This window comes from Miniopterus natalensis, chromosome 5 (genome assembly GCF_054644295.1).
Source record: "Miniopterus natalensis isolate mMinNat1 chromosome 5, mMinNat1.hap1, whole genome shotgun sequence".
Taxonomy (NCBI): Eukaryota; Metazoa; Chordata; class Mammalia; order Chiroptera; family Miniopteridae; genus Miniopterus; species Miniopterus natalensis.
The window spans coordinates 40,655,510-40,868,362 of record NC_142085.1 but is presented as its reverse complement, the minus strand read 5'-3'; the positions used below and the strand labels follow the sequence as shown (position 1 = coordinate 40,868,362).

At 37.0% G+C, this 212,853-nt stretch overlaps 2 protein-coding genes, 2 non-coding genes and 1 pseudogene across 4 annotated transcripts; 2 read left to right on the top strand and 3 right to left on the bottom strand.

Moving 5' to 3' along the window:
• Positions 1-9,349: 9,349 nt before the first annotated feature.
• PRSS35 (serine protease 35) lies at positions 9,350-22,761 on the bottom strand. The gene is made up of 2 exons (XM_087817146.1): positions 22,667-22,761; positions 9,350-12,396 (listed from the first exon to the last, which is right to left on the bottom strand). The coding sequence occupies exon 2, from the start codon at positions 12,374-12,376 to the stop codon at positions 11,135-11,137; it is 1,242 nt and encodes a 413-aa protein (XP_087673272.1). The 5' UTR covers positions 12,377-12,396; positions 22,667-22,761; the 3' UTR covers positions 9,350-11,134.
• On the bottom strand, positions 15,775-15,878 carry LOC148093081 (U6 spliceosomal RNA). The gene has a single exon (XR_015714623.1). It is a non-coding gene; the product is annotated as a U6 spliceosomal RNA (small nuclear RNA).
• A 38,557-nt stretch (positions 22,762-61,318) lies between the features above and the next one.
• LOC148093080 (small nucleolar RNA SNORA73 family) lies at positions 61,319-61,523 on the bottom strand. The gene has a single exon (XR_015714648.1). It is a non-coding gene; the product is annotated as a small nucleolar RNA SNORA73 family (small nucleolar RNA).
• Positions 61,524-66,789: 5,266 nt separating this feature from the next.
• LOC107532789 (acyl-protein thioesterase 1 pseudogene) lies at positions 66,790-67,554 on the top strand (annotated as a pseudogene).
• A 5,409-nt stretch (positions 67,555-72,963) lies between these two features.
• On the top strand, positions 72,964-205,339 carry ME1 (malic enzyme 1). Its single transcript, XM_087817485.1, has 14 exons — positions 72,964-73,038; positions 101,308-101,441; positions 105,242-105,391; positions 130,390-130,465; positions 132,399-132,560; positions 142,477-142,580; positions 173,208-173,317; positions 179,483-179,580; positions 181,529-181,642; positions 190,430-190,535; positions 192,076-192,218; positions 195,547-195,720; positions 201,321-201,419; positions 204,780-205,339. The coding sequence occupies exons 1-14, from the start codon at positions 72,964-72,966 to the stop codon at positions 204,948-204,950; spliced, it is 1,716 nt and encodes a 571-aa protein (XP_087673611.1). The 3' UTR covers positions 204,951-205,339.
• Positions 205,340-212,853: the final 7,514 nt, after the last annotated feature.

The following is a 212,853-nucleotide window of genomic DNA, read 5'->3' as shown; positions in this document are numbered from 1 at the left end:
ATAGTTATGTGAGAATTCCCCATGGAAGTTGAAGACTAATGTGACGTTAGGCTATAATTTACTCACACGCTTGAGTACAGTCGCTCAGACACAAAGTGTAGATTAGGCTGTTTTAACAAAATTGGGTGACTTGATGCCTACAACTAGGTTTGTTATGTCTCAAAAAGTAGACCAATCTCAAATGGAAGTATTTCTCAAATGGAAGCATACTCTTATTTCTAAAACTAACTTCCTTAGTTACCTAGTTTTGTATATGGGAAGTGACTTGCAGAAGCTAGTGTCCGATGATGTAATATGATTTTTATAGATTACATTTGACCCTATATCCCGTTATGGGCATATTGTAATGAAAAAGTTGCATTAGATTGTGAATCATTTTAAGTTTCACATTGAATTATTTTAAAAGAAGCTTTCCTCTTCATTGAACAAGAGCACTATTTTAAAATCAGACCCTGGGTCCTTGCTGTGGTGAGTGTCTTGGTGTCCCTGTAGGTCAGGGGTGGGGAACCTTTTTTCTGCCAAGGGCCATTTGGATATTTAGAACATCATTTGAGGGCCATACAAAATTATCAACTTAAAAATTAGCCTGCTATATTTGGTCAAACATTTAATTAACTTACCCCTAATGTGATGGCTGAAACTGCTTCTCTTTGGTGAGGTCTTGGCAGGGCCAGACCAAATGATTTCTCAGACCATATATGGCCCGCGGGCCAGACGTTCTCCACCCCTGTTAGGGGATTGTCTCATAGCTAAGACGCTAGATGAAGTCCTCTGGGTACGCAAAAAATTAAACTGTCTGCATAATTTTCAACTGAGGTCCAGTTTATTTATGGTGCTCCTCCAGATGGCCCACGTGCCTTTCTGGCCTCGTCTCTGCTTCCACGCCGCTCTGTGCATGCATTCACACACGTGCACAAGCACGCTGTTCTGTGTGTGACCATGCCAGCACTCATGCAAGGGACACCAAGCACTCTGCTGGCCCACCCAGGGCCCGCTGCTGAAATGACCCCACCAACCCACCAGTACAGCTAAATCCCACTCATCCATCATGACTCCCCACGTCTTCTTCTCAGAGCACAACTTTCAACAGCCTTCATGGCATTTAATATATTGTGTTATAATCAGCTATGAAGATGGCATCTGCTTGGACTGACTGTGAGCCTCAAAGGCAGGAAATGTCACCCCCTGTTCATTTTCCTCAGCACCGAGCACTTCTGTGGGGCCAGGTAAGCGTCTGAAGGATGAACACAGCACGTTAGTTCTTAAAGGCCTCTTCACCGACCTGGATACTGCTGGCCTGTTATCATATTTTTGATTACTGAAGAATAGCTCTTGTATGGTGCTTTTATTGTCAAATGGTATTAGAGTTTTAATAACTATCAGCTTACTGTAATAGAAGAACTAACACCAATGAAAACCCATCTTGAGTGGAAGATTTTAATCACTTTATATCTGGTGTAATGATTGCAAGGGGTTCCCAGTATTAAAGGGTCTCCTTTGTTCTCCAGCTTTCATGTTATTTGTTTTTAAAAAGTGAAGAAAGACAAAAGAGTTTTTGGGAGGAGTAACAGGTTCAGAAGAGGAGGAAAGGGAATGGGTATGAAAAAAGAAATGAGAACTTAATTCACAGAAGATAAATTGTGCAAAGCCCTCTTTCTGCCTCTTAAATAGACACCTTTAACAATATATCCACAAGTTTTTGCTGGTGGAGGAAGGGCCTGGTCTTGCAACAGTGATTACAGTGTTTCTCCTGTGGAAGTAGTTGTTGAAAATCAAAATGAGTGTTATTTTCCTTGGAAAGTCACCCGTTGGTCCCCTATGTTTTTGAGGCAGCAGGTTTTGTGGTACTTTGTTGCTCATCCTCTTGGGCAGTAAGAAAGTTTCTGCTTCTCGTAGCCTTGCCCACAGCAGATTTCACTGCTGGATGCGTTATTTGGATCCCCTTTGTGAGTGAAAATCTATGGAGGAGAGATGTTTTGTGATTTCACGATATGGTGATTAACCTTGGCTAAGCTCTCAGAGCTACAGTGCTAAATCATTCAAGTTCATTTCCAGTTTTGACATGTATGTTCAAATAGCTCTGAAATATACAAAGACATTCTATAATTGGGTCTATAATAGAATTCTACAACCGATTTACAGGCAGAGGCTTCCAAACTCTTTAGTCTCAGGGCTAAAATTTAAAATGTATTGAGGACCTCCAAAGGCTTTGTTTACATGGGTGATATCTGTCAATACTGTGTTAGAAATTAAAACTGAGAATATTTTGTGTTTAATTCATTTAAAATAAAAATATTAAAACCATTACATATTAACATAAGTAAAATATTTTTATGAAAAATTACAATTTCCAAAAACTAATTTAGAAGAGTTTTGCCATCTTTGCAGATCCCTTTAATGTTAGACTTAACAGAAGACAGCTGCATTTTTTGTTGTTGAATTTATTGGGATAACATTGGTTTGCAAAATCATACATGTTTCAAGCATACAATTCAATAAAGCATCATCAGCACACTGCATCAGGCACCCATCGCCCAAGCAAAGTCTCTTTCCATCCTCATTTTACCTCCCTTTGCCCACCTCCACCTACCCCCACCCCCTTCCCTCTGGCTATCACCACACTGTTGTGTGTCTATGTGTTATGTCTGTATGTTTTTTGGCTAATCCCTTCACCTTCTTTCATCCAGTCCCTCCCCCCCGCCCTCTGACAGCAGTCAGGCTGTCCCATGTATCCATGCCTATTTCTATTTTATTCTTCCGTTTTTTTCTGTTCATTAGATTCCACATATAAGTGAAGTCCTATGGTATCTGTCTTTCTCCGACTGGCTCATTTCACTTAGCAAAATACTCTCCAGGTCCATCCATGCCTTTGCAAAGGGTAAGATTTCATTTTTTATGGCCACATAGTCCTCCGTGGTGTAAATGTGCCACCGCTTTTCATCCACTCATCCACTGATGGGCGCCTGGGCTGTTTCCAGACCTTGGCTGTTGTAAATAATGCTGCTATGAACATAGGGGTGCATAGATACTTTCAAATTCGTGTTTTGGGATTCTTAGGACATTTTCCCAGAAATGGGATCACTGAGTGCAAGGGCAGCTCCGTGTTTAATTTGTGAGGAGCCTCCACGCCGCCCCCCAGAGCGGCCGCGCAGGGGGCCCCCTTCCCCACAGCTCGCCGGCGGGCGGCGCTCTTCCTTGTCAGTCCTCGCCCCAGGAGAGTTTTTCCGTTGCTTTTCAGAGAGTGGAAGGGGGAGAAGGAGGGGGGCAGGGGGGTGAGAGAGAGAGAGAGAACGCCAGGGATCGCGCCTGCAACCGCAGTACGTGCAACCTTGGCCGGAATAGAACCCGGGACCCTTCAGGCCCCAGGCTGATGCTCTAACCACTGAGCCGCACTGGCTGGGGCAGCACAGCTGCTTTCTTGCATCTACTCCGGCACTCAGTCTGTTGCGCGAACCCATGCAGTCACGGGGAAACTCCACTGGGAGCATACTGCTGAGAAAGTGGGTGTCTTAGTATTATTATGAAAATAGTTGTTACCTTACCGTATTGTTATAAAATAATTTTGACCTTATGACCGCTTGAAAGGGTCTCTGGGATCCTCAGGGGTCCCCAGACCACACTTTGAAAACTGGCTCTTCAGTTCTAAAAGGATTGTTCTTATGTTCTTTGAAAGAGAAAAAATTACTAATAGATTGCACTCTGTGTGTGTGTGCGTGTGTGTGTGTGTGTGTGTGTATGTGTGTGTGTGTAATAGCCCCACCTCCACCGCTAGGCGAAGGGAAACCACTGAAATATCATAAATCCAGTGGACTCCATTGTACCTCCGTTGGAAACTTACAGATGATTCCAGCAGGAGAGAAAATTTCCAAATACTTTAAAATAGGAAAGCCACAGAGTCTTTTGTTTGATCTTAGCCTAAAAATTGACACATTTAGTTACTGGTTATAAAAAAAAAAAGAAGTGGTCCATGTAGCATTATGATACACTAGTTTTCACCGAAACCCAGGCTTTAATTTGGGAGCGTGTGCAGGAGAGACAGGCCCCTATGTGCGGGCTGACGGTTGCCCGGGACATCCGCTCACGTAGCCACATCAGTCACGGGCCATCCACGTGAAGTGGCACAACTGCCCATTTGGTGGGTACCATAGTGTCACTTTTTTCCCCAGGCCACAAAAAAAGCCTTTTAAAGTAAATGTTTCAAGGACAGTGGCAACATACTAAATTCAGTTGTCTCAAAAATAACACACTTTTATTTTTAGGCAATTGCTTGATGGTACTTTTGTTTGGCAGTAGAATCTTTGCGCTAAGCCGATTCTGATTTTTAAAAGAAAAAACAAACAGCACTTTTGTAGGTTACTGCAAAGAAATTTTTTTTAAGTATTTAAAATAGTTGTATCTTCTAACTTGGCTGCGAATTTGTCGAACAAGTGATCCATTTAAAGTAGTTTTGAGGAAAAAAATTCTCACATCCACCCAGAACTCTCTACTGTGTTACTAGTACATTCTTTTCCTCCAAACCCGGAGATTCGTGGTGTTTTGCGATCTGGTATCTGGGTCAGTAGCAATAGTTTAAATTCTAAGTAAGACAAAATTGCAAAGTTTTGACTCCTGTGAATTAATGGGAGGGGAAAGGCTGGTAAGAAGAAGGTGCATGGGGTAGGAAGGGGCTTCCCCTTACCTTACAGAGCCTCCGCAGCCTAGGGATTATTCTTGGGAAGTCCGCAGTTGTTTATCTAGCTGAGAAGAGAGAAATTCCTTAATGGGCAGTTCTTAGAAAAACATTGTGGTGTTAGCTAAACCCCCCTGTAGCTGGAAGTTTAAGAGTAACATATGGAGGGGAGGCAAAGATGACTATTTTCAGAGAATAAGAGCTGTATCACTCAACATGTCCAGCAGCACACGCACTCACACACACACAGACACACACACACAGACACACACTCACACACACGCACTCACACACGCACTCACACACAGACACACACACGCACTCACACACGCGCACACACACTCAGACACACACACAGACACACACACAGACAGACACACATGCACTCACACGCACTCACACACACACACACACACACACACACTAGTTCTTCTAGGATAAATGGTTGCTGATGTCTGCTCTTAGGATATTCTGTTCTTTCAATTATATTAGGTAATTTCTATACAGCTACCAGGATATTATTTTTGGTGAATGTTTACTTTATACAGGGAAGTCTACTATGGTTAGACAATTAAAGGTATTTTATTCCACCTCCTGAATGTTTCCGTTACGCCCAAGTTGGTGTGTCTATAAACCACAGTGCTGAGCATGAGCATAAACTGGGTGCAGCGGGTGACAAATCCTAAACTCTCAACACACAGTAATATTCAAAATAGACAAACATCTTAACAGTTTAGGATTTGTGGAGTTTAATAAAATACTGGGGAAAGAATTTTGACTTTTAAGATTAGAATTAGATTTGAGAATAAAAGCAAGTCAATTCTGTAGACCACTGATGTTTCTCTTTTTCTTTTCATTTTTTAAAAATTATTTTTTACCATTTCTTTTAAACAGCTCTAAAAAATAGGCTAAGCTTTTTTTGATAAAAATCTTTCTATAACGTAATGCCCTCCCAAACTCATACTGGACATAACTAAATGTTATAGTGATTATGCTCTCATTAGAAACATAACACACACTGGTATGCTTTCACATGGCCACTTGCACCAAAACTCAGTAGCTCTAAACTACTGTAACTTTGTAGTGTTATTCCTTTTTATAGATATATATAAATATGTCTTTATTGATTTATTGAGAGGAAGAGAGAGAGATAGAAACATCAATGATGAGAGAGTCGTCATTGATGGGTCGAGTCCTGCAGGCCCCTTACTGGGAATGGAGCCCACAACCCGGGCATGTGCCCTGACTGGGAATCGAACCTCAATCTCCTGGATCATAGGCCGATGCTCAACCACTGAGCCACACCCGGCCGGGCTATATCTTTTTTTTTTTAAGTCCTTTAGTCTTGTGTGTTGTCAGGCTGTCACTTCATGGGACTGTCGTAGACTTGCCTTGGCAGCTGCCTTCTACTTTTAGTTTGGGAAATCAGATTTCCAAACATGTTAAGATTATTTCTAGAGTAAAAGTAATTTTATGTCATCCATTTTGGTTATTAGAGATTAAATTTTTGGCTTAATATTTTTTCTTATATTTTGGATACTTGAAATTACCAGCAAAAGAAGTTCTAGATAAGTGAGGCATTATTTGTATGGTATATTACAAATTACTGATGAAATTAAATGTGAAATATAGATAAAAGTAGGGAAATGAGTACTAGCTAGGATGAGCAAAAGCCTAGAGGAACTTTGCAAAATCATCTGTATTCAGTTGTATGAACAAATTCCAAAGTATTTCCCTTATCTAAGCCACATGCGTGAAAATATACACGCTTTTCAGGATATGAATACATACACAGAGAATTTTAAAAATGTAAGTCCAAGTTTGAGTACCAGTAAAACATTTATAAATATAGATGTGCTCACATAGCCAAAGTTCGGTAAAACCGCACTGAAGGCAAAAATGGATAGTAAATTCACATATTGCTCGCATTGTGAATCGAAGTAGATGTTCTAAGTAGCCAACTTGTTGCAGTGCTTGAAAAAAGTGAAGGGATCTTAAGATATTATTAGAAAATTTAAAATATTACTAAAACAAAAATATTTTGGAGGCAAGTTCTGAGGCAGAGGTTATCTTACTAAACGTGCACATGGCAGAAGGAAAGAATGAGAAGCGACCGCAGGAGCCTGGGCCCCAGCAGCTTGAAGGCATTTTTATCAGAAACTCGAGTCAGCAGGGAATGTGGCAAATACCTGACTCCTTTAGTGCTGCAATATTCTGAGAGTAAAATTCTCATTATAATAAATATTTTCATTATTTAAATATGTAGCTATATCATTAATACAATATACACTTAAGATAATACCTCTGATTTTTTTAAGCCTTATCATGTAGCAGAGTAAGGCCTTAAATGAATACTTGATATTTTAAGCATATGTTAATTGCCTTCTCTGTGCCAGAAGTGAGCACTTGAGATGATGATGATGAAAGCGGGGAGAAGGCTGTTGGTTGGCCTGAGCTGCCACCCACACCCCTTTCCCCAGTTCCTCTGGTGACCGGGATGTTTGTGAGTTCCCTCGGCCTGGCCCAAGATGCAGCTTGTGGGTTTAGGACAGACACCTATTATGGACTGAATGTTTCCCCCCCACACACACACAATTCATATGTTCAAAGATGGGGCCTTAATAAGGTCGTTGGAGTTAGACGGGGTCATGAGGTTGGGGCCCTCGTGATGGGGGTAGTCCCCTTATAAAGGGACACGAAAGAGCTCACTAGCTCTCTCTCTGAGAGTGAACCAAGCAGAGGGTGTGTGAGCACTCTGCAAGACAACCACCCACAAACCAAGGGAAGGCGCTTCAGAATGAAACCACCTTGCCGGGACCCCCAGTTGTCCATTTCTGCTGTCTAAGCCGCCAGCGTGCGGGATTTCGCTGGGGCAGCCCAGCGGAGTAAGATAACACCTCACCTGTGGGTGAAGCAAATTAGCCCAGGTTGGGCTCACAAGTTATTTTAACCACCATGCTCCAGGCAGTTTCACTAACCGCATGGAACTGCCATCTGTTAATTACAGAAAGGAATAAACGGGGAATTTTACTCCAAAGACTTTATGTATGAGTAGAAAGTCATTTGAGGGTGTCTCCTCCCCTTCGTCGAATGATAAATAGATAAAAAACTGTGAATCCTATACAGTGACCCCATCTGATGAGAACAAGATTTCACCATCAATTAGACCAAATCTCCTAAATCCTTCTAAACTTTATAATTTGCCTATTGAAGAAAGAGCAATTCTAGCTATAAAAACCAGTTTATTAAAAAGATTCTTCTGTTAATTAACTGGAGATATTAGAAAGTAGTTTTTGAGCTTTATAAAATCAGTAACCAAAATGTAATTGTTATAGGGAAACCATATTAAAAAATGATACTATTTCCAGGTTATTTATAGCTATAGATTCATGCCCAGTGCTTCCTTCCATGGACTTACTTCTTAATATTCTTAATTTATGATCACAATTCACTTTTGAGGAGAATAAATAGTTGTTTACTAGCATAAGACCAAAGAATTATGAATAATGAAATGATCAACATTGGGATAAAATCAAGAGAAACACAATATAATATTTACAGTTTGTAGCAAACTGAACTAACAAATTAAAACAATGTTATATTACTGAATTAATTTTAATAGCTAAACAATATTTAGGTTTTTTAATCACTGGATGACCAGTTAAAGAAATTGCTGTGAAGGGAAATTAAAATCTAAAATACAAAGATAAACTAGGTAATCTTTATGGTCTCTTCTAACCCTGACATTCTTTCCAGAAAATAAAATTTCAAAAAATTCTTTGATCTACAAATGAAAAGGGTAATGATTTGTCCAGAATGCTGATTTTAGTCATACCTGCGTTTAAATCTTTTTAAAAATGAACATTTGGGATTTAACTAAAAATCATACTAAAAAGGAAAAGAAAAGTATTATTCTGCCCACACATTTATCCATTTGAGCAAGAAAAAACATAAAACAAAACAAAATGTTATTTGGGTAAAGAAAAAAACCCACAATTTTAAATTTCAGTTGTTTTGTGAATAGTTATTTCAGTTCAACCATTGATAAGTTTTTCTAAACAATAAGTCAGTATAGTCCTTTGCACACAGTTGGTATCAGTGTGTGTCAGTGTGTTTAGCTAAGTGAATTCAAATTAATTTTCTATTTCAAATCTATTAAACATAACATTTAGATCATATAAAATTCATAATTCAGTTAGAAAAGAGAAAAGAATGGGAGAACCAAATAAACCTCTGCACAGAAAATGAGCTAAATGTTATATTTTTTGAGAAGCACAACGATTTTAAGGAATTTATGTATATTCAGAATTTAACCTTAAACACCAAACTATTGACACTAAACACCCTAAATTACTCTGAATTTACTCAAATCCCAGGAATTAATTTGTAAGAATCTAAGATGAAGTTTTGTTTGTGTGTGTGTGTGTGTGTTTGCAATAAGTGTGCAAAATTCGCCTTGAAACATCTTTCATTGCAGTGATCATATAGATGATTTTCCAAAAAAGATCTGAACAAAACTTTTGAGTCAGTAGCCCTCTTCCACTAGCACCAATGGTAAAATACTACTCAGTGAAATGTGTTTAGAATAAATAGAATCATTTTTAAATAAATGACAATTTAATACTTGCTGAAACCCTACATAAAAAACATATATACAGATACAATAAGAGTTATAACTAATTTACTTTTTAAATTTTTTATTGAATGATTTTTAACCAACTCACATTATAAAAGAACGTACACATGTATTGAATTTCAGCTATTTTGGACACCATTTACAAAATCAGTTTATCATAATCTGATCAAATATTCCTTTGCATACTAATCAAGGACTTAGCTCCCCATTCATAAAAATAATAACAAATAAAATAAATTCGAACTCCGGCAAAATCAGTGGCTTGGGTGTGTTGTGACAGAAGAGAATGTGTGCCCTTGAAGCCGCCGGGAAGAACAGACCAGCGACTAGGCCTGCAACTCCTGAATTTTATGGTTCGCTAAACTACAAGTCACTAAAGCCCTTTAAAAATAAGGGCCTGGCCCTGGCCGGTGTTTCTCAGTGGTTCGAGCATCATCCCATGAACCAAAGGATCTCAGGTTCAATTCCCGGTCAAGGCACATACCCAGGTTTCAGGTTCAATTCCCCCCATCAGGGTGCATGCATGAGGCAAGCAAGCGATGTTTCTCTCTATCTCTTCCTCCCTCTCCCTCCCTCCCTCTCTAGAAGCAATAAAAAACATATCCTCAGGTGAGGATTTAAAAAATAAAAATAAGAGCCTGAACTAATGCCCTTTTACGGCCATTCAGCTAAAATATATCTGTTCATTCAGGAAATATGTAGCAAGTGCCCCAGGGCAGCCACTGGACTCTCTCTGTCGGCTGAGGCTGCCATAATGGCCAGAGTCAGCGAACTGCCTTGGTCCCTAATGAAAATCATCAGAACCTTCTTTTAAAAATTATTCTTAAATCATATTTATTTTAAGGAATTTACTTAAAATTACTAATCAGAGAATTCGCCAAAATAATCTGCCTACGGCCCTACATGGAAAACTGAATTTTGTCAAGGGGGAAAAAGGGCTCTCTTGAAAAAGACAAGAATAGCTTGTCCTAAAAATACATAGGATATTGTGTAGCATAAAATGATGTGCCTTTCAACAAGTGATCACCTACAACTGTTGAGCTGTCTCCCCTACGCATGCATGGAAAGTCCATGGTTGGAATTCTAGTTAAATAAAAGCTTGAGATCTTTAAAAAAATCTCAGCTTCCCTATTTTTTAAACTAAATTTATTTCATAGGATGAAGTATTTTTCCCATTTTAAATAATACACACTTCAGTTGATATTTTTCAAAGCAGTAAAATAGTTGATAGTTTGGTTGATAAAGCTATTCCTTATAATTCTTAAAAAAAAATTTTTTTTTAATTTTCTCAGACCCAAGAGAAAATAATATAAACACTGAGTCATGAACTGAATGGGTCCATCTCAGAGTAGTACTGCTGTAAATTTTTGTCTCCAACTCGATTTTAAATTTTACTGACTACCTGTGTCTATGCAGTTTCACACTTAACATGTAACCGACATGCTATTAGATTCTTCTTAGAGTAGGACCCTGAGAATAAGTCCATTGAGAAATCACATTATTTATAGTACCGGCTTGAAGTGGTAAATGAGTGTCTAATTTTTAAGAAGGCAGAAACAAACCATTCCCCCCCCCCCCACAAACCAAACTTACGACCATGTAAAGAAGAATATACGCTTGGCATTGAAACGCCCATCCTAGTGTCCATATCTTGACCTAAACAGTTTTTAAATGTAGGAACATCTCCTAATTTTAAAAAAGTAACTTAATAGGAATGTCGAAATGCTACTAAGAAGAGTTCAAGTCCAGGCATACCCCGGGACGCGCTCTTGCTACAGTAGCCAGGACCGGTCCCCCCCGGGATTTGCCCCGTCGCCGGCCGGGTCGCGTTACCCGTAGGCGCAGTCGGCGCGGTCCCCGCGGATCCAGCGGCACAGCTGCGCGTACTTGAGCGGGGTGATGCGCACGGCCACGTTGTAGTCCTTCTGCGCGCCGGCCACGTCCACCCACTGGTGGCCCGAGTACACCGCGATGATTTTGCGCTTCCAGTTCTTCTTCTCGGGCTCTCTCAGGCGCAGGTAGACGCCGGAGCCGGTGGAGCCCGACTCGGCGTCGCAGTACTGATAGAGCAGATCGCTGGACTCGTCGGACACGCTGCAGAACCGGTAGACCAGCTGGTCCGCCCGGTCGTGATCGAAGCCCGAGAAGTGGATCATGCCGCCGGGGAGCTTCCCGAGCTCCGGGCTCACGCCCAGCTCCATGTACCGCTTCTTGTGCGCGCGCTTCAGCTCCAGGAGGGCGTAGTCGTAGTCCAGGGCGGCGTCCCCGCCGGGGCCTGCGGCCCAGCCTCTGGGAACGTGGGTGTTCCTGACCCGGGTCCACTGGAAGGAGGGCCTGCCCGCGGCCGCGCCCCGGCGCCGCGCGGCTCCCTTCCGCGGCCCGCCCGCCTCGGCTCGCTCCTCCCCGCGCGCTCTGCCGCCCCCTGCCGGGGCGCCGCCGTCCGCGCCTCTCCGGCTCCTCCGGGAAGCCCTGCGTTTCTTGCCGCCGCCTCTGTTCCTCACCTTCAGCAGCCCCACCCTCAGCTTCTGACTGCCCCTCACGTAGTCCTTCCCGTCGTGGACGCAGTGGGCCGCCGTGAGCACGTGCCTGGGGGAGACCAGGACGCCGCTGCAGCCCGTGGACAGCTTCACCGCCGTGCTGAAGGGGAAGCTGGTTAAGAAGCGCTTGTCCAGGATGCTGAACCTGCTGTCCGTGCCGTACACCTGCCTCTTTCTCCGAACAGGCGCCCCCCTCGCGGTGGTATTTGGAGTTGGCTCAAGGTCCAGGCCTTGAACTTTCACCCTGGTCAAGGTCCGGGTGCCGTTCTCAAAGACGGTCTCGTAGGAAAGGGACTCTTCCAGGTCGGAAAGGCTGGGGGCTGGGAGCTGTCGTCGGCACTCAATGCCACACACTTTCTTTAACACCGCCTTGGCGTCGGCCTCAAACGTGGGGCTGGTGAGGTGGAAAGTTCTTTCGCTGACAACCCGGGGTACTTTTCTCAAACGCCACGTAAGATCCTGTTCCATCTCTGATCCATCGATGAGGGTGCACCCAAGGGTGAAAAATATCAACCAAAACAGCGTATTTTCCATTGTGTTCTTCTCTTTTGTCCCTAAAAAAAACAAAAAAAGGAAAGAGAAACTTTAGAATGTTTTCTTTTTAAATGTTCCTTAACCATGTCAGTTAGGCCTTGGTCCTATATGTGCCTTCCCCACAAATAGGAGACCTTATTTCCAACGTACTTAGGTTTTACTGCAATGAAACACCCTGCTAAGTAGGTTCATACAAATTTCCAAAATCAGTACATTGTTTTTCACCCAACCTTCCCTCCACCAGCCCTTACTCACCTCCCCGCATCTGCCATCTCCACCTCTACCTCCCCGGAGGCCCAACGTGTGGGAGAGCAGGGCCAGACAGCCCCACTCTTCCTTCCCAGGTCTCCTACAACTTTCTTCCAGATGATTTAGACATAAAGATAGCAGGAGATGTCCTGCACTTTCCCTGCAGTTGGCTCCTTAAAAGCAGGGATCATAAGATTCCTCATCTCTAGAATGTAAATGCCTAGCACAGAGCTCAAAAAAGACGCTCATTAGAATACAGAGACTTTGCCTGGACCATGGTTTGCAGACCAAGCTGATTGACGACATAATTAAAATCACCAGATACTATTCTAAAAGCAGTAGAGGTTTTTTCAATAAATAAACGGGGTCATCTGCTATTGACTGGCATTGATTTTTACAAGCAGAACCCCTTATCATAAAAAGAAAGTATGCACAGGCCATTTTACGCTAAAGTCAGAAAAATGTGCCCTGTACTTTTTTTTTTTTTTTTTTTTTAAACAAAGTTGTGCCTGGAACTACCCTCTAAGCAAAAAAACATACAAAAAAAGTTTCATAGTGAGATCTTTATGTGAAAATTAGTTACAAGAATCTGTGGAGCAGGGCTATGATTCTGAATTGGCCACTTGGGGGAACATGATCACGGTTAAATATAGTCCCTTTCACCATGGGTCTCCTCATCTAAGAGCAGTGCTTTTGTGTTAAGTGCTTTTAAAGTTGCCAGTACTGATAAGTCATATATTACCTCTTCTAGTGTTTACATCTTCTTACCCTCTTTTCCTGTCTCTCTAGGCTGATGGGTATGTAAATCTGTGTAGTGGAACTGAGGTTTGTCAGCTGTTGCTTCCTGAGGGGGGGGGGGTAGCACTCTGGAGCAGCAATTTTGAAATTTGTAAGCTATGCTCCAAGCCGTTTTTCACTACAAGACTTACAAGACTTGGACTCTCAATGCTTTCTGACAATTTTTTTTTGGCATGGAAAACAAAAGTAATGAAGAATGTTAGGAATGTTCCTCAACCCAAGGTACACCCATAGGATCCTGTACACAAGCATGAAAACCACAGGTTGTCCCTGACGCAGAGCTGAACACAGGCATCGCTTGATACAAGAGTTCATTTTATCACGTGCAAGTACAGAATTTTATTAACAAACTAATAACATTCCTTTGGTAAAACACATACTGCATAACCTCTTTATTGTTTAAACATGATATGTCCACCAAAATATGACATAATTAATTTGAATCCCCATGCATTTGAACATATGAAACAAATTTATAATCATCTTTACCATGACTTGGCCTCAGCAAGGTTACATAGTAGTTTTGCAGTTTCCATTGTTTGTATCTGCTCACACTTGAATGCTGAGTGATGGTGATTCTGGTTAATATTAGACTGTTTTGTTAAGTAGCTTGTGACTTGTTTTATTTGGGGAAATAATGGATATTGCCCAAAATTCAATAAAGAATATACTTTGGAAAAGAATCCACGCTCATTTCACAATATTTTCTAATCATTACCATGGCAAATTCAACGTCATACAGAGCAGTAATTATACTGATAATGATTTTGTGGAGCCACTTAGTATTCTCTTTTGTTATCTTCTATGCAGTTTTCACGATGAATACTTCATCAATTTTATTTAAGTGGATTGGAGTGGAAAAGGCCAACAACTCGGTCATTCTACTGAGACCCTAAAAGCCTATGCTTAACTGGCTAGTTCCCAAGATAAAAAAACGATGTCTTTGCCAAAAAAAAAATCCCCAGCTAATTCAGAGCATTATTTATTGCCTCTTAGCTTATCAACAGACCAAAACAGATAATAAAAAAGAGAGAGATATTTTATCTACTTGATTCTTAGCAAAATTTCAGTCAAGGGAGTTTTTTGGAAAACAAGTTTTTAAAATCGGGAAACAAGTTTTAAAAATTGATTTTTCATTTCTCCCTTTTTGAGAATAGCTGTCTATTGTGTACTTACTATTACATCGAAGACTGAAAGTCAGCCAAAGAACCTCATTGAGAAATACACAGAATCACTTTGTACATATTATCACTTGATACTAAGGGTCTGTGAAGTAATAAATGTGGGAGAGTCATTCCTAGGCAAAACAGAGATGTCTTAATCATGGTGCTGTGGTACTGTTTCCCAGTTAGTGTTTTGGTTTTTTTCAGTATGATTTAATTTAGTCTTGCAACTTTTTATCTACTTAGGGATTAGAAAGGCAGAATGCAGATATTAAATAAGTGACAAGATGATCTTCTACTATACAAATCGTTGAACTAGAACATGAACCAAATATATAGAAGTCTCCCTACTCTTTACTGAATAAAACATGTGCTCTGTGCCATAATTCTGTAGGAAGATTTTAAGAAAGCCCCATGTAATTCTTTTATGTCAACTTGATTAGCCACTGGGTACCCAGATACTTGGTTGAATATTTCCCTGGGTGTGTCTGTGAGGGTGTTTCTGGATGAGACTGACGCTGAACTGGTAGACTGAATAAAGCAGTTTTCCCTCCCTAATGTGGGTGGGCCTCGTCCAATCAGTTGAAGGTCTGAACAGAGCAAAAAGGCTGACCCTCCTGTGAGTAAGGAGAAACACCTCCTTCCTGACTGCTTTGAGCTGAGACATTGGTTTCTTCTTGACTTGGGACTCAAAATGAAACATGAACTACTCAAAGAATGTTATTAATTTGTTAATAAAATTCTGTACTGGTGTATTACAAACTATAAACCTTGTCATAGCAAAGGATGCCCAGCTTGTAGTCCCCAGAGTAGCTAGCAGTGTTAGCATCACCCGGGAACTTGTTAAAAATTATCATTTCAGGGCCCAACCACCTACTGTCCAAAACTCTCCAGGAGGAGGGCAGGTTCCCAACTATCTGTGCTTTAACCAGCCTTCCAGGCAATTCTGATACTCAATACAGTTTGAGAACCACCGTAGCAGCCAAGGCCCTGGTGTAGTAGCTTGAGCCACACACCAGAGGCAGTCTTTCCAGGGATGATTGCATAACTGGGTTTCAATCTGCTTCATGTTTGTATACAAAATAAATTTATTCTGAATTTTTCTCTTTTACTATGTTAGCAACTGCTAATATTGAATGGGTCAGTGGCTTAATAAAGAAAAAACATAACTTACTTTTTTTTAAATTTAAAAATATGGAACGCTTCACAAATTTGTCATCCTTGCGCAGAGGGCCATGCTAATCTTCTCTGTATCGTTCCAGTTTTAGTATATGTGCTGCCAAAGCGAGCACCATAACTTACTTTTGTTTAAATGACTTAATAATATATCTGAAAAGAGTCAAATCAAGTAGGTTTGTGTGTGATGCCTCCACCATCTGATGCCACAGACCATGCAGTGGCATGAGTTTGCCAGCCCTGTCTGGTGCCATTTGAGTGAGCCCCACAAAAATAAAAGCCATGCCCACATCTATCCTTGGGCATGGGAAGGGCAGAGCCTTGTAATACGACCTCAGAATCACAGTAATAAGAGGACATGGATTTAGTTAGCCTAATTTGGCCTGTAATTTAAAATTGGACAAATGTTTATGGATGCTTTCTTTTGGAAAATCTAAGTTTGCCTTGTGGTAAAATGTCAATGTAATGCAAATGACAGCTCTTACTGATGGAGCAACCCTGGTTCAGTGGATACATCTACATATGCCCAACGTCCAAAAAGCACTAACTCATGAACCTAGAGATACAGTCCCCACTGGGGCAGCAGCTATAATATTTTGAAATCTTTAATGTCCCTTATCTTCCTTCCTCTTCTTCCTTTTTCCAATCTTCCATTATAATTGTGACCTTAACTGTCATTTTCCAGATGGCTTGGACTTGAGAATTCAAATTCCAGTTTTGGTTAATGAAGTCGTCATGGCTCTCCACCATGAGTCAGTGTGCACACAGTTGATTACGGGTTGGGCCATGGAAATAAACGGAGTAGAAGGGAATTAGGAAGGAAGAATATCAGGCTATGCAGATGAACTTGTACTGATAGAGCAAATACTACTGCACATTTGTACCTGGTCTATGTTAACAGAAATAACCACACATAGCTACAAAAGATGACTTATTATTACTATTTTTTTTTTTTTTGCTTATGCTGTCTCAGAAATGTGATTGCTGATAGTATTTAGAATATTTGAGTACTGATACCAGCATAGTGGTTACAAGTGCAGACCAAGGAGAAGAAGACTTGGGCTAAGTCTCATCTTTACCACTTATGAGGCAAATGGATTGGGGCTGTTCATTAAGTTCAGTTAAGTTTCACTCCTCACCTGGAAAGTGGAGATAATAATAATCTCTACCTCACAGCATAATTGCGGGGGTGAAATGAGATGATATATGCTCTCAGCAGTGAGCCCAAAGCATGGTAAGCATAAATAGCAGGCTCCTTAATCATGATCGGTCTACCTTCGTGGGTGAATTAATGGTACAGCCATTATGGAAAACACTATGGTGGTTCCTCAGAAAATTAAAAATAGAGTTCCATATGACCCAGCAATTCCTCTCCTGGGTATCTACCTGAAAAACTTGAAAACTTGTATTCACAAAGGTATATGTACCCCTATGTTCACTGCAGCAATATTCAAGGTGGCCAAGACATGGAGACAGCCAAAGTGTCCTTCCCTAGAGGACCGGATAAAGAAGGTGTGATACATACACACTATGGAATACTGCCATTTGCAACAACATGGATGGACTCGGAGAGTATCATGCTAAGCAAAATAAGTCAGTAAGAACCATATGACTTCACTCATATGTGGGACATAAAACTGAAACTCATTAAACACAGACAACAATATGGTGGTTACCAGAGGGAAAGGGGTAGAGGGGGGCAGTAAAGGGTAAAGGGGGCAAATATATAGTGACGGAAGATGATTTGACTTTGGGTGGTGGGCACACAGTGCAATAATGTATCATAGAAATGTATACTTGAAACCTATATGATCCTATTGACCAATGTCACCCCAATAAATTTAATTTTAAAAAATCACCTTGAAACAACTTATCGCATAAGCCAAAGTTATAGCACTTCTAGTTTTCTAAAAAGTGAAATACTTTTATTTCATGATGGTTTCCAACACACACTCAAACTCCCTTTTTTCTTTCTTGTGTCTTGTTTTGTTTTGTTCAAGGACGGCTTCACTTTAGAGGCTTCCAAAATGAATTTTTTCCTAATTACTCCTTCCTATAAATATCTGTGTTTTTGTAATATAGTTTTCTCATTACTACTAAACTTAAATGTGATTAAACATTACCCAGCCACAAAACACTCAAATTGCATTTCCCTTGACTTATTTATAGCCTGGATCTACACAGGAATTCTGGAACCAAATCAGGTCCTCAGCCTAAAAAGAAATAGAGTCCATGTCAAAATAATAATTCTAAGGGAGTGACTTGCAGTGAAAAAAAAACTAACTTTTTGAAGGAGTCTATCTAGAGTGTGTAGATTACTTGAATGACATAATTATATTTATACTTGAGCTCAGGTAGGGCAGGTGGTCTAATGAAAGGTTAGATGATTGCTCACTCTATTAAACATTTCAAATGAATTGTTTTTCTTGCATATGAAAAACGAGGCTGCTGGCTTAACATCAGGGACCTGCACCGAATTGCTTTCCCTCACAAGGTGATAAATTCACACCTACTCAGGCCTTTCATTTCGCCTGTCCCTTGTAATGTATGGTGAGGCAGGTGTCCAAATTCATGTATATAAATAGTATGCTGTCACGGAACAGAATTTTGCATTAATCTGTTAAAATTCAGGGAGGGTGGGGGCCTAGTGTGGGTCAGGGACGGCTCAGTCAGACCAATGACCTTAGAGGGCCAACACCAACTTCTACCTTAATATATATGTCAGGACACACCAACGGTTGCATAACCATGTTTTACAACTTGCCTGTCCTTTTTTTATCCATCCAAGATTTCAACTGTCTACATTTATACACATACGTAAATGTGAAAACATGCCCCAGTCATCTCCCTCCTCCACTTTTATCTCCCTCTTTCTCTCCCTGCTCAGTAAAGATTGACATACAACAGGTAGGCACTGTGACCGGGGCCAGATGTTCTAAATACCTGCAAAGAGAAGTGCTGGCTTAGGCAAAAGGCCACAGCAGGAGAGGGGGCTCATTACTAGTAAGACTAAACAAGTGTAAAGCAAGCCTTAAATGGGTCAGGTTTTGGACAACACCTGTAAAAACTTTAGAAGTCACTTTCACAAATTGGGGGCAGATGTAGAGAAGAAAAGGTATTTTATGGAAGTTCCATTCCTGACCCACTTTAGACCCTCACTAATGTTAATTACTGACCGGAACATTGAATAGTGGCAGCATTTAGGTTAAAAAGTGCATGAAATTTCAGCTACAAGAAAATAACGGTGTTAGTGACATTAACGAATATGAAGAGTGAGAATGGGGGTGTTTCAATCATTATGGAAGCAGTGGGCACTGACATCAAATCAGTTTAAGTACACTTGCTACTTTTTAGCTTTGTGACTTTGTGAAGGTTACTTAATCTCTCCAAACATTATTTTCCACATTTGTTAAATAGGGATAATACTTTAACATATTTTTGTGAGGAACTAACATGACATATATATATATATGTCAAATTAGTGTCATATGTATCATTTATACACAATAAACAGCATAATAAACATTTGACAAATGGCAGCAACATATTAATATAAAACAGTGGAAGTCCAAACATAGGTAGATATTTATAAGGGACTTCATACATTTCTAACTGTTGTGTCCCTCATTGTTTAGGCCAAAGAGAGCCACATCCTAATTCCCAGAACCTGGGATTATGTTCCTTACACGGTAAAAGAGATTTGTAAATGTGATTAAGGATTCTGAGATGAGATTAGCTTGGGTTATCCAGGTGAGCCCAATGTAATCGCAGGGATCCTTATGAGAAGGTAGGAGGGCCTAGTGTGAGAAGGAGCTATGAAGATGGAAGCAGAGGACAGACTGATGCAGGGTCCACAAGCCAAGGGATGTAGAGTGGCCTCTACAACCTGAAAACAGATCCTCGTCTTGAATTTCCAGAAGGAATGCAATCCTGCTGACCCACTTTAGGCTTCTGGCCTTCAGAACTGTAAGATTATGTGTTGTGTTAAGTCACTAAGTTTTCAGTAGTTTTTTACAGCAGCAATAGGAAATCAATACACTTATAAAGGTATGAATCTACCTTTTTTTAAGTTGTCTGCCCTGGGTGTTTAGAAAGAAAGTAGGGAGGGATATAAAGTGGAAAAAAATGTTTGGTTCAGAGTTTTAAACATAAATGAAAATTTTCACTTTAAGGAAAAGTATACAGACATGAAATTTTAGAACTGAAAACAGATCATAACAAAACTTTATGGAGGCATGGAGCAGTATTCCAAGAGAGATGAGAATTGGAAAAGGGGAGATACATTTTATTCAACAAACGGATACTGAAGACTATGCACCATTTCAAAGTCTCTTCAGATCCTCTGTGATAGTTCTTAGCTCTCAAGTTAGCCTAGACAATTTCTAAGACCTCTTTCATCTCTAATGTCCTAGGTTAAACCACCAATGATAAAACACAAATAATGTATTCATCAATGATCCTCAAGAAGCTTCAATTCCTAGTCTTTCCGGGTAGGAATTGCCTGCGATCCATATTGCTTCCACTAGATGGCAAAGTTAGCCTGGTGATAGCAAATCTAAGCTCCTGCATTTAAATTGTTTACATTTCTGAGCTGTGATATAGAATTTATTTTAAAAGCATGTGGAATTCAGCAGGAGGAGAAGTCTAACTGGCTAATATACAAAATGGTTGTCACATATGGAATGTATCACATTTAGAAAACCCATCTACAGGCCACAGAGCCCATCCTGATGAACTGAGAGCTGATAACGCTGTCTTCAGCCAGACAATTTTCTGGCAGGTGGTTTTCCGAAAATCGTTGCAGTGCCAGCACACTTCCACGATGACCTACAGCACTGCTAAATAGTCCCCCAAATGTGCTGCAGTTCATTTCAACATGAAGGAAAATCTTCAACCTGCCAACTATTTCACATATGTTTATCAAATACTTTATAATCCATTCCTAAGGGATATGCTCTCCGCTGATCCTATGCTGAAAATAAATGGCAAGAAAGTTCATTGACAACGTGCCAATTTCTATTCAAAATATCATGCTATAGCACGATTTTCCAGTTTAGTTTCAGGAATGGAGACAAAGTAATGTCTGCTTTAAGAGTTTGGCAGTACCTAAGGGAAAGGAAGATGGTAAAGTTACACAGTTGATTGTTTTACAGTAACCCACATCTTCTGTTTCTCATCACAATAAAAAAATACCCTCCCTTTGTTTTTCAGCTATTTTTCCAGGACATGTACATTTCAATTTATGCAATGGATATGCTCTGTGTAAATCAAATTTGGGGTGAATGGCAGTAAGGGAGCCCCAAGGGAACCCTATGCTGGCTCTCTCATGCACTGACATAGGAAGTGCACAGCATATGGCTCCAAACTGATTTTTATATCTTGCAAGTTGATCTTTGAAAGCAAAGAATGTCTGTAAATGTATTAGGTTTGCTACTTTTCAGGCTTTAAAGGAGCTTCTAATCATGCATCAGTTTAACACGTTTGAAACTTTTGAAGACAACTGTAGTTAGGCAAAGTTATAAAATAACTTTTGCACCACTAGTTTGACTTTGCTGTTTCCTAATCTCTCATCTCAGATTTCTCATCTGCAGTTAACTCAGTGCTAGGTGAGGGAGCTTCAGCCTCCAAAATTCTGAGTCTGATCCTGCTGTTAAAATGCAATATGCTTGCCTTGAGCATTGGGCAGAGAAAGATAAATAATTTACTCAATAGGGAAAAATAACTCACATTAGCAATTGTTTATTTTAACATATAATGAGCACATACTATGTGCCAAGCACATAGGCTAAACAGTCTCATATTTAAAAACATGAAAAAGATTCTTTTAAGCCTACAGGTTTCTGAGCAGTCTGGAATAAAATTCTGGAGAGTTCAATCCCTTTCACACTAAAGAAACTCCTCTAATATTTCCTTAAAAAAATAAAATTCCAAATGATGCTTGGCCACTACTTTCAAGCCTAGATGTCTTATTTGGCTGGGATTTTAACATTCTTCCTACAAATTATAAAACAGATTCTAAGTATAATTCTCCAAGCAGCAAAATATGACTTTTATAATCCTCTCTGGAGACAAATGTACATGAGATAAAATGAGAATTTCAGAAGTTAGTAGGATTAATAAAAGAGGCGGTGGGGGGCACACCTAGATAGGACATGCAGTTTTATTTCAAATCAACGACAGTGTGAAAAGTTCAGAGGATTCTGGCAAGAATATTTTTACAACTTTCAAAATTTTTTTATTATAGAAAATGTCCAAACTACATACAAGTAGAGTAAAAAGTATTTTTAAAAGTAGAGAAAAAAGTATATCCCCATGTGCCCATCGGCCAACTTCAACAATTATCAATATTTTGCCAGTCTTGTTTCATCTATCCCCCCCTTTTCTATTATTTTTTGCTAGACTATTTTACAGCAAGTCCAACACGTTTCAATTTCTTTTCACCTTCTCATTTTAAAAATGTTTCCCACTGCTCCTTTTGCTGACCTGGGCAGCCAAGTTGATGAGAGAGGGGACATTGAGTCTAGCTTTCATAGTAACTCTGCCAAAGAGGTTTTCAAGAGTAGACTTTATGAAGAATGCGTTTTACACCTTTTTCAATAGCATCTGCTAATAATCATAAAAATAAAGAGGTTCCCCTCTGGTACTGCTTAAGTAGAAAGAATTCCATTTATTTTCCCAACGCAAACATTGTTACTGTTAATATTAAACTGCAGAGGCAGGCGCACAGTTGCCTATTGGAAGAGAAGTTCATTTCTTCCAGGACAAAATGCTCGCTCCGATGCCATCCTTGGCGCCCGTCAAAGCAGCGCCCCTCGGATGGGTCCTGCCTTTCGGGGAGACGGCCGAGCTCTGGGGTCTCTCGGGCGGGGCTGAGAGGTGCGGGCGGGGGGCGCCCCATCCTTACCTGTGAGGCTGTTTCGGTCCCCAGGGCGCTGCCCTGCTCGCGTCAAGGAGCCTCCGGGCGGTCACCGGGGCTGGCCAGCGAGGGGCAGGGCGGGGCGCTGCTGCCACGAGCCGGGGGACAGCGCGAGCCGGGCCGCCCACCGCGCCCGCCTGCAGCCGGCTGCGCCTCCGGAGCCCGCGGCCGAGACTGCGGAAGAGGCAGCGCCCGGCGGCGCCGAGGGGCGATGGGAGGGGAAAGGGGGTGATGACGCCGGGCAGACGTGGGGTGGGATGGGTGGGGGGCGGGGGGAGGAAGGGGGTGGGATGGGTGGGGGGCGGGGGGAGGAAGGGGGTGGGATGGGTGGGGGGCGGGGGGAGGAAGGGGGTGGGATGGGTGGGGGGCGGGGGGAGGAAGGGGGTGGGATGGGTGGGGGGCGGGGGGAGGAAGGGGGTGGGATGGGTGGGGGGCGGGGGGAGGAAGGGGGTGGGATGGGTGGGGGGCGGGGGGAGGAAGGGGGTGGGATGGGTGGGGGCGGGGGGAGGAAGGGGGTGGGATGGGTGGGGGCGGGGGGAGGAAGGGGGTGGGATGGGTGGGGGCGGGGGGAGGAAGGGGGTGGGATGGGTGGGGGCGGGGGGAGGAAGGGGGTGGGCCAGACGAGGGGAGGGAGGGAGAAGCAGCGGGCGCACCAGCCCGCCGGGGGCTCTGACACGCGGGGCACATAGAGCGACCGCCACCTGGTCTTTGTCCCCAAAGGGAGTTTCTCAGGCGTTAGGGAAAATGCGTGAGGGGCTCCCAGGAGACGTGGGACCCCCTGAGAGTACGCATCCCTGGCCACCTCCGCAGGATCCTCTAAGGTGGGTGGGTGTTGGGGGAGAGGGGGTGCCCCAGAGTTGCTAACTTTGTCCCGCGTCTGGCGCTCCCATAGCTGTGGACGGACTCGGCCGGCGGCGCCAGGGCGGTTCCCCAGCAGCGTCCCAGGACGCACCCCCCGGGGCAAGGCCGACGGTGCCAGCACCAGGTGCAAAGTCACCTGCAGCCCGAGGCTCCCTCGGGCGCCCGCGGCGGGACAGAGGACCCGCGGCCGCGGGCTGAGCTCGGGCGCCCCCGGGAGCATCCTGCGCCGCCGGCAGGGGGAGCGCGTCGGTCTCCGCGCGGGCTGGCGCTGCATGGATAGTAGGCTTGCTTTTTTTTTTTTAACTTTTGGCAAATATCCTTTAAGATCCTAGCCCGCCCCAGTCCACCTGAATTCTGACGTGGTCCGTTCTCACTCACTTTTATTCTCCTCTGTAGGGGAGATGCTCCTTCGGGGTAGGGACCAAAGGAGCACCTCGCCGAAGGGACTTCATTGTTTCAGCATCTACTGAGCTGCTTCTCCTTGGGGGCAGATCTGGGCCAGCTGCAGGGATACACAGAGTGGGAAAACTAGATGCTGCCCCTCAAGGCAGGGAGAGCAGGTAAGTGCTCAAGTATTTATAGCACAAGATCTTAGCACGTCCCCTGACACTTGGCTCATTAGTAGGTTATTGCACTTCTCAAGTTCCTATGTATTTTTTTTTAATGAAATGAGATCAGAACATATATACAATTTTGCTTCCTGTGTTTTCACTTAGCATTTTCATTTATGCATTTACCATATAATTTAAATCTATTAATAATTTTTATCGGGTAGAATATAATTCCTTCTGAAGAGCTCTGTCTGCCCAATCAGATCATAAGCTTTTACACACCTTTGAATTGCCACCCTCTGCCGCAGGGCCTGGAATGTAATGGGTGCTGATTATGTGTTGAACTGAAAAAGTTTTCCAGTGAAATGAAGTGTGGGAAGTCATAGAGAAAACCGAGAACCCAGAACAAGAAGTTACATCTGACGCTAAATAGCTGTGCCCCGGGCCTCAACTTCTTCACCTGTAAATTAAGAAAGTTGAGCTGGAGGAGTTCTACAGTCTGTACTTCCCAAGCATTTCTGGGATTCTCACACTGCATAAATCTGGAAGGATTTAATATGGACCCTTCATGGACATCACATAAAGCTGACTTCAAGTGCTCTCACATTTCCAGGCCCCCTTCCTGAGTGGGCCTTTTACCCCAAGTCCTCTTTCCCCCCAGCGGTATTAACGTAGAACACTGTGTAAGCTTATGATGTACAGGATGATGATTTCATACATGGATCTATTGCAAAATGTTTGCCATAATAAGGCTAGTTAACACATCGTTTACCTTGCGCAATAACCATTTTATTATTGTTGTTATGGTGAGAACATTAAAGCTCTACTCTCACAGCAACGTTCAACTATACAATCAAGTATTGGTAACTGGAGTCACCATGCCGTGCATTAGGTTCACCTTATAATTGAACGTTTGTACCTTTTGACTATTTCCATATTTCCCCCACTCCTCAGCCTCCAGTAACCACCATTCTAGTCTCTCTTTTTATGACTCTGATGTTTTTAGATTCCACATATGAGATCATACAGTATTGATCTTTCTCTGTCTGATTTCTTTCACTTAACATAAAGCCCTCAAGATCCATCCATGTTGTCACAAATGGCAGGATTTCCTTCTTTTTCTTTGCTGAAATAATAATTATATATATAACATACATACATATTACATTTTCTTTATCCATTTACCTGTTAATGAACATGGGTGTGCAGATATCTCTTCAAAATTGTGATTTTATCTTCTGTAGATATATACCCAGAAGTAGAATTGCTGGGTTATATAGTAGTTCTGTTTTTAAATTTTTGAAGGATTCCTTACTGTTTTCCACAGCAGCTGCACCAATTTACATTTACCCCAACAGTGCACCAGGGTTTCCTTTTCTCCACATCCTCACTGGCATTTGATATCTCTGGGCCTTGAATTTTCTGTGGGTTTACCCTTCATGTTTTCCCTGGCAGATGTTCCAGCAAAGCCTGTAGGATGTCCTGCAGCAGAGGCAGGTATTCACATGTGAACATTATACCATCAAAATGTAATGGGCCCGTTTTACCGATGTGGGGAAGAGCCTGGCATATTGTGGGGCTGTGAAGGTAGCCTTGGGGAAGCACCTGAAAGGTTTATTATTGTCCCTTGCACATGAAGGGAAATTGATCTTAGTTATCAGAAACCTGTACTTATTACTCTTTCCATGAATCTTCTTGAAGATGAAGCACCGTGGCAGAAACACTTTTGCAAAAGCATCCAAAATAAGATAATAACTGTCTGCAAATGACGAAAGACTTAAAAACGGCCATGGTTAAGGAGCTGGTGAGAGTTCACAAACGTATACAAAATGAGGCAATTGACTTGGCTATCCATTCCACTCTTGCTCAGCTTGACCACACATAAAATTCTTTTTTTTTTAAATATATCTTTATTGATTTCAGAGAGAGGAAGGAGAGGGAGAGAGAGATAGAAACCTCGATGATGGAAGACTGATCATTGATCGGCTGCCTCCTGCACACCCCCGGCTGAGGATGGATCCTGCAGCCCCTGCATGTGCCCTGACCAGACTCGAACCTCTATCTCCTGGATCCTAGGTCGATGCTCAGCCGCTGAGCCATGCCCGGCCGGGCCACACATAAAATTCTCCACTCAAGATTCCTTTCCCACAAACCTTTTGCAACTTTTATATGCCTTTCAGCTTTTGCCCTGTTTTTCCTTTTGTATTTTGAAATAATCATTTTAATTTAAGACAAATTACTTTTTTACCCTTTACCAAAAAAATCCAAAAAACAAACAAAAAATGATGTTCATTATATCGTTCTTTTATCCAGAAAACACATTCTATTTTCCTTTCCCTCAATAAAAATGCATCTCCTTTTTTTATACCTTCTTTTATAGAAAACATATATCCTACTTTCCACATACAGTCATTGTCTTTTATCTTTATTATTTTCCAGAAGTTTTGTAAAAAGCCTTAGTTCTCTTACAGATCAATTTTGGCTACCCCAGTCTGTATTTTTAAAAGGCCTCTTTTGTCCTTCGGTCTCTGTGGGCGATGTTTTGGTTAGCTCCTGGGGTGTTTACATTTCAAAGGCATGATAAGATTTACAAGTTTTAGAGATGGAAAGAATTCATGTTTTTTCCTAGGCATTTGGGGATATATTTCTTTATTATCAGAAGTTGAGGGAAATTGCTATTTAAAATTTTCCTTTGTATGAAGGGTCTGACAGTATGGAGCACTTCATCAATTTCATTGTCAATTACCACAACACCCCCCTTTGTTCTCCTTACTTTCCCAAGGATTCTACCTCTCAGTGTCCCAATCAGACTCTGTCACCAAGTTCAGACCTTAATCTACTGCATCTTTCTCCTTCCTAGCTTCGCAAAATGGCCCACTTAGGTCTCTCTTTTTTTTTTCTCTTTAAATAATTTTCTATTTTTTAATTACAGTTGACATACAATATTATTAGTTTCAGGTATACAATATAGTGGTTAGACATTTATATAATTTACAATATGATTCCTCTCAATAAGTCCAGTACCTACCTGGCACCATACATAGTTATCACAATTACTGACTGTATTCCCTGTGCTCTACTTTATATTCCTGTGACTGTTTTCATAGCTGGAAATTTGTACTTCTTAATTCCTTCCCTTCACCACCCAGCCCCCCAACCCTTCTAATTTATGTGAGCTCTGTCTGTCAGCCCCAGAGAAGCTAAGAGAGTAGCTGACAGCTGCATATCGGTCCCCAACCTCAGTTTTGATCCAGCTCACTAACGAGTTTCACCTCTAGTCGGGCGTGGGTGGCCAGCTGAACTGCCCGCAATAGAGGCCAGCCCATCGGGGCAACCATCCGTTTCTCTTCGTTGCCGTGTTTGCCCTGTGAAGTTCCCCAAACAAGTGCATTAAAGCAGCCAGCAGTCCACAAGCCTCTAACCTATGGGCCGCCCCTTCTCATATAGAGGTCAATGGCCAGCTCAGGATTTCCCCTACAGATGCCCCTTTCCCAAGGCCCATTTCTTCGGTCTCCTGCCAGGTTCAGCAATGGTTGGGTTGCAACCTCTTCAGGACCTTCCCAGGTGAAGTCTGAAACAACCCCTATACTCAGAGAGCAAGGAGAGACTGAAGAAAAAGGCAGACTACCCAAGATGGGTAGGTGACAGATTTAATAATCAAGGGAACTTACTTAGGCGGCTTGTCTTGCCAGCAGCAAGATAAGTGGATTTCTGCACCTGCCCGCCAGATCTTAAAAGTTTATGTAGAGGCCTTGCCTGGGGTCAGTCACATACACAGCAGGCCTTAACTGGGGACTGTCATACCCGGTCCAGATAGTCTCAACACCACATTTCTTTCTCAGAGCTGTATTCTGGAAGCAGCATCTGGGGGCAGGAAAGGCAAGTGGAGCACACATTCCAAACACAGGGGAGGGGCGAGCAGGCTCCAAAATGCTTGGGTCCAGCTTGTGGGTTAAACTGGTGGTCACGTCTTCTTGATGACTTTCTCCAACACAGATAGTTCCCTGGAGTTTTTTTCTTGTAATATCCTTATCTGGCTTTGATATCAGGGAGTGTTCCCTCTTCTTCAGTTTCTTAGAAGAGTTCAGAAAGAATTGGCATTAATTCTTCTTTACTAGTTCGGTAAAATTCGCCTGTGAAGACATCTGGTCATGGGCTTTTGGGGAGGGTTTTAATCACTGATTCAATCTCCTTACCAGTAACTGGTCTGTTCAGATTTTCAATTTCTTTATGATTCAGACTTGGTAAGTTGTATTTTTCTAAGAATTTATCAATTTATTCTAGGTTGTCAAATTTGCTGGAGTATAATTTTTCATAGTAGTCCCTTAATGATCTTTTGTAATTTTTTGGCATTTGTGGTAATATCTCCTATTTCATTTATTATTTTATTTATTTAAGTATTCTATGTATTTTCTTGGTAAGTCTAGCTAAAGGTTTATCTATGTTGTTTATCTTTTCAGAAAACCAGTTCTTACTTTTATTGACCTTTTTTATTGTTTTTCCATTTCATTTATTTCTGCTCTGTTATTTTCTTCTTTGGCTACTGTTGGGCGTAGTTGTCCTTGTTTTTCTATGTGGGTCCTTGAGGTGTAAAGTTCATTGTTTAGTTGAGATTTTTTGTTTTTCTTAATGTAGGCATTTATCACTATAAACTTCCCTCTTAGCACAGTTTTTGCTGCACCCCGTAGGGTTTGGTATGTTGTGTTTCCATTTTTGTTTCAATATATGTTTTTATTTTTCTGTGATGAAACAAATAAAATAAACAAAAAAGAATTGCATGTGCAAATATATTTGAAAAATGCTGCAAAAAAAATTTAATCTTGGTTTTACAGGAATGTGTTGTTTAGTTTCCACATATTTGTACATTTTCTAGTTTTCCTCTTGTTGTTGGCTTCTAGTTTCATACCATTGTGGTCAGAAACTATATTTAATATTTCAGTCTTCTTAAATTTGCTGAGTCGTTTTGTGACATAATATATGATCTATCTTGGAGAACATTTCATGTGCACTTGAGACAAATATGTAATCTGCTGCTGTTAGATGGAATGTTCTGTATAAGTCTGTGAGGTATATTTCGTCTAAAGTATAGCTCAAGTGCATTGTTCCCTTGTTGGTTTTATGTCTGGGTGATCCTTCAGTTGTTGAAAGTGGGGTATTGAAGTCTTCTACTACTATTATATTGTTTTCTACTACTCCCTTCAGATCTGTTAGTATCTGTTTAACATTTTTAGGTGCTCTGATATTGGATGCATATATATTTACAGTTATATCTTCTTGATGAATTGATCCCTTTATCATTTAAAAAAATATATCTTTATTGATTTCAAGGAGAGGAAGGGAGAGGGAGAGAGAGAGTTGAAACATCAGCGATGAGTGAGTTGTCATTGATCGGCTGCCTCCTGCACGCTCCCTACTCGGGGTCAAGCCCACAACCCTGGCAAGTGCCCTGACCAGGAATTGACCGAGATCTCCTCGATCCTAGGTTGATGCTCAACCTCTGAGAAAAGCCCAGCTGGGCAATCCCTTTATCATTATATAATGACCTTCTTTGTTTCTTTTCACAGGTTTTTTTTTCATTTTTATTGAATTTATTGGGGTGACCCTGGTTAACAAAATTACACAAGTTTCAGGTGCACAATTCCACAACATATCTGTATACTGTATTGTGTGTTCACCACCCCATCTTCTTACGGTGTTTGACTTAGATTCTGTTTTTCTGATGTAAGTAGAGTTACTGCTGCTCTCTTCTGGCTTCCATTCCCATAGAATACCTTTTTCTATCCCTTCAGTTTGTGCCTCTAGGTGTTCTTGAAGCTTAAGTGGGTGTCTTGTAACCACTCTATGGCTTTTGATTAGAGAATTTAATCATTTTACATTTAAAGTAATTATTGGTATGAAAGGACTTACTATTTCCAACTTAACTGTTTCCTGGTGGTTTTGTAGTTGCTTTGTTCCTTTCTTCTTCTCTTGCTGCCTTCCTTTGTGAATTGATGATTTCCCGTGGTGGTACACTTTCATTCCCTTCTCTTTCTCCTGTGTGTATCTACTATAGGTTTTTGTTGTGTGATTACCCTGAAGCTTACTCAAAACGTATTATAGATATAACAGTCTCTTTTAAAGTGCTAACTTAAATTGACCACATACAAAAACCTTACTCTTTCATTTTACATTTTTGATGTCACAATTTACATCTTTTTGTATTGTATATCCATTAACAAATTACTATACTCTAGGTATTTTTAGTACTTTTGTTCTTCAACCTTTATACTAGAGTTAAGTGGTTAACACACCACCATATTATAGTGGTAGAGTATTCTGACTGTGTACTTGCCTTTTACAGTATATTGTTTGTTTTAATATATCTTTATGTTTCTAGTTAGTGTACTTTCAGCATTTTTTTTATAAGGCAAGTCTGGTGTTAATGAACTCCCTTAGCTTTTGTTTGTTTGGGGAAGTCTTTATCTGGCCTTTACTTAAGAAGAACAACATTCCTGAGTAAAACATTTTTGGCTGGTAGTTTCTTTCTTTCAGCACTTTGAATATATCTTCCCATTTTCTCCTCATGTGCAAGGTTTCTGCTGAGAAACCTGCTGCAGGCCAGGTGCCCAGGTGTGTGGCAGCACCAGGTCAGGGGGGCGTGGAGGCTTGTCAGCTCGGGCCGGTGGGGTCCACAGCACGACAACCATGTGGTCCTTGGGGGGCACGGCAGGGGGGATGCAGAGGCTGAAAGAGCAGGCAGGGGGTGTGCAGTAACCTCAGAGCAGGGCTGCTGGAGATCAGGGCGAGCGCTGGCAGTGACCACGGCCAGTGGTGGGCACACCACCTGGATGTGGGGGCCAGCTGCCGTGCCTGCGTGGCGGCAAACACACATGTAGTGGTGGGGGCTCAGACTCACAGCAGGGGCTGAGCCAGCCACAGGCGGCGGAAGCCATGGGGCCATGGCTGGTGGTGCGCACTCCTGTGGATGCTGGGCCCTGTCACGGGCGTTTGACAGTGGAGGCTGGTCGGTGGAGTCTAGGCCAGAGGTATGCAGGTGAGGGGCTGGAGGGGCCAGCTGCGGGGAGCACAGCCGTGCAAGCCTGGTGCAGAAGGTAGGGCCTGATCTGGGCTCGCAAGCAGCTTCAGGGGCTGTGGCCGCTGGCGTGTGTTTTCCGTGGCTGCGCACAGTGCTCATCCCAGGAACGCACGCGGCGGTGGAGGCCAGCGATGGGCATGGGGCTGGCGGTGCGCAAGTGCGCCCCCTGGAGGGGCTGCCCGCTCGTTTGGTGAAACCAAAGCCGGACCTCCGTGTGGTGCTCGGGAAGGCCAGGGAAGCCATTCACTCACCTTGCTCTCCCTTTCCCACCGGGCAGCTCCGGCTGCGGGGTTCCCTCGGCGCTGAGCAGGCCGGCTGGGGTGGGGTGATGCAGGCAAAATGAAGCTGTTCCTCCTTCCCTTTTACGTGGTTATTCTCAAGGGTTTTTTTGTTCCACTGTGTTGCTGAAGTTTCTTAAATGGACTCCAGAAGTCCTCCAGATCTGTTTTTGGTCAAAGATAGCTGTCTAATTACTGATCTTTGTTGGGGCTTGGAGGCTGGGGTCTCCTGTTCCACCTTCTTGGTGACATGGCTCCCCGATTGCCTCTTATTTCTGGATCTGATTGAGATTGTCTTATTATTAACTTGACTTTTTAAAAATTAACTGATTAGTTCATTTATAGCTTTACTTTAATAATTACTCATTATCTGGTTCCAGGATTCTGGCTTCTCTTAATCAGAATTCCTTCTCCTGGCCTAGTCCAGTCCCTCAAGTTTTCTGCAGCCTTGTATGAGCGATTTAGACACCCATATTCAATCCTGTCACAAAAGCCCCCTTCCCAGCCCTTCAAGTTCTCCATTTTTGTCCTGTTATTATGATCCTACAATTTTACAATGCTCCTCAACCAGTTTTCTACCTGAGAATAAACACTGTCTTTAATAAGACTCCTACCATTTCAGTAAATAATGCATTGTAAGGAATGTTGTAAGTTTAAAAAAACACTAATAATGTGGGGGGTGGGAGCTGGAAGGGGTAAATGGGGAGAAAAAGGGACATCAGTAATATTTGGAACAATAAAAAAAAATAATTAATTAATTAAAAACAAAACACTAATAATGAAGTTTCCAGCTTTCTTTCCTCAACACTACTAAACTTGATCTTCAAATATTATGACCATCATGGTCAAAGATTTGATCAAGTTACTTTTAATACAACCCAACCCTCCATCAATGCTCCAATAGAATGTATAGCTACCTATTCTGTGTGGGGCCCCTAGCCTAATGAGAAATGGACCAAGAGGACTTGATATGTCTCTTATCACATTTCAGGTCATTAGGAGTATTGTAATCTCATTAGAAGCAGTGACCCCTGTCAGACCTGGCCATAATTAAGGCTATACCACTTAATATTTTTTTTCTAGATTTGATATTCCAAGAGATTCAGACCAAAATCGAAGAGTTCCTTTTCCATTGCTAAATCTTGTTTGTCATGGAAATGTACTTGGAAATTTTTAATACAGGAAAGATAGAAAGAGGTCATGCTTCATGGCCCATGGTCAAGGTCTAAGTGATGACTCAACCTTGTAGAAGGACAGCTTGCTATGGATGGAATCTTCTCTGTTAACCTTTAATCCCAAGTTCTGATCAAAACCTTTTACTCGTTGGGTAATATGAATATGGACCTGCATGTATAAAAACCCAGACTAAGAAAATTAAGCAAATGTAGTAGTAAGAAAAATTAAAAGAAAAGGTGACATTTGTCCTCAGGTTATATTTACACTGATATGAACCACCTACAATCAGCTAATCTGAGGAACAGTTGCGAGCTTTCCACATACCTGCAGAACCATAGACTTCCTCCGTCTTTCTGTGTGACTCAAGAAGCAGCAATGACTTCTTCCAAGAAGAAATCTGAAATCTGGGCCCCTCATTTCAATCATGGTGTAGCCCCTCCCCCACCTTGGACCTGCCCTCTCTGATGGGCAGTATTGGTCTCTCCCCACCATGTGCCAGCACTGAAACTGGGTACCTGCCAGACTGTTTTGAAATTGTTTCTCCCAAACTGGACTGTGATAGCCTCACAGGCAGCAACACCTTTATATCTCCAGCATTAAGTGTCGTATCTGGAATTTAGGTGTTTAATAAGTGTGATCTAAGAAAATGAAAAGGTCTTCAAACATGGACCAGAATTAAGAGATTCCCTGCCACTCTCATCTGTAGTTTAGAGAGAGCAGAGAAAGTTCCCAGGAGAAACTGGATTTACCACAGAAATTACTAAGAGTTAAACTAGAACCATCACAAGTAAGTGTGAAATTAAAAATCCAAAGAGAACGTGAACTCTAGAGAATGCAGCAAGGACTAAAGCATTGGGCCCAAATCACGGAGTCTCCCAGACACAGGGTTTCGTAGGGCATTGCAGGAGGACAGAGATTCTTGTAAAGCTGAATTTATAGGAACATAATTTGAGGCTGATGGGGCAGAATCATTTATACTCCAAGCGTGGAAGATCATGATAGCTTTTTGTCTATTATTACCACATGTTTTTTGGTTTTGCAAACAGCGATAAGTAACGATGAGACATGTGCAAGCCTTCAATAAAGATCTTTATTGGGGTCAGAATGATCCTGGACAAACTACACTTTCAATCCAATCAGATGGATCAAAAGCTATTCCTGCCAGACCGGCGTGGCTCAACAATTGAGAACCGACCTCTGATCTAGGAGGTAGACGTTCAATCCCCCGTCAGGGCACATGCCTGGGGTTGTGGGCTCTGTTTCCAGTGGGGGGGTGTGCAGGAGACAGCCGATCAATGACTCTCTCATCATTGATGTTTCTCTCTCTCTCTCCCCCTCCCTTCCTCCCTCAATAAAGACATATTAAAAAAAAAAAAAGCTACTCCTCCTCCGATATGACCTTTGAATGTGTCACTGAGTGCATTTTGGGCTTGTAACAACAGTGCACTCACTGGAAATGTATTTGGGGTGGGAAGACTACGGTTTGAAGGTGAACAGTGCTGCTTGTTAGCTATGTGATTTTGGGCAAGCCCCTTGACCTCTCGAAGCCCCCGTTACCTATTTGAAAAGTTGGCTCGATAAAACTTGCCTGGAAGAGTGGTCCTGAGGCATAAATATGAATGTCCTTAACTATGGCCTGGCATATGATAGATGATCAGTAAGTAGAGCTAGAACTCAATTCCATAAACTCAGAGAAGTGGTCCCTGAAATAGAGGGTAATGGGTGACAAAATGCGGAGGTCACTACCTCGCCCCTAGGTGTAATCGGAGGCTGATTTCTGTAATCGACCCAGGGACCTCTAATGTCAACTTCTCTCTGTTGTGCCTTCCCTTCTCCAAGACTGACTACATCCAGAGACAGAGCATCAGTTAAGCCAAGCAGCCTTCGTAACACTTAAGCAATCCCCCGGAGGGATGAACAAACAGGGGGTGACCCCTGAGACCGGAGAGGAGCAGCGGGAGGTGGCAATAAGCAGACCAGTCTGATCCCCAGGACCAGGGCTTCAGATTGCAGATGTTTCGGTGTAGCCAGTAGATTGGAAACAAAGTAGAAGACGAAGGAAGCCTGTGCCACATCCGCTCATGGCAATAGTTCGTCAGAGCTGAGGAGGAGCTAACAGTTCAGGTGGAACAGGCCCTCTGAGCTGGAAAGCTGTCCCCGCTCCTTTGCGTCTGCTCTGTACTCGGTGTCAGCGCCGATCCCGTGGTTATCCCAAAGCCATCGCCCTTAGCAGCGGTGCTGCGTCTCTACGTGTAGGCAAGGGCCTGAGAAGGTAAGGTCAGCGTGGATGTTAGAGAGTTCTGGAAGGAGAAGGGGGTAAAGTGAAAGGGAAGGATTAAAGTTGAGGTACAAAGAGCAACTCAGAGGTGGTTACAATATTGCAAACTAAACATTAGGAAGGAGCCAACTAGACGGAGGCCCTGGATATGGGGAGAAGGCACATTCCAGACAAATGTCAGGGGTAAAATTGGGTGAGCTGGTGACTGGAAATGCAGAGTAAGTGAAGAAAAAGGAGGATTTCGGGGATCAGAAGGAATCAAGGCTCTCCACAAGGATATTTACAACAGTTTTTGCATTGTAGCAGGAAAATAGAAACAAAGTGAATGCCGGTCAAAGCAAAGTGGTTGACTACATTATGCTGCTATTATCCGGAGTAAGGCAGATCCAGGCCAGCTGCCTTGGATGGGTTTCCTCAGTGTCCTTAAGTGAAATGCACTGAGCAACGTACATAAGATTATCCCGTCATATGAATATAAAAGCAACAACCAAAAAACCTCCCTATGTATGTGCATGCAGATATGTATGCATACATACATGTAAACGTGTGGCTGTGTGTGTATTTGATCATGATTATGATTCTGTGAACAAACTGAAGGAGGAAACAAGTAAAAGAAAAGCAAAAATATCTGTACTATAAAACAGTCTTTGAATTTTTTAAGAGTTTATGATTATATTTTTGTTGAATTGCATATATGTGTATAAAACCATAAAGATGCATGTAATAGTTAAATGGAGTTTAATGGATTCCAGTTTATTTTAATCATTTTATATTGTTAGAGATTATTTATAAAATTGGTATAAAAAACCCACAAACACAAACCTAACATTGTGTACAAATGAAGTCTATTAATTTTTTAAAAATCTATACAATTAAGGTATATTTTTCAGTCATTTCAGCATTCCTCTCATATTATATTTAAATCTTGCCACAGCTATTTAAATCTGGATGAATTTAGGCAATTAATCTCTCAGCCTGATTTTTCTTACGTGAAAATATGGGGATGATAATCTCAGCCCCGAAAGGTGGTTGTTAGGATCGAATAAAAGAATATCCATAGTCTGCCTGGCCCATAGCAGGCTCTCCTCAGATGGCAGGTACTATTTTAGTACCCTTTGGAACCCTCCTCCCCAACTTCCCAAGGATGACATGATTGATTTCAGCCGTGGCCTTCAGTTCCTCCCTAACCTCCACTGATATTTTCTGTCCAGTTCCAGGAATAATGGTCCCTCCCCTTTTCTCTACACTTTGATCAGTTACTTGAGACCAAAGAAGGAATTCTGGGCCACTGGCCAGTGAGCAGGCATCAAGGCTCACACATAGTTTTTTCCTGGTCTTATTTTTAGCAGATCTGATTTCTTTGTTTAAAACTTACCATAAAGTTCAAAGTAATTTTCAAATGTCTTGTTCACATTTAACAAATAGAAGTCTTTTTTTGCAGGTTTTAGTTTTGCAAGTTTTGACAACAATGTAAAGAAAACAAACAAATCTAGGATTTAGGTGTGATGGCATTCCTAAGTCCTAGAGAACTAGCTTTGGGGTCTGCCCTCCCAGCCCCATCAAAATGTAATAGAAATGAATTGAACTTTTGACACGATTATGATAAAATCACTTTGGAGGAACTGAAGTCACCTTATATTTGCATTATTTGTTTAGTGTCTGCACTCCTGGAGAAACCAGGGAGATTGAGATGTTCCAGGTAAAGCTGTACTAGGTCAGCACCAAAGTTGCTTAAGGACTTCAGTTTTATTTCAGCTAAAAAGTTACACATATGACTGGATAAAATGATATATTTTAATCACTTTAATCAGCAAGCATTCAGTTTGCTAAGTTCTCTGTTTCATTTCTAAAATATATCATTGACACAGGAAAAAATGTGTAAGTAAGTTCATAAATGTAAATCCCAATCAGTTGAAAGTTTCCCTCAGTTTAATTCATAGCACACAACGTAATGGAATTCATCTGTCCTCGCCAGAACTTTCCAAAGGGAACATCAGGGGCCCTTTTATAGCTAATTGATCTTTGAGTATTTCTTGATTTTGTAGATTTTTTTCATATTTTGTTTGTGTAGAAATTTTATTTCTGAATAATGTTTCCTTCTTTTTTGGTCTCTAAATGACACTTCAATCTTCTTCAAACAGCAGAATACTTTAAATATTTTAGAAAACAAACAAACCTTCAGAAGTGGCTGCTTATGGGTAAATATTCTATTGCATTTGGTTTACCATGTTTAATAAGGCGGCAACCAACATTTACTGTTTACAATGCCTTGGGCATTGTTCAAGGCCAGGACTTCTCAACCTTGGCACTATTGACGTTTTAGACTGGATAATTCTTTGTTGTAATGGGGCTGTTCTGGGCATTAAAGAATATTTGGTCACATCCTTGGCCTGTACCCACTAGATGTCAATAGCACACCTCCCCCTCCCCCACCAGTTGCGACAAACAAAACTGTCACCAAGCTTTGCCAAATGTCCTGTGAGGGGCAGAACCTTCCCCTGTTATGTATCACTCCCTGTTCTAGACACTTTTATGCAGGTAATTTTATTTATTCTTTCAAAGACTATGAGAATTTATGTAAATTTCCCAAGGTCACATAGTGGGTTATTGAGTGGGTTCTTGGGATTACAATTCCAGTTGGTATAATTCCACAGCTTCTCTCTTAGAGATCCTACTGGGGGGAAAAAAATAAAGAAACTGATTTAGATGCAACATTTCTTGAAACATAAAGATCACTCTGAGTGAGGTGCCTAATGCTTTCTATACTCTCAAACCCCGTCCTTGTTCCCAGGATGTGCTTTTAGCTGCCACCAACTCCCAACTCTCCTTTCCAACAAATATGTCATTTTCCCCTGAGAGATCCAAATTGTCTGAGAAGTTTTTTTCAGTTTTTACTCTTCACGTCAGCCATTCTGTACGATCCTTCTTTCTAAGTTCAACTCGCTTACCTAGGCCCTTGATCATAGCCCCTCTTCCTTCCCTCTAACCTTTCTTCACAAAATACCCTTATTACAAATGATCCCTATTACGAACCTTCAGTTCTGCCCTCGGCCTGAGAATACGCTTATCCCTCTATAATGGTTCATTTTATTTGTCAACTTGACTAGGCCACGGTGCCCAGACTCTGGGTCAAACATTACTGTGGATATTTCTATAAAGATATTTTTGAGATGATGTTAACATTTTAATCAGGAGGCTTTGAGTAAAGCAGATTATTCCCCATCATGCGGTTGGACTTCATCCAATCAGTGGAAGGCTGACTGGCCTCTGGAAGCAGAGGGGATTCTGTCAACCTTAGGACTCAGACGGTAGCTCTTGTCTGGGCCTCCGGCCTGCCAGCCTACCCTGGGGATTCTGGACTTGCCAAGTCTCCACAATTTGTTTTTGTATATACGTTCTATTGGTTCTGGTTTCTCTGGAGAACCTAATACATTCCACTTTGTAAAAAAAACACAAAACACCTTTCTCCCGAAGCTGCTTTGCATCTAAGCTGAAATGCCCCCGTCTCCACAGCTCTGCCGTCCCCTCCCTGTCTTCTGCTGCTATCTCTTCCTAAGATGTGTGAAACACTGTGAAACAAGGGCTTTATTTATTTCACTGTTATAGTTCCAAAATATGTCTAGCACAGTAACTTGGATAATTAAACTTAATCATTTGAAATGTGAAAACTTTTCTCTAAATAAAGTTAAAAAACATCTGCAAGAGAATGCAACAATAAACATTTCCTTTTGATACCTCTGCACTTAGACGTTTGAATTTGAGCTCTGTTTATTAAAACTTTTCTTTTGAGGTAATTTAGTCGTCTTTTCTTAAAAAAAAAAAAAGGTGTTTCTCAGAGTTGCAATAAAAGAGCAACCCAAATGCAGAAACCTGTAGCTTTGTTTATGGAATTTCAAGATCAGAAGACTCATTCCCCAAATCCAAAATGGTGATGAATACACACATGGTGAGTGGCTGGCAGGTACTTTTTTACTTTACTACAAATTTAACTCCTTCACTTCTGCCCGTAATGACTAGTATGCCCTTATGAAATTAGAATACTAAAATTCAAGCCCTGTGGTTGGACCATCATCTGCTACGCCCAAAGGCTGCAGGTTCCATTCCTGGCCAGGGCACATGCTTAGATTGTGTGTTCAGTCCCTAGTTGGGGTGTGTACCGGAGGCAATCAACACATCAATATTTTTCTCACTCCCTCTCTCTAAACATATCTGAGGATTACAAAGAAAAATCTTTGCCTATCTCAAGGCAGTCTTAGCTTTCAAGTTTATGTTTTATCTACCCAGAATTCCAGTTGGTATAATTCCACAGAATTGTTTTTGTGTATGTGTGAGACAAGAGTCAAATTTTATTAATTTTCCATATGAACACCCAGTAGCTCTAGCATCTCTTACTAATAATGTCACTGATGAAGAGGTTCTTGCCCTCCCTCAAGATAGAAATCAAGAGAGGAGGCAAAATGGATTCAAAAAAAGAGGTTTGCTGAAACCAAGGTGGAGGGAAAGGAGAAAGGGAGGGAGCGGGATGCTCCAGGGAGCACACACTAACGAAAAGTATGGTTCCCTGAACTACTGCCCCAGGCAGCTTATAGAAAGCTGGGTTCTGCACACAGACGAAGAGTTGATTTCTTTGCTTTCCATAAACTTATCTAGGACAGACTTTAAAAAAAAACTGAAGAGTGTTCCCATACGTCTAAGAGAAGCTCAGCCTATCTCAATAAGACCATTCTTTTTCTTTGAAATGCATGAGTGTCATGGTTGTAAATCAAGTAACAATATATACATGAGTTTATTTCTGGACTCTTCTTTAATTCTCTTGATAGTTTTGTCTATATTCAACTAGCACACTCTTAATTATCAAAGCTTTTAGAGTAAATTTTAAATCTGTTACTGTAGGTCTTTCAACATGGTCCTCTTATTCTTTTTAAGATTGTTTGGCTAATTTAGGCCCTTTACATTGCCAAATAAATTATAGATTCAGATTATCTATTTCTATACACACAAAATTAAGCCTGCTGGGATTGTGATTAGGATTGTGTTCAATCTATAGATCAATTCAGGAAGAGTTGATATGTTAACAGTACCAAGCCATTGGTTATCTTTCCATTTATTTAAGTCGTCTTTAATTTTTCTGAGCAATGTTTGATAGTTTTCTTTTTCTTTTTCTTTTAATTTATCTTTATTGTTGAAAGTATTACAGGTGTCCCATTTTTTCCCCCATTGACCCCCCTCCACCTCGCTCCCACCCCCTTCCCAGGCCTTCACCCCATTATTGTCTGTATCCATGGGTTATGCATGTATGTATATAACTTCTTTGGTTAATCTCTTCCCACCTTCCAACCCCCTTCCCTCTTCCCTTTGAGATACTACCATCTGTTGCATGTTTCAATATCTCTGGGTCTATTTTGTCAGATTCTTTTGTTCATTAGCTTCTTCTTAAAGAAGACCCTTCAACATTTCCTGTAGTGCTGGCCTGGTGGTGATGAACTCCTTTAGCTTTTTCTTATCTGTGAAGCTCTTTATCTGACCTTCAATTCTAAATGATAGCTTTGCTGGGTAGAGCAATCTTGGTTGTAGGCTCTTGCTTTTCATCACTTTGAATATTTCTTGCCACTCCCTTCTGGCCTGTAAGGTTTCTGTTGAGACATCAGCTGACAGTCGTATGGGTGCTCCCTTGTAGGTAACTAAGTGCTTTTCTCCTGCTGCTTCTAAGATTCTCTCTTTGTCTTTAACCTTTGGCGTTTTACTTATGATGGTCTTGCTGTGGGCCTCGTTGTAGTTTTCAGTGTACAGCTCTTGCACACTTTTTGTTGATTTACTTTTTTAGCTGTTTGAAGTGGAAGCTTAGATCATTGACTTTAAAACTCTCTTCTTTCAGCATATTCATTTAAACGTTTACATTTCCTACTATGCATTGCTTTCGTTGTATCTCACAAGTTTTTCTAATTTGTATTATTGTTCATTCAAAATAGTTTGTAGTTTCCCTTGTGATTTCTTCTTTGATCAATAGATTATTTAGAAATGTGTTGTTTAATTTCCAAACATAGGGGAGGTTTCTAATGATCTTTCTGTTACTGTTCTAATTTAATTCCACTGTGATCACAAAACATAGTCTGTATGACTCTGGTCCTTTAAAATTTATTAAGACTTGCTTTATAAGCCTTAACTTAGTAAGTCTTAATTTTGGTGAATGATCTATGTGCACTTAAATAGGTGTTCTTTTTCCTCTTTCATAGTAATTGGCTCTATAATGTATAAATGCTTTATAAATGTCCAATTAAGTCAGATTATTCATATCTTATATAGTGTTATTGATTTTTGTCTGCCCGTCCTATCAATTATAGAAAAATTATTTTTAAATTTACAATTCCAATTGTTCTTTTATTTCTGTCAATCTTTATTTTCTGTTTTGAATGTATACTATCAGTCATATACACATTAAGGATTATTATATCTTCTTATTGAATTGTCTCTTTAATCATTAGTAAATGCCCCTCTTTATATGTGGTCATACTTTTTGCCCTAAAGTCTACTTGGTCTGATATTATAGCCACAGCTATAATATTTTAAATATAACCTTAATTTTTAAGCTGTTTTATGGTTATTATTTACATGATATATGGTACTTAAGCTTCGATTATTCTACTTTCAACTATTCTGTGTCCTAATATTTAAAGTTTGTGTTTTATAAAGATATTGTTGGGTCTGTTTCTTATTCAGTCTAATAAACTACCATTCAGTTGGATGTAATTACTGATATTGTTTTACAGCTACCATCTCAGCATTTGTTATCTATTTAACACCCATGTTCATGGCTTTGCTCTTCCTTTGCTGCCTTCTTATATATTAATCAAAAATTTCCCCCTATTTGTCTACTCTATTACATTAACTTGAGATGCTTTGATGATGCATGGAGTAAATTACTAACTCAAAAGCCTTGTGCACCAAAATTCACAGTCACGATTCTCATATTTATACTTTTGCATTATGGTTATTATTTTTTTCTATGTGAAGCTGTTTGGCTTTTGGCCCTTTATTACAAGGTATATGTGGATGGTGCATATGTATAGATGTGTGTGTGTGTGTGTGTGTGTATGTTGTGTGAATGTGTTGTATGTATTCAGGTGTGTGTACACACGTGTGTATACACATGTATGCATGTGTCTGCATGTATAGTGTGCCATGTGAATGTTGCCTTTAATTCCTAAATAAATAAATGATGAATTTTAAGAGCTTATTTCACAATTATGTCACTTCATTCATTTCTGAGTACAAAGAAGTAATTGGCTATATGACAACATAGTGGTCTGTAAGAATAAATGGTTCTGTCAAACTGTTTTAACTTGTAAACCAGAATTTAACTCAAGTGTTTGAAGAAAATAGTTGTATGTTTATAAAATCTCTCAAGGGGAATATATGAATGATTTCCTCATTTAATTCAGTTTGTATTTCTATGAAATCTTACAACAAAATTCATGAAAGCCATGGTAAGATGTCATGTCAGCCACTTCTATCATGGGAGAAGTATAAGCTGTTTCAGTTTCATGGCAACTTTTTTTCTTTTTTGACTGATTTCTTAAGGAAATACCTTCCTCTCCCTCTGGTAATGTGGTTGAATTTTGGAAAGCTTCAGGGGAAGAGAGGTTTGGGGCAGACTGCCTAGAGGAACTTGCTTCCCCTGGCGATTGATGTGATCCAGGTTTGCAGGATACAGGTATGATGCAAGTCTGTGCATATGTAGACATTATGTTTAACCAAGGGTTTGCTTGGTGTCACAGTGAAAATAAACTTTGGAAACTTTTAGGAAATAATTCTGTGAAATGTAATTGTAAATAAGGTCTCTTTAATGTGGCAAAGTTCTTCTCTATTGACAGTATATCAATTTCTTTTACCTTAATTTTGGCACTGGGATAAAGACAAAAAGACATAGTCATTCACTAGATTAATTCACATTTTTAAAAAATATATCTTTATTGATTTCAGGGAGAGACAGAGACATCAATGATGAGAGAGTCATTGGTCAAGCCCACAACCGGGGCTTGTGCCCTGACCTGGAATCAAACCCTGATCGCCTGGATCCTAGGTCGACGCTCAACCGCTGAGCCACTCCAGGCCAGGCAGTTCCCCCAAATTTAAATTGTCTCCACTCTTTACAACTTTATGAATATTATGGCTTTTTTTTAAAAGCTTTGTTTAGCCCAGCTGGAGTGGCTCAGCAGTTGAGCATTGACCTAGGATCCAGGAGATTGGGGTTTGATTCCTGGTCAGGGCACATGCCCGGGTTGCAGGCTCAATCCCTAGTCTGGGCGTGCAGGAGGCAGGCGACCAATGACCCTCACTTATCACTGATGTTTCTATCTCTCTCCCTCCCCTTTCCTCTGTCTGAAATCAATAAAGATATACTTTTAAAAAAGCTTTGTTTATATTTATATTCACTTATGTTTATATTTAACTTTGGGTTTATATTAGATTTATATTTACCTTATCATTTACCATGACATTAATTGGAAAGCTAGCTCAAATAGCAAAATAGTTTTCTGTTGACTCACCTATGGCTACCTTTATCAGTACCTAAACTATTACTTACTGAGATTTAGTCTGTCAAGGTTGCAGAGATTTTCATGACCTTTGCTCTCTTCCCTTAATTGTTAAGCATGCAAAAGTTCATGAGCCAGATACACTATCCAATTTTTAATATTAAACATCCAGGACATCTATGACCACTACTTAATAATTCTTCTGTTCCTGACCTTCTGTTCTATATTCTCCCTAGTTCTAGTCTGTGGTAGATGAAATTTGGTGCCTCAAATTTCTGACTCCTAGTATATACACACTTTCTTCCAGTTATTCAATCAAACACTAACCTAGGTGTTGCCGGGAAGGAATTCTGCAGATGTAACAAGCTCAAAAATCAGATGACCCCAAGGTAGAAAGACTGGGTGGGCCTCACCTAATCATATCAGTCTTTTCAGTTTGGTGCTAGTGGTAAGAGAGAGGGAAATTGGAGAGGTTTAAAACCGGCAAGGGATTTAACAAGGGAGAAAATCTCGTTTGCTGGCTTTGAAGATAGAGGTGGGGAGTGCGTCATGTGCTGAGAAATGCAGGTGGCCTTCTGGCTGTTAAAAGTGACCTCTGGCTGAAACTTCGGTGGACCTCTGTCCTACAGCTGCAAGGAACTGAATTTCACAAAAATCTGAATGACCTTGGAAGAGAATTCATCCCCAGAGCCTCCAGACATGAACTCAGTCTGGCTACTACTCTGATTTCAGCCTTTGAGATCCTGCGCAGAGAACCCAGTGTTGCTGCGCCTGGACTTCGGACCCACAAATGGGTCTTGTTCTAAACTGCTGACTTTGTGGTAATTTGTTACGCAGCAAAACAATACGTGGCTCATGTCTCCTGCATCCTTGCCTCTTCTTACTCAGCACAATATATTGACTGCACCTTACAAGGCACTCTTCTCAGGGAAAATAACTTGTGTACAGACAGACCTCATGTTCATTTTTATCAGGAATATTTTACCTATAGTCGGGCCCCTAATGTTTTCCTTTTTATCTTTCCTTTCCAAAATTATGAATATTTAGATTATTTCCAATCCTTAACGATCTCAAACAATGCTGCAGAAAACATTCTTATATGTAATTCTAGGTACATACGTGAGAATTTCTCAGAGTATGTGCTTAGGGGTAGAATCGCAGAGCCATAGGATAAACGTACTTTCACCTTTGCTAAATACTTTAAATCGCCCTCCAAAGTGGCTCCACAGATAATGCTCTTCATAGCCGTGTAGGAAGTTCTTGTTTCTTGACATCCTTCCCAGTACTTGGTATTTTCAGACTTTTTAACTTTTGCCTATCCAATGGTGTGATATAGAATCTCATTTTTGAAGTTTATATTTCTTGATTACCAATTACCAATAAGTTTGAACATGCTTTTTTATACTTATTGCTCATTCAGGTTTCTTCTCCATGAAATCACCTTCTTTCCCTCCCTTTGATCTTTTTTTAATATTGAGGTATTTGTCTTTTATTGTTAAACCTTGAATAGGTTTTACATGTTCTAAGTCCTAATCCTTTATCAAGTATCTGCCTTTAATAAATTCCTTCAGTCTGGGATTTGTCTTCATTTTATTTATGGTGTCTTTGGTGTACAGAATATTTTAATTTAAACTTAGCCTGGTTTATTAATATTATCCTTTATGGTGTGTAGTTTTAAAATCTTGCCTAAAACCACCCTTTCTTAATCCAAGATATTTTGATATTAAAGATATTTTCCTATATTTTCTTCTGAAAGTTTTAAAGCTTTTCTATTCACTTTTACGTCTTGGATTCCCCTGAAATTTGTTTGGAGGAATGAAATATGTTTGGAGGAATGAAGTAGAGATTGAAATATATTTCCTCAGTATGGACAACCATCTGTCCCAGCATCCTGTCCCCAGTGACATGCAGTGCTCCTGTCTTAGGTAAGGAGCTTCCGTGTGTAAGTGGATCTGTTTAGCGGCCTTCCATCACCCTGTCCTATCCCCATGCAAGCCTTACTCTGCCTTAAACCCCGCTGTCCTACTTACTATAGCTTTAGGATACAAGACACATATGTTAGAGCGAGTCCTCCTTGTTCTACCTGAAAATTATTTTGGCAATTCCTTGTCCTTTACTCATTCACATGGATATTAGGGTAATACTGTGTAACCTTCAAAAAAGCCTGCTGGGTTTTGGGCTTGGGTTGAACTGATGTCTTATTGAATCTTCCCATCCATGAATATCTGTTTCTTTAGTATTTTTCAAAACCTTTTTAATTTTTCTTTTATAAAAGTCTTACATACTTGTTAAAGATTTATTTCTAGATACCTTATATATTATGTTGCTATTATAAATATTATCTTTAAAATTATATATTTGAGTTCTTTGTTGCTGGTTTGGGGGAATGCATTTTGCTTGCATAATCATTTATCTGTTGGTTACTTATAAGTATAAAAGCATATAAGTTGAAAATAATGACAGTTTTATAATGTTTCTTCTGATTTTATCTCTTTTTCTTAGACATCTATTAGCTATATGTATAATATAGTATATGGTATAATATAGTATGTGGTACAATATATGATATATTCCATATATATGATATTACTATAGATATATTATATAATAATATACTAATTATAAAAAATACATACTAATTATATATACCAATTATATAATATAGGTATAGTAACATCATGAGACTGTTGTTAACAGACACTGCAAAAAGAAAAGCTATCTAACCTGTAAAGGGCTATCTGTGACCAATTTTTAGTGATAAGCACAAGAGTTGATTTAAGTAGCTAGCTAGATTCAATAATTCATAACTATGAACTTTGCTGGTATGTGTTTCTCAGGACCAAAGATATAGTATCAAATATTAAGTAGAAAATGAGAGTGCATTAGTCTGCTCAGGCTCCCATAACAAAATACCACAGAACAACAGAAATTTATTTTCTGGAGGCTTGGAGTTCCAGATTAAGGTCTGGTAGGGTTGGTGTCTGGTGAGGGCCCTCTTCCTGGTTTGCAGACAGTCACCTTCCTGCTGGTTCCTCAGGTGGTGGAGAGCAACTGAGCTTTCTGGTGCCTGTTCTCGGAAGGACACTAATCCAATCAGAGCAAGGCTCCACCCATATGACCTCATTTAACGTTTAATTACATCCTTAATCCAAATATAGCCACACTGGGAGTAACTTGTCTTCTAGGTTAACTGGTCTTCTCCATTCACTTTATAAAAGGCACACATGCTTATGACCTGACAAATGCTGGTGGGTAGAAGGCTGCTCACTAGTATGCCCCTCACTACTGTTTCCACATTTTAAGTGATAAGCTTACTGAGAGTTAGTTGTGTTGATTCCCAACCTTGTTTGTGCCTTTTGAACCTGTCACTGTAATTGTGTAACTTAATATAATGCAAATGAATATACAGGGTGGGGCAAAAGTAGGTTACAGTGTGAGTAGGTGAAACACAGTTCGTTCTTGTACTATTACTTATTAATCTTTGTATTATTTTCCCATATGAATAACTGTAAACTTACTTTTGCCCCACCCTGTATATATGAATGTAAAAAGAAAAAGAGCTATTGTTTTATGAAAACTAAATGGACAATTCCTGGAAAAATTCGATGGTTTTAAAAACTGTTATCAAAATAGTTAAGACAATTACAGTAGATTAGAAAACAGTAAGTAAACATTGCAGGTCTGCACCAAGATTGTTTCATAAATGTCTTTAGTCCTCAGTGTACTTTAAAGAAACTGAAACTGAATATTGTAACAAATGCATTCAAGATGTTGTTTATGCAAATATGTCGATCATGGAATCTCCCAAATCAGTAAAGAATAAACTTTAATAAGGGCTGACAAATCATGTGCAATTACACATTTTATATTAAAATAAAATGTTAAGGCATGTTTTTATTATGTTTAACTACCTTTAGCAACCAACTGCTTTACCCAATCACTTCAAAAAAATGTCTCATACTACTGATCAGAGGTAGATTGGTATCAGAATTAGTACAGTATTGACGACTTAGAGTCTGAACCACAGACAAAACTCCAGTTTCCCACAGAGTCTTGTTTACTTAGCTCAGCATCCAGCCACCAACTGGGATAAATAGAAGAGGTGTGTGTGAGCACCAGCTATCAAAAGGCTGTGCTTTTCAGCTGATGATTCTTGAGGTGGGGTGGGGGGAGGGGTGGAAGAGATTAACCAAAGAATTTATATGCAGCCAGGCCGGGCGTGGCTCAGCGGTTGAGCATAGACCTGGGATCCAGGCAATCGGGGTTCGATTCCTGGTCAGGCACATGCCCGGGATGCGGGCTCGATCAATGACTCATCATTGATGTTTCTATCTCTTTCTTCCTCTCCTTTCCTCTCTCTGAAATCAATAAAGATATATTAAAAAAAAAAAAAGAATTTATATGCATATATGCATAACCCGTGGACACAGACAATAGTGGTGAAGGCCTGAGGAATGGGGCAGGAGTGGGGAGGAGGGAATCAATGGGAGGGAAAAAGGGGACATCTGTAATACTTTCAACAATAAAGATAATTTTTTTTAAGTGTGCTTTTCATCCACACCATTAATTTTTGAAGCTAGAAGATAGTGTGGTGAGTGCACTGACATACTACTAGACAGAACCTGGGGACAAATAATCCTTGGATAATCTCTTCTAAGATGTTACTTTTTCCCTTAGCTGTAGTAATTGAAAGGATCTTAATTTCTTTTTTTAACTGATTTTAGAGAGAGGAAGGGAGAGAGAGAGGGAGAGAGAGAGAAACATTGATTGGTTGCTTCCAGCATTTGCCCTGACCTGGAATCAAACCCACCACCTCTGGTGTCTGGGATGATGCTCCAACCAGCTGAGCCACACCAGCCAGGGCAGAGGATTGTACGGTCTTAACTTTTACATCTGGTGTGTGTGTCAAGTACAGCACAGGATGGATACTAATAGCACTTTAGGGGCAGACACCACCTTTCATCCAAAAGTTCACATTTTTTCAGTAGATGCTTTCCTTTGTCCTGATAGCACTACAGTGGCAGTAAATAGTGATTACTTCACATTTTCATTTTCAAGTAGGGACACCACACCCAAGAGCAGCCCAGTTGTTTCCTCAGATTCCCTATGATTCTACCAGTTCTTAGGACATAATCTCTCCCAGCAGGCCCACCTGGTCAGAAAGCTCTCCCGGGGTGAGGCTCACCAGGCCCTGCTCAGGCCCCTCCACGTGTTTGCTGCCTGTTGCTCTCTCTTTGGAAACAACGTTTACAGCTGCTGGAAAATGCTTCTCCTCCAGCGCTCCTATTCCTGGGCCATCTCTGCAAGACTTTCAGTGAACCCAGACAGGACAGGGGTGGTGAGAGCGTGAGAGTGGGGTGGGAGCCACTTCAGCTGAAATCTGACAGGGCAATGACTGTCTTTAACTGCTCACTAGTCAAAGATTTTGCGGACTCTGAGTATTTCCAGACGACTTTATGGGATCAGCGTCATAATGACAAATACATTAAATGGACTCCAAAGGCTCTTTGGATTCTAACCAGAACGGGCAAGTTATATTTAACAGGGAGTGATACGAGTTTATGTTCATTAAGGTTAATCTCTGGTTCCGTTGGATTGTCTAAATGAAAATGACTGGGCTTACAGCAGCCGTAACTGGAGGGAGGAAAGGCAGCTCTGAGAACTGTCTACATCACTGTGAAGACAGTGGTAGAACAAAAGACTTAGAGCTGGGAGGAGCCCCGGAATCCTTCTAGTCCAAATGCTTTTTTTATAGATTAAGAAATAAGCCAACATGTTTCTCCTCAGGAACACCGCTGGCGTTCGGGTGGGACTGTTCCTTGCTCTGAGAGGTCGTCCCACACATTGCAGGATGTTTAGCATCCCTGGCACATGCCCACTAAATGCCAGTAGCCTTCACAGTCATTCTGGCAACCAAAATGCCTCCACAGACTCCCCAGTGCGCCTGAGGGAGTTGTACCTCTTCTTCTTGGAAACCCTGAGCCAAATTGTTCATAAACAATATGATAAAAGAACTGACTCACTAACAATATTTTTTAAACATTAAAGGGCATGGACATCAAAGAGAGATCTTGTGTAAAATGCAGACCCTAGTTCAGTAGGTCTGAGTAAACCTTGAGAACGTTGTGCTGGGTGAAACAAGCCAGTCGCAAAAAGACAAATACTGTGTGATTCCGCTTATATGAGGTAGCCAAATTTACAGCGACGGAAAGCAGAACTGTGATTTCCAGGCATATGGCGGGGGCAGGGGAAGTTGCTTAATGGGTATAGAGTTGCAGTTCCATGAGTTGAAAGAGTCATGAAGGTTGGTTGCACAACAGGAATGTACCTTCCACTGCCGAACTGTATACTTAAACATGGTTAAGGTGTAAATTTCATGTTATGTATATTTTACTACAATTAAAAATTAATAAAGCAAAACAAAAGGATTGCCATGGGTGTGACAGAGGAGGGAAGTGATCAGAGTACAGGCGAGGAGCAGGATGAATGAATGCATGAGACAGAACAAGTGGAGAATTTTAAACCCTTATAAAACTGTTTTGTTACTAAATGGGGATTTTTAAACTGCTAAATTTTGCTGATACAAACATATCTGTTAAGCGTTCCATATTTGGTTACCCAGAAGTCCACTGCAAGGGCAGGAATGAACCGTGTAAACCTTGATCCCAGGCTTTAGTCACCAGGCTGCTCAATGCTTGGGATCAGACAATGCACATCAAGAGCAGTGACAAAGAGCCATCCTCCAGGCTCAGGGGCTCCTCTGGCTGCTGCGGCACATGCACAGTGTTCTCTCTGGGAACTCCTGGTGCAAAATCCTGATGAGCTTTGTCTGGCTGTACTTAAATTAGTAATGAGAGCAGCATAAAGACATCAGCTTGGAAGGTATTGCAAACAGGAAAATCTGGAGAGGTGGTTGATCTGGTGGTAGTTGTCAATGCAATAAGTCATTCCTCTAATGCTAGAATTATGTTGCCTAACATGCAATCAACTTTGACATCCACAGAAACCAAACGTCACTGCTTGTGTAAGGTCACAGGGAAGTGGGAAATACAAAACCCTTACAAAATTGCTTTACATTCTGAATAGACGGATTTTCCATTTGGATTTTGCTGATGTACATGCCATTTACTCATAACATTTTATAGATACTCTGTAATCATCTCCAAAGACATAAATAAGATAGGATGTAATTCACTTTAGTTACATATTATTAACTTTTAAATTAATTAATTTTTGTAAATAGATACTCTCTATAGAGGCTTTTCTTACCGATAATAAAGTTAGTAATATTAATGATAAAAGTTAGCATCTATGAAATGTCTAAGAGAGATGACAAAGTTCAGAATGAAGGGAAGAGAAATTCATTTATGTGACTAGAACTTGAGTTCCTACTGTACTCTCAGTTGTTGCTATGAGTTTTTCAGTTCTTTTAAGACAGTTATTCCTATTGTTTTAAAGTTATTTATCACTTTAGTGCTAAGAAAGATTAATCTCACTTTGAATAAAATTTTAAAATAAAATGCAAAACCCTATTTTGAGCACTGGTCTTTGAGACAAATATACTTGAGAATGTACAGGCTATAGTAACTACAATGGAAGGCTTTAGAATCATTTTATGTGATAAGTGGTTAACAAACCTGGAAATAATAACTTAGAGAAAATTTGAGAGACAGGATTTCCACGTTAAAACATTTGAAGAGTTATTCAGTAAAAGATAAATTATATTTCTATGGCACCAGTGGGTAGAAATTAGTGTTGAGAAGCATTTTTGGCCAATATAAGTCATGTACTAAGGTCTGTAAAATGTAATTTTATTTTTTCTATGTCTATCAGATTTTATCTCAAGTCCCCATTTACAAGAAAAAAAACTCATTTCAGGGTAAACTAGGTCAGTTCAACATTCCCCAGAAGGGGAGACTTTTTCTTCCCACAAGGACCCCAAGCCGTGTCCTAGGGCACCGAGCTTAGTTAGGGAGCCACAAGTTGGCCATGCACAAACTGCTAACCATGAACGACAGCTTCTGGTGGAGCAGGGAGCGAGGTGGGCAGGGGCCAGCAAATACTTGGACTCATAGCCTTTCTTTTTCTCTTACTCCCCCTCTTCCTTTCCTCAGGTCAGATGATCAATATGTATTCAGAGGATGGAAGGAGGCAGGGGAGGGAGGAACTGAGTCACTTATTCATCCAGATCCTTCTTGAAGAATTTGACATTTTGAAGCCTTGTTTTACTTTAAGTTGTCCCCTTGGAGGCAATGGAAGCTATAGATTGCATTTCTAGTGGCCCAATGGGTGAGTCATGGTGTGAGTGGCGTGAAGGGAGAACCCATTATATATGGCAATGATGTTTTATCTCACTATCATTCACTGATGCTCGGTGTTGCCAAACATTGTTCTAGGCACTTTACAGTTAATCCTTACATCAGGTCTATGACATCAGTATGTTAAGCCCATTTTATAGACAATGAAAGTCAAGCTTACAAGATTAACATTTCCATTATTACAGCTTTACAGAAGGAAAACTGAGATCTGAAACTATAACTGCTGATCCAAAGCCTGTTGAAGTCATTCTTTTGATCTTGGTCGCCTGGCGATGTCTCGATAAGGTGATATCTTGACTCATAGTTAGGTCGGACCACCGTGCATCTTGGTCTTGATAAGGTGATAGCTTAACCCATTGTTCACAGCTGTGATACCTCCTTAATTGCTTCAGTCCGAGATCAAGGGGAGTGCAGGGTGCAAAGGCCTAGGAGAAAGAAACCTAACGGGGAAAAAAAACTTAAATCCCTGCTTATATAAGTATATGTATTCTACAATTTTATAAGTATTATAATTATATTTCAGATTAATTCAGGTGCTCAATCTTTGGAAATTACAAGTGCCCCTATCACTAAGACTGCAACAGAAACTCAGTGTGGTTGTACTATGGCTGAGCACAGACCGAAACTGAGCACAAACTGAAAAAGACACCTTTCAAGCTCTCAAATCTGAATAGTGTTGGTGGAATTCTAGTTGTCTGACCTGCTGCACGATAATATACAATCTCATAAAAAGAACAACTGATCAGAGTATGTGAGCCATAGAGATCGAGCATGAGCACACCATGGCCAAACTGCCTACTGGTTGTGACAGGCCCAGCCTGACCCTCTTTAGGGATGTGCCAAGAAAGACTTGCGTCAATTACTCAGTAATCGTAAGTGACACAATGTGCCATAACCTCAGGTGGGCCATGGGAGCAATTCTGTTTGGAGCTCCTCTGCTCCACCCTCCTATCTCCAGAAATGAGTGACAGATAGGAGTCGCTGCATTTACTACGGTACTGCATAGTAGGCGAGAATGCACCAGGAGGTGACTGATACTTCTGTTCTCTGTCCTTATACCAGTGAATGTACTATTTTAGCAGCACGTAGAGCACTGCCGATTTGAAAAATTGATACATACTTTTGAAGATTCCAACATCATAACACATAAAACATAATAACAAGGCCTCTCTCCCTTTCCCCATGATATTTATATGTTTGCCTAAGGGCACATTTGACACATAGTATATAACATGCATATATGCAATACATAATAACTGCCATTAAATGTAATAACATAGACAACTATACTTACCTCATCTGTCCATTTGGCTAAAGTGTTTCGGTTTTGTGTTCCTCAAATCCTAAATTGGGGAATGCTTAAGATTTCAGGAAAAAATCTCTCACTAAGTTAGTCCCTTACGATAGTTTAGAAGCCATGGTTTATTGTTTTACCTCTATGTCATAAATAATCTCTTTGCGTAATATCTTTTGTTCACAAATTCAAATGTAACTACTTCCAAACACCTGGTTAAGGAATATTTCTGGTTAACGAATTGCTCACCAGTATCTGGTTTACACTGACCCCTTAAAAAAATATTCAGTGCTTAATTAAAAAATCCACACAGACATGATTCTAAATATATTCAAGATGCAAGGTGATAGGTAGTTTCAAACTAACGTATTTTCATTTTGAAGTGATTTGTATCACTTAATCCTGTAAACCCTAATACTGTAATAAGTAGACTAATCCTTTCCAAGCGTGACGCCTGGGATATTGCCAATATCTGTTTCTGTTTTCATTGTTTAGCTCCTTTTCAGAGTTCATTGTATAAACTATGCTTGGACACTAACCCAGTTACCATCCTGATCACTGTACAATTTGCTTACTTTATTGAAAACTTTTTATCTTAAAGTTTCAGAGTTTTGGCTTTTAGTTTTTCCTTGTAGACTGTAAGAGCTATTGCATTTGAAACTTCTGTGTGCACCTTCCACACCATCCAGCTGGATTACAGGATAATGTCTCAGCAATTGTGTAGATTCACATTCTTGGGTTCCAAGAAACACTTTTAGAAAAGGTTCCCTTTCTTCTTTGTTATTTCCAAAATAAAGAAATCCTGTTATAGAATCAGTTCTCATCATGAATGGGCTGCTTCTATCACAGAATCATCCGATCTCAGAGCTGGACCTAGTCCAATATCATACTCAATTCAATAATCCATTCTTTAGCATAATATAGCACCTGGATGGATGATCTTCTAGCTTTGGCTTAAGTACACCAGTGAGGGGAGATTCATCCTCATCAAAATCTTGTTCCATTCATGGCATACTACAAAGCCCACTGGTTTTAGAAACAGACAGGCTGGATTACAATCCCAGTTCTAGCAACATGAGATAGGACACAGTTATCTACCTTCTCTGAGCCTTGGCATCCTTGACTATTTCTGGCATATAAGCACTCAAAAAACAGCTAATGACAAACTATGAAGATAAAATGTAGAATATGCTCAATGATTGATAGCCCTCCTTCCATCCTTACAAAAAGAAAATACTTTCTCTCTTAATCCCAAGTGTGCCTTTCTATAAATTCATTCATTCAACAAACGCTTTTGTCTCCACAAGAAAAACAAAATTCTTCTGCTAAACCCAAATGTGCTTCTCTGTAAACTAATTCATACAATAAATTTTTATAGTAACACTGTTCAGAATACTATATATCACATTGAACAAGGCAGAAGAGACCTTATTCTCAGGGAAATTATATTCTAGTGAGAAGAAATAGACTACCAACAATAAATAAATGAATTAAGTTACAGAAACAGATTAAGTAAATAGATAATGATACCTATTATATAGAAAATTAAAATAGGGTTATATATTAATTATTGGATGGTACTTCAAGCAAGACATTGGTAGGGACATGTTACTTAAACTGAAATCTGAATGATAATTCTAATTATAATTTTCTAATTATAAAAATAGCTCATGCTTAATACAGGTAACTTAGAAAACACAGGTGGATATCATCCACAGTAGTGTAACTTTTCTTTCTTATGGGTAAATTTCTTGAATAATTTAGCATGGCTCTGAGATAGTTTTGTATTTGCTGGTTGCCCGTTTCATAAGCCTATCAACATGCTCTTTGGAGTTGCCCAGAAAAAAAACCTTTTCAGTTGTTGAAGGCCACAAACATGTCTTCCCTTAAATTTTCTTCCTCAAGCTAAATATCATCAGTCCCTCCAACTATTTTTTATGTAACATGATTTCAACAAAACATTTCAACCGGGAAGTCTCCAGTTTCATCAGTGTTATCCTTCAAAGAGCCCTTGGAATGACCTTACTCCCGATGCAGCCTGAACCATGTAGAATAAACTGAGAGCATCTCTTCCCTTCAGCTGGCTTCTGTACTTCACTAATGTTACATAAACTTTCATTAGCTTTTTTTTTTTTTTTTTTTTTTTTGGTAATGACTTTAGCTCAATACTAAGTTGTCATCAACTAGAAGTACCTGGTCTTTCCCACAAGAATTTCCATTTGGCCACATTGCTTTCTTCTTATGCGTGCACAATTTTTTTCTGTACCAGAGTTTTGCATTTACTTTTGCTACAGTTTATCATGTTAGTTTCAACCTAATTCTTCCAGCCAGTGGAGAGTTTTTGAATTTTAAGTCTCTTCTCTTAACTATTCTTTTATTTCCTTGTCATTCATAAATTTAGTTAATACGTTGATAGGTATATGAAATGGGCAACCAGCAAATACAAACTATTTCAGAGCCAAGCTAAATTATTCAATAAATGTAATTTTTCCATAAGAAAGAAAAATCATACTACTATGGATGATATCCCCCCGTGTTTTCTAAATTATCTGAATTAAGCCTGAGGTATTTTTATAATTAGGAAAAAAAGTTATAAAAATACATATCACATTACTTTTTAAAATGATATGCCTTTTACATTTTCATCTAAAAAGCTGATGAATGTTAGAGAGTACAGACAAGGACAGAGCCGTATTTCTATTAGAGACTTCCCTGCAGGGTCATATAGGGCTCTTCATTTATTATTAGGATTATTAATTTATACCCAACCCTTCCTAGGTAATAATGACACATTGATAGCTGTAGCAATATATTATGGTTGCAATGTAAGGATCCAGAAGGATTCAGGCTTTTGATTCCATGTTCTCGTATTTGTTATACTCTCAAAAAAATGAAGTCATCTGGTGGAATTTCTCCTCCTTTTCTTAGTTTAAAAGCAATTTCTCAAGAATTCATAGAGATAATGATGAACTAAGTCAGTCAAGCATAAAAAAATAATATTCTTTTTCTGCCACAATGCATGTTTAAAAAACTAAACAAAAGAGTTTAGAATGAAAACGTTGAAATTCGCCATAAAATGAATTCTCCGAGGACCAGGAATGCATTTCTGAGTGTGGGAAAGCATTTGCCTTTGAGAAAAATTGAGAATAAAAATAAAACATGTTGCTGGGTGTGGGCAGAGAATTAGACCTTATTCAGCGAGAAATGGTTACATGATATAATTGTTTTTGATACAGTATGCACATTGAACACATTGACCTTGAGAAGTTCAGTTAAGTTTGAATTTCTATCTATCCCTTTATTTCCCCGAAGACCTAACCTTTGAATGATTTTTTTTTTTTGGTAAAATTTAGCTTAAAACTTAATAGTGTCATTTTTCTAAACTTTGCCAGTGAAGCGAGCAAAAGCAGGGCTCACCACCTTAATAACATGGCCCTCTTCCATTTCTCCCAGGCCACTTCTCACCTCAGGGAGAGACAGGAGATGGAACATGATGTGTGGAGCTGTTACATAGGCTCAGGTCCAGAAAGAGGGAGGGACTGGGAAGAAGAATGACTGTTTTCTTCTTAATAAAACATGGCAATGTGTTTCTAAACCAGTTTTCCTTGGAAAGAATACATATGGTCTTCATAAAAGCATTTCTTTTTTTTACATTATATCAGATCTCACATCAATGATATTCATTGATTTTGACTGAAACCTAAGAGAGAAAAATATTCTGAATCTTACTGCTTAAGGTGAAGTTAGAGAAAGTCCTGGGCATGCCCAGTTCCTCCATGGTTGGCCTATTTCTTCCAGTGCAGGTCAACAACCACTAAGCCCCAAACAAAGTGTAGATCTTGCTCTGAAAGAGCTTACAATGAAGTAGGAAAGAGATACACTTAGATGTGACTTGAAGGTTAGCACAGTGAATGTATGCCCAGGTTACTAGATGGTCACAGAGGGGAGCCCCCTGACCCAGCCCAGAGGGATTCCCGAGGCCCCTTCTAAGTCCAGACAATAACCTTCTCAGAGCAGCATGTTCATCTCAGCATCTAGCCCATAGCAAGTGTTTGATAAATATTTGCTGGGCTGGACTGAGTGTATTTTGCTGACGTAAAAAGCTATTAAGCAAGACCAAAAGGACTGATTTAAGGTGTGTATATTCCAATGAAAGCTTTGAAAAATTCAGGTATATCCTTCTTAATTTCTCCACAACACTTAGCAAACCCAGTATTGTATCCATTACTGTCTTTATTGTCTGCTACCCCAGAGCCCCCAGAAGTGTGAGCTCCTTGAGGATGGGACTTGTATTTCCATTATAACTGTGGCTGGCATGTAGTATACTAAATAAATATTTGTTGAATGAATGTGCAGTCAGTTTGGCACTAGTTATACTGATGTAATGGACAATTTAAAAGCAAATTCAGTACATTTTGCTTTGCTTTTAACTTTTGGCTACATGAAGCAAATTTATGAGATAGTATGAGAATTCATTGCCTAAGTTCTTATTGTTTAGAGCAATGGTTCTTGGTCTTTTCAGAACCTCATGGATGCTATAACTCCCTCTAGCAGAAAAATGCACATACAGCTCAAGTTTTGGCATCAACAAATATACAAAAATATCTGGCCGAGACCCTTGTCCTGTTAGAGGAGAAAATTTTCAAAGAATTGACTAGACATTTTTGTGAATTTGCTTATATGTTTGGAAACAATTCTAATGCACACTACAACTGCCCTTTGTTTTATTTGTAAAAATGGGGCTATTAAATGATAGATGTGTCAAGAAAGCTATATTGCATGATATCATCTAGCTCAATATTGAAACATATTTTGAAAAACTGTTATTTATTTGATTTTTCCTCTGATTCTCCTTAACTTCGTTTAGCCAAAAAAGTGTTTTAGAGATATCAATATATATTATTAAGTTTAAAATAGGCAATTATTTTTAAATGTATATAAGAAATTACTTCCCCCTCCAATTTTTTCTCAATATTCAGAGTACAAAATAGAATACATTTTATTAAAATTAAACCCAACTAATTTTTTATTATTAAATTGATTGGAGTGTCATTGGTTAATAACATAAATTTCAGATGTACAACTTTATAATACATGTGTATATTCTATTGTGTGCTCCCTGCCTGAAATCTAGTCACTTTTTGTTACCTTGTATTTGACCCCCTTTACCCTCCTCTAAAATCCCTAACATTTGAAGATGGTTATCTAAAAATGTTACTATCTGAAAAAAGTCTGGAGTTATAAAGAATTTCCCATATCAGGTGTGGTAGGCAATCTCTACAATGGCTCTCAAGATCCCTCCTGCCTCCTAGTAGTCACACATTTTGTGCAATCTGAGTGTGGACCAAATCTGGTGACTTGCTTTAAAAGAATAGAACATGGCAGAAGTGATGGGATGTCACTTTTGAAATTAGGTTATAAAGGACCAGCTTCCATGTTGTCCCTCCTTTCTCCCCACCCCCACCCCTCTTCTTGCTCCCTTGTTGTGATGAAGCAAGTTGTCATAGGTGCTCAGCCCTGTAGAGAGTCCCATGTAGCACGCAAGGCCGGGCAGGAACTGAGTCCTTCTAACACCCATGTCAGCGAGCTTGCAATCTCACTCTCCCCTGGTCCAGCCTAGAGATGTAAACAGCCCTGGCCATCACCTTGACTCTAAGGCAGTGGCAGAGGTCTGGACCCTCGCTGGCTTATGGGAGACGGAGAATATGGGTATGAAAGGCTGTATCAGCAGAGTTATACAGGAGATTCATTCGTGACAGATGAAGCGACCTGACAGAAAGCACACAGGCACAGTGGAAATTTGAAGCACTTGCCTTGTGAGAGACCCTGAGCCAAGGCACCCAGCTAAGCCACCTCTGGATTCCTGAACCACAAAAACCGTGAGATAAATGCAGGCCACTAAGTTTTGTGGTAAATTCTTACATATTAGTAGATAGTGACTACATCAAGAACTACCATATCTACAGCCAGGGACACTGATGTTATCATTTAAATGTTACTAAAATGGCTTCAGGGTAGATGTTAGTAAATCAGTATTTCATACTAAGAGTAGCATATTTCCGGCAAAAACATCCTTACTAAGACCTCAGGTGATTCATTTTTTAAAAAATTATCTAGTTTCTTGGTTCTCTGACAACCTTCTCCCCTCTACCCCCAACAAATTTTTCTTTGTAGCATTCCACTTCTGTATCATTTTAATAAGTTGAATGGAGAGAAATATTATCAATGTTTTATTAAAACTGTTAGATTTGATAGCTTCATTAAATGATTGTAGAAATAAGGAAATATCTGAAAAGAAAACCCATTATGTTTATAAAATAAATTTACATTTATATCTGCTGCAATTATTCAGGGTTTTGAAATAACTGTCATGTGGTAGAATAGTTATATATAAATTTCTAAAAGGAATCTCTCTAGGGAGATTTCCGTTTTAGAATGGGTTTTTAAATGCTCTTCCTCCTGAAAATATTTTAGACTATAAAGATTGTCATGAGTAGAACTGGGAAACAAAAGGAACTTAAACACAAGTAGACCATATATCACTGAGGAAAGGAATAACTCCTGTGTTTGATACAGGTTTCAAAGCGGCTAATTCTGAAAAAAATGAAATTCATCACCTTCCTCGAGGTCTGAGAACTGGTAGGAAAGCATATGAAAAAGTGGGATCTTTAGGTACAAGAGAATTCAACTACTGTTTACTTCTCTCTCTACTGCTCTTTAATTGGTCAGAAACCATAAGAAGGTTTAACATTTATATGGCTTTGTTCTTATGCCCTTTTACCTTTTCTATGCACAGATCTACTTATGAAGGAAAAATACAGATTGGAGAAATATATTATGATAAAAAAACTATTTTATCCTCATGAGATAGATTTAGTGTCTCTCCAATAGATGTTATCAGGAGATTTGCAAACAAAACTATATAGAACAAAGTCCAAGTGGTTTCATATTTATATTAAGTAATATCATTTCTAAAATTATGTACCAGTTTCCCTGTAGACAGGGCAAACAAGTCAAAGTGTGAATCAAAGTCTCTGGAACTTGACCTGGAAAACTTTCAAGCTTTGATTCTCTGAAAAAACAACAGCTGTTTCTGAACTTAATCCCAAGAGCTTGAGGGCATTTTGATAACTCTTCTTAACAAAGTGATTTAAGAGTTTTGCTCTAACTTTGCCTGTGCTCTGGAAGTTTCCTCCCTTTTCTGCTCAGCAGGGTTTTTTCACTTCTTGCTCTTTGTTTTTTTCCATTGCCTCCCGAGCGGCTTAGTAAAGTAGGAAGGGGAGCAAGGACTGAAGAGTGTTGGATTATCACGGCCTCTGATAATACTTGGTTTCTGCCTTGCCCCTGTTCTCCACCACACTGAGGCCATGGAGGGGGCACAGTCTCAGGTCTCTCTAAAGCCCAGTTTAACGGCATAACTGGAGCAGGCTGCACAGTGCAAGGAGAGGAAAGGGGCTCTGAGAATCTATTTATTAAGCTCTGCTAGGCACAGACCATACACCAGTCTGAGGGGGTGGGTGGCCCTTTTTTTTTTTACCTTTGGTTCTAGCAAACAATATCTATCTCCAAATCTGAATATAAACAGCCTGGAAATAAACAATTACAAATAAGGTTCCTATATCAATATAAATTCTACTCTAATTTGAAAACCTTGAATGATTAAATGCATTTGCATGAAAAACAAGTACCCAGGGCCGCATTATTTTCAAAACCCCAAAGTGACTTAATAACTTCCCTACTAAATCCATAGGATAATTTTCTCTTGCTCAAAGATTCCTCAATTTTCCTTAAAAAACTGGACCATGTCTTCAGGAAAACGGTTTGGTCCTGCTGTTTCTACCACGGCAAAATTTATTTTAGTACTTCAGATTTGCTCTGTTCCTCTGTGCTTTCTGTCAGGTCTCTTCATCTGTCATGAGTGACTCTCTTATATGACTCTCCCGAGTACAGCCTTTCATACACATATTCTCCCTCTCCCACAAACCAGAGGGTCTGGACCTGTGCCACTACATTAGGAGCTTCAGCTTAGAGCTAGATAGGAAATGCCAAGTTTCTGGTGACATTACAGATCGCTAATTGGTGCCTAATGGTGGCTTAGTTATATTCTTGGCTGGTCGCTGGATGCTAACGAGATATTTCATGAGCTCCAAGTTAACAAGGTCCATGAATTTTGAGTCGATCTCCAATAACAAAGAATATTCTGTCTCTTAAAATTCAGCTTAAATAAAGCACCTTAATAAGGCTCTTTTGTGTTCGTGATGTTTTTTCCCTAGAGAGATGTTTCCTGCATGGTTTGTCTCCTCAGTCATTGTCCACAGGACTCTGAGAAGCTGTAGGAATTTGCAGGCGCAGACTCAAGGCCCGGCTTTCTCTCCAAGGTGTGGAAAGGGAGTGTACATCCGACGGCAGGGCCCTACACTGCCCCTGCCACCCGGACAGAGCTCCGGGGCGGGCGAGCTCCCGGGGGGTATCCACTTTGGAGTGCTTGTGATTTTTTGATTCACCGTTTTTTATAACATCTATTTGAGGTATGAAGACAAATAATTTAATATAGTGTCAGAAACTAATGGCAATTTAAAAATATATATATATCTTTATTGATTTCAGAGAGAGGAAGGGAGAGGGAGAGAGAGAGAAACATCAATGATGAGAGAGTCATTGATCGGCTGCCTCCTGCACGCCCCTGACTGGGGATCACCCCGCAACCCTGACATGTGCCCTGACCGGGAATCAAACCGGGACCTTCTGGCTCCCAGGCCGATACTCAACTGCCGAGCCACGCCTGGCCGGGCATAGCAATTTTGAAGCAATAGCTAGCTATTCATTCTAAGGAGAAATTTAAATAGCTTTTGAAATATTTTTTCATGATTGAAAAACTACTTGAAAATAAATCATACTTAATGTGTGTTTTCTCTAACCATAACGTCAATTTTTTCAAACTATGTAGCAGAGACTGAGAAGTAAAAAATTCACATTTTCTGAATTACTATTAGCATCATGTTATATTTGAAAATCAGTTATTTATTAACTAAATCATGAAAATCTATTCTTTAGGTGAGTCAGGGTTAAATGGTAAATTCAATATAAATTGTTATGAAAAAGGTTAAGTTTCTACAAAGTTTTTAAGTCTAATTTTTCCCTTTAGATTTTTTTCAGGGGGATTGTTTTTAGCCCAGGCTTTTCAAAGTAAGAAGAGGAGGGTGGATCCGCACAGGTGTTTGGCAGACTAAGGTATTATGAAACTGATCCTCCCTGTCTCAGAATTGCATTATGTGGTTGGCTTCAGTGACTCCTGGCAAGCAGTCAGAGATTTTAAAGTATCCAAACTGGAGGAAGGTAATGAGGTACAATGCCAAAGTGTCATCTCAAGTTACCTTTGGAACAAAAGAAAAAAAAATGAGACTCCTAAAATTTTACAGAGCATTACTTTAATTATATACACCCCCCCCCCCCTTGGTATATTCCAAAGTTTAGTTTTTTTCCTGAATATAAAAGTAATATATACTTTTTATACAAGCTTCAAACACTATAGAACTCTAAAATAAAACAAACTATCAATAGTTTTGGAGCATATTTTTCCAAATTAAAAAAATTATCTTTTCAGTATTCAGAGTCCACTATTACTTTTAATATGGTATTCTTACTACAGCTAAATCACTACATGGTTCCAATAGTCCCAAAAGCTTTTGGTTTCTAATACATAATGCTTTCATTGCTCCTTTTTAACAGTCTATGAAACTAGCATAATCTAGTAATCTCCTAACAAAAGTTGGAGGTGGCAAAGCTGGAACAGGAGCCCAGAAAACCTGGTTCCAGAGTCTATATTCTAAACTTCCACTTTTAATGCCTCTTTGACAAGTACATTAGCTGTTACTTGTCTAAATGAGAGCTCTCTACTTCAAAGTTGATGAAATATTCTAGCAATATTCCCAGTGGGGACAAATCTGCCATAAACACATAAGTGAAGCCTTACTGAGACTATCTGTAGTTACATCTGAAAAAATACTTCTATCATTCATAAGATATTTTCAAAGCATCCCAAGTATTAAGAAAAAAATGAAATTAAAAAACATTATATTTTAAAAGTCTTCATGTTATTCACTGCTGAAGTACACAGTAATTCCTCTCACACTTCATAATTTGTAATCACCAACTTCTTTACTTGTATATTGGCTGTTACTAGTGCCTAAGCCTGAGGCTTAGCATATAGTAAGTGTTCAGTAAATATTTTGAATAAATTAAGGAATAAATAACTATAGGAAGGAATAAAGGATGGCTTCACAAGATGAGGTTGAACTAGATAGTGAAGGGAAAGGATAACATTTGTTGAGTGCTTACTGTGTGACAGGCACTGCTCTAAATACTTGACACTGTGTAGGGGAGAAAAATTTATTTTCCTCTCACCTTTCTAAGTTCTTCTGACTAAACTAATAATCAAATTACCATGAGACAGATTAACAGGAGAAAATCACCAAACTTGTTACGAATGAATTTGCAAGGGTTCCATAAGAATATGGGGCCCAAGGACACATGGGGCAGTTGAGGCTCATATACCAGCTTGAGCTAAAGAGAAGGGGGCTTGTGGTTGGGGACTTCAAAGAACAGGAAGGCAACAGAAAAGCAAAAGTTTGGTAAATAAATGTTTGTTGGGCCATCTTTAACAATGAGACACTCACTGAGACATTCAATCAAAGAGGACTTTGATTAAATGGGCCTTGCCAAGTTCCTCCCTATCACACACTAGTTCATACTAAACTGTAGTTATTTATGTTGATATCTCCTTTTGCGAAACAGTTAGAGAGATGGTCAAAGGTTTTAGGTAGTTAGGGAGAAGGTCAAAGATTTTTCTGAGCGTTTTGTTCCTTAAAAATAACCAACTTAAAATAATATCCCAAAAGAGAATATTTTGGGGTGGCAAACTCTGCTCACCCTCAGTTGTATAGTATGATATGCTAATGATGTAGTATAGCTTGTTTATTGTCTTAGTAAAATGTGATTTCCAGAGGGCAGAGACTTTTTATTTTTCACTACTGTTCTTCCAATGCCTAGATCAGGGCCTGGCATGCAGTAGGTGATTAATAAATTTTTATTAAATAAATATATAAATACCACCTTGTTTAATCCTCATAACTACTCTAAAAGACAGGTACCATAATTACCCCCATTTTTCAGATGGGGAAACTGAGGCCTAGAGAGATTAAGTTTCCCAAAGTCACAGATCTAGAATGTGGTAGCACAAGATTCAAACGTGATCAGTCTGATTTCACAATGAATATTTGTTGTGTGTTGAAATGTGCTTTCCCAACAGCTGTTGAAGTTCAAATCCCTGGTACTTGTGGATGTGAAACTAAGATAACATTGTTAAACAATTTTGCTATAGTGCTTACGCAGAGTGAATAAGAAATAATGCCAAATGAAGAATTGGAAAAAAACAGTTCAAATAATGGCAGCAGTGTTGAGAGTATGAGCAAAATTTCTCAGTCTAACTCTTTTGAAGAGCAATACTTATTTGTACATTTGAATTCCAGAGGTTTGTTTTCAATGCAGCCTTACTATTTGATAATTGTTTACTGTATGCCATGTTATCAATGTGAACTTTTTTTTTTTAATCCTATCCATCATTTTTTTCAGAGAGAGTAGAAGGGAGAGAGAGAGAAACATCAATGCGAGAGATTCTCATCTGTTGGCTGCCTCCTGCATGCACCCCGACCAGGGTTGGGGATGGAGCCTGCAACAGAGGTACATGCCCTTGGCGAGAATTGAACTTAGGACTCTTCAATCCACAGGACGACACTCTAACCACTGAGCCAAACCGGCTAGGGGTTTTTGTTGTTGTTAATCCTTACCCAAGGATATTTCTTTCCATTGATTTTTAGAGTGGAAGGAAGGGGAGGGGGAGAGAGAGAGAGAGAATGAGAGAGACATTGATCGGTTGCCTCCTACACTTGCCCCCTGGGGTTGGGGTTTTGAACCTGCAACCCAGGTATGTGTCCTTGACCGGGAATCGAACCCGAGACCCTTTGGTGTGTGGGCCAGTGCTCTAACCATTGAGCAGCACCGGCCAGGGCTAGACTTTGTGAACTTTTAATAAAATAGTTTGAGTAATGAAACAACTAAATTGACTGAGAAGGAAAAGAATTGGTTCACTGTAAAGGAAATCAATATGCTGCATAGCATTTGTAGCTATAAATAGCCCAAGTGAAAGACTAATAAGGTAGTATGACTTGGATTACTCTGAGAGTAGTGTAACAGCTCCTATGTGAGTACCACAAAAATATAAGTGTGTAGATTTGATCTTCAGTCACTTAAAACATTTAATTAAGGACCTGAATGCCTTGGATTAGATTTGTGTTCTCTAATTCCATAGCCATTGGCCAGCCACATGCAGCTATTAAGCTCTTGAAATGTGGCCAGCACAAATGAGGCACTTAATTTTAAATTTTATTTGATTTTGATTTAAATATAAAATGGATATTCAACTTAGTTATTAGAAAATTTTTAAGTATTTTTGCAACAACTTGGGTATATGTATCCTAATTTTACCCGGTTGGGCACTATTTCAACTCTAAGTTTTATAAAATCTAAGTACAGAACAAGTATTTCTGATAATAATTTGGTGTTCAAATTGAGATGTGCTCTAAGTGTAAAATACTCACTAGATTTCAGTCAGTTGGGAAAAAAAAGTAAAACATTTATTAATAATTTTTATATTAATAACATATTGGCATAATATTTTGGATATATTAGGTTATACAAAAATATTTTTAAAATAAATATCACCTGGTTCTTTTAATTTTTTAGAAAATATGGCTGCCTGGAAAACTTTAAATTGCACAAGTGGCTCACATTATATTTCTGTTGAATGGTTCCTTGCTAAAGACCAGTTGTTTCTCAAAATGTGGGATCTTGTTAGAAATGCAAATTATGGAGCTCTGCCCAGACTTACTGAATCAGAGACTCTAGGGGTGGGGCCCTGGTTTAAAAAACCCTCCAACTAATTCTGATGCAAGCAAAAGTTTGAGAACCATTATTCTAGGCTGGTGGTTCTCACTCTTGACTGCAAATTAGAATCAACTGGGTTCCTTGGGCAAAAAATCCTGGTGCTAACACTACAACCCAGGCCAATTAAGTCAACCACTCTTGGCAGAGTCAAGAGCGATTTTTAAAGCTCTTCAGGTGATTTTATTATGGGATAAAGATGGAAAGCCATGGTCTAGATCCTTGATTTTTAAATTGTGCTCTCCAGGCACTGCTCTCCTTCCTGCTTCCTACAGGTCGATGGCATGTCCTCCTTGCTTCCTGCTGTCATGCTCCTTGCCAGGAAGCCACCTCTGGCCACTGCTGCAGTGATTTTTCTTCCTGGATTAGGAATTATAGGGCATGGATGTGTTACCAAACTAAGGGGTTTGCTGCTTGGGGCGCTCTGTTCAATAATTAGACATGGTTGGCACAAGATAGTTTATTTTCTTCCAGCGAGTAAAGGAGACAGGGGTTTCAGAACCCAAGCTCTGTCTCCCTGAAGGGAGGCTTAGCCATTGTTTATATACACTATTCGGTCAATTACATGTTGATTTCTTCTTTGCAGTTGGCTACATTTATCTGGTTGGGTTCCTGTCAAGCACATCCTGTTTACAGCTGGTCTGCAAAATACTGTATTACATTTTAACATTTAGCAAAAATAACATTTAGTAATAACATTTAGAACTCCACAGACCTTGAGACCCTTGTCTTATCTAACAGGTGGGCAGAAGCCTTTGCAGTTGCTTGCACCATTATGCCTGTTGTGTTAAATGTGAATATGGCTATGCCTTCTTGGTTTGATATTATTAGGTTTTCCCCAGATTCACAGGAAGGTGAACCTGGAATTAAACAAGCAGCAGAAAATATAAAAGCTTTGAAAGAGCAGAGGCAAAGGACGATATTCCTTTAAACAGAATTATTTTGGGTAGATTTTCTCAAGCGGGAGGAACTTTATCTTTATACACTGCTTTTAACACACAGCAAAAACTAGCAAGCTTTGCTTTCCTCAGTTACTGGCTTCCATTCCACAGGGTCCTATTAGTGACACTAATAATATAGGTATTTCTATTTTCCAGTGTCATGGATATTGTGACCCTTGAATTCCCTTAATGGTGTGTTCTCCTATTGTGGAAAAGCTAAAAGCATGGGCAAACCCAGCCCATGTAACCTTCAAAACCTATGAACCTGCCCAGCTGGCATGGTTCAGCTGTTGAGCATCAACTTATGATCCAGGAGATCTCGGTTCGATTCCTGGTCAGGGCACATGCCCGGGTCGAGGGCTGGATCCCCAGCAGGGGATGTGCAGGAGGCAGCAGATCAATGACTCTCACCATTGATGTTTCTATCTCTGTCTCTGTGAAATCAATAAAAGAAATATAAAAACAAAACAAAAAAACCTATGAACCTATGCATAGTTCATGTCACCAGGAAATGATGGCTATCAAGTAATTAATTGATAAACTCCTATCTCCAGATGGTCGACATCGCTGAGGCCTTGTGTAGAAGTACACTACAATCATTGTAGTAGAGTATAAACCTTTTCCAGTGCCCCAAATTGAAATTTCTGTTTGCAGTGTTAAACTGTTTTGCAAATACACACCAACGACAGACTAAATAATGTCTCCTTGTGGGAAATTTGTGGTCTTTTAACTTATACATGTAGTGCATAATATTATCCAGAATATACTAGCATTAAATAAATGAAACAGCTAGCTTCTTTTTCCCAAATGTAATTAAGCAAAATAAGATAATGTTTCCAAATTTGAATATTTGAAAATTATTAGTCTGCTTAATGAAAACTTGTTCAGGTATAAATGATTAGTTAAGATATAAATGATTTATGCATGCTGTGACTTAGCCTATGGATTTATTCCAAAATCACTTAGTCACCATGCAGTTTCAGTAAATATATACACACACACATACACACAGACATACATGATTGTAATACATAATAAGAACGAGATGGTATTGCATTATTCCTAATAATAGGAATAATGCTTTTAAGTGTTAGTAAAGAGTAATGTTGCTTTTTTTTTTTTTTTTTTAAATTGTGCTCTATAGAGCTCTAGACTTTCTTAGAGGATGGAACTTTTGCATAAATTTTTGCTTATAGAATAAGATAAGGGTACATCTCTTTAACATATTCTAATGAAATGATTCATATATTGATTTCACCTAATACTATAATATTCAAATACCAATAGCTCACAGTTTGGTTCATCAGGGATTCCCTTAGAGCCAAGTATAGAGCCTAGTGAATGTTACGGTTTTGGCCTGTGACACAAGGTTGTGAAAGATTTCACAACTGAGAGGAGACAGAGTTGCAAAGAGGGAATTTATTTTACTTTTCACACCAAGGGGAAAGGACCGATACATGCTAATCAATACAAGGGCAAGAAGCAAAGGGCAGCCTGGGGTTTTAAGCAGGTGCTGTTGCTAGGCGACAAGGAAGGGAGGGGTTTGGGTTGTCTTGAAGTTGAGCGGACACCAGGGAAGTTGTCTGAATAAATTACACTGTTTGCTTTCCTGGACACAGTCCCGCAGATGTCCTAGGGAGGTGTCTTAGTATTTTTCCCAAGCCTGTAAGCTTAGACCACAAGTTACGAAGAGTGCAAAAGAAGCTTGTTTGAAAGGGAGGGGGAGGGAACTTTCTACTAACTAGAGACTCCTTCATGTGAATTATCCCTGAGTTGTGAAAACAGCAGGGAGAAGGGGGATGCAAGAATGTAGCCTTGAGAGTAGCTTATCTAGTTTGCAGTGAGAACAGAAGGGCTGTTTGAATCAGATGAGCCAACAATCTTGGGGTTTAATTACCAGGTGCTTCTCATAAATTGTGGAAGTCCACAGCAAAGGAAAAAAAAGGCCTTTTTCTGGCATTACAGTGAAGGAAGCCAGGATATGGAACCCCAAAATTTCTATCTTCAGGGACCAGAGGAACCTGCAAATAAACCTTACTCCATTTGTTTCTTCCCATATATTTACCTTCCCACAGTTTGCCACCCTTGGAAACCTAAAACTGCTTTCCTTTGTCCTATCATATTTCTACAAATTTATTGTTCTTTGTTGAAGATTCTCTGTAGATTGCAGTTTTAAGCTGTTGCTTTGGGTCACTCCTCCTTTGGGTATCTTCTGCGTGATGTGCACTGCATGTGTCAATAAAGCCTTATTCTTTTGTTGATGTCTTTTTATTAGAGTCCCAGCTGAAAACCTAAGACGGGTAGAAATAGAGTTTTGCCTCCTATATTAGCACTCATTTAACCTGTAACCTCACTTCAGCAAGCAGGCAAAAAAGTCAACTCTCTCCTTGGTTAGCAATTACCCTGGGGCTGGCCATTGCAGGGATTCAGCCGCCTACATCTGACTCTGAGCTTTGAGGGCGGTCAACCCTGGTAGACTTTCTCTTGTCTAATATACTGAACACTGGAATTTTCTCTCTCTTTTTCTTTCTTTTTTTGGATCCTCACCTGATGGTATGTTTTACTGATTTTAGAGAGAGAGGGAGGGAGAAAAGAGAAACATCGATGTGAGAGAGAAACATTGATCGGTGCCTCCCACATGCACCCTGACCTGGGATTGAACTTGCATCCTGGGTATCTGCACTGACCTGGAATCGAACCCCCAACCTTTCAGAGTACAGGATGATGCTCCAACCAACTGAGCCACACTGGCCAGCACGAACACTGGAATAATAAAATCAGAACCCCCAAAAGGTCAAAGGTCCTACATTTGACTTTGAACTCTGAGGGTGGACCACCCTGGTAGACTGTCCTCTTTAATGAACACGGAATTCTCAAATTAGAACCCCAAAAGGTCAAAGGTCTTTCCTTTATAAAGAAACACAAGAACCAGGCATGCTGAGATCTTCAATTAAAAACAAACAAACAACCAGCCCTGGCCAGCATGACTCAGTTGGTTGGATCATCATCCAGTACACTGAAAGGTTGGGGGTTATGGGTTCGATTCCCGGTCAAGGGCACGTACCTCCCATGTGGTTGGCTCCCCACTCCTGGTCCAGGTCTGGGTCGGGGCAAGTGGGAGGCAAACAATTGATGCATCTCTCTCACATTGATGATTCTTTTTCTCTCCCTCTCCCTCCCTTTCTACTCTCTCTAAAAAGCAATGGAAAAAATATCCTCAGGTGAGGATTAACCAAAAAAAAAAAGTCAGAACTTATTTTACGTAGTAATGTGCTTTCGTGTGAAGAAATACAGCATCATTTACTAAAGAACACAAACCATCACTTACTACATTTTTTCTGTTAGATAATCTTTTTAAGTTTTTTATTTATTGATTTGAGAGGAAGGGGGGAGAGAGAAACATCGATTTGTTATTCCACTTATTGATGCATTCATTGGTTGCTTCTTGTATGTGCCCTTGCTGGACATCAAGCCAGAAACTTCGGTGTATTGGGATGAAACTCTAACTGACTGAGTATCCAGCAGGGCTAGATTATTATTATTTGTTTCTCAAAAAAGGCAAAACATTAGCAATAGCTGTATGTGCTATTAGGTTATTTCCTAGATTTTCTGTATAGGCATATATCATTTTAATTAGAGTACTACAATAATATTTTTTAATGTGATTAGAGCTCATTGTATGCTAAACTTACTTGAGCAAGAAATATTTGATTTTGACTTGTATTTGATCAAATACTGGATTTGCTTGTAAGTTCAGTATTCTCACCTGTGTAAGAGAAACCTACAGGTTTCTAGTCCCTTCATTTGTGAATCCATTATTAATATTACCAATAGTGTGCAGAGTGACTGCACAACTATAGTGTTTCAACAAAAATAAAAGCAAAAATTTTTTTGTTTCCTCCATGTTTTTTTTTTTTGCTATAAAACCTAACCTTACAAACTATTTAAAATTGCATGTTCTGGCTAATGTTTATGTGGAAAAATAAGTTCTCGGAACTGCACGTGAATATACAAGTTGGCTGCCATAGTTAAGCCTTTTACTGTTATCACTCAAAATGATGGGAACTCTTTCCATAAGAGAAATAAACATATGGAAGACAGATGTGAATCTTACCTGCCCTGACAGGATCTTGTAATCCCTTTGTAATGATGGATTGGAGGAAGACCCCACACACCCTTTTTGGGCTACTCCCTATATTTACATCAGCTTTCCTATATGTAGACATTATGTCACAGAAACAGGAAGAGACTGGTAATATATCTAAATTTATGTAATAAGAGTTGCTTTATAATAAGGTTCTGTTGTACGAACACTTTTGTCTCATCTTCACTGTCTTCTGTTTGGTTCCCAGGCCTGTTGTTAAACTGCTTTTGTCTCAGATAAAGCACTGTAATTGTAATTTGCCTCAGTTAATTTAAGAGAGTGACTATTGTAAAGTATACCTTCTTCTCAGATGTTGTAGGGTTAATTATTTATGGATTATAAAATTGACAGTGAAATTTAAATGCAATGAGTGTTTTAAAAGGACTCTGTGACGCCAATAAAAGGATCTCTAAATAAAACTGTAGATGATTCAAAAACTAGGCCTAAGAAGCTTCTGGATATAAGTATGGCCAAAAAACAATCACTGCAACAAATCATTCTGATAAGAAAAATAACATAATTAGAAATAAAGAAGATACTGCTTGGATACGTGTCTAGCTTGTGACTCTATAAAACAAACAATCAATCTTAAACACTATCTTTTATATCGTTAGAGATGAATAGGGCAGACACCAGGATTCCTATTTAACTGAAAAGGAAATCGGGGCACACAAATCTTCAGTGTCTGTTGTGTGTCAGACACCTATTTTGGCTCTGATCTGACTGCTCCTCCATTCCTTAAAACTTTAGGTATAAATATCAATAAAAACAGAATTTTAGGGCTATAAGATCATTATTCTGACCCTCTCGTTTTACCAAAGAAGAAACTTAAGCTCCTAAAGACTGAGTTACTCATCATTATTCAGAGAAAGTTCTTAAACACCCTGGCTTCTAGAACTTTCGAAAATTATACACAGGCTAAAGGTGTATAATTGTAAAGGTGACGCTGACTGGGCCCTAACCCATCTGCCCCCTAACACACACTTAGGAAAATAAAAGTCCCACGGCTAATCTACAGGCCTGCGCGCTTAGTAAAATAAAAGGCCCGCGGGTAGTCCACAGAGGCTCGTGCGGCGCCGCCCGCGCGCTCTCTCGCCTTTCGCCGGGTTCTGCCTGGGCCTGGGCTTTCTGGGTCAAGGTTGGGTCCCTCCCGCCTTCTGCTCCCGCCCGGGCATGGCCGGCGTCCAGCACCGGTGCTCTGCAAGAGCCTCAGTGGAAGGGAGAGGTGAAGCTGGACTCTCAGCGGTCACTGTAAGCGAAGCGCCCCGGGACCCCCTCGGTGCCCCAGCAGCGGAGGCTCCCCGCGCCCGCGGCTCTGGCCGAGGGCCGCCCCTGCCAGGGGTGCCGGCGCCCGTGCGGCCAGGGGCCCGGCGGGGAGCGGCCTCACTCCCCACGTGGGTCTCTGGGGTAGGAGAGCATTCAGGACACAACACTCGACACGCCCCCGCCGAGATGGGCGAGTGCCGGCGTGACTGTCGGAGTGATCGTGGCGGCCGCGGGGGCGGCGAGGGGAGGGGAGCGGCTCGGCGGCCGCCTCCCTCGGCCCCGCAGCGCCGTCAGCGCCGCTCTCCTCCTCCTCCACTCGCCGGCTCGGGCGATCTCCTGACGTGACTCAGCGTTTCTCTCAGGCTGTCAGGCTGGGGCCACCAGCCTCTCGCGGGCTCCTCCCGCCAGGGCCACCCCTTCTCCCCACCCACGCCTGCCCCGGGCCGCGGGCCCGTCCCCTGCGCGGCCGCCGCCCCCGCCGCACTCCGCGCCGGCGTCCCAGCAGCATCCGCCGCCCGCGCCGCGCGCACCTCACGCTCCCGCCGACCCCGCCGTCAACAGTCGCCTGCCATGGAGCCCACCGGCCCCCGCCGCCACACCCACCAGCGCGGCTGCCCGGTGATGCGGGACGCCCGCCTCAACAAGGTAAGCCCCGGGCGCGCCAGCAGCCCGCGGCCCGGCTCCTCGCGGCCGGGGGCAGGCACCTCCCGCTGGTCCGCCCCGCAGGGCGTCGCCCCTCCTCCCGCTTCGCCGGGACCGTGCCCGCCGAGCGGCCCGGGGCCCTCGGGGCGACCTCCCCGCTCTGGCGGAATGAAGGGGGCCGCCCCCTCGGGTGGGTGCCCGGGAGCGTGAGGGGAGGGCGGCGCTGGTGCCTCCGCACCCCGGCATCCCGTTTTGGGACAAGAGAAGATGTAACTTGTTTATCACACTTTATGGCTTCTCTTCTCCAAAGCGACAGCCAAGTCGAAGAAAGTGGTACCAGAAAAAATGTGTTTTTGTGACGGTAGCTGGTAGGCAGGTAGGCCAGCCTCGCCGTGCCTGCCGCCCACCACTTACGGGTTTGATTCAGTGTGGCAATTCCTGGAGGCGGCCCGGGGAGAAGCGGCCCTACTGGTCCAGCCTGGGTCGCATTGAGACCTGGAAGTGAAGGCCTCTGGTTTCTGGAGTGACACAGTGACGAGCCTGGGAATGCGCGGTGGGGGGCCCCTGGCTTGGACACTGCATGGCCTGGATACGAACGCCAGGGCCTGGACGTGGGACTCTGGGTAAAGCCATCTCTACTTTTTGAATCTGGCCTTCTGGAAAGCAAGAACTTTTTTTTTTTTTTTTTTTTTTTGGTAAATCAAAAGGGAAATTCAGTGTACACTGTGTTCAGAGAACCTTTTTCAGATCCTGGTAGGATTTCATTTTTTTCCACAGGTAATGTAGTATAAACCCCTAAGACTTCTCTCAGATGAAAAAATATCAGAATGTATAATTTTGCTTACAGTCATATTTATTTTATAGCTGGGTTTGTTTTTGAATTTTCCTTTTTTTGTATGTGTGAGCTTCTGACATTTCCTTTGTATTTAGTACATGGAAAATGCATCAGTCAGCAGAGATTTGTGTAGTGATTTTGGTTGTCTCTTTACTGGACACCCTTTTTCATTAAGAACTGGTGATTTTTTTTTTGTATATGAATGTGTTTTCCCCCCCCAATTTTAATTTTCAGTTACAGTTGATATACAATATTATATTAGTTTCAGGTATACAACCCAGCAATTAAGCATTTTTACAACTTACACAGTGATTCCCCCCAGTAAGTCTAGCATCCATCTGACACCACACATAGTTATTATATTATTGACTGTATTCCCTATGCTGCACATCCCCATGATTGTTTTGTATCTGCCAATTTGTACTTACTCCCTTCATCTTGGTCACCTGCCACCCCGACACCCCTCTTATCTGGCAACCATCAGTTTTTTTCTCTGTAATTATGTGTTTGTTTCTGTTTTGATTGTTTATTTTGTTTTTTAGATTCCACATATAATTGAAATCATATGGTATAGAAATGACAACAATGGGTCTGGGCTGCTTGTCACCACTTGAGCCAATTAAGCAGAGACAGGGTTGAGTCGTATATGAGCATTTATTACAATATTGCCAGCAATATGGGAGAGTAGTAATGATCATCCACGAAAATCTGTTCTGCCATCCCCCCATAATCCAGGTGTTTATATCAGGTAGAAGGACAAGGATTACATGGGGAAAGTAGAAATTACAGGCACGGGGAAGTAGGCAAGGTATAATGCTAACAGGTTACGCGCAATGTGGGCTAGGGGGTTGCAAAGGGTGGGTGCCTCAGAGATGCCAGGTGAGCGCCTTTGGGACCAGATTACAGGCAATTCAGGGTGGGGGTAGCAAAGGGTGGGAGCCTCAGGGATTCTATTGTTTCAGAAACAGGCTGTTAATCTTCCCCTGTTGCTGAAAGAAGTATCAACCACACTCCAAGGTCAACTCCCATGTCCGTGGGCGTACAACTTCCAGCCAGGTTAGAAATTACTTTTTCTAATTAGAACAGAACAATCACAGTTTAACAGAATATGATTAATATTTCTTATAACTATAGCCAGCAATCATGGTCAACAGAACATGATGAACATCTCTGCTCCTAACATTGTTTGTCTCTGTCTCAGTTATTTTACTTAGCATAATACCCATGCTGTCACAAATGGTAAGATTTCTTTTTTTTTATGCCTGAGTAATATTCCATTGTATATATTTACCACATCATTTTTTATTTATTTTTTTACTATTTTTTTAAATTGATTTCAGAGAGAGGAAGGGAGAGGGAGAGAGAGATAGAAACATTAATGAGAGACAGTCGTTGATCGGCTGCCTCCTGCACGCCCCCTGCTGGGGATTGAGCCTGAAACCTGGGCACTGGCCCTGACGGGGAACTGAACCGTGATCTCCTAGTTCCACGCTGGCTGGGCTGTATCATATCATCTTTATAAAATTGTCTATTGATAGACACTTAGGTTGCTTGCATATCTTAGCTATTGTATGTGAAATGTCCTTTTTGTCTCTTGTTTAGCCTTTGTTGTAGTCTATTTTGTCTCATATAAGTATTGCTACCCCAGCATTTTTCCCCCACTTCTATTTACATGATATATCTTTTCTCATCCTTTTATTCAGTCTCTGTGTGTCTTTTGCTTTGAAGTGGGTCTCTTGTAAGCAGCATATGTACAGGTCTTGTTTTCTTCTCTATTCAGCCAACATATGTCTTTTGATTGGAGCACTTAATTTACATTTAAAGTAATTATTGATAGGTATGCAGTTATTGCCATTTTTTTAATTCACTTTTTAAAATTTCATTTTCTTCTTTTTCTTTTCAAAGAAGTCCCTTTAACATTTCTTGTGATACTGGTTTTTGGTAACTTTTCTGAGAAGCTCTTTATTTGTCCTATGATTCTAAATGATAGCTTTGCTGGGTAGAGTAATCCTGGTTTTTAGGTCTTTGCTTTTCATCACTTTCAGTATTTCTTGCCAATCCCTTCTGGCCAGCAAAGCTTCTGTTGAGAAATCAGCTGACAGTCTTATGGCAGCTTCTTTGTAGATAACTAACTACTTTGCTCTTGCTACTTTTAAGATTCTCTCTTTGTCTTTAACCTTTGGCATTTTAATTATGATGTGTGTTGGTGTGGGCCTCTTTGGGTTCATCTTGTTTGGGACTCTCTGTGCTTACTGGACTTGAACGTCTGTTTCCTTCACCAGGTCAGGAAAATTTTCCATCGTTATTTCTTCAAATAAGTTTTCAATCCTATGTTCTCTCTCCTCTCCTTCTGGTACCCCTGTGATACGAATGTTTTTACACTTGGTGTTGTCCAAGAAGTTCCTTAAACTGTCTTTATTCTTTTTTTATATTCTCATTTCTTTTTGCTGTTCCCATTGGGTATTTTTCTGCTACCTTATCTTCCCAATTGCTCATTTGATTCTCTACTTCATCTAAGCTGCTATTGATCCCATTTAATGTGTTCTTCAGTTCAGTTATTGTACTCTTCATTTATGACTGGTTCTTTTCTTTGTGTAAGTTCTCACTGAGTTCATCTGTTTTCCCCTAAGTTCATTGAACAGCCTTATATCCAGTGTTTGAACTCTGTATCTGGTAGTTTACTTGCCTCCATTTTGTTTACTTTTTTTTTTTTTTTGAGTTTTGTTCTTTTCATTTGGGACATGCTTCTCTGTTTCTTCATTTTGGCTGCCTCTCTGTGTTTGTTTCTATACATTAGATAGGTCTGCTTGTCTCCCAGTCTTGGCAGGGTGGTCTTACATAGTAGATGTCCTGTGGGGCCTAGTGCTGCAGACTCCCTAGTCACTTGAGCTGAGTGCTCCAGGGGTGTCCCTTGGTGAGCTGTCTACCCTCCAGTTGTAGTTGAGCCTTGATTGCTGTTGGCACATAAGTGGGTGGGTTTGACCCTGAGGTTATCTGGCTGTGAGGACTGGCTATGGCTACAGCAGATGAACTGTTGTGTGGGGGCTGACCCCATGGAATGGGATTCACTTTAGTGGGCTCCAGTGCCTGCTCAGTCCATCCTTTGGTTGTGTTGTTTGTGTTGCTAATTAGGTGGTGGTCTGGTGAAGTCTGAAGTCATCCACCAGATGTGTTGGTTCTAGGGCCCCTTGGGAGGGGCTTCAGTTGGGAGATAGAAAGTGGTCTGTGGTTGGTACTTGCCTGTGCCTGGCTTGGAGGTGCCTGGGGGAAGCTGTGCTGTGACTCAAAGCCCACTGCCACAAGTGCCGGGCTTGGGCTGCTTAGCAAGAGATACAGGGTACATGGAGGCCAGTTGCTGCTGGTTTGGGGTTTGTGGATTTTCAAGAGATTTTAGGAAAGTCTGCAGAATGGGCCAAGGCCAGTGGCTTATGAGGAATAGCTGCATGGGTTGGTGGGGTCCCAGAGAATCACTTGGGTGGGGTGAGAGGGGTGTTAGGGAGGTTAATGGAAACATATTTGGTGCCCACCTGCACCTGCCAGCTATGTGTGGGGAGAGCTCATCAAAGAAACAGTGGAACCTGTTAGGTTTAGTCCCAAGGGAGCTGCCCTGCCAGACCTTGCCCTGAAGCCAGACAGTTCCATTCCCCACATTTCCTTGGCGATTTTCAAGCTGCTTGCTGTCCTTTAGCTGGAGCTTAGAGTGGGTATTTTTGAGTTACTGAGTCTGAGCTTGGTCCGTTTGCGAGGACATCTGGGTCTATAGTAGCCCCCCCCCCCCCCCCCGAGTGAGTCCCTGCTGATTTTCACAGCTAGTTGTTGTTGGGACTCCTCTTCCCAGCACCACCAGCACTGGTGCTTAAGGCTGTGAAGCCTGGTGTGGGGCTGGGACCCCTGGCTTTTCAGTGGGGACCTCTGCAGCCGAGATATCCCTCATGGTTAATTGCCACAGGTGGGTGTGGGACCAGCCTGTTTCACATCACCCCTCCTACCAGTCTCCACGTGGCTTCTTTATATTTTTGGTTATAGTTCTGTTCAACTACTCTTCAGGTGGTTCTCAAGAGTGGTGGTTCTATAATTTAGTTGTAGTTTTGATGTCTTGGGAGGAGATGAGCACAGCATTTATCTGCTCTGTCATCCTGATGGGAATTCTCTGCTGGTGATTTTTAAAATCATATTTAATGGCTTGAAGACTTATGATTCCTTTTGTTTAATAATTTATTGTTAGTGCGAGTTATTTTTGTGGTGACAGGCAACTTTTACAAATCTATGATTATTGAGTATTTGTGGTTGTAAAGCATTATGCAATTTTAAATACTTATTTTTTTCTTAAAATTGAGTTTAATTGCTAGTTTGTTTTTTTTCATCCTTTTTATTATTCTGCAGGTCTCGGCCTATTTTCAGTAGAACAAAGGTAAAATTTGATGTGACAGAACAATTTGTTACTTTCATGTATGGCTGCCTTCTGTTTATGACCAAATAATGGGTCACCACTTAAAAAGGACCACATGAATGGTATAACCTGTTTGAAATCCTCAAGTAAGGGGCAAGAGTGTGTGTTTCGAGCGGGTAGATGGAATTCGCAATCCCTGAGCAAGAGTAATTACGCCTTTACTATTTACATCAGGAATTTATGATATTAAAACCCTTTTTACTCCTGTTCATCAATAGGGATTAATTGCTACTTAAGAATAATCACATCACAGAGATTTTCCACCAAATGTAGGAAGGTGCAGCATTAATATGTTATGAACACATTTTAAAATTTGTAATGGAACTTTATTGGCTTCATAGTATCAGATTGGACTTAAAAACTAGTTCACCAACTTTGGGGAGCTTAATGGAGTAAATTTTATTCTCCTTACTCAGTTCTAAAACAATGGTGTGATGCCTCATGGAAGTAACAATATCCTCATCTATACTACTGAAACCATAGCTGTGCGACCTCCTTGATCCGCCCTGAACTGAAGACTTCTGGGCCTTTAAGTTTTCTGCTACCCCAGGAATTTGTACTGATTTTTGCAACATCCTTGGCTCCAAATAAATATTAATATTTCTTACTGTCCTGTAACACCCCAGTCTGTCACCTAACTATATGGAGACTTTTCATTCATACTCACATAGACCTTCATCACCTTACCTTTTGGGTAACTGCAAGTTTTCTAGTTTCATCTTCAGTATTATAATCTGCCCTACATCTAGGTGTGAGAGAAATGTTTTCATTTTATTTATGTTACTCTTCTGTTAACCAGGTGTTTATAGTATGTTACTATTTTCTATTATTCTGAATGTAAAATCAATCTGTCAGTTAGGTTTACATCTTCTCCAAATTTATCTCATTAGTTCCCCAACTTTGCCTTCTACTTAAAATATATTTGCTGAATCTCTTACTTAAACAGTTTACTTTTTGTCTGTGTGTAATTCCTACACTTGAATTGTCATTAGTTTATTTAATAATGATCTCTCTAGGAAAGATTTTCCTAATTACTTTAGTCCTATTATCATTACTTAATACCTTTGTTTCTTATGTATACAGTTGTTCTGTATTATTTTGCATTTACTGTACTGTATTTTTTCTTATTTTGATGATCATAGGGCAGGAATCAATAGTACAGAATTTTGTTCAATGAACATTAAATAAATGTTTACTTAATAAATGACTGATCCATATTTTTATTTCATTTTGTCTTCTAAACAGTACTCAACTTTTTTTATTTTTTTATTTTAATATATCTTTATTGATTTCAGAGAGAGGAGGGGAGAGGAAGAGAGAGAGATAAAAACATCAATGATGAGAGAGTCATTGACCAGCTGCCTCCTGCATGGCCCCCACTGGGGATCGAGCCTGCAACCTGGGCATGTGCCCTGATTGGGAATCAAACCATGATCTCCTGGATCCTAGGTTGATGCTCAACTGCTGAGCCACGTAGGCCAGGTGGTACTCAGCTTTTAAAGCAGGTAGCTTTTATTATTTATTTTTAAAAAATTTATCTTGTCAAAAGATTTACAGATGTCTCCTTTCCCCTCCATTGACCCCCTCCACCCTACTCCCTCCCGCTCCCCAAGCGTTCATCGCATTATTGTCTGTGTCCATCCGTTATGCATATGTGCATGTAAGTTCTTTGGCTAGTCTCTTCCCTGCCCCTACCCTTTGCCTCTGAAAGGAATGGCAGTCTGTTGTATGCTTCAATGTCTCAAGCAGGTAGCTTTTAAAGTGGTAATTTGGACATTATCCTAAAACATTTATCTTTAATGTAATTTTTTTCTTTATTGATCATTTTTTAGAGGGAGAGGACGGGGAGTGGAGAGAGAGAGAGAAGCACCTATTGGTTGCCTTTCAGGGATTGAACTGCAACCTGGGCATGTGCCTTGACTGGGAATGGAACTGGTGACCTTTGGGTACACCAGATATCGCTCAACCGAGCCACACAGGCTAGGGCTTTAATGTAATTATTTGAAAGTAAATTCACAGTGAAGTTTAAGCTGAGTTAATTCTGTGTACCATTACATTGTGTAATGGAATATAGTCAGAGATCTTGGAATTTGGTTTAATGCTGATCATCCCGTGACATTTTAATTACTTGATGGATCACTTTAGGGAGGTGCTTTGTATTAGTAAAAATCAAGGTTAACAGGAAATGTGATCTGAATTAAAAAATAAAAAATGTAAGACAAATAGGATTTTTCTTCTTTGGTAATAATTCATGTATGATTCTTATTTGTGTATACTCCAGTATACATTATTTCAGGTAGATATCGTCATAGCATTTGGGGTACTTATCTTTGCCTCTATTATATTATACGTGCTTATCTAATTTAGTGTTTAATGTTTATGATTTTCAAGGATGCCTTCTGATTTAGATGAGTGTGCTTAAAATTTTTTCTCAGGAATTATCATGTGACTAATAGTAATGTTTCATGTCACTCTTTAAAATTCTACACACAATAATCACACTTATTTTTATTTTTCAATTTATTAGTTTGCTTTATTTCTCTATGTAATGGTAGAAAACACTAATTGATAGTTCTATCATAATTAACTTTTACTTACATGGTTTCCATATCTTTAAGATTAGATAATAACATGACTTGCAAGTAAACCTTCAAAAGACATCACTCTTCAGTATTTTGGGCAGTTTGATCCAGTTTAAGTTAGTGATAGTGTTTTATCAAAGTCAGTTTTTGTCAGCATTATTAACTTAAATCTAAAAAATTAGCTTCTGGGCAAGTGCCTTTGTAGGTGTGTATGTCCTGGCATGTTAAGACCTAGTTGGATGTATTGTAGGGAAGAGAGACAGAAACAAGTCTCGTGACTATGAAAGGTACCTTAAACCTCCATTTTTTCTTCAGTGTATGCTATACCAGAATAAACTACTCAGAAATTTTTACCTACCATAGTTCTCTGGAGTTGCCTAAGCAATATGAGAAACTGATAGATTATTTAACTTGGAATCCCACTAGTGGTGAAAGCCATTGTCATGCACATGTACAGCTATATGCCTCCATATCTGTCTGTTACTTTGCTGCAGTTGAAACAACAGTGGCAGTATAGGATAGCACAAAAACAAAATAATGTTGTACTTTAATGAGTAGAAAGATGAGTATGATTTGAGAACTGAGACTGGTGATATGGAGTGCAGAAAATAGAGGAATAGGTTTGAGATTTTTCATTTTTGTTTTCTGATCTCCTTCTAACTTTTGGGCAAGTATGGGAAATGTGATGTAATGGAATCAACATTCTAAGACTTTTTGTCTAGAAGAAATGAGCCCAAGTTCCAATTCTTCCAGGTTGCAGTTAAGAGATTTTTGAGTGAGGTTTTCTTAACTGCTTGTATAATAGAGTGATACCTTTATTCATTTATCCTTTTAAAATTTAACAAGTATTTATTCAGAACCCATTATATGCTAGGTAGCATTCTCAGTGCAGGGTATATAGCAATGAATAAGAAGCCTGCTGTGAGTATAGAGTTTCATAGCAGTATGATATCTATCTGGCCTCTTCACTCAGATATTTACAAGATTTTTTAGTGTACCTACCTTGTTCCCTTCTCTCTCTTTTTTTCTTTGTTAATCCTCACCCAAGGATATTTTCTGTTGTTTTTTAGAGATAGTGGAATGCAGGGGGAGTGAGAGAGAGAGAGAGAGAGAGAGATCGATGTGAGAGAGACACATCGATTGGTTGCCTTTCGCATGAGCACCAACAGGGGGCCCGGGATTAAACCTGCAACCCAGGTATGTGCCCTTTGACAGGGAATTGAACCTGAGACCCTTTTTACGCGGGCCAGTGCTCTAACCACTTAGCTACACACCAGCCAGGGCTCTCCAATTTTTGATGACATGATTGTGTCATCAGGTTTATAAATTTTATAGCAAGAACTATATAAATTTTATAGTAAAATCTATGTACTTCTCTCTGGGAGTGAGAAATTTACATTTTACTCTTAGATACATATAAGTGAGTATAACTGGCATTACATGACCTTTGCAGTCTTTCATACATTTTCACAGAATGCCAGGTGTAGGTTAAAGAATGTCTTTGTGAAGAAAACGTAAAAGCAAAGTTTTTTGCTTTTCTACTCTGCTCTAAGTTTATAGAGGCTTGAAAGTATGAAAGAACATGGCTTGTTAGAGAAAGGTAGTGTGTCCTGGGTAGTTAGAATAATTGGGATAAGCCCTGGCGGGTGTGGCTTAGTTGGGTGTCATCCCATTCAATGAAAGGTTGTCGGTTCTATTCTTGGTCAGGGCATATGCCCGGGTTGTAGGCTCCATCCCCAGTAGGGGGCATGCAGGAAGCAACTGATCGATGTTCTTCTCTGAAATTGATATTTCTCTTCCTCTCTCCCTCTCCATTCCCCCTGATCTAAAATCAATTTAAAATCTTCAAAAAAAAAAAAAAAGGGATAAGAGTGAATGATTTTCAAAGACATGAAATTTAATGTTTCTGTGGTGTGAAATCAGCCTTTACTTTATTCTCTTTGATTTTGGAATTAATCAGTTATTCTGACAAAACAAATATTTGGACTCTTTTCCAATGGTTTTCAGAATCAACACAACCAAATATGGTTATGTAGTTTCCCTTATCTATGGGGATACATTCCAAGACTGGTAGTACCAAATCCTATTTTTACTATGTTTTTTTCATATCCATACATACCTTTTCATTTAAAGAAAGCACTTACAAGTTCTCTTTCGCATATCTGAATTGCCAGCATCACTATTCTTGCACTTTGGGACCATTATTACCTAAAATAAGGGCTACCTGAACACAAGCACTGCAATATTGCGACAGTCAATCTGATAACCTAGATGGCTATTAAGTGACTAACAGGCGGGGAGTGTGTATAAAGCATGCAGATGCTGGACAAAGACATGATTTAGGTTCTGGATGGGACGAAACAGGCTGTGCAAGATTTCATCACACTACTCAGAACAGCTCACAATTTAAAACTTATGAATTGTTTATGTCTGGAATTTTCCATTTAATATTTTCAGACTGCTCTTGGCTGTGGGTAACTAAAACCACAACAACCCTGTGGATAACGGGGACTACTGCAGATTCAAGATTGCCTGATTTGGCCAACTTATTATTTCTTTCTTTTTTTTAAATATATCTTTATTGATTTCAGAGAGAGGAAGAGAGAAAGAGATAGAAACACCAATGATGAGAGAGTCATTGGCTGCAGCCCGCAACCTGGGCATATGCCCTGACCGGGAACTGAACCCTGATCTCCTGGATCCTAGGTCGGTGCTCAACCGCTGAGCCACGCACAGCTGGGCGGCCTACTTATTATTTCAATGTTTATGTTATTGAGGCAACTCAACAGACTTTGTTGTCAGCTTATGGATCCAGGATTGGTCATCGAATATGTTACAATTCGGCAGAACTAATTCAGGAATGTTTCTAACTCAAATGATTAAAAAACTTTCATAGACATGAGGCCTAAATATAAAATATTTTATGGTTTATATATAAATTTTTACCTGTTTTTAACTTAATGTATATAATAGTATAGGCATACCTTTTTTTATTGTGCTTTGCACTGTTGAGTTCCACAAATGTTGTGTGTTTTACAAATTGAAGGCAAGGCCCTCCATCAGCAAAAAGATTTCCTCTATTAGTAGACTCAGTTTATTGTGGTGGTCTGGAACCAAACTCACAATATCTCTGAGGTATGCCTGTATACTTTAAAACAGTGTATTATTGCCTTAGATGAATTTAGAGGATTTAAAACATCATTATTTTCCCTCAGGCCCTGAAGATATAGCTAAGTTAGCCATCGATTGAACTGTTTTCAGATACTTTAGGCCTTTGAGTTTAAAGAAGGGAGAGAGAGTGTGTCCTTAAGTTTCTGTAGTTTAATTTGGTAGTTTGAGAAGTCAATATAATAATGAATAATGTTCTCTAAAAATATGGGAATATAACTATTAGAGCTTCTATACTAATAAACAAACCCTAGACTTAAAACCCTAGGATTATTATTATTTTTTTATAATAGGTAATGGTTGAGTAAGAACATTGGCAAAAGTACTTGCGCGTTATAGAATGTTTATGATTACATTATAAGTATCCTTGGGGTAGTTAAATTCTAAACACTTGCTAAGACCTGAGATCTGGAGACTGAAGGAGTCCTGACATTCCATTATATTAGGACTAGGTTTAGAATATTTTAAAATATATTTGAATAGTTTATTCAAAATTCTTTTAAGATATTTTTAAACTTTTTTTATTGTGACACAGTAGACATACACATAATATATGTATAAGCATATTTTTATGGGCCAAATTGTGTCCTCCCAAAGGTCATATGTTGAAGTCTTAATCCTCAGAATCTCAGAATGTAACCGTCTTTGGAAATAGTCTTTAAAGAGGTAATTAAGTTAAAATCAGGTCTTTAGGGTAGGCCCTCATCCAGTGTGACTGGTTCCTTTATGAGAAGAGGAGATTAGGGCACAAACAACACACAGTGAGAAAAGACCAAAAGACTGTATGAAGACAAAGGGAGAAGACAGCCGTTTATCTGTAAGGCAGTGAAGAGAAGCCTCAGAATGTAAGCAACCGTGCCAGCATCTGGTCTTGGACTTCTAGTCTCTGGAACTGTGAGAAAATAAATTTCTCTTGTTTTAGCCACCAGTCTAGTACTTTTTTATGTCAGCCTGAGCAAACTAATACACTTATGTAGTTGAAACAAAAGTGAATTCTAGTAGTATATATTCTATTTCAATATTTAAAAAATGTTGGTTGTGATTAATTAATTACAATCCATAGAGTGCATTCATATACCTCAGAAGCTCATTATTGAGTAACTTTCTTTTCTGTGTCTTCGTGTTGCATATAGGGCTCCAGTTTGCCTTGGCCCTTTTGTTTTTCTTTTTACATGTCCAAATTGAGGTATCTTTTAAATCAACGATCTTGAAACTATGAGAACATTATTGTTGTTATCAACAGTGGCAGGTCTGGTTAGTCAGCAAACAGTGAGTCTTACGTGCTTAGAGCCAAAAAGAAATCAAAACTTGATTAATGAGCGTTTTTGCGGACCTTTAAAATTTTACTTATTCAAAATCTTGCTTATATTTAATTCTTACACATGGTAACTATAACATCATACTATGACGATAACTGAGAGCAAATATATTGGCCAAACAAATAAATATAAATGAGAATAACTCACCTATAAATAAAATTGTTTTCAGATTGTTTCACAAAGCACAAACTATGCTGTATATAAGAAATACACCAAGAACAAAATGTGGATAGGCTAAAAATAAAGAAATGGGAAAAATGCAAACAGCAAGATACCAGAATTATCCTAAGATCTGACAATGTAGACTTTATGTCATAAAGCATTAAATAAGACAAAATATTCTTCAAAATGCTGAAAGGTGCAATTCTGAATGAAGTTATACCTATGCACCAAATAACACAGCAGCCGCCTTTACTGAAAAAGACACTGTACAACATGCAAAGAGAAATAAAAAACACACTAATAATTGAAGACTTTTAACATATCTCACTTGGTGAAAGATACATCAAAGGGACAAAAAACTGTTTTCATACAGGAATTCCTTCTTCAGTTTCTCACAAAATTTATACTTTTCCAAACTATGAGAAAATTTAGTTGAGAAATTGGGAAAATTATAAAAGGTACTATAGTCCTCCTTTAAAAATCAAAGCTTAATAAGTAACAGGCATTATTGGCTTGAAAGATCTAGCGATATAAGTCATAGGGAAGAGCTGGAAATGGTGACATGTAGAGTCAGAGGTTAAGGTCAACATTTTCTGGATCTTCACAAGAACATGTAGGTGAGAAGCAGTAATGATCTAATCAGTCAGTTTTGATTGTTGCCAATTTATGACAATATCTATCTTTTAATTTCTGAGTTTAGACCATTTACACTTAATGTAATTATTGATATGTTTGGATTTCTGTTCACCATTTTATTATTAGGTGTCTGTTCCTTCTGTTTTTCATTCCTTCATTTCTCCTTTCCTACCATTTTTTAATTATTTGAATAATTTTATCACCTCCTTTTAATTTATCCAATGAGTTTTGACAGTGTCCTTTGTACAGTCTTTTTCTTTTTTTTTTTGTACTTGCTCTAGGAATAAGATACACATAACTTTCCACAATCTACTTAAAATGAATATCGATTGGAATGTAGAGACTCTTAACCATCATACAAGTCTAATTACTTTCATCTGTTTATGTTATAGTTGTTATAGGTATTATACCCACTTACATATCCATACATGTATTACATAAAAATTTAAAAATGGAGATATAATTGACATAAAACATTATATTAGTTTCAGGTTTAGAACATGATGATTCGATATTTGTATATATTGCAAAATCCTCACCACAATAAGTCTAGTTAACTTCCATCACTGGATGTAGTTATACAGGTTTTTTTTCTTGTGATGAGAATTTTATTTTTTTAAGCAGTTTTTAAAAATATGTTTTTATTGATTTTAGAGAGAGAAGAAGGGAGAGAGAGAAACATTGATGTGAGCGTGAAGCATCAGTTGGCTGCCTCCTGTACACCCCCTACTGGGGATTGAGTTGGCAACCCAGGCATCTACCTGGACTGGGAATTGAACTGGTGACCTCTCAGTGCATGGGACGATGCTCAACCAACTGAGCCACATCAGCTAGGGCTTGTGATGAGAACTTTTAAGATTTACTCATTAGCAACTTTCAAATATGCAATATAGTATTATTAACTATAGTTACCATGACATATATTTTATAACTGAAAGTTTATACCTTTTGACCACCTTCACCCATTTTGTCCCCCTAGCCTCCTACCTCTATATGTATATGAGCTCATTTTTTAAAAATTCCACATATAAATGATATTATACAATGTTTGTCTTTCTGTCTGAATTCTCTCATCATAATGCACTTACAGTCTGTCCATGTTGTCACAAATGGCAAGATTTCCTTTCACATTGTTGAATAATATTTCATGGTACATATATGTATATGTATACGCGCACACACATATACACACACCACATTTTTTTTATCTATTCATCTATCAGTGGGCATTTAGATTGTTTCTGTATCTTAGCTATTGTAAATAATGCTGCAATGAACATAGGGGTGCACATATCCTTTTTGAGTTAGTGTTTTTGGTTTCCTCATATAAATACCCAGAAGTAAAATTGCTGGATCATATGATAGTTCTATTTTTAAATTTTTGAGGAACCTGCATACTGTTTCCTCTAGTGGCTGCACCAATTTACATTTCTATCAATAGTGTGCCAAGGGTTCCCTTTTCTCTGCATCCTCACCAATATTTGTTACTTCTTGTCTTTTGGATAATAGTCATTCTAACAGGTGTGAGGTGATACCTCATTGTGGTTTTGATTTGCACTTCTTGGATTATTAGTGATGCTGAGCACCTTTTCATGTACCTGTTTGCCATCCATATGTCTTCTTTGGAAAAAATCTGTTCAGATCCTTCGCCCATTTTTTTTTTTTTCCAACCCTCACCTGAAGCCAGGCTTAGAGAGAAGGAAAGAGAGAGAGAGAGAGAGAGAGAGAAACATCAATGTGAGAGAGAAACATCAATCATTGATCAGTTGTTTTCCATATGTGCCCCAACAGGGGATTGAACCTGCAACCTAGGTATGTGGCCTCACTGGGAATAGAACTCACAACCTTTCCATGTCTGGGACAATGCTTCAACCAACTGAGCCACACTGGCCAGTGCCTCAGCCCATTATTTAATCAGTTTTTTTGTTTTGCTATTGAGTTTTATAAAAAATTGTTTTGGATGTAATAATTTTATGTTTATAACTTTTGATTTTAACTGTCATACATATTTTAAAGATTTTAAGAGGGAAAGGATAATATAGTTACCCAGATATTTACCATTTCTGTTGCTTTTTTTTCATTTCTAATATTCCAAGTTTTCCTCAAGTATCATTTCCCTTCCATGTAAAGAAATTCCTTTAGCATGTCTTTTAGAGCAGCTTTGCTGGAGACCAATTATATTAGTTTCCTTTCATCTGAGAATGTCTTTATTTCACTTTCATTTCAGAAGGATATTTTCACCAGTTACAGAATTCAGGGTTGACAGTTGTTTTCCTTCAACACTTCAAAAGTGCCGTTCTTCTTCCTCTTGGTCTCCCTTGTTTCTGACAAGAAATCTGCAGTCATTTCTTGTTTTTCTTTGGCTCCTTTAAAGATTTTTTTCCTTTTGTTTTTAGTTCTTAGCATTTTGAATATAATATTTCTGGGTTTAGATTTTTTTGAGTTCATCTTCAGTTTTGCTGAGCTTCCTGAATTTGTAATTTTATGTCTTGTGCCAAAATTGCTAAAGTTTTAGCCATTATTTTTCCAAATATTTTTTATTTCTCCTCTCCTTTTGAGATTCTGTTGACAGAAATGTTAGGCTTTTTGGTATTGCCCACAGGTCCTTGAAGCTGTGAATTTTTTTTGAGTCTTTTTTTTCTCTTTATTTTACAGATTGGTTAATTTCTAATGATCTATATTTAAGTTCACTGCCTCTTTCCTATCACATCTCCATTCTGTTTTTGAGCTCATCCAATGAATATTTTATTATTATATTTTTCAGTTCTAAAATTTCCATTTTTATTTTTATAGTTTTGATTTCTTAGCCAAGACTTTCTATCATTCCAGTCATTTAAAAAGGTTTTGCTCTTATGGTTTGGGGCATGGTTGCAATAACTATAAGTCCTTGATAGCTTCATTACTTGTATCTTCTTGGGATTGGTGTTTATTTTCTTTTCCTTTGAGAGTTGAAGTTTTCCTGTTTCTTTGTATACCAAATAATTTTTTTTTTAATATATCTTTTATTGATTTCAGAGAGAGGAAGGGAGAGGGAGAGCGAGAGGGATAGAAACATCAATGATGAGAGAGTCATTGATCGGCTAGCCCACAACTCGGGCATGTGCCCTGACCGGGAATCGAACCCCGATCGCCTGGATCTTAGGTCCATGCTCAACCACTGAGCCACGCCCGGCTGGGCACCAAATAATTTTTACATGTATTCTGGACATTTGCATGTTATGTGTTTATAGGTTTTAGTTGAATCCTAAGGAAAATACTGTTCTTTTTATTTTTAGAAGTCACCCAGCCTGGTTAGGTCAGTTTGTAAGTTAGACCCAGCTTCTGTGGGTTGTGGTTCCAATATTAATTCTAGCCTACTTTGTGCTATTACTTGGATCTGTTCATCATGTGTACCATCCAGTGGCCACTGTGGGATCTGTGCACTGTTCCACAGTTTAGTTCTCAAAGCCTTTACTATGCTATTTAAGGTCAGATCTATACATGCATAGCTCAGAAGTGAGCCCAGGAGTTCATATACAACATTAGGGGATTGCTCTTTTAAGTTCCCTTCTCTATGATCTCTGATACTGTCTCCTGCAAGCTCCCCTTTCCAGCCCACATACCAGAAAACTGGGCCTTTAGTTTCCCTGCTCTGCTGTGTATTTCCTGCAGCTGCATTTCTGTCTGAGCCCAAGTGATTGGAAGACAGAGAAAAAAGCAACAGGCATTTGACCTATGATCTTGGGACCATTGCTCCTCTGGTTAAAAATAATTACTTTCCTCCGTTAAAATTTTAGACATTTGTGGTAGCCATGATCCTGCCACCCACTATGAGATTGCCTCAGGGCTGGGACTGGAGAAAATGAAAAATAGTAGTGGATTTTCCTCCTCTGTGACCTTTAAGAGTCCCTTTGGGCTTTTTGGTGTTTCCACAGAGTGATCAGGAACATTGCTGCTTTACTGTCCTTAAGATCACTTCATGTTCCTGACTATGGATTTATAGATATTATGCACACATTCCCAGATGACTGCCGGAAGAAATGAGAGAAACACTTGAAAACCCACTTTCCAGTGTAGTTAGCTGTCTTTAAGGAGCTTTCCCCAGATTTCATACAACACTACCATTTGTAGTCACATGGCCACATCTAACTACAAGGGAGTGTGGAACTGTAGTCTTTTATCTGACGCATTGCTTTCCCAAAACAATATTATGGTTCTCTTACTGGGGAGAAGGGAAGAATAGATGTGGTTGGCAATTAACAGTCTCTGCTATAGCAAGAGCTGCCAGAAACAGGATAGAGATTTAACAAATGTGAATGATAAATATGATTGTAATATTCTTAGAGATTGAGATAAATGGTTTTAAGAGTTACTAATATTTTAATAGCCTTTCAGATTCACTGTATAAAAGTAAAAATACAAAAATGCAAAAAGTTTGTCCCCCTTCCACTTTTGTGTACGAGCTAGCAGGTTTCCTATCCTGTAGGCAACTAATGTTTCAGTGACTAGTGTTTCCATTACATACTAGAAATACTGTATTAAGCATATTTTTTAAAGTTATTTTTCATAAATGTTATTAATATAGGGCACAAATCAGGTATGCCCTTAGGGTGGTGCGTAGGACATGGTGTTATAAAGATGAATGTTGCAGTTAGAAGTGTATATATGAATCATATGGAGACATGGAATACAGCAGATTGAGAATCATGATCCCAGATTGAACTCTGTCATCAACCTGGTGCTCTGAAACAATGCTCTAAAAGCATTGTTTTTGCTTTCTTTACTGAGTTAGCCTTAGCATGGGGATTTCTCAGTATGGTAAGTAACAAATACTGTGAGTGTGAGTAATGTGAACTCACCTGTAGCATTTTCATGAAAATGAAAGAACTGGGTCTTCCCGTTATGCTTAAGATACAGTTTAAAACTTTACCAGGCTAACGAGGACTTGCCTGCTCTGGTTCCTGCCTGTCTTCTCAGTGTGATTTTTCAGCCTAATTCCCACAATTGATGTAGTTTTCTTCCCTATACCGTCTCCAAGAAGCCAGGCTTTTGTGCATTAGGGTTGATGCCTCTGTTCTCGCCTGTACTACCACCCCCAGCTTTTCACCCGGTCAATTCCTACTCTTATATGTGCCCTTCAGATCTCATTTGAGTACCATTCTCAGTGTTTTCCTTTTAACCTTCTAAATTAAGTTAGATCTTAAGCTTTTCCTTTTCTTTTCCCTGTACTTACGACATCATTATTTTATAGTTGTTTGTATAGCTATTTATATAATGTCCTGTTAAACTCTCTAGATTGTAAACTTCATGAGGCTATGTACCACATTTGACATCTCACTGTTCCATTGGTTTAGTGCCTGTGAGCATTGTGAGCAGTCACTCAGAAAATATTTGTTGAAAAATATTTGGTGAATGTGATGATGAATTTTATTCGACTGGGCCACTGGGTGCCCAGACATTTGGTCAAATATTATTCTGGGTATGTCCATGAGGGTGTTTATGGGTGGGATTAGCATTTGAATTGGTAGGCTGAGTAAAGCCAACTTCCCTCCCTAGTTTGGGTGGGCCTCGCCCAATTAGTTGAAGTCCTGAATAGAACAAAAAGCCTGACCCTTCTGTGAGTAAGAGGGAAACCCTCTTGCCTGACTACCTTCAAGCTAGGACATTGATTTATTTTGTTCTACCTTTGGACTTGAACAGAACAGTGGCTCTTTCTAGGTCTTGAGCCCACTGGCCTTCAGACTATATTATACTATCAGCTCTCTTGGTTTCTCAGGCTTTAGACTTGGACTGGAACTACAACCATTGGTTCTCCTGGGTCTCCATCTTGCTGACTTCATATCTAGGGACTTGTCAATCTCCATAATTGTATGAGCAATTCCTTAAATAAATTTCTTCATACGTGTGATGTATATACATACATCCTATTGGTTTTGTTTCTCTGGAGAACCCTAACCAACACAATGAGCTTCACAATCATCCATAAAGTAACTGTAAGAGGAGACAAAACATCTCTGAAAATCTCAACTGTGGATCTGAAGTAAGAAAGCCATCTTGTGGTGTTTCTGGGAATATCATGTTGATGTGAAGTATGTATGTATACCTTAGGAAACTGAAACGTGTTTTTCTGCAACAGTTCTTAATATATTTTGTGCAAAAAGTCTCCTTTGGAAATGTGGTGAAGTTTGTGGACTCCTTAAAACATTGGTTTTAAGTAAGTAGAATACTTACTGTTATAAAAGAAACCAATTATAGTAAAATATAGATATTAAAATAGTAAACATTAAATGTGTGATATTGTAAGGTATATTCCTCTTTATTAAAGACTTAAATAAAATGGCAATGTATTTAAATGTGGGCAATTCAAAATAAAATTAATTTTAAAAGAGATCAGTAGGAAGATTGTCACCATGACTAGCCTGTGTGCCTAACCATGTTATAAAAGCAACCTTATTTGGGGTCTAAAACTACTATAATTTCAAGTAATGATAGATATAAATAGTATGTCAAAATATATGCCACAAATGTAATAGGATATAAAAATGTTATTTCGATTTATGACAGTCATAGAACTACTACAGTGGTGGGCAAAAGTAGGTTTACATTCATGAGTACACGAAGCAGACTTTATTCTTGTGTTATTATTTATTATTGTATATTTATTTGCATACAACTGTAAACCTACTTGTGTCCATCCTGTATTTTTCTTGTTTTTGCCTTTTGTAATGGAAGGAAATAGAGGTAGTGAAACATGATGTCGACGATGAAAGATTCTTGAATTATACCCACTGATTCCTTGAGAGTCTGTGATTAGGTCCATGGATCTTAGATTAATAACCTCTGGTAGGGAGCTAAGTTGGATCCTCACAAAAAGAACTGACTGAGTCTCTTAAAACTGATTCTTAAATTCAAGGACCTTCTGACAATATTCAGGATGTGAAGAATAAAAGTATTTACTTAGGATTTGCATATTTGTGATTTCATACTAAAACTTAGTAATATAAGCATTTATATATCACTTTATAATTTACACAGGATGCAAAAATATCTAGTCTCATTTTATTCTCCCAACAACCAAATGAGACACATATAACATATACTATGTGCTCCATAAATGTTTGATTACTCTTATTTAGTAGATATAAAAATTGAGGACAGTCTCCATTTAACCCCTCATACTTTAAGTACTTGCTCAAAATCACAGTGTTAAAAAATATCTACTTGTGAATCAGTCTTGGATCAAAATCCAAATAGTATGCCCTATAGACTTATGTTGTCATGAATACATGTTTGCTGGTGAAATATGCATATTAACTTAAAGCATATGGATATTGCAGATTAATGTACCAAATAGGCACCAAATATATGCCAAAAATGTACCAAACAGCCACCTACAACAAATAATTATCTGGTCCAAAATGTCATTAGTGCTGAGGTTGAGAAACCCTGATTTAGATGAAGGCATTTTTAAAAATCCCCACCAACTCTGGTACTTATGCTAAGTAGATATGTCTTATTGACATACTTAACTTAGTCTTGAATATTTGCTTAAAGTCAATTTAAAAGTCTGTTAGCATTTGATTACTTTAATTAAAGAAGTTTCTAATGTATGTGTAGAAAGCTCAATTATTATCTGAAGAATTCACATCATGAGCTCTCTTGTGTATTTGCATATATAAAAAATCTTAGTTTGAAATTTGAATTGGATGGGTTGATTACTCAAAATTAGGACTACATAGAACTGACCTACATGGAACTGAAAAGTTGTTTCATACTCATATATTTGTTCATCCATTTGTTTATTTAAAATTTATTGAGGCCCTGCTCAGTCCTGACATTGTATTAGGGGCTGGCTTACACATACGAATAGCATAGTGCCTCTCCTCCACAAGCCCCTGGACTTCTGGGTAAAACAGCAGGAAGCAGAAATGAAGTATGGGAAGTTCTGTGATAGAAGTACATGATGTGGGAGCACATTGGAAGACTTTCTTGAAGGAGAGCATTGTTCAGGAAAAGGCAAGGGACATTTAAAAATTCATGTTTAATTGGTAATTAAATGTGTTAATTGCAGTCTAATTTTCATACTCTGTATATTCTGTTTGCTCAAAGAGTTAAGAAATCAAATGAATGCACAGTAGACAATCATCTTGTAGTCCTGACCTTTCTGTTTATTGTATGAGTAATCACTATACATACTATCTTAGGCACATTTAGAGGATCTTGTCCTGATCACATATGTATGATTTTCTAGAATGTTCATATGATTGCTAGAGTCTTTACTGGCAACCAGTATTACCCATTTAGTTTGGATTATTTTTACAGATTTCAATCCAAGATCTGAGTTTTGACTTTTTTAATCGCATATGTGCATTTGTAGTTTCAATAATTTACTAAGAATTACCTGCCAGCTTACTTAACAGGCACTTTTCTCTCCTGGTTTGGTGACTTTGTGACATTGCCTTAAAACTTCTTTGGGGACATTAGCACTCCATCTTGTAGAATGGTTTTGAAACCTTATTAATGACTTTAAGAGTTGTGTTGGTTAACAGTTTCTCAGGCTTATAAGGAATCTATAAAGATCAGTAATCTGACTTTTAAATGCGGAATACTTTAACTAAACTTCTCATCCAATATTTAACAGTTCACTTGCTCTCTTGTAGAGGTGCTCTTTCATTCTTTTTTTAAATTAAGCAACATGTCACTTAAACTACAAGATAGTTATATTTGTTTATATCCTATATATATAATATATACCTAGATGAAATAATTATGGAGTGTTATAAAGATTTACTATTTTGCTGTAAATTTTAGGATACCTAGGTCCAAGTATATTTTAGATATATTTCTATGATCATTACTTATAACAGTTCAAATTACTTTATATCAGTTTAGTAAAAATTAACTGCTGTGTGTTGAAACCAGATGGTTTTTATTTAAGAAGTCGTTGTTCATATATTATTGGCTTCAAATAATTGATTTTCTGTCTCTTAAAGGAGACTATCACTAGAGAATTTGTGCAGCTGAATGCATTCAAAATAATAATTTCCATGTGATTTTTTTATATTAATTCTGGCTGATGTTATTTTGAATTAATGAGGTTGCATACCACCAGGAAAATTCTAAACTTATTATGTGTGTTGTCAATTAGAATTTAAAAATCAGTTTCATAGAACAATTTTTGGCACTCTGAAAGAATTGTAGGAATGAACCTTTCAGTAGAATGTGTCCAGGACAAATTAGTATCACTTCTCTTTCTGTAGATATAAAGTATGCACATACACTATGTTAATACATTTGAAAATACTATGCTATTTGAAACTAAAGGTCAATTTGATCTTTTTATTTCAGAATAATAATAAAAACACAAAGGCCCCTCCTTTTGTGTTCTTAATAGATAAATAATTTTCTCCCCAAATTACTATTAAAATTAACTTGTAAATCTTTTGATATAAAAAAAACACCTTTGGAACTGATGTGCCATTATGATTTCACTTATATGTGGAATCTAAAGAATAAAATAAATGAAACAGACTCATAGATACAGAGAACAAACTGAGGGTAGCTGGGTGGAAGGGGGGTTGAGGGGCTGGGTGAAGAAGGTGAAGGGATTAAGAAGTACAAATTGGTTGTTACAAGATAGTCACGGGATGTAAAGTACAGCATAGGGAATATAGTCTATAATATTGTAATAACTTTGTATGGTGCCACATAGGCACTAGAATTGTTGGGGGAATCACTTCGTAAATTATATAATTGTCTAACCCCTATGCTGTACGTCTGAAACTAATATAAAGTAATATTGAATGTCAGCTGTAATTGAAAAATAAAATAAAAAAGAACAGATGTGCCATTTTATCTGTATGTTACATTTATCAAATCTGTATGTAGTTCAGGTGAAGTGATAATGGAAAAAATTGGTAAGGAATTCAAAGACAGTCAAATTAGATTTAAAAAAGGATATTTAAAAATTTGAAACATGAAATATATCAATAATTTGCTAAGCAAAATTTTAGTCATTTTAATTTTACTCATTTTAAGTAAAGAGAAAATTAGCTGCTGAATTGACTTTATAGAACGTAAGAACATTCAGTACAGTGAAATTCACTCTTTTTGTAATACAATTCTATTAGCTTTGACAAATGTACAACTTTATGTAACTAGCACCACAAATCAAGAACAGTTCCTTCACCTCAAAAAAAAAAAAAATTCCCTCGTGTTGCCTCTTTGTAGTCAATTCTTCTGTTTACTCCCAGGCTCTGAGAACTATTGATTTTTTTTTTTTTTAAATCCTCACCTGAGGATATATTTTTCCATTGCTTTTCAGAGAACTGGAAGAGAGAGAGAGAGGAGAGAGAAAGAAACATCGATGTGAGCACATTGATTGGTTGCCTCCTGCATGCGCCTCTACTGGGGCCTGGATCAGCCTATAGCCGAGGTAGGAGCCCTTGACTGGAATTGAAGCCGAGACCCTTCAGTCCACTGGCCAACACTCTAACCACTGAGCCAAACTGGTTAGGGCTTATTTTTTTTATATATCCTTATATAATTTTGTCTTTGCCAGAATGTCAAATAAATGGAATCAAACAGTAGCCTTTTGAATCTGGCTTCTTTCACTTAGCATAATGCATTTGAAATTCATCTGTTTCATGTTTTAGTAGTTTGTTTCTTTTTGCTATTAAGATTCTAGTATATGGATATAGCTTAGTTTCAGGTTTTTTTGCAATTATTACTTTCCAATTCTCTACTTTTTTTCTTTTAACCTTCTTTATTTATTTTTGCTTTGTTTTCTCCAAAACAAGTAGCAATTGTATAGTTATAGCAAATAACTACTTAATAATAGCAAATAACTGTATTAATAATTAGTTAATCCAACACATTTTTGTTGATTGCCTACAAAGTGTCAAGTAGTATTCTAGACACTAGGGTTTCACCAATTGAACAAAACATACAGACATCTCTGTCCTAATATCACTATGGCTTCAAACATTAAAATTAATAAATCCTGTTATCATAATGAATTATTATGCATGTATAAACTACTCATCTTAGAGATTTTGTGACTTAATGTTTTCCTTTTTGCCATTCAGCCTGATTATTTTTAATCATTATTTAGGGAAAAAAGATAAACTACTAAAATTCATTGGAAATATTAAAGATGGTTAATGTAGAATACTTAATATGTTGTTTTTGATGGTAATAGTTTCTGATAAATTACTCAGGATAAAACTAATTTTTTTTTCTCAGTTTTGTTTGGTCTGTGCAACCATAGTTTCTAATATGTCTCTTGTTATGCCAGGAATTTTGTTTTAATTTCTGCTTGATAGTCTCAGTTTTCTCAAGAAGATGTACATAGATTAATTAGTAAAGTCCAGAAGAATAGTTGTCCTGTTTCTGCCCTCAGCAGTGAAACAACATACCATTCTGCTGTCTAGGGATCTAGTCCAAAAGCTTTTTGGGGAGTAGGGAAAGTAAAAGGAAGACAGAAAAGGAGAAAACCAGAGTTGAACTTAGAGTGTATGAATGCTTTTAGGGAATTAAAATTATAGGTGGTCTGGAAACCCAATATGTGTATAGATGTCCAAGCTTTTCAACTACATGAAAGACTCAGCAGAAATCAAATGAAAGTTAGAACTTGCATGTATGCTTTGGATACACTATCCTTTGTTGGATAGGCTCTACTGGATAACCCTAAGGTAAAAATTCTTTGAAGATTTGTATATCATCTTTTAATAAAAAGCATGAATAAAGCTAGCATTTTACTGTCAAGTTTTAGACCTGGGTTGTTTATAAATTTCCACAAAATATACCTATGAATATATTTCTGTTAGTATGAAAAAATGAAATATATAGCCAGGATTGTTAAATAGTTCAAAATTCCACTTACTGTTTCTCTGAATACATTTTGGGAAGCCGCTGGTTGGTAGGAATCACATTGATGTGTTGTCCTTAAAAACTGTGGTTTAAATGAAATCATGACACATTATTTTTATATTTTCAGGGACTTTAAGATTTAATTTTACTTATTGATTTTTTAAAAATTCATAAAGGGTAGTAACAGAATATGAACCCAATCACAGGAATCTAACTTGGCCTAATTCCCTAGATTTCTAAGTCCTACGTGGTTTTTTTGTTGTTTTTATAGAGTTGAATTGGCACTTTACTCTGTATTGGAAAATTTTGCTAACAGTGTATAGGAGCATGTAGTTATTAAACTTCCAAAATATATTAAATGATGTCCAGATGGCATTGTCATTTACATGGCATAAGATACAGGAGACTTACTAGTTTTAGGAATTAGTTTCATAAATTTTCACTGGAAAATTTATGTAAAAAGACTGGCTAACTACACCAATAAATGATAGTTAAGTGCCATTACTAAGTGAATGAAGAAGGATATGTTAGTATTCTGATAACAAGCCTTATTCTGAGAATATTTATGTTTTGATTATTATTTTTGCAGACAGATTTTCAAGGCATAGCATTCAGAAGTTTACTGCTGCTTTGTATATATTTATGTGTTTTTGAGACTTTAACTTTAGCCTAGCTTTCCCCCATTTTTGTTTTTACTTTTATTTTTTAACTTATTTTTAAATATATCTTTATTGATTTCAGAGAGAGGAAGGGAGAGGGAGAGAGAGAGAGAGAAACATCAGTGATGAGAGAGTCGTCATTGATCAGCTGCCTCCTGTATGCCCCTGACTGGGGATCGAACCTTCAACCCGGGCATGTGCCCTGACTGGGATTTGAACCTCAATCTCCTGGATCCTAGGTAGATGCTCAACTGCTGAGCTGCGCCTAGCTGGGCTCCCCCATTTTTAATTTCCACATTTTTTGTTTCAAGTTTGAGACGAATTTATTGAGTTTTCTTCTCTTTTTCAAATATATTACCATACATAATTCTGTATCACTTCAAGGAGTTATTTCATGACATTTTGCTTTAAATAATCAGTCTTCCCAGTTATATCTTTCTTTAATAAGTGAAATATGCCTTCCATTTTATAGTTTCTCATGCAAATATCCCTTGCTGATTGCTTTAAATTTCAGATGTAATTTTACCAGAATTAATATGCTAATCAGTTTTCTGAGCAGCAATTTTATTGTTTAAAAATTTTTAATGTAACTCTCTAAGAATAAATATTTAAATCTTTATTGTTTATGCAGTAAATTACTGAAATCTAATTATGTCAGGTACTGTTCTAAGCACTAAGGATAAAGCAGTGTAAAAAACAGACAAATTCTCTGGCCTCATGGCATTTGCATTCTGGCATGGGGACACAGACAACAAAGAAAAAAGAAAATGGCATGTAAATGGTTCCAGCAATACACAGTGATTCCCGGTGCTGCTGAAACTCCTAGGCAAGGAACTAACAGGCTGCACTGGTCTGCTTTTCTCCAGGTACCCAAGAAAGGGTGATTGGGCAGGCAAAGCTGGACACATTGGATTATCCTCTAGGAAAGGGATCATCCTGCTGCTGCCCACGTGTATTGGAGTGCCAAAGGACCCCCAACTGAACATGTAACAATGGGGGCTTTGCATTCATGAGAGTGATTGCTAGTGGAGAAAAACATCTTGTAACTGGTCACCAGCTATGCTGATTACACCTGGACACCTTTTGAGAACTCAGCAGGAGCTCTTGGTCCCAGCCAGCTCTTGCAGGCAACTTAAGAGAGCTCCAACAGGGGTCAGGGGTCATTCAGTGGGCAAATCTATTTGACTTTCTTCATTCTGCCTCCAGGAGTCTGAACATAAGGCTTTCTATCAGTGACACGAATTAATGGGCCTATCCATATTTTTGAAAAATAGAAGAAATAGAGAGTTGTTCATTCATTGACGACCTTCTCCTACTTCCTGAGGTTGGACATGTTCATTTCTCAACAATCAGGGTCTGTCAGCCTCTGGGATAAACCAAGTTGTCTGTCCTTTTTCCAGAATAATAAACTTTCCCAGGACTCAGGAATCACTATTTTGCCATTGTAAGAAACTTTCAGGGCCAGAGGAGGATGGCTGTAGAACTATCCAGTACAAAGTTAGTGAATACATTCTTACTCATCCAGGTTGTCTAAGAAACACCAGCAGTGGTCACAGTGAGTGAACCTGACCATCATTATGTTGGTGCACTTTTGCCAGACCATAGGCATAGCAGCCACACTCTAGTCAGAGAGGCCTCTTGGGCTTCAGTATCCCCAGGGGAAGACCTATCTTCAGGAAGAGACCTCTCTCCAGAGGGAATTAATTGCTTATTCCAGTCTTCCAGATTAATGACTACTGGGGTTTCTTCTTCTGTTACTACCCCTTGTATTATATACCAGCAAATCTCTTAGGTCCATTCTGGGTCTTTGCATTAACTCATTAGTTTTATTTTGTCTGCTTGTTTTCAGACCTCATAGTTTCTTTATTGTTGTTTTATGTAACCAGTGTTCATATAAATAGGTAACATAGCGTAAGTATAATAGTAGCGTTCTAATGGGCATACTGGGTGAGTCTGGGAAGGCTTTAGAGAAGGGAGCATTTGCGGTAAGGCTTGAAGGGCAGAGAAACAGGGAAGAAAGACATTCTTGACCATAGTGTCATGGAAGAATAAAAGGGTTTCTGATGTGTTCAGGCAGTGGTGAGAAGTTTTGTGTGGAGTGTATAAGAGTAGTAGGAGATAACGTGGGAAAGGAATATTGGAATAGGTGCCTCAATCTTATATAAGGCATTACCTGACCTATTTACCTCAATCTTATATAAGGCTTCTCCCTGACCTAGGGAGAAGCACAGCAGGTCATAGATGACCTATTCATGTTCATAATTAAAAGTCTTTTATAATAACTCCTATTCATTTTTATGTTTAATGACATTGATAATGATATTTATATCTTTCATTTGCATGTCTTCAAATAATTTTCTCCTATCCATTACCTAATTTCATCTTAATATGTAAGTGACACAGATCTGAAAATACAGTATTCTAATATTTAAAGTTGAAGAAACTGAGGTATTGAGAGATTACATGGTCTACTCATAGTCAAATGGCTATGTTTAGAGTATCGCCAGATCTTCAGATTCTTAATTCCATAAACCCATTGGATGTTATTTGTGTAAATATAAGCTTTTTGTCTTTTGTTCCCCTCAAATTATTGTTTTTCTTTTCTCCATAGGACTTGGCTTTTACCCTAGAAGAGAGACAACAGTTGAATATTCATGGATTGTTACCACCTTGCTTCATCAGTCAGGATATCCAGGTCCTTAGAGTTATTAAAAATTTTGAGCGTCTGAACTCTGACTTTGACAGGTAACTCATTCTGGAAGGAGATTTTTCTGTTTCTCTTAGGCAATTGTTTATTTTTTATTAGATGAGAAAGTTAAAATATTTAGTGATTTTAAAAGAGTAGTCAACTTTGAGGAGAATTTGCCTGTAAATACAATGATGTTTTTAAAAATTTACCCTTTGTAGGGGCATTTGAATAAAATAAAATTATCTTTTCTAAACTGTTATCCTCAGAGAGACTACTTTTCTCTTGTGATAAAATTGTTGCTATGAAGGTGAATTATCAGCAAATGCCATCCTTGACAGAACAAAACAGGTTAAAGTGGCTTTTAGTCAGACTATGAGTACATTTTAGGTGAAAGTACACATTTTAACTTCCAAACCTGGTTCTAACTCTATTGTGAATTTAGGTCACTTACTGAGTTTAGAATTCAGTTTCCATGTTTGCACAAAGATAAAGGTAACCTTGTTCTCTCCCTCTGTAAAGAGATAGCCGTAGGCTGAAATTCTGGCTGTGTCTCACTAACAGTAGGGCCTTGCGCAAACCAGCGTAACCCCTGTCAGGACCACTCTATATGCCTTGCCCTCTGCTTTGACTCTTCCCTTTCTTATTGAGGCACTGAATCTCTCTAAACCTCAGGTTTTTCATTAGAGGTTGAAGAGAATAGTTATTTCTAAATATTGTTGTGAAGCTTAGAAGAGGTAGCTAACCCAGTACCTAGTATTTGTATTAGTTAGGGTTCTCCAGGCATCTTCAGAGAAACAGAAGCAACAGAGCGAGAGAGTGTGTGTGTGTATCTACACCACACACACACACACACACACATCACATCCTGTTGTATGGAGATATATATTTATTTCAAGGAATTGCTCACACGATTGTGGAGGCTGGTTAAGTCCTAAATCTGCAGGTAGACTGGCAGGCTGGAAAACAAGAAAAGACTTGCAATTTGAGTCTAAAGGCAGACTGCTGGTAGAATTCCTTTTTGCTAAAGAGAATACTACACATAATAGAGTAGCAGTCCAAATTCCCCTTGGTAGGCAGGATCACTCACCTTAGCCTGCACAGTAACTGCCTTCTTTGCTTGTTGATTCAGAGGCATGTGGTGTCCAGAGTGGCTAGTGGCAGCCTTACCTTCCAGTTCAATGGAATCATTGTCCCCTAGTGGAAACATTCCTCCTTTTGGAACTAAAAGCGGAGCATAAAGTCATGGGGACAGGAAGCAGAAATTTTGTTAGTGGGTCACTGGGGATAATAGTGGTGCCATTTCCATTTTCACCCCTTGGTTCCTGGACCTGTGAATCCTGGCTATGGGAGAAATAGCATCATGTTGGACACTGATTCAGATAATACATAGCATCCTAGACAACCTTGCCCCTCTTTGCAAGGTATTACCACCTAGCTGGTGCTGTAACTGTGTCTTCAGAAGGCCATTCCACCATTCTAATAAGCTAGCTGCTTCAGGATGGTGGGGAAACATGGTAAGACAAGTGAATTTCATGAATATGGGCCCATTGCCACACTTCATTTGCTAAAGCAGTGCCTTGTGGAATACCATAATGGCAGATAAGGCATTCTGTAAGTCCACGGATGGTGGTTTTGGCTGAAGCATTGTGTGCAGGGAAGGAAAGGTCTGAATCCAAAATAATTGCCAATTCCAGTAAGAACAACGCTGCCCCTTTTATGATGGAAGCTGTCCCATGTAATCAGCCTGTCACCAGGTAGCCTGCTAATCACCCTGTGGAATGGCACTCTTACCAGGTATGCGGTGTTGGTCTCTGGCAGATTGGGCACTCAGCAGTGTCTGGAGCCAGGTCAGTCTTGGTGACTGGAAGTCCATATTTCTGAGCCCGTGATAACCTCCATTCCTACCATGGCCACTTTTTTCATGAGCCCATGGCTGATGACAGGAGCAGCTGGGGAAAGAGGCTAACTCATTTTGTCCATTTGTGTATTTTTGCTGTCACAGTCTCTTTCACTTGTTCCTTAAGTTCTTCCTTCATCTTGTATTTTTTATGTTCTTTTCCTGGCCCATTTTGTCAGCTACCTCCTAAGAGCAAGTGACTTTCATATTTTTACCATGCGCTGTTCTTCACAAACGCATCAACTCAGTGTCAGATGCTCTTTCAGATATTGGGATTATAGACAATGATCTCTGCCCTCACTGAACTTACGTAAATTATTTTTAAAAATTATTTAAAAACACAAAATTATTTAATATGCTAGAAAGTGACAAGTGCTAATGAAAAAAAGAAAAGGTAGAATTGGGTAAGAGGATTGGTATGGTCTGGGGGTTGGTATGGTCTGTTTGCATTGTTAAATTTGGTGATCAGGATTCACTTCATTGACAAAGTGACTTAGGAACAAATAATCAAAGGAAGTGAGGCCATCAGCCATGAAGAGATCTGAGGAACAGTGGTGTTCTTTAGCTGGTATGTTCAAGGATCAGGAGGGATACCTTTGTCTAGAATAGAATGAGTGAAGGGAAGAATGGTAGGTTGGGAGAGGACATTAGCAAGGTAATAGAGGACAGAGGACTTTTGCTAATATTCTGAGGGAAAAGGGAAGGCATTCAAGGTTTTGAACAGAAAATCAACACGATTTGATCTACATTTCAAGAAAACTGGCTGCAATGTTGAGAATAGAATGTAGGCAGGAAGAATATTTAGGAGATTATTACAATAATCTAAGCAAGAGATGATGGTGATTTTTAGATCCAGGGTGGTAACAATGAAGGTGTTTAAATTTTGGATATATGTTGAAGGTAAAGCCAACATAATTTCCTAATATATTAGAGATGAGTGTTAGATAGCTTTCAGAGAAGAAGAGAAAACAGCAACAAGAAACAAAAAAGAAATTGCAAAGAAACAGAAAACCAGTGAGAGAGAAGGAGAGCCAAGAGAATATGGTGTCCTGGAAGCCAAATAAAGAGAGTTTATTGACCTGTGGGGTATGTCACTTGCATCAAGTGTTCCAATAAGTAAAATAAGATGAGGTCTGAGAATTAACCATTGATTTAGCAGTGATGAATTTACACATTGTTAGATCAGTTTTAGCATGTCTAAAAACCATCTTCTTAAATGTTAATTCTTGGGTTGGCATCACCCATCTATTTGCCCAGCATTAGAATCCTGTATGTCTAACACCAAATGCTGGATATTTTCACCTATTTCAGGGAATGGAAATCAATCCAAAAGGTTGGTAAGATTGTTAAGTACAGTTTTGAGATACTCTTTTAAGTTGTACCAAGCAGTTTGAGTTTTATTCTGTAAACCCTGGAGGTTATAGGTAACACGATAAGGTTGATGCTTTGAAAGATAACTCTGGATCAGAAATGTCTCTAGAAAGAAAAAGGTCATTTGATACAAGTAAGAAAAGTCCCTTGACCTTCCTTGCTACCTTAGTAGTTTTTAGGGTTGGTGCTACATTCCTTACTTGTTTTTCATTTGTTTATTTCCCTTGGTTCTTCAGCACTGAAAGTTAAAGGATGAAGTCTTTGCACTTACTTAGTTAATGCTATATGTATAGTGATATTTTCATCTGTCTTTCATTTTAAAGTGGGGATAAAGTTGCTTCAAATGTTAAATAAAACTGTGCTATTTTAGCAATTATTTTAACATTTGAATGACACTTGCTCGGGTTTATGGTTCTTCATTCTTTGAGGTATTTAAGAATATTTCTATAGTCTTTTTTTGATCAGATATTTTCTATGTGACCTAAAAAAAATACTTCATACTTTGTTGGAAAATGTTTAATTAGGTTTCTAAGCAGCTATTTTATGACTTTGTTGGAATATAGACCTCATTTTTTCCAATTTCCACAGGTATCTTCTCTTAATGGATCTCCAAGATAGAAATGAAAAGCTCTTTTATAGAGTGCTGATGTCTGACATTGAGAAATTCATGCCTATTGTTTATACCCCCACTGTGGGTCTGGCTTGCCAGCAATATAGTTTAGTTTTTCGGAATCCAAGGTATGTAAACTTTTAAGTACAACTTGTGTCTTCATTATTTTTTGTAAAGTGTTTGCAATAAAATATTGAATGGAATTGAAGTTCAGAAAATCTAAATCAAATTTCATTTGAAAGAACATTAAATATAAATATGTAACATTAAAAACATAGTATTTTCTTTCTAGATTTAAGATAAGGGTACAGTATTTCTAAACCAATTCAGATTTCCTTTTACAAACAAATGATCTTGTTTTCTATTTGGAAAGAAAATAATTGCTCATAAAGAAGCTTGTCTTTGAGATGTTAATTACCACTATTATGTATACATTTTGCAAATTAAAGCAAAGATTCCAAAATTTTCTGAAAATAGGAGGCTATTATTTTCTAAATTCAGAGTTGGCATTAAAGTAGCTCTTGTTGATTTCCCTTAAGTGAAATAGGAATCACCTTCAAAGATGTATACAGCTTTTCTTAAATGTATAGCTTTACCTTACTCAGTATATTACTTTAAATGCTTTTGAAGCAAGGAACAATTGAAGTAAATAAATATTAATTCTTTTAATATCAGCAATAGCAAAAGCTCAAGTTAAATATATTTGTGCTATGTATAGTTCTGAATTTAAAGATAAAAAGAAATGTTTATAAGTTTATACTACAAATACAAAAGCCTGTTGAAAGTATTGTCATTGAAAGGAGTGTTTCAGAGGTAATATCTGAAAGTTAGATTGACTGTGTGAATTTTACGTGGGTATATGAATGTGGTGGTACGTATCATACTCGTGCCACATTACCCTTTGTGTAAATAAAAGAATTAGACATATCACCCTTATATAAATCAATATTTGTAGGTGGTCTGTTAAATTACATTAATGGCACATATCTATTGCATTATATAATGGCTATTTTAACAATGAATAAATATTTTCTTTCATAGAAAGGAAAGAGTCAGAATTTAGCTAGTAAATGCATTGTGAGGAATAATTCTTTTTGGGTATATGAGTACTGTATATTATTTTAAATCATACAAATAATATTCATTAATGAAAAATGAGAAAATACAAATATACAGACGGAAAAACATTTAAAAAATACCTAATGTCATCATATCCCAAACCATGATATACACAAATACATACTGATTTGCTTATAGAAGGGATCATACTGTGTAAACTGTTACTTACTTTATTGTCTTTTCTGAGTGACATCATAACATCTGTCCATGTCTATAAAATATAATTCTATAAAAAATCTTAATAAAAGCAAAACTATACAAAACTTGGTTATTTAAAAATGTAATTTAAGTATATTTATTGAAATTCTAACTTTTCTATGAGACACTGAGAAATGCTAACAACTATAAGAAATGTAGAAGAGCTTAGCTCAAAGTATATGGGTTGAAGTTGACATAGAAATCTCAATAGCAACAACTATTTTTGAGCACTTACATACTAGGTGATTTTCTAAGGACTTGTGATACATTGGTGTATGTATAAATCTAAGTACAAAAGACAGACAGGAAAATCAATGGAAAAAATATCCTCGGATGAGAATTAACAACAACAGAAAGAAATACGTGAATTGTCTAGAATGTTTGCAGGTAGTAAGTGTTAATGAGAAAGAGAGTAGAGCAGGGAAAGGGGAATTCAGAGTGTCAATTGCTTTGGAGGGGACAGTTGCAATTTTAAATAGAGTGATAATGTATGCCTCATTGGAAGATGATATTGGAGGAATGAGGGGGAGTCAGGAAGATACGGGGAAAACATGCGTCAGGCAGGTGGAATAGTAGTGCCAGGGCCCTAACCTGGAACGTGCCTGGAGACCAGAAGCAGCAGAGAGACCAGTGAGGCTGGAGTGGAGTGAGAGGGCGAGAGTAGTAGTTTCAGTAACAGGTGTTAAGGTAAACAAGAGGGTACAGAACCTATAGTTTCTTGTATGCTCTTTTAAAGAACATTGGCTTTACTGTTAAGTGAGTAGAAGAATCAGGTAGCCTGGTTAGCAGGCTATTGCAGTATACCCAGTGAGAGATCATGGTGTCTCAGATTAGGAGGGTAGCGGTGGAATTAAGGGTAAGAGTTCAGGTTCTGGATAAAGAAAGAGAAACTCACAAGGATGTCCTCTTGGATTGGAGGCTTCCTAGAGCAATGCTTTTAACTACTCTGGAGTAGTTTGCCTTTTTTCACTTACTGGTTTTGCTACCTGTTTTAGTTTCAAATAATTAATCTTTTTGTGCTTCAGTTTCCTCCTCTGTAACATAGGGATAATACTACTGCCTACCATCCTTTGTCCACATTTTTAAAATCCAAAAGTTTGAAAGCCAAAACATTAAAAGAAATCTCATTTGGGATACAACCTGATCTATCTGAACCCATTTGGTGACAAAACTTGGACTGAATTTATAGTCTTTATATGACTTAGTGTAAATAGCTTTTTTTAGAAGTATAATATATTTGATTACTGGGGGCTTTGTCAGAAATAAATAGGATGAGTCGATGGGTCGATGGATGGATGGATGGATGGATGGATGGAATGATAGGAGAGGGAGAGAGGAGGAGGTTGGGTAGGAGGTAGGAGAGCATTTTGTAGCAAAATACTCAGAAATGTTGAATCTAGCTGGAAGTATTCATTGTATTATTCTTTCAGTTTTCCACAATATTTGAAATGTAAGTAAAAGAATGCTTTACTCACAAAAGAATAAAGTTTCTAAAACCATTTCTATATGATCTCTTGATGGCAGTTTTTGTCATGTTGATTTCTAATGTGTATAGTTTGTTAAACTTTTGATGATCTTAAAGTTGTTTAGTAGAATAGTTCTCATGGCTTCTCCCATAATTATAAAAAAGGAATGTGTTTGAAAATGTATTATGTGGTATAAATTTAGACATTGTATTTAATTGGAAAGGAAATGGTGATTGTGTTTGAATAACGATGGATCTTTCAGGCATCAGTTAGCATATACACTATTTTTTTTAAAGCCAAAATTGACCAATGTCTATTAAACCTTTCTTTCTGCAACAGCAGGGATTCTAAAACATTCAGAAAGTGAACAGGAGGATTATACCTGTTGTTATACTTACTTTGTGGTATAATTAGGTAGTACTAATTAGGTAGTAAGTGAAGGGTTAATATTACAAGTACTGAGTATAATATAGTTGCATACAGGTATGTATCTTTTGATCTCATACCTTTTTATGTATCTTAACTATATGATACTTTTCTCTGACTAGACATTTATTTTTCATTTTGAATATGGCATTAAAATCTGGCTAGGTGTCCAAAAATAAATTCTGATATGAATACCTCTACTTCTAATATTTTTTCCTAAGGTGTGATGCTGGAATATCCATTTATTGTTTTTGTGTGGAATTTCTTTTCTTTTTGGCATAGATAATTTGTGTGGGTTTTTCAAGCTGTCATGGATAATCATATTGAAGAATGATGTTGAGCTTACTTGGATTACCTCCTTCCTTCCCATATGCCCATAATATTTTGATTTTTGCAGATCCAGTATTTGATAGTGGAATATGCTTATCTAATTGTGGCTAATTTGTTGATAGAGGTGTAATTTTTGGAAGCTAGAAACAATTCTTTTTGTATTTTTGTGGAATGCTAAGCTTAGTATGTTAATTAAATTGTATTCTGTGAATTCTTTTTAAAGAAATGTTTTGTGTAAATTAATAATGCAGGTATATGTAAAGGATAGCTAAAGCAGATTTACATAATTTCTTTGGAAATATTCCTACCTGCCGTATTTTACACTGCATTTTTCAGAAATCATCTCTCTTTTTTATCAGTTCTTATTAGCTGTGTATCAGTTTATCATGCCTTTGGCAATTAATCATATTTCTACTTTTGATATTTCTAATGTTAAAATACTCTTGGTTTTTGTTGTTGGCATTTTACTATTAATTTAGTCCCAAATAGTTTATAAGCATCTAGAGAGAAGGAATCATATTTGATAAATTATTTCTGTATTTTTCATCCTATTTAGACTTAGTATTTGTTTGGTGCTCAATTAATATATGTTGTTTGCGATCTCATAGAATAGTAGTTTAATATTACTGTATTCATCTGCTCACATAGAAAACCATAAAGTATTGATAATGTTCTTTATTTCTTCTACTGTTTAAGCATATTGTTCTAACAGGTAACTTCTCATAAATAATAGACCTGAAAGAAATTGAACTCCAAGGAATCAGGCTGTGAGGAAGTAGAATTTTGATTAAATATAGACAGTATACCTTTAAACACATATTATACTCCTCAATTACTCATTTTTATACAGCAATTCACTGATATGATTTTGGCAAGAAGGATAAGCTTATACTGCAGTTTGCTGAGTACAGTTTTTAAGAAAAACGTTTACAAAGTCTAATCCAACTAGTACCATTGGTTGGTTTGTCAAATGTTATGATGAAAAAAGTGTTCAGTGCTCAAATTAATTGGAGAAAACTTGACTTAATTAACGTTAAACAGGTTTCTTTGCTGTAAGACTTCACAGAATAATATTTTGCAAGTTTTTGGAGGATAGGGATCAAACCTGCAACCCAGGTGTGCTCTCTGGACTGAGAATTGAATCCTCAACCCTTCGGTCCACAGGCTAACCACTGAGCAGAACCAGCCAGGGCAAAGCTCTTAGTATTTTAAGTAACATTATATATGCCACATAAATGGTACCTGTTTTGATTTTAACAATGATGAAACCTAGCAATAAGACTAATTGTCAAAGAGAATCATTCATTAAGATATTTTAATTTTTAGCTTTATTTGTTTCCTAGAAAATTCTTAGGGAAATGCATAAAAGGGAACATTAAGATGAACCAAAACAAAATACTAAAATAGTTTTTCTACATTTATTGTTTGTTTGTATACGTGTTTCCTTGGGAATTCTCAAAAGGACTTGGAGTATTTGTTATTTAAATTGTAAGTACTAAGCTTTCTTTATTACTCCACATGCAGTTTCGTATCAGAACTTATACCTACCAATATTGAAACAGTTGTAATCATGACCATAATTAGACCACGATTAGAAGTGGAGGTTGTTTACTCGTACAGAAACATAGTTTCTCAGAGAGCCAAACATTCAGCAGATTTTGTAGTCTTATAGAGTGATGGTGTAAGTTTTACTTGATGTTTGGTTTGTGAAATAGCAGTGAGAAAAGAAGCTTAAAATGAACAAATGTAAAAGAAACCTACCCAAAGTTAATGCTCCTTTAACCCAAGATATAGTTATAACAACTGTCAAATGAACAGTTAGTAGAATGGAAACTTTCATGTTGTTGTTGTATTTATAAATTTCCTTGCTTTAAATCTACCTGGTTATCTTAAACATAATCTACTTTTATGATTCTCTATATAGGGATGTGATAGCAGTTTTACTTTTATTAAGCTCTAAGTACTTCCGTAGCTCAGTAATTGATTATAAAGAGTTGAAGGTGTTTATGGCAAAGGAACATGGTTTTGCAGCCAGTTTTAGTAGCTGCAAATTAAATAATTTATCCCTTGAAGTAAGGCTGTGGCACTTTAAATAGTCTACTGATGTCTAGTTGTCACTGTGATGTAAACTGCCAAGTTATCCAGTGCCCATATGTTAGTAGACATCTCTCGCTGTCCTAGGTCATCTCACTCTCAGACTTTTGGAGTTCCTGGGTAGGGGTGAAGAGGTTCTAAACCTCCAGAGATTCCTGGATACCAGAGCTGTCCAGGTGAACCTAAAATTATAGGTCTCAAATGTATAGTTCTATGATCCGTCATCTGTATATTATATTGTGTGCCCAGCATCCAAGTCAAATCTTCTTTTGTCACCATGTATTTGACCCCCTTTACTTTTACTACCCCCCCGCTCCTCTTCCCACTGAACTGAGACTATTATTATTATTTTTTAAAAATATGTCTCATTAATTTCAGAGAGAGGAAAGGAGAGGGAGGTAGAAACATCAATGATGAGAGAGAGTCATTGATCGGCTGCCTTCTGCAACACCCTCTGCTGGGGATCAAGCCTGCAACTCCAGCATGTGCCTTGACCTGGAATTGAACTTCAGTCTCTTGGATCATAGGTGGATGCTCAACCACTGAGCCACGCCAGCCAGGCACGGAGACTATTCTTTATTGGATTTGGTTTTCTTCAATTCAGCCACTTTAAAATCTTTAGAAATATTTAGGAGACTTTTGTAAACCAGGGAATAATTTTCATTTATAGCTCTAGTTTAGTTTGTAATTTTTGTTTTTTACTATATTGTAATTTTCTATATCTTTAGAAATTCAAATAGTTGATATCTGAGAGAGTAACTGATTTTTTAATGCTTCTAGAAAAGTGACCATTTTAATGTAATTATAAACTTTTCACCATTTACCTACAGCAATAAGTCTTTGATTTTGATTATATTTACTTGAAAATATACTTTTGTTCATTTATTTCATTCCCCTTGGAATTGGCCTAATATTTTTTATCTATGCTATTTTAAAATATGAGAAAAAGCACATGGTGGATTTTTCCCCCCTCAAAAATATGAAACAGGTTAAATGGAATGTCTGGATTAATTCAAGTCTCTTAACTGTTGCCTCAGTTGATTTTTTTAGAGATACTTATTTGAAAAAAGTTGATTTTCATTTAATATGGAGATTTAAATGATTTTTTTGAACTAGTTCAAATTAACACTATTTTCTGGTCGGACTAAGTGTGATATTTATGAAAATGTATATGTGACTTTCATTAAATAAGTGAGGTAGAGTATCCTCAGTCTTAAGTACTGGAAATTCAGTGTGTTCCCAGAAGTAGTGTAAAATGCCAAACAATCTTCTTTCCTAAGTATTGCTTTAATTAGGAAAAATTTGGAGAATGGAAAATATGTAGACATGATTCAAACATTAATTCTTCACATCAAGATCTAAAGATTGTCTGTACATATGTATAGACAGATTTCTTTAGCAGGGCAGTGAAACTTATCTTTAGTATAAAAGACCCTAAAGTGTACAGTAACAGTTCATCAAGTCTCCATATTCATCTAGAAACTTTAAGTGTGGAAAACTTAAATGGAAATTCAAGTTTAGGATCCAAAAATAACTGCCACAATCTGTGCGGTACACCCAAGTGTTTTGATTTAAGTTTAGTTTACACATAGCATATGGAGAATTAAGAAAAATTGCCAAGTTTTATCTCAGGTAGTATTTATGACAGTGTATTAATTTGGGTGTTCTTTTACATATTTTTAAGAAGGATTCTAAATCCCGGTCTTCATTACTGAAAACAAAGAATTTTAAAAAAAGGGGGCAATGGCTATTTGCATCACACACCCAGATCACATCTGTGTTTAGTTTTGGATGCCATATTTTTGAAGGGTCCTTGGCAAACTGAGATTTATCCTGGGAAGAATAACCAAAGCAGTGACTGTTATTGAAAACTTGCTATATGAGAAAGAGTTGGAATAGAAATGTTTTACCCTAAAAGAAAAGACTTAAAGGGATATAGTCAAGTCTTCAATTATTTGAAAGATTTTCATGTGAAAAAAGAGTACGCTTGCATGGTATAGCCTCAGAATGTAAAACGAATGGATTGAAGTTATTACAGGGCTAGATTTAACTTCAAGGTAAAGGAAGATTTCTGTTAATTTAACTACCTGACATTGGAATGGACTTCCTTATTCTCCTCATTGGAAATATTCACGTGGTGTGGATAATCATTGGTCATACAGGTTAATGTGATTCTTGCATTGGGTATGATTATAAAATAGTTGAAGTCTAAGGTCACTTTTAACTAGCAAATGCTGTGAATTTTTGAAAAAGCTGCCTACAGATGAGTAATTCCAGGTATTTGGAACATGTCCTAAAGTACAACTAACTCATACATAGTTTTAAATAACCCTGATTTTGAAATTCAGCAAGGTTTTTTGGTAACAACTTAATCACAATTTTAAGAATTATTGAAAAGAATATGTTTTTAAATAAGAAATGATTTTAAACATATTTAAAGTGATCTGATGACATACCTCATCAGAATTCCTACTACATCCTCACAAACAAATACACAAATACAGCTGTATCTTGGCTATGATGTTTTGGTTTCAGTATATCTTTAATTTGAGTGGATAAAAAGTTTAATGTTAACAAGCTCTCATTTAAAGTAATAACTATTCCGATCTAATTTTTATTTTTTGTAGTTTTTTCAGACTGTTTTTCTGTATATACTTTTAAACTCTTATTTATTTGTATATGTTTTCCTTAACTTACAGTGTAGCTAATAGAGAAATTATTAGAAAGAATTTTCTCTGAGTCAATGCTTCCACCTTTCCACACAAGCCCCCACTACCTAAGGAGAAATAGCCAGGTTAGAATTTTCTTTTATTATCTTTTACAAAATTTTCTACATGCTTTCTAGGTATGCTTCTGAAAATTTAAAGATTTGTTTCCATCAGTTTTCTTGACAAAATAATATATATTTAATAGTCTAAGAATTCTTTTATGTACCTTTAAAATGTTGGATATTTTATTTAAGATAAATTTTAACTCTCTAAAATAATTGAAACTGTCAATTTTAGCTCAATATTATATACTTTACAATGTTTTAGATTTACTGTAGTAAATTTTATAAAATATTTGATAGATAAATTATGTACAGGAAGTCTTCCTTTAATACCATTGATAAGTTATGTAACTGTAAGCAAAATGACATATAATGAAACCATTTTACCATAGGCTAATTTATATAAACAAGAATTAAATTCCTATGGCATTTCATCAATGTTATAACAAAATGAAATTGAATGAAATGTTATTCGAGGACCTGCTGTAATTATCTACTTAAAGTAAATCATGAAAGTTCTTCATTTCATTTCTTTCTAAGCAAAGAAATTTCTCATTTAACAATATAAATCCTGATCTTAGTTTGGTGGCTGAATGAATGATGACATTTATAAAAACTTGGAGGGTATCATATTTTGCATATTTTACAAATATAGTGCTGCCTTGTGAAATAAAACATCATTTCACTGTGAAATGAGGTAATTTATTTTAAAAGCTGAAAATGTGTAAGTATATTATTTCCCTAATGGAAGAAGTTAATTTTTATTGACAACCTGCCAAATAAATGCCGTCTGTCTGATGAATTCAGTGTTACCTTAGGACTCTTTCCCGTGTTTTCTACCATGGAAAAAAATACTTTGGATTAATTTGTACTTAATTACTTGGTATGCTAATATTAGTTTTAAAATGAATAAAATGCAGAAAAACTTATCTAAAGTTATTTTTATGTACATTTTCAGGTCATATTTGTTTGTTAGCAGTTGTGTGTGGAAATGGAGTCATTCATAAACATTTGGTAGTTGTTGATTTTTTAATCCACTTATTTTGTAATTGCAAACAGTCATTCTAAGGAAACTGAGTATCACTCAGGTAGTAAGTACCAGATTTGAGACTTGAACTCATGCTAAATTCTATATGTCTTATTAGAGTTCTCTAGAGAAAGGGACCAATAGTATGTGTCGTACATGTCTGTGTATGGAAAGAGAGGTTTATTTTAAGGAATTGATTCACATAATTCTGGAGGCCAGCAAGTCTAAAATCTTCACTGGTGAGGCTGGGGGTGGGGGGTGGGTTGGGCAGTGACAGACTGGAGACCTAGGGAAGAGTTGATGTTGTAGTTTGACTCCAAAAGTAGTCTGCTGGTAGAACTCCCTCTTTGAGGGAGGTTACTTTTCTATTAAGACCTTCAACTGATTGGATGAGGCCCATCCACATTATGGAGGGTAGTATGCTTTACTCAGAGTCTCCTGATTTAAATGTTAATCTCACCTAAAAATTATTTTCATAGGAACATCTAGAATAATTTTAACCAAGTACCTGGTTACCATGCCTAGCCAAGTTGACATATACAGTGGTACCTTGGTTTTCGAATGTAATCCATTCCAGAAGACCATTCGAGTTCTGAAACGTTTGAAAACCGAGGGATCAACAGCTGACAGCTAAGCCTCAGGATCTTGCACTCAGATGAAGCTGTGTGGCATGTTCGACTTCCAAAGCGTGTTCAAAAACCAAAGCATTGACTTCCAGGTTTACGGCGTTCGTAAACCGAAATATTTGTCAACAGAGACGTTCAAAAAACCGAGGTACCACTGTAAAAGGAACCATCAGATCCTCCCAGACTAAGGCTGAGCCTTATCTTTGATTATGTTTTCCACATTGGGTCTGAGTTGTTCAGAACAGCTACATGCTTATCATGTGTTCTCTGTGTTCATTATTCTTTCCCTTCTTTCTTTAATGAAAATGTGAGTATCCACTGCATGACAGGCACCTTACTAATCTGAGTGTAGATAAATAAAAGATATTTCCTGCCATTGTTGAACTTACAGGTAATACTTAAGTGAACAAAGAAATATATGAGTAGAGCTTATATTGTGAAGGAAATGAACAGAGGATAGTGATAAAGAATAACAAGGGGATTTCCTTGTATAATGCAGTCAGAGATGTGTCTCTGAGGAGATAGTATGTAACTTGACACCTGAAGGATTGGCAGCCAATCAGTGATTACTCTCTCATCATTGATGTTTCTGTTTCTATCTTTCTCTCCCTCTCCCTCCCCCTCCCCCTCTCCCTGAAATCAGTAAAGATATATTAAAAAAAAGAAAAAGAGTGACAGCCACACTATGTGGTAAGTGCTTAGTTAATATGGAAAAAACATTACATTTGTGGGTGGGAGACATGAACAGAAGACGTGATCCAATTGAGGGCAACATTTTGCACCAGAACACATTGAGCTTATGGGAAGATTTCAGCAAGGGATCCCCTGAAACGAGTGATACCAAGCCATTTACTGCCAGTAGGGGATTGTTGCACAGATTCAGGTATAGGTTTGGACTATATAAAATATAAAAATATAAAAATTACTGGAGAGATCACATTCATATAACTTACTACAGTATTGTTATAACTGTTCTATCTTATTATTAATGTTGTTAATCTCACACTGTGCCTAATTTATAAATTAAACTTTATCACAGGTGTGTATGTATAGGAAAAACATAGTATATATAGGATTCAGTACTATTCGAGGTTTCAGGCATCCTCTGGGGATTTTGGAACGTATTCCCCATGGATAAGAGGGGAATGATGTATTTTGGCTTCTGTGGGGATGAAAGATTGGAAATGAGGGGCTAGAATGGAAATGTGAAGGCCAGTAAGAAGACTGTTGTGATATTGGCTCCCCTTTCATAAATCCTAATCACTTTTAGTGGACTTGATCCTCTTAGGATATGGAGCAAGGAAATAAAGGCTGTAAGCTAACACAGTCACCAATAACAATAACCAGTACAAACAGGAGTAATTCCACAGTCTTCAGTCCTTCAGTGATGACTGTAAGTAGGTGAGGTAAGGATGATACAAACACCTAGTGTATGACCCTGAAAACATCAGCAGGAGACAGGAAGGTCTGCTGTGTATAAGAATTTCTCAAGCTTGCAGGCTTAGTACAATTCACTTTATAACTCAAGTCAATACTCTAATGATCCTTTCCTCTGTCCACTGCACAAATCCATTCTGAACCAACCCTTTCTTCCCCGTCAAGGAAAAGCCAACTAGACATGTTTTACACTGCTACTAAATACTCTTCATTTCTGTGCACTTATTTTTAAAATCAAAATATTAATGTGAGGGTGGAGTTCTATAACTGCCTGAACAGTTCAGTCTCAGCTGGACCTTCTACTCCACAGAGTTTAACACCAGCTGTGTTCTTGGCTCATCTCATTCATGTGGTTGCAAGTATGTAAACAATTCTGCAGCCTGATCCTCCCTATCTCATATATTCCTCTTCATGTCCCTTATGAATTCACTGGCCTAACATTTTATTTTCATGAACTAAGCCTACTACATTTTCCCTCTCCAATATATTTCCTTCTTAATCTGTACACATGCAGAGATCCACTCCACCCACTAATATGTCAGTGTTCTCTAGCATTTCTTTCTGGGTCCTGTTTTCTCAGTCCCAGCCTACCATTTCAATCCCCTAGGTTTCTTAACATTGTAAAGTGCAACTGCATTGACTGAGTCACCTAAACTAGCCATCTCGGATATATTCAGAGTTTTCCCCTTGTCCTTTCCCTTTATGAGCCTTGTCAATTTTACCTCCTGTCTGTCATATCTCTTGTTCGCTTAATCTCATTGCCATTCTTAGATTAAGCCTTTCTCGTTTCAAAAGAGAATGGATTTTCAAAAAGGGATGCCTAATTATGTCACTTCCTTGATTAAAGTCATTGAACGACTCACCCCCTCTTCCCCATTATGAAATCCAACTCCTTAGCATTGGCTTTCAAGGATTTTGTAATCTGTCCCCTTTGCCTACTTCTCTGCCTTCATTGGTATCTCTTTCTTACACTTCACACTTGGCATCTCATCCCAAGTTGAGTGTCCCCCCAACCCTTGGGTGCTTTTACAGTCTGTAGTACAGTGATGTGTAGTGACTGACTTTTTTATCTGATTGTCTTGACTTCTTTTCTTGAGGGTGGCAACTCTGTACCTTTTACCTCTACCCCAGAACCTAATAGAACTACCAGTGTTTGTTGAGTGGATAAATGGGCAATAGAGCATGAATAAACTAGTAAACATTGCTGGCTTGGTTTAAATCTCTTCATTGCTTCTTATTGTGTGATCTTGGGTGGATAATATAAAGACCCTGATCTTTAGTTTCCTCTTCTGTAAAATGTGTATTGTTATTATATTTAAATAAGATAATCTTTCTTCAACTTATATCTTGATAGGTGTATAGCAGAAATTAAAAACTGATTTAACTGAAATTCAGATGTACCTACAGTACTCAAATATCAAATTCTTATGAAACAGAAATTTCTTTTCCTAAGTACTTAAACTTTATTTAACACTATGACTATAGTAGTTACAATTGGAACCTACTTTGTTATGAGGTTATAAAGCGTATTTTTTAGAATTATAAGTTTTAAAAAAAAACTACAAATACAGATAATGTATTTCAAATATTATTAATGAACATCTTTCTAAGATACTAGCAGATCAAGACTTATGTAAAAATTACTGAAAACATGTTTTTATAAAAGTGTTTATAGAACACAAAGGAAGTTTAAATGTTATTCTTCCTTATGACCAATATATTATATTTGGTATTTCCAAGGAAATAAAAATATTTTTGTATTTAAACTATGTAAAGTTTAATTTAACTATATAAATAATTTAAACTACAATTTAAAACTATGTAAAGTTTTTCAAGGAAGCCCTCACTCAGAAAAAATCTATTTGATATTCTGGAGTTCTTTTTTCCACATAAGAAGATGATCTCACTAATTTTTCCAGTAAGATAAATGAGATACTGATGTTGCATATTTGTTTTTGCAAAGATTTCAGTACCAGATTTAGCTTCTACTTTATCATCTTCCTAACATTAAAGTCTTGGACATGGCAATGTAGTTTCTTTTTCCTTTGTTACTCATCATTACTTCTCATGAAACAAAATAGAGCACAAAGGTCACTAAATAATGTGAAAAGTTGTACTAATGAAATGCGTTTTGTTGGTGATATAAATAACAAAGTGATTTGAACACTGTGTATATTAAAGCATGTAACTCAACTAACATCAGCAATAACAGTGTGTGTGTGTAGCTTTCTTATTTTTTGTTATTTGGAATGGGATACATGCTAAAAAACACACACACAAAAAAGACAAAACAATCCCAGAGGACAGTGTTCTTTACTCCTTACCCAGAGAAAACCACCAGTGACTGTGGTGGGAAGAACTCTTTGTGGTTGGAAAACAGATGAATAAGTTGCTGGGAGTCTTAATTTATGTATTAAGCTAGTTGAGTCAGTTTAAGAAGTTTTTATATGAAATATTTCTGTTGTTCAAGTATCTGCTAACTGCCACGTTTAATTTATATAAAGCCTTCCCTGCACTCATACCCCCCCCCCCAATCAACAGACAAATATAAGTGTCCGAGTGGAGAATATACCTCCCAGTTTGATACTTTAACAATATAGCAAACTATTTTCAGTGGAGTTTATTTTTGATTAATTCGACCTGATTTGCAACTTACCATTATATTGTTTTTACCAGGGTTCATGTGAGAAAGAAGTATCAAATAGAGAAGGCTGTTTATATCTTTTATTAAAATTTGTATTGGAAACTGTCCAATATATTGGTCAGTGTCCTTTATATAAAGATCTATTTCATAAATTTCTGTCAGAACTGAAGAAATGCAATGCCTTTTACTTTTCTTCTCCAGATGCAGTGGTACATATACTTCCATTATTAGACTTGAGAGCTGACTTCATTTGCACTCTTGGGCTTTTTCTGTATTTTATGTTCAGTTGCAGTAGTTTTTTTAGACCATCTTATTTTTCTGTCCCCCCCTTATGTTAATTATCTTTAAATGGGTGAGTCTTGCAAACCCAGGTTTTAGATAGTTTTTAGCCCTTAAGTACTTCCCAGGCTAAGTGGAAAGCCCATGTCTTCTAAGAAAAGTATCTATCTTCTCCAAAGTGGGGTGGCTTCCTGCAGCCTAGAAAAAGCAGAGTAAAGCTTGTCTTCTGGGTTTTTGTGCTTCCTGTCATTTTTCTGTGATTTGAATTATTACATGGTTTTACTGAATCTGTAGCTTGTATTCGTCACTACCTCAACCCTTTGTTAATTTAGTGAAAACTTATCAATTTACTGATTCAGTTTTATTTTAGTTTAAAAGGAGAACAAACAAGAACAGAAACTAAAACCATTTCTGTGTTTTTGTTTTTTTTAATGCTTTCTAAGCACCAATCCCTTTGTTTTCCCAGTTATGAACCTGTTACATATTTAATTTAGCAAGATCTTGAGAGAGGCTAATGGGTGAGATCCCAAAGACTTCATACATTTTCTTTCAAATAATTCTTCACCAACCTATTGCCTCTTTCTGTTAAACTAATTTGTTAGTTATATATTTAGGAGGTTAAAAGATTAAATTATTTTGATTGCCAATATGCTGCCAAATATTAGGATCCATTTAAATATTTCTAGTCACTATATTCTTGTCTGCAATTGCATGCTTAAAAGTAATTGTAATTCACCCCCACCCCCCCACCCCACACTGAAGAGTCTCGGGTTTGATTTCCTGGGTTGCAGGTTCCATCCCCTGCCTGGAATGGGGGCCCCTGTGGGAGGCAACCGATTGATGTGTCTCTCTCATATTGATGTCTGTCTCTCTCTCCTCCAGGGAATGATTAACAACAATTACAAAAAAGTAATTGTTATTTCATCAGTGCCAAAAGATCTTCTTTTCCCATTCTGAAGAGACATTCTTGATAGAAATTTTTTTCTGTTTCTTCATGTCATGAATGGACCAGTGTATAACTACGCCATTGGTAGAATTCTGTAGCTATTCACAGTGTATGGAAGTCACAATTTTTAATAAGAACTGTTTAGAAGTAGTAAAAAATAACTTTCAAAGTTCATATGTTTCATGTTAAATATAGTGAAAACTGTATTTTTTGGACTCTAAAATAATTGCGAATCCTTTATTGAAGTACATGTATTCTTAGTATGGCATTCAACTGATTTAAGAATTTTGCTTAATTTTGTGGTCAGTCACATCCAGGAACAAATTAATTTAGTGTTGAACTTTTGCATCATTTAGTGAACTAAGATGGTACATCTGTCAGCATCAGTGAAACCTCAAATTTATGTTTATTACTGTAGATCAGTGACCATCATACTATTTTGTTTGCAAACCCCTTAAGAAAATTTTGAAAAACTATGTACCCCTTGCCTTTTTTCACTTGTCATCTAAAAACTTTTATCATAAGTTTGAATAGTTGCAAGGAATATAGTTTCCAGGATATTTAAAATATTAACATATCAAAAAAAACCTGCTGTCTTTCACTTAAATGTATTCAAAGGAATACAACCTATATTCTATCATCCATTTAAAATATACAAAAACAAATACTTCTCTAATAGAAGTACGGTAATGTTCCTTTATCTTCTTAATTCCACTCCTGTTTATGATTTTATTCTAATATAATACATTTTAATGGTTGAATCTCTTTATTGATCAAGTATCATCTACTGTGCAACAAAACTATGTATATAAAGTGACATTTATATGTGCTTAATTTTTTTAACCATTTAATGTAAAACAATGAAATGGGAAAATCACAGAAATATATCATGAAAATTTATTTTAAATAATCCATCAAATGACAGCTCAATTACATCCTTCTTCAAAAATGTAGAAAGCAAAGAATTAGAAACTACTTGAATTGCAAACCTTTTGAATTGCGAAAGGTTTTGTTACCCAGTCTTTAGTCATAACTTTCTCAGTTTCTGAGAATTATCCCAAAATGTCTTTACCAAATCTTCCCCAATGGCCACTAATCTCTTTCACTTAAAGGCATTTTGTTTAACCTGATATACTCAGAAATAGTTGGGAAAGTTAAAACTTAATTGAACATTAATTCCACTACATCTTTTACAGTACATGTTTTTCAATATAAAATGTGTTTACAATTTATCACAACCTGGAAATTGAAGATTTAGCTCATTCACTTAATGGAAAATACTTGTCATATACCCTAATTGGCCTAAACAGTATTTTCTTATCGAGTCTTTTAGTCAAAAGACTTTCTGCCAGTTTAAATAAATGTGTTTATGTATTTTGAATATTATAAATACCACTGAGAAATAATTTATAGAGCACGCATTATATGGTTGATTAATAAAAGTCAGAATGTCAAGATTAAAATTATGCAGATAATTAAATTGATTTATCCATTTAAAAAATAAATTATAGCCCTGGTTGGGTGGCTCGGTTGGAGTGTTGTCCCGAACACCTAGGTTGCCGTTTCGATCCCCGGTTAGGGAGCATGTGGGAGGTAGCTGATCGATGTTTCTGTCACGTTGATGTTTCTCCCTCCCTGCCTCCCTTCCCTCCCCCATCCTCTCTAAAATCAATGAAAAAGCATATTCTCAGGCAAAGATGAAAATAAATAATTAAATAATAAAGTAATTGTATTTCATTCATTAATTTATTATAAAGCAATGCCGTATGTAGCTGATACTGCAAGTTTTTATGAAGTAGGGAGTATGAAACAAGGCATCATATTACTTTGGTATGAATGTATGTATGCATGTTTTAAGTTCTGGTATTGGGCTTTTAGAAATGATTAGATAAGAAATATCTGTTAAATAAATAAATCCATCAATTTTGTTACACATGATCAAAAGTCCTATGTATTTAACGAAAGAAAGATAAAAATACAGATTATTTAAAACTAATTGATTTTGTAGATAATAATTTTACCATTCAGACAAAGATGTAGAAAATATATAACATAAAATAAGAGGATTAACCCTAATAGGAATAAAAATTTCATAAATTTGGTAAAATTATATATCTATTTAAATGATACACCTTTTATTTGAATGAAATCTATTAAATTTTTGTGGGTTTTATCTAGTATATCTAGAAATATTTAGTAGTTTTGAAAAATATTTGGTTATATTGAAAACAATAGATAACACTAACCACTTATTATTTGTACCTGTTTAAAGAGTTATTTCCCATAGACATAGTCTATTGAGAATAGCTGAAAATGTATGCTTTTGACACAAAAAGAAGCCATTTTCAATGTGCAGTTGTTTGGCCTTACTTTTTGGGTGTCTCCTTCAAGACTGAAACCACCTCCCACTGATCCACTGTATATTGTAACTGGATTCAGGACCAAGATAATCTTGTTCTAGTACCACAGTTCACTTGTAATTGGAATATGTGAAAGATAGGGATAGGCAAACCTCACTAAATTCAAAGAAATACCAAAGGATTTATATAGTAAAATTCAGGATAGGTAATTTGATGGCTTTCTTTTGTAAACTAGAAGGTCTAGTGTGAAAGAAAATAGGGGCTGGAGAATCTGCATGTGTGGATTTGTCTTTGGAGAACCACAGCAGATCTTAGATCAATTTTAGGAAAGAGAGATATGGAAGGTAAATATCTGGAAATTAATTCCCTCAAAACTATTCATGCATTTGTGTCCCTTGGAAAGTCTTCTCAACCAACTCATTAGTCTTGGAGCTCTAAGAGCAAGTGTTCTAAGAGACAGGAAGTGGAACACTAGTTTCTTAAGGATTGGTTGGAAGTTAGCACATTGTTACTTCTATATTCTACTCAAAACAGCTACAGAGGTCATCCAGAATCAAGATGTGGACATAGACCCCACTGTCTATTGAAGGAGTGTCAAAAAAATTTGTAGCCATCTTTAATCTGCCTCAAGTACTACTTGCCAAGCATTGTGCAAAGTCATTGTAATAAAATAATGAACAAAGTAGATATAATCGTTTGCCTTATGCAGCATGTGGTCTAGTGGAGGAGACAAACAGTAAGCAAGCAATTATAGTACTATGTGGTCAACATTAAGATAGAACAGTACATATTGCTATGGAAACATACAAGGGGCCTCTAACTCTGACAGACGGGAATTCAGGTACAGCTTCCTACAAGAAGTAGCCTGAGAACTGTTATGAATCAAGGTAATGCTGTTTACCCTTTAATTTTCCCAGTCTTATTGATTTGATAAAACAGTTTATGCTTTTTGAAAGCATACTACTCAGTTATGCTAGACTTAAAGGAAACCAGTGACAGACTTCTAATGATAGAATAAATTTGAATTTGTGCAGGAATGATCTAAATCTGAGGGAAAGTGAGTATCATTGGGTTTATGGTGCAGGATTGAGAGGGGTCAGTTTTCTAGGAAAAGAAGCCTCGTATCAAAGGAATTTGCTTGAACTGTATTTGGTAGTATATCACCCATGAGGCTTATATTTTTCTATTGATGATGAATTTTCTTTCTCTGAAAAGGATTTTAAAAAAATTGCCTAGAGACAGTTCCTATAAACAGCATTTTTTTTCTTTTAGGTATTAATAATGACCTAGTTCTATAATTCTGAGTATATGCATATGGCTGCCAGTTTTCTTCAATATTAGCAAAGGACATGAAACTAATTGGTTGAATAGTTTGATCACTAGTTTTAGGTTTAGAGAAGCTAGTCTGCAAGAATACAGACTTCAGAAGTAAAGATCAGCAAAAGGAAAGACTTCTGGATCAAGGCCCAGAGTTAAGGCTGTGGGATTTACTTTATTAGCAATTTGAATGGAACCTGTAAACAAAGCTTCAACTGAGAAGCTCTTGTTATCCAAGAATGTTGTTTATCAGAAAATAAGAATAAAGGAATTACAATAAACTTTAGTCAGTTTCTAGCAACAAGAGCATATGATTAAAGAAAGTTGTTACATTAATGTAGTGATTCCCTAGATTTTGGATATGGGATCATGAGCTCCAATGGGTAAATTTTATGTAAACTTTGGGGCAATGTTAATGATCTGAGTAAAGTATTATACGTTTAGAAGTAATTGAATTCTTCTGTATCCTAGTTTTCATTACTGTTTCTTGTCCTCAGTACCTAAAAGATCAGACATTCAGTAGAAGCCGAGGCAAAGTGGACCTTGAAAATGAGTCTAAGGGTGACAGCGAAGCAGGGTCCCTAGGCCTTCACTGTCCAGTAGTGTGAAAAAAATTGTTTGTTGTTGTTGTTAAGCAGAAACAAAGAAGACTATGAAGAAGACTAAAAATTGGCCAGGATTGCGAATAAGAAAGGAAGTTTATAGGTGGATAGCTAGAAGTGAAAGTCTCTATTTTCTCTTCAGAGTGAGTAAAGGTATGCTGATCTGATGAGAGTGTAAAGGGGTGGGGATGAGGGGAAGGGGAAGTATGAAGTGGGTCTCATGGAGACTCTGACCGTAGCCAGTAGAAGGTACTTGAGGAAGTCATGTTGAGTTGTGAGGACCTAGCTAACCCTGGAGAGACCATGAGGTTTTAATAGGTCTAACACACCTGGTTAAGCGCCTTTTTCAAGCATTATTCTGCTGTAGGGCTTGAGGAAAAGAGAAGGCAGATGGATTGATTTAGATTTGGAAGTTTTCAGAAAGGGTGTGATGGAAAGAGAAAAACACAAGGGAGTTAAGAATGGTTGTCATAATGTACAAAATCTAACTGAATAAAAAAGGAAATTCAATGAGAATAAACAGGTAACTTGGAGGAAAAATATAAAAGCAGGTGTCAAAAGACAGGAGACATTAATGAGGTCAAAGTGTAGTTATACCAGAAGTGTGATATTTGGAAAAGTATGAAGTGGGATATTAGATCCTCACATCAGACTATACTGAAATTTTATATAGATTTAAGGAACTGAAACCTAGAAAAAAAAGTAAAATGATTGATGAGGCAGAATTTTGAGTTTAAATGTAAGAAATCTGAAGGAATAAAAATCAGTTTGTTTCACTTGTAAATGGAAAACAACAACAAGTACAAATGAAAGATAAAAAATCAGGAAGTTAAATTCCACAATTATGATAAGCAAAGAGATAAAAATCCTTAATTTGTGAAGATGTGATAGAGGTTGGTATTCCTCTACCAGCCGCAGAGGATAATTGTAGTTTCCTTTTGCATATCCAGCACCAGGTTTTCATGTTCTTCAGAGATACCAGCAGCAGTCAGTACCTCTGTCTGCTGCATGATCCTTCAGTCTCTGATTGAAAGGATTGGGGACCCAGCCTGGAGTGCTGGAGCCTGGGCCAGGTTAAGAACACCCACATAGGAGGGCAGTCTGACTTGGGGTCTGAGAGCCAAGCAAGGTGAAGGGAGCAGATAATCTGTGTAGGAGGGTGGTGCCAAGTGTTAGACAGAGCCTCAGTGGGGTGAGGAGGGCATCTGTGTAGGAGTGCTGCCTACTTCAGAGATTGGAGCCTTAGTGAAGTGAGTGGGGTGTCCATTGCAGGGAGAGGACAAGATTGGTTTTATACAAAGAGGACTGATCTAATAAGTAAATATATTAAGCATAATAGGAGCTAGGTTTCTCACCATTTGAGAAAGTTGTTACACGTGAAAATTGAAGGGAGAACATTAAAATGAATCCTGTGGTATTAAATTTGAATTGGAAGTATTAGTGTGAACTTACAGTTTGCAATGTATAGATAAATATATAATACATATGTGTGTATATATCTGTAGGTATATGTACACTCACACTCACATGCATACTATGTATGTACATACATATATTCTCTAGTTGTGTCCTTTGAGTTGGCCTGGGAACAGCAATACCCCAGGAACAAACACCTAGCATTCAGATCTAAATTCGATTCTCTACCAAAAGGAACCAGAACTCCTTAGAGAAACTGCTGATTCCAGGGCTGGGCCAGGATAAGTAAAGATGAGCTTGAGGTATCGTGTACCAGAAAGTAAGGAAGTGTTCAGAGGGTGATGGGGATCTGTCAAAAGGACATAGACACCCTCTTGATGTGGCTTCCATTGGCAAAATCTGGAATATTTTGAGCATCGAATACATAATGTTTGCTACAGATTAAAACCTGTTGAATAAAATAATAAGCATGAACCCACATTTTAAAATTAAGTAGTAAAATATCATTGATAGACAGCTTTCTAGTCTAAACTTTTCATTTTATAACTGTAACTATATATATTGAGAATTAATATTTCATATTCAACTCTATACCATTAAGTATGAGTATTTTCTGTGCTGAATAATTTTTGGGTATCTTAATAGGTTTCTGATCAAAGAGACATTCCAGAAAGTTTTGCAAATTATTGCTTCAAAATCCTTAACTTTGATGGAACATTGCATATCTTTAATTTATTGATCTCTCTCTGAGAGTAAGCATTTTTGCCACAAATGAATCCCTAGTCAGAGCAAGAGATTACAGGTGGTCAGGTGGCTCTGTCACTGAAATTGTTCTCATATCTTTATATAATAAACCTTGGCATTTAATTGATGTACATTTTAGTATTATTCTTTGTTCCTCTTGTTTTTAAAAAATGATACTGTTTCCTCAGACCAGTGTTACTTAGAAAACCTTGGCTAACTAACAAGTTCCCAAGAAATATTATTTAATGTTATACTGCCAAGAACATCTTAGATAATTCAACAAAAATGCCTTATTTAAAAAAGCCGAAATACATTTCATTCTAATTTTACAATTATTTATTGAAATATTTTTATTGCAGAGTTGGATATGATAGGGATCCAAAAGAAATATGTAACTCATAAAGAGCTTATAATCATTTTGAGAAACAATAAATTCATATGAAACAGTAAGAAAAACAGGAAAGGATATAATTTAGTGCCAACTTGGTAAATTAATATTTTTGTTGAGTCAGACAGTCGTCAGGAATCTGCCTGTAGCACTTACTATCATCATATAATTTTTGGTTATTTAATAAGTCAATATAAGTCTGGGTTTATGTCATCTTTTCTGTACTTAAAAAAATTGATTCTAGAAGCCTTATTTTTCAGCACTAAAGTCAGTGCACATTGTTGGACACATACTTATGTGCCAGTGTACTTATAGGCATTAGGGTTAAAAATGTGAGCAAAATGGAGAGTCTTTGTGCGTAAGGAATTTGCTGCTTTGTGTGTATATGCGTATCTCAAGGAGACCATGCATTTTCCACACAGACAGTGGCCCTGTCTGGGAATGGATTTTTTTTTCTCATCAGTGTTGAACTAAAGGTCCTGCTATTGAAAACTTATGTCCACACACAAACTTGCACACTAATGTTTATAGCAGTGTGTCATTGTAAATTTGTCCAAACCCATAGAATGTACAACACAAAGAGTGAACATTAATGTAATCCATGTACTCTGGGTGATAATTATGTGTCAGTGTAGGTTCATCAGTTGTAACAAATATACCACTCTGCTGGAGAATGTTGATAACAGAGGGGGCTCTACATGTGTGGGAGCAGGGAGTTATAGGACATCTTTGTACTGTCTTCTCAGTTTTGCTGTGAACCTAAAACTGCCCTAAAAAATAAAGTCTATTTTTTTTGAAAGGTGCAGATGGTTTAGTGGAGTTTACATTAGAAAGATGAGGTAGTTTTCACCCCATTGCATCATTTCTGTTTGAAATTTAAGATTTGGTTATCAATTGAGAGTGGGAGGGAGATGAATGTAGGAGAGGTGAGGAGAAAAGAAGTGTGAAGTGGCCATCTCAGAGAGCAGTAAGTTGAGTTTGCTAGGAAATCATTGTAACCTTACAGGAGAAGAAGGCCAAGTTGAGATTTCTAGCCATAAATAGGATGTGAATTTTAATTTTGTTTAGAAAATTTTTAAATAACAATACGTAGATCAGTTAGTAGTGGTAGGGATCCCTATGACCTAGATTTCGATCTTGAAACACCACTTTTACTAAAAGAAACCAGGGCTGCTTAGAGAAATGGCTCAATTTGGCCTGAGGCAAACATTTTCAAGACAAAATGGAATACCTTGTCATAACAGAGAACAGGGAAGCTATAAAAAAGGCTGAGGCCAATGTAAAGAGTCTTCCACTGGCTAAAAATGGGACAATTTGAGTTTCAGTAAACAAAGTAACTGTCATGGAGTAAGACAAAATATGTTTAAATTAATGAGTTCATATTAATCCAGCACACACACACACACACACACACACACACACACACACCCACCCCCCGACCCCCACCCCCACCCCACCCCCGCCCCGTGGAAACTCTTGAAGGATTCTAGCAAATGCATTCTTTTTTAAAAAACTGTTAAATAAGAGAAAGAATCAAGCACTTATCCTTTTTTATATAATCTTTACCATAGGGTAAACAAACAATAGTATGGTGAAATTTCTCTTTAAAGAAGTGTTCCACCCAAAGTAAAATCTTCAGTCAACGTACATTTGACCCTCTTTACCCCCAGTGGACACTCAATGCAGTATACAGATGATGTATCATAGATTTGTACACTTGAAACCTATATAATTTTATTAACCAATATCACCCTGATAAATTTAATTAAAGTGTTCCAGCTAATAAATAATGATTGATAGAATTGGAATATCACCATTTTGAATTAATGAATTTAGATACTATGTGTCAGCAGCTGCTAAAATCACTAAAAGGACTACAAGATATTATGCATCTTCTGGTAACATCAAACCGTGAAGTGTCTGGTAAAAAAATAGAATAATCTAATTAAGTTTTTAAATTCAGTTACCAATTTTCCAAGAAACACAGGGATGCAATCAACAAAATCCAGATTTTGGGAAACTTTACCAGACAAATTAAACAGTAGTGTGTAGGGATGGTTTTTTATTTGGATGATGAAACTATAAACTAAGGAAATGATACCATAAGAGTCAGGAGTGTGGTTATTCTTAGAAGGAAGGAGTGTTGATTGGGAGAAAACACATAGAGGGCTTCCGGGTAGCTGACAAGATTTTTCTCTGCTTCAGTGGATATTCTGTAGAAGGGTGGTTGCCTTATAACAATTCATTAAGCTGTATATTTGTTGTATGTAGTTCTCTGTAGTTGAATTGTGTTTAACAATACTAAAGTAAAATTTTTAAGTGAGTTTAAGAAATTAAAAAAAGTTTAATCTTAATTTTTAAAGTTACATGTTAAGCTTTCATAGGAACTGTGGGGTGAGAAATGTTAAAGGCTTCAGTTGAGTGTCTAAATGACAACATTGCAAACAGCAACTAAGATCACAAATCAAAGAATCAAGTACGTTTCACATGAAAGGACTACTCAGCATTCTCAGTCACTTCAGCCACTGTCAATACATGTTCTCATCTCCACACTGAATATTTAATAAATGGAACAGACACTGAAAATGCGTGTTTGGGTATGCTTCATGTTGTTCTTCAAAGGGCTTTTATACATATTAATGAAAGACTATAAATGAATCTGTGAGTGGAATGGATAATGCTATTTAAATTCTCTATATAAAATGAATGTTTCCTTAATTAAAAAACATTTAAGAATATGTAATTATTGTAGATGTCAATATATTAAAGTAATTTTCTTATAAGGTTTCTATTTCTTATTTGTTTAAGGAAATAATTTTCACTAGTTTGATTAAAATGGAGATACATTAAACTGATTTGAGAAAGTTTTTTAATGTTCATGATAGTTTGATAAGTTTGAAGTAAATTGAAACTACTCCCCCCCTTTTTTTTTGTCAGAGGTCTTTTTATTAGTATCCATGATCGAGGGCATATTGCTTCCATTCTTAATGCATGGCCAGAAGATGTCATCAAGGTAAGTTTTATCAGATTTTCCCACTATGGCAAATTTGTTATTTTTCTCTGTCCTATAACATATTGACAATTGTGACTTTAATTGTTGTGACTAGCTTTTCTAGTGAATGTCACCTAATTTATATCCCCTTGATGTTTGCATAGTGGGTAAATTTTATTTTGTTACCATTTAGATGCCATTTCCTCATTATTTCGATCTAATTTCTTAGTATTTCTTTATTTATTGTAAGCAATGATAAATGTTGAATAAATGTTGAAATAGTGTCTGAGTTTCTTTAAGCAAATTCTACTTTCATATTAACCATTCACTAAGAGGAATCCAGGTAGGCAAAAAATCTGTTAATTTCCTTTATCATTGTGACCTTAGGTAGCTTATCTGACTTCCCTCTGTTAGTGAACTCATGAAAATAAAGTAACAATATAATCTGACATTTCACAGCTTTCTTTTTGATACTGTACTTGGATTCATTCTTGTAATTATCATGATAATACAGTGAGGAAAGGAAGGGACAGCTTAACTGTGGGTTACACAGTAGTGCATGCGTGGTGGTGGGAATGGAATGCAGGCCTCAGAGCTTTTGCTCTTAAACATGGTGCTATACCACCTGCCTTGTCTAAAGAAAGTGAGATGTACTTGTCCCTCCTTGGTCCCCTTTTCCTTTTCTGTTAGGTGCTCAGCAACTTTGTAGTGTCTTTTAGGATTAAGATTGAATCAATTGATGCCTTTTAGCGGTACAAAGGCCCTTCAGCTGTGACTTCTGAAATGTTACTTTCGTAGTGATCTTTCCTATTTGAGCAGCTGTGGCTAGAAGTGGTTCACTCTGTTCTTTAAGACTCATGCCAGGCAAACTTGTAAAGTAAAATGTTTCTTACTATTTCCAGTCTTCCCAGTTCTTTCTCTTTCTCTCACCTAAGTTGCTCCCTCAATTTTTCTCCCATCAAGTATTCTGCACTGTCCACAGGCCCACTCCTTAGGAACTACCCTAAAAAATGTTCTAATTCGATAAAGTACAAATGTCTGATCCTCAAAGAAGAAGGATACTTATATTTAATCAGGACTCTAGAGAGGATATTAAGAATGAGTCAATAGAGGAAATAGTTCTGGGGTAGAGAGTCTAATTAATATCCCTGGAATCCTAAGGGCTGGGCAGTAAGTCATCCCCTTACTTTATGCTCTTTCTATTTAGCTGATTAATTTCATTAATAGCCTACCTTTATCCTTTCAACTCTTAATATTGGGTCCTCACCAATATTCCTGATCCTAACTACACATACTGTTATTTTAAAAGCCTAAAACAGTGTCTGCACATAGCAGGCACTTAATAAATGGCAGCTCTTTATTGTAATAGAATAGTGAAAATTACGATGTATTCTTTATTGTGTAGTTGAAAAGCACACGTGAAACAAAGGCAATCAGTTATTAGACAATATATAAACTGTCTGGTATAAATTATAAGCGCCATATTCATTTATTTAGAGGATACTGTCATTCAGGGAAGGATGGAACAGATAAGAAATTTTTCAGGCCAAGTTGGAACATGCCTTGATCAGAATCAAACCCACCACCTTCCCTGATTGGAATTGAACCCACCACATTTTGGTGTACAGGACAACTTTCCCAACCAACTGAGCCTCCGGGCCAGGGCTGGATTGTTTGAATTTTTCTATGCATACCTTCTCTTCTTTTATCAATAATCAAATTAATCATATGTGTTTATTTTTAACAAAATATAAAATGTGTATATAAAATCTATTTATTCTCCCCACTCCTCCACAGGTTTGATCACATAAAGTTTTTCCATGTACATTCAGTTTATGTGTTTTGACAGTTTAGTATTTCATTACATACATATTAACTTCAGAAATGGAGACCAGGAACTGTGCCCTAGGATTTGTGAACATCTATTAATAGATATTTTTTCTTTCTCTTCTAGGCTGTTGTGGTGACTGACGGAGAGCGTATTCTTGGCTTGGGAGACCTTGGCTGTAATGGAATGGGCATCCCTGTGGGTAAATTGGCTCTGTATACAGCTTGTGGAGGGATGAATCCTCAAGAATGTCTGCCTGTCACTCTGGACGTGGGAACAGAAAATGAGGTAAACAATTTAAGTCTCTAAGAAAGGTATTCACCTTTTAAAAAAGCACAATTTTATTTTGAGCTTACTCCAGGAACCTCATAAAATTTATTTTCTGGCTGGATCTCCTCTCTTCAAACCTGTCCCCCAACTCTTATGAGAAAGTTATTTTCTCTCTTCATTTTCCCTTTTTTATAATGTCATTAATCTTTTACCAGCTTCTTTGGTGTTTATTTTTTGATCAGTAATTATACCATTCTTCTATAGAGTGTACGTTTTACTTTAGACTATCATAGTTTCTTTTTTTAATTATTATTTTCATACTGTGCAGGAACTAATCCCAAAGGATATTAAGTTTGATCAGTCTGCAGTCTTCCTGCCCTAAGGGTCTGTCCTGAGCCTTAGGGAGAGAGTCTGGAGCTCAGTCCTCATCCTGCAGCAGCACTTTAGAATCTGAAAGTCATATAGCCAATAGTGCATATTTCTGCTCATCCTTTATTGTTAGTGTTCAGAATTACTTATGGGCGGAAGATAATAGAAATTAAAGGTAGACTTTTCTGAAATAGAGATGAAAGATAATGGTCAGTTAAGAATAGACTTTTTAAAGTTACATACAAATTTGAGACCGAGATCCAGAACAGATTCCTCATCAAATAAGACCTTGATACTTGAAATAAATATGTATGCTTCTTTATGGTTTTTTTCTTGTTTCTTCCTAATGCAATTTAAGATACAACTTTTGACCTGCTAGTAATATGTTATGATAGTAACTTTAGCAGTTTTTATGTTCTTTTTGTTTAACTTCCTATGTATATCTGAGTGCTCATTTAACCTTTATAAAGGATACAGTTTGATAAAAAAAAATTGCTTATCTCGCATTTTATTCTCAATACCAATAGAAATAACTTAGAAATGATTAAAGCTGACCTCTTAAAACAATTATCCTAAAATTGAGCATATAGATTGAACATTAAGATTCTCTCTTTATTTTTTTCATACAATTTAAAACATTCTTCTGTGATAAATTACATTGAAATCAAAGTTTAAATATCACACAATCTTTAGAACATCTTAAAAATTCTAGGAAGAAATAAAAAGAATAAAGAGTGTTTAAACAGGCATGCAAAAATTTAAGAATTCTGTTTTAAACTTGGGCCTTTTATTGAGATTGTATAATGTGAAATCATAACACTAGGACTATTGTGTTGATTGTATTAGTTATATGAAATACTTAATTTCAGAAAGGTGGATCTTAAAATTGTCAAATTTGCTAGTTGTCTTTAATTTTCTCACATTATATCCATTTAGTATTCCTTTCCTCTTTTGGTAGTCACTGCTGATATGTTATTCCATTTCTCCCCCACAGCTTCCAAAGCCCATCTATCCATCATCAAATTTCTTACTTTGCCCTGCTGTAGATCTAGCTTTCTAAATTTCTTTTTCATTAAACATGCCTGATGCTACTATATTTCAAAGTTTTTGAGCTGCTAAATTAGAACATAATCTTATAATTTAAATGAATCTATTTTTAAAGTGCTTTGTGTTCTTTCTAGGTGTTTTTACTTATCGCCAATGGACTATTGGAGAGAAAAAATTAAGCGAGGGGTGGAATTTTCACTCTTTGACAGGTCACTGGAGAATATCTTTTTAACCTGAGAGACTTTCCTGAAATTATTCAGAGAGTTTTGTAGAGTTTAATTGAGTTAGATTATGTAGATTTAATTGAGTTAGATAAATATTGAGCACCTACTATCTGTCAAGGCCTAAGTGAAGGCTAGATAACGTCAGAGTAAACGACTTAAGATCTTACCAGCAAGATGCTCTGAATCTAGAAGAGGAGACACATGTAACTAGTTTCAGCATGCATTAAATGCTTTGGTAGGGATATTCGACAAACCGTTAAGGACAGTTAGCAAACCATTTCTCTGCCAGTTCCAATATACTCGTAGTCTCTAACTATATTTCTGCTATCTGCTTATAATTTATCTTTTTCTAAAATCATATTTAAGAAATTTGTAATTCTTAGTATGTGAAAATATATATTATAAATGGTCATTTAAAGTTCTTGTCCTAATAAGAGAGTAAATTATTTGTTCCTTTAGATAGTTTAGCTATACCTGAAGTTAGCCAAACTACAGAGTTTGAGAGCATAGTCCCAAGACTGCTTTCACTTCTGACACCAACTGAAAAATATGGGGGGTTTCCCAAAACACTCTCAGGCTTTTTAAGGCTAAGACTCATAGATCTCACTGAAAGTTATTATAATCACAGTTAAGTTGTATTACAGGGACTGGATACATATTAAAATCAGCCAAAGGAAGTGATGCAAAGGGCAGAGTCTTGGAGGGTTCTGAGTGTAAGTTTCTATTTTCCTCTCCTTGTGAAGTCAAGACACATTATCTCCCAGTGTTGAAGTGTGGAATTGATATGTGCTCTAGAATTTCATTACCTAGGCATGATTGATTGATTGCCATGTGAACTCAGTCTCCAGTTGACTGATACCACATGACCCAACGTCCCCCACCCCAAATCACATGGTTAATTTTTCTGGCATAGCCAACCCCTACCCTGTGACTATTAGTTGTGGTCCCTAGACAACTAGGTAAATGGTTAGTTAGGCCCTGTTCAAAATAGTTGAATGCATGAGAACCATGTCACCAGAGTCCATGCAAACAACAGATAAAAATATAAGACAAACACACAAAAGGAAAAATAGGTCTAAATTTTAATGTTAAGTAGAATTTAGTTTTAAACTCAGATAAGATTATGGGTTTGATTATTCAAAATTTTCAGGAAATGTAGTTACTGTGCTCCAGAAACTTCTAGAGCATATTAAAATAGACAGCTTCACATTTCATTTTATGCAGAGAACATAAGCTTGATATCCAAACCTGGTAAAAAATAGCACATAACAGTTAGACTTACGTTTACCCATGTTACCAGCTTCATCACTTACTGTGTGATCTTTTTTGTTGTTGTTAATCCTCACCCGAGGATTTTTTTTTTTTCATTGATTTTTAGACTGGTGGAAGGGAGAGAGAGAGGTGGGGAGGAGTAGAAAGAGAGAGGCAAGACAGAGAGACAGAAACATCGATGTAAGAGACACTTGATTGGTTGCCTCCCGTATGCACCCTGATCGGGCAGGGGATCAAACCTGCAACCTAGGTATGTGCCTTTGACTGGAAATAAACCCCTCTACCCCTTGACTGACACTCTAACCACTTAGCAACACCAGCTAGGGTCTAACTGTGTAATCTTGAAAAAGTTACTTAACTTTTCTGTGCTTCAGTTTCCTCATATAAAATGGGTACCTATCTTACAGAGTTGTCATGGTTTAATATACTTAGTGTTTAGAATTATGACTAGCATTTTGTAAGCACTCCATAAATGTTATCTTACATTAATATAGATCTAGAAACAAAAATCTCTCATAAAATGTTGGCAAATTGAATATTGTAAAATATTTTTTAATATATATTTTAAAAATTTTTATTGATTTTTAGAGAGAGGAAGGGAGGGAGTGGGAGAGAGAGAGCGAAACAACAATATGAGAGAGAAACATCGATCTGTTGACTCCTGCACCTGCCCCAACTGGGGATTGAACCAGCAACCTGGATATGTTCCCTGACTGGTAATCAAACCTGCTACCTTCTATTTTATAGGACACTCCAACCAACTGAATCACCTGGCCAAAATGCACAGTTATTCTTTGCTTATTAAACCATTGCTCCAGGTGTCAGCTTTCCTGATTCTGGTTTTATGTTTGGTCTGACTTTTAGTTAATGTGAACAGTGCATCTAGATCTAGAATCTTTTTTGGAACTTGAACTCACAAAGTTGAAGCCTCTTCCCATTTAGAAGGTGCTATTCATCTGTTCTAGAAAGTGCTGTTCATCTGTGGCATGAATCAGCTGTGTCAGAGAGAAATAGAACTTAAAGAAAAACCTTACAGATTTTCTGTCATGTGTACCTGCCATCTGTCTTTCAACCCTTGTACAGAAGCTAGTATTGGCACTAGAGTGTGGCCTGTATTGTTTTTCTATTGCTACCATAACAATTTATTACAAACTTAGTGGTTTAAAACAACGCAAATATATTACCTTATATAGGTCACAAGTTTGACACAAGTCTCAAAAGGCTAAAATCATAAAAGGTGCCAGGAGGGCTACATTCCATATCCTTGTCTTTTCCAGCTTCTGCAGACTGCTTTTACTCCTTTGTCCATGTTCCCCTTTATCCATCTTCAAAGCCAGCATTGTAATACCTCTCTGACCGTGCTTCAGTCATCACATTTCTTTCTCAGACTATAGCCAGGAAAGGTTTTTCACTTTTAAAGACTCACCTTTAATCACATCTACAAAGTCTCTTCTGCCGAATAATGTAGCGTTGTACAAGTTCTGGGGGGAGAGGGAGGTCATTGTTCTGCCTACCACGTGGTCCCACTTAGAATGTCATCATTTCTCCCTCAAACTGCCTTAACTTATAGCCTTCATCCTTTCATATTATGGGGATTACTTGCCACTACAGACAAGTGATCTTGCATTGGAATGAGTACTGATCATTACAGTAAAGCCAGAGGAGAGAAGATAATCCCTTTGTTCCCAGGCTTTCAGTTTGTGTGTCATATGATTACTTTTTGGTGGACTTCTTTTACCTCAATCCTCTCTAAATAGAGGGTACTAATGGGTTATATCAATAATTTCTTTATTGTTTGAGACACTACATTATTGCCTTGGGAAAGAGAATGGGGACTTACTTCAGTTTGATTTTATATCATTATAACTATAATAAACTTCTTGAAGGTTGTGATATATTTTTGAAATATATTAATAATACATAAACTAGAATTGAAAACATATTTACATGAGATGGGAACCTCTTGGGAGGCAGAATAATCTTATTTTAACTAAGTAAGTTTGAAGTGAGTGGTTCTCAATATGTTTTCTATGGACTGATCACTTCTGAATTACCAGGGGTGTGTGTTAAGAATGCCAAATCCTGGCTTCCACTCCAGACTTACTGAATCACAGCCAAACTTAATCATCTTTATTTCTACCACTTCTTTTTAACTTTCCTGCCAGCATATGTGCATGCTGACATTTTAATTACTGTTTTAGAATGTTGGCAGTTTGCTTAATGTTATTGATGAAGTGAACAAAAATTATATATTATTTCTTTATATAATCTTGTTTATTCATTTGAAAATAATGAGGCAGTTGCATCAAAGAAAATGATTATCTGTATATTATAAATAAAATTTGAAAATAAATGCTAAAGTGGGGAATAGTCATAGCATGGCAGATTAAGGTTTATAATGTTCTCAGTATCAGAGAAGACTTTCTAGTCAATAAGACAGTGTCAGATGTGAAATATGCAAATTGCCTTATGACGTGAACACAGATAATTTACAAATGAAAAAGTAAAAATGGTCAGTAAACTTATGAAAACATCTTTAACAGTATTTGAAAAGAAATACAGATGAATGCCACTCAATAACATTACATATAAATGCTATATGTATGTATTATATTTACTTATTACACATTATATGTGTACACATACACATATATGGAAAGATAATACTTTTACTTGAGGCTGCAACAAAATAGACATACTTATTATATGTCATTGGGGTGGGAATATTTATTTGTTCATCCTTTTTAAGGGCAGAGTTCTAATATAGATCACACGTTTTAAGAATGTTCCTTTGTTGACATGAAAAATGTTCACAATATATTCCTGTGTGAAAAGGGGTTATGAAACAGTGTGTGCTGTTGTCCCAAATTTGCCCGGATTATAGTATACATGCGTAGACATAAAGAACAGGGCCTAGAAAAATATGCTCCAAGGTGAAAGTGGTGGGTAGTTCTGAATGGGTAGAGATTATTAGTATTCTGCTTTTTGTTTTACTTCTCAGTGTTTGCAAATTTTCTAATAGGAAATATTGTTTTACTAATGATAAACTTAAAATATTTAAAAAATAGTTTTTAATTCTTAAAAACTTCAGATTAGAAAGGTAGAAATGTGAGAGACAGGAACAAGGTGTGAGTTGATGATGATGACTGTTAGCGTCAAGTAAATGAATGCTCCAAATAAAAATTCTCAAGGCTCCAGAATTGAAATAGTGCTAACAAATAGCAAGTAAGATGATTAACTTTACCGATATATACCCTCCTTACCTCCTTTTTGGAACTCTCTTATATTTCCATATGCTTTGTCTTTTACTGTTTTTTTCTAATCTTTTTCTTTCTCATGCTATAAGTCTTCGTAAGTCTTCAGTGACATCACCTGCATTACATGTGACATCTCTTGCTAAAGAAAGGCAAATCTTTTTTAAGTGCTTGCTTAATACCAAATCTTTCATTTATTCTCCAAAAAAGATCTGTGAAGTGTTTAATCTTGGCCACAAGAAGCTTTTAATGTAATAAACTAATATCACTTATGGCCAGGTGACTTGGTCTATGGAGCCATTATCAAAAGTGGATAATTTTGCTTTTTGGGTTTTTTGTTGTTTTTCCTTACCCGGGGATATTTTTTCCACTGATTTTGGGAGAGAGGGAAAGGGAAGGGGAAGAGGAAAAGAAAGAGAGAGAGGAGAGAGAGGAGGAAAAACATCCATGTGAAAGAGACGCATTGATTGGTTGCCTCCCTCATGCGTCCTGACTGGGGCTGGGGATCAAACCTGCAACCCAGGTACATGCCCTTGTCTGGGAATCAAACCCAAGATCCTTCGGTGCATGGGCTGATACTCTAACCACTGAGCCATGCGGGCCAAGGCAATTTTGCCTTTTGTAAATTTTTTTCATCAGTCGAATCTCCAAGATTGCACTCATTATTCAGACCTTAATTATAATGAAGTTTTTTTTAAAAAAACAGTAAATATTGACAGAGACATATGACTGGGATAATTCATAAATCTTCATATTTGACTCTTCGTTGTAGTTAGTCTTTTTATGATATATACTTTAATTATTAGCATTGGAAAGAATGAGAGAAAAGAGAAGGGGAAACATGTAACATCTTTTCTCAATTGTGTTCTTTTTCTAATTCACATTTTAGAAGTCCAAATATATTCCAGACACGGAGAAAGGATTTTAATTCTGGCAGCCACTTAGTAGCTCACTGGCAATTCAACCTCAGCTGTTCAGAAGCCTGCCAGTAGAGTGTTTAAAGTTTTTAGGCTCCAGGAACAGCTGGGCTTTACAACAGCACTCAATTTCAGATTTTACATTTCATCTGAAATATGTTTATATGATTAAATATGTTAATTTCCAGCTAGCCAGAAAGCCTTACCTCATTGTTGTGCAGCACATTATAAGTAGGATGACTACATAATGCATTAGCCAAACCAAGACACTTTCACAATGAAAGAGGACATTACTAATAATTACACTAGGACAGCAGGTGTGAACCAAGCTATAATTTATGTTGGCTTTAAGCAAATCCCTGTCAGATTATTCAGATGGCTTAACCTTCAGAAAAATATCACCACACCTACTAAAACCTATCATTTACCTATAGCAGACCACCTCAAAACTTACTGACTTAAAACAATTACAAGTTTGTCAATGTTTATGATTTGCTGGGATGGGTAGGAAGGCTCAGATGCTTGTGACAGCTTGATCTTTCCCCATATAGATTCTCCTTCACAAATTGTCCATATTCCACATGTCAGATACGGTTATCTTCATCCTGTGTTTCCAAAAGTTTCATCTCAGTAACAACAGCAGGCCCTGAGTTCAGGATCCTGTCATCTAATCTAAATCAGGTCTAGATGCAAATCACACTTCTTGTGTTTTGCTCCTTTTTGTGGGTCCTCTTATCTGTTCCCACGTATTAAACATATAATGGTGAGGCAGGGTCAGAATAAACACAGTCAACATTCCCCCATTCCAAATGGGAAGAATAGGAATTATACGCCTCTAAACGGTTCATAGACATTTTGAATTCCCATCACATATTGCCAGGCCACCTACTTAGGGGGTAGGCAATGTTTTTGAAAAGGGCCTATTTCTCTTAGGCTTCTCACTCTGCTGTCTGGACTCTTGCTCTGTCCTCTGAGATATCCTTCATTTTCCATAAGAAATGGCTGTATCACAGGTAAATAGCTTCCTCAGCCTGCTTCCTTCTTGCGGAAAGTTGGGGACCCAGTGAAGTAGATTCATTTTGAAATGCTTCTGTCCCAATTAATCCAAGTAATACAGTGCCCTTAGAATTTTTTTAGGCTTTCTGTGTATCAGATTATAGTCTACTCTATTACATAACGGCCCCACTCTCAAGTCTTTTTGGAACAGACCTTCCCCCCTACATCAGTGGCCAAATCAGAGAGCTGTGGGACCAGTTCCTTTTATCTAGATAAGATATTGGACTCCACTTTAAATCATTCAGATGTTTTTTAAAAAGTTATTACAACCACACATTTAATTCGATTTTTGACTGCAGGACTTATTTTACTTTGGAAACCTTTTATAAGCAAGTCCTGTGTCTTCTGTATTTTCTTTAATTTTGCTCACATACTGAATATTTTCTTCTTTAGCTCATCTCTGTTTTAACCTTACCTTACAGCTATGAAGCCAATTTAACCTTACCTTACAGCTATGAAGCCAATTTACACAGTCACCATTCTACCTGGAAATTTTTTTAGCCAGACTCACAAGTTCATTAGGTGTACATTTTCTCTATTTTAAGTCTCTGAAGTTAACAGTTTTCTCAGTTTTTTCACCATTACATGGCATAGAGTGCCATTTTTTTCCAGCCTGCAAGAGCTGTTTGTCATTTAAAATTTCTTTTAGCAATATTTTATAGTTTTCTGTGTATAGGGCTTATACATAATTTGTTAAATATGTCCCTGTGGATTTCTTTGGAATTCTATTATACTTTAGAATTCTATTATAAATGGAGTTGTGTATTTTATTTGTTTCAGTTGTTCATTGGTAATGTATAGAGATGCATTTGATTTCTGTATATTGACCTTATAGGCTGTGATCATGTTAAATTCAAATATTTTTTCTAGTTGATTTTTTTTGTAGATTCTTTAGTATTTTCCATATACATGATCATGTATATATAAATGAAAACAGTTTACTTCTTCCTTTCTAATCTGTATTCCTGTTTCCTTCTTTTTCTTACCTTAGTCCAGTGGCTAGGATCTTCAGTATAGTGTTGAATAGAAGAGGTGAGAGTAAATATCCTTGTCTTGTTTCCAATTTTAGGGAAATAGCATTAAACCTTTTTCTATTAATATGTTAATTGTGGGTTTCTTACTGTTTCTAGTTTTACTGTTTATTGTTGCAGATTGGTCATTTTACTGTTTATAAATTACTCCTCAATTAAAAAGTGATTTAATAAAAATAAAAATATTACATATACTAAAACTTGAACAGAGCAGTGTTGTCTCACATATATCCTTTTAAAAAAACTGTAAAGTTTAAGAAAAACTTTAGTCAAGGCTAAAAAAATTATTTTTCACATTAGTCAAATCTATAATATTAAAAGTATTATCAAAATCCTTGTTGAAGATTTTGCTTTTAGAAAAAGAAAAAAAAAAGGCACAGGAATTGCTAACTTTCCATTTCTTAAGCTAATATAATACTTCAAACTCAATATTATTTTTCTATGTGATAAACTCTGCATATAAAATCTGAACTGAGCTTTTCTAATTAGCACCACTGAGAGATTTTTGTTCCTTTTAGTCCCCCCAGAAGAAGGCACAGTGTTTTTAATGTTTAGTTAATTCTTTTTCTTAGTTAGCATATAAATACTGTAGATATATTCTATATAAAACTAAATATTGGCTTCATAGGTTGCTTCTTAATCAGTTTTGCAAGATTTTATTTCTGTTTCTATCCTTATTATACAGATGAGGAAATTGAGGCTTAGGACAAGTGAATGACTTGCCTTTAGTTATTTTTATATCTCTGGTGACTTTTTAAATATAGGAGTTACTTAAAGATCCACTGTACATTGGACTACGGCAGAGAAGAGTGAGAGGTCCTGAATATGACGGTTTTCTGGATGAATTCATGGAGGCAGTTTCTTCCAAGTATGTATAATATTTATTTTATCTATATTTGAGTTGAGTTTCAAAAATTTAAAGATAACCTAACATAATAAAGTATAAAAATGTCCAAGTTTTGTGCTCTATGTTTAATTATTAGAAACAATTTGAATAAAATACACATACATATATCCTCATAGCTATTAGTGGCCAAATGATAACTTGATGTGTCTATCCCCAGAAGGTTGTGTCTGTTGCTGTTCCTAAAGATACTTCTCTTATACTCATTGGCAGTCTGTACTTTGTTTCTGGCTGCTAATAAAATCCGATCTTTGATTATCTTTTTGGGTGTATCTGATCCTTTTGTGGTAGGAAAAGCAGAGGAAGAGGTGAGCATGAGTTAGTGCAATGCACAAGGTCCAGAATGGAGCAAGAACCAGGACATCCAGTCACAATCCATGAATCTCTAATTAAAATATGGTATTCGATTAAAATGCAATACTGTATTTCACCTACCCTAGGTAGTAGTTAACTGTGAGCCATATGCTACTGTAAAATTTTCTAGTTTTTTTCTCTCAAAGAAGAGACTTCTACCATAATCTAGTAATATATTCTGGGAGAATTTTGTCACACTTAACAGTCATCCATTTGTTATTGTATAGCCACAGAAACCAAACCATGTACTCTTTCAAAACATATATGTTGCCTTGGTTTTTCGTAGAAATAAACTCATCACTAGAATTAACTGTAACTAGAAACTTCTGGTTTCTTTTTATTATAAGGTTTAATTTTAAGAAGTTACATCCAATAGCAGAAAGTACTTCCACCAGCTTGCACAATATTTAGAATAAATTGTATCTTTCATTACCCAAGGTCTTAATGCAGAGTATATTTGCCAATTAGTATGGACTACTTTTTTAAGACCCGTGCCTGATTTATTATTATTATTATTATTTATTAACTTAATTAAACTGTACTTATTCATAGAAATAGTTGAGAAATTCTGCAGTTTAAGATTGCTTAGTACAGTTAAATGCTAGTAGTTTTTCATACTTAATTTTAAATTCCTTACTCTAAAACTTATGTAAGGTTTTGAAATTATCTAGAACTTTTCAGGTAGCAGCATTAATCAAGAGATTATGTAGAGACTACCATGAGGCTATATAAAAGGAGAATTAAATTCTCTATGTATTTGTTTTTGTTGTGTAAATGAAGTCTAACTTGATACAGACAACTTCAATATTTTTACAAAGAATCTGTTAAACAAGTTATGGACATAACATGTATGGCCTATATACTTAAATGCTGTTGACATAAAAAGAAATAATTTCACTTGGAATCAATGAAAAGCTTTCAGGAGAAAATGAGATATGAGCTCATTTTGAATGTGCCGTTTCAATTTAGAATCAGAAAAACTTTTTTTTTAAAGGTTGAATTGAGGGGTTATCTAAGATCTTTGATAAGGAAATGGGCATTGACAAGAATCAACAATAATTTTAAATGCAGAGAGCACCTGTAAATCAGGAGTTAACTTCTGGGCTCTTCCCAGAGAAAAATCCCAAAGGTGTTTCAAAATTACTTTTTTGCATGACACTGCTTTGGGAAAAGTTTTCCAAAAGTGAAACCAGCACCCCCTAAGTATATTGGAAAATAGTCCCGAAGTTAAGCCCAAAATTGTCTTAAAAGGAAATATAACAAATTCAAGGTGGAAAGTGACTGTTGCATGTTGGATTACCTAGGAATCAGATTCTGAGAAGGAGTTATTAAGGAGTGTTCTTGGAACCAACCCATTTGGAAGGGAGGGGACAGACACAGGAGTGGATGAAAAGAGAAGTCAAGCTGCAGCATGGACTCACCATGAGCCCTGGATAACTACATTGGGGCCACCTCTGCATGCTATTTAGTTCCTTAAAGGAACATAATTTCTGCCAGTACCCCCCCGGCTCCACCTCCCCCCCCCCCCCGACCAATACTATGTTGGGGTTTTTATTTACTCTCCGGTCAGGGTTGCGGTGGGGCAGTTTCAAATTCTTCCTCTTGGCTTTCTCCAAAATTGTAGCTCTTATGTCATAGGCCAAAGACTTGACATGGGTGTTACGGCACTTACCAAGTATATCTATTCTGATTATATATTTAGGGACTTAGAAAATCACCACTAGGTGGGTCTGTGGTCCCAGTGGACCCATTATGTGCTAGACCTTGGCTAGAGCTCCACTTATTACTGGCCTTCATATGCTTCTAACAAGAAGGGACAGCATATTGATGCTTCAGGTCTCCTGGTATCACTCTCAGTTCTGTGTCCTCTAAATGTTTGGGTGTTCCCATGTCCAAAATTGGACTCCTGTTCTCCCACCCATCCACCCCCAGCCCTGCCCTGCTGTAGTATTTCTCCTGTTCCTGAGACTAAAAAAATTGGAGTTATCACTCCATACCCATACCGCCTGCAGAACTTATTAGCTTTCAAAATATATCCACATGTAACCATTTCTCATTGCCTGTATTATTATTTCCCTTATTTGAACCTCTTTCCCCTGATGATTGTAATAATCTCCTAACTAGTTTGACTGCTTCCCTCTTTGCAGCCCTTTTGCCTATTTTCAACACAAAAGCTAAAATGAGTCTAAGGTAATTTCTCAGCTCAAAACCCTACAAAAGCTTATCATTTTATTCAGAATAAAACTAAATCCTTGCAATTGCATAAAAGGCCCTGGACCATCATACTCCCTGTTACCTTTCTTACCTTATCTCCTGCTAGTTTTCCCCTTGCTTACTTTGTTCTGGCCACACTGGCCTGTTTGCTCTTTTTTGCATTCAAGCCGGGCATGCTAATGCCTCAAGGCTTATCATTTCTTTACTTAGATAATCCTCCCAAGCTGCTGTCCAGTTTTCAACATGGCTGGCTCTCTCAGCCACCTTTAAAATTTCTCTGAATGTAGCCCCGCCAGGCTTGGCTCGGTGGTTGAGCGTAGACCTAGGATCCAGGAGACTGAGGTTTGATTCCTGGTCAGGGCACATGCCCGGGTTGCTTGATCCCCAGTTGGGGGCATGCAGGAGGCAGCTGATCAATGACGACTTTCTCATCATTAATGCTTCTCTCTCTCTCTCCCTCTCCCTTCCTCTCTCTCTGAAATCAATAAAGATATATTTAAAAAAAAAATCCCTAAATGCCACTTTCTCAGTGAGGCCTTCCTTGACCAACCTATTTAAAATTTTACCCCCAACTCATTTTTCTTTTTCTCCTCACTTATCAATATCTGAGTATATTTATTTATGTTATGACTACATTAATTTACTGTAAATTCCCTGAAAGCAGGGTATTTTCTCTTTCCTTCACTGCCATATTCCTGGTTTCTAAAATATTATTTAGCATGTTATAAGTACTCAGTAAATATTTATTAGATGAATGATTGAATTCAATTTATTTATATGTTTTTAAATGATAGGTATGGATGACAGAACTGGTATTTTAAAGAATTCCTTCTTTTTATGTGATTTAATTTCAGGATATATTAAAGCTCTTATAAGCCTTACATACTGCCAAGTATATGTTAAAATCACCATATGTATGTACTCCTTAAATATTTGTGTCTGTTTTTATGTTGGTACTTGTTATAGTAGCCTTCTTTTTCTAGAACCGGTTGCCCCTGGAAGTTAATTAGAAAATTAGTGAGAGCTCAGCTTCACTGCCTAAAATTCTTTATATCAGAATTTTATTGATGAATTTATTAACTAAATGAGAAAAAAAGCTGTACCTCAGGTGAGCTTTAAAAAGCAAGTATTAAGTATTTTAATGAAAAATAAAAACATTCAGCAAGGACTATATTTTTTCCTTTTCCACTTTAAATGATTAAAGTTAAAAGTCACTCGGAAACACTAGTAATGGCCACAAAGATGATTATTGTAATGTTTATGCAGCCTCCCTCAACCCTGGCTGCTGTCACAAATTGTATTATGACCTGTCACATAACATTTAAGAGAAACAATCTTAGTCTGAAGCCATGCTACCTGCCATATGCTGCAAGGTGTGATGATGTTTTCATAAAATGATGCTTTCTTCACTGATTCAGTATTGAGCTAAAGCCTTGACTGTCTGATTGAGATGGACCAGACTATTCAGAGAAGCTATTGATTTGGTCCAAGTTCTTAAAGGTTACATCAGATTTCAAAGCAACAGGATACATAGCCCCTGATTATCATGACCAGATTTGCTAAATTTATTTTTATTATTATTAATAATATCCTCTCTTTCTAAAGAAGTCATCAGGTATGTAGGTTTATGTGCTCTTCACCCTTACACAGGGTTGCAGTTCAATAGTTTCTCCACTTTGGCCTCTGCATAGGGAAGGGGCTTCTTACTGCCCTGTTACCCTTCTTCCTGCCATTCCTGCTGCAGTGAATTCCATGGCTCATTTTCTGTGTTGCCTTCTTTCACTTGTTCCAGCCATTGCCTTTTATGCCTGATCCGTTTTTTTAGATGAATGGATATATTTATAACTTAGATGATTTTATCTATAAATCTTTGAAGCCCTTTTGATTTTGCCTGTCACTTTAATCAGCATAATTTACTTTGGTTTTCATAACAAGTTTAATGAAAGCATATGACGCTATGGGATACCACCTGCTATTCTTCTCTGTGGTCCACAGGTGATGTAAATTACTTGGGGGGGAAATTAAATGGAAAGAATGTCTGTGAATATGAGAAAAATCAGCAACCATGTTACTAAGGAACATGACTTAAATCACATTTATGACTCACAATTTTTTTCCATTTTTCTATCCAAAGAAAGATCAGATTCACAGTTTAACTACAGACATATTTTTCTTAAAATGCCAACTATATGTGTTTATATAATTTCTCTTCACTGTTTTTTCAAGTGAATGAAAAAGATAGGTCATGTAATAATAAGAAATCTACATGTGTGCATTATGTGTATGTATGTGTGAATATATGTACATTTATATTCCCTAAAGTATTTAAGGTGGATATATACTTCAGCATTTTAATGTTAGTTTTGCATCTTTGGCCATGTCTCAGCCCAACCTTGGGTGAACCAATTGGCTTGGAGTAACAAGTCAAATTTATTTTCTCTTTCTGAGCATGGTTTACAATTCTTTTCTTTGAGATGCTTTTCTTTCCTAATCCTGTTTTATTCTAATCATTAATTCTAATTGCAATAATTCAAAATTCCTTTAACATGGTTGTGAATGTTTTGCACTAGTTTTATTCTATTTGTTTGAGCCTTATTGAAATGTATTATTCCATGTGCCCTATTTTTCTTACTAGTATATGAATTGTATCAACAAAAGAATTTATTACAAGGGGTTACTTTTTTCTGACGATCCCACGTTATACTGTAGTGGGTATAAAATGACTGCTGTTGAAAGCATTACTTAAATACTGAATGTAACCTTCATGAAACTACAGTGACATACATCTGAAACAGAGATGGTTCTCTAATGAAAACTAGAGGAACACACAACTTTTCAAATAAACTGGCTCTGCTTGTAGTAAACAAAATATTTGACTTTTAATTATATAGATACATTTATGTGTTAGAGTTGATATTTCCTCTAAAGAAGAAAAGTATTTTAGTAAATTCCTTATTGCATCCATTATTACCTATCATTTTCTCTTTGAATTAGCAAACAATGAGATAAGAAGAATTCCTTAATATTTCATCTGAGTTATTTAAAGCTAAATTATATTTATTAAAAATAGTAATTACAGTTTGAGAGTGATCTGTATGTACTCCCTCAAGGATAGGGATCTAGTTTGCTCATTTTATGAACAAGTTTCTCTATCAGTTCCTGGCACAAAATAGATATACAGTAAATATTTGTTAAACTGGATCGAGCTACTCAAATGGAGGCCATACAAGAGAATGTGAGTGGCTTGGCAACAATCTTTCACCATACTAGAAAATTAAACTTTAAACATGCCCTACTCTTGATGAATTGCTACCAACATTTTCATGTAAAAAGTAGAGCGGTAAGGATGTGGTGAGTGACGAATACCTGATTTTCTCAAGTCTAATGAACAGATTATCCCTTAAGGGGCTAGAAGTATTGAAGTCAGTATATTTACATAAAGTAATCTAACTACATTTAATGCAAGTTGGTAGTAAATATTTTCTGAGCTGACAGATTTCAAAGTCTCATTATTTAAAGCTGTAACAAAATTTGTGTAAAATTTGCCACAATCAAGACATAAGAACAAAATAATCATTCACATTGCCAAGATGATCACATTTTGGCTAACTTAGTTTTCCATCATTTGACTGTTATTTTATTTCACAACTTATAAAACAAGCCAAAATTGACACTGCATGTAATGATTTTGATTTAACCATAATGTATAATGTGATTAATTCTTAAGACTTTTTTTGTGGCATCCACAGATGGTGACCCATTTTTTTTTTTATATCTTGCAATCAAAATAAAGCCACATCCTGCAGTATAGATGGTAAAGACTGCCACATATATGAATAGAAACAAAATAAGTAATTTATTGTTAACCAATATGGTTAGATTGGGTTATGTAGAAATTGGAATGGAAAAAAGGCTCAGTCGTACTGAATACATGTTGGAGTGATGCTGTCTGGGTAGGTTTGTAATCCATTTCTTCCAAGGACTCATAGACATTTCTTATTTCAGGGAGTTCACCATGGTTTGGGATCTGACTCTCAGTTCAGGAAGTTCAGAAACCTGATTTTGTCACTGTACAAAAGCCCATGTCTCAGGGACATGTGATAAGTATAACCTGGCCTTAGAAGTCAACCTTTGGCTCCATCAACTACTACATTTGCAGCCTTGGGGAAAGTTGCTTACCTTCCCTAGGGCTTAGTTTCTCTCCTGAAAAAAGAGTGAAAAATAATAACAGTACCTACTTCATAGGGTTATTGTGATGATTGAGATTAAACATTAAAAAACAAAATTGTTAAGTGCTATAAATAGTAAGTATAATTCTTTCCCAAGGGAGGATGATGAGGGCCAATAATTTAATAAAAAGTTACAGGCTGGCAAATTTGGATTAAAATTAGAACATTTAATAGTTGGAATTGTCCAGAAATAAAATAATATATATAAAAGTAGTTACTCACTGGCTGGGCAGCTTAGTTTGTTAGAGCATTGTCCCATATATCAAAAGGTTGTGGGTTTGATTCCTGTTGAGGGTACATACCTAGGTTTTGGGTTCGATCCTCATCGAGAGACATAGGGGAGGCAATAGATCAGTGTTTCTCTCTCTCTCTCTCTTTCTCTCTCTCTCTCCCTCTTTCTCCCTTCCTGGTTCTTTAAAATCAATAAAAACATATCCTTGGGTGAGGATTAGGTATGTAAATATAAAAGTATTTACCACAATACTTTCCAATAAAAATCACTCAGTAGTGATTATTCTTGATTGTTTTTGTTGTTAATATTATTTGTGACTTCTTTGTCACTCTAAGTACATGGGCAATTGCACTTAATATAAATATAATATATACATAATATAAATAAAATAGTAATATATAAATATAAACATATACAGATTTCTGCCTTAAGTGGGAGTATGGATTAGAATTCAGAATTTTCTAAAGTGTTCTAACTGTAGGATTCTGTTAAAGTACTAAAGAAGCAGTATTTTGCTTAAACATTTAGGGCTGATCTGTATCATAAGATTCAGTGATTCAGTGATGATTGTGATCATTATGAGTCATTTGAAAATGTTTGATCATCACATCATATAATTATACTTGACCCAGAGAACTAAATTTCTCATTCAGCATTTTAAACTATTTTGTTTTGCATATACTTTAGCTTTTCCTTGTTTTGCTCAAAGTTTATTTCATCAGGAACTCAAGAGTCAAGTGCATTAATTCAAGAGAAAGTCATTTTACAAAAAGTTTTATTTGCCTTCTATTTCCTATGCTGCATATTTGTTGTATAGTCAGCTTCAAAGCAAGTTCATGATAAGAATTACTTCCTCAATAAAAGAGGACAGATACAGAGATACTAAAAACTATTGAATTAACTTGCAAAGATTAAAAATGAGACTTGGGCTTATATAAGCCACTTATCAGAATCAACTAGTCCAGTTCTTCACTATCTCTCTTTCTTTAAAAAACATCTATATCGGTATCATCTGATTATACCCCAAAGCAGAAATTGAAATAATTTTTTCTTCTTGAGTGTCTTCTATGATCCCCCAGTGTTTTCCTGTGCATTTATCTTAAGAACGGATTCATTACTAAATCCATGCCAGATGGTTCCTCTCATGTCCTTGATCTATACCCTGGTTCCGTTTCCATAACCATAACCCAGCTTCCCTAGACCTTGACCATTTTCTATCTTTATCACCATACAGAACCCTTCAGTAACTTCTAGTGTCTTTAGTATCATAGTAATAAGTTTTCAAGAACTTATCTTTACCTTTTATTAACTCTTCACCTTCTACTTATAAATCCCTTTCTAATCTGGCCCATGCACTCTGCCTTTTTCTCTTGCCACCCTCCGCTTCTGCGTGTATCGTTTGTATAGTAGTCCCCCACTATCTGCAGTTTCTTTTCTGCAGATTAGGGGAGGACAACTATATCTGCCCCTTTAAGTAAACTAGAGGAGCACACAATTTTCCAAATAAAGTCCAAAATTATTAAATGGAAAACTTTAATTTTTTTTTATCCTTACCTGAGGATTTTTTTCCATTGCTTTTCAGAGAGAGCGGAAGGGAGAGAGAGAGAGAGAAACATCAGTGTGAGAGAGACACGTTGATTGGTTGCCTCCTTCATTTCACCCGACTGGGTCCAGGGATTGAGCCTGCAACTGAGGCACATGCCCTTGGCTGGAATCAAACCTGGGACCCTTCAGTTCACGGGCTGATGCTTCAACCACTGAGCCAAACCTGCCAGGGCTTAAATGGAAAACTTTAGAAGTAAACAACTCATAAGTTTTAAAATTTGCGTTGTCTGAGTAGTGTAATAAGTCTTATGCCACCCTTCTCCATCTTGCCAGGGATGTGAATTACCCTTTTGTCCAGTGTCTCCACTCTGAATATGCTCCCTGCTCGTTAACTGACTTGCTGCCAGTCCTATAAAAGTGTAGCACGTACAATTTTGTACAGTACATAATACTTGATAATAAATGACTGTTATTGGTTTATGTATTTACTATACTATATACTTTTAATTGTTATTTATGTGTTGCACCAGCAGTAATATCTTGTGCTTACCAAGTCTTCTGATTGCATCATTTTCCTTTGTGCTTGATTTAATCCTGTGTTGTTTTGTACAGTGACATGCTATGCAAACTTGTAACCTAAGAGGCATAGGCTATACCGTATAGCTTAGGTAGGCTCTACCATCTAGGTTTGTGTAAGTATACTCTATGATGTTGTTCTCCTAACTGTTATGAAATGCAAAATAATTTGCTTTTAAATATACTTTTTACACATGACTGAATACTCGTAAATATTGGGTATTAAAAGGCATATTTTCTTCCAACTTAGAAATGATCAGAAGCTGACTTGATTTTAATGCATTGTTTGTCTTTTTGACATTTAAACATATCTGTTTAAATACAAGAATGAATACTTGATATGCATTCAGATTTTATCATGGATTTGAATCTTCAGAAATTAAAGAATAATTTTTACTGTTGCCATCAAGAGTACAAATATTAAAAAGTAAGGAATCATAATTACTTGTTATTGTGGTTATGATATATCAAAAAAGCAGAACAGATGTGTTCCATCAATATTAATAACAGTAACAACTATTACAACAGCTAATACATTTTTTCCTTTTTTAGATTTTTAAAACTGGTTTACATTCAATATTATTTTGTATTAGTTTCAGGTGTACAGCATAGTTGTTAGATAATCATATATTTTACAGAGTGTTCCCCCGGTACCAGTACTCTCCTGGCACCATACTTAGTTATTACAATATTATTAACTATATTTCCCATGCTGTACTTTACATCACCATGACTGTTTTGTAACTATCAATCTGTACTTTTCAATCTCTTCCCTTTTTTCACCCAGTCCCACAGCTAATATATTTTTGAGGTATATACCAGGCTGTGTTCTAATTTATATACTTTTAATCCTCAAAACAGTTCTACGACATTCTTACAATTATTTATCCCCATTTTTCAGATGAGAAACAGAGGCACAGGGAGATTAAGTAAATTTCTATAGCTACTCACCTAGAAAGTGACAGGGCTGAGATTAAAATTCAGACAGTCTGGTTCTAGAGCCCATACTCTTAATCATTACATTGCATTCCTGTCTGATTTAAAGGAGTGTTATCCAAATATGTCAGTGCAAATAACATGGCACTCATAGCACATTCTGTGTTCAGATATCTCATAAATGCAGCCTTTGCTATGATAATGGAAATAGAAATGACAATAACTAGAAGCGTTTGGCTGAATTTTAAACACGTAGCCATGAAGATAAACAGTACTCTAGTAACAGTGAAAAGGCAGTTATGGAAAATTAGGTGTTTTGTTTGAAAACTGCGCATTTTCCTCTTTCCCTAAATATTACAATTTCCCTAAACAAAACAGTTTGATGATATTTTCTAGTACTTGAGTTATAAACAAATAGGAAATGTATGTGAATTCAGCAGAAGTTTCATTCAATGGGCATTCCAAATCTTGCGCTTTCTTGTCCACTTCAGATAGACTCCCATCTCAGGCTCTCCGCCCTTGCTGTTGCCTTGAACCTGTAGGCTTTTCTCTTTCCCTTTCCCCTCTCTCCTTGAAATCTTACTCTGAATTGTACCCTTCATGCTGGCTGGCTTTCCTACACTATTTACCACCTCATAACATGTTTAATTTAGTGATTCTTATTTATTATCTGTCTCAAATGAATACAATATGAATCCTATGAGGGCGAGGATTTTTGTCTCTTCAGCTCACTGCTCTATCCCCAGAACCTGACTCCTAGGAAACACTCAGTAAACGTTTGTTGAATGCATACAGTTTATCTCTGGTTTCAAAGTAGTTTACATTAAGAATTTTTACCTTTTAAATTTAAAGCTGTAGTTAACTAGGATAAAGCTTTCATGCTTTTTCTTGCAAGTGAAAGGACAAAACAAAAAACCAAACCACTTGGTTTTGACAGTGTCTGACACATAATAAGTTTTCAGTGACTATTAAATATATATTATACTCTAGTAGTTAATGTTGTTGTATTAGTTTTACAATATAGTATACTCCCATGCACATTTTTTTCATTCTTAACATTCTAATGTTAAGAAAAGACAGAACACGCAAGTATATTCCACAATTATGCACATTGAATTATAAATACACAATAGATTTCTTCTGAAATTATATTTTGCTTTGCAAGATTTCATCCAAACTAAAGCACTAGAAGTCATCACATTTCTTTTGCCTTTTGTTCCCAAACTTAATTTAGGTTGATATTTATATGTCACCTTGATAACAGTTTATGTTATTTTTCCAAAAACTGAAAAAGAATGGAAGTCATATTTTATTTTTCTTTAGAATCACCTCATATCTCTAATATGAAATAGTTGCCATTAAATGTTGATGTACAACTGTGTGTTATTAATGAATCAGGAAGAAAATCATTGATTGCCTGAAATTTTAAATGCTGGAATGCCAGCCTAGAGAGTTAAAAAAAAATTTCCCAGACATTTTTTTGCATAGAAAGAAATTGATAGAAATTTTGTCACACTTCCACGTGTTTAGACAATGGGTTGTTGGATCAATTATTTTGCTGTTATGGGCAGCATTTTTTGTTTGTTTAAATTTGATAATTTGTTGGTGTTAACATTGTATAATGCTGTATGTAGGAAACAAGCATGCCGTAGCCAGATAGGTCTTAATGTGTACGTGGGTTCACAGTCATACCAGTATTTTTATAGTTAAGTTAAACTTTTTTTTTCTGGATAAGCCATATTGACATATAGAAAAACAAATAAATAATAGTGAGGGTAAAGGAAAAATAAATCAAACATTGTTGACAGTGAGAGAAATTAGCCCAGTCTTCTAGAGCTATCCCTCCTCATACAAATGATTTTTATAACCTTAGTCAAAGACAGTATTTAGGGTGCCTTGAATTCCTTATTCATTCAGCAAGCACATTGAGCACGTGTATGCACCAGGCATTCATTTTGCTAAATGCTTTTAAGGAACTCAGTGTAGTTGGGAAGAGAGATAAACAGACATTTTCAATAAATCCTGCAGAGGAAATGAGTTTAAGGTACTATAAGAGAATATCAGAGAGTATATCTAATAAGTAACGTGGGGGAGATGAGTTGTCAGAGAAGACTTATCTCACTTGTCTCTTCTGACTTATAGAAGGAATAGTTTAGTATTAACTGTCCCTTTTAAGTGCCAAACCATATGAAATTAAAATTAGGAGCAGATTTTGCTCACTTCAGTCATTTGATTTCACTATTATGCTTTGATATTTTGAAAAATTATGTTAAATTTCTATGAATTGGCTTTAATCATGGGGTAAGGCTGCCTAATTCTGCATACATGTCTGGAAAACTTTCAAAGTATTTTTTCACAAGTGAGACAAGTGACTGTTTTATGTTTAAAAACTTAGATACCTGGTCTCAACACTTTGTAATGTGCCAGATGTAAGAAGCTTCTCAGGCATACTCATAATACTTCTGTAAAGTTAGATTTCAGAAATGCAGACCAATATAGAAGACATAATTTTATTTGTGAGATGGATATTAAAGCAAGTTGACAAATAATATATTTTTAAAAATTTTGTTATTTTGTTGTTTTTTAAAAACAACATCAATTCATTTATTCACTCAGTAAATAATACTTTCTGTATGCCAGGTATTGTTCTGGGCACTGGAGATATATATTTTTATTGCTAGTATTTTCAGACTCACCTGCAGAGTTGTTATAATCAAATAATGCACAATACATGAGTTCATGGTGAGGCCAGGGTGATAGAAATTTTGTCACACTTCCACGTGTTTAGACAATGGGCTGTTGGATCAATTATTTTGCTGTTATGGGCAACGTGTTTTGTTTGTTTAATTTATTCACCATCCTGCTGAAACGTGAGCAGCAAAAAGAGCAGTTGGAGGAGCCAAAACTTGAAATATGGAGTTCTAAAAGACACAGTATCTAACAGATACTGTAAGTAAAGGAAAGCCAAGGAGTTAAAGTATAAGGAGAAAGGGGGTGGGGGGAGCTAGTAAAAGGTAAAGGAGGTCAACTATATGGTGATGGAAGGAGATTTCACTTTGGCTGGTGAACACACAATGTAGTCAGTATACAGATGATATATTATATAATTGTACATTTAAAACCTATATAAGCTTATTAACTAATGTTACCTCAATAAATTTAATTTCAAAAAAATTGTAAAAATAAAAAAAAAAGATTATATGGAAGGCTGTAAAAAACAAACAAACAAGAAGGAACAAGTACTTACCCTAGATTTATTTTCTCTCTTGTATTATTGTATCAGTTATACTTCTTTAAAAATTTTTTTAGTTGCCCCCAAAATTGTAATATACATTTACCACTAATAGTGTAGGTACCTTATAAGAGAGTATTCCCAATTCCTCCCTGCCATCCCTTATAGCATTGCTGTCATTCATTTCACTTATCCATAAGCTATAATCACCAAATACATTGTTACCATTATTATTTTGAAGAAACTTATCTATTAGATCAATTATGATAAAGAAAAAGATTTTATTTTACCTTTATTCATTTCTTCTTTAATGCTCTTCCTTTCTTTATGTAGATCCAAGTTTATGGCCTACATCATTTTCCTTCTCTCTGAAAAACTTATTTTAACATTTCTTGCAAGGCAGTTCTACTGGTAACAAATTCCTTCGATTTTTGTTTGTCTGAGAAAGTATCTCTCCTTCACTTTTGAAGGATAATTTCATTGGCTACAGAATTCTAGGTTGGTGGGTTTTTTTCTTTTAATACTTTAAATATTTCCCATCCTCCCTCCCTCCCCCTCCTCCTCCTCCTCTCTCTCTCTCTCTCTTTACCACATTACAGATGTCTCCCACTTTTTCACTTTTTGCCCCTCTCCACCCATTCCCCACCCCACCTCATATCTTCCCCATGCCACTGTCTGTGTCCCTAGGTTTTGCAAATATGCGTATATTTTCCTTGGTTAATCTCTTCCTGCTCTCCTCCCTGTGCACCCCCCCCCAATGTCTGTTATTCTGTTCCATGCATCCATGCCTCTGGACCTCTTTTGTTCATCAATTTATTTTGTTCTTTCTTTAGCTCCCACTTATAAGTGTGATCATGTGATATTTGCATTTCTCTAACTGGCTTACTTCAGTTAGCATAATATTCTCCAGGTCCATCCATACTATCTCAAAGGGAAAGAGATCCTTTTTTTTACACCACTGCATAGTATTCATTGTGTAAATGTACCACCGGTGTTTTTTTATCCACTTCCTTCTTGATTGCATGGTTTCTGAAGAGAAATCTGATGTAATCCTTAATCTTTTCCCTCTATTGATAAAGTGTGATTTTTTTTTTTTCCTCTGGCTTCTTTCAAAGTTTTCTCCTTGTTTTTGATTTTCTGCATTTTGAATATGATATACCAAATTATAGATTTATTTTTTTTTTTTTTGTATTTATCCTGCTTGGTGTTTTCTGAGTTTCCTGGATATGTGGTTTGGTGTCTGTCATTAATTTTAATTAATAAAAATTTGTATTCATTATTACCTCAAATATTTACTCTCCTTCTGTTATATCCATTGTGTGTATATTATACCCTTTGTAATTGTCCCACATTTTTTGACTGTTCTATTCTTTTTCTCTTTGCATTTTAGTTTTGGAAGTTCCTATTGACATTTCTTCAAGCTCACTAATTTTTTATTCTCCATGCCTCATTTACTGATGAGCCCATCAAATGCATTCTTCATTTATATTTTACTTATATATCATATGTATTACTTCCTTTATATTTCTAGCATTTTAAAATTCTTTCTTAGAGTTTCCATCTCTTTTGTTTAATATTATCCATATGTTCTTATATGCTGTCTACTACTATTTTATCTATTAGATCCTTTAGCATATTAATCATAGTTACTTTAAACTCTTGGTCTGATTACTCCAGAATCTCTATCATATCTGAATCTATGACTCTTTCTCATCATTGATGTTTTCTCTCTCTCTCTCCCTCTCCCTTCCTCTCTCTGAAATCAACTTAAAAATATTTTTAAAAATGCTTCATCATAGAAGAAAAACTTATTTTCAGTCATGGAATGTTGTTTTTGATTCCTTAACTTTTAGGATTTTTGTTGAAAATAGAAGTTTTGAGTTCAGATGGTTGATTGATTTATAACAAAATATTTTATTAAAAATTGATAACAGTGGAAAACTTAAAGGGCAGTCTTTACAACAAGATTCCTGTGAATCAAAGCTAGAAAAAATAGCATTCCTATATAATATATTTAGTCATTGCTTATATTTAACAGTAGCTTTGCAAAAGATGTACTCTTAGAAATATTAAAACCTTATATCTTCTTAAAAGAGATAATTTGAAATTATTTTGGAAACTATTATCTCTATAACTTACCTTTTGCTTTTATTCTGAGGAGCTGTTAGTTGCATTTATAGAATTAGCCTACATGTAAATATTAATTCTGTAAATATATATACATATCGATATAAATCCCATAGATGTGTAAAATTATTTGCTTGTAGATATGCTAAATATACACATGCTAAGTCAGTCGATAGAAACAAATTCTGTAAATAAATGATAATGTGTCCTTAGTTTCAGAGGAAAGCTCATCTTTGAGTTAGTTGTGTGAATCTAATCCTCAGATTTAGTGAGCTGGCTAGAGTAAGTAGCCGACTGCATTGCCTTTCCAGTTACCCATAAACGGAGCAAAGCATAGCTTCCGGGTACAGAACCACGGGACTATTTGAAAACATAACATGTAAGCTTCCCTAGCTTTAATCCTGATATCCTTTGTTTCAGTTTCTCCTATTTAGGTTGGTTTTTAAAAATCTGTCATATACTTCCATTTTAAGACCTAGAATATTGTATTTGGATACAATTAAAGTGTGTTATACACAAATTATCTTCTATGACATTTGAAATAAGTACCTTTTAAAATTTAACACACAGCCATGTAAAGTTTATGGTAGCATATTATGTTTCAGGAAAAAATCCTTCATTTTGTCTGTTAGGATTCATGATAGTGTTAGGACATTTCTATGCCATTGTTTCAACAAATTGTGGATTTGTTTATTTATTTAGTTAGTGTTGCGGTATCAAGGACACTCTTCATATTCATATTTCTAGGCTCCTTAAGCCTATGTGGTGAGCTGGTAATAATGTCTACATTTTAAAATGTTGTCTCTACTGTCTTATATTCTGATTATGAAGCTGAAAAATTTTACCTCTTTTTTTTTTTTTTACCCCATATTGTCTTTATATTGCTTGGTATGTGGAGAATTTGGAATGTCCCATAGTTGACATTTTGCTTACAACCAGCATCTCTGGGAATATGTATTCTCTTTTATTGAAAAATTTCTTCTTAACTGGGGGTTTGAAAATATAAGCCTTACCCTTTTTTTCCCCTGGAAACCACAGAATCCACAAAATGTTATTGTTATCAGCTTATGGGAAAACAGAGTGACTAATACGGCTCATATGAGAAAGAGTGGGAACTTTTTTACTCCACATATGCTTATGATTTAAGCATTGTCAGCTTTCAAAAAACCAGTGACAGCCTCCATGTGATTCAGTGGTAGCCACATTCTCTCTTTGTTTTTTGTTAAACTGCCATATACCTCTTTCTCTTATGATCTGATAGAGCCACCCCTAGGAAAAGAAAATTGATGCAGTCATGATTATGTCTATATAAGTTGTCATTTGACATACTTCCTTTTAAAATTTTTATCTGTTTTGAATTGTGGAAGTCCATGAATTTTCTTATTATTTAATGTCTAGCTTTGAAAGGCTATTACCAATAAATAATCTTCAGATAGGAATATCCTTGAATCGTTAGCCCATTCCTTTTTGAGATCTATATAATTTGTATATATATAGATTAATTACCAGTAAGTAAGAGGTCCTTTTCTGAAATTTTGTGTGGGTTCCCTTGTTAGATTCTTTTTTTACTTCTTAGCCTAACCTCAGACTTCTCTTCATCTGAAATTAACTGTTTTTGGCTTTAATGATACATATATCTTGTTTTGAAATTTAAAATTCTCCCTTCAAAAAAATGGCATCCTTATTCTATTTGCTAGTACAGAACAATAATGAACCCTTACAGGTTTGATCTTTATTATGAACAGTTTAACAATTTAGAACCTTTCTTAACCCTAGAAAGGGTTGTAGTGCAGTGTCTTTCAGTATTCTTTTCCGTTCTTCTTGGGCTATGAAAAGGTATTTTCTAGTTAAATTAGAATGATAAATTCACATTTTGCTCATCCTTTTCTCAGAGATGATCAGTTTATAATAAGTAGTATGTTAGAGTTCTGAGAACTACAATACTGAGTGAAGAGACGTTTTATTTTGTTTTGCCTGCTGGTTCTCAAAACCATTTGGGCAAGGATTGCTATTTTTGCAAAATCCCAGTCAGCATTACTGAGCACACGCTTCTGAGAAACCCAGTGTCTCATGTTCTAATCACTAAAGGATGTAGTGGTGCCTTTGGCCGGAGGAGAGTGTAATGGTTAGATAGGATTTGCCCTGCATAAAGATCAGACTTTTTTTTTATTTTGAAGGGTTTTGGTAAGAAGAAGGATTTTGATTCTTTACCCAGAAATATGGAATCTGATCTGTTCTGGAGTTTAACAGGCACAAAAAGGAATGAAGAATGGTAGTATATAAGGTATATTATAGTATGAAAAAGCAGATAGTCTGATAAATATATTTTTATAGTATATGTGTCTTAGAAAACCAAATAAGATTTTACTGTGCAAATCAATTGAAGTATGGCCATTCATTTTACTGACAAGACAATACAAATCTTTTTCTCTTCCTGCCACTTGCTCTAGCACTATTTTTCATGCACTATCTAGGTTTTTCTTTCCATTGGGTGGATTAAAGAATGAGATACGATCTTTTTGCACAAATGCATTACAGAGGTCTTCTGGGCATATATTTCATATGAGGTTTTGGAACAATATAGAAGTTATTTTTCTTGCTATAGAGAAATACAGAATTTTGGAATGAGATAGAAAATGTATTTCAAAAAGTTAATGGAGACTTCTATTTTTGCAGGCATCTGCTTATTCCAGAAGTTTCTGTTTGGCCAGACTCCTAGTTTTAAAACTGAAGATAGGGAGTAGTATCACATTACAATAAATGTTTGACTGGGTCATTCTGCAGCACTAATTACTCTTCCCAATTCTGATTAACATGGTCTCTGAGGACGAGAATGCAAGTAGAATGCATTAGTTACTGAGCTTCTTTCCTGACCTTTCTTCACAGATTGATTCATTTCTGACTAATTATTCTAAATTTTAGAAAACAGTGAAAAGGGAGAACTAGTTGATATTTCTGGGAAAATCATTTCCGTGGGAAAATGTCAGTTTAAAAAAGAATACTAGCTATGTTTTGACTTCTGCAATATCTTGGGAAAATTTTATAATAGTGTTTGATTCTTAATATCTTTCCTAAAGAAACTAATAGAACAGTCTCAAGGTTTGTACACTATGAAATCCAAATATATGCTGCACTTCATAATAGAAAAGGCATTTAGTCAAAGCCTCCCAACATTGTTTCTCAAGTGCTATAGTTTATATTCCTTAATGTTGCCTGTATATGTGATTTATTATAAGCAAAAAAAAAATTTTTTAAATCAAAGCACAAATGGTATAGGTACAAGTTTTAGAATATAAATTAATTATTGACAAAGTAATCAGACTGGAACTGTTCATTATCACTGAGTATTTTATTTGAGATCACTCTACATTTACCCATATGCTATAATAACACCTACTATATATATACACATATATATAAGGAAAGAAACAATAAATATTCCCAGGTCATTGTTGACTCAGTCATGGTTTCATATATCCTTGAGCTTAATCACAACTAATCACAATGGGCAAACAAAAGTATTTATTGAATGCTTATTATGTACCAGAGGTTTTTCCAAGGGCTTATATTATTTTAATTACTCACACCTATTATTATTCCCATTTTAGAGATGAAGAAACTGAGGTTTAGGGAAATTAAATAGCATGCCCTACATCCAGAAGGAAGAAGTAGAGCTGGGATACAGATCCAAGCAGTTGGATTCAGCAGAGACTTGAGCTCTGATTTACTCAATCATATCAGTTTGAGTTTTCCATGTACCAGTTCCTGAAATGGAGTTTAAATGTGAAAAGTGTGTTTGAAGTAATGCCTGTGAAACATAAATAGGGAGGGGAAAGGATTGGCAGGGAAAGCCTTTAGACCATAACATCTGGGAGTCAGAATTGGGCAGAGACAACTTCAAACTGTAATATATATCCGACAAAGTCTCAGCCAACCCAATGGGGAGCTCCAGAGCCAAGATTGCTTGTTAGATGAGTTCACATCGAGTAGAAATGACCAGGCCCCAGTGGTACTGCTGTGCTGAGAAATGATTGGGGACTCACTGGGAGAAGCATGGCCTTGTATGGAATGCTGGAGCGGTTCTTGACACTGTAGCTGGAGGCAGTTACTTAACTGCACTCCTAGGCAAGTTCTCTTTTGAAGAGAAATTCCAGCAGCACATTTCTATGGCTGCCCAGCACCATACTGCCATTTCTCAGATATCAAATACCATTTCATATCCATTAGATTGACAAAAATGTTTCAATCTGACAAAGCCAAAAGCTTGTGAGGCTGTGGATGAATATGTACACTGCTTGCAGGAGCGTAACTTCATAAAACACTTTGGCAATGTAGTTAAGATTATCAAAACCTACTGCATAGCACTGGCATCCCAGAGAAACTTGTTCATAAGGAGACATGTACAGAAATTTTCACAGAAACACTGTTTGTAGTAATGAAAAATTAGAAGCAATCTAAATGTCCATCAAGAGGGGAATTGATAAATTGTGCTATAGATTTACCATGCAATGTTGTATAGTACATAAAAATTGAAGGAACTAGTGCTTCATGTATCCACATGAATATATTTAAGAATTACAGAATCAAGGAAAAAAATTGTAAAAGGAGACATTTCAATACATTGAGTCTGAGCTCTTAATACCACAATGGCTTAAGAATCAGATTCTATTTAACACCCATCAGATTCACATACAGTTATTCATGTATATAAAGTTTAAAAAAAAACATCATACTTGCTTTTGGATGTTAATACATTTGTAGTAAAAGTATAGCATGCATTGGAATTATAAACAGAAAATTTAGAAGAGTAGTTACCTGAGGGAAGTGAGATTCATGAGGGGCAAGGGGAGTTTCAATAGTGTGACTTTTTGGTGGTCTGAAATAAATATGGTATAATGTTGATATTTCATAAAATTGTGTAGGGGGCACATGGCTGTTAATATTTCTAATGCTTTTCTCTATGGTTAAAATATTTTGCAGAATATATATGTGGGTATTTAGTAATGAAATTATAGGTACATGTCTAAAACTTACTTTCACATGCAGGTATCCTCACTGAAGTCCTTTGTTAAAGATTTTTATGACACAAAAATGCAGGTATCCTGCATGTGAAAGTACCATTTCACTGAAGTCCTTTGTTAAAGATTTTTATGACACAAAAATGTAAATCAATTTTTTAAAAAATTTTAACCTGGCAGGCTTTTTGTAGAAATTAACAAGGTGATTCAAAGTATAAGGAAATGCAAAGGACTTAGAATATAGAATAGCTAAAACAATTTTGAAAAAGAATAAAGTTGGAGAGCTTATACTCAAAACTAAAACTTACGAAGCTAGAGTAAATTAAGATAGTGTCATAATGATATAAGGGAATAGAACAATAAAACAGAATAGATCAATAGAAAAAGCAGAAAGCCCAGAAGTAGACCAATGTGCTTATGATTAATTGGGCCTAGATAAAGAACCAAAGTAATTCAGTAGGAATACAGTAGTTAAGAAATAGTCTTTGAACAATTACATAAGGAAAACATGAACCTCAACCCATTTCTCACACTTAACCCACAAAAATTAACTTAAAATGGATCATAGACCTAAACATAAAGCTAAACTATACCACTTTTAAAAGAAAATATAGGAGAAAATCTTTGTGCCCTTGGGTTTGGCAAACATTTCTTACAGTAAGCACAAGTCATAAAAGAAAAAAATGTTAAATTGGATTTTAATACAATTGAAAACAAAAGGTACTGTTATGAAAATGACAAGGCAAGCCACAGATTGGGGAAAATAGTCATAATACATATATCTGATAAATTACTTCAGAATATATTTTTAAAAACCGTTCAACTCAGTAACAAGACAAAGAACCCAATTTTTAATAATCAGCAAAGACTGAAACACTTCACTAGGATCTTTAAGCACATGTAAGCTCATTAGTCATCAGGGAAATGCAAATTAAAATCACAATGAGATACTATGACATATCCATTAGATGGCTTAAATATAAAAGACTGATGATAGCAAGTGTTGGTGAGCATTTGGAGCAACTGGAACTCATCTATTGGTGGGCATGTAAAATGGCGGAACCACTTTGGAAAACTGGCAGTTGTATTCTTTATATGTCTACAATACCAACAAGTAATATCACTCCTTGGTATTTTAAAAAGAGAAATGCAGACTTTTTAAAAATCATTTTTTATTTTTCAATTACAATTGACATACAATGTTATATTAGTTTCAGGTATACACTCCAGTGATTAAGATATTTTATAACTTAATAAGTCATCATCTCAGTGAATCTCAAATCCATCTGACACCATATGTTAGCATATTGTTGACTATATTCTTTACATTCCCATGACTATTCTGTTACTACCAATTTGTACTTCTTAATCCCTTGACCTTTTCCACGCAATACCCCAATTCCTCTCCCCTCTGGCAACCATATCAAAATGGTCTCTGTATCTGAGTCTGTTTCTGTTCTGCTTGTTCATTTATTTTGTTTTTTAGATTCAGTTGTTGATAAATATGTATTTATTGCCATTTTAATATTCATTTCATGTAATCTACAGTGTTAGAAAGTAGATCAGTGATTGTCTGTGGGCCAGTGTTGGGGCTGGGGATTGACTAGAATGAGCTACAAGAGTTTATTGAGATGTTGAGAATGTTCTATATCTTGCTGATAGAGGTGGTTGCACAGGTATGCATTTATCGAAACTAATCACATCGTACACCTAAAATGGGTGCTTTTTATTGCATGTAAATCATATGTCGTTAGAGTTGATTTTAAAGAAGGCAAGGCATAGAAAAAATCTTAGCCTGACATGAAACTCTTATTGTTTATCTAGGTGACTTTATAGATATTTAGATTTTCCAGTTACTTTATTTTTTCCTTTCTAAAGAACGTTCCACCTTTTGGCAGTTTCATTACTAGTATAAAACCAAATGGAGTATGAAAAACAAAACAAGAATGCAACATTTGAATTGGTTAGTTTGACTGTTTGATGAGAATGATGATACTATTGGCTTATTATAAAAGGTTATCAAGTGTCATACTTCCACATACACCTGTAGTAGTAAACTCAGTAAATGTTCACAGTACTTTTGGAGTTCCTCTTTGAAGATTATCTCTTTACAACCTATAGCAAGTTTTGAAATATCACAGTAATGGCATTTTAAGGTAAATACTTTGAGGCTGATATTTATTCTTAAAAATAGAATAAGAAAATTGATCCAAGTCAATATTTGGATCTTGGATCTTGTTCACAAAATTTTGTTCAAATCCAGTATCACTTGTTAAGAAAGAGGGAAGAAAAGCACCAACAAGATAGAATTATGAAACAATGAAATGATTTTTTTTCTTATGCAAAAATAAATTTTTAAAATTTTTATTATTGATTTTGGGGGGGAGAGACATTTGTTGTTCCACTTATTTATGCATTCATTGGTTGATCCTTGTATGTGCCCTGACTGGGGATGGAACCTGCAGCCTTGGTGTATTGGAACCACGCTCTAATCAACTCAGCTGCCTCGCCAGGGCTCTTTTTTTTTTCATTTAAATTTATTGGGGTGGCATTGGTTAATAAGATTATATAGGTTTCAAATGTACATTTCTGTGATACATGTTCTGTGTATTGCATTGTGTCTGTCCACTACCCAAAGTCAAATCACCTGTCACCATATATTTCACCCCCCTTGCCCTTTACTACTACCACCCCTTTTCCCTCTGGTAACCACCATACTGTTGTCTGTGTCTCTGAGTTTCAGTTTCATATCTCACACGTGAATGGAATCATATGGTTCTTAGCTTTTTCTCACTGACTTATTGAGCTTAGCATAAATGATTTTAAACTCACTTTGAAAGTAGTTGAGCAGTTGCCGTGTCATTGAATAAATATATAGTCTGAAAGTGAACGCTCTGACGGACAACATTCATGTGCACTTGAATATATGAGTTCTGACAAATTCCTCTGAAAATACTCTGTATTTTTATAGTCCGAAATAAGATAGCAGGTATTTTCCTACATTTAAAAAAGGTCTGCTGGCACAAGTGGCCATTGTACTTGACCTTTCTGGCTTTTCTCTTAGGTGACAATACTCACTAGTGTATCTACTCCTGTAATCTTGGTGTCATTTAACCTTCCTGGGCATTATTTGTTGCTGAATGGTCTCCAAGGACCTTTCGAGCTTTATGACTCTGATAATTTGCAGCAAAATAACATATAATTCTCTTTGCTGCTCAAAACTTGAGCCCTTGTCTTTTGTGGAAGTTGTTGGCTTTTAGAAATAAACAGTTTGAACTAGACTAAATCGAGAAGGAGACATAGACAGATTTAGTGATTCAATCTGCAGAAATAATGACATGATTGAGGTTGGGGATAAGGTATTTACTGGAACATGCGATTGAGGAGACCTTTAATTCTCCATGGTAAGTTTGCAGATGGAGTTTATAAAAGCATTTCCTAAATTTCTGCCTTTATATCAAGGCACTCTGGGCATGAGAAATGGTGCATATCACAATATAATAGCATGTTGAAGCACAGATCAGACCTTTAGAGCCAAAGCTGCCCTGAGGATTTTAGCCTATTCCCATGCTACTCTCAACTCATAGAGACCAGGGTGCAGTCTTCCCTCTGCCATATTCCTGTCTCCTCACACTTACCTTTGCGATCCATCAGGTAGCCTCTGGACATAATTCTTAGAAAACCTTGCTTCACTTTATTGTTATTCTTGGTCTTCTGTTAAAGTGTAAAAAATAACATATCATTTGTATATTTCTATATTCTCTTTCACATGCTTTATGATTTTTCATACTTCACGTTTTGTGTTTCATCTCCCCTAAACCAAACTCCCAATACTCCCCTCCCTCTATTTCTTAATAAAAGGAATTACGTTCTCACTTACTCACTAGATGTTCCCTTTACCTCCTTGCTTGACTGAAGCATGGCTCACATTTAAGACCTCCACTTTTCCTACAGTGCTTTCAAATAATAATTCTTATTGGCCCACACAGCATTTTAGGGGTGGGAGATGAGATCAGTGTCTTCTCCCCTTTATTCCTTTCAGACTGTTAGTACTACATTCTTATGTAAGCCCTACCTCTGACACTTCTTTGATGTTTATGTCTATTGGGTTTATTATGTCTCTATCTTCTCCCAATTTCTTAAGTGCTCTTCCCTGTTTTAACCGCTCTTGCCTATTTTCAAAGTCTTGCTCTTAACTCATTTTAGTTTCCACATGGATGACCTTTCTTGTACGTTGGCCTTTCTTGTTCTTAAGATCTTCATTTCTCATGGCCTTTGGTACCCACACCACTGTATATACCCACTCATGGCTATATCATGGGCCTCACCTGCAACTGCTCAAACTCTGAAATACTAAAGTCATACATCTTAATTTCTCATAACAGCTTCCCTTTTCTTGCAGAACTCTAAGGTTGATCAAAAGCTGAGCTTGTGATCTTCCTTGCCAAGTCTGCTTCTCCTCCTGAGGTGTCATGTTTTTCATATACTCCCTCCTCTACAAAGTTGCCAAGCTGGAAACTTGGAATTCATCCTTGATTCCTTCTTCCTCATCATCTACTCGCCTTCACCTAATATTGTCAATTCTGCCTCCTAAGTATTTCTTGACTCCATCTTCTCCCTGTTGCCATTCTCTTTCCAGATGCAGACCTGGAGTTTTGCAGCAGCCTCCTAAGGAAACTTCTGCATCTAGCCCTGCCTCTCTCTAATCCATCCTCCACCCTGACCACACAGAGTCAGTCTAAAACGCTAATTGATCATGTCACACTCCCGTTTAATGTTCTACTCTTAGGATCAAGTGCAAGTACCTGAACACAGATTAGAGGACCTGCATATCTGGCTCTGTTTACTTTTCTAGCCTTAATTCTTGTCCGTTTCCCTTCAAACCCTGTGATTTAGTCTTGTTTATTTCAGTTCCTGGAATATGCCATTGATTTGTGTTTAACTCTGAGCCTTTGAGGATGCTTCTTCTGCCTCACAAATTCTTCCCCTTCCTCTTAGCTTGACATACTCCCACTCATCCTTCAGGCTTTAGCTTCCTCTGGAAAGTTTATAGTAATCCCCTTAATTCTGCATGGGTGCCCCTTCTCTGTGTTTTGCCATCCTGAACTTTCTGTATTAAAGTACTTACCAAACTGTATTATAACCCCCACTTACTGTATTCCACATAAGACTTTAAGTTTTGTGGGGGCAGAAGTGTGTCAACATACCTGGAACAATTCCTGACCCCTAGTAGGTACTCAGTATATCATTTGATAAATGGATAACTAAGGGAAGAAAGAAAGGAGACAGTTTATTTTTGAGAACAGCAGGAGATAAATTTAGATGAGATCTCATTACATAGGACCTGTATTAAAATAGCATCATGAATTAATTTTTTTTTTTAGTGTGAAAACTGATTTCAATGAGGAAGAAAACAAAAGCAAGAAGACTACTCAGGAGATTGTGGTACTTTTGCAATCATATGGTCCAAAGACCCTGAACTTGAATTGAGGCACTTATACTAGAAAGCATGACGATTAATAAGAAAGGTCTTGTGTCAGAAGAAGGCATAACAGAATTTGGCTCTAGAACGTAAGATGGAAGGCTAAATGGAAAGTGGTCACAGTGTTTTGACATTTTTGGTGCCAGTGATGGAGATAGGGAGAGTTGGATAATAAGTTTTATAAGGAAGAAAGTTCAGAATTTCTAGCAGTTTTATATTTATATATTAAATTAAAATCATAAGGGAAAAGATTTCACTGATTTTGGAGATGAGTAATTTTAAAATTATTTTTAGTAAAATATGCTAAATAGCAATATTAGTTATAAATGAAGCTTCAGCATTTCTTGAATTTTAAGGAACTTGTAATCTTACCAGCTCTGCTTTCTTTGAGAAGCAGACAACGCCACACAGAATGGTTTCGTTTTGCTTCTGATTCATTACTTGTCCTTGGTATGAGAGTTGTGATTTTTTGATACCATAGATACTTTTACAGAAATTCATTATTGAGAGGAATGGTTCCAGTATATAAAATATTATTGTAAACATCCATTATAAAAGAAACAAAGATTCATAACATAACATTTCTGCAAGTCTTATCATTTTGGCAGTGTAGAGTTGGATTTCTATAAAAGATCAGCAACAGAGATATGGGCTTAGAAGCCATTTGTCTAAAGATGATGGCTGAATTCCTGAGAACAGGTGAACTTGGTAAGGGAAAGATTACAGGGGTAGAGTGAAAGAATAGATGATAACTGTTGAATCTTTGTAAACTCCACTGTCAGAGGAAGTGTCATCAAAATACAATAGAAGTGCCTGACAGTGTGGCTCAGCAGCTGAGCATTGACCTAGGATCCAGGAGATCGAAGTTCGATAGATTCCCTGTCAGGGCACATGCCCGGGTTTTGGGCTTCATCCCCAGTAGGGGGTCAGAAGGCAGCCGAACAACGACTCTCTCATCATTGATGTTTCTCTCTCTCTCTCTCTCTCCCTCTCCCTTCCTCTCTCAGAAATCAATAAAGATATATTTTTAAAAAATATAATGGAATGATAAGAGAAATGAAAGGAATATCTAAGTGTTACAAAATCATACAGAAGTAAAGTAGTAGGAATTGGAGCCATATTACAGGGAATTAAATGAGTGAATGCATGTTTATCTGTACTTCTTACCTACAAGGAAGAATTAAATTTGAATGACTGAAGAGAACTTCAGTCAACTTCAGATTACTTACCCAGAGTTCAAGACTATTCATAATATGAAACTCAGCAACCAGTGTTGATCTTCCGCAACTCCTCAAACCAATGTCCTAGGTGTCCTCCAGCAGAAACTTTGAGATCTCAATGATTTTATTGCCTACCTCATTCTTTTCTTCATTGGAATCCTAAGGGCTTGACTTAAGCCTCATTTAATTCATGATGTCTTCCTAAAAACCTACAGTTAACATCTTTGTGTACCACTGATTTTGCTTTCAATTTAATCCTTTGAAATTTTTTTTTTTGCTTATATCTTTTTTCCCCCAGTGAGACTATAAGCATTTTAAGGGCATGATCTATGTTTCCTATTTGCTGCTCAATTCTTTTACCTCCCTTAGACCTTAGTTACATTATTAAAAATGAGTAATTTGAATAAATTATCTCTGAGGTACCCATTGGAGCTAAAGTGCTCTGTATCTTGAATGCTGTATGGTGCCATGTATGTAATACAAAAAAAACCCAAAACATTTTTCTATATCTCTTGGGGAAAATCAAAACATTTTTGGTTGACTTGGTTAGAGTGAATTCTTGATGGTTTGTAACCAAGAAAAACTAATGTTCTCACCAATATTTGCCTATATACTTTCTATAATAAAAATATATAGAATATTGAATGCATAGAAATGCTATCTTACTAGTTTTATGATAAAATTACAACTCCCTTATTTTATCAGTGCAACCCTTTTATTTTTAAGTATACTGTTCACTTTATTGACTTGACCGTGATATTGGTGTTCTATGGGAGCCAGACATATAGTAGTTCAAACACAAGCCCTGCATGTCAACCAGACCCTACCACTTACTAGCATTATGATCTCAACCACAACCCTTAATCTCTCTGAGCTCCAGTTACTTCATCTGTAAAATGGGTAATAACAATACATGCCTAATTGGGTTACTGAAAGAATTAAATGAGATAATCCCTATGAAGTGTGGAACACAGTGTTCTGCACTTAGTAAGTGCTTGATGTAGTCTCTTACCACTGTAATAAGGTTTTGGTCTGATTAACAATTCCACAAGAAAAAATTCTCTCCAATTCTTACATGTTAATTTTATGGATGGTAATTCTGTTACCTTTTAAAACCATTTACACCCACTATTTTATGTGATATTTTGATCATAAAATAGTAGGTTCTTTTCATAGTTATGTAGAACTGAATTGGCCAACTTCCTTGTGTTCCACTGCTTATAATTTCATAGTGACAAGGCTGGTTCAGTCTGGAACAAAATATGCCTTACATGGCTTTCTTTGATTGTATGATGCAAGATGCTTGTGTCACAAAATGAATTCTGAATGCCTGTCTCTAAATATTTAGGAGTCAAATCTGAGTTAACTACCAGGTCAAGAAAAATCATGGATTTAAAAGTGGCATGCAGTATTCTCCAAGAAATAATTAAAAAAAAAAAATTTTGTAAACAATAAGGTATCTTGCGCATCATTTTACTACCTATTCCTATGCCCTGATTTCACTTAGAAAACAGTATAAGTTTATAGCCTGACCACATTGTGTCCTAAACACCAAAGGCAAACGATATTGAGGGGATTTCATCTTAACCACAGAGAAACTGTAACAAGCCCAAAACCACAGGATCAAGTAAGTGGTAGATCCAGGAATAGAACTGAGAAGGCTCTGATTCCTCTTCACATGCTGAAACCACAGGTTCTGCTGCTTTGGAACATAATGACAGGCCAGCTAATGCTGCTAGACCACTAGTACATGACACACTGGGGCAAACCATATGAGGGCCCTGTCTGAAAGCACGCAACCTTTCCTTCTAAAGGCCTGCGTGAAAACCAGAGACGTGGGAAGGAGCCCTTACAAACACCAGTTGATTATTGACTGATATTTGTTTTTGGGGTAATAAGTTGCTACCACAAAGTTTGTTTCTCTGCTGAGAATGTAAAAAAAAAGTAATAATTTATAACCATAGATGTGCCATTATCCATTCTTAATAGCATGTTAGTAATTTTTAATAAAGTGAGCTAAAGAGTTTCCTAGAATGGCATCACATATATAAGGAGCATAAAATTTGTTTGTTCCTTTGAAATATTAACTCATTCCCTCATTGTACTTTAAAATTTTTGTTTCTTTTGCCTTTAGTTGATTTCCATGGCACTGAAATGGTTGGTTTGAAGGATTTGTTCTGTGTTTTTTGTGTTTTTTTTTTCTCTTTGGGGAACAGATTTGCCAACCTCCTCACTCTGTCATGTCAGAGGTAGCCTTATTCTTCTTTGCTATTTTATGTGGATAAAAATTACTTGTTTTTACTTAAATTTTACTGTTTTATTATATCGCAGACCTTCTTTCTAGGGTTATTTTCTTTCTTCCTGAATTGCACCCTTTAAAACTTCCTTTAGTACAAGATGTCTTTGTTTCAACCTTACTCTTGAAGAATAGCCTTGCTACATTAATACTATTCTAGCATGACAGTTATTTTCTCTTAGGCCTTTGAAAATGTTTCACTGTCTGTGGCTTCTATGTTGCTATTAAACAGTAAAAAATATCTAGTGGTGGTAGAACACTCATGTACCATCTTTGCACACTGAGCACTTATATGTATCATTCATTTAACTCTGATAATGAATTTATTATAATATGCTATTATTATTCTCATTTCTCCTAATGGACAAACAGAGACCAGAACAGTTAAGGATCATACTTACAAAGGGTCAGACAAGTGAGTTAATTTTAGAAATAAAAAAATCCATCCTCTATACCTCAAAGCTCAAAGCCTTTTGGTGTTTGGCCATGAATAGAGAATAAAAACTGGAATGTAAGGCTAGAATTTTCAGGTTTCCAACATAAAATTCTGACCTTATCTTTCACTACACCCTTATGTGCATCACCACATTTATAGCTAAATAGGGCTTCTTGACATTTTTTGAACATTTTATTCTTTCCCAACTTTCACCTTGATTATTTTGCTTCTGCTGTTTACTCAGCCTGTGAAACCCTACATCTCAACTTCTGAAATCATAACTATTCATGAAAACTCAGTTCATTTGTTACCTGGTCTGTGACCCCAGACAGAAGTGATACCTGTCCTCTTGTCATCTTTAATTCCTTGTGCATACCACTTTTACATTACTTTTCATGCACTTTTTATTTCAAAATATTTTAGTTTCCACTAAATTTTAAATTCCCTGATGGTAGGGACCCCATTTAAAAAATTATCTTTGTATTATTTCACAGTACCAACATTAATGCTTTTTCTGTAGTGAGAATGCACTAAATATTTGCTGAACAGGCATTGTATTACATGTTTATACAAAGTAGCAAGGTGTAGGACCTTAAAAAAAAATGTTTTGCCTTTTCTTTAGGCTACTTTTTAAGGTTTATTTTTTAAATGTTATTTCTTTAACCTCTTTTAACGTGAATGTTTTGTCCCATAGGTATGGCATGAATTGCCTTATTCAGTTTGAAGATTTTGCCAATATAAATGCATTTCGTCTCCTGAACAAGTATCGAAACCAGTATTGCACATTCAATGATGACATTCAAGGTAATAAAATTTTCACTGCATATGGATCAAGCATAGTACCTCCTGCTGGTTGCCAGAGCAGAGGGGGGGGCCTGGGGGGATGTGTGATAAAGGTGAAAAGGAATAAGAGGTTCAGACTCTCAGTTATAAAACAAACAAGCCAAGAATACAGCCAGTAATATTGTAACTTTGTATGGTGACATATGGTTACTAGACTTATTGTGGTGATCACATTGTAAGGTATATAATGTGGAATCACTATGTTGCACACCTACCTGAAACTAATATAATATTGTATGCAAATTATACGTTAAAATTTTTTTATAACGAATAACATGTCTACTAAAATTAGTTCATAATTTTACAGTGATTCAATAAATATATACTAGATATCTACTAAATGCCTGGAATTATTCTTGATAACTTCATACACCATTTCTCATTTACTTTCATATATTTGAGAAAAGTATTCTCTGACTCTAGAATGTACCACATAATCCATAGCTCCCTGAAATCTGATAAATCCCCAGTGATTATAGCTAACCAGAGAAGGAAATGTATGAAAATATATTATTCATTGTTTAAAAATAAGAGTGTATATACTTTTCTTTTTAGCCGTTATCTCGATCAGCCACAATTTCTAGCTTCACCTCAACAAAAGCTGCCTTTATGTATAGTGCGCCACTTTTTACTATTTGTCTTTGCTAGATTGTAGATTCTGGGCTACCTGTTTATGTTACCTGTTTTTTGTTTGTTTGTTTTTTCTTTTCTTTTTAATCCCTTCTTTTTCAACCTTCTCTAGATCCATACCCACCCAACCACTCTGCCCCCAAATCCAAAACCTTACAATCAAAATCTTGCTGATCCTGTTCCTAGTATTAAGGGCAGGTAGAGGGAAAACCACAGGCAGAGATTCTAAGGAGAAAGACCATAATGAGTGTTTGCAACTTGAGAGAAGATCACAGATGGCTTCTATTTCTCTAATTCCAATGGACATTTTTCATTGCTTATCTGACTTGAATTCTCAGCAGCATTAATATTGTTGACCTCACTCTTTTCCCTAAAATACTCTCTTTTGTTGACTCCTCTTTCAGTCTCTTCGGATTTTCACTTTTTTTTTCAGGTTCTTCCTTTTCTGACACACTGTTAAATGACAGAACACTTCAGTACTAAGTCCCAGGCCCTTTCTCTTTGTTTTGTTGTATCTTCTTAGGTATATAGTCCATAGATTTCTAGTTCTAGCCCTGATATCTTTGAATTCCAGGTCCATATGCTCATCTGGTTGTTTTAAATCTCCTCTTGGATATGTCAAAGTTACTTCATACTCAACCTCCCCCAAATCTAGCGTTATTTCCCCACCAAACCCCCCCTTCTTCCAGTGTTCTCCTTCTCAGTGAATTCCTGGTCTGTCTGTTCTTCACTTCTCCCTGCCAATGCAGTTTATCACTAAACCCTCCTGATTTTCTGTCACGAAAATCTGTCTCGTTCATAAATGTCTCTTCATTACCCTAATGTAAGTTATTTTCATTTCTTCTAAACAATGGATATTTTCCTAAGAAATCTCTCTACATTTACTTTTACTCCTCCTCATATGTACATATCTGTGTAGATTCTCTGCAGTTTGCCAGGTATAGAACTAGGGGCTGGGGATTTATTTAGTGGTGAACAAGCCAAAGCTTTTTTTTTTTTGCTCTGAGTATCTAGTCATATCATTTCTCCCTTAGAATACTTTAATTTCACTTAGGATAAAGATGAAAATTATGAATGTGGCCCAAAATGATCCCTTTCTCCCTCTCCAGCCTCATTATTTTTGCCATTCCAGCCATAACATCCTTTTTCAGATCCAGAAATGAGCCAGGCTTCTTTCTATCACAGCCTCTGTACAAATGCTGATTCTTCTTAGAATACCCTTGTTTTCAGTGTAGAAGTAGATTGAGTGGGAGCGAATTTAAAAGATGTGACTGTAATCCAAATGCACAATGATAGTTCTCTGTCCTGGGAAAATGCCAGTGAAGATAGAAATTGGTGATTGGTTGTTGAAGTTGAGTAAGAGTCAAGGATGGAGCCTAGGCTTTGCCTTGAAGAACTGGTAGAACGGCAGGTGAGTACCTGAGAGAGAAAAATGAGACATTATAACATATAGATGTTAAGATCTTGGACTCTGGGTCAGACTGATTTGTTTTGCCCCTTACTAGCTGTGGACGTTGATACATTTACTTAACCTCTCTGCCTTTTAGTTTTCTTTTCTATGACAGAAAGTTTATTCTTTGAAACAGGAGATAAGAAGTTTGATGAGAATAAAGGAGGTTTGAAAGAACTACTGTAGAGAGCTAGAGAGCCACTGACTGACGCACACAAGGATTCTGTAATCCTGGGTGTTGGGGATCCAGTTGAAGTTGATTATCACAAATACATAACGACACCAGCTGAGCAGTTTGAGCTTAAGAGTTTAGGAATAGGCAGGGCCGAGATGGTCGTTAGATGTATCTATGCTGGATATTTTACTGTATTTGTGCAAAGACAAGACAGTGGGATAAGAGCTCAGGTTAAAGTGACCACCACAGCACTGAACTGGATAAGAAAGGAAGTGAAGATACAGGGACAGAGAGAGGGGACAGATAGTCCCATGAGGTTAATAATAGGCATAATGGGGGTAACTGAAGAAAGAACTGGAAAGGTAGGAGATCATGGACCGTGGGTGAGGCCTTCCGATGAAGTACTTCCAAGAAGGATTAGTTCTGAGGGATGGTGAGCATCAAGATGAAACTTAGGAGGAAAGTAGCCAAAGTGGAACAAAATGAATGCCACTGGAAATGAGGTAGTCCAAGGAAAGTTTAAACATAAAATGGGGGTGATAAAGTGTCTCTCATAGAGTTTATATTGAGGACAAAATAATTATTTGTGAAAATACCCTATCAACTGAACTGTACTTTATAAATATAATTTGAATGCAAACTGTAATAAAAAATGGTTGAGTGTTAACTTAAAAAAATTAAAAAATTCACTATGCTAAAGTTCTTTAGTATGACATAGCTATATATGCAAATATAATGTGTTTAAAAACAATGAGTTTCTTTATGCATTAGAGTCACACTACCATAAATGGTCAAATCTTTTCCCCAAACCCTTTGTGATGTTAATTACATTGTCACATTAGGGCCATTTTTATGACAAAGATCCTACATAATTTCAACTTTGTTTTCTTCTTTTTTTGTATTAAAGTTCACTTTGAGTGTTTATTCCTGAGAAGTGAATATTTGGAGGAATTAAAAAAGGAAATACAAACCATCTAATTTTGATTACTAGAACCCACACTGAAGATGCAGTGTGTAATGATGGAGTGTCTTTGATGCTACAAACAAGCTTTGTAGATCAGTGTCTCAGAGTCACTTGTCGATTTACTTTGCAGTGGTCTGTAAAATAGCCACCAGTTAACTGTTGAACAACCCTATACTGTCCTTTTAAAAATATCCTATATCTTTTGAATTCGTGGGTGCCACAGAAATGTCCATATAGAAGTTAAAGACCAGTATTACAAAATTTTGAATCATTATGCAGAATTAATAGGCATCAAAGTTCAGTGTAAGGAAAAGAATGCTAAATCCCAATCATCAAACAAAATGAAGAGTTAGGAATTAGAGTCAAAATTCCTGTCAACTAAGGTGAAGAATTTAGAGGTTAAGGCCTGGGCTGCATCAGAATTAAAGTCAGGAGCACAGGAAATCTGCAGATGCCAAGCCAGGGCCCAGAGCACCGCCTGTGTAGTTTCCATGGGGATCCATAGCAGAATATTTTCTCTAGCAGGTCACTAGTAGAGGTATTCAATAACTGGTTTTTCATTCCCACTAATATGCCCTACAATATAATCTGCACACATCTAGTCTACCTATTTCCACATAGGAGTTTTAGAATATCATTGCCGTAGCCAACAAAATAAACGATTTGAGAAAAATGGGTCTAATCTCTGATGAAAGAAAACTTTTGGCAAGTTATTAGGTTTCTGACTAGAAATAACCAAACCGTTTTGTGTGTTTTTCCACACCAAATAGTGTCCTTAGTGACACATTTCCCCCATATGTTTCCATTTTACCTTTTTAACCTTATTTTTTTACCATTTTGCCCACAAATGTAATACTTTCTCCACTGTAGGCATAGAAATTGCGTTCCTTTGCCAACAAAAATAATTATGTAACTATTACAGCCTTACCATGTAAATAAATGTTTTTACACTAAACCCTTGGGGAAATTTCTTTTTTTTAACAGACGTGTTATTTAAAGATATTATTTTATAGAAAAATTTTATTTTTAAAAATACTTAAAGTTCTACTGTTTTAGTGATCTAAAGTAATCTTAAATGATAGAGATTTTGGTTCAAAATTTATTTACACCTTAATTCATTCTAATGATAAATTAACTGGAAAAAAATGTGCAAGTTAAATCTATTAAGAAATTGGGCATTTAGTTATATAATATGGAGACTATCAGCCTTTAGCAAATTAAAAGAGTAGGCCTTATCCTCTGGTCATTTAAAATCAGCTACAAAAAGATTTTTCTTCTCATAGTAGCCTCTTTGGCTCCTAGTTTGATTGTTAGGATTTTTAAAATAAGGTAAATGTAGCCTCATCTTATACTAAATGCTTTGATAATTGAAAGGATCAGAATTGGACACGGTTGAGCAGACATTTCACAAAAGAATGAATACCATTGGCTAGGAAACATATTTTAAAGTTTATCCAAAACACGAAGTTTTAAAAAGTGTGTTAAACAGCAAATGAGAGACTGCTTTTCTCAATCAGGCTGGCAAAAATTTTTGTTACCATCCAGACTATTAGTGATGTTTTTAAGAAAATGAGCACTCTCGTGCATTGAAGGTGGAAATATAAATTGGTAGAACTGGAGAGGCAATATGTGTCAGAAACCTTGAAAACATGCAGTTCCTTGATCCAATAATTTTATTTTTAGCAATTTCCCTGAGCAGGTAAAGATGTGTAAAACAAATATAAGGGGATATTTATTTAATTTTACAATTGAGATATAATTGACTTAGAACATTGTGTTGGCTTTAGGCATACAACCTGCAGAGACCAAAAGAGGATGGCAATACACTTTAGAAGCTAGAAGGCAGGTGGGCAAATGGCCCCTTACTCAGCAGACTTGAAAAGCCGAATTCTTGGCCAGATTGATACAGCAAAAGTCTCAAAAGGCCTACTCTATGTTATTACTGTTTTTTTTTTTAAAAACCAAGTTAGTGTGTTTACAGTTTAAGTAGACTTTATCTAGAATCATTATAGGTAGAATGTTACTTTAGAGGAGTAAAATGTAGACACAGCCGGAAAGTACTGCAAGAAGCTGCAAAGATTTATTTCAGACATGAGCCATAAAGAGGTTGAGCTATGTAATTATGTTCAAAGCAAAAGAACTGCTCTGTGATCTGTGAAAGCTTATATGGCAATGTAATAAAATTAGAACTGGTGAAGTTTCTATGACCATGAGGAAAACTCAGTTTTTACCCTCAATAAATTTTACATTAATTTTGTCCAGCACCTTTGAGATTCACCAATGCTTATCATAGGTAGGAAGCCATCTAAAGAATACTGCAACATCGGAGTTTTAAATTGCTATTAACTGTTAACTTTTCAAATTGAAAATTAAAACATTAAATTCCAAATGTATTATAAACATCATTATCACCAACACCATTATCAATAAGCACTTACTATGTGCCCACTTTGTGTAGAGGGGATCAGTAATAGATTTCAGAACCCCAAGATTAATTAGGTAGAAGAATCTTACAACACCTAGTATTCTTTTATCTCATATAGTACAGCCATTTCACAGATAAGGAAACCTATGTACAAAATAATTTTTCTAAAGTAATTTAGCTAGTGAACAGTTTGATCTGGAATCCATGTAAGAATTCAAATCCCATACTCTTATTTATTGTATCACCAAATTAAGTCACAGAATCTTCGTTTTGGAAAGTTTCAAGGGTGTATTAAAATACTGATGCCAATAGCCTGAGAATTTCACCTCATATGCAAGGATGGGATCTGACAACCACAGGTTCCCTTTTTGTACCAGGTAACCTGATGTATAATGATTTCAAGATGTGACTAAAGATTAGAGGCTTAGAAATTGGCAGGATCTGTGTGAGGATTACTCAAGGACATGCATTACTTCTTTTAGGAACGGCGTCTGTTGCAGTCGCAGGTATCCTTGCAGCTCTTCGAATAACCAAGAACAAACTGTCTGATCAAACAATACTATTCCAAGGAGCTGGAGAGGTACCTGCCTTCTGTAATACTTACGTTCTCCTGACTAATGAACATAGAATTCATTTTAGTTGTCCATTAACTTGAAGCTTGCGGTAGTTCAAATTTTTAGTGTATCATAAATATAGGTTATATTGAAAGACTCACAAATTGAGGCATATTAATTTTTCATTAGCTTTAGAGGTATAGAGATATTTTTCACAGTTTAAATTGATAAGATTATCAGATGTTGCCATAGGTTTCTATTATGCATATTTAAGGTGCCATGCAATAAAAAGTGTCCAATGTATGCTTATATATAAAAGCCTTTAAGAAGTATTTGAGCTATGATATCTGATGCTAACTTTTATATCCTCCAGTGTCACACACAAAAGTTTTCTGAATTTCACTCACAACTCAGTGTTTACACACATAATTACACCCAAGTTTTTAAGAAACAAGGTATTTGAGTTAGAGACTCATTGTTCATTACAACTGTTCACACACAACAGAACCAAAACATTTTATACTGTTGGAAGGAAATGGCAGCAAGGCAGAATTCTGCTGTTTTCTATTATCTTTTTCTATAAATTAATCATATGAAAGAAGAAAACTAGTCTGGCTGGGCGTGGCTCAGCAGTTGAGTGTCGACCTAGGATCCAGGCGATCAGGGTTCGATTCCTGGTCAGGGCACATGCCTGGGTTGTGGGCTCGATCCCCAGTTGGGGGGCGTGCAGGAAGCAGCCGATCAATGACTTTCTCATCATTGATGTTTCTATCTCTCTCTCCCTCTGTCTTCCTCTCTCTGAAATCAATAAAGATATATTTTTTTTTAAAAAAGAAGAAAACTAGACTATAGCCATAATAGTTCACCCCCAAAATAGAATAAAAGTTGAGTTAAGCTTCTTGTGAGAAAACTGCCAAAATCTGATTAGAATTATAGGATGTAATAAATGGAGAAACACTCTCTGGATATATATATTTTAAGGTTTAAATTTACAAATATAATAAGATTATGATTAAATACATTAGACTTGTAGAACTTGTGTAAATTGTGTTGATTTTTATTTTAGTTGTTCTTAAAACAAAATACACAAACCTAGAACTTAAATGCCAAGATATAGATGTGAAAGTATTCAGAATGTAAGTCACAGATTCATTTTCACATTGAAATAAAAATCAAGGCAAATAATAGTTCATTAAAATTTGAGTTTTTTATTTCTGTGGATTGTTACATGCTGTACTTAATTTTAGCAAACTTCTTTGAATTTCCAAAGGATTTTCTTGAGTGGCACAGGCCAGCTTTTGATACTCAGTAGGACAGAAGTATTCATGATTGAGTGATTCTAAACTGTGACTCATTTGTCCCTGATAAGGTTTTGGAAATTTCACAATTGTGACAAAGTTTATCAAATACCAAAGAAGTTAATTCCTTTAATCTTGCAAGAAATTTCCACAGTACTTTCTTTGTCAAAATGAAGAGAGTAAATAAATGCTTGGGAACACAGATTTTATGTTTCTTTTTATTGCCTAATTGGTCAAGTTCCCATCCAAATGACCAGGCTTCCTCCTTCAAATTCAATTAGAGGAGCTTGAACCCAGGAATAAACAATACACAGTCCAACAAGCAAGGTTGACCAGTTCATTCTTTTAAATTCAATATTTTCTTATTGGAGCAAATCTTAATTGTATTAACGTGATTAAAGATACTGACAATCAAGGATATTACTGGTTTATTTGTAGCTAAATAGGAAGCCACATAATAGTGGTTCTGTTGTGATAAGAATAAATAATTGTCATTTAGCTTAACCCAAATGTGACAAGAATACTTTGCTCCCAGGACAAATGAATAGCTCTTTAGGTCAGTAGACAGGGCCACTTTGTACTTCCTTAATAAGGACAAAATGGAGTGAAATGTAACTTGATAAGATATTATGTGGAACAACTTAAAAACTTTTTTGTTTTTATAACCTTTTCTCAGGCTGCCTTAGGGATTGCACACCTGATCGTCATGGCCATGGAGAAAGAAGGTTTACCAAAGGAGAAAGCCGTAAAAAAGATATGGTTGGTTGACTCAAAAGGATTGATAGTTAAGGTAAGAATTTGTCATTTTAACCAGAAGAAAAATCAGTGTGCCATTATGGGTGCCATCCCAAAGACTACTACTATTTTCACCTCCTCTCCCCCAACACTGTTACAAGAGCAGCTGTCATATGTGAATGACCATGTCATTCAGTAATACTGATACTCTTTTGAATAAAGAAGAAGATACAGCTCAGCTATAGAATCTGTCGGCGAGGTGATGCGAGAAGGCTCTATGGGCCATTCTACTGAATTAGGTTAGTTTCCAGGTGAGGCAATTTGCTACTGATACAGATGAAACACTTAGGCGTGGCTCGTTTCGTGAAGGGTTAGCTGTCTCATTGCATACTAGATGGAAAGAAAGGAAGAAAAAATTAAAAAATAGCTACTCTTATGTTCTGCTTTCTTTCAACCCAGTTCTTGAGGGTTTGAATGGGAATTCCTGAAGAGGACTTTAGTAAGTGGCCTGTTTCAACATTTACTTACCTGAGGTTCAGTGCCCCCAGTTTTCATAGAGGTAGTAGTCCCACTTCATAGGGTCATTGCAAGAACTAAATAAGATGAGGTGAGTAACCATGTTGCTGCACAGCTGTAAGGCATTATTATTTCTACCATCTGAGCACATCAGTTGCACTTCCTTAAACTGCTGCAAGAAGTACCTGTGAATCCCCTTTCCACTTGAGGATGGATTTTAAAAAGAAACATAAGCAGCGTCTCTGGTAATTTAATAATAAACAAATGTGAATGTGTACAAACTTTCTGGAAAACTGTTTTATGCTTCTGATCCAATAATTTTCATTCTAAGAATCTATCCCATAGAGATAGAGATGTGTACAGTGTTTTGTGTGTGAGGATGTTATCATGGCATTATTTATAAAAGTGGTAACTTTTATTGTACATTCATTATAATAGTGATATGTTATACTTACCTAAATAAAGGATAATTGTGCAATACATTTTGGAATAGCCACATAAGTATAACATACAGGCTTAAGATGGTTCTCAAAGAACTATAATAACATTAAAGGATTTATAATAAAATGTTAGGTGAAAAAGAAAACACCATCTTATGTATAAACATTTTGTTTAAAAATTGAGTTACATATGAAAGTCATAGAAGGAAATGCATCAAATACATATTACTTTAAAATTTATATTATTTTTATTGTCTTTCTGTGTATTCTAAATTCTACCTAGTAATTGTATTCCTTTAAAGTTAGAAAAATCAGAGAGCAGACTGACAGCTGTTGGGCAGGGGACCGGGTGAGTGGAGTGGAGGGATTGAACTAAAAAGAAAAAAAGAAGAAAACTCATGGACATGGACAGGAGTGTGGTGAATGCCAGAGGGAGGTGGAGGGGGGAGGTGGAGGAGGGTATAGGGGATAAATGGTCATGGATGGAGACTTGACTTAGGTGGTGAACACAATACAGTGTACAGATGATGTGTTGTGGAATTGTGCACCTAAAACCTGTATAACTTTGTTAACCAGGGTCACCCCAATAAACAATAAAAGGGAAAATTAAAAAATAAAGTTAGAAAAATGTTTGTTTTTTTAAATTAATATAGACAGACAAATTTTACCTTAAATGAAGAAAAAGTATATGCATAACTTTTTATTGCAAATGAGCATCTATAAAGTAGTGAAATGACAGAAATCACTTTTATAGCATCTCTTGAGAACCAAGTAATAATAATTTTATAAAAATGCAATTTAATTGTTTAAAATAAAAATTTACAAGAAAGTGTTACATTTCTTGGCTTAAAAATTGCTATTGCTTTGAAGAATTAGTATAACTATAAAAAGTTGTACACTGTGTTCATGTGACAGATATTGTGGTCATTAAATAATATTTACTGAATGAAATCGCCTACAGAGCAGGCATTTTATTAGACTTGGGGGACAAAAAAAGGCCCTTCATCTCAGGAGGCTCAAGCCTTCAGGGAAAACTCTAAGTCAGGAGTTACAATTCTACATGAAAATGTTATAGAAATATGTCGTGATGTCAGGAGTGCACGGAGATGTAGCTCCCAGCTTCACTGAAGACATTAATGGGAACGCAGAGGGAGATTCTGAGACAAGGTGTCTCTTCAGCTTAGTGTGAAAGGAAGAATTAGGAGTTTATCTGGAGACTCCATAGACATCTTAAACTTTTTACATCCAAAACTGAGAGGAGAAGTGGAGTGGTAAGTTCACTTTCAGATCTTGATTGAAGCTAGGGATCGTGTCTTTCATCTCTCTATATCTTCAGAGCCCTACCTAGTGTCTATAATTGATAATAAATATTTTGTTAATAAACAAATTAATTAATGGCCTTCTAAGCTGAAGAGCAACATTTGCAAAAGAAAATATTTTGGTGTAAAAAACATTTAGGGATTAGGTTTGGAAGGAAGTGATGACAGATAATGAAGGCTCTTCTAAATCCTGAAAATGAGCAACTGAAAAAACTTATGTAGATGAGGTTTGCCTCTGGTCACTCTGATGGCATTGTGGAGGGTGGATTGACATGAGGAAAGGAAGTGCATTACAAAACTGTTGAAATAATCCTGATAAAAATTAATTGGGGCCTTAAATGAAGCAGTGACTATGGGGGTAAGTGAAAAAGTTTGATTCAGTAGATATTTAAGAAATAGGATTATTAGCATACTTAGTAACTTATTAAACTTGGAGAGAGGAGTAGGATAGAGTAGAGGAAGGAATCTGGCAGGACTCCTTGGGCGTCTAGATAAGTGATGCAGTCATTAATGTAGAAAAGGAATAAAGAATGAACCAGTTTAAGGGAAAGAGAATGAGATCAGTTTTGGACATAGCAAGTTTAAGGTGCCTGTGAAGACCTCAGAGGCAGATGTCCTCTTGGCAGTTGGGGATATAAGGCTGAGGTTCAGGTTAAGGGTATGGGCTCCTGGAGATGGAGATTTGGGGATCATCACATGTAAATAGTTGGAACCATGAAAAAAGCTGTACAAATTGTACTGTGCTTATGGATGTAATACATTCAAGAATCAAAAAATACTGAAAGTCTATGATTGTGGTTTTGTGATTTCTAGGGTCTTTTTTAAAATGTGATATACAGATTTTAGCATCTCAAATAATTTTAACATAGACTTTTTGAACTGAGAGTTCAAATTCCATGGATTATAATGCTTGGAATAACTGTGAAGTTGTTGCTAGACATAATCAGTCACTCTTACTTCATGTCTTTTACTTGCCAAAATAAAGAACTGCATATATTCTGCTTGCCAAGATAAATAAAATTACATTCTAAAAGTTGTTATATATTTAATAGCTTGTGCAATAGAAAGAAACAAAAGAAACTTTAGTTAACTGCTTTTTGTTTTTAAAAAATCAAAATTATTGTGTTGATTTTTATTGCAGAACAAATAAATCTTAGAATAATTAGTAAGTTAGTATAATCTTGCTTTCAAATTTACATGATTATTTTTTGTTTGTTATCCCTTATCCTTAATACTTTTACAACCTCTCCAGAGAGCTAATAATAATCATTTTATTAATTTTATTAACTTGAAATGTAATTGTTTATAATCTGTAAAAATACCATGAAGTTTTAAATAAAATTTTTTATGAGTCAAACTCCTTAACTCTTTAAAGATAGAACCAAAACTAAGATGGTAAATTGTAAGTTTAGCTCATTTATGGAGTTATAGCATCATCAGACTAGATAAGTATGGATAAGTATTATCCTGACATGTTCTCTGTTTACGTTTTCAACATCACTTCTATAGCATTTTCCATCATTTACCTCATATCCACATGTGCAGTGGAATGAGTTTATACTCTAAATATCAATATTTTAAATAGTTCATCAATATCAATAAGGTTGATTGAAGTTGATTGTATGGTCACTGATAATACTTAAATACATTAGGTTAGTATTTCATAACAAGAAACATTGACATATCTATTTAGACAGCTAATATTAATGGACTTTAATATAAGGAAGCTGATAGTTGATTTAAAAGAAATCCTTCCAAAATAAAAATTAGAGTGAGAATAAATACAGTTAAAGAAGGGATGAAAAAGGAACGTTGGCAGCATGACTGATATTTGCATGTCCCAATTATAATTTGGAGCATTTTTAGAGAGAACAAGAAGGCACAAAATAAACCAATCCAGACTTGATGTATCCCGTAAGTAAATACATTCTTGCTTTCAGTAATGAACCAAATCAGTGCTTAAGACTGAAAACTCAAGGCTATAGAATCTTGTTTTGATTTCAGTTTTATTTTGTTCTCTCTTAAGTAATTGTTTTGAATTAATTTTAATATTTTTCTTTATACTTAAATATTTGGTTCCTATGGAAAGAGAGAGTGAATAAAGGCATTTTATGAGTTGTAAGTCACATTTGACAATACAGTTTTCCCTTCCTCTGGGATATTACCAGAGTTTCAGCCAATGATGCTACCACCACCTTGAATGATGGTTAATACATTCCATACACTGTAGTTTAAAAAAACATTCTAATTCCTAAGAGACATTGAAGCTTGTTTAAAAGTATCTGTCTGGCTTTATTATTTTCTCTCTCCTATTTCATATAGAGTATGATCAATGTATATGTATTTATTAAAAAGAGCAGAGACAAAATAAATATGTGCATGAGTCTTTTAGACAGAAAATTATGGATATTGATTTTTAACAATATAGTATTAAATATTGATGGTGTTAACCATCTTTAACTTAAATTATGACTATTCTTCACCCCTTGTTATGCTCTAGCATGGGAAATACTTTTGTCACATCATTTATCTTCTTTTAATCTGTCCTGAGATGATGAAACACAACACTGAGGTCTTTAACAAGTGCACATATCTTTATTTCAAGTATTGCAGTGAAATATTATTGACAGTGCATGAGGAAGGTCCTGTCTACAGCTCCAAAGAAGGGCCAGATTCAATGCCAATAAACTAATGACATGACAGCAAAAACAGGTCAGAAAATGGGACTGGTTGTCACAGCAGGTGTGGATTCAAGGTAGGCACTCATGGAAGAATTATTTTTTTAAAAAAAGATGTTTTCATTGATTTCAGAGAGAAGAAGGGAGAGGGAGAGAGAGATAGAAACATCAATGATGAGAGTCATTGACCTGATGCCTCCTGCAAGCTCCCCACTGGGGTCTAGCCAGCAACTCGGGCAGGTGCCCTAACCCAGAATCAAACTGTGACCTCGGGGCTCATAGGCTGACGCTCAACCACCGAGCCATGCTGGCTGGGCTGGAAGAGTTATTTTTGTGCCTGTGTGTAGGAAGGAATACATAGTTACCAGTGACAATCTATAATTGATTGTTTTATACCTATCCTGGATCATAGAATGCTAACCCAAAATCTTGACAGTCTTTGCTACCTGTTCTCCCCTCCCTTACCAGAACAGATGTGCTTTTGATAAAGGTAATAATTCATCATGTTGTGTCATCTATCCTGTACTAAGAATCAGCAAAAAATAAGGAGGAGGGGAGATTAAAGAAATAACATTCAAAAGAAGTTCCCAGCTTTCCATAACACATTTGGTGTAATTAGAGACTCACAAAAAAGAAACTAGAATGTGAGATTTCTGAGATAAGTGCCCACAAGCACTTTACCAAAAGGTAGCAAAAAGCTGAAGTGCAAAGGATCCTGGAAGGGGAGAATGAAAGGAAAAGAAATCTTCTCTATCCATATCAAACTGCATGTTGGCATAAAGAATATGGATTCCAAATTAGACTTTGAAAAAGAGAAAAGTGAGCCATTGGTACATAAAATAGAAGCCCAAAAAGGTAAAGGCAGTTGCCTTAATATTACTAGATCCAGAGGAGACCACATTCCAAGAGTGTGTTAATCTAATCCAGATCATCACATCAACTTTGAAAATGGTATAGAAAATAACTTAGGAGACCTTTATTTTGTCTTTTGATTCTTCTGTTTTTGGCAAGTAATACCCATCAGTAATGCTAGTATTACTATTTCATGAATCCTGGCCTCCTTTCAGTATTCTCTCAGCGTTCCTAAGTCACCACCAAGAATCAGGCCTTTGGGGGTGAGGCTGTGGGTAATTTATGTTTCTCACCAGATGCATGTCTTCTGGCCAAATTCTGGCTTCAGAGGGTGGGAGCTGCCAGTGCTGTTGCTGTGATTGATAAAATAGGATGTTCATGGTAACAGTATACATCTTTTCTTTACAGACAGTGTTTATCTACCTTCTTTATGATTTGCTTCCCATTCCAGGGAAACTTAGGGGTTTAGCCCACATTAAATATTTTTCATTATACCTCAGGTTGTCAGCCAAAAAAAGCAGTGCTAGAAATCTGTAATTGTTACTTTACATTATTCTGTAGCTTGCTTTCTTTAGAACTCATCATTTTATACTTTTTTTTGGTATTTATATTTTGGTTAATCCTCACCCAAGGATATTTTTTCCATTGACTTTTAGAGAGAGAGAGAGAGAACCATCCATGTGAGAGAGACACATTGATTGGTTGCCTCCCACACATGCTGGAATTGAACCTGAAACCCTTCGGTCTGCATGCCCGATGCTCTAACCACTGAGCAGCACCAGCCAAGGCTTTCTACTTTTTTGAAAACATCACACACCTTTTTAAAATGTATCTGGTAGAGATCTGATAAATCCTTTAGTGAAGTTAGCCTCAAAACTAACTAATTGTTCTAATCACCTGGGAAGCTTAGACAAATAAATAGAGATTCCAGGGCTTCATCCTGGAGGTAGAATATCTGGAAGCAGGGCTCAGGAATGTGTGTTTCCTTAGGTCAGTCTGGTGCTCCGTTAGCTTTGGAAAGCACAGACCTGTCTCATTTTCATCAGCACTGGCATCAACACAAGCCAAACCATTATCTAGATGGAGAAATCCAACATCCATGGAAGTATCAAAGAATTGCCCAAGATCATGAGTGAATGGACGATATCCTTAGTCTTAGTCTCAAGTTCTGTCTTCAACATTTATATGTGTCATTTATGTCTAACTGGAGAGCTTTTCTTTACTTTTCTGAATATCACTAAAAGTTTGCATAAGTGACAAATTTATTTTTTATTAAATTTATTAGAATGCATTTGACTGCTAGTTTTTTATTCATATCCCTACAAAATTTATTACAAACTAATGATATATTTACAACCGTCAACAGTTAGGAAGACAACATTGTAAAATACAGTTGACCCTTGAAGAACTTGGGGGTTTGGGACGCTGACCCTCATGCAGTTGAAAATTTGTGTATAACTTCTGACTCCCTCCAAAATTAGTTGTCCCTTGATATTTATGGGGATTAGTTTCAGACCCCTGCAGATAGCAAAATACACAGATGCTCAAGTCCTCTATAATATGAGACTGACACGCTGCCTACTGAGCTAAGAGGGCAGCTTCAAGTCCTCTATAATAAATGACCATAGAACAATACATAACAGTCCTCTGCATTTGTGCACTCCCAACCATGGACTGAAAACAGTACAGGTATTTATTGAAAAAAATTTGCATATAGTTCAAACTTGTGTTGTCCAAGGGTCAACTGGTAGATTTCAAATTTTTAAAACTTGATGTTTGGGATAATCTGAGACATTACACTCAGGAAAATATTTTCAATAATTGAATTAAGAAAAATGGGGCTTATGTCTCAGATTATTCAACATATTTTAAATTTATTACATGTTATGGATTTTAGGTTCACATCCAATCCAAATAGACTAGACCCTCATCTCTTACTTACATGCTACTTTTAGCAGCAGTATAATTCATATTGTACCCCGTGGAATTTGGTTATTTTATCTGCTAAAAATAATTTCTAAGACTTTTACTCTTATGTTAGTTTTATTTTCTCATAAAGAGGCTATTTCTTGTCTTGGTAATCTAATGAAAGTGAATAATTTCCATTTTATGGAGTCATGTGCAAATTTATTTTGAATTATACGCCAGTATACTATTTTCATTGTCATGTTCAGTATAGTCAGTGGTCAAGAACTGGTTGTGTTCTCAGACAGGGAACATTCAGATGCTCTCAGCGGGCTTTGCTGCAAGCTCCTAATTCTTCCATTTCATGCTGTTTACCATGGATTGTGTGGAATCTTATTGTTTGGTGAGCCCAAGCATTTTAAAAAATAAATTGATGACATATTTTCCTCTTACAACTTTTTAGTATTTCCTATTCCTATTCTGTTAATATTCTTGAAAATCAGATAAATGTTCTTTTCTCTCACAATCCTTTTAGTGGAGTTTCTGCTTTCTATTTCAAAGTAAACCACTGGTAAAGATTAATTATAATATTTTGTTACTATTAAAGGAGAAGACATGATACTAAAATTTATTACTATAACACTGCAAGCAAGACTAGGAAGTATGGTAATTCCTCAACCATATTAAACATTCTTTTGATGAAGTATGGTTTTCAGTTCTGTCATATTGAAAGAGTGACAAGAGCATCTGAGAGTTCAGAGCCAGGTCATCTCATTGATTATTGGAAGAAAGGTGGGTCTAGTTAGAACAGATGAAAAGCATTGGGGTTCCTCACTTGGGATATACAAAAGATTATTTAAGGGCAATGGTACAAAGGCAAACAAAAATAAGGGAAAGATTTTATTTTGTTCACTGTTATATGCCCATTGCCTGGAACATTGTCTGAGACACAAATACTTGTTAAAAGAATAAATGAAATGATACTCTGATAATTGGAGAAGAGAGTTTAAGAACAGCTGTACCACATAAAAATGTTAAGCATAAGTATTGGTACTATGGGTTATATTCTGAAATTTCTTTGACTAGCACATATTTGGCAGATTTATCATTTCTTCCTCTTTGCTTTACTTAGGGACGTGCTGCTTTAACAAAAGAGAAAGAAGAATTTGCTCATGATCATGAAGAAATGAAGAACCTAAAAGACGTTGTTCAAAAAATAAGACCAACTGCTCTCATAGGTAAATAACTTCTCCCTCCCTCTCATAAGCCCCACCCGACCCCTCTTCACTTGATTAGTTTTCTTACTACTTTTTTTTGAGGCTTAATTTAGCTTTTTGAAATTCTAACCTTTGTAATTGACAAACAAAATTACACATTCACTGAAGCAACAGTACCCCATAGACACCTAGATTTCTAAATTCATGCTATTTTTTTAACCTTACTGATTCCAGCTAAAGTGTGTGACCCCCTCTGCCAACTCTTTTAGCCTGTTACACCTGGCATATTCAGCACTTTTCCAAGCTTAATTGCTCCAGACAGACAGTGGCTCTCAAATGGAAGTGACTTTGCCCCCAAGGAAACATTGATAATGTCTAGAGACATTTTTGGCTGTCACAACTGGGAGGAGAGGGAGGAGGTCGGGTCTACTGACATCTAGTGAGTAGAGTCTAGGAATGCACAGGAAAGCCCCCCACAACAAGGAATTATCCAACCCAGATGTTAACAGTACCAGGGTTGAGAAACACTGAACTAGACCCTCCTTGAAGACAGGGACCATATTTCACGTATCTTTGTGTTGCTCATAACACTTAACACAGTGGTTTAACATTGCATGTGCACAGTAAAATGTTCATTATGGTCAGGTGTAATGTGGTTGAAAAAACTCAAAGAAACTTTATCTCTAATTTGGGGGTATATAATGTCAGCCTTTTGTATCATACCCCATTCGTAGAAGCTCTTGTGAAGCAGATGACAGTATTGAGAATAATGATGATAACCTTAATAAAAACAAATCCTTACTCCATGACTAGAACCATAGGAACTTTTATTGTTGTTTCACAAAATATGTTGTATTGGGAATCTTGAATTTTTTTCATTTCCATTATGCAAATTGCTTTATTCATCTGTTAAAATTCTTTAAATGCATCATACTTCAGTTTTAAATTGAATTGGATGATTGTCTTAAACGCTAGTACTGGTTGATAAAACACAGTTACTTTAAGCCTTAGAGACTGATATATACTCAGATATATTTTTTATAGAGGGATAAAGCCTATTGGACAGATTTTTAAAACTTTTTATTTATTTATTTTAGAGAGGAGGAGGGGAGAGAGAGAGGGAGAGAGAGAAATATGTCTTGTTCCAGTTATTTATGCATTAATTGGTTGATTCTTGTATGTGCCCTGACTGGGGATTGAACTCGCAACCTTGGCATATTGGGATGATGCTCTAACCAACTGAATACCCAGCCAGGGCCATATTGGACACATTTTAATTTCCTAATATAAATGCCTTTAAGCAAAATTCCTAGTGATTAGTAGCCAGTTCAGTGTATTATGAGTCAAATGTTATAGCTGTGATTTTTTACATACTTGTAGGTTTCTAACCCTGAATATTTTTGGCATTAATAAACCTATTTTTGTCACATTGATACAAATATTTTATATTTTGTTTCGGGTCTGTTAGAAAATGACCTGACTTTTCTGTTTTGGGGCATGGGCTTCTGGGATTAATTAACGAATGATAGTCCTATTCACTGGTTTCTCATTTCTACTTTAGGAGTTGCTGCAATTGGTGGCGCATTCTCAGAACAAATCCTTAAAGACATGGCTGCCTTCAACGAACGGCCTATTATTTTTGCTTTGAGTAATCCAACCAGTAAAGCAGAATGTACTGCAGAGCAATGCTATAAAGCAACCAAGGTAAAGCACAATTATAACTGATATTTTAATTGTCAAATTTTGATTCATTATAGGGAAGCCCAGGATATCAACAGAGCTTACCACTTAACTTTTAAAAATTATACAACCAAGATTGAAAAAATAGTGAACAGGTCAGAAGGGATAAGAACTATTTTCTAGACTGTTGTAAAAAATCCTCTTCTTCAATAAAACAAAATAAGCTTTGTAATGTTTTCTTGATAATTTTCCTCAAGTGATTTGGAATTATCTAAGGTTTAAACATAAAAGTTAAAAAAGAAAAAGTTTGATTCTAGATGCCTGTTAAAATAGCTTTTAACTAGCTATTCTGAAACATGGAAGCACACAGTATAAAAGCCACAGTCTTATTTTTGCTTTACAAAATCCTGGGTTTGGGTTTTGACGCCGTGGGTGGAGCATCTGGCCAGCCATTTTGACATCCAGCCAGGTTGGGATGGGAGTCCTCAAAGCATCAGTACTTGACTGTTTCCAAAAAGTGACTTGTTTATACTGGGTTTTATTAATATATATTTGATATGTTGACAAGAGCCTTTTTCCCTTCAAAGATTTGAAAGGGTCATTAAAAAAAATAAGAATTGAGTCATAGATATCTAACACTTTTATTTTGGAAATAAATCCAAAGTGAACTAGAAAAGATAAACGTGACACAAAGTCATGTCACTACATAAATCAGACCTTGATGGCCTCACTTCTTTAGTATTAGATCCTTAAATGCTTATAACTAGAATTGATGCAGTGTTGACAAGGAGCTGCTCTATTATTATCTCTCTTATTTGGGATGGCCTCAGTGTCCTCAGTAATTTAAATTTTTATCTCATCTCTAGATTGGGGAATTTACCTCATCAATAGTCCTTAAATCCTTAAAGGAGGAAAAAAACCTCTCTGAGCAATAACAAAATTTTAGCATTGCACATAGTAGGCACTTTAAGTGTTTAATAATCATTTTGCTATGGTGTATCTTGGTAGGCCTCAAGAGTTTATAAACTCAGCTGTGATAGCCATAAACAAAATCAGCTAAATTTACATAGTTGCATGTTTAAGTTTGAATGTGTTTGATACAAATGGCCTGAACTCTTTCTTATGATCTTGCTTAATGTTCTGTGTTGTTATACATAAAATTGAAAGTCACTTGAGGCTGAAAATTTAAACACTGGTTCAGCCAAAGGGTTACAGAACAAAGGAAGGTCTACCTGTTGCTGGATGTGAGTCTCCACTGCTGCAGGTACAGGTGAAGTTGATAAGAGAGGTTACAAATGCAAAACACAAAATTTGTGGAACCGTGAAAAACTATAACAAAAATGGTATGGAGAGATTTTCTTCTTCCTACTAGCATTTCACATATATGAGGATGTTTATGTAGCTGTCATTTATGTAATGCCATTCCTCCATAAAATATGATGATTATAGAATGATGGGCAGGAGGAGTGGGAGTGAAGGAGGGGAGGAAGTTAAAGAAGCATGAGTATAATATTGAAAGTCTCTTTCTATAAATTTTCAAAGGTATATGTATATATCAAATAATATATATATAAATATTTATCACATATATATCAAATAATAATTTAGTTGCATTAGGAAGTTACTTGTCGTAAAACATTTTATCTGCTAAACAGAGCTGAAGGTATCAGACTTTTCTGAAAATAAAACCTAATCTTGTGTAACACATAATAGTATCTTAAAGACACCTAGATGGGAATTTTATTTTTTTTCTCATGTGTTTTAATCTTTTTATATCCAGAATAGTTTGAATCATTATACAACTTTACCTTTATAAAAAAGATATACTATGATATTGGTTAAAAATGAATAAGTTAATATTATTACTATCATAATGGATTTAGACTCTAAATCAGTGATTTTCAACTGGTGCACCACAAGAATTTTTAAAACATGCAATACTTAGAGGACAGACTGACAGTTGTCAGAGGGGAGGGAGGTTTCAGGGCTGGGTGAAAAAGGTGACCAGATTAAGAAGGAAAAAAATCTCACAGACACAGATTATAGTATTGTGATTACCAGAGGGAAAGGGGATTGTGGGGAAGTAGAAGAGGGGATATGGGGGGATAAATAGTGACGGAAGGAGACTTGACTTAGGGTGATGTACATGCAGTACAATATACAGACGATGTATTATAGAATTTTATACCTGAAACCTATATAATTTTAGGTTTCATCCCCAATAAATTCAATTAAAAATTTTTAAAAACAATACCTGACTATTTAGTCAGGGGTACTGACCTCTTCTGCCTTAGATTGTCAAATAAAAAAATCACAACAGCCAGCACAATAGCCAAAGTTGCTTTGGAGCAAAAATTACTATTATTATTATTTTTGTAAATCAATCAAAATTATACCTATTTTTTTGTCAGATTGGCAAAATATATGTATTTTTGGTGTGCTGTAGAATTTTAATAATTCGTTTATTTGTGCCATGAGATACAGAGGTTGAAAATCAGTGCTTTGGATGTAAGAGGGATGAAAGTTATAACCCATCCGTCTATCATCATTTAAACTATGCTTTCGGGATTTGGTGCTTTAGACTTTTCAAGTGCATTTCTCAGATTATGATGCTTTACTTGTCATGGATTTCCTATTCCTGTTTTAGAACCCAGAATACTTTAACTATATCTCCACCTTCCCCCTTACAGACCAGACAGATGCTTTCCTTTTGGTCAGCAGTATTGGCAGCACCCTGCAGGCCCTCAGTTAATGCCATCTCAGCACATGTAATACATGAGGTTACTCAAAAACACTGTGATAAAATATGAAGACTAGGAAAAAATACAGTTTTTGATGATTATTGATAATTTCATTTTATTTGTTAATCCCACTTCTTCTGGTGGGTTTTCTTCCTACATGATTTTCTGTGTAGTTCTTCACAATGTAGAAACATATAAAATTTATCCATGTAATTATGTTGAAATGTCTCTAAACTCTAACCTAAAATGTCATTCTTTCCAATACTCCAATATTAATTTATCATTTTTATCTTCAGAAGTCTATAATTGGAAGCCTGTATAGAGATGGTTGTCAGGCCTAGAGGTTGGACCACTGCAGAGAATAGAGTGGTACCAGGCTTTTGGGTGTCTTGTGCTTTGCACACTTCTCCTAGGAGTAGAGAGTAAGACAGAGAACAGTAATAATCACCCTCCCTCTCAAGAACTTATTGCCAACGTCGTAACCACTCACCCAGACTTACTAGGGAGTTAATGAAAAATTAGATTTCTTTCTAAATACTCATATGGGTAGTTCTGCTGATACATCTGTTTAAGATATCCTACTTCATTTTCAAACTGTGCCTGTGTTGTAGGGGCGTGCCATTTTTGCCAGCGGCAGTCCTTTTGATCCTGTCACTCTTCCAAATGGACAGACCCTGTATCCTGGCCAAGGCAACAATTCCTATGTGTTTCCTGGAGTGGCTCTTGGGGTTGTGGCGTGTGGATTGAAGCACATCACAGACAAAGTTTTCCTTGCTACTGCTGAGGTACTGTAAAATACTCTAAGCTCACCAGGCTATCAAATACCAAATGAGATCCGTGTGGTTGTCTAATGCTTTCTTTCTTTTTTAAAGGTTTTTTTTTTTAAATATATCTTTATTGATCTCAGAGAGAGGAAAGGAGAGGGAGAGAGAGAGAGAGAAACATCAATGATGAGAGAGTCATTGATCGGCTGCAGCCCACAACCAGGGCATGTGCCCTGACCGGGAATCGAATCCTGATCGCCTGGATCCTAGGTCGATGCTCAACTGCTGAGCCACACCTGGCTGGGCTAATGCTTTCTTTATCCAGCACAATCTCAGCTCACTCCCTAGATGGTGCAGCTGAGGAAGAGAAAGTCTTTCCCAGTGGAGAATAGGGGGCGGGAGGCAGGTTCATATTGAGTCAAAGACTGTTCTTCAGTAGCCAGCAGAGAACAACTGTGTTTTAGTTTCATAAATGGAACCCTTTTTTGTCTTCATACTTACAGTCAACTTCTGTGCCAGTAGTGAGACAATAAAAATTTTGTTTCCAATTCATAGATTAAGTGGTAAATATTTCTCTACCAGAGAAATATTAATGGCATTTTGAAGATTTAGAATGAGAGCCTGATTTGGAAAAGTGTTTATTCATTCAGAGTTCAGTGTGGGAAACAGAAACCACTCTAGTGTTTTTTTTAATCCTCACTCAAGGATATGTTTTTATTGACTTTAGAGAGAGAGAGAGACAGAAACATTGATGTGACAGAGAACATCGATTGGTTGCCTCCTGTATGTTCCCTGATCAGGAATTGAACTTCCCACCTTTTTGGTATTTGGACGACACTCCAACCAACTGAGCATCCCAACCAGTGCATAACCACTCTAGTATTTTAAGCAGAAAGGAAATTAAAACAGGGAATTAGGTGTTTACAATGTCATTGAAAGGACAGAAGTGGGTTCTAGCGTGGGCCTAGAATATCACAGAGGAGACCCACTGGGGCAGCTCTGCTAAGCTGCTGTTAAGAACTGTGAAAGCTCTGAAATTTTACCCTATTTGCAAGCTGACAAATTAGCCCACCAGTTTCATAAATTCCGGCAAAAGTTACAAAACTCTTAGAGACAGAGGACTTTATTACTTACAGCATAGAGGTAACATGAACTTCCTCTCGCCCCCAAGCCTCAGGAGGATGACATGATGATTGGACATACAGATGTGAAATCATGAGCTTTTGATAATCGGAATATTCATCTAGTTGATACTGTGTTCGAAGACGATGCGATCCATGAATGAAAATTTGAGTGAATTTCTTCTCTTTAAACCACTGTACAACATTCTGATATGAACCAAATAACAATTGATGAATATTCAATAAGAATACTAACAAATTCTTATGGTATTGGTGTGATCTAAAGGAGTATAACCCCAGTGTTTAGCTCTTGGTGTCATTATGTGAGAACAAGTGTCGGGAAGCTATAATGTTCTGCTTCGTCCTTTTCTGTCACTGCATTAAAAGCACTGCAGCTGATGCTCAGAGTTTCTTTAACTCAAAAAGTCCTATTAAACAAAAATAGATGTCTAATTACTAAAAGAGCTTTTCAAAGTTGTTACATTAAGGAAAGTGTAATCTTTGTATTTTATAGCAGATACATCATAAGAAAAAAATGACCTTTTACTCATAGTAGCTAGTGTTTTCTGTCCTAAATAACTCCAGCACCCTCTAGTGACAAATTTCATGAAAAAAGAAATTTTCTCTTTACTATCCAGGAAAAGTGATACCAAAACACTTTGAAGAAAAATAAATAAAATATGTTGATGTCAGTAGTGTTATCCTTACCACAGCTTGTGATCTCTCTGGCTAAATCTTTTGGCCTTTCCGTGTTTCCCTTAGGCTTGCACACAGTATTCCTGCCTCCGGCCGCCTCCTGTTTTCACTGTCTCCATCCCGGGCCTTTCTTAGCTGTGAGCATCTTTCGTCCTTTTGTCTTCCCTTTCTCTTTACTTTGAGAGATCTCATCCATCCTCGTGTTTCCATTATCTCCATTCAAAATGTGGTCAGACCTGTGCATTTCTGTTATAATCTTCACCACACCTCCAGTTGCCTTATAGGCATTTCCACAGAAATGTCCTGCGGAGCTTAAACACAAGATGTGTAGATGCACCTGTGTGGCCCTGCCCTCAGTATTTGCACTTGTGTTAGTGGTGCCCTTTCTGAGTGGCCACCAAGCTTAGGAGCCGGATGTCCTCTTCATTCTCCCTCACCCCAGGTCCCCATGCAGACGCACCGCCACGTAACTGCTCCATCTGTTATCTCCTGTCTGTCTATTATCCTGCCTGGAAAACTCTGACAATTATTCCCCACTCACCTAAGCCTTCCCTTCAGGCCGCTGCCGTCACCCGCCCTCAGTTGTGGCCACTCTGGCTCCTCTTGGTCTTTCTCCTTAGCTGTGGCTAAGATCTCCATCAAACAGCAGCATTCAAATTTCACTCCCAGTTGTATTATGCCCTTGAGAGCTTCATGTAAACAATTATGTGTTGCCTTATAAATAAACTGTAAATTATCTTTTTAAAAAAGAGCTTTCCATATATGTCTTTCAAAATACCAGTAGTACCTAGCATGATGCTAAAGTGCATAGCAGAAACTGAGTAAATACTTTTTGAATTGAAATCAATAGAAGAGTCATATATCTTAGCAAGAAGAATAAATACAATACCACATAGACTCACTGCTAGAGGACCCTAAAAAGAAGAAAGTCCTTTTCATCTAGATTATATTTGTAGTTAATGAAAGTAACACGTACAAGATCTAGGTGAATTTCTCATTTGGCAACTTCAAATAACTGAACTATTATAAAAATACTAGTTAGATGTCTGACGAAACTGGAAATCTCATGAATTAGCACCAGTGCCGAAGACTATTCCTGGACAGTTTTATATTACACAGAGATCTTTGGCTTTTCTAGAACTCTAGACAGTCATCAGGGCCTTTGATGAGAGCACCCAATGTGTTCCGGGTCAGCCCTCCTGGCTTGGCGTTTGTACAGCAGCCTGTCCACATTCAGGAGGCACACCGTGGCTTCCTGTCCCCATACCACTCCCCTTGAATCACCTGCTTTGTGTCCTCTCACTCACCTCTCCCTGCCCTGTTCTGATATCTCCCAGAGGGCACTAGAACTGATGACCACAGACAGTAGCATCTGGAGGAAACTTCAATTCTTCTATGTCACTGAATAACTGAAAATGCATCTACTATAACATTGTCGGAATAAAATGAAAAGAGATTATTTGAAAGCAGCCACAGTGTCATTAGATAGAGAGACACCAGTGGCTTGTCAAAGCAGCAAATAGTTTTGAGCCAATATTCAGCCATCTTCTGACTGTCCCCAGTCTCTTTAAAATAATATTGTGTAATATTCTAGGGGAAAATACAATGATGTTGAATGCCAGCAAGGTGCAAATGGTGATAGGAGCAATATACATATTATCTCATATAAACAATGGAAAACATTTGAAATTATTTGATTATATAACCTGCCTCCAAATCAAGTAGCTAATCAGCTAGAATGTTGTAGAACTAGATATGACCCCAAAAGCGATTTTACTTCCTCTCTGCCATGCTGGCTGCCTGTCCTTTAAGAAATGAAATAGCTAAGATTTATTGTACATTTACTTCCCCAGACAGTGGGGTAAATTCTTTACTGGCATTTATTTCATTTAATCCTATGGATTAGGAACTGTTATTGACCTTGTATCACCAAAGAGAAAAATGAGGCTTAGAAATTTGTCTCACTCTGTCCCCAACCCCTGCCTGGATATCTGTGTTCAGAAGTCCTCAGTCACCCATAGGACTTAATCCAAATTCCTTAATTTGCACTGATGATGCTCCAATCCTTATTTCTCTACGCAGATCCTCTGCTCCCCTGCTCAGAACACTTGGATTTGCTGAGTCCAGCTCATACATCTCTGCGTTTGGTCTGACTCTGGTTCTTTCTGGAGTGCCCACCCCTTTACTGTTTGTTTGTTTAACTCCTAGCTTTTCTCAGTTCCATGCTCCAACTCCCTCCACTGCTCTCTAGGTTTCTTAACACTCACATTTCCCCTTTGGCCTAGGCTGTCTTCTCTTTCGGTAGTATTCTCTTTTTCTTCCTGTGGCTTGATACCTCACTAAGTTATCCATCTCTCAAAGGCAGGAGCTGCTTTTTAAACCCCTCTGTAGTGCTATGTCTTTCATATTTGCTGATGGCTGCAAAACAGTATTTCAGAAATGATTTCATGATTTAAAAAATCTAAAAAATATTAAAGATACTGAAAAAGATAAGTATTTGATTATTCAAATTACCTCAACTGAGGAAAGTTTTCTATTTCCTCTCTGCATCCCCAGTTCTATTAAATAAGGACCCAGCTATATACACTGGTAGATCCGCCCCACTGAAAGTCTTAGAACCGGAGGGAACTTCAAGGTGCTGAGCCCACCTCTGTGCCCTGGCACATTCAATACATAACTTAGCACTATTTTGTGTATATGCATATATACATAGTATTTCACTGTTGAACCATTTGTGAGCAACTTACAGATATTATGCCCCTTTAACCTTAAATATTTTGGGACATTTTCTTATGTGGTCTGTGTACCATTATCAGTTCAGGAACATTAGCATTGATATAATATTATTATCTAATGCACAGTCCAAATTCAGATTTTGCAAATTATCCATTAAAAAGACCTTCATAGTGTTGAGGATAGTCTTTTAATTGGCAAGAATATTTCAGCCTTTTGTTTCTTTTATGGCATTAACATTGTGGAGTACAGGCCAGTTGTTTTTTACAGTGTTCCTCAGCTTAGGCCTGATTGTTTCCTCATGATTTAATTCAAGTTACATGGTTTTTTGAGGAGCACTGAATAGCTAGTAATTATCTCCTTCTCAGGGCATCACATCAGGAGGCACATGATGCCAATTTGTCTCTGTTTTTTAAAACCCAAGTTACGATTGACATACAAAAACTTGTGGTAAGAACAATTAACATACAATCTGCCCTCTTAGCAAATGTTTAAGTATGCACTGCTTGATTTAGAAATAGGGGATGGTTGGGGTCAGCAAGTGCTGAGGCAAGTTAGGTGGTTCAGATAATCACAGAATCTGTGTGACATTAAAATCCTACTTGCAAAGTGATTCTGAAATGGGTTTCTCAGCCTCTTGCTCCACCTCCTGCGTGAGATATGTGAGCTGGGAGCAATGGCATCATCAGTCCTGGACACCTTCCCTCCTGATCTCAGGCTCCTTTTTAATCATTCTGTGGTCCTCCTCTCACTTCCTGACTCCTCTTTTCCTGTTTCTCTTGTGTTGCAAATGGGGGAGCTGCTGGCCTTTCATGGTACAGTAGAAAAGGAACTGGATTAAGGAACTTCTGTGCCCATCTTTTTCACTAATTGTGTGACCCCCGTCCCCCAATCACCAAGCCTCTCTGGGCTCAGTTTTTCCACTGATAAAGGGGGAAATGAAAGTAGGTGATCACATTAATATGATCTGCTTCGGTACATGACCATGTATGTGACCATTCCCCTAGTATCCTTGTAACCCCCATGTTGTGTGGTGTGAGGTATAAGCACTTTTGTCTTTCTTTTTTTAAGGTTATAGCTCAGCAAGTATCAGATAAGCACTTGGAAGAGGGCCGGCTTTTTCCTCCTTTGAAAACCATTAGAGATATTTCTCTGAAAATCGCAGAAAAGGTAAAACTATTTTTGTTGAACCTCATTATTTTTCCTTCCTTCTATTGCTAAGTATGCATTTTTCAGTATTGAAAATTCACTTTCTTGAAATTTCTGTGTCACCTATTGGCACAGTCCCTCGGCAGAGCTTAGGGACTCTGTTTGATCCATAACAATGGAAAAATTGGCTGAATCATTAATATCCCTATCAGTCTTTTTCTCTCCTATAATTTAAGTAATTCATTAGAATTTCCTTACATGTAGGTCTTTTCCACTTTACCTTTTTTTAGTTAGTATCTTCTGTATCACAATTATTAAAATCACCAAAATATTGTAGGTGTGGTGGAGTGACATTTAGACTAAACCACCTGCCTTATCCATGTCTCCATGATGTGTGGATCCGTGTCTCCATGGTGTATGGATCCATGTCTCCGTAGTATATGGCATCTTATAGATGACAACTAACACTGGGCAGAGGGCAACACAATGACAGCAAAGCACTCACAGCTTTTGGGGTGGCAGATGAACTATTGAAGGAATTGGCCAAGAAGAACCTGAGGCAGAGAAATTTTCTGTAACTGAGGGAGAAATGGACATTTTGGCAATATAGTTGTATTAGTTTACTAGGGCTTCCATAACAAAATACCAGACTGGGTGATTTAAAAACAAATTTATTTTCTCATAATTCTGGAGGCTAGAAATCTAAGTTTCAGGTGTAGGCACATCTAGTTTCTTTGGAGCCCTCTCTCCTTGGCTTGTAGGTGACTGCCTTCTCTGAGTCCTCATGGGGTCTAACATCTGTGTATGCACGTCCATGGTATCTATGTTCAAATTTACACTTCTTATAAAAACACCAGTCAATGTAGGTTAGGGCCCACCCAAACAGCCTCATTTTGATTTAATTACCCCTTAAAGGCCCTATCTCCAAATACAGTCACTCTGAGGTACTGGGAGCTAAGGGTTCAACATTTTGGGGTGACGTAGCTCAGCCCATAATAGTTATATGTTTAAACTAGGGTTTCTCAACCTCATGCACATTTTGACTGGATAACTCTTTTGTTGGCTGTCCTGGGCATTGTAGGATACTTAGCAGCATCCCTGCTGGCCTTTTCCCACTGATGCCAGTAGCCTCTGCACAGTTGTTACAACCAAAAATGTTTCCAGAACATTGCCAAGTGTTCTCTCAGAGACAAAATTGTTCGTGGTTGAAAATCAAAACTATTAGCAAGTTTTTCAAAACAACACCATTTAGGATTCATATGTCATCTTGTTGCTCATAAATGCTTCAAAAACTAAGTAATCCTTCAAAACACATTTAGATAATCTGCTTGGTTATTTATTTATGAAAGAATGCTCATATTATCTCCTAATGTGTGTCTACTAGTTTTTAACTAGTTTGAATTGTTAATACACTGAACAGTAGTTGGGATTACAAGAGAGCAAATATGGAAAGAAAAGAAAACCAAGGAAAGAACATAGTTTATTTTCTGTCTAGAAGACAGAAGAAAGCAAGCAGTTAAGAAGAGAGTAGTCATGATTTTAAGAAGACTCAGAACTGAGCAGCGGGTCAGAAATTAGAGGATGACAACATTTTCAGGATGGGATGGAAGTTGTGGTTAAGAAAATCAAATCCTGGTCAGAAAAACTAGTTTTAATGCTGGCAACTTTTATTTATACTTAAGAAGTCATCAGGAACTTTTACAAAAAGTACTTTCCGTAATACAAGAAGTTAAGAAGGCCGGGGGGAATGAAGAAAGCAACACAGTCTAAGCCACTCTTCCTGAGTTTGGCATTGACAGGGAGGAGAGAGTGAGGCTTTCACAGAGAGAGAGGATCATTGAGAGAGTGTGTCCTGGGAGCAGAAACAGGAATGAAACCCCACACAGTCTATGTCAGAAATGAAGCAGTGCATTTTATTAGGAAATCAATACAGCCGTTACAAACAGGCACAGGGGTCTTTTGGGGGAGATGGAAATGTTCTGAAACTGGATGTGGTAACAGTTGTACTACTCTGTAAACTTACAAAAATAATTGAATTGTATACTTAAAAAGGTTGAATTTTTGTGGTGTGTGAATTATACTTCAAAAAAAAAAAAAAACTATTCAAGAAGTAATAATTATAGGCACTTTGGAAAATAGAGAAGAGGAAAATGCCTAAAATTCTACTTTTCTAACACACGTATTAGTATCATTTTGGTGCATTTGCTTCCAGTCCTTTTTCATTTGTTTGCTTTCTTTTCTAACATCATTATAATAATGTATGGTGTATACATACTTTTGTTTTCTGAGTTTTTCATAAACATTTCTCTATAATGCAGCACAGTCTTTATAACCATGTTTTTTTCATAAATGCTTAATTTTACATTGAGAAGAGATACTTAATCATTCTAATGTTCTTCAAAATCAGACTATCCAAATAAGTCTAGCATACAAATAGCTCCTGAGTGAAACTGAAGTGAACTTGAGTACATATGTATGGAGTGATTCATTTTGATAAGAGGGGGAATCCATTTTCTCAAAGAAAATATGGGAAGAGAGGTTGTTTGAATACAAAGAGGAGATAGTCTGAGTTGATGAAAAGGGAAACTGAGATAGTTTTATCAGATTAGTTGGAATTTTCTCATAGAGTGGTGAGTTAAATGGAGACTTGACAAGGGGAACTGTTTGAAATTGCCTATGGGAAATATGAGAGGAAGTTGCTTTTTTGTTTTATTTTTTAAAGGAGGGTAAAAGCATAATGTGTAACCACACAGGCCCAAGCAAGGTTAGGAACGGTGGGGCATCGCCGGAGACAGCCGTGAAGGGAGAAAGCCGGGACTGAGGCTACCTCCCTGGGGACTAGAGTGGCAAGTGTGGCACAAAGACATGGAAATGAGGCTCTGTGATAGTGGGAAGGAGTATTGAAACTGCCCGTGGAGTCCCGTTGATTAGATGAGCAGTGTCAGGAGACTGGGATAAATACAGAGATTTTGTAAGAGGCTTTGGTCAGAATAGGGATTATTAAAACTGCAATGTGTCTGAGTTCAGACTTAGTAGGCATATGACGATGTGCAGTTCAAGATGATTATCAGTCAGGTCACTTCAAGACATTTCCCACTCTTACCTGAGGAATCCTGGTGTGATCACCCTGGAATAAATATCTACTATCCACACTTTCCTTCGTTGCTGACACCATATTCGCCTCTTGGTACATAATTTATAATTGCGTTTTCATTTTGTATCTTCTCTGTGTATGTGTGCTTTTATTATAATACAGCTTAATTTTTTTGAAAACAGGATATAAATTATATATTAATTCTTTGGAACAGATAAAAACTTCTGACATGTGCTCACCATCACCTCTGTTCATTAAAGTAACTAATATCCTTTTTCTATTTCTAGATTGTGAAAGATGCATACCAAGAAAAGACAGCCACAGTATATCCTGAACCCTCAGACAAGGAAGCGTTTGTCCGCTCTCAGATGTATAGCACTGATTATGACCAGATTCTACCTGATTGTTATTCCTGGCCTATGGAGGCCCAGAAAATGCAGACCAAACCTGCCCAGTAGCAGAATAGCTAACATTTCTAACTCCATTAATGAGATCTTAAATCTTTCATAATTTCTAAAGATTAGAATCTTTTATAATGATTTATAATATGCTAGATTAAGATCATTTTACTTTAACAATCTAAAAAGTTATGGGGAAAATTAATATATTTAGGATAATACCACACTAGACAGTTTTGCTTCATTTACTTCCTGATTATTTATGATTTCGATCTTGTTTTGCCCAAAGTTCTCTTTAAAAGCTATTGTACCTACTACTGAGAAGCTCATTGTTTTTATATAGGGAACTACGGGGAAGACCAAAATTAGTAATAAATTGATACGATTAAAATTAAAACCCATAATTCTTTTGTTGACCATTTTGTTAAAAATCTTTTTATATATGTATATATAAAAAGAAATATATTTAGGCATAGATGAACTTTCGCTAAAAACAGAAACAACACTTTGTTGCCTAGAGAAATTAACTTCTCGGGTATTTTTATTCCAATTCAGACTATATTTGTTCTTTTGGTGCAAATGAATTCTAACATTTCTAAGAAAGATCATTGCTGTTTACAGTGCCTTGGACTACCTTAGATTATAATATTCTTTCCCCATTGTTACATCTTCTTATCACCGTGACTGCCTCTGTCAGATATCCCTTCTAACAGCACCTTTCTTTCCCCTGACTAAGTGCCCTGTCCTTCAGCTCCACACTGCTGCTACTGGGCCTCGGAGGACTGTGGCTCCTGTCCTGAGGTAGGTACCTTCAGTTCAGCACAGCCTGAGCAGTGGGAAGAGTGGAGGGGAGAGTAGTAGGTAAGCTCCTTTAGAAAGGGCTGTCTGCAGAGTCAACATCTTAAGACAAAGATCTCCAGAGTCAGGAGCAAGAGTACAGTTCCCAGACAAGCTGGGTTCCCACTTGAGCGACCTGCTCTAATGTCCCCTTGGTTCGCCCAGGTAATCAAGAACTCATCGTGTGGCTACAGTAAACACAATTTCGCCTGCAATTGGAGAAAATTTTGTAACCTCTTCCCCAATGTCAGAAATTATCTTTACATTAGATATTAAAATATTCTAATTACCATTAGTAGTTACAACCAAGAAGTTCATGTTCATTTCAAGTTTTACTTTAGAAATTAATCATTGAACCAATAGAGACAATTTTAAATTCGTAAGCTCAGATATAATAACATTTGCTATCTATTTGTAGAATTTTTTGGATAATTTTCTAGTTTTGAAGTAATGCTTTTAAAGAGTATAAAAAGCTGTTCAAGGTAAACTGTACTATAAAATGATTTTATTGGAAGTTTACATAAGTTGAAGATTACACAAATTGTTGTAAGTGTGAGTAGAAGAGGTAGGAGTATTTCTGAAGGTAAGATTGAGTCAGGAATTTCCTCGATATAGTTATTTTGAAAAAGACCCAGAATGCCTATTTTTTGTGTTTCCATGTTGTCTTGTAGCTCTAACTAAATGTACTTACCTATGCAAAAGATTGATTAAAACATGGAAAAAAGTCAGTGAATAAAATGATAAAGTAATTGTTTTTCTATTAAAGTGTTGTTGCATTTAAAAATAATGCTGGGTCTTAATGGGTGGTCATTTGGCAGTATTTTATGAATTTAAAAATATTCTGATAGCTAATTTCAGTATGAACTTAGTTTAATACATGCCATATACTAGGCTACTTCCTTGTCCTCAGAGAAAGATAGTGAAACAGTGTTGGATGATTACTTACTAGGTATCATGTATTCTGCATACATGATCTTATTTAATGTAGTTTCCACATTTCCTTTATGAAGTAGGTATTTTGAGTAACTTGCCAAGTCCACAGAGCTAAAAAGCAAAGGAAGTGGGCTTTAAATCTGTTTATCTTTCTTCTTAGTCTGTTCTCTTTTTACTAGAGTACAATAGAACAGCACTGTCCAGCAGAAGAAAGTGAGCCACATGTATGAGTGCTGTAGCCTCATAAAAAGAAGTGAAATGGATATTAATATATTTTATTTAAACCAGCATTTTTCAGAATATTATCATTTCGGCATATAATCAATATAAAAATAATTGATAAATTTTACATTATTTTGTTCATACTAAGCCTCTAATATCCAGGTATTTACATACACATCAGTCATGAGAACATACAGAACAATGGAATAGAACAGGGAACTCACAGAGACCCCCTGAATATGAGTTACAGAGGTGGCACAACCATCAGAGATAAAGAATGGAGTGTGTAGTTAAAAGGATTAGGAAAACTGGCCTACCACATGGAGAAAATTAAAACTATATACTATACATATACTATACAAAATTAAAACTATACTAGATAAAAAGGTAGACTTCAAATGGGTTAAAGACCTAAGTATGAACAGTAAAATATAAAGCTAATAAAAACTATTGCAGCAAAATATCTTTGGGACCTCAAAAACACAAACATGAGGTTAAAAATATTGATGGAATGCATGATCTAAGGATGGGAGGGTTTTGGCTGATAAATGGCTGCAGCCATAAAACTGTAAAGGATGAAGAAATCCAGGTCAGTGGGATAGGTTGCTCACTCTCCAGAGATGGAGTCATAAAGAAATAGATAATTTAGTCTCAAAGGCTTAGGTTCTTAGCTCAAGGCAAAGTATAAAAAACGAGAAAAATGCCTATGTTTTTGCTAAAAGAATCTCCCCTCTCTTGCCAGCTGTAAGGCTGAAATAACTGAAAACCAAGTTCTTACTTAACCTGATGGTTGCCAGATTATACCAGGAGTTGCATTTACAGCCTCACCAGGCCTCATGCGAAAGTTGAGTATTGACCTGGAAACAGTGGGACATGGATTTGGAATGGGGATGTATGGCAGGGGTGATTTGGACGACTCGTGATACCCTAAACTAGGTGAACAGCAGCTCATGTTTGATTACTGCAAATCCTGTGTCCCAGGAAACCCCTCAACCCCAGGCAAACCCAAACACTTGACATGTCCTCCCTTGCTAATCAAAGCAGACCTCTTCCTGTCTAAAGACAATGTTGCTGCCTTGCTTGAAGATCCTGTAATGACCTCACTTCATTTACACCTGCTCTTCCCACATTACTTCTACTTATCGCGGTACACATGGTGTCAGGTTCCAGCATGGAAAGGAGCTGTGGTTGATACAATTAAAAAGGCCAACTCAGAATAAGAAGATTCCCACCAAAAGAATTATAGACTTTACTAATTTATATTGGCATAACCTGAGGAAAATAGGATTGTGAAAATGTACTGAGGACTAAGTATATTTTCAGATTGGGTGGAATTGATTGATAGGGATGCACTTGCCGCAGGGTCTGGATTCAGTGTGCTGCCTAAGCAGTTGAAAGTGATTCTACTTGTTGGTTCAGTTAGCTGACTGAAATGTAGACTCACATTAAATACAATTGAAAATACAAACATTCCTTGAAATAATACAAAGGAATTCAAAGATTTACAAAAGTAGGAGTGTTGGAGTGGATTTGTCCTTGCAAATCAGACCGTTCTACACCTAACGATTTCCTAACTGGTGTCCCAAGAGGACCTACCAGTGACTCTCACTAACACCTTGAGAGACACATTGATGAAGGGAATAGGAACATCCATGAAAAACAATTTTTAAAAAATTGAGGTGTAATAGCGTATTAGTTTCAGGAGTATAACATGATTCGATATTTGTATATATTGTGAAATGATTACCACAATAAGTGTAGTTATCTTTCACCATACATAGTTACAAAATATTTATTTTCTTATGATGAGAACGTTTGAGTTTACTCCTTTAGTAACTTTCTTATATGCAGTAGAGTATTATCTATAGTCAGCATGCTGTATGTTACATTTCCATGGCTTATTTATTTTATTTTTTAATCCTGACCTGAGGATATTTTTTCCATTGCTTTTCAGAGAGAGTGAAGGGGAGGGAAGGGAGAGAGAGAGAGAAACATTAGTGTCAGAGAGAGACATCAATTGGTTGCCTCCCGATCACTCCACAACTGGGGCTGGGGATAGAGCCTGCAACCAAGGTGTGTGCCCTTAGTCGGAACCGAACCCAGGACTCTTCAGTCCAAGTACCTATGCTCTAAACCACAGAGCCAAACTGGCTAGGGCATATTTATTTTATAACTGGAAATTTGTACCTTTTGACCCCTCTTACCAATTTCCCCTAGCCCTCCATGCCTCTACCTCAGTCAACTACCAATCTTTTTTCTTATCCATGGGCTCTGTGTTTTGTTTATTTTTTGTTTCCTCATATAAGCTTATTTTAATTAGCATAATGCCCCCAGGGCCTATCCATGTCGCAAATGGCAAGACTTTACTTTTTTTATGGCTGAATAATATTCATATATACCACATTTTCTTTATCTGTTCACTCATTGTTGGACGTTTAGTTTGTTTCCATGTCTTGCCTATCGTAAATAGTGCTGCAGTGAACATGAAGCCCATATATTTGTATGAAATAGTGTTTTCATTTTCTTGAGATAAATACTCAGAAGTATAATTCCTGGATCATATGGTAGTTTTAATTTTTTTCAGAACTTCCTCATTGGTTTCCAAAATAGTTGCACCAATTTGCATTCCTACCAACAGTGCAGAAAGGTTCTCTTTTCTCCACATCCTTACCAACACTTATTTCTTGTCATTTTGATAATAGCTATTATGACAGGTGTGAGGTGATATCTCATTTGCATTTTCCTGATGATTAGTGATGTTGAGCAATTTTTTATGTACATGTTGGGCATCTATATCTTTTGAATAGTATTCCAATCCTCTGCCTATTTTTAATCATATTTTTTTGCTGTTATTGAGTTGTATGAGTTCTTTATATTTTGGATATTACTCCCATATCAGATATGTGATTTCAAAGATCTTCATCCATTCAAGAGGTTGCCTTTTCATTTTGTTGAGGGTTGACTTTGCTGTGCAGAGCTTTTTAGTTTGATGTAGTCCCATTTGTTTATTTGTGCTTTTGGTGCCTTTGTTCTTGGTGTCAAATTAAAAAGATCATCGCCAAGATCGATGTCAAGGTTTTTACTGCCTATGTTTTTTTTTCTAGGAGTTTTATGGCTTCATGTTTTATATTTAACTCTTTAATCCATTTTGAGTTAAGCTTTGTGTAGTGATCCAGTTTTTCCAGCACCATTTATTGAAGAGACTGTCCTTTCTCCATTGTATATTTTTGGCTCCTTTGTTGTAAATTAATTGACTATATATGTGCAGGATTTCTATTCTATTTCATTGATCTATGTGTCTGTTTTTATGCCAATATCATACTGTTTTGATTACTATAGCTCTGTAGTGTAGTTCGAAATTAGGGTGTGTGATGCCTCCAACTTTGTTCCTTCTCAAGATTGCTTTGGCCATTTGGGGTCTTTTGTGGTTTCATACAAATTTTAGAATTGTTTATTCTATTTCTGTGAAAAATGCCATTAGAATTTTGATAGGGATTGCATTGAATCTGTAGATTGCTTTGGGTATTATGGACATTTTAACAATATTCTTCCAATCAATGAGCATGGAATATCTTTCCATTTATTTGTATCTTCAATTTCTTTCATCAGTGTCTTACAGTTTTTGGTGTACAGGTGTTTTACCTCCTTGGGTCAGTTTATTCCTAGATATTTTATTCTTTTTGATGCAATTATAAATGAGATACTTTTCTTAATTTTTCTTATAGTTTGTTATTAGTGTATAGAAATGTGACAGATTTTTGAATAGTGATTTTGTGTTGATATCATCTCAATAGATGCAGATAAAGCAACTGTACTCAATATATTTATTAGTTCTAACAATATTTTGGTACTCTTTAGAGTTTTCTATATATGATGTCATCACAAATGGAGGCAGTTTTACTTCTTCCTTTCCAATTTGGATGGCTTTTATTTTTTTTCTTGCCTATTTGCTCTAGCTAAGATTTTAAATCCTGTGTGGAATTAAAGTGGCAAGAGTGAGCATCCTTTTCTTGTTTCTGATCTTAGAGGAAAAGCTTTCAGTTGTTTACTATTGAATGTGGTGTTAGCTGTCTGCTCGTTATATATGCCCTTTATTATGTTGAGGTGCGTTCCCTCTATACATAATTTGTTGAGAGTTTTTATCACAAATGGATGTTGAATCTTGTTAAATGCTTTATCTGCATCTACTGAAATAATCATGATTTTCATCCTTCCTCTTGTTCATGAGGCTTATCACATTGGTTGATTTGCTGCTGTTGAACCATCCTTGCATCCCAAGAATAAATCTCACTTAATCATGATGTACGAAACTAATCATGTATTGTTGAATTCGGTTTGCTAATATTTGTTGAGTACACGAAAAGCATTTTAATAACTCTTCTCTGTAAGTTGGGGAGGCTTATGAGAAATGCTGTGGTTAAAATGGACTCCCTGTTTCAATGGAGATGTCAGAATCTTGGGAAACTTAATAGCAGCACTTTGCAGCAATTAACAACTGGAGAAAAGGTGGAAACAATAATAGAAGCAGATATACTATACTCAGAATAGTTTAGTCTGCAGAAATCTTTGCTGGTGGTCAGTAAATCACAGGGCCCCATGTCCTGAAAATTTTAACAATTAGAGCAGGTGCTGACCAAGAAAAATGGATGCCAGTGTATACAACTAATACAGCCACACCAGTGTGTATCAGCTGAATATCAGCTTACGTCCAAATATGTGGGCAACCCATATAGGTCTACTTGATACAGCAGCAGAAAAGCCTGACTACAGCCACCAGATTAAGTGTCGAGGCCCTCACCAAATTGCCAATCACAGATATGAATGAAAGACCTCGAAGATGAAGAACTCTGTAATATAAATGCTTCCAACATCTTCCTTTGCAGCTCCATTTTTACAGGATAACAGCGCATTGCATAAAGAATACCACTAGACCTTTTGGAAATCATCTGGCCACATCTGAACAAATACAGATTTCTGGGGTCTCTGAAACCATTGTGGTCTATGGGACAAAGTGTATGCTATAGTAGTAAGTCCATCTTCTAGTTGTTTTCCCATTAAAGAGAACTGATTTCCTCATCATGTATGGCAGTGTCCCCACAGTGGATTCCTGATGTGTAAAAAAGGTTATTCTGGCAGGAAGTACCAGATGATTTGCAGGGATAAGTCCACCATCAAAAGCTTTACAATAAGCAGGGGTGTGATGATTATTACAGTGAGAATTAATTGATTTTTAAAAATGACAGCTGCTGTCAAGTTCTGTTTCTTGGAGCAAATCAGTAGGTAGCTACTGATTTGGCCAGTACTTTTTTTGTTTCTCCTTTATTCCAGTAAGTAGAGGGACCCAACACAGTTTGTGCTGTCAACATTATAGGTTGTCTTTTCAGTGTTTAACTCTCTGACACTGTTCCAGAATGTAATTCTTATTACCAGACCTTGATTATCTCACCATTGTACAGGGCATCATGCTGGTCTAATACATTGATGATGATGTGCTCACAGGACCTGGAGCACAGGTGTCGTCAGGTTTCATGGATACTTGCTAAGATACATTGTGCCAAAGTGTAGAAGATCAATGCAAAGAAAGTGCAAGAGCCTGCCACATCAGCCAAATTTGTGGAGGTTCAATGTCTGGTGCATGTTGGAATGTCCCCTCCATAAAGGACAAATTGTGTACTTTGTTCCAGCTACGAGACAGGAGGAATCCCAATGTTTGGTGGGATTCTTTGAATTTTGCCTCTACTACTCAAACCTATTTATGGGTGATCCAAATGCTTCTAGCTTTAACTGGCCCAAGAAAAAGAAGGGCCTCTCCAGCTGGTCCTGGCTGCAGTGAAAGTTCTACCATATGGACCTTATGAAGGGAGATTGAGTGGGCTCAGTTATGAGGCAAATTAAGATTCTGTATTAAACCAGGATTTTTGAGCAAACCATGCCCTCTTCAGAAAATACCTGTTTTTTCAATTTACCACTG

What these genes read in the sequence shown, in the direction of transcription:
- PRSS35 (XM_087817146.1), bottom strand. Translation starts at nt 12,376, where the DNA reads ATGGAAAATACGCTGTTTTGGTTGATATTTTTCACCCTTGGGTGCACC.
- ME1 (XM_087817485.1), top strand. Translation starts at nt 72,964, where the DNA reads ATGGAGCCCACCGGCCCCCGCCGCCACACCCACCAGCGCGGCTGCCCG. An exon ending in GGGACGCCCGCCTCAACAAG is followed by an intron (nt 73,039 to 101,307) that starts GTAAGCCCCGGG and finishes TTTTCTCCATAG; the next exon opens with GACTTGGCTTTTACCCTAGA. An exon ending in AATGCTATAAAGCAACCAAG is followed by an intron (nt 192,219 to 195,546) that starts GTAAAGCACAAT and finishes CCTGTGTTGTAG; the next exon opens with GGGCGTGCCATTTTTGCCAG.